At 38.0% G+C, this 288,358-nt stretch overlaps 17 protein-coding genes and 1 long non-coding RNA gene across 20 annotated transcripts in view; 10 read left to right on the top strand and 8 right to left on the bottom strand.

Annotated features, from left to right (window-relative positions):
- Positions 1 to 1,753: 1,753 nt before the first annotated feature.
- On the bottom strand, positions 1,754 to 2,902 carry LOC134648767 (arrestin domain-containing protein 17-like). Its single transcript, XM_063503321.1, has one exon. It carries the CDS (start codon positions 2,881 to 2,883, stop codon positions 1,813 to 1,815), a length of 1,071 nt encoding a protein of 356 aa, XP_063359391.1. The 5' UTR covers positions 2,884 to 2,902; the 3' UTR covers positions 1,754 to 1,812.
- A 6,507-nt stretch (positions 2,903 to 9,409) lies between these two features.
- LOC134653791 (uncharacterized) lies at positions 9,410 to 10,443 on the top strand. Its single transcript, XM_063509161.1, has one exon. The coding sequence runs from the start codon at positions 9,410 to 9,412 to the stop codon at positions 10,397 to 10,399; it is 990 nt and encodes a 329-aa protein (XP_063365231.1). The 3' UTR covers positions 10,400 to 10,443.
- Positions 10,444 to 83,522: 73,079 nt separating this feature from the next.
- LOC134648922 (putative fatty acyl-CoA reductase CG5065) lies at positions 83,523 to 94,168 on the bottom strand. Its single transcript, XM_063503541.1, has 10 exons — positions 94,064 to 94,168; positions 91,674 to 91,790; positions 88,542 to 88,664; positions 87,833 to 87,958; positions 87,503 to 87,650; positions 86,679 to 86,780; positions 86,351 to 86,537; positions 85,350 to 85,453; positions 84,346 to 84,475; positions 83,523 to 83,748 (listed from the first exon to the last, which is right to left on the bottom strand). The coding sequence occupies exons 1-10, from the start codon at positions 94,154 to 94,156 to the stop codon at positions 83,523 to 83,525; spliced, it is 1,356 nt and encodes a 451-aa protein (XP_063359611.1). The 5' UTR covers positions 94,157 to 94,168.
- A 23,086-nt stretch (positions 94,169 to 117,254) lies between these two features.
- On the bottom strand, positions 117,255 to 118,130 carry LOC134647520 (uncharacterized). Its single transcript, XM_063501902.1, has one exon. It carries the CDS (start codon positions 118,128 to 118,130, stop codon positions 117,255 to 117,257), a length of 876 nt encoding a protein of 291 aa, XP_063357972.1.
- Positions 118,131 to 120,671: 2,541 nt separating this feature from the next.
- Positions 120,672 to 141,161, top strand: LOC134647429 (gamma-aminobutyric acid type B receptor subunit 2). The gene is made up of 17 exons (XM_063501810.1): positions 120,672 to 120,684; positions 121,530 to 121,714; positions 122,540 to 122,824; positions 125,106 to 125,218; positions 127,130 to 127,292; positions 129,986 to 130,051; positions 134,520 to 134,696; positions 136,601 to 136,867; positions 136,993 to 137,053; positions 137,452 to 137,680; positions 138,071 to 138,206; positions 138,449 to 138,537; positions 138,781 to 138,970; positions 139,129 to 139,450; positions 139,636 to 139,748; positions 140,042 to 140,158; positions 140,248 to 141,161. Exons 1-17 carry the CDS (start codon positions 120,672 to 120,674, stop codon positions 141,145 to 141,147), a joined length of 3,426 nt encoding a protein of 1,141 aa, XP_063357880.1. The 3' UTR covers positions 141,148 to 141,161.
- A 3,876-nt stretch (positions 141,162 to 145,037) lies between these two features.
- LOC134648761 (probable ATP-dependent RNA helicase DDX28) lies at positions 145,038 to 147,916 on the bottom strand. The gene is made up of 5 exons (XM_063503307.1): positions 147,321 to 147,916; positions 146,849 to 147,120; positions 146,165 to 146,337; positions 145,773 to 146,049; positions 145,038 to 145,306 (listed from the first exon to the last, which is right to left on the bottom strand). The coding sequence occupies exons 1-5, from the start codon at positions 147,826 to 147,828 to the stop codon at positions 145,046 to 145,048; spliced, it is 1,491 nt and encodes a 496-aa protein (XP_063359377.1). The 5' UTR covers positions 147,829 to 147,916; the 3' UTR covers positions 145,038 to 145,045.
- Positions 147,917 to 155,732: 7,816 nt separating this feature from the next.
- On the bottom strand, positions 155,733 to 167,034 carry LOC134648837 (transcriptional protein SWT1). Its single transcript, XM_063503415.1, has 12 exons — positions 166,797 to 167,034; positions 166,480 to 166,627; positions 165,264 to 165,973; positions 164,258 to 164,423; positions 163,516 to 163,674; positions 163,227 to 163,330; positions 162,778 to 162,963; positions 161,154 to 161,340; positions 160,768 to 160,966; positions 159,943 to 160,080; positions 156,860 to 157,006; positions 155,733 to 155,898 (listed from the first exon to the last, which is right to left on the bottom strand). Exons 1-12 carry the CDS (start codon positions 166,923 to 166,925, stop codon positions 155,814 to 155,816), a joined length of 2,358 nt encoding a protein of 785 aa, XP_063359485.1. The 5' UTR covers positions 166,926 to 167,034; the 3' UTR covers positions 155,733 to 155,813.
- A 106-nt stretch (positions 167,035 to 167,140) lies between these two features.
- Positions 167,141 to 168,775, top strand: LOC134648754 (acylglycerol kinase, mitochondrial). Of its 2 annotated transcripts, none has more exons than XM_063503292.1 (3): positions 167,141 to 167,403; positions 167,491 to 167,732; positions 167,929 to 168,775. In XM_063503292.1, exons 1-3 carry the CDS (start codon positions 167,294 to 167,296, stop codon positions 168,750 to 168,752), a joined length of 1,176 nt encoding a protein of 391 aa, XP_063359362.1. In that variant the 5' UTR covers positions 167,141 to 167,293; the 3' UTR covers positions 168,753 to 168,775. The 2 variants fall into 2 exon arrangements, with proteins under 2 accessions (XP_063359362.1, XP_063359352.1); XM_063503282.1 differs by having other exon boundaries at positions 167,491 to 167,789.
- A 575-nt stretch (positions 168,776 to 169,350) lies between these two features.
- On the bottom strand, positions 169,351 to 175,997 carry LOC134648821 (uncharacterized). The gene is made up of 7 exons (XM_063503390.1): positions 173,062 to 175,997; positions 172,884 to 172,946; positions 172,321 to 172,657; positions 171,552 to 172,229; positions 171,176 to 171,330; positions 170,135 to 170,308; positions 169,351 to 169,519 (listed from the first exon to the last, which is right to left on the bottom strand). Exons 1-7 carry the CDS (start codon positions 175,794 to 175,796, stop codon positions 169,372 to 169,374), a joined length of 4,290 nt encoding a protein of 1,429 aa, XP_063359460.1. The 5' UTR covers positions 175,797 to 175,997; the 3' UTR covers positions 169,351 to 169,371.
- A 2,288-nt stretch (positions 175,998 to 178,285) lies between these two features.
- LOC134648750 (DDB1- and CUL4-associated factor 8) lies at positions 178,286 to 196,705 on the top strand. Its single transcript, XM_063503268.1, has 12 exons — positions 178,286 to 178,426; positions 178,504 to 178,873; positions 179,861 to 180,057; positions 180,573 to 180,678; positions 180,957 to 181,024; positions 181,446 to 181,621; positions 182,188 to 182,366; positions 186,141 to 186,318; positions 193,065 to 193,204; positions 194,056 to 194,254; positions 194,780 to 194,899; positions 196,472 to 196,705. The coding sequence occupies exons 1-12, from the start codon at positions 178,309 to 178,311 to the stop codon at positions 196,637 to 196,639; spliced, it is 2,019 nt and encodes a 672-aa protein (XP_063359338.1). The 5' UTR covers positions 178,286 to 178,308; the 3' UTR covers positions 196,640 to 196,705.
- A 4,792-nt stretch (positions 196,706 to 201,497) lies between these two features.
- LOC134648743 (uncharacterized) lies at positions 201,498 to 206,436 on the bottom strand. Of its 2 annotated transcripts, none has more exons than XR_010096922.1 (2): positions 206,320 to 206,436; positions 201,498 to 201,654 (listed from the first exon to the last, which is right to left on the bottom strand). It is a non-coding gene; the product is annotated as an uncharacterized LOC134648743 (long non-coding RNA). The 2 variants fall into 2 exon arrangements; XR_010096921.1 differs by lacking the exon at positions 206,320 to 206,436 and adding an exon at positions 202,221 to 202,530.
- LOC134648733 (acidic leucine-rich nuclear phosphoprotein 32 family member B-like) lies at positions 201,627 to 205,618 on the top strand. The gene is made up of 3 exons (XM_063503244.1): positions 201,627 to 201,804; positions 203,291 to 203,483; positions 203,659 to 205,618. Exons 1-3 carry the CDS (start codon positions 201,706 to 201,708, stop codon positions 203,709 to 203,711), a joined length of 345 nt encoding a protein of 114 aa, XP_063359314.1. The 5' UTR covers positions 201,627 to 201,705; the 3' UTR covers positions 203,712 to 205,618.
- Positions 206,437 to 211,308: 4,872 nt separating the features above from the next.
- Positions 211,309 to 245,808, top strand: LOC134648844 (neutral ceramidase-like). The gene is made up of 14 exons (XM_063503428.1): positions 211,309 to 211,579; positions 227,052 to 227,160; positions 239,848 to 240,003; positions 240,367 to 240,543; positions 240,673 to 240,800; positions 241,265 to 241,466; positions 241,552 to 241,761; positions 242,240 to 242,359; positions 242,782 to 242,985; positions 243,264 to 243,479; positions 243,854 to 243,949; positions 244,338 to 244,505; positions 245,245 to 245,366; positions 245,606 to 245,808. The coding sequence occupies exons 2-14, from the start codon at positions 227,053 to 227,055 to the stop codon at positions 245,781 to 245,783; spliced, it is 2,085 nt and encodes a 694-aa protein (XP_063359498.1). The 5' UTR covers positions 211,309 to 211,579; position 227,052; the 3' UTR covers positions 245,784 to 245,808.
- A 4,525-nt stretch (positions 245,809 to 250,333) lies between these two features.
- Positions 250,334 to 255,746, top strand: LOC134648722 (neutral ceramidase-like). Its single transcript, XM_063503232.1, has 14 exons — positions 250,334 to 250,567; positions 250,710 to 250,853; positions 250,944 to 251,120; positions 251,250 to 251,377; positions 251,463 to 251,661; positions 251,927 to 252,133; positions 252,553 to 252,672; positions 252,808 to 252,897; positions 253,695 to 253,811; positions 254,142 to 254,369; positions 254,571 to 254,666; positions 254,762 to 254,929; positions 255,274 to 255,386; positions 255,560 to 255,746. Exons 1-14 carry the CDS (start codon positions 250,334 to 250,336, stop codon positions 255,738 to 255,740), a joined length of 2,202 nt encoding a protein of 733 aa, XP_063359302.1. The 3' UTR covers positions 255,741 to 255,746.
- A 2,188-nt stretch (positions 255,747 to 257,934) lies between these two features.
- LOC134648893 (triokinase/FMN cyclase-like) lies at positions 257,935 to 266,546 on the top strand. Its single transcript, XM_063503491.1, has 15 exons — positions 257,935 to 257,954; positions 258,704 to 258,842; positions 259,196 to 259,259; positions 259,343 to 259,453; positions 259,776 to 259,868; positions 260,252 to 260,337; positions 260,577 to 260,694; positions 260,780 to 260,907; positions 261,004 to 261,121; positions 264,339 to 264,571; positions 264,872 to 265,034; positions 265,152 to 265,299; positions 265,542 to 265,641; positions 265,933 to 266,060; positions 266,425 to 266,546. The coding sequence occupies exons 1-15, from the start codon at positions 257,950 to 257,952 to the stop codon at positions 266,537 to 266,539; spliced, it is 1,749 nt and encodes a 582-aa protein (XP_063359561.1). The 5' UTR covers positions 257,935 to 257,949; the 3' UTR covers positions 266,540 to 266,546.
- Positions 266,547 to 268,390: 1,844 nt separating this feature from the next.
- LOC134648933 (STE20-related kinase adapter protein alpha) lies at positions 268,391 to 274,374 on the bottom strand. Its single transcript, XM_063503569.1, has 7 exons — positions 273,993 to 274,374; positions 273,616 to 273,848; positions 271,931 to 272,108; positions 271,286 to 271,475; positions 270,640 to 270,766; positions 270,166 to 270,287; positions 268,391 to 268,729 (listed from the first exon to the last, which is right to left on the bottom strand). Exons 1-7 carry the CDS (start codon positions 274,155 to 274,157, stop codon positions 268,653 to 268,655), a joined length of 1,092 nt encoding a protein of 363 aa, XP_063359639.1. The 5' UTR covers positions 274,158 to 274,374; the 3' UTR covers positions 268,391 to 268,652.
- LOC134648952 (general odorant-binding protein 69a-like) lies at positions 269,252 to 269,826 on the top strand. Its single transcript, XM_063503619.1, has one exon. It carries the CDS (start codon positions 269,327 to 269,329, stop codon positions 269,759 to 269,761), a length of 435 nt encoding a protein of 144 aa, XP_063359689.1. The 5' UTR covers positions 269,252 to 269,326; the 3' UTR covers positions 269,762 to 269,826.
- A 5,246-nt stretch (positions 274,375 to 279,620) lies between the features above and the next one.
- LOC134647340 (muscle-specific protein 300 kDa-like) overlaps positions 279,621 to 288,358 on the top strand; it is a 181,686-nt gene continuing 172,948 nt past the window's right edge. Inside the window, exon 1 of the mRNA XM_063501707.1 lies at positions 279,621 to 279,926. The gene's annotated coding sequence lies outside the window, so the exon portion shown is untranslated. The remainder of the gene's footprint in view (positions 279,927 to 288,358) is intronic.

The raw sequence follows: 288,358 nt of genomic DNA, 5'->3' as shown, positions 1-288,358 counted from the left end.
GGGGGGAACAAATACAAATAGGGCCCTCCACATTCGTGCGCGAATCGCGGCACGGAGCCGCGAACGCGAGTGTGGAGTCGATTTCGCAGATCTGCTACACTGTTAAAATCTTTCGGGTTCCTTTCCTCGTGAGCACCGTGAATATTATTGATGGAAATTTAATGCAAAATTATAGACATTCAAGAGCGGATATCTCAAAAACTAAACAAGATACCTATCGAAAAACTCGACTGTATAAAACTTGTAGCAAATTTAATCAGCTTTCATTTTGTATAATGATCATGTCACAACGACGCATACTTAGTTTCTAAGATATTATAAGCGAAAAACCGAAAAATGGAACCTTCAAATCAAACCCCCCTACCCCCGCTCAAGGGCTACGGCCGGGGACTTTTGATATTTTCACCTCCTAACGAGTCCAAAAAAAGGTACTAAGTTAAAATTGTGTCCCAAGCATTTCCCTCCATACCTTTTCGTTGCCTGACCTAAATGTAGTCAATATGATGGGTGCTGATGCTGAAGGGGCGGCTACAGGGTCTGAGCCTAGGGCGGCAAAGACTGCAAATCCGCCACTGGTAGTAGGTAGGTACTTATGAATAAATGCAGAATTTTACTTATAATTTCTAATATTGTCTTCGGTTACCGCGATAGTTACTCATGAAATAAAACTATTAAAAGAGCGATCAGCTGACGCAGCTGCGCGACTGAACCGGTACTATGTTCATGCGAGTAAGCTCAATAACAGCCCGTGTACTCACGATGCGCTTGATTTCCTTAATAAGTACCTTCTCGCTCCAGTGGTGCCCGTGTTTACGTTCGACCTATTTACTATTAGTGATATCTTAAGCGCTATTAAAAACATAAAAAGGAAGCCTTCTATGGACGTTAATGACATGTCAACACACGTTTTAGATTACTATCCCCCAATTGCTGTGTCTATCCTACTTAATTTATTTAATCTGTGTTAACAGTGGAGTATACCCAAACCCACTGAAAATAGTAAAAGTGCAACCAATAATTATAAGTTTATAATTTTATTAACCTAAACATCCTTTATTTTCAAAACATATTTAATAAGTTAGTAATAATTAGTTTATAAGTATTTTGAGGTAGTATATAAGGTAGGTATTGTCATAAAATTTTATACTTTTAAGCTATCATTATCACAGTTTTAATGTAATGAGATGTCACAAAATAGGTATATCACAATATTTATTTATCTTATTTATTTATTTAGTCGTATGGCATTAATACGCACACTAACTAAGCGAAAACGCAGCCCATTGCGTTTTCGTTTCGCTTAGTTACGCTACGTCTTACGTAGGCGAACAACGCGCGAACGCCGCGCGGCCGCCGCGCGGCATTCACGTCTAAATCGCTCACGTGCGAGTAGGACATACCTATACGTATCAACGGTTTGTTTCATCCTCGCCGCGCCGCGCCGCGCCGCGTTCGCGCGTTGTCCGCCTACGTAAGCCGTAGCGTTAGTGTGCATATTAATTGGGTGAAGAACCTTTATATTAATTTGTAAATTTGTAAAGCAACCATGAATTAAATTAAAAATATATGCTTGATAAACACAGTCTTATTTTTTTTGCTACCTATTTATCTTTCATGCTGACAGTACCTAGTTTTCTAGGTATGCATGTCTACCAATTCCACCTCAACTTAATGTGGCTATGTTGTTTTGGCAAAGTAGATACCTACTTTTTTTTTTAGTTAACCTGTCCTTACTATTCATAAGACTAACAGGTAAAATGCAGAAAATAAACTTAATTTTAAATCTAAATAATGCTGTCCTCTTCCTCTGTTCTAATGTTTACTGGTGCTGCGACCTTCATCTTGACTCTTGTCTTCATTCATCACTTCCCAATAGGATGGGGGTTCATCAAATTCATCAGCACTTTGTTCCAGCACTTCGTAAGATTCTAAATCCTCCTCTAACTCTACAATACGTAAGCAGTCTCCTCCCCTGCCTTCTCCAATTACAATAGGTATTGTACAAGTTGCCATTATATGGGGGAAAGGTAAATTCATAATTACTGTTATAAAGTACTCTTTGCTTATAATTTTACTGTGCTGGATCGAATACAAATGCGGCAGTGTTGGAACTATACATGAATATTTTACTGTTTTATATGCTGGGATTGAAGGGGTAATACTCGCACATCCCTTTATTGTCTCATCTACCACTTTAGCTTTAATACTAAAGAATCTTTTCCCGGTGTAAGTTGTTCTGCAGGAAAGTTCTGTAGTAATATTGCTTATGTCCGTGTCAGTCTCATTAGCCACTGCCATGTCTACAAGAGCATTTTCACCAGGTGTCAGGAAGGACTTAGCAATCCGTGCCTTCAGATAAATAATTGGTTCTATAGAGGAAAACCATTTAAACAATTTCTTCTGTAGCTCATAAGTGCGTGATTCACTTCCAGTAACAGGATTAACATTGCCATATACAGTTACCTCTCTCTCAAATTTCTTGGTTAGACTGAAAAAGCTTGGCTTCATAAATTTTACCTTCACATGATATTCGATACCACTGTATTCATCTTGGAAGCTGGATGGTATCTCTGCAGGTAAAAGAAATTCAAAAGGAAATTCATATGTCCCGACGTCAAGTGTGATAGTTTGTTCTGGTTGTTTCTTTATAATATTTGTATGCAACGACAAGAATTCATCATTACCACTGTACGTATAACTAGATTTACGCACCAAGTCGTATTCTCTCCAAAAGCATTTCGCCGTGCCCACAAAGGATAGAACCGCTGTTTGATACTCTGTTGGTTCATCGATCGCGTAGCTCAGTATTCCGTTGATAGGCTCACCGGCTCGGTGAATACCTTCCCGTGATTTTTTAAGATGTATTTTACACGAAATACCCATAACTAACTCAGTTCTAACTGATGCATGTATCACGCGAATAAATTGGAACGCTACGCCCAAATGACACTGTTTTCTATTTCACTCACAAAACAACTACTTAATTTTGAAGGTCAACTAAACGACCTAAACGTGCAAGGATAAAAATCAATATCACTTTGTTTTTGTTTGTTTTATCATTTCTACTGATAAAACGCCATCTTATTTCACTATGAATACGATCTATTTACGATTGAATATTTCAAGGGAAATGGGAATCCCTCAGTTGTCAGTTGACACTGACAGTGACAGTTCAACACAGCCGCTGCATGCTGAAATCGTTCAAGCAAAATTTAAAAGCGACGTATTTATTATAACGCTTGAATTCTAATCATATATTTGAATTAAAATTTATCTAATCGACGATATCACGCTATCAGTTTAATTGTAGGTAATTGAAATTTTACTGATATACCTATCCAAGCAGTAAGGTATTATATTACGTTCCTGTCCCGTACAACACCTTGGCTGTGATAAGGAAAACAAATGAATTAGGTAGTGTGTATCCCGTCCCATAACGTTATGTACCTAACTGCTGGAATCTCTAGAGGTAAATATTTAAATTATTAGATTGTTTAGTTACCTTTACATTTAATTTTAATAAGTAACTACTAGCTATTAATCTTATTATTGTTTGCGCTACATTTGGATAAACTGTGTTTATTAGAAAATTGACTATTTCATTGTCATTATTACGTTAATCGACTTTGTGACTCATCTATTTTAGTAAGTAGTTTAAGTAGTTAGCGCATTTATTAGCAGGATCGTTAAATACCTACTGATGTACTTTTTAGGGTTCCGTAGCCAAATGGCAAAAAACGGAACCCTTATAGATTCGTCATGTCTGTCTGTCTGTCCGTCTGTCCGTCTGTCCGTCTGTCTGTCCGTCCGTATGTCACAGCCACTTTTCTCCGAAACTATAAGAACTATACTGTTGAAACTTGGTAAGTAGATGTATTCTGTGAACCGCATTAAGATTTTCACACAAAAATAGAAAAAAAACCATACATTTTTGGGGTTCCCCATACTTCGAACTGAAACTCAAAAAAATTTTTTTCATCAAACCCATACGTGTGGGGTATCTATGGATAGGTCTTCAAAAATGATATTGAGGTTTCTAATATCATTTTTTTCTAACCTGAATAGTTTGCGCGAGAGACACTTCCAAAGTGGTAAAATGTGTGTCCCCCCCCCCCCCCTGTAACTTCTAAAATAAGAGAATGATAAAACTAAAAAAATATATGATGTACATTACCATGTAAACTTCCACCGAAAATTGGTTTGAACGAGATCTAGTAAGTAGTTTTTTTTTATACGTCATAAATCGCCTAAATACGGAACCCTTCATGGGCGAGTCCGACTCGCACTTGGCCGCTTTTTTAGTTTAAACTTGGATGTGAGTTCCCACTTTTATTAACGACTTCCAAATCTAAAAGGAGGAGGTTATCAATTCGGTTGTATGTTTTTTTATTTTTTTTTTTATTAACCTACTTCCAAATCTAAAAGGAGGAGGTTATCAATTCGGTTGTATGTTTTTTTTTATTATTTTTTATGTTTGTTACTCCATATCTCCGTCATTACTGGACCGATTTTGAAAATTATTTTTTTGATTGTATGTATATGCATACAGATTGGTCCCGTTTTTGTCAAAACCCAGTTCTGATGATGGGATCCATGAGGAATCGAGGGAACTCCTCAAATCTTAAAGGCACACATATAGTGATTTTTGTATTTTTATCAACAAATCAAGCATATAAATTCAAAAAAGTGACATTTGATGAAGTGGAACTGCTGATGATGATCAGAACGGAACTCTTCAACGATGCATAGCATACGTCTGACGATTTGTCCTCTTCGTTATGTTTGTTAAGCAAGTTAAGTTTTTAAGCTACATTTTTGTCAAGCTCGAGTGCTGATGATGGGATCCATGAGGAATCGAGGGAACTCCTCAAATCTTAAAGGCATGCGTATAGAGATTTTTGTATTTTCATCAACAAATCAAGCATATACATAAAAAAAAGTGACATTTGATGAAGTGGAACTGCTGATGATGATCAGAACAGAACTCTTCAACGACGCATTGTTGACGTTTGGCGATTTGTCCTCTTCGTTATGTTTGTTAAGCAAGTTAAGTTTTTAAGCCACAATTTTGTCAAGCTCGAGTTCTGATGATGGGATCCACGAGGAATCGAGGGAACTCCTCCAATCTTAAAGGCATGCGTATAGAGATTTTTGTATTTTCATCAGAAAATCGAGCATTTTCATTAAAAACTGTCGCATTTGATGAAGTGGAACTGCTGATGATGATCATATTGATCATAACGGAACTCTTCAACGACGCATAGCTCGCATTTGGCGATTTGTCCTTTTCGTTGTGTTTGTTAAGCAAGTTAGGTTTTTAGGCACATTTATGTCAATCTCAAGTCCTGAACATGGTATCCATGAGGAATCGAGGGAACTTCTCAAATCTTAAAGGCATCCGTATAGAATTTTATATATTTTCATCAGAAAATCAAGCATTTACATTAAAAACTGTGGCATTTGATGAAGTGGAACTGCTGATGATGATCAGAACAGAACTCCTCAACGACGCATAGTACACGTTTTGTGATTTTCAATTTCGATTTTGACTTGGATTGGGCCCCGGACTCCGGACTCGGACCCGTACTCGGACTCGGACCCAGACCCGGACCTTGACTCGGAAAACCACTATGATATCTAAACTAAATCAACCACTATGATTACCATAAAATGTATACATATTACCAAATAAAGTATAAGCACCGTTAAGTGGGTTAGGCTAGTAGTTAGAGCAGTCGGTTTTTTCTATTAAAGATTATTTTTTTTATGTTTGTTACTCCATATCTCCGTCATTACTGGACCGATTTTGAAAATTCTTTTTTTGATTGTATGTATATTCATACAGATTGGTCCCGTTTTCGTCAAAACCCAGTTCTGATGATGGGATCCATGAGGAATCGAGGGAACTCCTCAAATCTTAAAGGCATACATATAGTGATTGTTGTGTTTTTATCAACAAATCAAGCATATACATTCAGAAACGTGACATTTGATGAAGTGGAACTGCTGATGATGATCAGAACAGAACTCTTCAACGACGCATAGTTCACGTTTGGCGATTTGTCCTCTTCGTTATGTTTGTTAAGCAAGTTAAGTTTTTAAGCCACATTTTTGTCAAGCTCGAGTTCTGATGATGGGATCCATGAGGAATCGAGGGAACTCCTCAAATCTTAAAGGTGTGCGTATAGAGTTTTTTGTATTTTCATCAGAAAATCAAGCATTTTTATTAAAAACTGTCGCATTTGATGAAGTGGAACTGCTGATGATGATCAGAACAGAACTCTTCAACGACCCATAGTTCACGTTTTGCGATTTGTCCTCTTCGTTATGTTTGTTAAGCAAGTTTAGTTTTTAAGCCACATTTCTGTCAAGCTCGAGTTCTGATGATGAGATCCATAAGGAATCGAGGGAACTCCTCAAATCTTAAAGGCATACATATAGTGATTGTTGTGTTTTAATCAACAAATCAAGCATATACATTTAAAAAGTAACATTTGAGGAAGTGTAACTGCTGATGATGACCAGAACGAAACTCTTTAACGACGCATAGCTCGCGTTTGGCGATTTTTTCTTTTCGTTATGTTTGTTAAGCAAGTTAGGTTTTTAAGCCATATTTATGTCAAGCTCAAGTTCTGAACATGGGATCCATGAGAAATCGAGGGAACTCCTCAAATCTTAAAGGCACACGTATAGAATTTTCTGTATTTTCATCATAAAATAAAGCATTAACATTAAAAACTGTCGCATTTGATGAACTGGAACTGCTGATGATGATCAGAACAGAACTCTTCAACGACGCATAGTACATGTTTGGTGATTTCAAATTTTGACTTTGACTTGGACTGGGACCCGGTCTCGGATCCAGATCCGGACTCGTACCCGGATCCGGTTCGGACCCGGACCCGGACCTGGACTCGGATTCGGACTCGGACCTGGACTAGACCCAGACTCGGACACAGACCCGGACCTTGACCTGCAAAACCACCATGATACCTAAACTAAATAAACCACTATGATTACCTACCATAAAATGTAGGTATAAAGTATGATGAGGCCAAACCCCTCCCGCTCAAACCCCCGTACACCGCACCGCATGCGCCGTTAAGTGGGTTAGGTTAGGTTTGAACTGCTATCCTCACAGAACCGAACAAAAGTGGGTTAGGTTAGGTTAGAACTGCGAGCCTTACAGAAACGAAATGCTTCCTTTTCTACATAGCGCACCATCTACAATAATCTTTCACCGGGCCGCATAGAAGTCGGTTTTTTTTTCTTAAAAATTATTTCTATAAGTACCTATTACGTAGTATGTTCTTAGTTTCTTAGTAGTAGTATATATCTATATATATATATATATATATATATATATATATATATATATATATATATATATGTATATGTGTATATGTATATATATATAAATATATATATATATATATAAATATTTTGGGATCTCGGAAACGGCTCTAACGATTTGGATGAAATTTGACATATGGGGGTTTTTGGGGGCGAAAAATCGATCTAACTAGGTCTTATCTCTGAGAAAACGCGCATTTTTGAGTTTTTATGTGTTTTCCGAGCAAAGCTCGGTCTCCCAGATATTTCTTCTTCCTCGCGTTATCCCGACATTTTTGCCACGGCTCATGGGAGCCAGGGGTCCGCTTGACAACTAATCCCATGATTTGACGTAGGCACTAGTTTTTACGAAAGCGACTGCCATCTGACCTTCCAACCCAGAGGGGAAACTAAGCCTTATTGGGATTAGTCCGGTTTCCTCACGATGTTTTCCTTCACCGAACGGTGACGGTACTGCACCTTAAAAAAACAATCGCGATTTTGTAAGCTTTTCCCTCTCTCCCCTCCTTCCATTTTCAAATACAAACATAAGCACAGGACAGGAGCGTATGGCATCGTCTCACGAAGGCCCTCTGAGCTTTGTACCAATGGGGTACCTACCGTAGGACGACAACATAATTAAATCTAATTATAATTAATATTAATTATAATCATAATTCTGTCTATAATATGTCCCACTATTGTACAAGGAATTCCTTTCACGCACAAAACGAATTGTGCTTTAGTCCCCACGCTGCATATAAGTACATAGGTAGCTAAACTGTCATTCAATAGAATTTGCTAACTATGTAAACAAACCGCCATACTAAAATTGACACTGAATGTCAATTCACTAGTAACTTTTGTTTACATAGTTAGCAAGTTCTATTGAATGACACTTTATAGGAAGCGGGTTGGAGACTTCACATACACGTTTAAATTGTTCTGCGTAGGTATGTATGCAGGTTTCCTCACAGTGCAATGCAATTTACTTCCGATATATTAAGTATATCTGCGGTCCTAAAATAAAACGCAATTAGCAAACACCAGCTAATTGCTAGTTTTAAAGCTTCGACTACGACATTTTCTGTTCCCTTTCAATAGTTTCAATAGTTTGGTAGACGTTAGGATAAATACCCAATAGGTAGATAGGTACATCCACAATTGACAGATAAAATTGTTATTTATTTTAAGACTAGCTTTTGCCCGCGACTTCGTCTGCGTGGAATTAGTTCTAGCAGTTAAAGTATAGCGCCTGGATAAAATCTAATAGCAATAATCTTGAGAATAATGATTTATTGCTTAGGCCTACACCAATTAACAGGCAATTCATTTATACACCCTCTTTATGGATGACTTACGACATAAAAACCATCCTATGTCCTTCCCCGGGACTCAAACTATCTCTATGCCAAATTTCAACGAAATCGTGCACCAGCGCCGGTGCTACACCGCGCGAGCGGGACACTTCCTATCGACAAAGTTTGTTATGCAGTTGTTGTTAAGTCCCCGTACAAAAGAACTTCACCCCTTTAAGGAATGATTTCTGGGGTAAAAAGTATCCTATGTCCTTCCTCGGGACTCAAACAATCTCTATGCCAATTTTCATCTAAATCGGTTCAGCGGTTTAAGCGTGAAGAGGTAACAGACAGACAGACAGACTTCCTTTTATAATATTAGTACAAGTGTATATAATGGAAGTATGGATTATTGTAAAGTAGGTAATATATATACCTACCCAGGTATCAGGTATTGGCTATTGTACCTACCTATTTACAGATGTTGCTAGTATGTTATGTTATGTTATGACATGCTAGTTATGACACTATTATGGACTTGTGAAAGAGCCCTAGAGGCCTACTAACAGAATAAAATATTGAATTTGAATCATTTCATCAACTATTTACCTACTCGGTACACATACATATCCTGTCCTTTAAATTGGAAAAAATGTTTGCTATGATTTTTTAATTCACTTGATTTCAGGAGCCAATTCTTAACGAAAAGACGAAGGAAAGGGGCAATTTACATCTTCAGCAAATTTGGACACACTCAGTTTGCTTTGGCCCTTTTAATTATGGGGATCCACTGTGACATCAATTTGCGTAAATCATCCGATGGAAACTTTGTTACTGGAGGCACAGTATCAGGCGTCGCTAGGTATACTCTAGACGAAGAAATAGTTTGTACAAAGGTTTCAATTTCATTAAACGGTAAAGGGTATCTAGAAGTACACAATACTAGGAAGAAAGATGAAGCAGACGGATTAATAAAAGATGAAGAAGAATATTTAAATGAAGATATTACACTTCTGGATGACCAAACTGGGCAGGTTGTCCCCATTGACACTTATGATACACAGTTCCACTTTGAACTGCCACTGGGTATACCACCGACACTCGACTTTGTTAAAAGTTCTGGCAGTCATACAGTGCGATGCAAGATTGTTTATTATTTACAATTAACATTTGAAAGTCCTGCAGGTTGTAAGCGTTTTAGTGCAACAATTAATGTTATACCGGGCGTTAATCCGAAGTTGTCGACAGAACCAAGGATTTACGACAAGCAGAGGAAACTAATACAATTATTAAGGGACAGCTTTGTTACTCTTAAAGCTACAATTAACAATCCTGTAGTAACGCCCTGCAATAAAGCTGATTTAGTGTACGAAATATTTAATGATACTAATGTTAATTTTAAATGCATGGAAAGCAAATTAGTGGAAGTAATATCTTTACCAAGCGGATATTACGATTCGACTTTTGCTTATGAAATAGTTACTGATATAAAGACGGCAGGAGTGAGAAGCGGCGAAACTCAAACTATCAATGTAGAAGTACCAATACCTAAAGACGTCCACTCTATTGAACATTCCCAACTTATTTCTCGGGATTATTTTGTGAAGATAACTGTCTATCTACCACTGCCGTACCGTAATGTCACTCTGAAGGTACCGCTGCAAATAGCAGGTGTTTCTAAAGAAAATATAATGGATGATGATGATGAAGTGCTCACCCTTTGGGAAGCAATGAATGAAGATGACATTCAACCTGATCAATATTCATAAAATGTAACTACTGTGAGTCAGTAATAAAGACAATCATTTTTTAATGTGCAAGTAATCATTTCTCCTAAATAAATTAAAAATCAGCCAACAACGCTATCAGCCTACCAATTACAAAGTACAAATAAGTACAAAGCACCCTAGTCATATATGAGCTAGTATTGTTCTGCTCCTCCTCTTTATCCGGTTGACTTTGTTTAGGAACCTCTGTCAGCTCGGCTACGGGACCCCAAGATTCGTATAGACATTAGTTTATTTATAGCGAATGATAAGTGGTATATGTATGTGTTGATATATAGGTATATATCAAACGATCTTCGACTTCCACTGCATACCCAACATAAACACTAAAATTGGTGTGCGCTGCATGTACTTGTAGCGACGCGACGAAATCGCGGAGTGAACGCCTGCCTCTACACTACACAGACTGATTGCAACTCTGGCATTGGCCAGAGTTCAGAAGTGCTACATAAAAGCATAAGCATAAAATTCCATGACAATATGACAATTATAGTGGCGCTTCCATAATAAAAATCTTGCAGTTTATAAATGTCTAAAACATAATATGTAGTTACCTATGTCTGTGTTTAAAACTTGTCTGTTTATAATTTATCCACCAATTGTTTTGGTCCTTGGAAAAACCTCTATAGAGAGGATGGATTTTCGTAACCTTTTTTATCTATTTGTTTACCAACATTTTGTGATCATTTACCTATATAAATATGTAAACGTGCAAACTATGGCGGGTAGCGCTTGTAAATCCCAAGTCTTCCATTACCAATCGTTATTTATTAGGAGCAAGCACCCCTTTACGAGAAGTATGAATATTTCAAGACTTTACTCATAAATTTACTTGTAGGGAATATGAATTTTTGAATAGGTAACCTCCCGAATTTCTCCGTGTCTTCGGGCTCTTAGAAGTTAATTGTTCGGACTTTTAAATATGAATGGAACAGAATAGAAATGGAACGCAAATATATCGAAGTCTAGGTACCTATAGGTTAATGATCTTTGTATGCCGGGCAATGATTTATACCTCAAGATAGGTTATAGGCGTTCCAAAATTGAAGCGCTTACCTTGTGACAAATTGGACAAGTTGCCTTTAGTCGCGGCTGGACAAGCGAGAAATGTGCACGTGCTAACGAGCTCCCGCACACCTAAAGAGAAAGAGACGAGCTTATGTTTAACAACGAGTGTGACAAAGATGGATGCAATGTGAAAATTAATCAATAATAACAGATTTCTTCGTAGGCACAGAAATAAATATGGAAGTATTTTTTCTGCTCCTCAAGTAGGTATGCGTATAACCTATCTATGGTTATATAATATTATTGATGCCGGGTGGCACCTGTAACTTCTGTTACATGTTTTTGATATAGGTACCTATCTGAAATAGGTAAGTACATATGCACACGAACAAATATGTTTTCAGTTTGCCAATAGGTTCATATCTACAGGGTGTTGCCTGTAACACGAGAAAATAATTACATAAAACATAATATTATACTCCTCAAACTATAAAACTTTTCTTAAACAACTTTTAAAAATTAGGAATCCTTTAGACTTCCTCTTTTTGATACAAAATAAATATTGCCTTCAATGTACGCTGACATCAGTGTTTTTGACGTCGTTTGAGGGTGACCCCTATGAACATAAAAAATTGCAATACCTACATTGCGTCTAAGAATAAACTTTAAAGTGTAATAAAAATCAAAACTTTTAAGTTATTTTTTAAAGTTGCTGAACAAATGTTTAATTTTTAACAGTTTATTTATTGCTCCGGTTACAGGAAACATCCTGTATATATATTCATTAGAATTTGATTTCTAGGAGTGACCACAATATTTATTCCAATTGACACTACGTTACGAGCATGTACGTGTTCGTCTATATTTATAAAAGAGAGCGCTATTGGAGTGTCACAGGGAGGCCAATTCGACCTTACATTTTGACATTAAAAACCGGCCAAGTGCGAGTCGGACTCGCGCACGGAGGGTTCCGCACCATCAACAAAAAATAGAGCAAAACAAGCAAAAAAACGGTCACCCATCCAAGTACTGACCCCGCCCGACGTTGCTTAACTTCGGTCAAAAATCACGTTTGTTGTATGGGAGCCCCACTTAAATCTTTATTATATTCTGTTTTTAGTATTTGTTGTTATAGCGGCAACAGAAATACATCATCTGTGAAAATTTCAACTGTCTAGCTATCACGGTTCGTGAGATACAGCCTGGTGACAAGACGGACGGACGGACGGACGGACGGACAGCGGAGTCTTAGTAATAGGGTCCCGTTTTTACCCTTTGGGTACGGAACCCTAATAAAAAATGATGCCTGTTTGTACGTCAACGCGTCTCGCTCGTGTCAATTCATGTAAGTACGAACAAGACTAGTATTTACGAGCGACGTGCACGCGCGAATGATAACAAACTGACGTTATATAGTTATCAGAACCTACGTTCGAATTGGCCTCCGGGAAGCTAGTGTATTTATTGAGACCTAGATACGTCCGTGTAATCCCATGCCACCGCCTGCCAGCGGCTCTCTCTATCTAGGCTAAGATTATCTTTCAAGTTTAATCTGTCTTGAAATAAAACCCGTTTCAATTTTTGGATGCACAAGATTATACAAGAGCGTAACATAACCCAATTTGACCGACGCAATTTGCCAGTTCGAGCGCAAGTAAGGGCCTGTATAATTCAAGAATATCTAAAATGGGCATTTATTCCCGAGTAGGTATATTATAAATACGTACTCTGTGTTTCATTTTCACTTCGATTGCAACGAAAATATACAGATATATTAAACCGTACGTAAACCGTATTTATTCAAGACTAAAGAAATGAGTAGGCAACCGTCCCGTGCACTGCCTCGTGAGGAGGAAAGCGCGTTGGCCGGGCCGCCACAGCAGTGGTGGCAGTTTGTATGGCAGAGACTTTATTGCTAAGTTGACTTAGCTTAGGTACTGCTGTTTATATATACAGACTATATTGATATAGAACCCTAATAAAAAATGATGCCTGTTTGTACGTCAACGCGTCTCGCTCGTGTCAATTCATGTAAGTACGAACAAGACTAGTATTTACGAGCGACGTGCACGCGCGAATGATAACAAACTGACGTTATGTAGTTATCAGAACCTACGTTCGAATTGGCCTCCGGGAAGCTAGTGTATTTATTGAGACCTAGATACGTCCGTGTAATCCCATGCCACCGCCTGCCAGCGGCTCTCTCTATCTAGGCTAAGATTATCTTTCAAGTTTAATCTGTCTTGAAATAAAACTCGTTTCAATTTTTGGATGTACAAGATTATACAAGAGCGTAACATAACCCAATTTGACCGACGCAATTTGCCAGTTCGAGCGCAAGTAAGGGCCTGTATAATTCAAGAATATCTAAAATGGGCATTTATTCCCGAGTAGGTATATTATAAATACGTACTCTGTGTTTCATTTTCACTTCGATTGCAACGAAAATATACAGATATATTAAACCGTACGTAAACCGTATTTATTCAAGACTAAAGAAATGAGTAGGCAACCGTCCCGTGCACTGCCTCGTGAGGAGGAAAGCGCGTTGGCCGGGCCGCCACAGCAGTGGTGGCAGTTTGTATGACAGAGACTTTATTGCTAAGTTGACTTAGCTTAGGTACTGCTGTTTATATATACAGACTATATTGATATAGTCTGTATATATAAACAGCAGTACCTGCCTAATTTTTCAGCCAAATTTCCACTTTGCAAGCTGATCCTTTCAATAATTTACGTACGACTTAATACAACCTTAGTATTGCACGGCAGCGGGTAAACAATTCTTTTCCGCGTGGTTTGAGTTTATACAGAACGTTCACAGCTAACTGCCTCCGTAAGTTATGGCTTTCTTAAAGCCCTCGGGTAGAATGTGGCTGTTTATTTTTCTTTTTGTATCGCAATAATCGAGTTTCACAATTAGGTACTTGTGTTGGAATTAAGCGTGTGTTGACGAATCTTCGTAGATTCCCTAATCCCATATAGGGATAAGTTCGCCTCTGTTGTATTTATCTTAAACAATCTCTTTGTAACTGTGTTTCTCGTATTGAATACAAACTACGTATGAACACTTGAATACAACAAGAGCATGTCACTATACACATATAAAAAAACCCAGCCGACCCTTATTTAATGCCAGGCGGAATGTAGTAATTAAATGGGCTATTAAACGCCGACATTTTAAAATGAATGTCCATTGATAAGTATCCTAGTAAATAAATGATAGAACGGGTATAGAATTAGACTGACAGGTTCTAAAATTGTAGACAAAACACACGCCACAGCCCGCCGGCAGCGGTGGATTTAATCTATCTAATCTAATACCTTTAAACGAGCAATTCTTGTTTATTTATTTATTTATTTATATATATATATATTTCGGCGATCTCGGAAACGGCTCTAACGATTTCGATGAAATTTGCTATACGGGGGTTTTCGGGGGCGAAAAATCGATCTAGCTAGGTCGTATCTCTGGGAAAACGCGCATTTTCGAGTTTTTATATGTTTTCCGAGCGAAGCTCGGTCACCCAGATATTTTATATTACAGTAGGTAGACACGATCGTCGATCATACATAAATAAATATGTATAAGTAAGTAGGTAGGTACCGATGTGATGACAAACATAATAAGTTGGAGTGGAGAGAGCAGTGAATCAAACAACTTTTAGCATCTACCAGTGTATTCGGGTAAAAAAGAAACGTCTTCACAATACCTACAGTTTAAAATGCCATCGTTTTATGGTATTTAGCACCAGTCAATCTTTATACCAAATCTGGGGGCAAGGCAGTGCCCCCGCCAAGTCGAGCGCGAAGCAAACACTGCCGTACCATCCTTTACTGGAACCATGTCGCCGCATTTTCAGGCCCCTATTTGAGAACCTCTGGATAAGACCAGAACGCAGAAATTTTCGTCATCCAGTAAGCTATAATCACATACTTAAATTCCAAAATTTCAAGTCTGTAGGTCCGAAGTTAAGCGAAAGCAAAGTTTCGCATTTATGACACTAATTCATTCACTCATGATCATCAGAATAGAATTAGTACTTCCCATAAACTCAGAGAGCTGAAATTTGGTACAGAGTTAGGGTTTAATGGCCACATTAAGGGTAAACCTAAAAATATTGCAATATCAGTCACGTTTTAAAGATCTAAGAACTGCATAAGTAAGTTTGTAATCCCATATAAATATATGATATTACAAAGTTACTGTTGCAGTTTCTACAAATTGTAGGTAAAGTAAAGGTACACTACGATGTACGATGTGAGTATGAATGAAGATATGTTTAGTTATGATATGTGTATACACAGTATGGGTATGAGTACCCCAAATGAAGGACTGCCTACAAAAAGAGATGAGATCCCATCAAAAACATTACATGTAAAAAGGTGCAAGTCTCGCAACGCTTTTACTACAAAAAAGTTTAGAGATGTAATGTGAAACCAAGTCGGTTATTTTAATCAGTGCCAGGGGGTGTTACAACCGTATCAATAAGATATCTTTAATTTGTAATACATATAATGACTTGACAATCGCACATAATGCTTTACTCGTACCGTACTCGTAAATATGTGTAATGCTCAAACTGCAGCTAGCGCTAGCGTTATCTTCAATTAGAATTATTTTTAATAGGTGACGATGATCCTTTTGTCATTATGCAGCCGTGCGATGGCCAAGTCATTATACGTATTACAAATTAAAGATATCTTATTGATACGGTTTTAACACCCCCTGGCACTGATTAAAATAACCGACTGCTTAGGAATAAACAAAACCGACGCCCAACTATTGCTAAAATAACTACAGATTTAGATAACGTTTCAGAGTAGCAATTTAATACATAGATACATACCTACATCTTAGTCAACGAACGTGGTAAGGACTGAAGCCTCAAATTTGTTTGCAAATGCCGAAATAGAAGCCAGACTGAGTTGAAAGCGTCCAATTCGCAAACATCTTAGACACTCTGCTCCGTCCAAAAGTGTACCTTAGTACTGTGCATATATGTAGGAGCAGGTCTACGTCAGTTAAGCGGCTACCCAATATTGGAACATCACGTAGCAATCTTGTTTCTAACAGCGGAGGATAAGTTTGGTATGAAAGCGCTTGTGGCACCGAATTCAAAGTATAGAATTCAAGTAGGTACTATAATCATAAAACTAGCTTCTGCCCGCGACCTCTACTGTGTAAAAATTCTTGGTATATGCTTTTATTGCTGACTGTACTTTTCATTCCACACGTAACTAATACAGTCATCGAGACAATTCTAACAACCTGAAACACAATTAGTTTGCGTTTATTTAAATCACAGAGTTATCCCATGGTCAACTCTCCTGTCTCCATCATCAGATCAGCTCCAATATGTAATCATAATATTATATTGATATCCGATTTACATACATGCATAATTTCAGCTCAATCGAAAATCACAAAGTGGGTCAAATTTTGCTTCCTAGATTTGACCCACATTAACATACTTACAGGGCAAGTTAAATAAAAGCTTGTAAAAAACTAATTTGGCTTCATTTTACCCTTACTTGTCATAGTTTACGTAAAAAAAAAAACAAATAACTAAAACTCTAGCCATGAAATATAAAGAAAAATAACTACGTATTTTTAAAACTTAACGTATTTTGATTAATCTAAACCCATAAAGAATCAAAATTAATCAAATCTGATTCGCACATTTTCATGATAATTCGGTACCTTTGTCTAAAAAACTTTGCATCTCCTTCGTGTAGGAGCTATATATAAACGTGTCTCTTACCCCATTCAAATGATCGTGCATCGAGAATCAAAGTAGACCTTAATTTTCTGTAACTTGTATATCCTAAACAAAAATCATAGATGGGCTATTGTTATTGTCCACGTCCATACTCTGGATGAGGTATCCTCTAGTGTCGGATGGGCGGCGTGCAGTGGATGGCTAATTGGGTTGTCCGCTATAAAGTCAGCGCTTGTGGGGTGCACGGCTCAGGGAATTTATTTCCAATTTCTACGGCTCTTTGTCCACGACACACCTGCCACGATGCCGTTCTAGTTTAAAGCTTTCTTCTAATAACTTTTTTATTTATTTGTCACGCTTAATATAAAAAAGCTTAAGTAATTTAAATGAACACGGTGAATCAAACAAAATCACTGACGTTAAAATCCGACAGGCCATTTTTGCTGTGGGGCGTAACAAAGTGCATTACAATCTACAATCAAAATGCATATTCTTTGAAAAATATTACTTCAACGAAGAAGCGTAGAATAAACATAGGTACTAGTTTAATATATATAACGTCACTTGCACTAGTTTCAACAGTAAAATTAAACTAGTTATTTCGAATATAAACTACATATAAATTCGCTTAAAACTATTTTACAAGCTGTTTTAAAATGTCATCCACTAAAAGTTAGGTATTACGATAGGTATTTGGTAGTAAGCCAAATAGCAAGCTTAACGAGCTTACGAACTGCAGTTAACAGGCTGTTAGCTTTCGCTACTAACGAAGGTATTTTTGAACATTTTTGTTTAATAACGATATAACGAAGACGTATATTCTCTCTGATTAGTCCGTCGAAAGATAAATATTTTTGCACCGTATTTATTTGCTAACAAAACGGATTTCTAATACGAGTAGGTAAAAGTTTATGTGGACAAGTATGTCTTGTGTTTTCGGTCCAGACAATATCTTTAAGAATTTACATGATTACCTACTGTTGTCATTGATTTCTTCCATTCCAATTCTTAAATAATTTCATTTTGTCCCAATTACAACAATGTCAATGTGCTACTTTAATAAGATTTACCTTAAAGGCAATGTATTGTTAGTGATATTGTCTAGACCCCATTCTATTTTTGCCATGAATGGGATAGCAGTTCAGTTTTAGACGAGAACTTAGTTATTACTCCGAGGTCTATGTAGAACGAAATGAACGAAGAAGACGAACGAACGAAGAGCTGCTAGAAATTTTACTGCTTTGCCTGTACCTGCCATACTTGGTCAGTAACTTAACTTAAGTTACCTACTGGCCAAGCATGGATATATCTACTTCAGATCGAAACCTATTCTATAATATGCATTATATAGAAAAATAGATACAGATCCACCTCAATGTCATTCTATTGCGGTGTGGTAACATCTTTTTAAGTTCATCATTCTTGTGACAAGATTTTGGGGTTTCCAATATGTAATTTTTTTTTTTTCATGATCCAAGGCCTGACTTGGTTCATTATTGACATTATTGTGGATTTGTGGAACGAACCCTTTATTATAAAACATCACCTTTCTGATCTAGGTAAGATCTAGAATAACTATGCGATCGCTTTATTTTGTATGCAGAACGTAATTTTACGATATCCGTTGAGATTGAGATTACAACACGTCTTTTGATCAACCGGAGGTCAAAAATGTATGGCGTAAAATTTTAAAATCGAAGGTCGTTGGTTCGTAATGAGTTTCTCGGAATATGTTTGTAGTCCATACTATACCATAGCTTGTTATCTCGTATAAAATACAACTAGATACAGAAGCTTCAGAATGCTTACTGTGCCAGATTCGGTTTTCCGATTCCACCAAGAACACATGTGATACCGTATTTAAATAGTAGCAATATGCTTAAAATCGAGGCGCGCGCGTAGAAAAATACATTTTACTTCCCTCCCGTTCGGGGTTATGTAGACCATCTTACCTCTACGAAAGACTACCGCGTTCTCCAGTAAACACGTAAGGCAAACCCTCCGCCTCATCTGTTCGAGACACAGGTCGGCTAGTTTCCCTGGGAGCTTCCGGAACGCAGCCACGCGGTGCTGGAACAATTTCCCGCTACTAATTAGAAATGCCAGTTCACTAATACAGTCTATACATGTTCAAAACTAAACTAAAACTGCACCTACTCAAGGAACAAACGATCTCCACCTATCTGACCTATATCTATTTGTACCCAATTCTGTACTTTAGCGTTGATATAAATATTTATTGTTTATGTATAGTGTAATTCTAATTATTTTCGCCTCGGTTTTCGTATAAATAAATTACAATGCACATTCTGTCGTATTCTGCTTCTGTTCTGTTTCTGAGGTGTGTTTTCGTGTTTATATTACGTGTCAACGGGTACACTAAAAATTAGCGTCCTAACACTAGGTACTCAAGAGTTGCGACACATACTGAGTATTATCCTTTTCTGGAACCACCCGCAGTACTGTAACATTCAATTTATGTACTTAATTTAAGCCTATTTTAATTGAATGTTTTTATGTGTAGGTACCCGAATACATGCATCGTTCGTTCTGAATTCACAAAGACTTATTAATTTCCTCTTTAGTCTAAGCCACCACGGGTTTTTGTGGGTTCGACCCCAGGAACGTTACGATAATATTCCGACTAAAATAAACCTAACTCTACGCAGATGTAAGTAAATAATACTCAAGGGACATATAATCGACACCCACATATTTATTTCTGCGTCTCTATAGCGAGCTTGTCACTCTTCCTGTTATAAACTATTTTTACAACACGACATTGGCATAATTATGACTGCTCAACCCCAGGACACAAACCGTGGATGAACGCTTGCAACTCCAGAGGTGCCTCGAGTGCCGGTCTGTAATAATGGGTAGTTATATAAGGATTCACTATGTTGACTTAAAGTGACAAATAACTCGCGGACTCGCCGCAAACACAGAGCAACCTCAAAAGCTCTAGCAACTTTACTTATCATTAGGAACATAACACCACACACCTACAAAGTAACTAAGTAGTGGAAGTACATAAAAATCATAAAATATAAAAACACAGAACAGATTATATCGCGTATATCTTATAAGTTATAAGATATAACGAATTTCAAATAAGAGTACATCCCGAATCCCGACGTTTCGAACCCTTTATAGCGCTTGTGATCGTTGTGGGCGTGGTCGGCGGCGACGGTGGCGTTTATTTCAAGATGAACTATCGCAGTAACCGAATTTAATGTTCAATCAGTCAATAAAGTAGGTAATAGCGGACGTTGTACCAGATGAAATACGGCGATTCGTGAACTAAAGATTTCCTTTGGCAGGATTGGTCCTTAAATAATAAATAAATTCATTTATTTCAGGACCATCAGGGACCCAAGGATAGATTTGAGAAAAAGAGCCACCAGCAAGATTTCCGATGTAAATATTTGGGGGGCCCCCTACTTGGGTTGCTCTTAACTATAACTTGATATCTACATCAATTAAGCTAGGTACTAAGCCAAATTTGACACCGTTATGACGTACAAACATATACAATATTTAATAAAAAACTAATTCACGCTTATACCGCTGAACCGATTTAGTTAAAATTCGGCATAGAGGCAGTTTGAATTTCAGGGAAGGGCGTAGAATAGTTATAATCCCAGAAATAATCCTTAAAGAAGGCGAAAAGATTGCATGGGGAATCAATACTTAACTGATTTACATCTTTGGTTTAGTAGAAAATTATACCAAACTTGACTTAAGTACTTGACTTGGACCATTTTCAACTCCAGTTTTTAAATACATCTTACTTTAGGAACAGATAGATTAATTATGCCAAAAAAAAATTTTGTTTCAGAGAAAGCCGTATTAAATTTGACCTTTTTATGTTGTGTACAAACGCAACTACAAGGTACGTACTTAGAATTTATATTGAATCATTTTTAAATCAACGACAACTTACCGTCTGAATAGCGGATACTGAGTTATTCACCGACCTTTTTGACAGGTTTTGTTAGAAAGGGACTTCCACTTGTATTAAAAGTTACAAGCTTTTGATAAACAGGGCACAATTCGTAGCGCTACGCCGTAACACGTAGCTTGTGTTGCACGATCTGTAGGGAACATTGTTGTATATTGTATAATGCCTTTAAAACGTTATTGACACGTGTTTGCTTTGTAAGTTTGTAATCAAAAAGTTATATTAACACTATACGTAGGTACAGAGTATAAAATAGGTGTACACGTGAGATAACTTGTTTTGATTGCTTTTGTCCATAATATTACCCTTGTCTCATTAAAAGACTGGTTCCCGTTTCCACCAAGCTTCCTAATCATAAAAGGTGAAGCGCCTGACCACAGCTAGACGATGACGTTATAAAAGGGATTTACGAGGCACGGTTCCATTCATCAAAGGATTATGTTTATCGCTAATCCCTGCTAGGGGTGGGAATATTAGATTACCATTCAGAAAGTTTCTGGTGTGTACGTACCTACTATTATTATAAGTATTTAAAACTTTTTACGAGGACCGACGGACTTTAAATTATTAGTACAGTTGTGAACATAAACTATCCCACCAAAAACATTTTCATGTAAAATGTTGCCAAGACGAAACCATAAGGCTCGCACTGACAAAAAGTTATCAGATCTCTTGTAGAGCCAAGCTTCTAACTCTACAAGCCCTAACTTCACAAACTCTACACCTTAGTCAAAATATGTGGCTTGACCGTTTCGCTACTGTCACATGGACGTAAGGTGAATAATGTATTCATTATTTTTTTATAATACAATAGTTCTTGGAGTAACGAAACGGCCAAGCCACATATTTTGACTAAGGTGTAGAGTTTGTGAAGTTAGGGCTTGTAGAGTTAGAAGCTTGGCTCTACAAGAGATCTGATAACTTTTTGTCAGTGCGAGCCTTATGGTTTCGTCTTGGCAACATTTTACATGAAAATGTTTTTGGTGGGATTTCACTTCTTTTTGTAAGTTGCTTCCATTCCCTAATTTAAAGGGTTGCGCGTGTGATTTAAGGTACTATTAAAAATCCTGAAATACGTACCTCGGGGCATCTTTTATACAATCTGCTTTTTACTGATTCCCCATACAAACTTCAACCCTCTTTTTCCTCTAACGCCCTTTTCCACCCGCTTTTCACCCTTACGGGGTGATTTTGGGGTTGAAAACTATTCTATGCCATTCTCCATTTCAAAAACTATCTACATACCAAATTTCAACTAAATCGGTTCAGCGGTTATTGATTTCCCATACAAAATTCCACCCCCCTTTTCCTCCCCTTAGGGGCAAACAATTTCAAGTTTTTGAATTATTTTGTTGTTTGTGTGCTAATACTATCTTACATACCAAATTTCAGCTTCCTAGGACTTCAGGAAGTAGTTTGATGATCAACAGTGAGTGAGTCAGTGACGAAATTGGGGTTTTTTAGATATGAATAAAGTCTTAAGTATAAGAGCTATGCAATTGAAATTTTTTATGTTTAATAAGTCCACTATTGACATCATATCCCGAGAATTTTGTTTATCTGGTATAATTCAAATCCAAGTTATGAGGGTTCAAAAAAACGACGAAGCGCTTCGAGAAAAGGTAGGTAGTGCCCTTGCGCTTCGCTTTGCTCGTCTTGGCGGGGGCACTACCGTGCCCCCAGATATGTACTTAGTTTATCTTCGCAGCCACGAACATTTGAGAACTTATCGGATAAAGCAAACACATTTTTACATAATTTTCCGCATTCGACGACTTTTAACTATAAAATATTGGATACATGTATTGATAAAACACAGTAATATCGAGTCATCCAAATAACGTCATATGACGATCTCCGGTAACACAATACTCGTACTTTTACCAAGTCGAATCCCTTGGTAAAAGGTAATCTAATATTCCCACCCCTAGGAGGGATTAGCGATAAAAAGAATCCTTTGAAGAATGGAACCGTGCCTCGTAAATCCCTTTTATATCGTCATAGTCTAGCTGTGGTCAGGCGCTTCACCTTTTATGCTTAATATTAAGCTTGGTGGAAATGGGAATCAGTCTTTTAACGATGAGAAAAGGTACTAAGATTTTAATTGGGCCCCAAAAAGTGTATCCTTTATAAACTAAACTCGGGCATTGTTCTGTATCTAATCATAACACGGTAACAATCGTTCTGAGCGGTCATTCACATGAAAAGAGAGCAAACTTGAACATTAGTTTTGTAGCAGGAGAATAGGTAGGTCGGGTCGGGCCGACGCGGGTTTTTGTCAGCGCCGGACACGTGCCGCTTCCCACGATCCCTTCTTGATGAACTGGAAAATAGCTACCGTAAGAAACTTGAATAAAAACGCTATCTAATATTTTGTAAGCTACGAATCGCACCTTTACGAGTACAACAAACAACATTTTGATAAAGTACCTATATATATTTAGGGAAGAAGTTGTATCCAGTCAGCTTATTTTAGGGTGGAGGTGAAACGGGGCTCCCCTGCGATCCTCGGATATTGTGCGCAAACTGTAGACACTAAATATCTAGGTTGTAGCTGTTGACATTAATTTAAAGATAAATGGGCAGAATACAACTACTTAATATTATATTAGGGCGATATTTCTTATTATGCGTTACGGATAACATAGAGAGCAATATTTTAAGGCACCATGTTGCGTCTCTATTAAAAGTTCTAACTTTATTATATGATTTATCAAGTAAATGAAAAAATAAACTGTTTATTACTGTATAGTTTGTCGATTTCTAAAAGACCCCGGCGGCGAATCTCTGTATGTACCAACTCTTCGATCGCGTCATACGTGTGTATTAAGTCGGGTGACAATGCAATAGTATGGTACCATGGAGCTGATCTGATGATGGAGACAGGAGGTGGCCATACGAACTCTGTGATAAAACAACACAACCTAATTGTGTTTGGGGTTTTTATAATTGTCTTAATGAATATTAGTTGTCTGTGAAAATAAAAGTACAGTCAGCGATAAAATCTTGTACCAAAAAGTAAATTTTTGCCATAAACTTATAATTCTTATAAACTAAAAGTGAACAAGTGTCAGCTTTAATGAACTTCATAGACATTGAGAAACAGCCTCGTGATGGAGGTTGTAATGGACCGACCTTAATCGTATAAGTTCACCGTCAAGAAGTACGAGTACCTATCTTACCTACATCATCATTACACAACGAAATTTCAGGAACTCTCGTAAAAGTTCCTTTCAGCTCTTTTTTGCGCGTCACTTTGAAATCAAAGGGTTCAGAACACAAGCCTTTGATTACTTGTTAGTGGTCGGTTATGAATACTTATCTGGGAACTTTTAAGTGTAAAAAACGAGTTACGAATAGGTATCCATATAGGTACATTTTGTAGGATTCGTAGCATGAGTTATTAAAATGTGCTAAAATGTGTTAAAATGATTTCATAAGAAAGTGTAATGTTTGGAATGAAGAGTTTAAAAAGTACAACAAGTAGAAAACGGATTTTATAGTACAAAACCTTCATTTTACTTTAAAGTTTAAATTCTGTTAATATTCGTTTTAATTTCAGTTCGCCGCAGCTCGAACTCGAACAAACATAACCACATACCTACATATATAATTTACCTAAATTAACTCTTCCCGTTCTCCGGTAAAAAAATGTGTGGGGGGGTTTGATTTCATGCGCCTGTTTGTTTAACTTTTTGACATACGGCTTGATCGATTTTAATCAAGGGGCGGATGATAAATTCGTCTCTTACAGGGGTGACATATTTAGAATATAAGTGGATCCTGACTCGTGGAGTTTTTTAAAATATAGGTACTTTGTTATATTTATATATAGCTTCTTATTCCTGCCTGAAACAAAATACAAAAAAAAATTACCTGTCGAAAATGAAAATGAAATGAGTTGATGGCGAATTAAGGAAATGCCAGCCAACCATATGAACTAACTGTCAGACGACAGATCATTAAGATACGCCTCAGACATAACGACAAAAAGTTTTAAGCAAAGTCAGAAGTCAGAACTCAACAAGCAGGTGCTTCGTCAGTGTCGGGTCAAAGCAGTAAGTGGCCCCTTTGTTAGATACGGATCAGAAAAAAACACAAGAACTTTACAATAGACGCCTAAGTTTTCGGAACAACTTGCCTTTTTGATCGTGTTCCTTTCATCGTGGCCGCCACAGTTAAGAAGTTGCTGATCGATCTATTGGTTAACTTCATATTTTTATGGAATAGATAGAAAAGGAACATAAAGGGGCTTTTTCTAAAATAAATATCGAAAACCCGATTCAAATCTGGACATTCTTGGGCTCATTCTACTCAGAATCGACAGCACTCGAATCCCTCCATCCTACCATTAAAAAAAGATGTCCCAAAATGTCCATTCCATTACGTCACGTTTTTAGTATGAGAAAAATGTTCACTTGTATGTATGTAACGTGCCGTAGTGGAATGTATACAATTTTCATACAAAATTTTGGGACAATTTTTTTTATCATCAGGATTGAATATGCTAGTGATTCTGAGTTGAAAGAACCCAAAAACACCAGGATCTGGGAGAATCGGGTTTTCAATATTTATTTTAGAAAACGCCCAAAGACAACGTTGTGTAAAAGTTCTGTAACTAACAAGTTTCATAAAGCATACAACCAATCTTTTTACTCTAGCAGCTTGTGGGTAAGGTATACCAAACGAGCCTATAACGCCCTTCGCATTCAGTACAACAACGCCTTTAGGATGCTGTTGGGATTGCCTAGATAGTGCAGTGCGTCGAAGATGTTTCCCGAAACGTATACGGACGGGTTCCATGCGTGCATGCGATCATGCGGAAAAAGATCTCATCGCTAATGGGACGCGTCCGAGCTAGTCCGAATGGCATACTGAAGGTGATTGCGAGCAGATATAACTGTAGTATACTGGCACATTGGCTAGATCAGGTCAAGCCTTTAGCGACTTATGTCAAATAGGCTGGCCTGTAGGTTTTAAGAATAATTTAATTTATTTTACTAACATAGTATTTAAGTTTTAGCTTAAGATTTATTTTTATTTTGTAACTAACACGATATGGATGCTTTATCTGAAATAAAGAGAATTGAATTGAATTGAATAAGAGTAGGTAACTATTGTCCAATTTTCATCGGCAGCGTTATATATACGGCGTTATATATAGTAGAGTAGAATGAGGACGTCGGATATTTTATACATAAAATAATTGTTGTATTGACTGCTAAATAAACAGACATTGTCGCCAGTGATGAAGCTGTATGGTTAACCATTCAATAGGTATTATTAGACTCGCGAATTCTGTGCGGGGCCTCTAATTGTTATGAATACATCCATGTCATCCATTATCGTAAGTTGATGTTAAGGTAGGTAGTCCAATTTGAACATTCAATACAACTAGGAGTGTTATTATCAGAAACTTTGTATATTTTTACGAGGTGATCTTTCATTTAGGTAGGTACCTCAGTTATAATTAACTAGCTGTTGCCCGCGACTTCGTACGCGTGGATTTGTATATTCATATTCATAATCATATTCATATTCATATTTTATTGATAACGTTAATTACATGTTAGGAGTAAGTACATAAAATAAAATTACATTTCACTAAATGTACATACTACTAAATAAACATACTTAACAACAAATAAAAGCAGAACAGAAATACATAGGTATGTCGTGTCGATCATAATTATAAACTTAAAACTAAAATAATTCCATGTTTCGTTAAATAATTTTAAATAGTTACATTAAGGCTTTCTAATAATCCATATTAAAATATCTAAATTAAAAATAACATTTTACAGTGAAAGTAATGTCCCATCATGGTCCCATCGAAACAGTGATTTAGATTTTCACATTGTGTGTATGGATCAATGACACCCTGTCGAAGAATTCGTCGATCGTGTAGCAGGCCATCTCCAATAACATTTTTTAAATCTTTCTAGTAAATGTGAAATCACTAAGGACATCTCTGATTTCAGCAGGTAACGTGTTGAACAGTCTGACGCCTAAAACACCAAGGGATTTCTTAGCTTTAGCGGTAGTATGGGCCGGTACCAGAATGAGACTTCCACCGCGCGTGCTTCTACCCGACTGCTGCTCACGGGTTTTATAAGAGCTTAGATTGCTTCTTACGTACTTACACGTACTTATTGTTACGTACTTATTGGTGGTTATAAATTCTACCTTAGCTTAGAACATTATGCAGCAAAAGATAGCAGTAGGGACGGTTAATCATTTGTTAATTATTATACAACGCATGAGATTTGCCTTTACAACCTGGCTACGAAGTTTCAAGCCCCTAACTGAATAAAAACTCAATATAGTCCACTATTTAATAAAACCTACTACCTAACTACCTATTTACGAAGTTTGAAGTTCCTAGCTTTAAATAAAATTTGAACCCTCTACCAACTCTCAACCCCTGTTTAAACTTTTAGGGGATGAATTTTTAAAAACACTGAAATTACTTTTCTTGTATTGTAATAATATGCCTTTATACAACGATTCAAGTCCCGCACTCAAGTAAATATTTGGGTTCCATACAAATTTTCGACCCCCTTCACCACCTTGGGGGATGAATTATCAAAGACTCTGAAATTAGTTTTCTTTTCTCTTAATAAAGTATTTTTTTACGAAACTTCAAGTTCCTATATTTAAATAAAATTATAACCTATACAATCTTTCAACCCCTTTTTAACCCTGTTATGGGATGAATTTTTAAAAACGCTGAAATTAGTTTTCTTATGTTCTAATAAAATGGCTTTATACAAAGATTTAAGTCCCGCACTCTCAAAAATATTTGATCTCCATACAAACTTTCAACCCCTTTTTCACCTCCTCGGGGGATGAATTTTTAAAAACGCTGAATAGGTTTTTTTGTTATTTTAATAAAATACCTTTTTACGAAGTTTCAAGTTCCTAGATTTAAATAAAATTTGAACCCTATACAAACTTTCAACTCCTTTTGGACCCTTATAGGGGATGAATTTTTAAAAACGCTGAAATTACTTTTCTCGTATTTTAATAATATGTCATTATACAAAGATTCAAGTCCCGTATTTACAAAAAATGTTGACCTCCGTACAAATTTTCAACCCCTTTTTCACTACCTTAAATGTTGAATTTTGAAAAACGCTGACCATAGTTTTCTTTACCTTTTTGCGAAGTTTCAAGGTCCTAGATTAAAATAAAATTTGCACCCCAAGACAAAGTTTCATCCCCTTTTCTACCCCCTTAGGGGTTGAATTTCCTAAAACGTCGCAATTCCTTTTTTTTGTAATCGGCTATTATGCCTATCTAAAAAGTTTCAGAGCATTTGTAATGGATTCAAACTTTCAACTCCTTTTTAACCCTTTTAGGGGATGAATTATTAAAAACACTGAAATTACTTTTCCTATCTTATAATAATATACCCATATACAAAGTTTCAAGTCCCACACTCACAAAAATATTTGATCTCCATACAAACTTTCAACCCCTTTTTCACCACCTTGGGGGATGAATTTTCGAAAACGCTGAAATTAGTTTTCTTATTTTTTTATATAATACATTTTTACAAAGTTTCAAATTCCTAGCTTAAAATAAATCTTGAACCCCATACAACTTTCATCCCCTTTTTAACCCTTTTAAGGGATGAATTTTTAAAAACGCTGAAATTACTTTTCTTGAGTTCTAATAATATGGCTTTTTACAAAGACTCAAGTCCCGCACTCTCAATCATATTTGATCTCCGTACAAACTTTCAACCCCTTTTTCACCACCTCGGGGGATGAATTTTTAAAAACGCTGAAATAAGTTTTCTTGTTTTTTAATTTAATACTTTTTTGCAAATTTTCAAGGTCCTAGCTTAAAATAAAATTTGCACCCCAAGACAAAGTTTCATCCCCTTTTTTACCCCCTTAGGGGTTGAATTTCCTAAAACGTCGCAATTACTTTATTTTGTAATCGGCTATTATGCCTTTCTAAGAAGTTTCAAAGCATTTGTAATGGATTCTAACTTTCAACCCCTTTTTAACCCTGTTAGGGGATGAATTTTTAAAAACGCTGAAATTACTTTTCCTGTCTTATAATAATATACCCACGTACAAAGTTTCAAGTCCCACACTCACAAAAATATTTGATCTCCATACAAACTTTCAACCCCTTTTTCACCACCTTGGGGGATGAATTTTCGAAAACGCTGAAATTAGTTTTCTTATTTTTTTATATAATATATTTTCACAAAGTTTCAAATTCCTAGCTTAAAATAAATCTTGAACCCCATACGACCTTTCATCCCCTTTTTAAGCCTTTTAAGGGATGAATTTTTAAAAACGCTGAAATTACTTTTCTTGAGTTCTAATAATATGGCTTTATACAAAGACTCAAGTCCCGCACCCTCAATAATATTTGATCTCCGTACAAACTTTCAACACCTTTTTCACCACCTCGGGGGATGAATTTTTAAAAACGCTGAAATTAGTTTTCTTGTTTTTTAATTTAATACTTTTTTGCAAAGTTTCAAGGTCCTAGCTTAAAATAAAATTTGCACCCCAAGACAAAGTTTCATCCCTTTTTTTACCCCCTTAGGGGTTGAATTTCCTAAAATGTCGCAATTACTTTATTTTGTAATCGGCTATTATGTCTTTCTAAGAAGTTTCAAAGCGTTTGTAATGGATTCAAACTTTCAACCCCTTTTTAACCCTGTTAGGGGATGAAGTTTCAAAAACGCTGAAATTACTTTTCCCCGTCTTATAATAATATACCCATATGCAAAGTTTCAAGTCCCACACTCACAAAAATATTTGATCTCTATACAAAAATTCAACCCCTTTTTCACCACCTTGGGGGATGAATTTTCGAAAACGCTGAAATTAGTTTTCTTATTTTTTTATATAATATATTTTCACAAAGGTACAAATTCCTAGCTTAAAATAAATCTTGAACCCCATACAACCTTTCATCCCCTTTTTAACCCTTTTAAGGGATGAATTTTTAAAAACGCTGAAATTATTTTTCTTGAGTTCTAATAATATGGCTTTATACAAAGACTCAAGTCCCGCACCCTCTTATTTGATCTCCGTACAAACTTTCAACCCCTTTTTCACCACCTCGGGGGATGAATTTTTAAAAACGCTGAAATCAGTTTTCTTGTTTTTTAATCTAATACCTTTTTGCAAAGTTTCAAGGTCCTAGCTTAAAATAAAATTTGCACCCCAAGACAAAGTTTCATCCCCTTTTTTACCCCCTTAGGGGTTGAATTTCCTAAAACGTCGCAATTACTTTGTTTTGTAATCGGCTATTATGCCTTTCTAAGAAGTTTCAACGCATTTGTAATGGATTCTAACTTTCAACCCCTTTTTAACCCTGTTAGGGGATGAATTTTTAAAAACGCTGAAATTACTTTTCCTGTCTTATAATAATATACCCACATACAAAGTTTCAAGTCCCACACTCACAAAAATATTTGATCTCCATACAAACTTTCAACCCCTTTTTCACCACCTTGGGGGATGAATTTTCGAAAACGCTGAAATTAGTTTTCTTATTTTTTTATATAATACATTTTTACAAAGTTTCAAATTCCTAGCTTAAACTAAAACTTGAACCCCATACAACCTTTCATCCCCTGTTTAACCCCCTTAGGGGTTGAATTTTTCAAAATCGCTTCTTATCTCTTGTACACTTTACAAATGCAACCTAGTGTGCAAATTTCAACTTTCTAGCTTTTGTAGTTTCGGCTCTGCGTTGATGAATCAGTCAGTCAGTCAGTCAGTCAGTCAGTCAGGACACTTGCATTTATATATATAGATTTAATAAACTCAATGTTTGACTATATTGCATTGTATCTACCGGGAAACTTGGGTTTGGTACTTTGATTCATGGGGTAATATATGAAATTAAGTATTTTGAAAATAACAAATACCTATCCGATATAAATTATACCTACCCTATCATAGAAGATCTGAGTGATAACCTGGACATGGAACGTGAGCGTAGAGCGTTGTCAGTCAGATGCAACATGTTGGCGCGTAGGTTTGCGCGGTGTACGAATCAAGTCAAGGCGACGCTGTTCACGGCATATTGCCAATCTTTTTACACCTGCAGCCTATGGGTCAACTACACGCAGAAGGCTTACAACGCTCTACGCGTGCAATATAACAATGCCTACAGGGTTCTGATGGGGTTGCCTCGTTTCTGTAGCGCCTCGGGGATGTTTGCCGATGCCGGAATAGATGGATTCCATGCCATCATGCGAAAGAGGTGTGCTTCAACCCTTAGCAGGATACGGGACAGCCCCAATAGAATCCTGGGCATTGTATCAGAGGCGTGGGACAGCCCCCTAATGAGGCACTGGCTTTTTTTGCATGCGCCAGTTCCTTATGTACCGGGTCATAGGTTAAGTTACTTTTGTTTTATTTTGTTATTTTATTCTTTATTTTTTAGTTTTATATAATATTAACCCTAATTTTAAGTTTAGTAATAATTATACTAACCCCGATGGGCTTTATGTCTGAAATAAATGCTTTTTATTTTTTATTTTTTTTATAGCCCTGTCCTATTATTTGAAAAGTTTGTTCCATCTCTCAATGTGTGAGCCTATACCATTGGGTTCCTATTGCTATGTGAAACGTCCGCAGTCTTTGAAATCTAAAACTGTGTTTACGCGACTCCAAAACATTTGCTGTATATTTGATGCTGACCGTCCTGGAGGGCACCTAAAGTCACATGGATTTCACGCGATATTTAAACGAGGGCAATGAGGTGAGTTCGAATGAAAGCAAATTAGAAAATCGCACGACCGATATCCTGTTTAGGGTTCTCATGAAAAAGCCTGGTACATAACCCTTTACCAGACCGCGAAGAACAAATGTGTTTTATTAACTTTATTATATAGATTTGCAACCGTATTGAATGTCTTGTACAAAATGTATTTACAAAATTCGGATATCTTCCTTTAAACCAGAAAAAAAACCGTGAGATACGGTAATCCCGTTGCTTGTCTGAGTAATTAACTGCCATTCCTATTCAATTTAGTGTAATTGTATTCTTTACCAGGCAAGGGGTGATATGCCACCCTCATAGTATATAATTTTACCATAGTCCATAGTAGTCCGTAGTACCATAGTTTTTCTGATATGCTATTGCGATAACCAGTATGAAAAAAGATTTACCTATTTTGCGACAGAAATATTATTACGAAAAAAAAGCGTTACTTAAAAATGTTGCACTTACCTATAGCAATATTTTCAACGTCACGAATCTGACACTTCGGAATCATCGATCCAATCTCCTCAATTTCACTTGATGGCTCTCCAGTCCCCTTTAATTTATAAAATTTGCTTTTCACGTCTCAACGCTTCTTGACATCAAACTCAAGTGTAAAAAATCCATGAGTCAGATTTATAAAGAGCTCTCTAACCCTCTTTTATTCGATGCTAGTCGCCTCTTAAACTACACGAGGGGTCTCAACTCCTGGCCTATTTTATTAGAAGATATACAGGACACTTAAAATGAAACCCTACGTTCTTTCACCATGGTTGACATTCCGTTGGAGGTATCGACTTGTTAATTTCAAGACTGAAATTTCGAGGGATGATTTTTACCCGGTCTTATCTCGTTTCACATTTTTTGAGCAAAAACAACCTTATGGCATTCGGCTAAAACTTATAATTAAGTGCCGGAAAAATTCTGATGAAAGTGTTGTACAGCGATACAAATGTGGCAAGTTCTGAAACGTTCAAAGGCCCTCTGAAGTCTTGCAAGTCGATACTCGGCGAGTTGGACGCTTGACCAAAGTTCCAACATACTTGCTTTGAAAACAACCGACTTGATTTAATGACAATCTTGCTATATAATATACCTACTAGCTGTTGCCCGCGACTTCGTACGCGTGGATTTGTATATTGGTGGTTATAAATTCTACATTAGCTTAGAACATTATGCAGCAAAAGATAGGAGTAGGGACACATATTCATTTGTTAATTATTATGCAACGCATGAGATTTGTCTTTCACAACCTGGCTACGAAGTTTCAAGCCCCTAACTGAATAAAATTGTTCTCGATATAATCTCTCTCAACCCCTAAGATTTTCAAGTCCACTATTTAATAAAATCTACTACCTAACCTAACTACCTATTTACGAAGTTTGAAGTTCCTAGCTTTAAATAAAATTTGAACCCTATACCAACTCTCAACCCCTGTTTAAGTCCAATCAAGTCCACTATTTAATAAAACCTACTACCTAACCTAACTACCTATTTACGAAGTTTGAAGTTCCTAGCTTTAAATAAAATTTGAACCCTATACCAACTCTCAACCCCTGTTTAAGTCCAACTCTTAACCTTTAGGGGACGCATTTTTAAAAACGCTGAAATTACTTTTCTTGTATTCTAATAATATGCATTTATACAACGATTCAAGTCCCGCACTCACATAAATATTTGGGTTCCATACTAATTTTCAACCCCCCTTTCACCACCTTGGGGATGAATTATCAAAGACTCTGAAATTAGTTTTCTTTTCTCTTAATAAAATACCTATACTTTTAATACGAAGCTTCAAGTTCCTAGCTTTAAATAAAATTATAACCTATACAAACTTTCAACCCCTTTTAACCCTATTATGGGATGAATGTTTAAAAACGCTGAAATTAGTTTTCTTGTGTTCTAATAATATGGCTTTATACAAAGATTTAAGTCCCGCACTCTGAAAACTATTTGATCTCCATACAAATTTTCAACCCCTTTTTAACCTCCTCGGGGGATGAATTTTTAAAATCGCTGAATAGGTTTTCTTGTTTTTTTAATAAATATCTTTTTACGAAGTTTCAAGTTCCTAGCTTTAAATAAAATTTGAACCCTATACAAACTTTCAACCCCTTTTGGACCCTTATAGGGGATGAATTTTTAAAAACGCTGAAATCGCTTTTCTCGTAATCTAATAATATGTCATTATACAAAGATTCAAGTCCCGCATTTATAAAAAAATTGACCTCCATACAAATTTTCAACCCCTTTTTCACCACCTTAAATGTTGAATTTTGACAAAACGCTGACATTAGTTTTCTTCTCTTTTAATGAAGTAACTTTTTACGAAATTACAAATTTGTAGCTTAAAATAAGATTTAAACCCTATACAATCTTTCAATCCCTTTTTAACCCTTTTAAGGGATGAATTTTTAAAAACGCTGAAATTACTTTTCTTGAGTTCTAATAATATGGCTTTATACAAAGATTCAAGTCCCGCACTCTCAAAAATATTTGATCTCCGTACAAACTTTCAACCCCTTTTTCACCACCGCGGGGGATGAATTTTTAAAAACGCTGAAATAGGTTTGTTGTTTTTTAATTTAATACCTTTTTGCGAAGTTTCAAGGTCCTAAATAAAATTTGCACCCCTAGACAAAGTTTCATCCCCATTTTTACCACCTTAGGGGTTGAGTATCCTAAAACGTCGCAACTACTTTTTTTTGTAATCGGCTATTATGCCTTTCTAAAAAGTTTCAAAGCATTTGTAATGGATTCAGACTTTCAACCCCTTTTTAACCCTGTTAGGAGATGAATTTTCAAAAACGCTGATATTACTTTTCCTGTCTTATAATAATATACCCATATACATAGTTTCAAGTCCCACATTCACAAAAATATTTGATCTCCATACAAACTTTCAACCCCTTTTTCACCAACTTGAGGGATGAATTTTCGAAAACGCTGAAATTAGGTTTCTTATTTTTTTATATAATAGATTTTTACAAAGATTAAAATTCCTAACTTAAAATAAAACTTGAACCCCATACAATCTTTTATCCCCTTTTTAACCCTTTTAAGGGATGAATTTTTAAAAACGCTGAAATTATTTTTCTTGAGTTCAAATAATATGGCTTTATACAAATATTCAAGTCCCGCACTCTCAAAAATATTTGATCTCCGTACAAACTTTCAACCCCTTTTTCACCACCTCGGGGGATGAATTTTTAAAAACGCTGAAAATAGTTTTGTTGTTTTTTTAATTTAATATCTTTTTGCGAAGTTTCAAGGTCTTAGCTTAAAATAAAATTTGCACCTAAAACTAAGTTTCATCCCCTTTTTTACCCCCTTAGGGGTTGAATATCCTAAAACGTCGCAACTACTTTTTTTGTTATCGGCTATTATGCCTTTCTAAAAAGTTTCAAAGCATTTGTAAAGGATTCAGACTTTCAACCCCTTTTTAACCCTGTTAGGAGATGAATTTTCAAAAACGCTGAAATAACTTTTCCTGTCTTATAATAATATACCCATATACAAAGTTTCAAGTCCCGCACTTTCAAAAATATTTGATCTCCGTACAAACTTTCAACCCCTTTTTCACCACCTAAGGGGATGAATTTTTAAAAATGCTGAAATTAGTTTTGTTGTTTTTTAATTTAATACCTTTTTGCGAAGTTTCAAGGTCTAAGATTAAAATAAAATTTGCTCCCCAAGACTAAGTTTCATCCCCTTTTTTACCCCCTTAGGGGTTGAATTTCCTAAAACGTCGCAATTACTTTTTTTTGTAATCGGCTATTATGCCTTTCTAAGAAGTTTCAAAGCATTTGTAATGGATTCAAACTTTCAACCCCTTTTTAACCCTGTTAGGGGATGAATTTTCAAAAACGCTGAAATTACTTTTCCTGTCTTATAATGATATACCCATGTACAAAGTTTTAAGTCCCACACTCACAAAAATATTTGATCTCCATACAAACTTTCAACCCCTTTTTCACCACCTTGGGGGATGAATTTTCGAAAACGCTAAAATTAGTTTTCTTGTTTTTTCATATAATACATTTTTACAAAGTTTCAAATTCCTAGCTTAAAATAAAACTTGAACCCCATACAACCTTTCATCCCCTTTTTAACCCCCTTAGGGGTTGAATTTTTCACAATCGCGTCTTATCTCTTGTACACTTTATAAATGCAACCTAGTGTGCAAATTTTAACTTTCTAGCTTTTGTAGTTTCGGCTCTGCGTTGATGAATCAGTCAGTCAGTCAGTCAGGACACTTGTCATTTAGTCATTTATTTATTGCAACCATAGTGTAGTACAGATCTTATAACTAGGTACATTTAGAGTCATATGGGCCCTGGCAGGGCATTGCAATGTCATACATATTTTAATTTACAAAAATCCCAAAAATTTTATAAACTCATATCTAATATTCCTAATTTTATACATTATATTATATTTATTATTTATATTTTTAGAAACATTGCACTTACATTTTAAAATCACTTACATCTAGATCATATTTATATAATACTCGATATATACACATAACAATAACCAGGCCGCTGCGGTATTGGCCTGTAAGCTTCATCTCAGTCTCCAAATCCGCAAAAACTAGTTAGTACTAAATGCTGGTCTTGCCGTTGTTCTTGATTCTTGAAGATTATCAGAACAGCATGTAATCGCATACATATAGACGGAACGAACGGCAACAAAGTAGGTGTCTACACACAAGTGTCTACACTGTAAGACTTTCAGGTATTAAACGAATTACGCTTCGTATTCGCAGTAATATTTAAATGAATATATAATTCTCTAACGTAAATACAAAATTACAATTGACATCAAAAGTCATTGATGTACAGAAGTCATATACATTTTTTTTAATGACGCAAAATTGATACCAGCGTAATGAAAATCAATCCCAATCAGTAAAACGAGTCTTTAAACTTTTTTCATTTTAAGCGGGTTTTGAAGGAACAAGTTACTTAAATTCGATTTTAATCGTATTGTTTCAGGATAGTTTACTGCTGTTTTCGATCGTTACGACCTGTAAATAACAACAAATCAAATTTTAATTATATTTATTTACCCTATTTTTTGAAATACAATTTATCTACTGGTATACATTTTCGTATGCGTATATGATGAAATGTCCAGAAATGTCTATAATAATGTCAAAAACGAGCTACGACGACGTACACGTCTGCTTCGATGCAAGGCCAACGGCCATCTGACTCGAAGAAGAATTTTGAGTGATGTCGTCAATGTATGGAAATTGTACGAAAGTTTACATTTGGGATTGAATTTCTGTCTTGTATTTGTGAGTAAAAATATAAGTAGATAATAATTTGCTAGTTTAGTTATCTAGCTTTCAAAATCACACAACAACTCAATTACTGTTAAAGGCAAAACTGTAATGCTCAAACGGAATTGCTCAAACGGAACTCCATATTTTGATTTTTGGATACTTTTAGTGTCGATTTATAGAGAATTACAGCAAATAAAAAATATTATGGCGTGAAGAGCCGGTACACGGCTTCTTCGTGAACAAATTTACGTATAATTTAATGCAGTTATTAAACATTTCTTGAACAAATTGATTGCACAAAGTGAGCTCTAAATCGAAAACGTCATATACCGTCCCCTTAAATTGACACTATTCTTTATTTCACACATTATTTATCATACAGTAGGTTGGTTAGGTAGGTTATTATTTTATTAATAAAAGCAGAGGTTTTCAGGGTTTTGGGACGGGAGTTAGGAGATCGTTTTTTTATTGAACTAGGTATAACTAAAAAAACGACCTCCGACGACTATATACTGTATCGTAGTCGTCCATGGTAACGATACGATTTATCGTTACGACACAGCAGGGGACGAACACATGTATCAAATTGTATGCAACCGCTTTATACTTAGGTATCTACTATATCGTCGCCGATATCGTCCTCGATTTACGTTTAACGTTCACGACAGTATCAAAACGACTGCATTAACCTATTATCATATACGAACCAATAAAAAATTATACAAACAACAAAGGATACCATCGCCCACACTCGCCCACACTGTTAACTGGCAGTTCGTAAACCTTATTACAAAAGGCATAAGGACCACGGATGGACAGTTAAGTGTAAGGCCTGAGTGGACGCTCGAGTTGGGCGTGCAGCGGAGCGGGGCGTGCGGCGTGCATGTTAAACAGATGCAAACGTATAGTAGCGGCCTTAGTGCACGCTGCTCAAATCACTTGTGAGTCCGACGCCACGCTGCACGCCCCGCCCAACGCTCCGCTTCGAGCGTCTACTCAGGCCTTACACTAAGAGTGTTGCTGTTTGTACCAAACCTTTGGCTAACAGATTTTACTTGGACTTGACCGAATTTATTTCTAGTATGTATAACCTTGAGACGTTTAAGGCTTGGCCAGACACAGAGCGCGACGCAGCGCCGCGTCCGCGCCGCGCGACCGCGGCACATGCTAACAGGTTACCGACGTCAAACAGACTGCGTCCCGCCGGTATCACGCCCCGCTTCTGTCGCGCCCCGCGCCGCGCGGCCCCTTGCGTCCGCGCAGCGCTGCGCCGCGCGGACGCGGCGGGACGCGGCGGGCCGCCGCGTCGCGCTGGGTCACATCAGTCGGATCGGACGTTAGGCAACGAGCGGTGGCGCGCGGCCGCGCCGCGTTCGCGCGCGCGATGAGGGCGTGTTGAGAGCGCGGTCCGCGCGCGCCCTGTTTGAACAGTCATCGCGTCGGCACAGTCATCGCGGCGCGGCGCGGACGCGGCGCTGCGTCGCGCTCTGTGTCTGGCCAAGCCTTTACGCCACTTAAGTATAGGTTGGAAATTGAGATGGATGAGCAAGGACGAAGGACAGCTTCCTTAACATAGAAATGACATATTCAATTATCTCAACCTTCCTTCCTGATTTACCCACATAAAAGTAGGAATATACAGGCTAATGTGTTTAAAATGTTTTAACCTTAAGTATATAAAATTAAAATGAATAAATATACAACAAAGAAATTAATATTCTAATTTGAGAATAACGGTTAAATTTTAAGATATTTTTTATTCGTTTATTTCCAAATTCAACAAATTATAACATGTCTAATTAAAGTAATTAATTCTTCTTGGTCTATTTAATGCCTATAAATACCCCATTTTATTTCAAAAAATAAATAAACTAAAAACGGCAAAACCAGACCTATATTGATAGGTATAAGTTGTCGTCGCGCCCACTCTTTATTTATACCTACACATTTTGTGACTAGAACAACGGTCGTATATCTGGCTCTAACGCGACCTTGAAGGCACTATGTAATATCTAGGAAATACATAAATATACATATACATATAAGGTTAATAAACTACACACAATACGAGAGAGTGCGGAATTAAATCGCGATGAGTTGTACAGGGCTGGATTGCTTGGAAAAACGTACTTTTGAGGAAACGTCTAGGGAAATCGGAAGAAAAATGTGGTGGAACAATTCACTGAAGATATAAAAATAAGGCAGAGCGTACCTATATCAGTATAATCATAGTTTTCGTTTAGGCAATTTAATTAATCGCGTAATCGGCTGCTAGGTACTACCCCCTTATTATTATTAATAGATGTGTCCTGTTTACTTTGAGAAAACTTTGGCTGGGCCGCCTGATGAGAAAGTTGCATTTTATGTACAAGAGTGGCAAAGTATGTAATTAGATGCAGAATTTGAGTTGTTTCCTTGGGTTGGCTGGTGGAATTGACATTTAAGTAATAATTTTCTAATGATTCATATTTGATTGGTATAGCGTTTTTTATTCGATTTATAATGTTTTACAGTGAGTAATTTCGCGTTGCTGTGGTGTTTTTAGGCTTCCGTAGCCAAATGGCAAAAAACGGAACCCTTATGGATTCGTCATGTCTGTCTGTCTGTCTGTCTGTCCGTCCGTATGTCACAGCCACTTTTTTCCGAAACTTTAAGAACTGTTGAGACTGTTGAGACTTGGTAAGCAGATGAATTCTGTGAACCGCATTAAGATTTTCACACAAAAATAGAAAAAACAATAAATTTTGGGGGTACTTAGAACTGAAACTCAAAAATTTTTTTTCATCAAACCCATACATGTGGGGTATCTATGGATAGGTCTTCAAAAATGATATTGAGGTTTCTAATATCATTTTTTTCTAAACTGAATAGTTTGCGCGAGAGACACTTCCAAAGTGGTAAAATGTGTGTGTCCCCCCCCCCCCCCCTGTAACTTCTAAAATAAGGGAATGATAAAACTAAAAAAAATATATGATGTATACATTACCATGTAAACTTCCACCGAAAATTGGTTTGAACGAGATCTAGTAAGTAGTTATTTTTTTATACGTCATAAATCGCCTAAATACGGAACCCTTCATGGGCGAGTCCGACTCGCACTTGGCCGCTTTTTTTAATTTCAGCTCGGTAGCAAAGTTTGTTCAACCTTTTGTTTGTTTGTCTTAAAACCCTCGCAACGGTCAAGTCTCTATTACTTTTCGAACCACTCTACGCTTTGGAATCTTTCAAACTTGGAGTCGTTCGGTTGCTCGGGTATCAATATTATACGCACAAGGACTTAAACAAGTTTTCCCCCTTGAAAAATAAATAACTAGGTACCTACCTATTGTTATTTAGTTAAGTTTGATACAGCTTCAAACTAGAATATTGTAACAATTTCAAATCGGTTACCAGAGAATGCAAGTTTTCTGAATGTCATTAAATTAAAATTATTAAATTTAAATAATACCGCAGTCTAAACCGAATATGTACCTATTAGGCTGAATGCCAAGCACATTGGTCGTTAAAATAATCGAAAGGAATATTTTTCAAGTGCACACCCTGGCTAAATCTGGCTCCGGCGGTGCGTGCCCGACAGCCATTACGCAGCGGAGTAATAACAACACCGGGGATTACTGCCCGCCGCAATGAAAGAAGACCTGCCCAGCACATTCAGGGTTGCCACTTATCTTAGCAATAGGTACCCTTTAACATGCCTAACAGATAATATCGGACAATTCAGTCAGCGATACGACACCGTTTTATCAGTGTCAAAAGTGATGTTTTTGGTTGAAAAAATGACACTTTTGACACTGAAAGATCGGTATTGTATTGCTTTGACATCTTATAAGCATTTTTTGAATTGGGCCATACGGATACCCATGCCGTATCTGTGTAACAAATAACAGGTCAAGTCAGGTTAGGAAATGAGGCTTAAAGAACGCCGCTGTAGATATTAGGTAGAAGTAAGAAAGCTTATTTCTTCGAATCTTAGACTAGATCTAAATTGATCATAATTAGTGTAGAGTAGACTACATTACAAATACGTTTTTGCAAAAACATTCTTATAATATACCCAATAGGTGCATTGAGTGTGATGTGAAAATAATTGCTCTTTAATTTTGTCTTGAAATTGAGACACTTAAATCACGTTTACGCAGTTTTCGAAAACGTACCATTATTCTTAATTCATTAAGCGTAATCTCCCTACTGCACGACGTAACCTCCATATTGACGACATTTTTAACACCTAATACTGAAAGCTTGCAAGTTGCAAGTTGCAACCCTATAGTATTCGGCAAAAGCATAGGTACAGCACTTAGTCGGATGTTCGGTTTATGACTAACAACAACGTGCGCCGTGTACAAGATTGCTGATCTCACTCACTCACTTTCCTTCCCCGATATCACTTTATTTGTTGGTCGTTGTGTTGTATTTGGCCTACTTATACCCAACTAATATGAGTTTATGATACTACTTAAGTACCTATATTACCTAATACCAGTAGTCAGAACACGTTCATACTTACTTACTAAAATCTCAATAATAAGCTACCAAAATAGACGTATTATACTTATGTGTCTCATAACTAAACAGGAAAATGATGTACAATGCGAGGCAAAGGATTACCACAACGATTAGTGTAAGTAAATTATTTCAATATTGTCATTGTATTCTATGTTCCTTTTCTTAAATCTGTGAACAATTCGAATAATAAAGATTAAAGGTGAAGCAGACTTCAACGAACCGGAATTAAATTTTATATGCCGATAATTAACGCTTTCGATTCCAGGACCGTGAATCACGAAATTGGGAGATACCGTGCTATGAAATAAACGAAGTGTAGGTAGGTACAATGACGGTGTAATTTTTATTCGGCGTTTCGTTTATTGTTTACTAACTTTGCCCGGCATTATTCATGCCAAAAATATCGTTTTCCTGGGCGCAACGCGGCAACGCCTATCCGTAGCAAATTATGTCCAAGTATTTTATCAGTTTAAGCATAACAAGTTAATGAACAACAAGATCTTTTGCATTCATTATTTCGATAAGGTCAATGTGGCTAATTCGGTTATAGGGACTATTCCGTCTACTAGCGTTTTTCTCGAACAACGAATAAGATTGATAATTTCATCATCAAAGCTGCGATTGCTTTTAGTATCAGCCAGGGGTCGGACAAAAAGTGCGGATGACGTCAAACCACTTATAGAATGATTTCAAATAGTATTTTTGATTTTCATAAACAATTATCACTTATCATTTATCAACCTCTTTATTAAACGATATCGCCACTTGAAATGAGTAAGTACGTTTTTGACTGACACATTGTCAATCAGATGAACAATAAATTGACTTCGTTATTGTTTAGCTATTGTATCTTCACGATTATATTTAGCTAAAATTTATATTTATACTAATGTATAAGAAAACGCTCTAAAATGTCATCTTTACTCGAATATTGTGGCAAGTTTCGTGAAATTTATTTTATTCACTACATCACCCTACTGTATTATTAATTCCATGGATTTATTTACGATTATTTTGTTACTTCATTAATACTACTTTGTTACTACATGTCACACGGAAGTTTAAATACAAACTCAAACATCATCCTGTGTGCAAGATTACGTCATTTTTACGTCATCCGCACTTTTTGTCCGACCCCTGAGTATCACCAATCAAAAGCAGATGTTTTTTTTCCTACGATTGAAAATCAAAGAAATATAGGTACGCTTGTGGACGGAATTAGCGACATTTGACCTTACCTATAAGAATATTTAAATTCATTTCTACATCGTATGCTTACATGAAATTATTTTGATTGATCATTTCATCTTTAATTATAATTAATTGAATTAATTATGGAAACGTCAATATTCCAGCGCCTTTTCTTAACTCGATGAAGCTTTTATATATAACCCTGCTGACGAGCTTAACAGCCGTATTCTGATTTTAATAAAAGGTTATGAATTAGATCTTGATTATTGGTTATATTTAATTTACAGATTCATTGTGGTTAGAATATAAGTAGTTCGTGCTTAGATACTGACTAACAAAGCACATTATAAACCGTAAAGGGTAAACCTTTAAATTTGCAACACCAAATGTTAGCTAGTCTTGATTTCTTGAATAACCAAAATGTACTCAACCTTTGTTGATATTGACCTGAAAACAAGGGTTGAACTTGAATGCTCACAGTTTGTGACGTCCAGACGACAGAAGCGCCCCACTGGGGCGACTGATTTGTCGTATAAGGAATGCTCTACTAACTCTAACGTAATATTATGCTAACGGCTCCATGAGTCAGAATCTGTGAGCCTAATATGACTGTGTTTTATGAATAGGCACCCATTTGTGAGAAGATATTTTCATTCAAATTGCTTTCCCACTCTTGTGGATAAAATTCAACTTTTTCATCAGTGTTTGAACAATCAACAGTGCCTTTACGAGCTCGTGTGTTGAACAAATTTTTTTTTAACTATTGTTCGCATAGTTCCGAACAGCTCTATAGATTCTAAAGGGGCACACTGATGATCAGTCCGCCGGATGATATCGGCATGTCAGGTGACAGCTCCGAACAACTGATTCAGATCCTTGAGATCCAGTATTTTTAACAAGCTTTTATTAGGTCGACCTGTATGTAACTATGTAATGGAATCTTGCAAGTTGATCCACTTCCCGGTTTCCGATTGAGCTGAAATTTTGCATACACATGTAAGTCGGGTGACAATGCAATATTATGGTACCATCGAGCTGATCTGATGATGGAGATAGGAGGTGGCCATAGGAACTCTGTGATGAAACAACGCAACCTAATTGTTTTTAGAATTGTCTCGATGAGTATTAGTTGTCTGTCGTAAGAAAAGTACAGTCAGCGATAAAAGCTTGTACTTACCAAAAATGAAATTTTTGCCAAAAACTTATTTGTCTTAAGTTCATATCTAACATAACGTTTTGTTGATTATTGAAGATTATATTGTATTTTCATTATGCGCAGAATTTCCAACAGTCAATGAAAGCATTATTAACATTGATCTATTTTCATGTCACTTCGTTAGTAAAGTACTTAGTTAAATTTGCTTTCGCCGTTGAGCCCAAGATTTACCGAAACATGTCGGCCCCGCGTAATGTTTGTCAGCTTTAATATTTATCACCACGCTTAATCAAACAGCATCTCATGCTTTCACCCGTGTCACATCAATGTCAGGGCAACATTATTCCCGTAATGTATTTTTCCCAAAAACAATGGCATGATATTCACATTGATAGTCTCCTTTGGGATAATAGTCTATCAGTGGCTGTTCAGTGGTGGCGATAAGGGACAACTTAGTTAGAGAGATTTGTACGTAACTAGCTGTTGCCCGCGACTTCGTACGCGTGGATTTGTATATTCATATTCATAATCATATTCATATTCATATTTTATTGATAACGTTAATTACATGTTAGGAGTAAGTACATAAAATAAAATTACATTTCACTAAATGTAAACATACTTAACAACAAATAAAAGCAGAACAGAAATACATAGGTATGTCGTGTCGATCATAATTATAAACTTAAAACTAAAATAATTCCATGTTTCGTTAAATAATTTTAAATAGTTACATTAAGGCTTTCTAATAATCCATATTAAAATATCTAAATTAAAAATAACATTTTACAGTGAAAGTAATGTCCCATCATGGTCCCATCGAAACAGTGATTTAGATTTTCACATTGTGTGTATGGATCAATGACACCCTGTCGAAGAATTCGTCGATCGTGTAGCAGGCCATCTCCAATAACATTTTTTAAATCTTTCTAGTAAATGTGAAATCACTAAGGACATCTCTGATTTCAGCAGGTAACGTGTTGAACAGTCTGACGCCTAAAACACCAAGGGATTTCTTAGCTTTAGCGGTAGTATGGGCCGGTACCAGAATGAGACTTCCACCGCGCGTGCTTCTACCCGACTGCTGCTCACGGGTTTTATAAGAGCTTAGATTGCTTCTTACGTACTTACACGTACTTATTGTTACGTACTTATTGGTGGTTATAAATTCTACCTTAGCTTAGAACATTATGCAGCAAAAGATAGCAGTAGGGACGGTTAATCATTTGTTAATTATTATACAACGCATGAGATTTGCCTTTACAACCTGGCTACGAAGTTTCAAGCCCCTAACTGAATAAAAACTCAATATAGTCCACTATTTAATAAAACCTACTACCTAACTACCTATTTACGAAGTTTGAAGTTCCTAGCTTTAAATAAAATTTGAACCCTCTACCAACTCTCAACCCCTGTTTAAACTTTTAGGGGATGAATTTTTAAAAACACTGAAATTACTTTTCTTATATTGTAATAATATGCCTTTATACAACGATTCAAGTCCCGCACTCAAGTAAATATTTGGGTTCCATACAAATTTTCGACCCCCTTCACCACCTTGGGGGATGAATTATCAAAGACTCTGAAATTAGTTTTCTTTTCTCTTAATAAAGTATTTTTTTACGAAACTTCAAGTTCCTATATTTAAATAAAATTATAACCTATACAATCTTTCAACCCCTTTTTAACCCTGTTATGGGATGAATTTTTAAAAACGCTGAAATTAGTTTTCTTATGTTCTAATAAAATGGCTTTATACAAAGATTTAAGTCCCGCACTCTCAAAAATATTTGATCTCCATACAAACTTTCAACCCCTTTTTCACCTCCTCGGGGGATGAATTTTTAAAAACGCTGAATAGGTTTTTTTGTTATTTTAATAAAATACCTTTTTACGAAGTTTCAAGTTCCTAGATTTAAATAAAATTTGAACCCTATACAAACTTTCAACTCCTTTTGGACCCTTATAGGGGATGAATTTTTAAAAACGCTGAAATTACTTTTCTCGTATTTTAATAATATGTCATTATACAAAGATTCAAGTCCCGTATTTACAAAAAATGTTGACCTCCGTACAAATTTTCAACCCCTTTTTCACTACCTTAAATGTTGAATTTTGAAAAACGCTGACCATAGTTTTCTTTACCTTTTTGCGAAGTTTCAAGGTCCTAGATTAAAATAAAATTTGCACCCCAAGACAAAGTTTCATCCCCTTTTCTACCCCCTTAGGGGTTGAATTTCCTAAAACGTCGCAATTCCTTTTTTTTGTAATCGGCTATTATGCCTATCTAAAAAGTTTCAGAGCATTTGTAATGGATTCAAACTTTCAACTCCTTTTTAACCCTTTTAGGGGATGAATTATTAAAAACACTGAAATTACTTTTCCTATCTTATAATAATATACCCATATACAAAGTTTCAAGTCCCACACTCACAAAAATATTTGATCTCCATACAAACTTTCAACCCCTTTTTCACCACCTTGGGGGATGAATTTTCGAAAACGCTGAAATTAGTTTTCTTATTTTTTTATATAATACATTTTTACAAAGTTTCAAATTCCTAGCTTAAAATAAATCTTGAACCCCATACAACTTTCATCCCCTTTTTAACCCTTTTAAGGGATGAATTTTTAAAAACGCTGAAATTACTTTTCTTGAGTTCTAATAATATGGCTTTTTACAAAGACTCAAGTCCCGCACTCTCAATCATATTTGATCTCCGTACAAACTTTCAACCCCTTTTTCACCACCTCGGGGGATGAATTTTTAAAAACGCTGAAATAAGTTTTCTTGTTTTTTAATTTAATACTTTTTTGCAAATTTTCAAGGTCCTAGCTTAAAATAAAATTTGCACCCCAAGACAAAGTTTCATCCCCTTTTTTACCCCCTTAGGGGTTGAATTTCCTAAAACGTCGCAATTACTTTATTTTGTAATCGGCTATTATGCCTTTCTAAGAAGTTTCAAAGCATTTGTAATGGATTCTAACTTTCAACCCCTTTTTAACCCTGTTAGGGGATGAATTTTTAAAAACGCTGAAATTACTTTTCCTGTCTTATAATAATATACCCACGTACAAAGTTTCAAGTCCCACACTCACAAAAATATTTGATCTCCATACAAACTTTCAACCCCTTTTTCACCACCTTGGGGGATGAATTTTCGAAAACGCTGAAATTAGTTTTCTTATTTTTTTATATAATATATTTTCACAAAGTTTCAAATTCCTAGCTTAAAATAAATCTTGAACCCCATACGACCTTTCATCCCCTTTTTAACCCTTTTAAGGGATGAATTTTTAAAAACGCTGAAATTACTTTTCTTGAGTTCTAATAATATGGCTTTATACAAAGACTCAAGTCCCGCACCCTCAATAATATTTGATCTCCGTACAAACTTTCAACACCTTTTTCACCACCTCGGGGGATGAATTTTTAAAAACGCTGAAATTAGTTTTCTTGTTTTTTAATTTAATACTTTTTTGCAAAGTTTCAAGGTCCTAGCTTAAAATAAAATTTGCACCCCAAGACAAAGTTTCATCCCTTTTTTTACCCCCTTAGGGGTTGAATTTCCTAAAATGTCGCAATTACTTTATTTTGTAATCGGCTATTATGTCTTTCTAAGAAGTTTCAAAGCGTTTGTAATGGATTCAAACTTTCAACCCCTTTTTAACCCTGTTAGGGGATGAAGTTTCAAAAACGCTGAAATTACTTTTCCCCGTCTTATAATAATATACCCATATGCAAAGTTTCAAGTCCCACACTCACAAAAATATTTGATCTCTATACAAAAATTCAACCCCTTTTTCACCACCTTGGGGGATGAATTTTCGAAAACGCTGAAATTAGTTTTCTTATTTTTTTATATAATATATTTTCACAAAGGTACAAATTCCTAGCTTAAAATAAATCTTGAACCCCATACAACCTTTCATCCCCTTTTTAACCCTTTTAAGGGATGAATTTTTAAAAACGCTGAAATTATTTTTCTTGAGTTCTAATAATATGGCTTTATACAAAGACTCAAGTCCCGCACCCTCTTATTTGATCTCCGTACAAACTTTCAACCCCTTTTTCACCACCTCGGGGGATGAATTTTTAAAAACGCTGAAATCAGTTTTCTTGTTTTTTAATCTAATACCTTTTTGCAAAGTTTCAAGGTCCTAGCTTAAAATAAAATTTGCACCCCAAGACAAAGTTTCATCCCCTTTTTTACCCCCTTAGGGGTTGAATTTCCTAAAACGTCGCAATTACTTTGTTTTGTAATCGGCTATTATGCCTTTCTAAGAAGTTTCAACGCATTTGTAATGGATTCTAACTTTCAACCCCTTTTTAACCCTGTTAGGGGATGAATTTTTAAAAACGCTGAAATTACTTTTCCTGTCTTATAATAATATACCCACATACAAAGTTTCAAGTCCCACACTCACAAAAATATTTGATCTCCATACAAACTTTCAACCCCTTTTTCACCACCTTGGGGGATGAATTTTCGAAAACGCTGAAATTAGTTTTCTTATTTTTTTATATAATACATTTTTACAAAGTTTCAAATTCCTAGCTTAAACTAAAACTTGAACCCCATACAACCTTTCATCCCCTGTTTAACCCCCTTAGGGGTTGAATTTTTCAAAATCGCTTCTTATCTCTTGTACACTTTACAAATGCAACCTAGTGTGCAAATTTCAACTTTCTAGCTTTTGTAGTTTCGGCTCTGCGTTGATGAATCAGTCAGTCAGTCAGTCAGTCAGTCAGTCAGGACACTTGCATTTATATATATAGATAACTTTACAAGCCTGTACCAGTAACACCAGTTTGGCACTGACATAAACGTCATCGAGAACGTAATTTACTTTCTATGCATCTCGCTCGTACTCGCATATTAGTGCAAGTGAGATGTATAGAAACTAAATTACGTTCTCAAAAGCGTTTATGTCAGTTTTGACACTGTCAATGACTCATGGTACGAGCTCTGGAATATTATTAGTATGACAAATTTTGGTTTAGAACCGTTTGCACAATTTTTTCGTTTTAGGTACGCTGTCTAATTTTAGTTATAGATCCTGAAAGTTGTTACCTACTTAAATAGGTTGAAAATTTATAATTATAAATAAGCAGTTCGCACCTTTAGAACGAAACTGAGATTATTTTGGCTTGTGCGAAGTTGCTGTGGGGTAAATACAAGCGACGCCAACGCACGACGTGGTGAAAATATGTACTTTCGTGGGACGACATCTTAGCATTAAATTGATACCATTGCCACAGAATAAATACTAGGTACAGAAGTCTCACTCTCTAACAAAACGCGTCTGTTACGATCAGCACAGATATGGCCGCTAGGTGGCGACAGCGCTACGCGCGGCTTATGGCTTTCCCCAAAATTGGGGTCGAACGGATGTACTTTTAGCTACCTGTAGCAAAGCGACGAAATCGCGGAGTGAGCCACGCCTGCCATTGCAAAAAAAGTTCTAGTACTTAATTAAAAATCACATGTATTAAAATAGATGGAAGACAAGACAGAGCCAATCACTCAATTTATTGTCTTCCAATAAAATATAGGTACTTTATGGTGACATAAATACGAAGGTGTGAATGCTTCGGGAATAGTTTTATGTCTCCAAGTTGAGAGCGTCGAGTGAATTGGGTCATAAGGACCTTTTTATTTCACCGACTTTAATTAGAATTTGTGGAGCGTCCGTGCTTTAGTAACAATTATAAGAACGTTAGATTATTAGATTATTGGAAGCGGCGCGGCGCTTTTAAGTTTGGATATAATATTTTTTGTTAATTATATCTTACGAAAATTATTACAAGTAGGTACAATATACTGAAAAGCAAAACATTTCTTGTTTAATAATTATAATCGCAAAACACAGTAGGTAGAGGTAGGTACTCGTACCTATGAATTTTTCTAACAGGCCAACGTGCACCTGATATCAAACCGATATTAAAATCATATCAGTCATATCATAGATAGCAGTTAGCCGTCATTTCGCTCAGACTAGTACGCACAAGTATGAGTGCGAGAGAGACGCCTGCCTGACCGAATAACAGCATACTGATTGGCCTGTAAGTCTAAGGGCCCAATTCGGATTTTGAACTAGATATCTATTAAATATCTATTAGACATCACCAAGATACGACAACGATATTTTTAAGATCTAGCCTGTCAAATTTGACATTTCCGTTATTCTGGAGATACTCTTGAACGATTTTGACAATGTCTAAAACAATCTCAAAACGATTTTGAAACGATCTTAAAACGATAATTTAACGTAAAAGTGACATTGGTTGCCCGAATTGAGCTTCAAAAGATATCTAGTTGAAATCTAAACTAGTTGTTATCTAGTACATATCGTATCATTATTTTCTCTAGAAAGGGTCAATTGTTTTCCGAATACCGCGTTTCGACCAATATCAGGAAATCTGGTTTTAACCTGTGAAAAACGTGTTTATACATATAGTATGAATTATCTCAGATGAATTTTTCGGACTCGGGCCCTAGTCTATTAAACAAAAGATATTGTTTCCTTTATGCAGTGCTTACACCTGTTTGCTGCTAATAGACCCTACATAAGTAACGGGAACAAACCCGTTTAAAAAGCAAATTTACCATTGTATTTATATGGTTCAAATTCATCAAACAACCCATTTGGAGATAACACGTTTTGTTATCTCCAAAGAAAAGACCTCCCTGATTGTCCTCAGAATGAGCTGTCACATAAATTTGAACCTTAATACTATCACGATAGTTGCTTTTTAAACGACATGGTTACTTTGGCACGTGCTGAAGACCGCTCTTAAAAGAAACAAAGGCTTTTGTTTAACAGATTAGTGCTCGAGCCCGAAAAATTCATCTGAGATAATTCATACTATATAATAACAAGTTATTACTGTAATATCGGGTAAATAATAGGCTATTAAAAACAACATGTCCCTTATAGGTACATTCATTTTATTCTGCAGATCAAAGATAATGTTATTACAAAAGTTTTGGGCAGGGGCAGTCTCTTAAGACTTAATGGGTTTCCTCGATATCCTACCTAACATAACAGTAAATTATGTATAAACCTAGGTATGTTCTTTGCTGAATATAGTGACCAGATTGCATGTAGGGCAATGGAAAATATTAGGCGAGGGATATAAAAAAATATGTGAGTACCTTTAGGGTACAACCGTACAACGTGTACGGAAAAAGATGTGAAATACGAGTATTTAACCCAATATATGCCCAAAACATGAGTCCCACGGGGCAACAGTTTCTAACACATGTGTCAAGAGAAACATGATTGAGTATCAAAACGTAACGGAGGTGTGTACCTTCATGTTTAATATCTGCTTGTACCTACATCAATTATGTACATTAAGTAGGTACTATAGAGAATAATATCTATATGATGGACGTTTGTGTTAAGCTGTCCGAAAGTTACATGCAATTCGAAAATCAAACTGTTCAAATTTCTCTATGACAATTTTATTTTCGGAACTTTGACAGTTCATAGAGCTTTCAAAAACTTACCGTTATCATCTCGGTTCCCAACGGCTATTCACTTTGCCACTTTTTGTATTTTTGTAATTTGGAAAGTAAACCAGCGTTAATCCACTATTATTTCACCACCTTTTCAACACCTGAGACCAGTGAAGATTTTACAGTCACCTTACTCCTTTCTGTTTTTTCAGGACTTTACTTTAATAATGTGTAACTCGTGCTATCATCCTGTTATCGTTATTAGATATTTAATGAGTCAGTATATGAAGAGTAATAATACCGTTATATAATGACTCGAGTAAACAGATCAGGAAGTATTCATTTCAGAGACGCCCTTAATGAGTAGAGCTTCGCCCTCGGGCTTGCATCAAGTAACATCGTATCGTATCAATTTGTATCTTAAGCCATATTAACAAAGTAGGTACTGGTACCTACTACATAACTAGTTACATAGTCCAGACAACATCCAGATCTATTTCCTTTACATGATGTCGTTAATAATAAAACAAATGGAAGGTATCCAAACAAAATATATGTTCCTAGACAAAGGGTAAACATATTTAGTAAAAATGTATATATCATGGCAATTAAATTGTATAATAAGATTCCAAATGACATAAAATCACTAGATATAAATAAATTTCAGAAAAAAATGTTTGACTGGTTACTTGACATGTGTTTCTATTCCATTAATGAGTTCCTTAATTATTAATAAACTAATTATTTTATTGGACTAGTTATTATTGTAATATAAATTAAATGTATTGTAAATGAAACCTGATTTAACTACTATTGTGCCAATATGTTCTTAGGTAATTATGTATAAGATTTATAAAACTGGACATGTAAATACTATAATATATATGCATGTTAGCAATAATCAAGTAGGTATAGCAACTTAATTGTAATATTTCTACGCCGGTAGAGGCAGAATATGACGCACTTATTGTAATTTGACCATCATTCTATCTACCATATTCTAAGAAATAAACATTTGTATTTGTATTTGTATTTGTATAGAGTAAAAAATTATTTCTAACATTACTAGAGTATCATAACTAGCTAATTGAAGGTACATTATACTTTTGTTCTACGTGTGAGAGCTGATCATGTAATAAGTAGGTAGGTAATTCGAACCTTTTTATTGACTCGTATTAGTTGTATCTAAGTATTCTAAGTTCAGGGCGCGTAGCCAACGTGCCAATCGTTAACATTCCATATCGTATCGTAGTCATATATAGGTTGCTTCCTGTAACAGGAGCAATAAATTAAACTGTAGATTGTACTCCTCAAACTGACCAACATTTGTTCAGCAACTTTTGAAAATAACTCGTGTTTAGATTTTTATTACACTTAAAAGTTTATTCTAAGACGCAATGTATTGCAAATTTTGTTATGTTTAAAGCATGACAAGCAGGGCCGGATTAACCCTAAGTCAGAGTAGGCAACTGCCTATGGGCCCCGCCTCGGCTAGGGGGCCCCGCCTCGGCTAGGGGGCCCCGGCGGCCCCGCGCGCGCCAAAAACAATATTTGTTTCATATGGCCAAAATTCATAAATATTGTTTTTATTGTACCTAAATATTTATACCTACTTAATGTCCAATATAGGGTTGCCAGATCGAAAGGCGCTATTATCGGGAAAAAGTATCAATTTTTCGGGATTTTGGGCCTTAAGTCGGGAAAAAACCATTCAAATTAAATTAATTGTATTAAAAACAACGATATTTTACATTATTAGCACTACATCAGCTGCAATTTCGCCACGCGCGCCCCGCGCGCACGCTGACGGGCTCGACGCGGGTCGCTTGCTCGCTCGACGACAGTTCGGAACTTGAAATTATTGTTTTATAACGTGAAGCTGTTTTTCGGGACAATTTTCACTTTGTCGGGAATCGAGAACACATGCTAAAAATCGGGAGAATCCCGCCGAATCCCGACCATCTGGCAACCCTAGTCCAATATCAGTTTCTCAGATACACAATCATTAGATGATTATGTAAATTATGTTATTTTATAGATTTATAGTCTGTAATATCGAGCTCGATTTTCAGGCTCCCGAGGGCCTAATACCTCATCTCCGAGTAACTCTTGCACATATTATTGTCGAGTAACATTTGACGATTGGTTCGTGTCAGAGCGCTGCTTTCTTACAGTTCGACCTTCGGCGTCGTTTTTTAACAAATATAAACATTGATTTAAGAAGCTTGGCCTTTTGCCTCGCATGAAAGCTCACCTCGCTGGTTATATAAGTACGCTTCGGGCTTGTTAAGTAATGTGGAGATTGCTGAGCTCGACCTTAAGCCTCACTTTTTACCTCCATTTTTGGTTTGTCTTCCAAATCTCCTCTTCTTGAGCTTAACCTTTGCCCTCGCTGCGCCAAGCTCGGCCTGCGGTCTCGCTTTTTAATACAATGGACATTGGTTGGCGTCTGTGCTCTAGCTGAGCTTATCCTGAAGCACGGCTTTGACCTCGCATGAAAGCTCGGCTCACTGGGGAACTTCGGATTTTTAGGCCCGGCCCGGCCTTTTTAACACGCTTTCACAATTTTTTTTTAAAAAATTCGCGCTCGCTGCGCTCGCGTTTTTTGCTGCTTTTCTGGTTGACCCTGTACCTACATGCTAACTTGACTGGTGAATTAATAGTAATTTAAACCTATGGAATATCTTTATTATTACTGTTCGATAGCAAAGGTGGACTGTATTTAGCGAAAAAGGGGCGAAAGAGAGAGTGAAATTTAGGGCCGATGGAGCAAGAAAGTTGGGTTAAATTGGGAATAAATAATATGGAAATTGAAACTAAAGTGTGTATAGGTGTAAGCGAAGTTACCTTTGATCCGGAGACAGTGGGAACCAAATCGTTGGTCACCGTTGGAGACCGCTGGTGGTGATTCTGGCTTTCTGTCGCAAGCTAGAGGAAGCGTAAAATCGTTACCTGCAGTCGGCCAACTTAGACCTCAGATTTTCCCGGCCACGGATGAGTTCGGCGTCCTCCGGTACACAACACTGATCTTAATAATGTACTAAAGGTACTTAGTATAGTAGTGCTTTAAATAAAAGGTGCGAAAATAAACGAAAGCAACGAAAGGGGATGTGAACTGGTGGTAGGTTTTTGACACACTGGCTCTGTCAACTGTATGACAGAGCGACAGTTTATTTTTTAAATATTTGAATTTTTAACTGTGACAAGGTGTTGCCACAGTGAACGCAAAAAAATACATTAAAATATGAACGACATAACTGAACAATTACGTTAATTTTAATCATGTGGCTCGGCGTATGGTATTATGGTCGGACAATCGTTGTTCAGCCTCGCACAATATTTAACTACCTATTGAGAAAAAAAGGGCTCTCCCCACACTTGACGCAAAAAGGAATCGGCAAAAACTGATAGAAAAAATCTTTATGTCCACGCAATAAGAGCGAAAAAGACATCGCTCGGCATGTTCGGATCGGCTCAACCGACACCTGAAGGTTGAAACTAAAACCACAAACTTACTTCCCTGAACTGAAAAATGAACATTATGTATGCAGAATTGACTGTAAGGGCCTAAGGCGGCCCCGAGCATTGCACTGCCTAGGGGCCCCGACATGCTTAATCCGGCCCTGATGACAAGCAACGTCAAACACACTGATGTCAGCGTACATTGAAGGCAATATTTATTTTGTATGAAAAAGAGGAAGTCTAAAGGATTCATATTTTTTAAAAGTTGCTGAACAAATGTTGGTCAGTTTGAGGAGTACAGCCTTTAGTTTAATTTATTGCTCCTGTTACCGGAAGCACCCTGTATATGTCGCAGTCGGATCGTATAATCCGCCGTATTACATTACGGTTAGCCGTTTTAAAAAACAGGGGTGTTTTGAAATGTGGCGGTTCGACGATTAGCCGGATTGAATGCGGCTGAATGAAAATCCGCCGGAATGTATTCGGCGCCATACGTTCTTCAACACGGCTAGCCGTAATGTAATACAGCGAGTCATTAGCCGCCGCTTTGACAGTTTTTAGTTCCCATTTTTAACACTCGTGGCGTTGCCTGACATAACAACAACAAACTATGAAAAACGCTGGGGTGTCCATCAAATCGTCGGACTGTTTCTTTTCAAAAAACATTTCCATCGCAACTTAACTAGACTGAGTCACGCTTCGCGGGGCTCCTATTTCTGAGCGGTTTGCCCTTCGGGCATCTGAAGCTACCTAACGAACCTAACCTACCTACCTATTGATTTAGTGAGACGTCCGTGAAAACATTACACTTTGGGGCAAAAAGCGTAGGTAGGTAAGTAAGTTAGGTTCGTTAGGTAGCTTCAGATGCCCGAAGGGCAAACCGCCCAGAAATAGGAGCCCCGCTTGCGCAAGTTGTGAAGGAAATGTTTTGGAAAAGAAACACGTGTAGTGCGGTGGGACCATGGTAAAAATAAATTAAATTGCAAACATTGTCAAACTCCGGTTACGTAGGCGACCGAAAGAACTGGTCACTCTACAATCTAAATAGTAGGCGATGCGGCTAAACGTAGGCCGCCTTATTGAAGAACGTATCGCAATGACAATCCGGCTAATCGTCGAATCGCCGCATTTCAAAACGCCCCTGTTTTGTAAAACGGCTAGCCGTAATGTAATACGGCGGATTATACGATCTGACTACGACATATCTAACACTCGTCCACACTAGTGCGACAGTGGCAGTTGCGCTTCGTTCGCTACGGAGCGTTAACTATTGCACGTTGGCTACGCACCCAGTCACGCATGAGCTCGTGGGTCGTGAGCCTAGGTAAATTAAATGTGAATTCTTGCGGGCCAAAGAAAACCCAAAGACTTTGACAGTATATATTGGAATAGGTAGGACCTATGAAAATCCTACAAGGATGTACGTTTGGCTTATTTAGTTCGTAGTTTTAATAAACGTTGATATGTTTTACTAGCTGTTGCCCGTTGCCCGCGACTTCGTACGCGTGGATTTGTATATTGGTGGTTATATATTCTACATTAGCTTAGATTGCTTAGAACATTATGCAGCAAAAGATTGCAGTAGGACGGTTGATCATTTGTTAATTTATTAATATTATATAACGCATGAGTCTTTCACAGCCTACGAAGTTTCAAGCCCCTAACTGAATAAAATTGTTCTCGATATAATCCCTCTCAACACCCTTAGAAGATTTTCATGTCCTCTATATAATAAAACCTACTACCTAACTATGTACCTATTTACGAAGTTTGAAGTTCCTAGCTTAAAATAAAATTTGAACCTTTTTAACCCTGTTAGGGGATGAATTTTACAAAACGCTGAAATTACTTTTCCTGTCTTCTGATAATATACCCCAAATACAAAAATTCAAGTCTCGCGCTCGAAAACATGTTTGATATCCATACAAACTTTCAACCCCTTTTTCACCACCTTAGGGGATGAATTTTCAAATACGCTGAAATTAGTTTCCTTGTATTTTAATTTAATATCTTTTTGCAAAATCTCAAGTTTCTAGCTTAAAATAAAATTTGCACCCCAAGACGAATATTCATCCCCTTTTTAACCCCCTTAGGGGTTGAATTTCCAAAAACGTTGCAATTACTTCTTTTTGTAACCGGCTATTATGCCTTTCTAAGACGTTTCAAAGCATTTGTAATGGATTCTAACTTTCAACCCCTTTTTAACCCTGTTAGGGGATGAATTTTACAAAACGCTGAAATTACTTTTCCTGTCTTCTAATAATATCCCCAAATACAAAGATTCAAGTCCCGCGCTCGAAAACATGTTTGATATCCATACAAATTTTCAACCCCTTTTTCACCACCTTAGGGGATGAATTTTCAAAAACGCTGAAATTAATTTTCTTGTATTTTAATAATATATATTTTTACGAAGTTTCAAGTTAAAATTTGAACCCCATACAAACTTTCAACCCCTTTTTAACCCTGTTAGGGGATGAATTTTACAAAACGCTAAAATTGCTTTTCCTGTCTTCTAATAATATCCCCAAAATACAAAGATTCAAGTCCAGCGCTCGAAAAAATGTTTGATATCCATACAAACTTTCAACCCTTTTTTCACCACCCCAGCAGATGAATTTTCAAAAACGCTAAAATTAGTTTTCTTGTATTTTAATTTAATACCTATGTTGAATGTAGTAATGTTTAGTTTATAAGTTAAATATTTTCTTTTCTTTAGTAAATCATGCCGCGAAAGTACGACCCACAGTGTGTAATTTTGGCCCGGCTGCGGCCACGTGTAGTTTATGTGTTTATTCGAAAGAGCTTGATATGGCAAACAATTGATAAAAGTTCCCATAGTAAATTTCTGTATACTTTTGGAGAAATTATTTTTTTTGTGAAAGGTCAATGACCTTAAGGAAAAATTATTAATTTTTTTCTGCTAAAATATAATTGTTTCTATTTTTGTTAGTATCTTATGTAACGTAACATTGCATTATCTATTCGTATAAAAAAATAGGAAATGTAGCTCTAGTATTATACGAATTATTTAAGATTTTCTTATTTTCACTTTTTATTTATTTTTAATTTAACCTTGTGTCGGTCGCATTTTATTCTTCATTATAAATATAAACAATATTGTTATTTATTATGTCCTAAAAAATTACACACGACAATAGAAGGGGTAGAGAGATTTAGCGTTTCTAAGTATTTTAGAAATTTCTATGGAAATAGGGTTATCCAAAAGTAACCACAAAAATAAATCCTATAAAGATTATAAATGTGAAAGCTTGTATGTTTGGATGTTTGTTGCTCGATCACACAAGAACGGCTGACCCGATTTAGATGAAATTTAGCTTAAGGGGCTACCCGAGGTTTTCGTCGATTTTTGACAGGTTTTGAATCGTATCTCCTTTTTTTGCACTACAGATAGAATTAAGACAAACGGTTATCGGTTCTATATTCTTTTATCTCCGGTTTTGTCTACCGGATTTTGAAAGAAATAAATACTTATTTTTTTATGACTTTTTTAAACATTGTTTAAAAGCACTTTTTTCGTATCTAGTTTTCTGTGAAGGATCTTGCATGTACGAAATCTACATATGTATCTTGACGTCGAAAAACGTGTCTTTTAAAAAGTTATGGCAAGAAAACCAGTTTTTTAGCCTAAAATTGTTCAACTTTGATGCCAAATATCTCGAAGACAATGAACTTTGAAGTAAATATGGGATATTATATTACTTAAAGCCGTTGCTGTTAATATAATATACAACTAGTTCTTCCTGAACCTAAATTAACTATGTATAAAAACGGGCCCCATTACCAGTCGATAAAAATATATAACAAAATCCCTGATTCTATTGAAGACGTTGAAACTTATAATATATTTCGAAATAAACTGAAATCATGGTTAATTGCTAAATCATTTTATTCTTATCAAGAATTTATGGCATCTGACAATAGTGATACGACTGAGAATTAATTCTACTAAAACCAATAACTTTGTCTCAATGTAATGGAATGATTAAATGAATTATTATTATAAATGAATTGACACTATTATTATTATTTTAATTGATAATGTATTGTAATGTCATCGGAAGTATATTTGGATTATTCAGTGTAGAAATCAAAATTATGTTATGTTATGTTTTAAGGTAATTTTAAGTATTTAGTTTTTAAGATTATCATGCTTTACCCTATTCAGGGTCCATGCTGTTACAATTTAAATGATTATATACCATCCATGTACCATGGCTTGCAGTAAATAAATGACATGAAATGAAATAATAAGCTACAAAAAACATTAGAAAACTAAGGGATTCAAATCGAAGGTCATTGGCGTGGGGTAGCCCCTTAATGATCAATCATCATCAATAAATTCAATTCTTCAGATGAATTATCATCTGAAGAATTGACGATGTTGTTATCTTCGTTATCCTCAGTATCCCGTTCAAATTCACTACAAGTATCAGCAGAATATTTTTGCGGTGACGGGTCATCATGGATAAGTAGGTTATCCATTGTGGGTTTTAAAAGTTGCAGAACTTTCTCTGGAATGGCAGAATGTTTTCGTTTTTTTTTTGTCTATCACCAACGGACTTGGTCGACAAAAGACGGTCAGAAGACTCCAAAGCTCGGTGAAACAAGTCAAGGACAGTGGTTTTACGGTCTAATTTGCGTATATGGTGCTCTCGATCATAACGCCAAAATTTGTTCCTTGATTCACCGGCTTGTTCTGAGACCATTCCAATGGGTAAGATTCTATGATTTTTGCACCATGACGCCTCACCCCCGCTTCTCCTGACATTGAGTATTGATATTGGGTTTAAGCGTAATACCACGCAATGTTCTTCATCGAAGATATGACCCAAGGTTCTTTTGCGTAGCACAATTTTTTAAGAGTCAAACATAATAAATTTTGTTTTGACCTTTTGGTTTTAAAAAGTTATGAGTGATTTAATGATATAAGTAATATAATAAACCAAAATTAACGATGTTATTTATGAGCAGAATCAATAAATATGACTGAACATGATAATTAATATTCCTTAGAAAAGTTAGTGACAACCCTAAACAAAAATTTTAAAAATTCATATCTCGTCACCCCTTCATTTTTATGAGCTGGCATTTAATATATAAGTATGTTATTATGTGTAAATTCAGTCCATTCAAAAATAAAATGCGACCATTGAGGCACTGTCCCAAAAAAAAAATATTTTTCCTATTTGGTAAAAACCTTAATTGTGTCTTAATGTACCGTGTTTTTTATGCAGTTTTTTTGCAGAATTATGGCTACAAACTTCTTTTATGGGAACACATTTTATTTATTTGCATATAATGCACCTGAAAAAAGATAATGCATTTTTATGGTTTCTATGGGTTTTTCTCGCAAAAACAATAACTCCGAAAATAATTATAAAAAAACCTTCGGTGTCTTTGTCAAATCTCTAAAATAGAAACAACTATCAATTGAACACATAAACCACACATGACCGCAACGAAGCCAAAATTACACACTGTGCGACCAGAGAAACACTGATTTAAACTTTCAAGGTTTTTGACTCATTATTGTTTATTAAAACGGAATTTAATGGCGTATAATTCAGTTTTTAATTATACAACCGACTCCGAAAACGGAATTATCCCCGTGGCCTTTGAAAAGACTGACTAAAGTTGACATCAACATTTTACGAACTACCCGTACTTGGTCTTTTTTATCAAGTTAAACGTTTTACACACAGGGGATGTTACTCGGTCGACAAAAAACACTTATAACGATATTTGGTTTTCAACCGGCGATATTTGTTTTTATAATATCGCCGATATGATAGGCTAGGGTTGCCATATCTGTTTTAGGATTATGCAGCTCAAACACCGTCCTCGAAACGTGAGCAGTAAATTTCTAAACTTATTTATTATAGTAAACAATAACGACCAGTGATGGGTAAAAAAATTAAAATTGCTGTAGGTATCTGACGCTAAAAAATACCTTCATAAGAACTTTAAAAACATTAGCTTGTTACAAGAAATTTTATGTTAATAACTTAGATTTTTGTTTTTTTTTGTACAAAAATTGATTCCCTATTTTATGTTGTTTTATGGATAATACAATTACATTGTTTTTTAAAAGTATAAGATTATGGATTAATATATGTTTGATATCTTCATATATTAATTTTCTGTAGATAAAGTGAATAAATTAATGTAGATACTACCCTCGAAATATGACATTGCCACTTAAAATCTTTTTACCAAGTGTCCCCAAATCTGGAAGACTTGATCCCTTCGGCTTAGACATCTGATTACCGGAAATACAACTTCAAAGCATGGAAGATGCAATATATATATATATATGTTTGCTGTGTATTTTACAAATTATAGATGCATTGCTAATAGCGATCCGAGTTATATAATCAATGAGAATCTGGTATGGGGAGACATGGTAAAAATATGTTTACCATGTGTCCCAAGAACCAGGGTCACTTGATCCCCCTAGGATCAAGGCTCCCGACCAGGGGTAAACAAGTCTCCCTTACATAGGGGACACATGGTAAAAGTCAACAGTATGGGTTTTCATTAAATAATGATCTAATTTATTGCACAAATCTGTTCTAATTCAAACTATTAATGAAGAGATAAATTCTGAGTCGTATGGTCTATAAAGTTTTTCAATACTACATATAGTTAAGAAAATGTATGCTAAAAACAAAAGGGGTGATCAACCCTCCCCAGTTTCCCCTACTTAGGTACCTACTTTAAATCTCTACTCTCTTCTAAATTTTAATTCGTATAAGTCACATTTTTTGCTGATTCGAGCAATATTTTAAAAGTATCGTATGATGACCCCAGCGGCATTACTAATTTACGTTGCTGTTGCAGCGTTGACGCGGGCGATGTCACTGTCAATTCCACATTGTCACTCGTATTGCAACTCATTTTATCACAGGTCCATATCACGAATATTTTTTTATTTTAGCTCTTTCACGCAATCATAAAAACCATTACGTACATTACGAGTATTACCTTACACATCACAAAGTAAGGTTACACATCACAATTTCAAAGGTACAAATGAAATAAATTATAAAATCACTCGCACTCGGTACTGGCATCAGTGCGCAAATTTGAATTAAAAAAAAAATGCAAATATACATGTGAATAAACAAAGGCATTTACATACGAAAGGCGTTGCTACGTTGAATTGAGTTTTAATATAATTTTTATTCACGTTTTGCGGTTCTGTTGAAAAGCTTGTTTTTGTTGTGAATTATTTTGAAACTCTTATGTAAGTTAAAGCGTACAGTCAACCCCTTTACCTATAGTTATAAACTTTTTTTTATCTAAAGCATGCATATTTAAGTACCTATATAATTATGTTTACCTAAAATATATGGAAATATGTAGGTTTTTTTTTTGGTACCGCGCTAAATAACAATAAAGAATAGGCACCGTGGAAAACCATTTAGGAAATGTTCCATAAAACCTCTGGAAAGCTGGCAAACCTGGATAACTTGATAACTAGTGAACGCGGGCATTTTAACTTAAGTGGTGGGGATTAACCGCGCCTGACCCGAGCATTACATTACATTTATGTATTCTACTTAATTTATTTATAGGTTCTGAAAAAAATTTGAGCGCACAATCATTTATCTTCTATACATATATATAAATGCACGATGTCCTGACTGACTGACTGACTCATCAACGCCGAGCCGAAACTACAAATACTATAAAGTTGAAATTTGGACACTAGGTTGCATTTATAAAGTGTATAAGAGCTATAAGAAGAGATTTTGAGAAATTCAACCCCTAAGGGGGTTAAAGAGGGGTTGAAAGTTTGTATGGAGATCGAAAAAAATTTTGAGTGCGGGACTGGAAACTTTGTATATAGGCATATTATTAAAATACAAGAAAAGTAATTTCAGGGTTTTTAAAAATTCATCTCCTAACAGGGTTAAAAAGGGGTTGAAAGATGGAATCCATTACGAATTCTTTGAAACTTCTTATAAACGCGTAACATAAAATGAAAAAAAAAAACATTAATTAAACATTATTAAAATATCAACCCCTAAGGGGGTTAAAAAGGGGATGAAAGTTTGTCTTGGGGTTCAAATTTTATTGTAAGGTAGGAACTTGAAACTTCGTAAAAAGGTATTATAATAAAAGAGAAGAAAACTAATTTCAGCGTTTTTGAAAATTCATCCCCCCCGGGGGTGAAAAAGGGGTTGAAAGTCTGTATGCACATCAAATATTTTTTTGAGTGCGGGACTTGAATATTTGTATAAGGGCATATTATAAGAATACAAGAAAAGTAATTTCAGCGTTTTTAAAAATTCATCCCTTAAAAGGGTTAAATAGGGGTTGAAAGTTTGTATGGAGATCAAACATATTTTTGTGTGCGGGACTTGAATCTTTGTATAAAGGCATATTATTAGAATACAAGAAAAGTAATTTCGGCATTTTTGAAAATTCATCCCTCAAGTTGGTAAAAAAGAGGTTGAAAATTTGTATGGAGGTCAAACATTTATTTGAGTGCGAGACTTGAATCGTTGTATAAAGGCATATTATTAGAATAGGTACATGAAAAATAATTTCTGATTTTTTTAAAATCCATCCCCTAAAAGGTTTAAAAAGGGGTTTTAAAGTTGGTAGAGAGTTAAAATTTTATTTAAAGCTAGGAACTTCAAACTTCGTAAATAGGTAGTAGGTTTTACTAAATAGTGGACTTGAAAATATGCTGGGGGTTGAGAGGGATTATATCGAGAACAATTTTATTCAGTTAGGGGTTTGAAACTTCGTAGCCAGGTTGTGTATTTATAATAATTAACAAATGATTAACAGCCCCTAGTGCTATCTGCATAATGTTCTAAGCTAATGTAGAATATATAACCACCAATATACATATCCACGCGTACGAAGTCGCGGGGAAGAGCTAGTTATGATATAAAATTTAGGAATAGGACGAGGATAATAATTAATATTACTAGAAAGCATGAAGATGAACATCAATGGAGGTCATGTCAGCAACCAAAAGATGGCATGATTTCACGCAACTTACGGATTTTCAACATTTTTCGCAAACCTCAAACAATTTTATAAAATGTGTTAATATTTTTTTGTAGGAGAAAACATTAGTGGCCGAGGCCGGAATCAAACGCCGTCTTTAGCTCGTTTGTAGGGTTCCGTAGTCAACAAGAAACCCTTATAGTTTCGCCATTTTCCTTAAGCATAAAAATATATTAAAATGTTTACAACTCTCGCTATAAATACACCGAACCCTAAAAATGTACCACAGTTCTTTGATGGATATCTAAATCCATTCCGATAGCAGAATTTGATGGGCTTAGCTAAATTTACAATTCCACATAATTTCCTCTAGAGCCGATCAAAAAAGTAACTTGAAGTTATTTAAATACCTTACGACAGTCACAATCGCTCCCCCTCAATGAGTACCTACATACTTTATGTATTTACGCCGTTAAATCCCTCTGAAGCTCACGTCGCTAAAATTAATCATGTAACCATAATTAAATTGTAAACTCTTGCCTTAAAAGGTTCGGTTGAAAGTGCTACAGCTTGCCAGATGTAAATTGCTTCGCTGCGATAACGCTCGGTCACCATAATTGGTTTTTTTTTTCAAGTGTTTTGGTGACTTAAGACTTGGGTAAGCAAACCAGCAACAGTGTAATTGCAAGAGCGTTTACCAATTGAACAAATAAATATAAATTTTCTAATATAAAATAATTTGAAAATACTAATACTTTTATTTAGATACGCAGCTGTTTTAGCTCTGCAGATATTTTAATTGTGTCCTAATAGTAGGTATAGGTAAGTAGCCTCGCAGCTGTCATAACACTGAATACTACTTACCGCGCTTACCCGCATGTGCAGTGTTGAACATTCATAGAACCTTGTGATTATGAAACCCGATTATAAGTGGTGATTTAGCATAGTGACCATTTTGTATGCAACAATATTCTTCTCTAATTTTAGTGAAATAGGCACAGTGTGTTACATAAGCCGTTGGTGGTGGTACAATTTCCTTATTTTCCATTCAACTGCTGTTTTGCCGAATTTGCCTAGTAAGTACCTAAATAAATATTAGTGTTCAGAATTTCTTGATTATGTTTTTTATACATACCAAATATGAGTATTATGTTAACTTATTAATATTTTTGCAGAAGTCGAAGCCGAAGCTTCCAACCTTTATTTTTAATATCAACAGCTTCATATCTCTTCTGTCAGTCACTCACCTAACACCTCATTTTTTTATATAAAGCGGTAAGTAATACATCACCTGTCAACGCCGTAAAGGTTTACTCGTAAGCTTAATTTAGTGGGTTTGCTCCATTGCAAGCCCTTCACTCTTGGGCGCTCTCCTCTTAAGTGTAATTTTCCTCGAAACGTCTCTCCGAGTTAGCAACACATGTACTACAAGGTGCATTTGTGAGAAGTTTTTAGCGAGGAGCGTTTTTAGGGTTCCGTAGCCAAATGGCAAAAAACGGAACCCTTATAGATTCGTCATGTCTGTCTGTCTGTCTGTCTGTCCGTCTGTCTGTCCGTCTGTCCGTCTGTCTGTCCGTCCGTATGTCACAGCCACTTTTCTCCGAAACTATAAGAACTATACTGTTGAAACTTGGTAAGTAGATGTATTCTGTAAACCGCATTAAGATTTTCACACAAAAATAGAAAAAAAAACAATAAATTTTTGGGGTTCCCCATACTTCGAACTGAAACTCAAAAAAAAATTTTTCATCAAACCCATACGTGTAGGGTATCTATGAATAGGTCTTCAAAAATGATATTGAGGTTTCTAATATCATTTTTTTCTAAACTGAATAGTTTGCGCGAGAGACACTTCCAAAGTGGTAAAATGTGTCCCCCCCCTGTAACTTCTAAAATAAGAGAATGATAAAACTAAAAAAAATATATGATGTACATTACCATGTAAACTTCCACCGAAAATTGGTTTGAACGAGATCTAGTAAGTAGTTTTTTTTTTTATACGTCATAAATCGCCTAAATACGGAACCCTTCATGGGCGAGTCCGACTCGCACTTGGCCGCTTTTTTTAAATTTGGTTTCAGGTTTTCGTTTGTGAGTCAAACACAGAAATTGGGTTCATTTGTACTTATAATTATTTAAATAATAAAAACAAACAAGTTAAAATTACAATTAATCTAAATACAAATTATTCTAAAATAAACCTAAACTAGTTTAGATTAGTTGTTTTTGCTATCCTTTTGTACCTTATATATTATTTATGAATAAATTATTTAAATTCCCAACACATCACTCGGTGCTTCCTGCGGTAAACTAAACACATACTCCTAATATAATTTGAGCCTTAGATAATTTAAACAGTAAAGTAATGTAGTTATCACAGATATAGGAAGGAAGGAGATCGGGCATGCCCGGCGATTTGTATTGAATACGCCTGTCGCAAGTTCTCGAACACATACAAAGCACCAGTAATTATAAAGACAACGCACGCACACACCTAAAGTACGCACACTTGTAGATGGACGCTCCTATTGCACAATACACGCTCATCATTTCAATGTCTGTGTACATGCGAACGACCAACGAGTCGTGTCATCACGCACGCACACAACGATAATTACGGGAACTGAGCCGGGCCACCGTGATATCGATATTTGATCGACTGTCGGAAAAGACTGTGTGTCGATAACTTCATGAACACTATTAAATATAAATATTCGGAATCATTGTTCTTAATTGCCTATTTATGGAATAAATTTACTTGTTAAAACAAGACATTTGATTTAAGTAGATATTAGTAGTTTATCAAAAAATAAGGAATGTACAGTTACATAAACTTTACGTAACGATAAATTATTATGCTTAATAATGTACAGTTGCATATATTACTTTATCTACACACATATTAAAAAATGTCATATGATGTGTTCAGAAAAAAGGCATTCGAAATTTGATTGCAATAATAAAATCGAATTTTTGATTATTAATTTATTAAATATTTATGTTTATATATATTATTTGTAGCAATGTGTATTCAAAACTTGCATTTCATTAATTTTAGTGATTGTACACTATTGTTTTTGTTTGTCATTCATCGTTACTTTTGTTTATTCGTTTCCTCAAAGGTTAACTGGAAGAGATCCCATACAGGGATAAGTTCGCCTTTGTTGTATTTAATTTACTCTGTAACTATGTTTCTCGTTTTTATTTCCATGTGCAATAAAGTATATACATACTACACATACATACATACATACCATTAGGTAACCAATTACACAAAATGTATACTAAATAATATTATAATAATATATTATATTAATTAAAGACAGTAACCATCTTTAAATTTTTAAATTATTTTTAGCGTCAACTAATCCTGGGCTGGTTTTATCGATACGTGTTATAGGTGCCGCACAGCACTATCCAAGCGGAACACATCGCTGCTGCACTATGAGAAAATTTCTCATTGAGTGAATCGTTTTGTACCCAGTTCATTGCGGCGTAAACACTGTACTTTGCAATCATGTTACTTGTACAGCAGCAATGTATAATGAAACATATTAAATGACAAGCAAGTGTAAGCTTACATGGATACAAGTCGGAATATTACGTTGAATTCGTGGTTTTATTTGAAATAATTAGTGAAACCTGTGAAAAGTGATCTCATTGGTCTGGAAATTAATCAAATCACTGCGATGTTTACAAGTCATTATTGCACAACTCGGCATTTTGGTAAAAAACAGAAGTTTTTCGGTGAACAGCGCGCGTGCATACTCGGTAACAACGGACGGCGAACTGGCGGCGTTGTATGCTCAATGAGCTAACAACTGCGACACGGCCGCCGGCGGCTTGTCCGCTCTCTAGTATTATATGCTCTGAGGTAGTTATAATCATTAATTTTAAATTTACCTTCAAACACGATAAAGGACAAATGTGCGTTATTTAAAATATTATTTACGGAATGGGTACTTTGGGGTCGATAATTGAAAATTTCAATGATGGACCCCAAAGTACCCATTCCGTAGACAGCTCTGTAGATTTCAATAATTGAAATCTACAGAGTTGTTTGGCACAGACGCATTTGATTTCATAACATTCTTCGAATCTGAACTTTCTGTGGGATATTACGTCGTTAAGTCAGTGATCGCGATCCTTGATTAGCAGTCATTTGTTAGTCAGATGTTGGCAACAGATGTTTCGCTGCGAACGGTACGGTACCAGTCAGTCAATTTAGCGTTACAATTGGATCTGTTATCTTAGAAATCTTCAAGAACGCAGATTTTAATTACTGATTGTACGACTATAGCTTATAAATTTACGGACGAGACTACTTGTACATGTATATACTCGTATTACAAGACGCTACTATTGATACTTTATGTGTAGCAGTAGTCAAGTACATATACGTATTAGTATAGGTACTTGTAACACATAATCAAATTTCTAATAAAAACAATGGAATGTGTGTGAATCTTTTGACCGATTTATTAATTCCCTTTAAAAGAAGCGCTGGTGGCCTAGCGGTAAGAGCGTGCGACTTGCAATCCGGAGGTCGCGGGTTCGAACCCTGGCTCGTGCCAATGAGTTTTTCGGAACTTATGTACGAAATGTCATTTGATATTTACCAGTCGCTTTTCGGTGAAGGAAAACATCGTGAGAAAACCGGACTTATCCCAATACGGGCCTAGTTTACCCTCTGGGTTGGAAGGTCAGGTGGCAGTCGCTTTCGTAAAAACTAGTGCCCACGCCAATTACTGGGATTAGTTGCCAAGCGGACCCCAGGCTCCCATGAGCCGTGGCGAAATGCCGATGCCGGGACAACGCGAGGAAGATGATGATTAATTCCCTTTCATATATGTATTTGTTTAAGTAGTTGTTTAAGTTATAAGTAATTGAACGAAAATGGTTCTGAATACAGCTCTAACATTGTATGCCATAAATAAAAGGTGAAACACATAAATACATGAGTTTATCATAGAAATATGCCATCAATTATATACATACACGCAGTTATGTTTTACACAGTATATTATTTTTTAATATCTGGGAGACCGAGCTTTACTCGGAAAACAAATAAAAACTCAAAAATGCGCGTTTTCCCAGAGATAAAACCTAGCTAGATCGATTTTCCGCTCCTGAAAACCCCCTTATAGCAAATTTCATAGAAATCGTTAGAGCCGTTCCCTAGATCCCCGAAATAATATATACATAAAATAAATAAATAAATAAATATGCAAGAATTGCTCGTTTAAAGGTATAAGATATATCAAAAAGTAACAAAGAAATGCGAATGATTCTATATATTTATGAATTTTATGATAGTACCCGGTACTTCACTAAGCGCGCCATATCCCTTTGACAACATTTGCGTTAAACGCTGGTTAGGCGGAAATTAAGATCCGCATCAGTATCGATTAATGGGCATTTAATTTGCTAAGCCGACCTTTAGAGTGTTGTGATCTCTTTATGACATCATCCCTCCCGGTCAGCCTCCCGGTATATATATAAGAGTACCTAGGTACTTGGCTTAGGCTCACAAAATTTAGTTACGACTTACGACTATGTTTCATGCACGAATGTAATACCCGAGTGGGCAGTGGGATTTCTCATCGGCGACATCTCAGTAAATCATCCGACGTTTGACGAACTCTCATGCTTTATTCAATCCCCTGGGGATTTCATTACGTCACTTTTAAAATTGATCCCATATTACAAGAACCTCTGTGCAAAATTTCGTTACATTTTGCTATATAAATATGTGTCTTAACGTAACACTTTGCTAAATACTCGTACCTCATCATTCAGAACAATACAATACAATACCGGAAACTTTTTAGGGAGAGCGGGGTACAATGGATTACTTTTTTTGTTAGAGCTGTAGTTGCGCCTCATTTTCCCTTCGAGTTGTATCGTTTATAGGCTAAAGTACCTATCTAACTGTTCAACCAAATACATACCAAAAATATGTAGTTACTACATATAGATCGTTTCATTCACGAAGACGCGTGCTTTGGCTACTACTACAATAATTATATTATAGTCTGTTGTTTCAGATTTTTTTGGAGTGTGCTATGATTTGTTTCTTGGGTTCACTCACTATGCCCCAATTACTCTTCCCCATTGATAGCAGTTTTAAATAAACATCACTCAAAATGTAATTCGGTGTAAGGTTAAAAACCCTGTAGGTACGTACTTGATGACCGTACTGAAGCTGAGATAATAATAATGTTTTAAACGTGAGAAGGATACACCTAATATTGCTATAAATATATAGACTGCCCCTATTGTATTTAGAAACCGCGCTGAATTAAACGGAATCCAATTTATAGCGCCAACTCTTTTCAGCATATAAATGGCATTTTAACAGCCGTATACGTAAGATCTCAGCAATTTTTGAGACGGCTTTGATTCCAGAGCTTTACGCTGGCTGGCTTTTATTTTCTGCTTCAGAGTTCTGAGAGAGTAGATAACTAATTTGAATGACTGCAAACATTCGAGCCACCGCTGGTAAAATACGAGTAGCGCATGGAAACGTAAAAAAAATATTTAATTATAATATTTTAAACTAGCATGCGGGTGCGTTCAGAATTTCTGATACCACTGTCTGACCACTAATAGGTAAAGCAGAATCATTAAAAGTAGATTCTTTTTATGAGTTAAATATAACGAATTCATATTCGGAGGCGTTTTTGAACGATGCGTTCTGACTGATATATATATACGGTTGAATTTCTGCCTCTTGCTTTTTGCTTATGACGGGAAACGGACAAAGCGAAAATAATCCAAGTATTTCGAACTTTAGGCTCATCATGTAGAAATGACATTCGAATGTAAAGGTCACTTAATGTCACTTTGTCACACTCGGTGGGTAGAAACGCATTTGCTCACTGTATTTAAGCAGCAAGGTACCCTTGTTCGAGCTGCTGAGGCGAAAAAAGATATTTAAACATTGTTCATCTTTGTTTCCAGGGTAGCTGAAGCGCCGTGGTGGCATGCAGCGCCCACCGCGCGGCACCCCCCACTTCCACTGCTCATCCCTCTACGAACCAACCTTGACGATATCCAGTCTCCCACCCTTGCTCCTCATTCTTATTGTTTTTCCTATAACGCATACACAAATGACGAATAATTCAACCCTACCTGAGAAATATTTTCAAAATGATGCAATCCATAAAGAAAACAATTATACCTTAAAAAAAGACAATGAAAGCAATATAACATTCAGAAACAAAAACATCACTACATCTGTAAGTAAGGAATATCAAATTTTATTAGATAGGTTTAGAAGAAAAAAGGTTAAAAATATGACAAGCGAAGAAATCCTTTACGATATTGGAAATTTAACTGATAATATAGATGATATATCAACAAACAATACTTTTAACGTAAGTCCACATAGAAATTATTTACATTATCATCAAAAACACTCATTTAAATTACATAATATTGATTTAATAAATGCAAAGGACGCTGATGACACTAGCGCTATCGAAAAATTAAGGATGGATGATGAAACTAGAACAAAAATATTTCACGATTATTATTCTACAGTAAACAAAGTCAATGTCATTAATGAGGAACACAATACAAATGAATCTATTACAATAGATGTTTTGGATTATAATGAAACAATCTATATATTATTTAATGAAACCGAAATTCCACAAACGGTAACTGATCCGAAAATCCGCAGGCGATTTTCTAACGACTCATTAGTGTTCCCTGATAACCTTTTCTCTTCTCGCGTCCCGGCGATAATGCAGACACCACGTCCAGGATTTGTTGAAGGTAAGACAGAACCTTAATTTAAAAACATTAGAATTCACTTTGGAATGCTGCACGTTTAAAGTATTACCTTAAAATTAAGGCGATTTTAAAGATTTATGTGTTTTGTGTGACAACTTGGTAGACACGGTATTTATTCAAAAACGTTAATTAAAGCTTGTTTACAGTTGGAAGGGTTCTAACAGTCCCTACCCATTTAATTAATTATTGATTATGACAAACCTGAAAATGACCTGTGAAAATCCTGATGTTTCAAAGCAGTTTTCTTGAAAAAGATAAAAGAAAAAGTTCTGAGCGTCAAAAGTATCTCTTACTTTTAATAGGATTCCTTTTAATCTAAAGTAAGTTGATTTTTATTCTGTTTCGTGTTTGTGTGGAATTTGTAGCGTGTGCCGTGTGATCCGTGTGCTTAGCGTCATCATTTTACAAATAAGGTTTGAGTCCGATTATATGTGTCGTTTCCAAGAAAAAACACTTTGTCGCCATAAGGACGCTTTGGCAGATTATTCGTATAAAGATACAAGCAAAGCCCGTCCTTATTGTTAGCGACAAAGTGGCACCTATTGACTAGTCTTCGACACAAATATTTGTGACTTTATTAAGCAAAAAGGGCGACTTCTGATTGCATATTTACGAGGGCAGTTCCGAAAGTTGTTGGCTGCTCCTGAGATTTGAATAATATTTATACCAATGTGAAGGAGCTTTCAGTACTTTAATCAACGCGGTGTAAAATAATTTTAAGAAAACGCTTAAGTAGCTTAGCTTACGACTAACCAACCGTCAGGGAGTTCTTGAGACTCCATGTAGCATTTTATAAACAGAATTTATTTAGATGCTGCTCTGAACTGCTTTAACTCAATACCTCCACGCGTTCCCGAGATAAAGGGTCTTGACAGACAGACAGACAGACAGAAAACAAAGTGATTCTATAAGGGTTCCGTTTTTTCGTCCTTTTGAGGTACGAAACCCTAAAAATGCAACGTGTTACGCTAACACTGAACTAAAATCTGTTTTTAGGGTTCCGTAGCCAAATGGCAAAAAACGGAACCCTTATAGATTCGTCATGTCTGTCTGTCTGTCTGTCTGTCTGTCTGTCCGTCTGTCTGTCCGTCCGTATGTCACAGCCACTTTTCTCCGAAACTATAAGAACTATACTGTTGAAACTTGGTAAGTAGATGTATTCTGTGAACCGCATTAAGATTTTCACACAAAAATAGAAAAAAAACAATAAATTTTTGGGGTTCCCCATACTTCGAACTGAAACTCAAAATTTTTTTTTTTCATCAAACCCATACGTGTGGGGTATCTATGGATAGGTCTTCAAAAATGATATTGAGGTTTCTAATATCATTTTTTTCTAAACTGAATAGTTTGCGCGGGAGACACTTCCAAAGTGGTAAAATGTGTCCCCCCCCCCCTCCCGTAACTTCTAAAATAACAGATTGATAAAACTAAAAAAAATATATGATGTACATTACCATGTAAACTTCCACCGAAAATTGGTTTGAACGAGATCTAGTAAGTAGTTTTTTTTTATACGTCATAAATCGCCTAAATACGGAACCCTTCATGGGCGAGTCCGACTCGCACTTGGCCGCTTTTTTGGAAATTGTAGAATTGTGCCAATTATTTAACATATACCTACGAGCTCTTTCCCACTGACGTACAGTTTTGTGCGGGTACGAATTTCTGCAGGATCCAGTTTTCTGTAGTATGCGTGCAGTATCCCGCAAACAGAATGCTCGTGTGAACGTTACTATATTAGCACGTATACTACTAAAACGGGATCCTGCAGAAAACTACCCGCAAAAATCTGGACGTCAGTGGGAAACAGCTCTACCTCAAGACAAATTTTGTAATCTATTTATAAAGACTATAAAGGATTCTGACTGATCAAGATTATTTAAACACGATTTACAATGTACGATCTCATTTCCCAGCAAACAACAGCAGATTTAGCCCATTTATCGCGATTAATCGAATTAAGAAGCGGATGTAAAGGACATTAATCCAGTCTAAGCCGGAAAGAAGTGAAAGAACAGGCTCCGCGATATTAATGTGCCCGGGGAATTGTACGCGTGCCTTTTGAGACTGCGAATTCATTATTTTACTTTTTAATTCGATTTGCTTGGACGAAATCTCCGTACCTATATGTAGACATGGGACTTCGAAAAATACATTTAATCGTAAAGGGTTGTATTATATTGGTGACCCTTCCTGATATGAAGATAACGTTTTTCTCTAAATACGCGCCCTTGTAACTACATGCATGTGAACGCAATTACCTGGTCGGGCGACTGCAAGATCAAGCAAATAGTATGAATGCAAAAATATGTCAAGTTCGACAACGCCACATTACCACTAATGAGCCCTGAACCTTACGGGCCACGGGAGCCGTGATGCGAGTCGACAAGGGTTTCCTAACGGTTCACTGAACTTCGGACAACAGCTTTACCTATCGGATAGACGTTTAAATCTTACACACCTACATATAAGGTGGCTAAGCTAAGGGTCGTTTTGAACCCATGTCAGAAGCAATCTGGTTTCCAATGTTTCCATTATATTTGCGGTGCATCTCTATACCATTCATAGGCACCTACTTATGCATACCCTAAAAAATTGGTACTTTATTACCTGTTCTTTATTTACTTTATTACATGTACCTGCAAGTAAATAAGTATGGGTAGGTATGGGTATGGGTAGATAATATTAAAATGACACGTTTGCTTCAAACTAGCGAAGAGAGAAGAGTAAAGTTTTCGTGTGTACTTAGGTCCCTGTGTTTGGATGTTAGATAATTTATTTGGTACCTAACTTTTACTATTACTTTCTCCAAACCACACAAACTACTTCTTGCAAACTTCTTCTACTTTCAACTGGACTAAATCTGTCCACAGATACCAGATTATAAGTAGCTGTAATTAATTAATTACAACATGTTATAGATATAAGTAATAAGTCTATAATTTTATATGTTGTACACATGATACATTATAATTGTAAACCTGTAGGTATTTTAGTGATACCTAACATTGTACAAATGTTTAATTATTTTCAGCATATTGTAACTAATATTATGGATAATAATATTACAGTTTGTAATCGTATTAATTTTCGACAAATATCCTTCAAATTTTGTTTATGACTTTGTTACAGCTTTATTTAGCCGCTAGCGATCAAAAGTTTATGTAATTAAAGTCCGTGGCGCGACGGGGCGCATATCAAATCCGATGTAAAGGTCACATTCAGTTAATTGACGTGTAACGAACAGGTAGACAAATAAGCAAATACAGACCGACCTGATTGAGAGCATTGAGGCAGTTGCCGGGAAATTTGTGACGTAGTACAAAACAACCCCAGATCCTTCGGTGATTTTAAAGATATGACAATTACAGGTGTACCATTTATCTGAGGTGAAAAGTCTCTTGACAAAACTACTTGAGACTGAACAATATCCTATTTGATGTCAGACAAGTATCGAGGATAGGGATGTTAGATGTATCAGTATAGGTAGGTATGCATGGGCTCCCTTATGGCTCCTCTACCTACACGATGGGCCAGCGCCAGCCACTCCAAGGGACGCATTTATGCGTTAGAGGGAGCAAGTGATATTGCTATCTCATTCTACCGCATAGCTGCGTCCCTTGGAGTGGCCGGCGCTGGCCCATCGTGTAGAGGAGCCATTACATTCCACGACTCTTCTCTTTCCGCACAGGCCCTAACGCGAGTAAAGTACCTACTAGCTTTAAAACATTATACTGTTATAATATTATATTGTCGGACAAACGCACACACTCACAGAAGTGGAAATAAATTATTAAATATTTATTTAAAATTTAAATTATATGGCAATATTTCACCAGCACAATAGCAATTTTATTTTATTCTCTAATGTACAGAAAGTATTTCACGCTGTAGGTACTGCACAAAAATAGGATTTTGATTGTTGTCAAATCGCGTTGTGCGCAACAATGTACCGGCCCACTTCGTTCGTACCGCCCGCCCGTAAGGCCCGGCCCATCTTTACGAAGTAATATAATTAAGTCAATGCCGCAAGTGACCCGCCACACAGAGTGACACGGCACAGAGTCAGAAATATCAGAATGTTAGTCCAATTACGAATTCAAGAACATATAATTATAAACAATCGCTCATCATAAACATGAAAAAATAGCTACCATGCGATGTGAAAAAGGACCTGTAATACAATCGTAATACAAGGTTTATAAAATCGTTCGAAGTTTTGAAACGAACATACTTACTGTCGTATTCGAACTTCAAGATATTCACAAGAGACGACACGTACTAGATCCATTCTAGATACGTTATAGTTTAGATTTCAAGTATGTAGTTCTCTTTTGCAGCGCAGTTCGAGCAACCAATGTCACTTTTACGTTAGATAGAGTTAGATATCTATTAGATGTGAATTGGATCTCTAAGCCATATCTTGTGGAAATCGTTCAAGAGTATCTCCAGAATCGCGCAAATGTCAAATTTGACAGGTTAGATCTTAAACATATAGTTATCGTATCTTGGCGATCTCTAAAAGATATCTAACAGATGTCTATTTCAAAATCCGAATCGGGCCGTTAGTTTTGAAATTAATATGGTGAAGAAGCCAAATATAATTATTTAACTTTTGAATATATTCTGAATCCCTTTTGAATCAAAGACCACAATCGAAAACTCCATTCGAAGTTGATGAGTTCCTGATTACTTTTGATTGATCATTGTTTTGTGAACAAAAGTAATTTCTACAATGGAAAGTTTGCTGTCACGTGATCCTCAATTAAAACTAAGAAAGGAGTACCGCGGTAGTAGTAAGGCAGTTATTATCATTGTCACAATGATGCGGTTTCCGCATAAAGGTGCGACCACACCGCTGCTTAAAAAACGATGACGACAAGGAATCGCAGACCACACCGCTGCTTAAAAAACGGTAACGGTAAGGAATCGCAGTGACGTAGTAACCATAACTATTTTTTACAATGTAGTCGCTAGTTTTCGCTTAAATATTTACTTTTTGTAACAGATATGGTATACGGTATATACTTATACAGTAAGCTCTAAAATAATGTCTTTGGGCCCGATTCGGATTTTGAAATAGATATCTATAAGATATCTTTTAGACATCACCAAGATACGATAACGATATTTTTAGGATCTAATCTGTCAAATTTGACATTTCCGCGATTCTGGAGATACTCTTGAGCGATTTCCACACGATATGACTTAGAGATCCAATTCACATCTAACTCTAACGTAAAAGTGACATTGGTTGCCCGAATTGAGCTGCAAAAGAAAACTAGTTGAAATCTAACCTATAACGTATCTAGAATGGATCTAGTACGTGTCGTCTCTTGTGAATATCTTGAAGTTCGAATACGGCAGTTTGTCAGATAGACATTTCAGGAAAACATATACTTGCAAGTTTCATGCAATACGCCTGTATAGGTTTAAAGAATTTTATTACTCATAAGAATATTACAATTCACTTACATGAGTTAACATTACTTATACTAAGAAGTAAGAGTTAATTATCTTGACGAGTACATTTTTATTAGTTATATAATATTAATATTATTATGTGCAAATTTATTAAGTGTTTGCAAAATATAGACAAGAAAATATATATGTCGGTAGGTAGACATTTTTTATTATTTTGCCCGCAGCGACTTACACAAGTAAGTACGCGAGCACATTAGATTAGTTTAATCAGCTGCGCGAGCGCAGGCGCGAGGTCTCAGCTCAAGCTAACCAGAACTGCAGATCACGGGATGGATAGCGACTATGTGTAATTAGAGATCATGGTTACTAAGCTAGCTCAGGCGCGCCATTAACTTGCCCGCGCTCGGCAGGCGATCAGAATAGTGCATAGCGATAACAACTAGTCAGTATCATAGCTTATAAAACAGAGGACGTACTTATAATTAAACAAACATGTTGGTATGTATTTTAATAAATTAATTTAGATTTTATATTTCAGTGTTAAATATTGAATACTTGAGGTACATATTATATTATATTCACTTTGCATTATTTATTAAAGTTAAGAGAAGCTATTTTTGTCAATAGCTTGCTTTTATTTATTTATTTGAATATTGAGAGTTACGAGGGGTGTTCAATATATTCTCGGTATGAGAATGAAAACAAACAAGTACGAAAAGTTTGATATTTTTATTTTTCAATATACTCCCCCCCTATGTTCATACACTTAAAAGATCGATCAATTATTTTTTTTTTACCTGCATAAATAGTAGTTTATGCAACAGTGATATAATAAGGGTTCTTAAAATTCAAGGGTCGAAGTTACAAAACGAGACGTAGTCGAGTTTTGTAAAACAAGACCCGAGAATTTTAAGAACCAATTATGAGCTGTTGCATACATTACTTTTTCTATGACAGCTGCAGCAAAAAAAAAAAAAAGAGTTATTATTAAAAAAAAAGAGTTATTATTAAAAAAAAAGAGTTATTATTTAAAAAAAATTGAGTTATTATTTAAAAAAAAAAAAGAGTTATTATTTAAAAAAAAAAAGTTATTATTGTAAATGAAAACATACCTCTTTCAATCAAGATGATCGGAACTTGTATCTTTAAAAAAAATAAAGCAGTTGTATTATACTCATAAGATGACTGCTAGCAGTCATCTTATGAGCCTATAGACAAATCATTCAAATGACATTGCTTTAGATATCACTGTCAGTCATTTAATTGACACATTTAAGTGCTGGAGTAGAAAAAATATTTTTTATCTTTGGTGTAAAAATGCTCCTCCACTGCCGCCTTCAATGCTTCATCATCGGAAAATTTATTTCCACGCAGATCCTTTTTAAGATTGGGGAACAAAAAGAAGTCGCTGGGGGCTAAGTCCGGACTATACGGTGGGTGAGTAACAGTTTCAAACCCACATTCAACAATAGCTGCCTTGGCAATATGAGCAGTATGGACGGGGGCGTTGTCATGCAGAAGCATAACACCTTTGGTTAACTTTCCTCGCCTCTTTTCTTTGATTGCATCCTTTAATTGACGTAGAATGTTAGCGTAGTACTGTCCTGTGATATTTACACCTTTTTCTTTATAATCGATCAGTAATAATGTTGGAATAACGTGCCGCCGCCAATGAGGAACCTGCAAAGTATTTATAGTTTTAGCCACCAACTTAGCCAGGAAACCTGCTTACACGATACAAGCTGCCTGTAGTTTCTGCTTGTACTTACCACTTAGATTACGTTCCCTTTGCATTGCCATGGCAAATTACGTTAGAAATTGCCATCAGTTGTCTGTTTGTACGTAGTTAAATCTGTGAGATCGATAAAATATTGATGTTGCTCATGAAATCGACCTGTCTTCTTCATTTAGTTTTTAGTTTAGTCTGCATAGTTGCCGCATGGCGCTAGCTGTCAGGCGTAATGTACGGCCAAGACGGGTTCGACCCAACATTGTACATAGTAATTTATTGTAATGTATTTTAATCTTTTTGCTGTCTTTGTCTTTTGTATGTTATATATTAATTTTGTTTTGTATTCATGTTACCTGTCGTGATTGTTTCACCGGATGGTCTCATCGGAAGATCAGCGCTGGAAGTCGCCAGCAACATGCTGAGATGAGACCATTTCGTGGCACTTTATCCTTTTATTCTCTGTTATATCTCTTGTCATCTCTTGTTATATCTCTGTTATATCTGTTATATCTGTTTCTATTTTGTGTTTGTGCTCACGAATAAAATTATTTCTATTCTATTCTATTCTATTCTAATACTCCTTCACAATCCCAAAATATCGTGGCCATGACCTTGCCAGCTGAAGGGATGACCTTGAACTGAAAAGAGATGAGCTGAACCCTTAATGTGCCACTGCATGGACTCTTGTTTACTCTCTGGGTCATAATGATGAACCCAGGTTTCATCTCCAGTAACTATTCTTTGCAGCACCTCATCAGGATTTTCACCGCACAGGTCAATAAAATCGGAACAACAAGCTACACGCATGTCTTTTTGAAGCCGAGTCAGCATTCGCGGAACCCATCTTGCACTTACTTTTGACATATTAAGATGGTCATGGATAATATCATGTACGGTACCAATAGAGAGATTGGTTACTTGTGCTATAGATTTTACCTTCACTCGACCATCTTCCAATATAAGTTTTTCCACTTTATCAATATTTTCTTGTGAAGTAGCTACTACAGGCCGGCCAGGTCTAGGGTCGTCTTCAACACTCTCCCTTCCACGTTTAAACTCGCTTGACCACTTTTGAATGGTAGATAAAGAAGGAGCAGACTCACGGTAAACACAATCCATTTCCTCTTTTATGGTTTTTTGATTTTTACCCTGTTTTGTCAAGAATTTTATCACGCATCGATGTTCTAATTTAGTTAACATTGTCAATTCCCACATGATGTTCATGTTTGTTCAGCAATTGCAGAAAAACAAAAGAACATCTCGGTTCGAATTATACTTTTTTTTAATGTCAATGAATAAACCTTAGCGGCCAGTAACGAAAGAAATTTTAGAAGAGGTTGTAAGATATCAATACCGAGAATATTTTGAACGCCCCTCGTAATTCATATTATTGCGACATGTTTTAGTAACAAAAAAATAATTTGTATTGAACTTGTAATGTATTATTTTATTAAATAGTTTATTTAATGGTTTTTATGTAATATATTTTTAAAATGTTTCTAGTAGTTATATGAATTATTTGTATTAAGGTTATTTTGAAACATGATGTTTAAGTAATCTTTTAAAAGTGGTATTCGATTTAGCATCTTTTATAGTATTTGGTAATTTGTTGTATAAATGACCACCTTCGTAGAGTAAGCTCTTTTTCCCGTAATTAGTGCGTGGGGTCCGGAGTATTAGGTTGTTAGCGTTTCTCAATTTCATTTTTTGTACATTGTGCTTTTCAGTGAAAGTTATCTGGATATGCAGGTCCTTTCGCATGACTTTGAGGATTAGTAGACAGGTGTAATGTATGTAGGTCTGGTTGATGTTCATTATTTTGGTCTCTTTATAGATTTTAGATGTAGGTGTTAAATGGTTGTATTTGAAGAGAACTTTTATTAACTTATTTTGTGACCTCTGTAAGCTGTTCATATGGGTAGCGGCAGCTGAACCCCATATTTCGATAATAAAGAACCAATTCCATTTAATTTCACTACGGAATTTCAAAGCAAACATGCATTGTTTTACAATATCAAATGAATTCGTGATGTCGTACCCTAACTCAACTTCAGGAAAATCATTTGTTTACCAACGTTTCATAATGAAGTGTTTGTTCTGTTTATTAATGAAAGTAATTAATGTTAGGTAGGTACATATATTTAATAGCCCATGAAAATATGTACGTGATACCTATTCTTTTCTGCCTGACTAAAGAGACACAAAAAACCGGCCAAGTGCGAGTCGGACTCGCGCACGGAGGGTTCCGCACCATCAACAAAAAATAGAGCAAAACAAGCAAAAAAACAGTCACCCATCCAAGTACTGACCCCGCCCGACGTTGCTTAACTTCGGTCAAAAATCACGTTTGTTGTATGGGAGCCCCACTTAAATCTTTATTTTATTCTGTTTTTAGTATTTGTTGTTATAGCGGCAACAGAAATACATCATCTGTGAAAATTTCAACTGTCTAGCTATCACGGTTCGTGAGATACAGCCTGGTGACAGACGGACGGACGGACGGACGGACGGACGGACGGACGGACGGACGGACAGCGGAGTCTTAGTAATAGGGTCCCGTTTTTACCCTTTGGGTACGGAACCCTAAAAAACTCCCTTTATTTGCTTAGTTGCTTTAAGATTTGGGTTTTCATTTTCAATTGCCTAGAATAGCGGCATCGGCGGCCCGAGTCACGTTAGTATAGGCTTCGGTAATAATAATAATATATAAATATTATGTGGCTTAATCCTACCGAAGGAAATACCTATATGGAAGCCCAATTTGCTTCGGCCACTGACATATAACAATCTTCTTTCTTTAATCATTATTCTATCCTGTATCTATGGCTCCGACCCACCGGATTTAAGAATAGATACGTATCGTCAGAGCGAGTGGCTTGGCTAATGCTCGACATGTCGTTTCACGTAAATAAAGTAAGGCTTTAAACAAGACTGCTACAATTGATTCGTATTTTTGTTACAATCGCAGAGCCATTTGTCAACCGGTGCCCTGGTTGAGCGCCGGCTTACATCAAATTTATCATAGCATAATCTGGACACCGGGTCGCTCGTAAAAAAGTTTAATGGTTGGCCAGCGAATAGGACAAAGAACAAATCGCACAGCTAATATGAAACAGTTCTTACACGTCTCTGTACCATATATTTATACTAAGACATTTTTTATTAGAATAGTTGGCCAAATAAAACACTACACATTCCTTTTTTCCAACTGAAAAGTTTTGCTGGCCTGTCATTCTGACATCTGAATCCAGTAATAAGGATGATATAACAAACTAAAGACTGTCAAGTTCCGTTGCTCTCATTATCATGTACAGTCAGCAATACTTTTAGCTTAGCACCTTTTTATACAAACTTCTATGCAGGACCTACCTTTTCTCAGCAGATGACTGTACGTTTTCCGGGACTGGCTCTCCGTCCAATGCTAATCAACTCACACTAAAGTATCATCCACATAGCATCGTTTTCGTCAGACACTACTCGTAGAATCTATATCTGTCTGTGCATTATGATAATTCAGTCCAATAGAGCACCAACATAAATACGTAATCTGTACAAATGTTGACTACGGCAATGGTACACAAACGAAATAACCATTGAGAGGTAATGTCCCACAATATATCAAGCATTTTTTGACCGTCAACCCTTTCCACCCGCAATAGGATAGCAGCAGTTAGCCCTAATGTGCCTTGTACTGTAACGATTTGCTTTGTCGTGCAGATAATAACGGTCTAATCTAACGTCGGGTAAGACTTTTTAAGGTAAGACTTCGGGTAACGGTTTTGATTTATATGACCCACTAGCAGCGGTACCACGAGTTGACACTTGACGTTTACGTTAGCGCCTGTGTAAACTCGATCGCAGTCCATCTCGCTCACACTGATGGATTGGTGCGATAGAGAGAATGCGATCGAGTTCACGCAGACGCTAACATAACTAGCAGACATAACACAATTCATGTTATAGCAATTACAATTTTCCCCAAAGGCTAAAATACTTGTGGTGTAAGAGTTCCATGTCACCGTTGAAATGCAAAAAAAATCGCTATAATCCTAAATCCTCATGGAATCCGTCATCAGAACTCGACCTTGATAAAAATGTTGGTTAAAAACATAACTTGCTGACGAAAAAGACATGTCGCCAAAAGTGAAATACGTGTCAAGCCGTGTGTCATTGAGGTATTCCGTTCTGGTCTAAATCAGGACTTCCAATTCATCAAATGTCATTTTTCTGAATGTAAATGCTTGATTAGTTCATGAAAATACAAAAATAATAATAAATGAACCTCAACCAAATCGGTTGAGAAATGACAAAGTTCTGAGGAAATTGACGAAATTGAGAACTCCTCCTTTTGGAATTTTAAAGTCGATTAAAAAGAAAGAATGCTCAATTTTTTTCTCACATAACTGATCACATTTATTACATTTTTTTATACAAATACAAAATAGTTTATTTCGTAAAATATTCGGTTAGGATGTCAAACCATACTGTTCTACCATAGGAATGGCTTGGGAGCGCCACAAACCCTAAAGAAATTGCATACAATTACCTATGTACTTGGAAAAAATCGACCCCTGCCGCCGTGACCCGGGTGACCGAGGGGCTTAGGGCAATTGCAGACCTGAGCACTGGAGGCTTTGACCACTTTAAGTTTTGCCACCACATAAAAACTCTTTGACGCCCCTGTAGTAGACGGGCATGTAGGTGGGCCAGTGCACATGCGCGGGATGGCAGGGGAACAGGCGTGCGTCGGCGTCGGTCAGCGCCTCCGCCAGCGCGCATGCGCCGTCGCTGCGCATCACCCAGCTGTGCGTTGTGAAGAACTCTGTGTTATCCCGGAGCATATACATCTGTCTGTTCAACCAAATGTACCTACAAAAAAATGCTCTGTTACAATGCTGTGGAGCCAAGCATCCACTGGATCAGCTTCATTATAAAGTTAAATAGTGTAAGAAAATTCAAGTAAAAACTTTGTACTGCCGACTTTATGAAGTCACAGCAACTACCCCCACCACTTCCGCGCTTGTCATCTCATATACATATTTGTGTTCGGACATTACACTGAATGCATTAATACCATATTCACCCATATCTAAGACGACATGAACGAAAAGTAACGTAAAGCCTGTTCGGCCGGGCTACTATAAAGGAAGTTAGTTGGGTTTCTTTGTGGTTACTGTTTTTGGTATAATATAAGTGCAAGTGCCTTTATTCCATTAAGAATACACTTCTCATTATAGTAAATACGTTGAGATGTGGGTTTTTTTGACACCGAGTAGCAGAATCTTGTGCACGCATTTTGTTGTAGTTGCACAAGCGGTTCTGGTAAATATGGTCTTTAGACTGTATCGTATTAGTATATTAACTGTGACATACTTAAAGGAGTAATTTCTTTCAAATTTTTGCATTAACTAGCTCGATGTGCGTTTCCTCGTTAACTAAAATACTTTTTAGTCTAGTGTGACGCACTTGGTTCGTTTCCTTCGGACCATTCGCCACGCGTCCAAGAAATAAGCTGGTACAGTCTGGAGGCAGAAACTGCCTACCGCAAACTTTACAGGGGATCTGGTCATCACTGCTCCCGGGAATGGCACCTTATCTGAAAATAAAAGGCCAAAAAGTGTTGGTAAACACACGGATTTAAGACGATATTCATAACATAAACGCACCACAAGCCTAAATTAGCTATAAAAAGTTTGTCTTAGTCTGTCATTTTTAACCGATGAAAAAAACGGAGGAGTCCAACGGTTGGACCAATGTAAATTTGGAAAAATAGAATTGGGGTGATTTTATAGGGGTGAGTAGATTATAGCCACAAAAAAATTATAATAATATAAAAAAAAAACATTTTCACAAAAACCGGCCAAGTGCGAGTCAGACTCGCGCACGGAGGGTTCCTCACCATCAACAAAAAAAAAGAGCAAAACAAGCAAAAAAACGGTCACCCATCCAAGTACTGACCCCGCCCGACGTTGCTTAACTTCGGTCAAAAATCAGGTTTGTTGTATGGGAGCCCCACTTAAATCTTTATTTTATTCTATTTTTTGTATTTGTTGTTATAGCGGCAACAGAAATACATCATCTGTGAAAATTTCAACTGTCTAGCTATCACGGTTCGTGAGATACAGCCTGGTGACAGACGAACGGACGGACGGACGGACGGACGGACGGACGGACGGACGGACGGACGGACGGACGGACGGACGGACGGACGGACAGCGAAGTCTTAGTAATAGGGTCCCGTTTTTACCCTTTGGGTACGGAACCCTAAAAAATTAAACTGCCGAAAAAACTGAAAAGCAAAAAATAATAAACCTTTTTTATTTAACCTTAATAACTAAGTTCTTAAACTAATGTAAGTATACCTAAGTAATTTTGAGTCGACGCCAGTCAATCAAGTTCTTCATTTTCCGGTTTTTCCACTATAAGTTATAGTTTATATACTTTCAATGTATTAGATTTTAAAAACTTACGAAAATTATCTGCCTTGCTCGCCTTGAGAAACAATTCGAACATCGTTTCCCATGTGATTGGGTTAACTTCGCTTGTGCAGCAATTGTAGACCGACACCTTGCCTCTAAAATATTACAAATAGATAGGTATCTAGGTCTACCGCTTAACTAAGACGGTTGGTGGGAAGTTATTATGGTATAAATGCTTAGCTGCATAGAGCTGATTTGTATCAGCTCATTTTAATAATAGGTATTTTATGGAGACCCCTTTATGTTATTTATTTTATATGTTAATTACTAGCGACCCACTACGGCTTCGCACGGGTTAACAAATTATATATACATAAACCTTCCTCTTGAATCACTCTATCTATTAAAAAAATCAATATCCGTTGCGTAGTTTTAAAGATCTAAGCATACATACAAGACAGACAGACAGCGGGCAGCGACTTTGTTTTATACTATGTAGCAATTAACCTTTTGGACGCCAGTGACCGTTATATCCGCACCGTAGGTTCAAAGCCAAAGAACGATTAATCGGTCACATATCACAGAGCAACATAGACCTACGTGCATATGCATAAAGTTCAATTTCAGTTTTGACACTTCGGTGACGTGGCGTCAGCGTAACAGGTTTTGTGTTTGACACGGCGTCGAAAGGTTAAGCATAGCGGTAATAAATTGGCACAGTACATTCTGTGAACATTTCGTTCGTCAATTTGTTACGGGTTTTGAGCATCAGAAGGACCCCAACAACAGAAGTACGGACGAACATCGAAGGCTATGTTACAGGGTCCCGTTTGTCAACCTTTGGGTGCGGAACTATAAATGGGATAGATCTGACTGTTTTCATATTATTTACAGTACATACATATGGTGCTACTTTCCCGCACTAGTGCGATAATTAGCACCTTACGTGCCTACGAGTGTGTCGAAAATTTAAAGGGCCACACATACTGTAAAACGTTGTACGGTACACGTGCGAATAGGTAAGTCGCACTTGTATCGTAATGTATTATTACTGTTTAGAGTGAACGGCGGACACGATAGCCATATTGACCACGCAATCCAGCGGAATTAGATCAGCAACTTCTTTCGGGTCACAAATAAGGACCCGTAGGAAGCCTCTCGCCACATTGGCTAGGGCTATAGTATTGCTTTGCCACGCGTCTACCCAACCTGCCAGCGGTTCACTACGCGCTGCTACTACTGTAAAAAAAACTTCATTAAGTCATGCTTAAAAAGTACAGTCAGCGATAAAAGCTTGTACAAAAAATGATTTTTTTTACCAAAAACTTATTTATTCGAAGCATTTGGAAAATGAAAAATACTTAATGATCATGTATTTACCAATAGATGGCCTCAAAATAACTATGGGCACATCTCCGTGGTGTTCCACCAGGTACGCTTCAGCTAGGGATTTGCTGAAACAGTAGGCGTTTGGCCGCCCATCTGCAAATACAGACCGAGAATAAAAAGCATATTAGACAAAAAGACAAAACCAAGAAATCAAATTGAAAGATTGAATCGTCGGGGAATTTTAGACTTTAATTAGAAAGTTTATTGGAGTGTTTTTACTCATTTAAAAACTACTATGATTCGTTAAAAAATCTGAATAAAATATTATTTAATTATTGGCTACTTGGTTATTAAATACTTATTAGCGAAATGGAAGCCCTTATATTTGGAATTTAAGTTTCTATTAAAAATTCAATTCAGGTTAGTTGAAGTTTTACTTCAGGTTTTAAGTCGTTACTTATGTCGTCACAGTTCCTATCCTACCCCGACCATTTTCGCGCTTATCATCTCATATATTTGTGTTCAGGGCATCATACTGAATAGGGTATTTTCCTACTAGTCAAATCAGTTTCTTTTTTAGAACACTGTCAAAACGATTTGCTAATATGGAATTTATATGAAACATTACATCGTGATGTCACGGTCAACTCACCTACTTTTTATATTTCTATCCGATTTATTAAATACGACTTGTGCCTAAAAATAACTGCTATATATGTTTTTATAATAATTATTTGGTGCTTTATGTCATGCATAATTTATTTATTTTAAATACAGGAAAATACCCTATGCACTGATACCAAAATACCCATATCCGAGATGACTTGTGCCAAGATCGGTGCAAAATGCCGATCTACTATTAAGGATTACGGTACTCAGAAATCTCTTGGTCGCTTCCTCGTCGTCACCGTGCTCTCTGAGGAACTTGTAGACCGCGTCGATATTCGCTGGAGGGGGGTAAACCCTCTCCTCCACTACTAGCTGGTCCGTGTTGGTGTAGGCTGTGGATACGTAGACAAATGCCTGAAAAGATAATTTGTAAATACAGGCCAATTACTATACCTATTATTTTATCATATTTATGGGCTATAATTGTATATAAATTTGCTCACTGTTTTTAAGTAGCAAAGTACCCTTGTTCGAGCTGCTGAGCTGATGTATTTTTCCTAGATTAAAAAAAATACATACTTATAAAAAAAACTTACACGTATTTTTCGCATGCGTTTGCACAGTGCCAGCACTTTGATGGTGCCCTCCAGGTTGACGGCTATAGTGACGCGGAGTGGCTCGTTCAATTTTACCGTGGCTGCGGAGTGAAATACCACCGACACCTAGCATACATAATGACATAATTCACTTTTATACCTAGGAGTACAAGTGGAAAAAAAATGGCAAGAGTTTTGTTTAATCTTATTATTCCAGGCTATAACCCAAGCTCAAGGAAATAAAAAATCTCGCCATGCTGACGTTGTACTTGGGGACATCGCACAACGACATTGAAAATATGTGTAAAGCCGGGGAACTGTAATTCGATGGGTCTGGTCTATTGCCCCTTTTAGGCACAAGGGCCGTCTTCCACGAAGATGAGACCTGCTGTTTGTTGCTTGAGAGTGTAAACAGGCGCCTTAACACGGGACACAGTTCAAGAGCAAATCTTTTTAGCACAATATACCGTCTGGCTCGCTCGATTTGAAGGTTCAAGGATAGCAACTCCCAACAAACATCCTTCTGCATGACTTCTGTGGCCTACAGATTTCTGTATCTAGATGGTGGGCGGTACCGCGCTACAGGACCTCCCGCGTGGTCCATGGGTCAAGAGCCGGGTCCAAGAGTCAAGATGACCGAGAGCCAAGGCGCTCAACGTGGTGGGCGTTGAAAAATAAATGAAAATTAAAGAGCACGGATAATATTTACGTTATTGAGCAAAGCCTCTTCGTCTTTGGCGCTGAGACCTAAGCCGGGTGCACTCAGGTCGCCCGTCACGGGGATGATTTTGTTCATATCTTCAGGTCTCTTGCTCTTTAACCTTTGAAACACCTGAAAATTTAATAAACTTAACTTAAAATAGCAAATTAGACTCCATGAGTGTGTCATCACAGAATGCTGGCGTCATTATAGGTACACATCCGGAAATCGGTTAATTATATTATTTATTTTATATTCCTTAAAAGTATCTCTTCCAGCTAACCTTTGAGAAAATAATAACGGAACAAATACTTAAAAGTAAATACAACTTTATATAAACATATATTATAACAATATTAAAAAATATATATATGTATATATATGCAGAGATGCGATTTATTTGAAATACTTCTATTTAAAATGCAAATACAAAATGCAAAATACCTATTTTGTATTTTGCATTTAAATGCCTTTTAGTAAAAAACATTTTGTATTTTATTTGAAATACTTTTCGAGATGTATTTTGCATTTTTAATATTCATTTCAAAATGCAAAATACTTTGTGATTAAGTTTAGCCAACATTACCAGTCAAACAAAATGAAATGAACGAATGACGCTTGTATTGCCGAATTTGACCGATAGAGGCGTCTGCTAGCCATGCGCGCCCTTTTTTTAGGGTTCCGTACCCAAAGGGTAAAAACGGGACCCTATTACTAAGACTCCGCTGTCCGTCCGTCCGTCCGTCTGTCACCAGGCTGTATCTCACGAACCGTGATAGCTAGACAGTTGAAATTTTCACAGATGATGTATTTCTGTTGCCGCTATAACAACAAATACTAAAAACAGAATAAAATCAAGATTTAAGTGGGGCTCCCATACAACAAACGTGATTTTTGACCGAAGTTAAGCAACGTCGGGCGGGGTCAGTACTTGGATGGGTGACCGTTTTTTTGCTTGTTTTGCTCTATTTTTTGTTGATGGTGCGGAACCCTCCGTGCGCGAGTCCGACTCGCACTTGGCCGGTTTTTCTTTGGTCAGAGTGCGCGCCTTATAGCCGTTTAGACTCGCGGCTCGGCTCGCGGCGCGTCTCGTGGCTCGCCTCGACACACTCGCATTCGGCTTGTCATTCGGTTATAAACCTTATGCCGTGCCGTTAGTGTTTAAATTATATTAGCTCGATGAGCTTGCGAGCCACGAGAGTCTAAACTGGCTATTATGTCTGACTAGTGTCAATGTTATTCGGGACCTATATCGTTTGCCGACGCCCTTAAGAAAAATGGAACGAGGTACGTTCAACCGTCTAATGTTAGCTCAGTCGCAATCTATCCGGTTGACAAGTTGAAATCAAGTGAGGAGACAAAATCTCTCGTTCAAAAGATTATCCGGCCCGAAGAAATGAAGCTGCACGTGAGAGGGTTGCGCAAGATAAAAAACGGCGGTGTAGTGATAAGCACTGACTTAAAAGAAGACGTCATAAAACTCAAGCAATCGGCGCAGCTTACGACCTCTGGACTCACCGTTGACGAGCCACAAAAACGCAAGCCCAGAATTGTAGTCATTGGAGTTCCCACGGACATGCAGGAACCTGACGTCCTCAAGTGCATATTCCTTCAAAACTTAGCCGATAAATTACAAGATTGGTCGCTCGAAAAATGTATGGCCTCCACTAAGCTCAGTCACAAATCCGGAAAAAAGGACGCCGAGACCTGTAATTATATAATTGAAGTTTCTGGAGCGATACGCAAGGCCTTAATTACGAACGACAGAGTTTTTGTAAATTGGTCATCGTGCCCTGTTAGGGATTTCACCTTAGTTACGCGCTGTTTCAAATGTCAGCTTTACAATCATGCAGCGAAGACCTGCAAAATGGAGACTAACATCTGCGGCCACTGCGGCGAAGCGGGTCACTCATTTAAGGAATGCACAAAAAAAGACGAACGACCAAAATGTGCAACATGCTCGTACTACAAGAAACCATGCAACCACCAAACAGGCGAAGCCGACTGCCCAGCTAGAAAAATGGCCGAAAAAAGGTATTTAATCTCTATAGATTATGACGGCGCCTAGGAGCGCTAACTTTTCACATACTTTTATAGCACTTCTTATTTCATTAGTTTAACTACCTACCTATGAACAATAGCATATTTTCTGACCTAGATAGTTTCTCTGTATCAGAGTCTAAAGCATGCGTTGTCGAAACCTGCAAACAACATGTTCGCCGCTGTTTAAATATAAACAAACTTGGAGATGATTTACGCAATATTGACTTTGGCCCCGTTTATAATTCTGCTGATGCAGAAAATAGTATGCTGTACTTGACCAAAAATGTCCAGCAAACAATTTTACTTAACACCAATAAGACACGTCTTAATTGCAACGCCCTTCAAAAAAAAATTACGTACGATGATACAGAGAACTTACTAATAGTCGTAAAATGATTACCTGATATTTAAGACTTAAGAACCCACTTTTTGTTTAGGTAATAAGACTAATATTGTGTAATCTACCTATAGTTTATAATTAAGTGAATAAGTAATAAGTAATTAATATTGTGTCCTTTGCTGCCTGAAACACAGGGAATCCTAGTTCAGGCATTTGTAAATCACTTGTCTTTATAAATTCTTAGTCTTTAATAGCAACCACTGTACTATACTTTTCTCAATAAATTATTTGTATTTGTATTTGTATTTGTATTTGTATAATGTGAAACGAAAATGACGAACATTATCTATTCTATGGCTATTCTCATGATAAATACCTAAAATAAATAAAACTATCTGAGATTTGGTCAAAAGGTATTTTATTTTGAAAAAGTATTTTGAAAATACCTATTTTGCATTTAGCATTTAAAATACAAAACGCAAAACTATTTGGTATTTTGCATTTGAAATAGTAAATCTGAAAAGTATTTTGCATTTTGTATTTAAATGCTTTTTTTAAACCATTTTGTACATCTCTGTATATATGTATGAGTCAATGAGTTCCGTGATAATTGTGGTACCTTTAACAACCTTATAGATAGGTATAAATTGTTGTGATTATTTTCTTGTCTCGTACAAATTATTAAAAATCCAACATGCCAATAATAGCTGGTAATCCAAGAAAAGTGAAAGTATAGCTCTACTTCTTTGTATACTTACTAAGCTATTACAGATGGTCTGCACTCTTTCGGTTAGATTGAGTCCTTTTTTAGGGCGCGACAAAACGTAGATCTTGTCAATGCCATTGCAGCTGTACAGCAGCTTTTCCAAGAGTGCCTACAAATTAACACAACTGTTTCAACCAAACAGTCATTGATTGTACAAGATTTAAAAAGTCTTCGATGGCAATTCGACGCGAGAAGTCTATACCATCATTCATTATTTATGTATTTCCCATCATGGAACAATGGTGTTCCGGACATTAGCGAGGCGTACGCGGATCCAAAGCCAACACGAAGACTATTGGCTATTAGACACTTTAATGAGATCTAAAGTAAGGGGTACACCGAGCGGATGCTGCCCTTGCCCGTGTCATGGGACGCCCGCAGAAGCAGCACCCGCCGGGCAGAGGTACAGGCAGTAATAGTAGGTTGTATCTAAAAATAACTGGGCAATTGGGTGAAAGCGATGGACTAAATACTGGGCTATGGGATAAAAAACCGGACGCCTGCCTAATAAAACGTTACGCCTCCACAAGATGGGCCGCCACAAAAAGCGACATTTAAAATAGCTCAAGGGCAACACCAGTGTGAGGGCTGAGAATGAGAGATGTCATTGGACTTTAAACGTATAGCCAACTCCCCACTTATGTTTCCACATTTACCCTCGCGAACGCAGCTCTCACGACTCCACTCTGGAGTACTCTGGACGGCCGACCAAGGCAAGCCAGAGACAGAGAATCATTATTTATTTTTAAATTATTACATTACGAGGGGCGTTCAAAATATTCTCGGTATTGATATCTTACAACCTCTTCTAAAATTTCTTTCGTTACTGGCCGCTAAGGTTTATTCATTGACATTAAAAAAAAGTATAATTCGAAGCGAGATGTTCTTTTGTTTTTCTGCAATTGCTGAACAAACATGAACATCATGTGGGAATTGACAATGTTAACTAAATTAGAACATCGATGCGTGATAAAATTCTTGACAAAACAGGGTAAAAATCAAAAAACCATAAAAGAGGAAATGGATTGTGTTTACCGTGAGTCTGCTCCTTCTTTATCTACCATTCAAAAGTGGTCAAGCGAGTTTAAACGTGGAAGGGAGAGTGTTGAAGACGACCCTAGACCTGGCCGGCCTGTAGTAGCTACTTCACAAGAAAATATTGATAAAGTGGAAAAAATTATATTGGAAGATGGTCGAGTGAAGGTAAAATCTATAGCACAAGTAACCAATCTCTCTATTGGTACCATACATGATATTATCCATGACCATCTTAATATGTCAAAAGTAAGTGCAAGATGGGTTCCGCGAATGCTGACTCGGCTTCAAAAAGGCATGCGTGTAGCTTGTTGTTCCGATTTTATTGACCTGTGCGGTGAAAATCCTGATGAGGTGCTGCAAAGAATAGTTACTGGAGATGAAACCTGGGTTCATCATTATGACCCAGAGAGTAAACAAGAGTCCATGCAGTGGCACATTAAGGGTTCAGCTCATCCCAAGAAGTTCAAGGTCATCCCTTCAGCTGGCAAGGTCATGGCCACGATATTTTGGGATTGTGAAGGAGTATTACAGATCGATTATAAAGAAAAAGGTGTAAATATCACAGGACAGTACTACGCTAACATTCTACGTCAATTAAAGGATGCAATCAAAGAAAAGAGGCGAGGAAAGTTAACCAAAGGTGTTATGCTTCTGCATGACAACGCCCCCGTCCATACTGCTCATATTGCCAAGGCAGCTATTGTTGAATGTGGGTTTGAAACTGTTACTCACCCACCGTATAGTCCGGACTTAGCCCCCAGCGACTTCTTTTTGTTCCCCAATCTTAAAAAGGATCTGCGTGGAAATAAATTTTCCGATGATGAAGCATTGAAGGCGGCAGTGGAGGAGCATTTTTACACCAAAGATAAAAAATATTTTTATGCAGGATTAATAAAAATAATTGATCGATCTTTTAAGTGTATGAACATAGGGGGGGAGTATATTGAAAAATAAAAATGTCAAACTTTTCGTACTTGTTTGTTTTCATTCTCATACCGAGAATATTTTGAATACCCCTCGTAGATATAGCCATTATTGTGACTTCGATTTTATTTTAATATATTCAGTAAGTACTTAAATTAAATAAGTATGTAAGGTTTATTCGGGTAATTCCGGAAATCTGGTAATCCCAAAGAGCATTGTAAAATCACTCATATTCCGTTGTAGTAAGAGTCAGCTTTCGGAATTATCCGCCACTTTCGTTCATTCGGAAATACCCGAATACACCTTACGCAGAAAATAAAATACAAATGTAAAATAAGGTACCTACCTACCTATGTAACAAGGGCAACAGGTAGGTTACAAACATAGTAGGTAATAATAATAATGTGGAGCATCACTCACCTTTCCGAGAAATCCGGTTACTCCAGTAATAAAAACAGATTTTCCCTCAAAAAAACCTGCTACTGACGTACACTCATTGGTAGATGAACTCATATTTCATTTAAGGACCTATTCTAATCAGGAGAAAATATTCTAAATCTAATATGTAGGTATATACTGTACATACTTCAATTATGTTGTTGTTAAGAAAAAACAGTACCTAGCGATTTTTTCATAGGGCGACTGAAAATCACTATATTTATACTAGATACTTCTTATTTCATTACTATAGTACACTCATACTAAATACTTGGTTAGCTATTTGCCAGACTTTATATTATTGCAATGACAATAAAGCCATCAATTATTTTTTATGTTATATTTTATTACGACCGACTAGAATGGTTTTTACTAGGGTTCCACAATCAATTATCTAGGAACCGGGTTTATAGTTTTTATTTGTGGTTAAGCCCATCGCTGCCCTCATTCATAAGCCCAATAGCGGTAATTATATCTAAAACAAATGATGTAGAAAATATAATTTTCAAGAAAAATAATGTACTACATGTGTTATTAGCACCTCGCCAGCCAAGTGTTCTAAATTGAATCTAAGAATTTCGCTTCGCTCGCTCGTTCAATTGCCTAAGTAATAACAGGGTAATAAATAAAATTAACACAATGGATGAATGGATTCATTTATTTAACTCATTAAGTTCATTCATTAGTTTTTTAAGGCTAATAATTACAGTAGTTAACGATATAAAATTTTCTTATTTTAATTCACCCACAATCTTCGATTGAAATGTTACCTATACCTATATTATCCTACTATAGGTTGTTTGGTATGAGTTTTTCGGAACTTATGTACGAAATATTTATCTTTTCATATTGACCAGTCGTTTTTCGGTGAAGGAAAACAACGTGAGGAAACCTGACTAAGTACCCGTCTGGGTTGGGAGGTCAGATGGCAGTCGCTTTCTTAAAAACTAGTGCCTAGGCCAATTCCTGGGATTACTTGCCAAGCGAAGGAAGGAACAACGCGAGGAAGATAATGATGACCAGACGCCGATTATGTTTCAACAATCTGATATGGTTTTTATTCATTCATATTGGATTTCATTCGTTAGTTGTTCCCGCTGACTAGTGCTAACGAAATGCAATCAGGACTCGTCTTATGAGACATCTCGCTCCCACTTTTTGTTGCGCGTGAGATGGCTGGTGACACGACTCAAGGTCATATCAAAATTATGAAAACCATACAAATTGGTAAAACCGAATTGGTGAATATGTATTTTGTAGTAAACTTATAAATAGTTACCACGAACTAAATCCGAGATAGGTGTGTATTATGTTCCTGTAAAAAAAATAGTATTCACTCAGTAAGGGTCGCCGATCACGACATTTAAAAAATGTTGGGACCGTGACAAACGATGCCCTAGAGATGAAGTCGCGGACAAAAGCTAACCTGCAAAATATAATTAACAGCAGCCAACGCACAGAGGAGCAAAGGTCATTAGGTGAACAAACCCGACCCCTAACCTTCTCTCGTAATCAAATCCAGCGTCGGTTAAAAGGTTTGAACTACCCTTACCCATCTACAGAATCGAGACCCAATAAAACGTAGTTTCGTCCGAGACAAACACTATTAGCTGCCGACTACGCTAAACTTAACGCTTTTAGGTAGCTAGTTAGTCACGTATCTAAATACCTACCTACCTTAGCCTAGGTTTTTAAGAAAATATATTCTCAAAAAGTAATTTTCAAGGTCTGTATGTACTCTTGGTGGCGTTAGACGTTACGCTGCATATGTTGGATACTTTTTAAGTAACTTAGCTTTTTTTTTTTTTCCGGTTCCGGTGCTCGTAGCAAACAGTCGTATTACAACCCGCTCCCGCAAATTTAATTCAGTATAAGAGTCACACGCAAGATCACAGTGAAAAAGTCGCGAAATCAGAAACCCGACGTCCCGACCAGTGTTTGAATATATAAATCGGCAAAAATCGATCAGTTCTTAAGCGCAGTGAAGCCAAAACAAACTTTACTTTGAGGTTATCAGTGACGGCCATACTCAACATCGCAAAGCTACCAACCGTACGAAACAACGATCCGGCCGCGTTCAATCTACATTGCGTACCGCACTTTGACGTTCATTGCTTGCTTGTCAAAACGAGTGCGTTTAGAAACTACAAGATGGTGTCCGAACTGTCAGACGAAATGTCATTGCTATTCGTAAAATTGAAAGAAGAGCTTCGCAAACAGACGGAAGTAATTAATGAAACCATAACAAATAATGTGCTTACCAAAGTAGATGAAAAGATAAAACCTATTTTCGAAGAAAATCAACAGCTCCGCGACGAAATAACGTTTTTAAATAAGAAATTGGAATATTTTGACCTGAATGCGAGGAGAAATAATATAATACTCCACGGAATTCCCGAAGCGCCCGATGAGAAAATGGAAGACCTCATTAGATCAGTGTGTGAAATAATAAAGTCAACCGAAGTGTCTTTTATGATAAGTGACATAAACCGTATCCAGAGACTAGGCAAACCTAAACTTGATGGAAAAATAAGACCAATATTATTGTCAACTACATCATTGCAGAAAAAAATCGAAATTTTAAAAAACAAAATGAAAATAAAGGTCGCGGACGCCTACATAACACATGACATCCCTAAAAAAACATTACAAGAGAAGAAAGAGCGCTCCAAACAAGGTGAAAGGGAAAAAAGGAAAAGAGCAGAAACCAAAACCCCAAGCCCGTCTACCACAGCACACAGTGATCAGAACGGAAACAAACATAAGATAAAAAGGACAAACGTAGAACAAGACCCTCGAGACAGTTCCAGTACTTCCAGTACCAGGGCTTGCTCAAGATCACCTACCCCAAAACGAACACCCAGTCCTGAAGTTGCTAGTGGCTCGATAACAAAACGAGATGCATTTCAAATCATGCGGGAAAGAGCATATTCACTCTCAGACAAAAATACCTGGCAAAGTTAAACAACATGGAACATTAGGAAGAACAACAAACAAATCTACAAAAAACATAAATCATAACACAACAATTGTTACAATACAACACAACAATGTACATAGCAACAATCAAAAGTGGAACAAATCACAGCAACAAAATAATGTCACAACAACAAATAAACTCCCCAATCCGGCTGGTCCCCGTGGGGTTTTAGACCAACACCCTCACCCTTCATCTAAGGATAAACAAAAGTTAAAAATCTGCACCTACAATGTGAGATCACTCTCCACCACAGAACGACTGATAGAACTACTCCAAGCAATCAAGAACATAGACTTCGACATAATCGGACTTAGTGAAGTCAGAAAAATCGGTAACAAGATTGAGGAGCTACAAGAATACATTTTCTGCTACATAGGAGAAACCTGCGGTCACCACGGTGTAGGATTTTTAATTAAAAAAATCTACAAACAAAACATAATCAGCTTTGACGGACTGTCAGAAAGAATAGCAACATTACAACTTAAATTTGGAGACAAAGTTATAACCCTAATACAAGCATACGCCCCTACCATAAAAGCTAGTGAGGAGGAAATGTGCACATTTTATAACGATCTTCGAAAGGCACAAGACTCACAACAGCAAACAGTTATAGTAATGGGCGACTTCAATGCCAAGATAGGACAACCACAAAGACATGAAAATCTAGTTCTAGGTAGTTTTGGATATGGCAAACGCAATGATAGAGGAAATACACTAATCCAATACGCCTATGAACAGAAATTATCTGTTATGAACACATATTTCAAAAAGAAACCTAGCCGTCGATGGACATGGGAAGCGCCAAATGGCAAAACTAGAAACGAAATTGACTTTATCTTGTGCAATAATCCTAAATGTATAACAAATATAGAAGTCTTGAATCAAATATCTTATCCATCTGACCATAGACTGGTGAGATCAACTGTCATACTACAAACACCAAAAAAGTCCAGAAGATCCTATAAATCCTCACCAATATCACTTAAAACAAATGAAGAAAGAGTCATGTACATAACAAACTTAAAAGATAAATTGCAAAAGGAAATGATACAAGATTATCATAACATACAGAGTTACTACAACAAATTGGAAAATATAATAACAAACAGTCTAAAAACCAGCAACAGTGTGAAGAATGAACCTCAAATACTAAAGAAATCAACAATTAACCTTATAAACAGCCGCACACAACTAATTCGAACTCCAAACAAAACAAAAGAAATGAAAGAAGAACTAAAAGCATTATTTAAACTATGTAACAAAGCTATAAAGAAAGACTACAATGAGCATAGGAAGAAAATTATTGAAAATAACCTACAAAAATACAGAAGCAGCAAAAAGGCTCAAAAAGAACTAACTACAAATAAAGAATGGATACAAAAACTCAAAAAAGGACAGACTGAAACCAAGACAAGAGAAGACATAATAAATGTAGCTACAAAATTTTATAAGGAACTTTATAGTGATTACCCGGATATTACAAACAATGAAGAAGATGATTCCTTGGGAAATATTCTAAGCAGTGACTTGCAATCAATAAGTGAACAAGAAGTATGTACACATATCAAAAAGCTAAAAACGGAAAAAAGTCCCGGACCCGATAACATAAGTAATGAAGTGCTAAAAATAGGTGCACCACTATTGCTTCCTTACCTGACGCATCTGTTCAATGCGATACTTAGAGCAGAACAAGTTCCCAAACAGTGGTGTATATCAGATATAGTTCTTCTCTATAAGAAAGGAGACCCACTGGACATTGGCAATTATAGGCCAATCAGCTTGCTGTCTAGCATATACAAACTCTTCACATCAATATTGCTAAACCGCATAACACAGCAAATAGACAAAAACCAACCAGTTGAGCAAGCTGGATTCCGCGCTGGATACTCTACTATAGACCATATACATACGCTGCAACAAATTTTTGAAAAATACTACGAGTTCAGGCTGTCGCTGTATGTAGCCTTCGTTGACTATAAAAAGGCCTTCGATAGCATAACACATCAGTCCATCTGGAAAGCACTTACATCCTGCGGAGTGGACAATGCCTACATAAACATAATCAGAAACATTTACAATCAAAGCGTCAGCAGAGTAAGGCTGGAAAAAACTGGAGAGGAAATACCAATAAGAAAGGGAGTAAGACAAGGAGACCCCTTATCACCTAAACTTTTCATAGCTGTACTTGAAGAAATCTTCAAAAAAATGAACTGGAGTAACCAAGGACTGTGGATACGGGGCAAATATCTCAGCCATCTCAGATTTGCAGATGACATTGTCATCTTCGCTGAGTCATCAAATAAACTGGAAGAAATGATGCAATCTCTGGCAAATGAGAGCATGCGCGTTGGACTGTACATAAACATAGAAAAGACCAAAGTGATGACCAACTCTAAAGCACGGATAATAAAAGTAGATGGAAACGAAGTGGAATACGTAAACGATTATATTTATCTAGGCAAACAGGTGTCCTTCAACAAAAAACATAATGAAGAAGAAGTCGACAGACGAATAAACAACACATGGAAAAAATACTGGTCTCAAAAAGAAGTACTTAAAGGCGACTACCATCCAAAGTTAAAAAAGATAATAATGGACACTTGCATACTGCCTTGCCTGACATATGGTTGTCAAACATGGACATACACAAGTACAATAAAAAATAAAATTTCCACATGTCAGCATGCCATGGAAAGGAGTATGTTGAAGCTAAGACGAATACATAAAGTCAGAAATGAAGAGATCAGGAAAAAAACCAAGCTTGTGGACGCCCTAAAACAGACACTGCGTCTAAAATGGCAATGGGCTGGCCATGTGTCAAGATACACGGACAAAAGGTGGACTAAAATTGTGACTGAATGGACAGGACCACCAGGAAAAAGATATAAGGGTAGGCCACAAAAGCGCTGGTCAGACGACATAGTTGAAGTAGTTGAAAAAACGGGAAAAAATTGGATGAAACTAGCTACAGACAGAGAACAATGGAAGGGACTCGAGGAGGCTTTTACCCAACAGGGATCAGTGAAATGAAGTAATAAAACAACATAATAAAATAAACAAAAATTATATTATATAAAAAAAAAAAAAAAAAAAGAAACTGCTATATTACAAACTGTACACATTTCGCTGAAATAAATAAAGCTGTAATAATAATAAAAAGCTTTTTTTTTTATATTAGCGTTTTTCGAAGCCCCTCGTATTTTCACCACGACACTGTGTAAGGATTGAATACAAAGAATTGTTATTTTTACTGTGTTTTCCCTGGTTGCCCTGAAAACCAGCGCCATGGCTAAGTACCTACGTTAGACATCGGCATATGCTGAGTGGCATCTATTTTGGTGTTAGAATATAATTTAGAATAAGATACAGGTTAAGTTTTATGTCTTTCACCAAATAAAGTATTTCTATTCTATTCTATTCTATAAATAATCATGAATGTAGAAAATCTAATTAATGGCTTTTATATATGAATTTATATGTGAATAATGTCAGAAATGTTTTAACATTGAGGAGCTAAATTGATTAATAGATATTATTATCGCCTTATCAAGATATACATACCTACCGAACTGGATTAAATCATGCACAAGGAGCATTCATGCGGCAATATCGGACGAATGAAAAAGTGCATCGGATGGACGGCGCAAATAAATCGGCTCACCACATACGGACGATCACACTTTACGATATATATGTAGGATAGGTACTTACCTATCGTAGATTCCAGTGAGCCTAAGATGACAATCGTACGTCGACAAAACCGAAAAGATAAAATGTATTGGGATGATAGATGCTACGGAAAGTCACGCGACTATTCCCATCATTAAGTATCGATTGGCGTTTTCTAGTAAGACGAAACAGGAGCTGAGATTTAAATATTTTAGGTAAATATACCCGTTTCGCTAACGGAAGCGGCGCCTAAAACTAGTGCGATAAGGACAAGGCGAAAAATCCTGCGTAAAAATCTCAAAAATCGAGGTTTCGTACTCGACTGTTTCCTCCTCCAAAACCTAACCAATCGTAACCAAATTTAGAAATCTAAATGATTATGAAATTATCTGTGTCGGACCGTTTTGCTTTTTTGGCAAATTGGTATCAGTTTTAAATACTACGCCTCTCATTGCGGCATAGTCAATTAGGCCATTTTGGCCATTTTTGAAGGGCTCTAGCGCCTTAAAAAACAAAAATATCAAAAAAAGCAAAACGGTCCGACACAGATATTGATAATATTAATCTGTGTTGAAAAAATCATTGCTCTAGCTTCAAAACCCACGGAGGAAACAGTCGAGTACGTTTGTATAGAGAAATGACCACTCCTGTTGGCTCTTAACAATTGTCACCTTGGTTAGGCATCCTGCAAGAATAGCACGTTTAATCTTGGTGAAACTTCAACACTGAGAATCAGTCCGATCTAAAGGGCTTATTAGACCTACCCTTTTTCAGTGCACTTTTTAGGCCAGCCATCAGGTTTTCCGTTACGTGAAATGTTTGACTGTAACCAATAAATTATACTTAAATAAATATTCCCACTAAAATCTTTATAACAATGACGCAATGACATCTTATATGCATTTTTCGAATACGGCCGTAAGTTATCTCTCGAGAGATACGATATAGGGTGACTGCTATAGTTATTGGTCAGTACATTACATAGTAAATTGGCCACTCCTAACAAATCGGAAAGAAACAAGCCAATTGAAGCCTTATTGTTAAGAGTGGCGAATTACTATGTAGTGGCCATTTAACTATAGCACTTACCCTATTAGTGATAAAGAGAGGTGTTGTGTCTTTTTACTCGTAATAAAGCCGATAAATGGCCACTTAAGTGTGCCTACACTTAATTTTTACTTACACTAAATAAACCTAAGTAAATGATCTACAGTAATAAATAAAATTACTTTAACGATCCCATGTATTCATGTGCCTGAATACATTTACTGTTGTTTTAATTTCCGACCTTAAACGGTCTGAATTTTACGTGCTCTATTTTAATGAGAAGGTTATACTCGTAATTAAGCTATTTCATTCGCTGTTTACTAATTGGCAACGTTCGTTTGTCATTAGCGCTAGCTCAGGCAAATATTTAATGAGCCGACTTCAGTGGACATTTGAAAGCTTTCAGTGTTGCCGAAAAATTGTTCAGCAAATAGAAGTGAAATAATTGTTACATGTACATAAGTATGTAAATCCTAATTTAATTTTCTACAAGCAGAAACGTCTGCGACCGATGCTATTAAGCTTAGAATAAATTTAAAAGTGGAAAAATTACTGTCTTGGGTGAGACTTGAACTCACGGCCTCTGGATAGATATTCCAGCGCTCTGCCATCTGAACCACCAAGACCTCATCCATAGCCAGCAAATCTTTCCACCATATTATGGGTCTAGGGGACCCTAGCGACATCTACCGTAAGAGCGTTACACTTCTTAAACGGCTACCGGAGTTCCAAGTCATATTGGAAATTCACCAGTTACGATGTGCTACCCATACTAATTTAATTTTTTTACAAGCAGAAACGTCTGCGACCGATGCTATTAAGCTTAGAATAAATTTAAGTGTCTAAGTCTAAGTGTGTGTAAGTAATTTTTCCACTTTTAAATTTATTCTATGTAAAGCCTATTTAAAGCTTGTCTACAATATTCTAAATTTTCTTAGTATCACCAGCATTTTGCTCTTACTTATCCTTTTTAATACTATTACCAACTATTACATAAGTTTCGTAAGCGATCAATATTTGTAAGTGAGTTAGGTATGACTTGATTTTATGAGTTATTCCTATATAACTTTTGAGGGAGGGACGCCAGAGTCTCACAAGCTTTTTTTATTTTTTAAGGCGCTACGCGCCGTTTTTGGCCGTAAACTCTTACTTTCTAGAGTATATATCTTCTTAACGGTTCAACAAAAAAATATGAAAAAAAAAATATATGAATCTACGTTTTATGTACAACATTTGTAACGTTTGACTTTTTTCCTGTGACTTATAATTTTTCTAAAAAAGGAAGATTACGAGATGCCGTTTTGCGACTAACTTTGCCTATTTCTACTAAACGGTTTATTCGATTAAAGTTATTTTTAAACTAAAATAAATGTTTTAACCGACACTACAAATGCAACGTAGAATAATGTTAATTAATCATTTTTTTTTATGAAATCGAATATTTTTCAACATTTTGTGCGAATGTAGCTCGAAAAAGACGTGGCCGGCAGTCGTTTGCTAGCTTTGAGACGAGGAGGCTGTGTCGCTCGTCGCTCCGTGCCTTCCTTGTATTCTGCATGCTTGTGCTGAGCCCAAGTGCAATAAAATTGGAGTTATTGTGGCCAAAGATTAAATAACTGCAGAAAGTTGATTTGGTTGTGACGCGCTTTAGCGCGCGCAACACGGTGTTTCGCAGCCTATTATTACAAACCTAATGACAATATTTCCACTTATGTTTGAGAAAGCTTCATTTGAAATTTATTAAAAATGTTTTCGAACATGCGCCGACATATTGCCATTAAAATTTAACGTTTTTAATAAAGTTCGTTTCCTAAAAAATAATAATTATGTAATTGATCAACATTGGCAACTTATGTTGTAGGTATATACTATATAGTTTGATTCAGAAACCATTAAATTTTTAGGATTGTTACCTATTAAAATGATGTTAGTTTTAATAAACTTGGTACCTTAATAGGTGGTTCGATTTTCATACAAAATTCAATCCGCGTTCATTAAGTAACTACACACTATTAGTACATAAATATTTCCGCATTTATCTACTTTCGAATATTCGTTTGCGCGAAATTAATAGGAAAACAATGTTTCATACAGAAATCATGCAAAAATCATAATTAACTTTTCATCAATTTTACGTATGTGTGTGTCACAAATGTCGTGTACAGATACATTTGCGACGTTTCCATACCATTTCCGACGTTGCCGAGGATCCGATAAAAGATAATTTTAGATATTAGACAAATTAAAACAAAAAACCTTAGTAGGTAATAAACACATTAAAAAATTATTGCATAGAGTATCATTCTATGGATGCTAACTATGTAAACAAAAGTTACTAGTAAATTCATTCATTCATCAAGTTTGATTACATAGTTAGCAAGTTTCATAGAATGACACTCTATACGAATACGACGGTTATGTCAATTACACAAACGTGCACGGTGCGTAACGGGATGGGTAAGTAATATATAATAATAATATAATTTTATTTGGCGGATTAAGCGGGACGCGAGTCGTATTAACCGTGAAATGTAATTTACGACCTCCACTAAATGCATGATCTACTCATACTCAAACAACAAAATATCTGAAAACAAAAGATTATACGAGTATAGCGCCAACTGCGCGCCTCTGGGCTGTATCTTATTCTTTGAACCTCGTGGCGGTGCAGCGATACAAAATTCACGTACGATCGCAGCGAGCGGGGTAAGCGGGTGGTGCGGGTACAGAGCGCTTAGCTCCGCCCAGACGCTCAAGGGCATTGGGCCTACCGATCGTCTTAAATCTCTTAAATAGTATTTTATGCAACCGTTGTTTAAGAGAGGTCAAAAAAGGCGAGTGGCGTGAGTAACAATTTGAGGCGAAGCCGAAAATTGTTAATAAAGACGCCACGAGTATTTTTTGACTCAGTTAAACAACGTTGCATACAATACTTTTTCTACGACCAAGCACTTACTTTGAAATAAAATTGTAAATTTAACAAGCAAAAATGGAGGGTACGGGCGGAAAAAGAATGAATGAATGAATGAAATAAAATAAAAAAACATGTCTACGGTTCACTTATTTGTCAGAGATGACATTTAAAATAAAGTTGGCAACACTGTATTTCATTCAATATTTTGCACGAAGTATCGTAAAATCGCCAAAAAGATACTGCGTGTATGCACAAATTATTTTTTGGGGAATAGACTAAAGACTTGTCTTGACAACTATAAGGTAGGGTTTTAAATGTGTATGCACGACCCTTTAAATGACAAATAAAAGTACGGGAATAGAAAATAGTTATTTGTACAACAAGTGATCAAAGTTTGATATTTCTTCGAGTGCTTATTTTGAGTCCCGTGCAAGCGAAAGATTCTATAATAGATTCACGAGCGTAGCGAGTGAATCTAATTTAGAATCTTGAGCGTAGTAAGGGACTCAAAAGCGCACGAGATGTAAATAACTTTGATCTCGTGTAGTACACAACATTTTTCACCTGAGCAGTGAGAACATACCTATTAGACAACTTGAAAAATGTAATCCTTCTTCATCACTTAATACCTGCACTCATGTTTTCTTAAGATATACAAACAATTAAGTTTAATTACCGCAATGGAACACAAAAACAAAACGTAATAATAAATTCCAGTAAAATAATATAGAAATAACAAACATTAACTGACACTTCAATCGACAACGTTTTTTTGTAAAAAAAAATCTTTGTAAGATACGGTCCGAATTGCGGATAAGTACGTACTAATTGTCAACTATGGTAGAAATTCTTAAAAGTAAAATAATTAATTTTGCGTGATGATCTGTGTATTTTTTGAGTTCATTATTTTAATTGTACAATAAAATACCCAAAATATAGTATTTTATTAGTTTTTATCAAATCTTAAACTTTATTTTTATTAATTAATTATTAAGAATACTCGTACGTGGTTTGGAACGATGCGGTCTGAAGTTTTTGGGGGGTCTATTATAAACCGTGAATATACCGTTGAATATCGTTTTAACTTTTTTTGTCTGTTTCTTTTTGCTAACAGTGTGAAAGGGACAGAGATAATAGAACCCAAGTATTTCGAACTTTTATTAGACCCCGCATGTTGAAATGACATTTGACTATAAAGGTCACTTGAATGTCATTTTGTCTCACTCAGTGAGCAAAATCGCATTTTGCTCACTGTTTTTAAGAATCAAAGTACCCTTGTTCGAGCTGCTGAGGTGAAAAATATATAATATGATTGTACCTGGCATATTACCTATTTAAACAATATTACATCACTTCTTTTGTAATATCGACTTGTGAAAGCTTATATTCCTAGTAACTTTGACAAATTATAATCATTGTAATGGCTATTGTTATCCATACAATAAATGTATAAGGCTAAAAGAAATATAAACACCGACAAAATAACTTTGTACTTGTTTGTACTTAAAAGGAAAATATACTCTAATAATTTTTCTTTATCATGAAAAGTTCAGGATATTTACGATTAGTAATTCATTAGGAAGGTATAATTATTTCAGGATCCTAATGGAGTATCGAGACAAACCTTACTGGTTTACCGATACTTTTGTAATTAAGTTTAGATATTGTGTTGTAATTACCTGAATAAATAATAAAAAAGCGGCCAAGTGCGAGTCGGACTCGCCCATGAAGGGTTCCGTATTTAGGCGATTTATGACGTATAAAAAAAACTACTTACTAGATCTCGTTCAAACCAATTTTCGGTGGAAGTTTACATGGTAATGTACATCATATATTTTTTTTTAGTTTTATCATTCTCTTATTTTAGAAGTTACAGGGGGGACACACACATTTTACCACTTTGGAAGTGTCTCTCGCGCAAACTATTCAGTTTAGAAAAAAATGATATTAGAAACCTCAATATCATTTTTGGAGACCTATCCATAGATACCCCACACGTATGGGTTTGATGAAAAAAAAAATTTGAGTTTCAGTTCGAAGTATGGGGAACCCCAAAAATTTATTGTTTTTTTTTCTATTTTTGTGTGAAAATCTTAATGCGGTTCACAGAATACATCTACTTACCAAGTTTCAACAGTATAGTTCTTATAGTTTCGGAGAAAAGTGGCTGTGACATACGGACGGACAGACAGACGGACAGACAGACAGACATGACGAATCTATAAGGGTTCTGTTTTTTGCCATTTGGCTACGGAACCCTAAAAATGGCTGTTGTGCGTTTTTAGGGTTCCGTACCCAAAGGGTAATAAACGGGACCCTATTACTAAGACTTCGCTGTCCGTCCGTCCGTCCGTCTGTCACCAGGCTGTATCTCATGAACCGCGATAGCTAGACAGTTGAAATTTTCACAAATAATGTATCGCTGTTGCCGCTATAACAACAAATACTAAAAATAAAATAAAATAAATATTTAAGGGGGGCTCCCATACAACAAACACGATTTTTTTGCTCTATTTTTGTTGATGGTGCGGAACCCTCCGTGCGCGTGTCTGACTCACACTTGGCCGGTTTTTTATTTGAGCATAAAAAGCATTGTTACCTTTTACTATGCGATTATAAAACTCCCCCGCTGTTTCTTTTAACACTAATAAGTCACAAAGCATACACCAGTTTAAGTCATCTGATCTTTTTTCTAATTTTAAATAACTAACTGAGTTTAGAGTTGTGTAACAAGTAGGTAACAATCTTCCGTGAAAGTATTTTCTTCTTCATATTTTCTATTTTAATATCTGGGAGACCGAGCAAAGCTCGGAAAACATATAAAATCTCAAAAATTAGCGTTTTCCCAGAGATAAGTCCTAGCTAGATCGATTTTTCGCCCCCCAAAACCCCCATATAGCAAATTTCATAAAAATCGTTAGAGCCGTTTCCGAGATCCCCGAAATATATGTATATACATATAAATAAATAAATAAACAAGAATTGCTCGTTTACAGGTATTAGATAGATAGATAGATAAACAAACAAGAATTGCTCGTTTAAAGGTATAAGATAATGTTCAAGTAATAACGTATATGTAATTACATAATGTATAAAGACATATTATTTACTTACAACTCACAAATATAAATACTGTTTGCTACGTGCGTAAATACCCAATGTTCCATATTAAACATGTATTATGTTACGACTAGCTGTTGCCCGCGACTTCGTACGCGTGGATTTGTATATTGGTGGTTATATATTCTACATTAGCTTAGAACATTATGCAGCAAAAGATAGCAGTAGGGACTATTAATCATTTGTTAATTATTATACACAACCTGGCTACGAAGTTTCAAGCCTCTAACTGAATAAAATTGTTCTCGATATAATCCCTCTCAACCCCCAGCATATTTTCAAGTCCACTATTTAATAAAACCTACTACCTAGCTCTAGTAGAGCGGCTCTACCAACTTTCAACCCCTTCTTAAACCTTTTAGGGGATGAATTTTTAAAAAAGCTGAAATTACTTTTCATGTATTCTAATAATATGCCTTTATACAACGATTCAAGTCCCGCACTCAAAAAAATGTTTGATCTCCATACAAACTTTCAACACCTTTTTCACCACCTTGGGGAATGAATTTTCAAAAACGCTGAAATTACTTTTCTTGTATTTTTATAATATGCCCTTATACAAAGATTCAAGCCCCGCACTCAAAAAAATATTTGATGTGCATACAAACTTTCAACCCCTTTTTCACCATCATGGGGGATGAATTTTCAAAAACACTGAAATTACTTTTCTTGTATTCTTATAATATGCCCTTGTACAAAGATTCAAGTCCCGCACTCAAAAAAATATTTGATGTGCATACAAACTTTCAACCCCTTTTTAACCCTGTTACGGGATGAATTTTACAAAACGCTGAAATTACTTTTCCTATCTTTTAATAGTAACCCCAAATACAAAGATTCAAGTCCCGCGTTCGAAAAAATGTTTGATATCCATACAAACTTTCAACCCCTTTTTCACCACCTTACGGGATGAATTTACAAAAACGCTGAAATTTGTTTTCTTGTGTTTTAATAATATATCTTTTGACGAAGTTTCAAGTACCCTGCTTAAAATAAAATTTGAACCCCATACAAACTTTCAACCCCTTTTTAACCCTGTTCGGGGATGAATTTTACAAAACGCTGAAATTACTTATATTGTCTTCTAATAATATCCCCAAATACAAAGATTCAAGTCCCGCGCTCGAAAAAATGTTTGATATCCATACAAACTTTCAACCCTTTTTTCACCACCTTGGGGGATGAATTTTCAAAAACGCTGAAATTAGTTTTTATGTATTTAAATTTAATACCTTTTTGCAAAGTTTCAAGGACCTAGCTTAAAATAAAATTTGCACCCCAAGACGAATTTTCATCCCCTTTTTAACCCCCTTAGGGGTTCAATTTCCAAAAACGTTGCAATTACTTTATTTTGTAATCGGCTATTATGCCTTTCTAAGAAGTTTCAAAGCATTTGTAATGGATTCAAACTTTCAACCCCTTTTTAACCCTGTTAGGGGATGAATTTTCAAAAACGCTGAAATTACTTTTCCTGTCTTATAATGATATACCCATATACAAAGTTTCAAGTCCCACACTCACAAAAATATTTGATCTCCATACAAACTTTCAACCCCTTTTTCACCATCTTGGGGGATGAATTTTCAAAAACGCTAAAATTAGTTTTCTTGTTTTTTCATATAATACATTTTTACAAAGTTTCAAATTCCTAGCTTAAAATAAAACTTGAACCCCATACAACCTTTCATCCCCTTTTTAACCCCCTTAGGGGTTGAATTTTTCAAAATCGCGTCTTATCTCTTGTACACTTTATAAATGCAACCTAGTGTGCAAATTTCAACTTTCTAGCTTTTGTAGTTTCGGCTCTGCGTTGATGAATCAGTCAGTCAGTCAGTCAGTCAGTCAGTCAGTCAGGACACTTGCATTTATATATATAGATTTGTAGCTTGCAGTTGCGCAAGTAAAACGCCTCCTCTGTAATATAATACGCCTTAAATCCAATAACCCGTCAATGGATCCAATAAATTTAACCCTTAACCATAGCGGAGAATTATGTAATAGTAAGAAAACGGCAGGCAACTAACTGCTTCACACACTCCTTCACTTCGTAGAGTACGTTGGTACTTGTATAGTGAACGGAATGAATTATAGGGTAAGCCTTGTATTGTAAAGACGCGGGATATGTAGATACTCGTGAGAACAAATACGTTAAATACGGATAATGCAATAATATATGCGTGTCCATCTACTACCGATTTAAAATAAATAGTTAAAAAATAGATAGTAATTAAATGGGAAAATTTTATATGTAAACGAAAAATAGTGACTTCCCATTTGCTTTGGATAACGAATATTATTGTTCTAATCTAATTTAACATCATGGACAGCCCCTCTTGTGGCTACTGTTTGCCTGTTTACTGTGAGCTCGTTTAGAAGTAGTTGTTCTACTTCTATATATAATAGCTGGGTGACCTATTTGGTATGGAATGATCACTTTAAGAATTATTAACTCCGTATATTAAAACAATCAAGTTGATCGTACAAAGGTTCGAGCGGGACTGGCGTCCCGAGTTCCTTAAAGCTATACCTAAGCTTTTGGCTAGTCAGCTCATATCGCGGTGCACGCGCACTTGAATATGAGCTGACCTAGCTAAACTGTTCCTATATTACTTCCCCCCTTAAGGGAAAAAAAAATTAAATTAATTAATACAATGATCTCTCTTTTGGGATCTGATAATACTTACATCCTGTGTGTTCCTAACCTTACAATGTTATGGCTTCTCTGATATCGCACAGGCGCGCGTTTCGCTGACATAGCGCTACGCGTAACTGTGTGACACGAGTACCTACGGTATCGGAATACAATGTTAATGCTTTACATTTATAATTAGATATAAGAATTGAATTTATTACAATAACTCTGGAATATTTAAACGAACATGTTAGTTTGACATACCGAAATACACTATATGGATTTGATAAACACATTATTTGTTTTATTTAAGAACACTTCACTTCACTCAATAAATTACAGGTTGTTGTTTAGGTTGGGGCTGGGCCGGCTCCCGGTGTACAACGACGGTTGTTGGTTGCACTTTAGCAACCGCTTTCTGTAGCCAACTTCGAATGCATTGTCGACACTTAGTGTATATGAAATGTATCAAAAACAGCACTAATACAACGGAGATAACGAGGAGGATAATTCCGAAGTAGTTGAGCTTTGCGTCAACCTGTCCAGTGACACTATGGACCTCTGCAATTGCGATGTTATTGTGGGACTTGTCCTCCTTGCTCTGTCCGTAGCCCATTGTAGTTAGTGTGATGACCAGTTAGACAATTAAATAAGTAAAAAAATGTATATGACACGCGCTGCGTGTTGACTGCACACAAAGTCAAGATTCTCAATATTGCATAATAAATGACAAATGATGGTCTTATAAAACATTAAATTCATGACACGATAATTAGTAAAAAAAAATTGCATCAACAGATTTCTTATAGTCTAAAGTACATTTTTACAATTTGTATATCAGCAATTTCTATCGCTAATGTTAGTCAGCCAGTACCGTTGCGATTATCGCTTAGCGATGTTGTACTATAAACATTGCATCATTGACCTACCATGATAGATAAGAAAAATAATGCTTGTTTCGACCGAAGAATAAATAAATGTGTAAACCTCGTTAATAATGTAAAATTTCGCCATTATAACGCATTTTACGACTTAAAAGTATATGATACCTAACTAGGGTGCGGAACATCATGTTTCAGAGTCCGGCTTTAAACTGATTATATTAGTTAATAACTTTGAATGTAGTCTTCCACCCTTTGTGAAATGACTACTGATGCTACTTTTCGGAAGCAGAAAGTTTCTACCCCCGGGGTCCAGGCTCCTTCCAGGAGATACTAAATTAAGCAAGGTAGCGAACCCGTATTTCATGTTTTCCTAGAAATCTCATAACTATGACACACAACAAAGATGTGTCCTACGCGAACTAAGTATATCCAGCTAATCTGCGAATCTATTCGTCTATTAAAAATCTGACCGGCCTATTAATAACTCTGCCACTTCTAGTGGTGCGCGGTCTCGTGTTAGCTTCGCTTTCGCTTTGCGCTGTAGTGGAGTCGCCTACTTTAGTATTAGTATTCGCGGTATCGTCGGCGTTATCTATATATATAAATGCAAGTGTCCTGACTGACTGACTGACTGACTGACTGATTCATCAACGCAGAGCCGAAACTACAAAAGCTAGAAAGTTGAAATTTGCACACTAGGTTGAATTTATAAAGTGTACAAGAGATAAGAAGCGATTTTGAAAAATTCAACCCCTAAGGGGGTTAAAAAGGGGATGAAAGGTTGTATGGGGTGCAAGTTTTATTTTAAGCTAGGAATTTGAAACGTTGTAAAAATGTACTATATTAAAAAACAAGAAAACTGATTTCAGCGTTTTCGAAAATTCATCCCCTAAGGTGGTGAAAAAGGGGTTGAAAGTTTGTATGGAGAACAAACATTTTTTTGAGTGCGAAACTTGAAACTTTGTGTATGGAAATATTATTAGAATACAGGAAAAGTAATTTCAGCGTTTTTCAATTTTCATCCCCTAACAGGGTTAAAAAGGGGTTGAAAGTTTGAATCCATTACAAATGCTTTGAAATTTCTAAGAAAGGCATAATAGCCGATTTTAAAAAAAACTTATTGCGACGTTTTTGGAAATTCAACCCCTAAGGGGGTTAAAAAGGGGATGAAAATTCGTCTTGGGGTGCATATTTTATTTCAAGCTAGGAACTTGAAACTTTGGAAAAAGGTATTATATTAAAATGGAAGAAAACTAATTTCAGCGTTTTTGAAAATTCGTCCCCCAAGGTGGTGAAAAAGGGGTTGAAAGTTTGTATGAACATCAAATATTTTTTTGAGTGCGGGACTTGAATCTTTGTATAAAGGCATATTATAAGAATACAAGAAAAGTAATATCAGCGTTTTTAAAAATTCATCCCTTAAAGGGTCAAATAGGGGTTGAAAGTTTGTATGGAGATCAAACCTTTTTTTGAGTGCGGGACTTGAATCTTTGCATAAAGGCATATTATTCGAATATAAGAAAAGTAAATTCAGCGTTTTTGAAAATTCATCCCCTAAGGTGGTGAAAAAGGGGTTGAATGTTTGTATTAAGACCAAATATTTTTATGAGTGTGGGACTTGAATCTTTGTATAAGGGCATATTATTAGAATACAAGAAAAATAATTTCAGCGTTTTCAAAAATTCATCCCCTAACAGGGTTAAAAAGGGGTTGAAAGTTTGAATCCATTACAAATGCTTTGAAACTTCTTAGAAAGGCATAATAGCCGATTACAAAAAAAAAGTAATTGAGACGTTTTTGAAAATTCAACTCCTAAGGGGGTTAAAAAGGGGATGAAAATTTGTCTTGGCGTGCAAATTTTATTTTAAACTTTGCAAAAAGGTATTAAATTAAAAGACCAGAAAACTGATTTCAGCGTTTTTAAAAATTCATCCCCCAAGATGGTGAAAAAGGGGTTGAAAGTTTGTATGGAGATAAAATATTTTTGCGAGTGCGGGATTTGTATCTTTGTATAAGGGCATATTATTAGAATACAAAAAAAGTTATTTCAGCGTTTTAACAATTCATCCCTTTAAAGGGTTGAAAAGGGGTTGAAAGTTTGTATAGGGTTCAAATTGTCTTTTAAGTTAGGAATTTCTAACTTCGTAAAAAGTTATTTCATTAAAAGAGAAGAAAACTTATTTCTGCGTTTTTAAAAATCCATCCCCCAAGATGGTAAAAAAGTGGTTGAAATTTTTGTATGGAGATAAAATATATTTGTGAGTGCGGGTCTTGAATCTTTTGTATAAGGACATATATATTATTAGAATACAAGAAAACTAATTTCAGCGTTTTTAAAAAATTCATCCCTTTAAAGGGTTAAAAGGGGGTTAAAAGTTTGTATAGGGTTCAAATTGTCTTTTAAGTTAGGAATTTCTTACTTCGTAAAAAGTTATTTCATTAAAAGAAAAGAAAACTAATTTCAGCGTTTTTAAAAATTCATCCCCCAAGGTGGTGAAAAAAGGGTTGAAAGTTTGTATGGAGATTACATATTTTTATGAGTGCGGGACTTGAATCTTTGTATAAAGGCAAATTATTTGAAAACAAGAAAAGTGATTTCAGCGTTTTTAATACATCCCCTAAAAGGGTTAAAAAGGGGTTCAAATTTTATTTAATTCTAGGAATTTAAAACTTTGTTAAAAGGTATTATATTAAAAGAGAAGAAAACGAATTTCAGAGTTTTTGAGAATTCATCCCCCAAGGTGGTGAAAAAGGGGTTGAAAGTTTATGTGAAAGTCAAACATTTTTTTTTGAGTGCGGGACTTGAATCTTTGTATAAAGGCATATTATTAGAATACAAGAATGTTCTAAGCTAATGTAGAATATAATAACCACCAACATACAAATCCACGCGTACGAAGTCGCGGGCAACAGCTAGTTGTTCCATACGTAAGCTGGCTTCAACCTATCAATTGAAATGCGAGCTTGCCTGTTTGGAAATTGGATGAGAAATACTTTATCGTTTCTTTCTAAAACTTTGTAGGGTCCCGTATAGGGTGGTTGTAAAGATCTCCTCACGGTGTCATCCCTGACGAAAACGTATCGACATGATGCTAATTCCTTATGTACAAATAAAATGCGGTTGTTACGTGATCCCGCAGATACCGGTTTGTACTGAGATATTGTTTCTCGGATTTTATCTACTAAATTACCCGGATCGCTGGGTTCCGTGGGGCTTGTGTCAAAGAAATCCCCAGGTAAACGTAGCGTACGTCCGAACAACATCTCTGCAGCACTTACGTCATTATCGCTTCGTCCTGCCGCGCGCAGGCCTAGCATGACGGTCGGCAATTCGTCCTCCCACGAGGTATTGTTCATTCTGGCCATTAGTGCTGCTTTCAAACTCCTGTGGAAACGCTCTACCTTCGAATTGCTCTGAGGGTGGAAAGGGGTGGTTCTAACTCTATTTATACCTAACAAATTCGATAGCTCTCTAAATAGGTTACTTTCAAATTGACGTCCTTGATCTGTTGTGAGCTGTGACGGACAACCGTAACGCGCGATCCACCCGCTAAACACCGTCTTAGCTACTACTTCGGCTGTCATGTCCGCTATTGGAAAAGCTTCCGGCCAGCTAGTACGCCTATCTATTATTGTCACTAGGTAACGATTTCCATGTGGAGATGTCGGGAGCGGCCCGACCAGGTCTACATGGATATGCGACAGCCTATCAGCGTTTTCAAAGGTACCCAACTCAGAAACAGTGTGTCGGGTGACTTTCGCCTTTTGACAAGGTATACACGCTCTGGCCCAACGACTTACGTCTTTATTCATGCCAGGCCAAAAGAACTTTCGACACACCATTTTGCGAGTAGTGCGTACTCCAGGGTGACTTAGACAATGGACGCTTTCGAACGCGGTGCGTCTAAACTTTTCGGGCAAATACGGCCTTACTTCCTTCGACGATATTTCGCAATATACAGCCTTTTGACAATTCGGTATTGCGAGTAATTTTATGTTTATAGTATCGTTTCCGTCGCGCCGGTCTGATTGCGTCATGCTCGCTAGGTAGTCGTCTAGTGCTTGCTCGTCGGCGAGTTCCGTGTAATTGATAGCGGTTGGGCAAACAATGGTCTCTATGCGGGATAGCGTATCCGCCACAACGTTATCCTTCCCGCTTATGTGACGAATATCCGTAGTGAACTCGCTGATGAACATTAAATGTCTCGTACGTCGCGGCATTTCACTACTACTTTTCCCTATATTTTCGAACGCATGACACAAAGGTTTGTGGTCTGTATAAACTATCAGTGGCCTGCCCTCGAATGACTTGCGAAAATGTTTCATTGATAAATAAATGCCTAACAGTTCTAAGTCATATGCGGAATAACTTTTCTGGGCCTTCGTTAGTTTTTTTGAAAAGAATCCTAACGGTTCCCATTTTCCATGTACTAACTGATGTAACGCAGAACCCGCACAGTTAGATGACGCGTCGGACATTAAAGCTAAAACTGCGTCAGACCTAGGGTGGGACAGCGTAACGGCTTTTTTAAGGCCCACTTTACACTGTTCGAACGCCTCTTCGGTCTCGCTTGTCCAAATTATAGGTGTCCTATCTCGCTTTTTTGTGTTGACTAAGTATTGGTCGAGTTTAGCCTGCATTGTCGCTGCTCCAGGGACGTGAGAGCGATAAAAGTTAAGCATTCCCAAAAACCTACGTAATTGTTCTACGTTTTGTGGTTTTGGGTAGTCGGCTATAGCTTGTACTTTTTCTTCTAAGGGCCTAATGCCCGTGGTAGTTACTTCATGTCCAAGGAACTCTAGTTTCGATTGCCCAAAACTACACTTGGCTAAATTAATCGTTATGCCGTATTTGTCGAAACGCTCGAAAACTAGTCTAAGATGATCCCTATGCTGCGCCTCATTATCGCTCGCGATAAGAATGTCATCTAAGTAGTTAAACAAGAAGTCGAGACCTTCCAGGACTGAACTGTTCATGAACCGCTGGAATGTTTGTGCAGCACAACGAAGACCAAATGACATAACCGGAAATTCGAATAACCCGAAAGGGGTAATTATGGCGGTTTTCTCAACATCCTGCTTAGCTACTGGGATGCAGTGGTACGCCCTATTTATGTCTAATTTGGAAAATATTTTTTTGCCTGCCAATATAAATGTAAAATCATGCAATCTAGGTATTGGGTATCTGTCAGGTTTTGTTTGTGCATTTAACGCACGGTAATCCCCGCAAGGGCGAATTTCGCCGTTTTTCTTAGTCACTACTGTTAAAGGACTAGCCCATTGACTTTTGCTAGGCCTGCAAATGCCTAATTCCTGCATACGACGAAATTCTTCCTTGACTTTTTTATACCTGTCAGGTGGCAGTGGTCTAGACCGGGCAAATGTTGGTGAACCGGTCGTTTCGATATGGTGCACAACACTATGCGTGGGCGTTTCCTTGTATGTCGGTGGCTTAGTTATGCTAGGAAACCGCAATAACAAATCACAATACGGATGATTACCGTTGACAGTGTTAATAGTCGGTTGATTGCTACGCACGGTGGGTGCAGTTATATTAAGAAATGTCACAAGGTCATGCAATTTATGTTCTGATAAATTTACTACTAATTTATGATAACTCAGAAAATCGGCTCCTAGTATTGGCTGTCTAACATCGGCTACGACAAATTCCCATCGATATGGCCTACGTAATTTTAGATCTAAAGTTAAAACTTTTACACCATATGTTCTAATCTCCGAGCCGTTTGCTGCAAACAGTTTAAGATCAGAGCACTCACCCGCGCGATGTTTGTTATGAGCTGGTAGTAGTGAAATGTCAGCACCTGTGTCCACCAAAAATCGTAGTCCACTGTTCAAGTCTGTTACACATAAACGACGGCTTGGTGTGATAGTACAGATCTCCGTCTTTGTTGCGCTCTGTACTATCCCTACTGGTTTTCCGACTGCCTCTCGGTCCATGCGCAAGGTTGACGACACTTGGTGGCGGCGGTCCCGAAGCGGAAATGGTAGTAACAAAGCCAATCTGGTTTTCTGGCCTTGCTGTGATGGCGCGAAATGCTCCTTGGCCTGGATGCTGACCGGCCTCCACGGCCTCTCCTTCCGAAGTTGCGGATCCTTGGCCTTGACCGTTCAAGGTCCATCATTCTAACGCTTAACTTGGCAATCTCTGCCAGTATCACAGCTGTGTCGCCTGCTCCGGAACCCCTTGGCGAAGTTCTGCGTGCTGCGCTATGTGTAGGTGTCTCTACCACCGCAACGTGGGTCTTGGTTGCTTCTGCTACCTCGTCAGCTATGTTAGCTAATGTGTCTAGGTCTGTCTCTCTGGAAGCAACTAATACCGCCCGCACTATTGTGGGTAGGTGGTTCTGCCACATTATGCGTAGAGTGTCGTCTGGGAAACTACCCTTCGCTAGGTTTCGCATCTTAACTAACAGGTGTGATGGTTTCTGGTCCCCTAAATCCATTTCACTGAGTACCTTCTCAATCTGCCTGTTCTTGGAGTCCTCTAATGTCGTTAGCAGCTTGCTCTTCAAGGCCTGGTACTTATTCGTCTCGGGTGGTTTGGTGAGGAAGTCCGTCAGACGCAAAATAACTTCCTTTGGTAGTTTTGAGACTACCATGTCGAATTTTGCGTCGTCGCCTATCTTCTGTGGCGTCAAAACGGCCTCCGTGCGTATAAACCATACTCTGGGCTGATCGACCCAGAAGTCTGGAATACGGCTCGACACCGAGATCGCCATGACCTCAGTTGCTGGCGCTGTTAACTCGGCCGCGTCGGTTTTCGTCTCGTCGGCTCCACCCATTGTTGGTCACTACACTTTGCACGATAAAGTCTACAAGTCTAAATCAAATTGTCTTTGTATAACTTTCACTTTTTAGTTCAATCTATCACACGTCGGAAGGTCACCAGTTTAGAAGTAGTTGTTCTACTTCTATATATAATAGCTGGGTGACCTATTTGGTATGGAATGATAATCACTTTAAGAATTATTAACTCCGTATATTAAAACAATCAAGTTGATCGTACAAAGGTTCGAGCGGGACTGGCGTCCCGAGTTCCTTAAAGCTATACCTAAGCTTTTGGCTAGTCAGCTCATATCGCGGTGCACGCGCACTTGAATATGAGCTGACCTAGCTAAACTGTTCCTATACTCGTAAGCCTCGTCACTTGCCGTTAATCTATTTAACTCAACTTCATTAACCCGTTGTATCAGCTGTTAATGTTTAACGTCGTCACTTCATATGTAGACGTGTATTAAACTATCTATGTAAACTAGTAGTTATGTATATGACTATGTATTAACAGTATAAGTGTTTTGGCATATCTAGAGCTGTAAACTTATACATGTGTTTATTTAAAGAATAAAGAATAAACCCTTGCCCCGCTGCCGGCGTAGGTTTTTTATAATGTGTGTATATGTATTTTTTATTGTTTTGTAAGTGTTTTTATATTTTACTTTTATATTCATATTATAAAGAACCTAACGTAAGACGAAAAATAAATAAAGTGAATAAAGAATAATAACCCAGTCTCATAGTCCACCCAACCGGTATACTGTTCTCTTTTTGCCTGCTGAGACCGGTTCATGGGTGTTGCTCTACGTGTTGGATCTGTGTCCCCACGCAAGCCTATCAAAAGACCGGGATTATAGGCCCGTGAAATCTAAGGAGATAAAAAGAATAATAATAATAATCTATGATGAAAGTAAACAGTATAAAACTCGCATTTACCTAAAAAGTACTTTACTATAAAAACCGGAAATGGGGCTAGCCATTCCTATGATATCTTTATCTCAAAAAATGCGCGAAAATACGACCACAAAACAAATTTACATTACAAATCAACCCTAATAGTATAATAAGTTTACCGGCAATGAACAATCTGGCTAAACGTTGTTTTGCAGAGTGTTATTACGAACGAAAATATAAGTCTGCTAAAACCGCAAACCTCGTAACTCCATTTCAAGGAAATTAGTAATTGCTTCCTTAGCCAACAAAACTCCTCCGGAGGAGTTACGAGGTTTGCGACTTTAGCCGATTATTAATTGTTGTTTTCGATTTTTTTTTGTCATAAATAGTATTTTTCTAACTTCTAGTAATTTGGTATATATTGATGCAAGTGCACGAGAGTCCGAGATGTGTTTTTGTGCAACTGTATTTAAAAAATTATATATTTTGCCGATTTTACGTTCCGTTACAAAACATACTTCAATTCTCATGATCAACTATAAGATGGTCAAGCAGATCTTGTCAGTATAAAAAGGCGGCAAATTTGAAAAATGAAGGCGCGAATGGATATCGTCCCATAGACAATTTAAATTTCGCGCCTTTTTTTACTGACAAGATTTGCTTGACCAAGTATACTTATATCCGACTCGATTGAATAGTAACATGCTTTCCAGCTTATAGCTTTAAATTCTTTAGCAACATGCTTTCCAGCGGTTAAAGTAAGCGGGATATCGACCCAGTTTAATGAAAATCTGATAAAGCTCACAATAATAATTATTGGAGAATATCACAACCAAGCATTTTAATGAATATGCTTCACTGCAATATTTGCTGCGGTTTTGGTACCCGTGACCACCCATGGCAAAATGTACGTTACAGGCATAAATGCATTTCATTTTTAAGCGATATCATATAAGTAGATAAAATAATTTAAGCTCGATGTTAATCAGGTGTATCATAAAGTTGTTTTGAATAATTTATTTTTGTATGTAGTCTTAGTATGTGTTGTGCATCTGTAATTAGTCTGAAGTTAATTGATTCCATTGTGTGGTCCAATAAAGCCATTTCTTTTTAAGTTAATATATACATGAAAGTGTGTCAGCGATCGCTATAGACTTATATGTGTATGAATTAAGTACAATATATACAAATTAATCAAATTATACAATACAATCAAGATTAGGTTTATAATTTATAATATGGATGTAAATATAAAAATACATACAAAAACAATACAAATACATATTACAACAAATTAATAATAAGAACGTGTATTATTATTATTGAACTTAACAACCAACTATCACAAAATTGTCGAAGTAAATCATTTCTGGGCAAATTAAAAAATATGAGTTCAAGGCTCGGTTGCGTCGAACAGTGAAATAAGTTTGTGCCAAAAAAATATTCTTTGAAATAAAAATTGGAGACGAATCTAATCTCGAGGTGGCTTATGCTGACGTAAAGACAGTGACGTGACTCGTTCGACACGTTTTTAACGCGCACCGTCGACACCGCTACTCTACGTTGACTGACGCACCAAAAATTTAGCTGCTTCAATATTGTCTTACTCACGCGACCATCACGATCGGCATAAAAAACACAATTTTGTTGCGTAAATGAAGATATACAGTGTGTGGCCTATAACGCGGGCGAAAAATTAAAACGTAGATTCTACTCCTCAAACTAGACAATGTTTGTTCAGCGACTTTTAAAAACTTTTAAAGACTTGTGGTTTGTATTTTAAATCACTTTAAAATTTAATCGAACACGCAATGTATTACGAAATTGATTATGCCTGTAGACGGAATTTAAAGTACATTGAAAATATTATTTAGTTTGTTTGAAAAAGGGACAATTTTAAGACTACATAATTTCAAAAAGTTGTTGAACAAAAGTTTTATTGTTTTAGGAGTAGAATCTACGTTTTAATTTTTCGCCCGCGTTATAGGCCACACACTGTAGATAGAAAACATAATATATGTACCTACAAACATAGAGTGAATGAAAACATGAAATTTTTAAGCACTGGTTTTTTAATGACGAAATGACGAATCGCTTGATGGTAAGCAATAACCGTCGCCCATGGACACCCGCAACACCAGAGGGGTTGGAAACGACTTGCGGGCCTAATATCTAGTCGTCAGAGTATTTTAACAGCGGTATAGCCGATCCTCAAACGTCTATTTGAGTAAATGAAAAATCTTTATTCAGGCAACTAGTGGCCCATAGCTAGATTGAAACTAGCATACATTAAGTATTATAAAATATACTATAAGTAGTATTTTAAAACGATGAAACACATTAAGGCTGCTATGCATTACGCATTCCCGCAATATCAGGGAGCCAGCCGCAGAATCGCCAAAACTTAACACCCTTAGGCCAAAACTTCTCATTGGTAAAATACCAGACGTCATAATACGCTTTACATTTTTATTAACTTTATGTACACGCGAATATACGCTTTTTGTCCACAGAAATATCTAAATCCATCTCCAACCGGATCGTGTCGATCCTGGGCCTGTTCGAGCTGTCAGTGGGAGTGGCGCCACGGGCCGAGGGCGCGTCGGAGCTGGCCGCCGCGCAGCTGGCCGTGCAACACGTCAACCAGCGCGGGCTGCTACCCGGCTACAAACTGCACCTCTTCACCAACGACACCAAAGTAAGATCAAGACCAATACCGGGCCCGTTCGGTCCCGAGGGTGAACGTCAAAGTAGGGTGTTGGCATGGATATGCACATACTTACACATTTAAATCCCCTAACATTATGAAAAGAAAAATACTAATTAAATTTTATCATGAATTAAAGTACCTAAGGTATTTTTAAAATTCACCCGAGAATGCTTAATGACTATTCTCCCGGAATGTGGGCGTCCTCATAAGGTCGACGTCACATACCTACTTAAGTACTTATCCCCAAACAGAGAGACCGAAGCCGCCAACTGGCGCGATTTTGTACTTTTGGGTACCTACCCTCAAAAACCTGACATCTGGGTCCGACCTAAAACTAACTTATGACTTTACATCAGTTCGGGATATTTCGGGTTGAAATACGTTTTAACTAATCTGTCTTAGATATTTTGTTATAAATAGTTTCTCTTTTTGTAATTTATAACTTCTATGAAATTATGACGTTTAAAATAATACTTGCACAGTCTGTGCTATCAAAATTGCTGCAGAGTTATCTTGGTCTGAATAATGATTCTTATAATTTAAATAAGTCATCATAGACAATGTTGCAATGTCTTAATTGTGACCAGTGGATGGAGTTATGTAATATGTAGTAGTTTACACACCTAGGGAGGTGAATTCGTGAATGCTCCAGATCGCAGGTGTTTATAATCCCATAAATATGCGATCTGGGGCTTTACGAATTACCGCCCGTGGTTTGTCTAAAGTTTTACGTCTTGCCTTGGCCAGGAAGTGAGATTTTCTCCTCGCGTAGGTGACGTAAAAATATTGAAGTATCCTTCATGTTGTTAACAGTGTGACCCAGGTGTGGGCGTGGACCGATTTTTTCACGCATTGTACACGGAGCGCGACTCCAGGATGGTCATGTTACTGGGCTCCGCTTGCTCGGAGGTCACCGAGAGCATCGCCAAGATCGTGCCCTACTGGAACATTGTTCAGGTATGTGAGCCGAGCGTGGATAGGTCCTACAACGCGCTGTACACGGAGCGTGACTCCAGGATGGTCATGTTACTGGGCTCCGCCTGCTCGGAGGTCACCGAGAGCATCGCCAAGATCGTGCCCTACTGGAACATTGTTCAGGTATGTGACCCGAGCGCGGATAGGTCCTACAACGCGCTGGACACGGAGCGCGACTCCAGGATGGTCATGTGGTCTTAGCCTATTTTGTGGTCATGGCTGCTAAGCTACTGAGAAGCTAGCTTAAATATGGAACTTGTTAAACTGTTTATACGACAACGGTTTCACTCACTTGAATAAACTCACTCACTCAGTTTAAAATATGTCTCACGAAAGTTTAATATCGATGGAACTTGTTACTCGAAAAAAAAAGTGAACCATTAAAGAGTTTAACAGTGGCTGCTTTAACGCTGTTATGCCTGGTGGGGTAGAATACTTTACTTACTTTGTTATATGTAATGAATACAAGGTATCGTCGCGTTGTCCAATGTAAAATTTTATTTCACCCGAAAAACTTGCTTGTACAATTGATAAATTAAGCATAATCGAGGGGCTAGTTTATTGAATGAAACTCTAAGCACCGATTCAGTGACTAGACTAGGTAATCTTGTGTTGAATGGAATTTACCTACCAACTTCAATACGCAGCGAACAGAGTGAATCCTGAGAATTTCAGCCTTGATGGAATTTACCTTAGTAACATCTGAGCCTCGGCAACAAGCTGTGGGATAGTGAGCCATAATTTGTAGTGGATAAGGTTGGATATAGGTCAAACAAAGGGGTTATTTGAAGAAGTGTAGAACCGTAGGTATTCGGTTTGTTTTCGGAATCAGGTTAGTGAGGGTGTTTGAGGATGTACAATAGGCAGCAGTTTTTAAGGCTAAGTATGTACTTATTCCTTTTTTTAGCGAAGAACTGACAGCTGGTGCTTGACTATACCTACATGAAAGGAATAGGAAGCTTTTTGAATCACTTGTAACTTGACCAGACTATGAGTGCCTATAGACCCCGAGCTATTAGCTACACGTTTTAAGGTTATTTTAAGCTGCACCGGTCTAAGTAATAAGTAAATAATAATAAAAATAAACGTCATACAAATCTGTGGCTGGTTTGAGGTCAAGAATATGTTTAGGTTTACAAAGACATGATAGAAATGTTGTTTAGTAGGTGACATCCCTATATTCTTACTTGAAATATCTTGGTCAAAGTTGAATCTTCAGGTCATAGCCGTCTACAAAGCTAGTACAAACAAGAAAGTATACCTACATTAATTGTAATATAAACAAGGCGGTGGTTATCAAATCATCCAAGCATTCTACGTGCAGCGGGAAACACCGCCCTTAATTAAAGGCCGGTATGCGCGATTCCTGGCACCTCGGACCGCTCTCACTTACCTACAGGTTAACAATAAATAAATACATTCAAAGTCCATGTATTTGCTTTACATTGTTAGAGCACAAATATAGTGAGTAAATCCAATGCGGGCGAATATTTAAACGGTGGTTAGCATAGGACCAAAGAAGTACTTATATTGAAATATATTTTGATTATAAATACAATGAAAATTTTATACATACAGAATAATTGAGTCCGCAATGTAATATGTATGTCACGTATGGCGGAAGAGAGAGTGGCGAAGCGCATCTTTTATTCTGAACTAGAGGAGGGTAAGCGGAAACTTGGCGGACAACTCCTCCGATACAAAGATGTTCAGAAGCGACACATGAAAAGGTGCAACATCGAGCCCTCTCAGTGGGAAGGTTTGGCAGCACAGCGTCCTGAGTGGCGCAGGCTGGTGCAGGACAAAGTGCGCGATTTCGAGGAGCAACGTAAAGTTGACCTCGACGCTAAGCGCGACGAGCTGAAAACGCGCCAGCCTGCTCCCATTAACTACCACTACGTGGCTGGTGTCCTCACGTGCCCTCAATGTGCGCGGGAGTTCACCTCGAAGATCGGCTACGTCAGCCATCTTCGGGCGCACGAGCGCCGAGCAAACTAGGAGTCGTAGTGGTCGCCATGGCCGAAATCGGCCGGAAGGGATCATCATCATCATCATCACACCACACAAGTTACGGGATACGAGCCGGTAGGTAATATTTAAAAAAACAAATTATTTAGGTACTTACGTTTTTTGATAGTCTTTGCCATTATTGATCATCATAATTTTTGGTATGTTTACCCTACCCTGTTCTTAAAAACTAATGTTTGCCTCAAAATAGAACAGGCTATTTCAATTATTGATCCACAACTCATAAAACAGCCTAGTCTCTGGTTATGAAAGCGTAAGTAATCAGGTATAGCGCTCACGAGTCTCACAACGATGTAGGTACATATATATTTTTGTACGTAACATACCATGAATAAAATCATAAAGTTTGAGACTTAAAAGATTTCGGTGTTCTCAGGTATCTTTCGGCTCCACGTCCCCTGCCCTCAGCGACCGCTCCGAGTTCCCGCTGTTCTGTCGCACCGTCGCCCCCGACTCGTCGCACAACCCTGCCAGGATCGCATTCATCAGGTAGTATACTGTTTTTAATGGGACCAGTAGCCAACATCTGATGTGTCATATTATTATAAATTTGATCACTTCGCTCCAAAATTCGAAATTTAAAGTATTTTTTAAAATTATTATAATTTTGTGGTTGGTATATTAAAGCCGATTAGCCGATTTAAAGTAAACCATCACGGATAATCATGTTGTAGCACTTAAATGAGGTTGTGATATAGTTTTCATATGTTGTTATTTTGTTTTGTTTTTATAAAACTGTTGGAGCACAATTATCTACAGCAAATTAGGCACATTTTACGGTACCTACCTAATCTACAGCGTTATGAAAAAGTGTCTCTAGATGTAGGTAATATACTTATTTTCGTTTAATTGCTGTTTAAAACAAAAAACTTGATGAAATTTTAACCCATCCAATGCCCAAGAAGTCAGTGTCACGCCGCTGCACATAGTTCTTACAAACCGAAAAAACCGAATAAAATGCTACGAATTGCTACGCAGCAACGCAGCGTAGCGCGTGGCCTATAATAGCGCGGCGCGCTCTTTCTTTCTTCCGTGCCTATAATGGATTACACAGCGAATGTGCAGTTTGTATTATAAGTGTAATAATTATTTAATTATTACTGATTAATTTACGTAATGCTCAGCTTTGGTTTGGGGTTTGTGTTTTTTAAGTAGTCACACTACTATATACAAACGTAAATAATACTCTTTTAACATTAAAATAAAATTGGTTTCAACATTTAATAAATCTAATAACGTCTTAAATTACAAATATGTATTATTACTAATACAGTCCATCCTGTATCATTTTGCATCATCGTTATGAAGAAATAATCGCATCTCCCTGTATCCATACCTAAAACTAAATTTGATGTAAGTTAAAACTGTTCGTATACATATAAGTATACTGTAAAGCCCAATATTGCATGTAGTATACGTAGATATGTAGCCACATATAGAAAGCCACTCATTATTAAATTCGTAATACGTGATGTGATATTTAAGTAAATACTCTGTACATTTATCTGTTCAATGAGATTGCAGTAAATTTTGTATTCCCGACGCGTTTATTTAAATTAAGTAGGTAGGTACATACATTTCGATATTCAAATAAATGTACTATCGAAAGTGGAACAATTTGGATAACGTACACGGCCATATTCGAACTTTAAGATACGTCAAATACTAGAGATTGAAACGATATGGAATGGATACGTCAGTGTCAAACAAGTGTCAAAAGTGACGTTTCTTCAAACAAACGCGTCACTTTTGACACTTGTTTGACACTGACATATCTAATCCATATCGTTTCAATCTCTAGTATTTGACGTATCTTAAAGTTCGAATATGGCTGACAGTCAACATCAATAGTAGCGGATAAAACGATGCGCCGAGAGCATTTGCCTCCCTGGAATACGAGTGTTTTTCCAAATAGGGATATATCTCCACAGTTCGCATTCAAAAGTAGGTATCTGTTATAGTTTGATGTTTCTACAAATAAGGACATTATCTCTTTTTGTTAAGTTACTTAACAATCGTACATACATATAGGTACTTTTGACGCTTATTACTCTTATTAGTCTAATACGCTGCTTTTGATGCTGACTGTACCTAGTTGTCAGTTGACACCATGTTAGGGAAAGAAAATGGCGTCTAAAATTTTAATCCAATAAAAAAAACTATTAATCGTAACATTTGCCGCCTTGTTGTGATTAACACCGGTGAAGTCAAATAATTCGGCTTAACACATGGAAATATCCAGTTGATAACTATTTATTCAAAGCAGTCAAAGTAGTCATTTATTCAGTGTCCGGACACAGGTAACATTGCTTAATCATCTAATCTTTTAGTTGTACACACTAAATGTTTTTTTTGTATCATTTTGTTCATACAATATGTATGTAGTAATATTTGATACAGACAGTTCGGCTGGGACACCGTGACAGCGTTCTCGCAGAACGAGGAGGTGTACTCGTTGGCCGTCAACGAGCTGGTGACGCAGCTGGAAGCCGCCAACATCACCTGCGCGGCCTCCATCACCTTCGCAGAGTCCGACTTCAAGGAGCAACTGCAACAGTTAAAGGTAACAGTTAATAAATACAGACTAATTGGAACAATGGACCGAATACTCACAAATCAAAATCGAGTTATCGACGCACTTTAGCTTTGTATGTAGCCCATAGCTATCACGTTTCTTGCGCGACCTTCATTACTTAGGTACCTCTGCAGAATCCGTTCTCAAAGAGCGACAGTTCAATTTATTTAGTGATACCAACAGAGTTTCTGTATTATTTCTCGTGATCTTGGGACAAGGGTTGGTCATGAGGGTGGACATGGGTTGGCCATGGGGTTGGTCATGTGGTCGGTCATGGGGTGGCCATGGGATTGGACATAGGTGGTCATGGGGTTGGCCATGGGGTGGTCATGGGGTTGGTCATGGGGGTTGCCACGGGGATGGTCAAGCCCATCCTATGCGAGTGCGACTGATAAACCGGTGTTTCGAGTGAAATCAAAAATACGTATTTATAAAAGTTCATGCGAAAATTGTCGTGAAAATGTATCGTATGCGATTATATTCGACCATTGATACCTAACTGAGGACCCGAAAGGCCTCTTAACCTTTTGGCCGCCGGACCTAGTCCGCAAAGACGCTCACTCACACGCCAGAGCAAATTTTAAGTAAACAACTAATAAAAAGTTTAGGGATTGCAAATAGTGATATCGATATTTACAATTTATGGTAAAAATCTTCTCAATTTGGCTTTGTTCTTATCCAACTTTAATTTATTTCGAAAATGCCAAAAATTAACATATTTTTTACACACGACAATGTTAAAAATAAAGGTCTTTCTCATTAAAAACAACCACTAAACAATATCGATTCATGACGTAATATCACCGCACTAGGCTGTACAAGAAGTCGTTTATACAAAGACAACGGCGCGCGTGGACTGTCCGCAGTGCAGACCGACAAGGACTGTTTCCGCGCGGATTAAGTAATAATAGTCTCTAGATCAACGGCGTAAGCGCTTGTCGGTACGTAAACTTTATAAGCGTAACGTTAGAGCCGCGCATCGTGTGTCGATAATATAAATGTAAGTACCGGAACTGCATTGGGGAAAATTGCACGTGGGTTAATTGAATTGTCAATGAGTGAAGAACAATAATATTGGAAAAGGGTGGGGATCGGAAATGTTCGGGAATGCATGTTTCACATTCGACATGTTCCTTAGATGAGCTTCTCAGTTCCCGTATTACATCCTCCCTACCATGACAATTTTTCGTCAATTTCAAATATATAACATTCTCATAGTTAGGCGACACTGACTATATACTCCTAGCGTCCGCCTGTACCATTCTTGTGCAAAGCGGTCACTGCAGGGTATCACTCCCCACTACACTATCATCTTAAAATGAATCTTTTGTTCTGCAAATAAACCACAAGGACAGATTTACTTGTCTGACTCTACTATCAACAGCTGAAGAAGCTCCCTGAACTTCAGCTATAGTTAATGCCTGTCTCTCTCGTCTCGTTTCACGTATTCTAGTTACTAGTTACGACCAATTGGCATTTAACAAGTGTTCAAATGCTTAAATAAAACCAGATTTGCGATTTGATATTTATTTTGAATAGTCTCATATCGAGTTAACATTCCCATCCCTAGCTGTCTTGTATACAGGACAACGGCGACGAGGAACAAGAAAAACGTTGAAATCTGGAGCAATTTTTTTGAGAGCCTTATTATAAAAGAATGGATTTCTATAGCTGCAATAAATGCAATTTTTTTTTTAAACAAGGACCTAAAACATTAACATGAGTGTAAAAAAGTATATAATTGATATTTTTTGCACATTTACCGAGCGGTTGAATTTTTGTCTTGTATACAAGACAGCGGCGCCAGTGTATCGTTCTATCGTTGTCTTGTATACATGCCAACGGCGGTCAAAGGGTTAAAAGTGACTAACGCAAAATAGTAGTTTTTAAATTGAATTGTTACACGTTCTTACAAAGACAATTGCCATGAAAACATTCACACGGAAACTTTTTCAATTGCACGATTTAGTTGAATCACGAGTTTAAAGGTCGAGGCGAACTATTTACTTGTAAATTCTATGTTAACGCGTAGAGAATATTTATGTATACATTATTTCCATTGTCTGAAACGAAAACAAGACATTCTAAAAGGTTCCATTCGCTTATTCCTTATAATATTCTCCAATTTCGAAATACAAATTACAAAACTTGATAAAACAATTTTACTAAAACAGTGAGCAGATCCTTACCTTGCTTACTTTAAATTGACTGTGAAATTGAATATGGGAGTACATATTTACAAACATCGGTAATGTATTAAATATCAATTTGGTCCCGTTTGGTAAAGTTGAGCGAAACTTTACCAAGAGAGACCACATTGATCAGTGTTTGGGATGATTAGAAAACTTTAAATCACCTCCTTAATTGTTTCCAGTTTATGCAAAAAACATTGAGCCTAATACCACCTACATACGATGACAATTCGTAATGATTTATTTCTAGTCAGGAAGCAATATATATTTAGCTAACGTCAGCCATCTTCGGGCGCACGAGCGCCGAGCAAACTAGGAGTCGAAGTGGTCGCCATGGCCGAAATCGGCCGGAAAGATCATCATCATTTGTTCATACAAGTGTAGAATCATTATGTAGAATCATTTTTACAAGTAATATGTATTTATTTTGCTCTCAACTACTCAATTATATGAATAACCTGTGTAAAATGTGTATTTTTATGTTTGCAGGAACTGGACACCCGAATAATCATTGGTAGTTTTTCTCAGGAGATGATTCCCAAAATATTTTGTGAGGTAGGTGCGCTTAATTACGTACCCACTTTGCTCACTTTTACCTTTAAAATAAGTTCTTGATAATTTTGAAACATCACTTTTAGGTACCCAGACAATAATTCACCATGTAGCTAGGAGATACGACCGCGAGTTAATAAAGGCACTATTCATTTTGATTTCAATTATGCAATATCATCATACGGCAATAAATTTTACCTCCAAATTTCATTAACAAAAGATAACAATTTATAACAATCGTGGAAAGTTGCCAAGCCGTGCTCAGTTAAATTGAAACAAACGTTTAGAGCATTAAAACAATTTCCTTTATTCCAAATAGGTACTACTGAATTGTAATAATCCATCTGAAAATTAATCTTACAAGGTTCGCCGGTTACGACTTTGTTAATCTAAATCTCTTGACAAATATTAATATTAAGGACGTAGACGCCATGCGCTCTAAAGTGTCTTACAATTTTATCAAAATATATCACGATTTGCATGCTAACAACCACAACTGATAACACGGTAGTTAATAACTTCGAAATAGCTAAATTCAGTACGTATTAGTTCTATCAAAGTTATATGGATATCGGCGGCCGACATGGATAGGTAGTCTTAGTTTATGAGACTGTGGATGGCTTAGAATAATAGTTCCATCTAGTGAACGGTGTTGTAGGTAGTTGTGTTATATTATATTAGTCGAGAAGTATACGTAAATTAATGTATTAGGGACCGGGAAAGGGAACGTGTTTATATATTTACTTTATTATTAATTGTATTAATATTTCTAATAACATAAACCGTCGCATAAAAAGCCCGATTGTAATTAGGTACCTACCAAACTAAGAGAAGTAAATGTTTATTAGGTAATATTTAATATTTACCTGTGAACAAGATGCATGTAACTGCGTCGAAATATCGGGAGCTCGAAAACAATACAAAAGGTAATCATGGTTCATATCCCGGTCTATAAGTCTAATATTTAACCTTATTAAACTCACTGCTCATTAACCAAGTAATCAACGATGTAGGGCACACGGGAATCAGATATTACTAATTGTATATTTTTTGTGAGCAGCTGCATGCTTATCAAAGTGCGGAAAAGCCATCTACTGGTAACTACTATCATAATTACGAGTATTTAGTACATCGCTTTCCTAGCGTTGCCATTTCGAGAAAACTTTTTTAACCAATGGCTGAAGCCTCGCCTAAGGGTTTCAGCGATGTATTACGAGTAAGTACCTATGTTATATCATGATTAACAAAAAAATTTAATAACAAACACTGTCTAGGTAATAATGGAATACAGTATACTAGAACGTGAACAGAAAATATGTCAATGTGATCAGTAGCTTTCGCCTGTTTGTTTTCCAAAAATACTATTTTGCGGATCTCTAAAAGCCTAAATCAAAGACTTATTACAGAGGTTACTATTCCTTTGTTCTAAAGGAAAATTATAATTTATAAAGTAAGGTAAAGGGATATTTTGGAGATTAATTTTTAGGGTTCCGTACCCAATCGACAATTCGTCAATCGACTTTACTCTCGATTAGTAATCACTTAGGCGACTACTTTGATTCAAGAAAACACTTAATCAATACTTGTTTTAAAGTTGAAATTTTAATAAAATCGAAAAAAAACATTAATTTAGTTAATTTCCGCGCGCCGCGTGTAGTATATTTTACTTATAAAATACTTTACTAAAACACGGTAGGTTACATTAGGCAGTAGAAGTAATTAACTGCAGCCGACAACTGCAATTTAATTTATCTAGCACAGCTGCGATACATCGCATCTTCGCAAACTGTTTTCTCATTACAGTTAGTGTTGAGAAAGATATACTCGATTCGAAACTATTTATTCACTCTACTTCTAATTGTTAGTCGGTTTCTAGTTAATTTGCCTATCAATCAACCTACATTTCTCAATACAATGGTATGATACTCGTAAGAACATAATATTAATATTGCTAACTATTCTATAAAATACCTACTCCATGGTTCTAACGAGATTTTGAGCTACGATGACTAATGTTACTCATTTACTAGTACTATCGATACTTAGCAAAACAACCAATATAATACAAATTTATGCTAAAAAGGTTAGGTTAGGTTAGGCACTCGGGAAATTCTGATCCTTTTCTAAGTTTCACCGGTGTAAAATGGGCAGGGACAAAAGTGATGCGATTTTTTTTTTCAAGTAAATACCTACCTACCAATTTAACTTCCTACTTAACCAGGGTACTAGTGTAGGCACCAGGTATTTCATCATAAAGCTGTTATCTGAAATGATTTCTTGGCATCAAACCCTAAGCTGTTAAACAAAAGGCATTGTTTCTTTGTGCACCGCGGTGGCTACCTAATTTCTCATTAGTGAGAAGGATCAAGCCCGTTTAAAAGGCAGATTTACATAAATTTGAACCATATAAGTAGAAAACGCAAAAAAAAAGAAACAATGCCTTTTATTTAACAGCTTAGGGTTTGAGGCCAAAAAATCATCTCTTTCATACTATAGACTAAAATGAAAAGCCATTTTATTCCCAGACAAAGTCTAAGTCAAATAATAGTTGGCTGTACGACATTATGTTTATGACTATGTCTCGACTATTGTTCGTTGGTTTTCAAAGACCTGTAATGAACTCTGAAAGATTTCTAGTTTGTAAAAGCTCCATTGTTTCTTATAAACTAAAACTGATATCAAAGTGCAAAAATGTTTGACTGTTTCATTTATCTTTGCTTTTCTTTAATAGGTATTACTTTCTTTTGTAACTTTATTAAAATAAAACTTTTTTATTGCTTTTTTTATTATTGCTAGATTATACGCCTAAGTTTAATGATGCATTGCGACTAATATAGATAATAACAAAACTTTGTGTACGTGTTACTACAGTCTGTAAAAATTCTGATATAAATGCCACAAATTTATGAATCAGTGAATATTTTTTAAGATTTTTTACTTTTTTACCCATGATGGACACTTAGGGACATCTAATTAATAATGGCCATAACAAGGAAAGCAAACACATAGGTACTGATATATGAAAGGAAGAAAGAAAAAAAGAAAGTTGCAGGCGTCCATAGGCTACGGTGACTGCTTTCCATCAGGCAGGCCATATGCTTGTTTGCCACCGACATGGTATTAAAAAAACTAATTTACTCGTATAAGCCGGCGCTCTCGTCAAACGGCGGAAAGTGTAGCTACAGCTACGCGCTACGGCGTAGCGTAGTGCAGATGGGCATAAAACGGATTATTAAAATTAGAATAGGGGCCCGATTCGGATTTTGTAATAGACATGTATTAGATATCTTTTAGACATCGCCAAGATACGATAACGATATGTTTAAGATCTAACCTGTCAAATTTGACATTTCCGCGATTCTGGAGATACTCTTAAACGATTTCCACAAGATATTACATAGGTAGAGATCTAATACTTTTACGTAATTTATTGTACGATTAAAATAATGAACTCAAAAAATACACAGAATATCACGTAAAATAAATAATTATACTTTTAAGAATCTCTACTATACTTTACAAATATTAAGACATAAAACTAATAGCTAGATCTAATTCACATCTAATAGATATCTAACACGATCTATCGTAAAAGAGACATTGGTTGCCCGAATTGCGCTGCAAAAGAGAACTAGTTGAAATCTAAACTATAACGTATCTAGAATGGATCTAGTACGTGTCGTCTCTTGTGAATATCTTAAAGTTCGAATACGGCAGTGAGTACGCCTGGCATTCACTGCCAGCGCGAGCTACGCACTACGTTCGTAGACGATATAGTGGGTTTTCCGCTTTAAAGCGGAAAGCACCGAATACAAACAGACAACCCGCCTAGCAGGTCGCTGGCAATCAATGTGTTAAAAATGTACATGTACATACACCATACATATATAATCTCGAATGCAAAATACGGTAAAATTACGCTTATTGTATGACATTTTAAACTTTTAGTAAATTATAACGACTTTTATTCGTTTTCGTATACCTTCTCAACCATATTTTTACATAAATATATGTCCCTATAGTGAATGTGTGAATCACCTGAATCGAAGGATATTTTTTATTATGTTTATTACTGATTTTTAGGGTTCTGTACCCAAAGGGTAAAAACGGGACCCTATTACTAAGACTCCGCTGTCCGTCCGTCCGTCTGTCACCAGGCTGTATCTCACGAACCGTGATAGCTAGACAGTTGAGATTTTCACAGATGATGTATTTCTGTTGCCGCTATAACAACAAATACTAAAAACAGAATAAAATAAAGATTTAAGTGGGGCTCCTATACAACAAACGTGATTTTTGACCGAAGTTAAGCAACGTCGGGCGGGGTCAGTACTTGGATGGGTGACCGTTTTTTTGCTTGTTTTTTTTCTTGTTTTGCTCTATTTTTTGTTGATGGTGCGGAACCCTCCGTGCGCGAGTCCGACTCGCACTTGGCCGGTTTTTTCTAATTCTGAATGGTCACTTTTCACAGGCTTTCAAGCTAGGAATGTGGGGCGCGGAGTACGCGTGGGTGGTGGCGGGCGCGCCGCCGCGCCTGCGCGCCTCGCCGCCGTGTGCGCGCGCGCAGCTCGCCACCGCGCTCGAGGGGCTCGTGTCAGTCACCGCGCACAGGGGCATTGTGGGGGATGCCGTGTCATACTCCGGGCTAGTAAGTAACTGAGAAGACAGTATCGATTTTAGGAAATAAGAAAAATAAGTTTTAGTAGTACCCAGTAGTACAATCTTAACGCATTCACTGCCAGCAACCCGCTAGGCGGCGCTCTGTTCATAGTCGCTTTTCGCTACATACGAGTTTTCGCCTGTTATCGGCTACGCTCGTAGCGCGTAGCACTGAATGTTTTAAAGACATTAAAGTTGTCCCTGAACCAATCTTTCCAGTAAATCATCTGATGAGAATCCTGCATTTCGCTATCTCCAAACTATGAGTGTTTGTTATTGTTTGTTTGATATTTTATTACTACCATTGCATATTGTTTTACGTCAATAACGCCGTGTTTAAGTTTATTCAACCTAAAATTCAGGCGTATCCATTTGTATTACTTATTCCGTGAATAACAACCCGTACAATACAACACAATACAAACATGTAGACAACCGATGAAAGACCCATTGGAACTGACTCTCAGCCGTACCTAATCTTAACGCTCCGTATAATGCAGGTGTACATGTATGTACATTCGATCACTTTCTTATACATAATGCATGTAAGCCACCTTGCGCTAAAAGGCTGAACGAAACATCCACGTTCCCTAGAGTAGCTAACTTTCTATTTCAACAATAGGGTCATCACCGATTGTACGGAGATGCGCATTATGTTCATGTATTTAATTCGCATAAATATATTTCGTCAAACATATCATACAGGGACATTTATCTTGATAAGCAATAAGAAAATAATAGTTTGATCCATTGTTTTTGATGCAGGCTGTACCTAGATCGAAACTAACATAAGTACGTAGAAATCCGATACAAATACGAAACTATATTCGACTTGTATATTGGCATACCAGAGGATGCGAGACGGCATTTATATTGTTCTGTACTAGAATAGTAGAGTTTCAACGTCCGTAGAATCGTAAACCCCTAACAATTTGACGTAGCTGTCGTCATAGTGGCTTAACTGGGAGTTAACAATCAGGAATAAAAGGTTTAAATCTGTGTGTGACCTAGTTGACAGCCCTACATTTATGCTCTACGGTCTAATACAATAGCGATAGCGGGTAAATAACGCAACTACAGAACAAGCCGCGCTCCGCCCCTTTCATGTTTTATTCAGGCCTAATCCAAGGTTGATCAATCCCGCTGTGTCGACAACTGCCATTTGTTCCACTGATCTGACTATTTATGCTGTTGAACTTTTATACGTTATTTCACACAAGTGTAGCCAACTATAACAACAAGATAAAAACATACATGCTAATGTTACGTACGTTTGTAGCTTCGCCTGTTCGTTACAATAGTTTATTAAATTTGGTACTCAATGCCAACGGAAAAATTATCAGAAGAAAAGAAATAAGAAAAGGCTAAAGTGCTGGAGTCAAGATCATGCAAAGCAAACTTTTACAATAGGTAGACTTGAATTGACTTGATAGACGAACTTTAACAATTAATATACATATAGTTATTGTTAAAGTGTGTCTAATGGGAAAATACCATTAGTGCACAATTAAGAGCAAGTGGACGACTCGTTCTACGTATAACATTAAGTATAGAAAATATTTTCACTCAATAGGTACGGTAGCGAAAATTCAAAAGCTGCTAACTCTTATAATATGTAATATGAATTCAAAAATCTAAAAGAAATTAAGCAAAGGGGCATTGTTACGGTTAATATACCTTATATACCTACTTACTTCAAATTCTGTTCACATTTTTGTATAAATTTAATATCGATTGAAATGGATAGGTACTACGTTTGTATGGAAATCATATCGATCGTACACGTTCCTCTTCCTAATTTTGATTGATTTAATTACAATGTCTACTGTATTTTACATAGTTATAAAGATGTTTATTTAAGTAATTGTTTTGAAGATGTTATTTCAATTACAGACTAACGAAATGTTTCACCGCGAGATGGCGGCCGCGGGGGTGGCCGTGTCGCCGTACGCGCCGCAAACCTACGACGCGGTCTGGGCCATCGCCCTGACGCTCTCGAAGGCGGAGCAGCTCTGGCGGAACCTCGACATGACGCATTACAACGGGACCCTGCTTAAAGGGGGCGCTAAAATGGGCTTGAGCCACTTCGATTACAATAGAAAGGATATGGCTAAAGAGTTCTTGAGTCAATTGGCGAATCTTAGTTTTCTTGGAGTTTCGGTAAGTAGTAAAAATGCTTAAATAAATACATAATACGCTTGAATAAACAATTGGCATAGCTATCTATATAAATCCACCTCCAATGCACTTTTTGCCAAAAACGAGATTTGGTATTTTGCTTTCAGGGACCAGTTTCATTCAATGGGGCAGATAGGATTGGCACTTCTGCATTTTATCAAATACAAGGTAATATTTTTAAAATCTACCAATACCATGAAAAGTATACACTGGAAGGACAGAAAGTTTAAAAACGCTATTGATCGAATTTACGTTTTTTGAAAAATCAAGGTTGCGGAGTAATAAAGTAAATTGTTTTGCTTACACTATTTAAACTTTCTTGCGAGTCGGTCCAGGTCCAGGGTAGGTAAACTATCCCAGAGATAAAAATAAGTCTAGGAGGCCTATCCGAACTTTAAATACTTGTTATTAGGCATCTCGCTCGCACTTATTGGTGTTTGTGAGACAGTGAGTGGTGTCAAGGTCGTATCATAACAAACTCAGAACTAACAAAATTTTAAAATCAGGACCGACCGACCATGCCACTTGTGGCAACTTTTATCGATAAAATCGAATGAAACTTATAGGAGGACGCCCAAAGACCGTAGCATTGTACACGCAAGGCCGGGCGCTGGCATGCGTGGGTTGCGCGCGCGCGGCGTGGGGCGGCGGCGTGCCGGCCGCGCGCCGCGTGCTCGTGCTGCGCGTCGACTCCGTGTGGGCGCCGGCGCGCCTCGCCGTCGCCGCGCTCGCCGCCGCCGGCGTCGCGCTCGCCACGGCGTTCCTGGCGTTCAATCTGCACTACAGCAAGCGGAGGTTGGGCTAAGTTCAATTATAAAGGCGAGGGCGAATTATTGCTGATATTAGCTTACACCAATTCACTTAGGGAACGTACCCATACTACTAGACTAGTTTAGGAGAGGATTTTCAAAATAGCACTCTTGGTCACAGGGCGGGGGAGGGGGGTCACGTAGTACCTATATATAGACATGTTCCCTTATTGCGTGGAAGCAGTCTAGAATTGGAAATATTTACGCGTAGGTTAAGACTTATGAAAGATAGAAAAACCATCCTGAACTACACGGCACGGCACCGTGCGCCAATTTGGCGCGCGAAAATATTTTTTTAAATCTGAGCATATTGTTGTACACTGAAGAAATGGTCCACAAACTCCACCAATAAAGCATGCAGTTTCTAATTTTCCAGATCGATAAAGCTTTCGTCGCCTCGTCTAAATAACATGACGCTAATTGGCTGCGTGTTGGTCTACTCCGCGGTTGCTCTGCTCGGCGTTGATAACTCTAACCTGCCTCCCTACGTGTCTTTCTCTGCCATGTGCATTGTAAGTTAACATTACTCGACATACTCAAATGTCAGTACCTATGTCCAAATAATTGCTATGAAAATATTGTCTCTATTAGCGCTTGAGGCGTGTCACGTTTCACAGCACCTTTTCTACCTTGCGAGCTTCACTAGATATTGAGCTGATTTTAGGTATACCTACTTTAATTTTGCTTTACTTTTTCTGTCTGTACCTACTAATAAAGGCACACGACAGAGAATTACTAATTATGTTGTTTTCAGGGTAGAGTATACATCTTATCAGCGGGATTTTCCCTCGCTTTCGGCTCCATGTTCGCAAAAACCTACAGGGTGCACAGGATATTTGTCAGGTTAGACAATTTTTTGCCTATGATGTTTCAGCCGGGCTAGCACATGATTGGCGCGACAGTATCTCGCGGCGAGATAGACTAACCGTCCTTCTTTTATTAATACAGTTAGAAAAAGATGGGTAGTCTATCTAGATGATATGTCGATGGGTAGGGGTGCTTGCGTAATTATATATAGGTACGTAGTCTCAGAATGGCTAATCCGCTTATAAAAAATCTCTCAGACATTTTATTGTAACATTGTAGCAACCGAAGCGGCATGTGCAAGACCAAGCTCCTGCAAGACACTCCACTGATCTCGCTGGTGTGTGCTCTACTGCTGCTGGATGGCCTGCTGGTCACATTGTGGGCCGCGCTGGACCCCATGCAGCGCCAGCTCAAGAATCTCACGCAGGAGATCAGCGCCGCCGACCGCAGCGTCGTCTACCAGCCACAGGTACCTAATTCCCCGATAAACTCAAGACCGATACACATGATCAGATCGAATTACTTTACGAAGAATCTGAGTAGACATGCAGTCATGCACTTCCATAGTCTGTTAATCAATATGTTAGGCAACTATAATCATACAATAAAGTTGTTTATAAATTTCAGATAGAAGTATGCAAATCTCAAAACACGACTGGCTGGTTATGCGCGCTTTACGCATATAAAGGACTTCTACTATTAGTGGGCGTATACATGGCCTGGGAAACTAGAAACGTTAAAATATCAGCCCTTAACGACTCCAAGTACATCGGCATCAGCGTCTACTCCGTTGTCATTACCAGTACGAGTGTTGTTGTTATTGGGACTATCATTTCTGAGAGAGCTACGTTAGCCTACATAACGATTACAAGCCTCATTCTTATAACAACCACGTCAACTTTGTGTCTGCTGTTCTTGCCGAAGATTGTAGCAATAAGGAGTAGTAAAAGTAAGTTGCTTTTGCTCTACTTAAACAGGTCGTGAACTAGCCCCGTTTTATGAAATGACCAAATTTGCGAATCCTGAACCCGTTAAAAGACCCATCAAATAAATTAATTTCGAATAGAACCTATCATACTCGTATTAATATCAATCTTCGGAACATCGTAATGCCAACATCTTCCCACTTTACAGCTGAAGACGACCCCGTTATTCAGAGCTTGGGGCTAAGGCTGGAATGTAAGACGCGGCGCTTTGTCACCGACGAAACGCAAGAGCTGCACTTTCGTATTGAAATTCAGAATAAGGTACGTTATTCACCACATTTCAGCTACAATATTGAACATAAGCGAACCTGTAACTTAACAAAAACTGAGAACGTAATTATCACACGTACTTTTCACGATTAGGCAAGTCCAACTTTACGTTTCCAAGCTATTATTAATATTTGTTTTCACACGCACATAGCTAAAACAGAATAGGTATGCACGTGATCTTGTATGAAGGTCATCAATCTTATACATATATTTACTACAGCTTTTGGTTCTATGATTACGGTGTGAAGCGCCCTTTTATAATAGAACAATTAATTGCGTTTAAGGTGTACAAGCGCGAAGTGGCCGCGCTGGACAAAGAGATTGGTCGCTTGGAACGGCTACTCGCAGAGCCACTCGAATCCGCCACCAGCTCCAACGCTTCCATTGCACATCACAAACGAGTAAGTCTATTTTACTATTTATGCATTTACAATTATATTTTTTTAATTATTTTGTGGACAATAATACCTATATTGTTTCATTATTTCAGACCGAATTGAACACCGTAGAAGAAGAAGACCGTTGCCGTTCAGATCCAGAAAGGAGGACACCGAGCATCACTGGCGGCTTGCCCATGCTGTTACTGTCTGTGCTACCGCCGGTCATCCCTCGCGCCAGCTGGCCCTCCGCCGAGCACTGCCGGGGAAGAAACTCCGTCAGCTTCAGCTCACAACCTAAACTAAACTACCGCAAATCACATCCAGCAATTGACCTATACAGCCTTTGCTTAAACAAACGTGAAGAACATCACGGCCTTCTCAGCAGAATAAGAAGCTTTTTCGGAGGCAGCAGTAGACCGACCAGCAGAAAAGCCTCAACCATGTCTATCGCCGACCCTACGGGACAGAGCATAGCCGCTACTCTAAAGATGCATGTAGGTATGATCGCTGGATTAGTTCCAGGGCATAGGAAACATTCAATGGTCTTATCCTGCAACACTTTAAATGTACCTTCCTACCCTGAATTAAAACTAAGACGGGAATCTTATGCCAAAAGTGGTCCAATTATTCGTATAACAGACGATGAGCCATCCTGTTCCAAGTATGAAAGACCTCCACAGAAATACATTGCAGAACCAGAGACGAAAGTCAACTTTGTATTACCAACTATCCACAAAAGACCAATGTCTCACGAGAACTCTTGTGAAAGAATAAAAGGGTCACCAAGATTTCCCCATAGAATCTCACCTGCTGCGTCTAGTTTAACTGCCTTGAGCGGGAGAAAGACCAGCGCTGATAGCGTGTTTAGCATAACAGGAAGGACCTTTGACGAGCAAAGACGGTATAGCCACCAGAATGTGACCAACCAGGAGCCTAAAGGCAAAGCTGTGCTAGAGAGCAGGTGGAAGTCAACGGAGGACGCAAGACCGGGACCCTCGTCAAGGGATTAGATGTAAATTGTGCCAAATTTTGCCAAATAAACATTGTTTTACTACTTATTTGTATCAGGAATGGTATGTAAAATTAATAATATTACAATGTTATTCAGTGACAATGTTCAAACTGCAATTAAAATATTCTCGTCGTGAAAGTTTTAAAACATAAGTATTTTTGACCTGCTCAAAACACCATTTCATTTTCACTAACTAAATATTATATATTAGAGTAATTTAAATACCTATATAATATGTGGATATAAATGACAAAGGAATATTGACACCAAATAGTAGATTAGAGTTAGTTTGCGTTCCTGTAGGTAGGTATTATAGGCCTATAATTACCTATATCAGTATTTTATTAGACTAGATTGGTCTTATTTTTTTTATATTCCGTTTAGGAATCAGGAATTGCAGAATACGTACAAAACAGAATCGATAGATAATTACCTAGTGGTGATATTAAATGGCTAGTTTTTATAAAAAAAAAACAATATTTAATTAACGTAAGTAGACTTTAAATATCTAATGATTGTCTTAGGTATTAATAATATCTTCCATGGGAAGAACCCCGTACATTCTCACAGTCTATCTAGTTGTATTTAATAGTACTAATATGTATTTTGACAAACTGTGTTACTAATATAATGAACTTAGAATTTTATTAAATACCTGCTGTAAAAATGATTTTAAAATTGATTGACCTATTGATTAAGTCAAAATATTTTGTAATTTACTTATTTCAAAATGAAATGATAAGCAATACAATTGTAATGTAAGAAACGTTAGGGGTGAGAACATATCAATAGGGAAGAGCGGGCTACAGTGGATCACCTTTTATAATTGAAAGAGATATAGTGTTAACTATTGAAAAGACGATTCACAAACACAACACTATTTTTCGGAGCATGCCCCACTTGGCATGCGCCATCTTGGATTTACGCAGTCGGATCAATAGCGTCGCTGAGATTTGATTATGCATTTTTAGAAAGAATTCCATTGGAGCTCAGTGTTCTTTGTTGTAAGTTATTAATAGTTACGATATTTTCACTTCAAAATGTATATGTATAACTATTGCAGGTGTAGGAAAAAATATCACGTGCCTCTTCTCCTCCATAATTGCGTTGAGTGCACTGTTTGCTGGTATTAGGTGGCCTAAACGGGGTCTTGAGAAGAAAAGGGACTTGGGGAATAAAAATGAAAAATAAATTATACACAAATGAAGAGTTATGTTATCTCTCCTGTAATGGTATGATCATCACTCCCGGATACCTCGGGAGAGATGGCCAATTGTTAAAAAATTTTTTAACATTTTTTCAAACTGTTCGCAATATAAATATTTTTTTGATTCTTTCATTTTCGAAAGTCAATTAATCAAAGTTTATGAACAAGTAAATATTTCTTTAATTACATGTAAACTTATTTTTTTATCGAGACCTAAAAAAACTATGACCAACTACCCCGGAATTACCCTAAGTTCTTTATGGTCATTGCAAAAAGAATGAGAGTAGGTATGCATGATAGTTTTAGCATTTATAACCAAGATTGACATGACTTTCTGCCATGCTAACATGTTTTATGTGTCGTTTTGTACAATAAAGTGTACTACTACTACAACATATGCAGTAATTGCATTTGAAAAGATATTTATCTTATAATCTTTGAATAATTTCTTTATTTTTCATGTAGTTTTTCATGCAAGTACTGCACATACTATAAGCAGGGCAGATTTGTCGTTGATGTTTATTTTTAAGGCCTATATTACCCGCGATATTAGGTACTTATTACTGATGTGTGAAATATTCTATTAATATCATTGTAACAAAAGCTATATGAAACTCTATATTTACAGAGTGTAAAAGTTACTCACCCCTATAAGAAAGCGTGGTCCTAGACATCGTGTTCAACTTGTAGCTTAAGCTCTAAATGCCTACTTAAAGTCTTTAGGTTCTACAGTTTGAGATATGTAATACAATTTTAAATACAATTTTATGGTTTCATTTCAATCCTATAATACTTGGTACCTAAGTACAATTTTCAAAAGAAAGGAAAGTTTGATTATCTAGAAAACCACGAAAATTTTACTTTAGTGTTTTTCAAAATGGATGGGTCCGCTGACAGATGACATCTCAGTACAATTTTGCGAGATTTGGCGTTTTTTATGGAGATGACACTAAGCCCCTGATTTCGTATGGTCTTAGCCGTAGCCTTCTTTACAACTATTCCAAATGTATTTTCCTAAAAACACCCCGTATGTAATACCTACCCGTCACATAATTATTAAGAGCCCATCAACGTGTACACTAGCGCCACTGCTAAATAATCGTGATTATTTCAATTTACCGAAATATATTTAAAAAAGCGGCCAAGTGCGAGTCGGACTCGCCCATGAAGGGTTCCGTATTTAGGCGATTTATGACGTATTAAAAAAAAACTACTTACTAGATCTCGTTCAAACCAATTTTCGGTGGAAGTTTACATGGTAATGTACATCGTATATTTTTTTTAGTTTTATCATTCTCTTATTTTAGAAGTTACAGGGGGGGGGGACACATTTTACCACTTTGGAAGTGTCTCTCGCGCAAACTATTCAGTTTTAAAAAAAATGATATTAGAAACCTCAATATCATTTTTGAAGACCTATCCATAGATACCCCACACGTATGGGTTTGATGAAAAAAATTTTTTTGAGTTTCAGTTCGAAGTATGGGGAACCCCAAAAATTTATTGTTTTTTTTTCTATTTTTGTGTGAAAATCTTAATGCGGTTCACAGAATACATCTACTTACCAAGTTTCAACAGTATAGTTCTTATAGTTTCGGAGAAAAGTGGCTGTGACATACGGACGGACAGACAGACGGACAGACAGACAGACAGACAGACATGACGAATCTATAAGGGTTCCGTTTTTTGCCATTTGGCTACGGAACCCTAAAAAAGGGAGCCGCTACGGACTGTATCTTGTACCTAGTACCTTTTGAATACATCAAACTAGTTTCTATGGCTGGATTCGTCAATCTATAAACTTAAAACAAAAATGGTCGTTTTAACTTTGGACGCATGGATTGACGAATCCAGCAACATAGAAACTAGTTTGATAGTGTGCACGTTGATGGGCTCTTAATTCAAATCATATTCATAATGGAATTAGGCAAAATAGTTATAGACTAATCGGCGAGGTGAACGTTTATGAAAATAGGTATTGCTTCTTTAAATTAGGTAGGTACAGTGTGCTTCAGTAAACCTAAACAAAACTTTAGAGTGAATCGTAATTTTAACGATGCCAATAGCAATTCGAAATCTCATTAAGTTTGGTAATAAAACGTTTTATTCCTTCAGGTCTTAGGATCTCGTCAAAATGGTAATTTTCCAAATGGCTTGCTAATCCGTTTAAGACTGCGACAAATTTGATGGCAAAATAATCTTTTTAGGTTTCTGGTGGTACAAATGAAAAATAGATAAAAACACTGTTGTTTAGACATAAAAACCTAAATAAATATTATAGGACAACCTTACTCGGACTGGCTAAGGCCCACAAGTAAGCTTTCTTGAGCTTACTTGAGGCTTAGTGTTATGGGTGCTTAGACAACGATATACATTTTTAGATTGTTTTATTTTTTGTAATACATGTTAGATTAAAATGTATTCTGAGGTCGGTTTATGAATCCATCGAGGAAATAGAGGTCCAGGTATCATGAATAATTTGACAGTTTGGTTTTAAAATATAACGTGGTTTATTACAAGTTCAGTTTACAGTCTGCTAACTAAGCTGTTATTAAAACTTATAACATGAAATTTCATACAACTCTGGACTGGGTCAATTCGTGAATATAATAGATTGATATTTCTAATACGCACTAATATTATAAGTAGCAAAGTAGCTAATATATCTATTACAATTTAAACGTTTCTCTTACGCCAAACTTCTCAAAGCAGCATCAGCACTCTTAGCTATCCTGTCCTCGATGATTCTCCTGATATTCGCGTTGACATGAGGCAGATCTTTGTCTGTCCGCACGGAGGCCTCGATCTTCTGCACGAGGCGCACCTCGCGCGGCCAGGCCACGAAGTTGGTTATGGCACCGCCGGCCGAGCCGAGCCGCCCCGTGCGCCCGCAGCGGTGGATGTAGTCCGCCGTATACAGGGGGAAGTCGTAGTTGATTATGTGCTGGACCTGCATATGACACATTTTGTTGGAATATACTAAGATGGAATATACAAGTGGGATTGGGCGGGACATATCTGTCGGATGCACCCGGACAGATGGGCCAAAATAGCGACCGACTGGACACCACAGATCACCCGATGCAGAGGCAGACCAAAAATGAGATGGCGAAACGACCTGGACTCATTCTGTGGCGACTGGCGGGAACATGCACAAAGCCGTGACGAGTGGCGAAAGACAGGGGAGGCCTTTGCCCAGCAGTGGGACACAATATAGGCTATTAAAAAAAAAAATACTAAGATGACTCAAATAACACATTTAGGAAAGATACCCTATGACACGTTCTGTTAGTGAGTAAGTTTACGTTCTGTTTTCAGAAGATTTGCAAGCTGGCAGATAGGATATTTTCCAAAAGAGAACTTTTACAAAGCAAGTTATTTATTTTTATGCTTTAAAAATCAAATATTACACTTACTCTATTAGTATCCAATCCGCGTGACGCAATATCAGTACAGCTGAGCACATCAACCTGTCCCGATTTGAACATTTCAAACTTGCCCGCCTTCAGCGGAATAGCCATTTTCCCGTTAATGTTGACGCATTCTATGCCATTCTCGTTCAGAAACATGGCGACAAAGTCGCAAGTAGGTGTCTGGTTTGAAAAGATCATCACGGGCCGCTTAAGGTTGACGTCGGCTCGGACTAGTTTTAGCAGTTCCACTGGTTTTTGTGCTTTGCCAAGGCGAAGAAATCTGTAATGATAATATTGTATTTCATCAATGTAATGTAATGTGTTAAAAATTTGATAGTGCCACTTTCTATGAATAGCGCACAGTAGATAGCGCTCAGTTAAACTCTGATACTTACTTATGAGGAACATGAGGCAGTATCCTATGTATCCTGGAGGTGGTAACTGTCTTCAAAGATTGAGGATCCACAAACGCGCTGACAGAGTCAGGCAATTCATGCGGCAATGTTGCACTCACTAGTGTCAGCTGACAACCAACTGGAGGTATCTGGTGCTGTACTTTGAATTGAATCTGAAACATGAATGCGTTAATATTTAATTAGAATAATATAAAGTTTCTGGAAATAATATTTTTTTACAATATATTTTCTCAGTGTGAGGTTGTCTGTAATCAATAAATTCCAATTGAACTAAGCTGAAATTTTGAAAGTTTGATGGCAATGTAATATTATTCCAAGCCAATTAATGAATAGAGCTGGGTTGATAAGTGATAATGCAGAACGAAAGTGACAAAAGGATCTCCTATCAGGTTTAAGAAATGGGCCTAGAGTTGCCAATGAAATCATGTAACAAAATAAAAATGTTAACACTTTTCTCAACTCTCAACTCAACATTGTTGTCTACCTAGAGTAAATATGTGACGTTATCTATAAAAAGGGACCTTATTGTCAATGGCGCTTACGCCATTATTAACATTGCTCCAATATAAATACAATGCCGTGCGGTGTAAGCACTATCGACAATAAGGTCCCTTTTCATAGATAATGGACCCATATGAAATAGTAATACTAAAACAAAATTACCTGGTATTTCTTTAGCAAGTGTGACAATTTTCCACTAAAGCTGTCATCAAGCAGTGTATCAGCCTCGTCCAGCACCATGTGGTGCACATTGTGAATCTTGTAAATGCCAGTAGTGACCAGTTTGCTGTATGCTCCCAGTGTGGTCACCAGGATATCACAATATTCTATAGGTGGGTTTAGCATCTTTTGCTTGGTTCGTCCACCAACCAGAGTTGTGACATTCAAATTTAGGTTTTGGGCTATGTTTTGGGCAACTTCTCCAATTTGTGTTGCTGCCAAAAATAAACAAGTTTAAATATTTTTAATTTCACATATCACATTCAACAAACCACTTTATTGAATAAAGGTACAGTACAATGACTTATATTAAATCAAAAATATAAAAGTTATACAAAAACTATGTATGTATGATTTATGATTATATGTTTGCGGAGTCTAGTGAGTATAATTTGATTAATTAATAAATACTTACCTAGTTCTCTACTCGGCGTAATAACAACAGCTAAGGGACTGTTGAATTCATTTTTAACACATTGCTTCCAATCCAAAACATGCTGGAAAATAGGTAAAAGGTAGGCCAAAGTTTTGCCACAACCAGTTTCCGCTGTCACGGCAGTGTTATATCCCTCAAGAATGAACGGGATGGCTTTCGCCTGGATAGCCGTCGGCAACTCGTAGCCTTGTGCTACCAAAACCTCGATCAGCTCCTGCTTGACGCCTATATCGCTGAAACTTTTCTTAAATACATCTTTCTCTTCTTTCTTGTTCGCATCCCCGTATATTGTGAAATAATCGCCTTTAGATTTAGCGTGCAACCAACCCGAGGAGGCCAATTTTACGCCGTCGAATTTACTATAAGATTGTCCCTCAAAGTGGTTATATTCTGGCCGCTTACACGATATTATCGGCAATTTCTTGTGTGACTTCTGACTGTAGTAGCGCCAGTATAATGTCTGTAATATGTTTCGCAGTTTAGACATTTCTAAATGGCACAAATTTCAATAAATTATTTATTTTATTTGATTGATACCGATTTGCATCATTTTTATAACCTCCAAATCTCTTGTTATGACAGACATCAATGTCATGTGCTTTTTTTTTAAACCAAGGCCCCAATTGGGCTATAATCGCGAAAATCGAAGTTCGCAAATTGCGGGCATTGTTCTCTGTCACTCTAATTAAGCCTTCATTGGAGTAAAAGAGAAAGATCCCCACAATTTGCGAAAAACGGTTTTCGCGGTAGCCCCTCAAGGCCCCAACGTTGTCTCTTCTCTTTGACGGCGCAGCAACTATAGCTAGTCAACCAAATCTTGTCAGTAAAAAAAGGCGCGAAATTCAAATTTTCTATGGGACGATATCCCTTCGCGCCTACATTTTTCAAATTTGCCGCCTTTTTTTACTGTCAAGATCTGGTTGACCAAGTATAGTATCACTTCTCTCTCCTCTCTCTTTTAAAAATCTCTTTTGTCAAAAAAGGACAACTGTTGACAAGATGAACTTTAAATCAAAGTGTTAAGCTTTGGATTCCTCCGAAAGCGGTGCCGTCATATTACGGCCGCTATATAGCGTTGACTGACGTCACTAGAACATTGTCTATGTAAACAAGATGGCGCGGTTTCCTAGACGGCGTTACGTTACGTTGATTGTCAACGTAACGTAAGATGACGGCCGTCATGACGGTGTCGATAGTTTCGTGAACGTTTTATTAGATAGCGGTGACGCCATTTTGAATAAATGACACGAGATTTGAATAAATGATTCCGTACTACGATTATTTTCCTCTTCTGATGATATTTCATCCTCCAAGTAAATTATAGATGATCAAGCAAATCTTGTCAGTAGGAAAAGGCGCGAAATTCAAATTTTCTATGGGACATTATCTCATCGCGCCTACATTTTTCAAATTTGCCGCTTTGACCTTGGTGGATGACGGTGTGTTATGACGCCGTGGTACTTTCCACATGTCGCCACCGTACAGACGGCCGTCTTTTGCTGCCGCTATATGACGGCCGTCATATGACGGCACCGTTTTCGGAGGAATCCAAAGCTTTACCGTTTTTGCCAGTGTCAAGTTGTGTATGTGTGCGTAAAAACGTGTATGTGTGCTCTTTTAGGGATTGAAAAGTCGATTTTAATCACGTTATATATAGCTTGTCAACCAAATCTTGTCAGTAAAAAAAGGCGCGAAATTCAAATTTTCTATGGGACGATATCCCTTCGCGCCTACATTTTTCAAATTTGCCGCCTTTTTCTACTGTCAAGATCTGGTTGACCAAGTATATCGATAAACGCTACACAGCGGAACGAAATAGCGATTAGTTAAAGCTTCGATATCTTCGTTAAAAATAAACATAATTGAAATTGTAATGGATAATGAATTAATGAATATATTATAATATAAAAATATAATTCAATTATTGCGACACATATTGTAGTAGGTATTTATGTATTGTAATTAAAAACCTGAGCTTTCCCTTCGTTCCCTGCTGGGGCGTGACGATAAAATCGTGATCTGATAACCACAATAAAGAATAAAAGCGTTTTTGTTCATTTTACATAGGTATCGTTAAACTTTTGAAGTAAAATTAAAATGGCAAGAAATGTCGATAGTTTATGGATATGACTTTATCGACATGGCCACAGCCAGGTGGATTCACATTGTTAATCGTACATAAAACAAAAATATCTGGGTGACCGAGCTTCGCTCGGAAAACATATAAAAACTCGAAAATGCGCGTTTTCCCAGAGATAAGACCTAGCTAGATCGATTTTTTGCCCCCGAAAACCCCCATATAGCAAATTTCATCGAAATCGTTAGAGCCGTTTCCGAGATCGCCGAAATATATATATATACATAAATAAACAAGAATTGCTCGTTTAAAGGTATTAGATAGATAGATAGATATCTATGTTTTAAACATTCTTAACCTTTTCCACGCCGTGTCAAACACAAAAGCTGTCACTCAGACGCCACATCATTGAAGTGTCAAAACAAGTTGAACTTTATGTATATATGCACGTAGGTCGATGTTGCTCTGTGGTCTGTGACCGATTAATACGTCTTTGGCGTTGGACCTGCGGTGCGTATATATCGGTCATTGGCGTCCAAAAGGTTAAGGCCTGTCTAGACGCGAACAATTTTTTGCCAATCTGAGCGATTTCTACAATTACTTGTAAATTGAGTGTCAAATCGGTACAATACATACTTTTAGCTTAGTCGAAATATATCGGTAAATCTCACTGTAATTACTCGTTGGGTCTCTTTATAATAGAAGTAGAATAGAAGCGATACGCAGCTTTCATTGGCTACCGCCAATGAAAGCTGCGTATCGCTTCTATTAGCAACATTAGTCATTATTAGTTGAGCATTAGTCAACTGACTTTTTTCATCGTGATAGTTCTTTTCTGTATGGAATTTTTACAAATTTACAATCGGGAATAAATTACTGAAAAAAATTGTTTTCAACCATCGCGGTAATATTACTCGTATGTGCTCTTGATAATATAGCTGGTCAAGCTAATCTTGTCAGTAAAAAAAGGCGCGAAATTCAATTTTTCTATGGGACGATATCTCTTCGCGCCTACATTTTTCAAATTTGCCGCCTTTTTCTACTGACAAGATCTGCTTGACCAGCTATTGATAGGCCGGCCACTGGGAATAGCTTTCGCGCAGATGATAGCTGGGAACGACTGATTCTCAACCCACCAACAGAAAGGGAGTTGACGTTAAGAGGCTCCATGATAACCATTTTAAGGCCCCAGTACACAATGGGCCAGCGTGGGCCATTCTGGGGGACGCATTTATGCGTTAGAGAGAGCAAGTGATATTGCTATCTCATTCTACCGCATGGCTGCGTCCCTTGGACTGCCCGACGATGGCCCATTGTGTACTGGGGCCTTAACAAGTTATCGCCTTTTGTGAAATGACTAACGGAATTTCTAGGTGGCCCGGGGTCTATAAATAAGGTAAAGGGTCAGCAAAACAAAATATTCCCAATTCTGTTCTGTTCACATTTATTTACGCCTTAGAGCAAGAATATTAGACGCTTTATGAGCTAACATTTATCATTATTTTTAACATATTTATACAACATTTTACAAGGGAAATATGTATAGAAAACATCACAGAGTGTAGTTTGGTGGATAGTTCACTACCAATAGACAAGTGATATAAAACCCAAAAAAAAATCGAACACACGGTGAAGTTTTAAAAAGTATACTGGCCAAAAACGCCTCGTGCTGAAATTGTTACGATGAGATATAATTTGCAAATTATTTGTAGCAAACGTTTTTTTAAATCATTTAACCCTCAAATGCATAGTGATGGATGCAGCCTACAGAAGAAAAAACATATAATTTTATTCATAATTAGATAAAATCGATTTGTTCCTGTATAATTATGTTGATAGTACCTAAATTAATACATTTTCCAATTTTTATTCAAATTTGCATAAAATACTGCATTTTAGTTAAGACAAAATGACGGTGACATTTTAAAAAAGCCAAAAGATTAGATAGATAAGATGAATCTTAATACGTGATGTTATGTAGGCGGTTTTTTTCGGGGTTTGCAATTATTTTATATTTTTTAACTTTATTTTATATTTTTCATAGATTTTTTACCCATAATAATATTGTATATTTACATAAAATATTACGTTATACATACATATAGGTACATATTAATTTCAGCCAAAAGGAAAAATCATGCATTTAAGGGTTAAGGTTTAGTGACCCAATATTATAACAGAGCTAAAAAAACAGTCCACACTGAAAACAAAAACTATACCTACATGCAACAAGGAATTATATTGAATTGTATTACTATTTTTAGTAAGCCATATAATAATCATGAATTATGATATGAACAAAGAGAGAAGGCAAATTCATTTGAGTGCTTTCCAGTCAAAACGGTTGTGTTAGTCAGTGAACTTTCTGTAGCGATATTACACTGTTAACTATTTTGCGACAATGCCACAAACTACTTACATTATTTTAACTAACCCAAAGTTACTCACATATACCGTATACCTTATTTTAATCATCCCAGTAGCATTTTTGTAAATATCAATGCGTTGTGGCTGTAGAAAATGTTATCAGTATCATTGTAGTACTATAGTAATATATTACTGCTTATACATACTTTAAATTTTAAATAAAAGCTACAGGTTAATTCATAGTTGGGTTTTGTCCAACAACTTTTAGCGTAACATATATAAACCAGTATTAACAAATTATTTATTAATTGAATTTGTACAGATTCTACCAGTTACATATATTTAATCTAACGGCATCCACTGTCCGGTCTGAGAATTTAAATTAATATCTAAAGTTAATATTATTTACAACTATTTACATGTTCTATCTCAAAGAGTTCTTAAATACTTACAAAGATAAGATAACCTTATTTATCTAAATTACTTTAAATGTCTACTCCGAAGTCTCCGAATAATGCGTAGATCTAGGTAGTATAATAAATTAATTTATGATTTAATTGTTATATGTACTTATAATACAACAAGACATATTACAGTGGTCAATATGGTGTATTTAGATATTAAATAATATTGACCTCTTTGAAATACCTATTTGATGCAGGAGACTGTACAATTACCCGTAAACACTGATATATTTAATTTATATACATTTTAATGGGAAATTCTATACTATACCATAGAGAAATAAATACATAGAGTGCTCACTCCATACATCAGTTTTAGTACCAAAAAGACTATTAGCATCTAGCGTCGAGTAGCGGAACTATCAGTACTGCTACTTGACAATAGATGTAGCACCGACCGGAAAGTCTTATCTCAACAGCATAAGACTTTCCGGTCGGTGCTACATCTATTGTCAAGTAGCAGTACTGATAGTTCCGCTACTCGATGCTAGATGTAGACACTGAAATTAATAGTCTGAACTGATGTATGGAGTGAGCACTCTTGTCTTTATTTCTCTATGACTATACTTAGATAGATAGTATAAAGTATTTTGTAAAACGAACGAAACTCGCCAAAACATTGATTTCTCCGTAATCTGAAAATTCGAATAGCACTTCAACATAGTGGGATCAAAGGGATCAACTTCAAATGTTGAATACCAAGAAAGTTATTTCTTTTTTAATCCATAGTACAAAAACTGTCCTTCTCGGAATGAGATTAAATAAGCGATATTTTTTTTACTATTTCTTATTTGCCAAAAGAGTTTTAATTGTAGTAGAGGTATAAAACAAAAGCCGTGCCACGAATTTGACAGCTGAAGTAGATGTCGCTTTGATTGACGTTTGACAATTCAGTTAGGTACCACAAAACATATGGCGCCGTATAACGTCATCTAGTTCGTATGTCGAGCTCGTGGCAAGTTTTTTTCTTAAATATAACACCTCTAGAGTCTGTGCGGAAAGAGAAGAGTCGTAGAATGTATAGGATCCCATACATTTCACGACTCTTTCCGCACAGACTCTACTACGAACAATTATTTGATATACCTACTAACAATCATTAGATCATGAAATTCATGATACAATCAGAAGTAAACAAATTTCGAAATGTAGCGAATATTCCTGATTCTTTACATACTATGTAAAATAATATTTAAGTTATTCGCTAGGTGCACGACTGGTGCTGCCCTGATTTTGGCAGACCTTCTACGTTAAATCTTATGGAGTAAAATTAGTTCAAGCGGCTGCCGCTAGTACTAATGTCAGACATTCCATAAGATTACCTGTGTAGTGTTTGTGACGATCAGCGCCACTTCCCCCTCCACCGACTGCGCACCTTGCCAATAATAAAAATAAATTTCACTTTACCTGACAACGCCTGATAGAATCAATGGATTTTTATATGGCTGGTTATTAAGAAAAATTTCAATGTATTGTTAAATGTTCATACAAATAAGTAGGTATTTTTATTGCTTGGATCGACATAAAGAGTAGCAATGATACTAATCAATATGTGTAAACAAGCTTTATTTAAAAACAAGAACCAACAAGTCGGACTAAACCGTCACCGATAAAAATACTGTATAACCCCAAAAGTGCGCAGTAAAGTAAAATTACTTAATAAAGTATTTTATTGCACTATTCGGCTATAATAAAGTAACGCTCGAATAAGCAAAATCTAAACTAAATGTCAAAATATAACGATTAGTCAGTCTTAAAAGACATTTCGAAGTACCTTTCATAAGTTTTAAGCAAAATTTTAGTCAAGGTTCAGATTTGTTGACTACAGATGTAGTGAATAATCCTTACTCTCCTTAAAAAGGGACGCAGCTATATTTCAGAATAAGAAATTAATAACACTATCTCTATCTTACAAATGATATCATCGTGTCTTTTTACCAATTTAAATCTAAAAAAAATCCAATGAAAAAAATATATGAAGACGCACTTGACAATAGAGGCGTGTTCAGATATTTGTGAGCGCCTCGGGCGATGACGAGTTGACGACTGTACTAGAAGTTTAAAATCTAAGACAAATACCTACGTACTTCGAATAACGTAGTGATTTAATTCTCTTTGCTTCGAATTTGACTAGTAGCCGAGTACATGATGCTGTAACTCAAAAGTTGCCGTTTGACAATTCAGTTATCACAAAATAATATATGGCGCCGAACAGCGCCTTCTTCAGTTGTCAAACTTTTAACCCTTCCTCATAACATAAACGCCCTAAAATCCTCAAATAATTAATTTATATTTTTCCCTTTTTTACAAATACATAAGTAAAAATGACAGATTAAAATAAACTATTAATAATTGAGAGTTGTGTTTAAAATTTACAAATGTAATTCCGGACTAACTAATATTTTATACTAAAACTTATGAAAGGAATGTTCAATATTTTTTGTTTATACTCCCTATATTGGTACAATTTTGTACAAATTGCGGACTAGACTTAAGTACAGTCGCGGTCAGAGTTACTTACATTTTATTACAAGAACGCCATTAAATTATTTATCTAATTGTTACAACGTTGATTAGACATTTAATGATTATCAACTATTGTATATTTCTGTACTACTGTAACACGTACTGAGAATTAAAACCAAGCTTGATAATATCCGAATGATTAGATATGAATCAAGTGTAACTCTTGGTAGAGATACCGACGAACGTGCAACTCATCATGATCTACGATTAAATCAATTACTACTAACAGTATAGAATAGTCGTAAAAAGGTTGTATACAAATTGTATACATACATAAACATTAACTAAATGCGGCCGTAAAAATAAGTGCCGTTGACGCGGGCTATTTGAAACTTGTGGGATCAAACGATTTAGGTTCGAATATTTTATACCATCGCCATAGTAGAAGCAAATGTCGTACATGATGGTATCCAGCAATAGCATTAGACTATTAGACAATGCGTTCTTAACCTTTTGGACGCCAATGACGGATATATCCGCACCATAGGTCCAACGCCAAAAACGGATTAATTCGTCACAGACTACAGAGCAACGACCTACGTGCATATACATAAAGTTCAATTTTGACACTTCGGTGACGTGGCGTCTGGGTGACAGCTTTTGTGTTTGACACGACGTCGAAAAGGTTACTCCAAAGATGTTACGTATATAAAATTTACTGTTGATGATAAAAACAAAACTTTTAGTTTCTTTAAAATAAGAATGAATGTTTATCACTGACTCCTTCACATTACTTTAAAGCGAAGTGCAACTCGTGTGCATTATATGAGACGTTTGAGAACGGCGCACTAGTCACACCGTCAGATCTGGGGCCCGTTTCTCAAAAGCTTGTAACTTGTAATACAAGTGGAAGTCCCTTTCTAACAAAAGCTCTCAAAAAGTGACATCCGCTTGTATTACAAGTTACAAGCTTTTGAGAAACGGGCCCCTGGATGCACCTATACTATTGGCTGGCTCCGAAACATCCAACTAGCCCACAGCGACGGCGAGCTAACACGCTAGACGGAATATTCGAGTAACTGACCACGACATTACGTTCTACTTGCTCGAGACGCGCTCCTTGCACAGGTCGAGCAGCTCCTTCAGCTGCGCGAACTTGGTGTGAGCCTCTTCCAGCATGTTCCTGCGAAAATTCAAGAGAGTTTAAAACTACTGATAGGTTTGGTGACACATAATCCGTTTTGTAACATATTTAACCCTTCGTATGCCTTCGTCAAGCTACTGAATTAACCTGTCAAATCCCACGATATGACGTCACCATAAGCGTTCTGGCTCATATATGAGCCGTGGGAGCTGACAGATTAATAAGCTTAAAATTGTAAAATACAGTCCAAATTGTGTGGGACGTATACGGGACAAGGGTATACGAAAGTAAGTTTAGTCTAGTAAATTTTAGTGAAATGGATAGAAAACCATGATATGTACTTTTGACCGTAAAGCAAGTTTAACTAACGTAGGCGGAATAAAAATTGGACAGAGTTTTGAATATGTAAACTAAGGTAGCTATTGTTTTGAGAACACCAATGGTCCAATGGACGAGAAGTGGAATATGTAAAGCATACACAATGTTTCCTAAAAAAGATTTCCTACGCAATTAAACTATGTAGTACTAAAAATGCCAACATTTGTGTTTGCGACAGCAACCGATAAAGCACCATAAAACTGCCGTTAAGCATCTTGCATCGGAGTACTTTTTCTTTCATATGCATTTTTAAAAAGCATGAAGTTTAGGTATTTTGAAATTAAAATTATGAAGACAAAGACATTGAACTTAGTCTAAATTTCCGAATACCTACATTATAAACCTCACGTGGACTACAAATTATTTTAAATGGATTACTGACGGAATGCTATACAGTCAGGAATACATATATTCCACAATCAATAAACATTCTTATTAGACCAGGGACCAGGGGTCGACAAACTTTGGCTCGCGATCCGCGTGCGGCACTTTGGTGATACAACAGTGTTTTGTCTGACATGTTATAGGCTTCTTTTTCGAACTGTCAAAACGCTGAACCAATATGAAGTTTCTATGAGGCATGTGCCTCAGAGAACACATGTCTGTACATGTGACGACGTACCTGCACTTGATGCAGAATATCCTCAGGCTGTGCGTGTGGATCTGGCGGCTGTCGCGGCTGATGAGGTTCACCGAATCTTTGAAAACCATCTCCAGGCGCGACACGTGCTCGTCCAAGCTCGGGTCTGAAGGGGCTATACTTAACGCGCTGAAAATTAAATAAAACCTCTTTAGTTGTTGAAAAATATTCTGCTACTCTTTTTATGTCTCTGAAAATTAGTGAACGAGGAACACAATTACAGAATAAATTATAACATTGCCTACAAGGTAAAGCATCTTCGTTCAGGCATTTGTTATTCTTCTAAAATATGTAGATTAAAGGCTTGGCCAGACACAGAGCGCAGCGCCGCGTCCGCGCCGCGTGATGCCGACGCGATGACTTAGCGATGTTACGGTTCGACTTCACAAACCGGTTCAAACCGAGTTAGGCCTTAAGTCGACTAAACCGACGTGAGTGTACCGTAAGTCGACTTTTCGATTTGTTGCTGCGTCACTTTCGTTTGACATATTGAGGAAAGAGATGTTTGTATTGTACTAACGCGAATCAATTCCAAACCCCTAAGAAAAATGTTGCCATGCACATTGCCGCCATTATTGAGTCGAGTCTAACTCTCATAGAGTTAAGTCAAAACTTGGTACGAACAGGTAAAGTAAAATGAAACTTATTACATGAGTTTTAAGGTTCACTTTCGCATGGGCTTATTTAAAGAGATCGACTTGGCGGTAAACTTCGGTTCGGTTTGGCGGTTTCGCGCCGCGTCGCTTTGCGCGCGGCTTACGGAAATGTACGAATTCGCGCCGATAACTGACAGAACCGCACGAGACCTCACGTTCTTTCTTGCTTACTGTTATACTGCTTTCCCGTTTTAGCTTTAGCAATGAATGAAATTGTGATCTACCGCGCAACGCAACTAAATTATTAGGTACAAATGTTTCTAAGAATTATTTTGAGTCAAAGTTTTTGTTGTCGTGTAAAAGATGTGCTTTTTCGTATAATTGTCTGTATAGAAATTCTAGACGCGACTTAGGTTTCTCGCCATTTTTTACTGACAAACAAACTGGTTTTCCAGACATTACGGACCATTAAAAAAAACTTGTAGGTACCATTCGCTTTTAAATCTCCTTTTCACAACGATAATGGAATAGCATTAACCAAAAAATTTTAAGTTCTGATTGTCCATCCTAACGTAGGGATGTTAGGATGGACAAGGATCGAACAAACCGTAAAATTGACAAATTGATTTGGTCGACTCAAAACCAAGTGACTTTAGTGACTACACGCCATACACGGTGCGGTTTGAACTAATGATACTTAAAAACTATAGAAGTTAATTCGATTTGGCCAAACCGGTTTGCAAACCGGTTTGGGTCTAAATCGGAGTCGACTTGTCCGGTTTGAAAATTTAGCGGTTTGACTCATCACTACGATGACTGTTCAAACAGGGCGCGCTCTCAACACGCCCTCATCGCGCGCGCGAACGCGGCGCGGCCGCGCGGGAACGCGAACGCCACCGCTCGCTGCCTAACGTCCGATGCGACTGATGTGACCCAGCGGGACGCGGCGGCCCGCCGCGTCCCGCCGCGTCCGCGCGGCGCGGCGCTGCGCGGACGCAAGGGGCCGCGCGGCGCGGGGCGCGACAGAAGCGGGGCGTGATACCGGCGGGACGCAGTCTGTTTGACGTCGGTAACCTGTTAGCATGTGCCGCGGTCGAGCGGCGCGGACGCGGCGCTGCGTCGCGCTCTGTGTCTGGCCAAGCCTTTATCGTCATTAATGTTAAATACCTATTGTCCAGCATAATATTATGTCAGGAAGGTTACCTATCTATAAAAATACCTATCTAAAGAAAACAACGGGTTGCACTCCGGGAGTGCCGGCAGAAGTGAAAACTCAATGACATTGTAACAGTTTTTCGATCAGGTCACGTGTCCATCTTACGTCTTACGAATCTTACGGGCACGTGACCTGCCGCGAGTTTAACATTTTTTCCCCATCACAAAAAGTGCACAGTGCCGCTAAAGAAGTTTTCACTTCAAAAAACTGACAATATTCGATGGTGGCAAACAGCCGCACGACCAGCTTCCTGTAAAGCGGAGCTAATAGCCTATGGACGCCTGCAGTTTTAGAGGTTTCACAAGCATGTTACTACTGAAGTGAACCCTTGGAAATTCTGCTAACCTAAAAGGCTACTAAGGCCTGAGATACACTTGTAAGTTTTATTTACGTACGTAAGGTTGTCTGGAAGAGATCGCTCTTTAGCGATAAGGCCGCCTGTTGTTTACCTCTGTCTTCATGTATTATTTGTGTTTCCATGTACATTTATTCTGAGGTTGTGCAATAAAGAGAATTTGTATTGTATTTTGTATTGTATTGTAGGGACAAAGCTAAAGCTATTTGTTAGAAAGAGATAACGATATTCATCTCTAATTCTGTAGTATAGCTGTGTCCCTACTTAGGTTCGTAAAACTTACAAGTGTAAGGCCTGAGTGGACGCTCGAAGCGGAGCGTTCGGCGGGGCGTGCAGCGTGGCGTCGGGCTCACAAGTGATGTGAGCGACGTGCACTATACTTCGTTTTTATTAGCATTAGAAATAAGGTAAACAATCTTGATGTGTCTTTTAATTGAAAAACACATTTTAAAAATAAGTTACGGTAAATATGTAACAATTATGAATCTAATACGATCTTTTATAGTCTTCTGCTTAAATAAGTAATAGTTATTGATTTTTAAAAAGTGTTTTTCAATTAAAAGACATTTCAAAATCGCTTACCTTCTTTCATGTTCTTTCTAATGCTAAAAAAAATGAACTATAAGACCGCTACTACACGTTTGCATTTGTTTAACATGCACGCCGCACGCCCCGGCCCGCTGCACGCCCAACTCGAGTGTCCACTCAGGCCTTACACTAAGGCTAAAAGGTTACCTTTTGATACTTACACCCACTTGCACCATTTCACTAACCCGGGGTTAACCAGTTAAGCCTGGAATTACTATGGTTACCAGTACAATTTGACACTAGGTTAACGGTTTAACGGCTTAACCCCGGGTTAGTGGGATGGTGCAAGTGGGCCTTAGAGACAACTTACCCTTTGATAGCCATGGTGAGATAGTTGACCTGGTTGCTGAACATGGGCAGCTTGCTGGTGATCACGTCGAGGGGGTCGTCCGTCGGCAGCTTGTCCTCTATGTTATGCGCCACGCCCAACCCCGTCGCCAACTTTGCACTGAAACATTAACAAACAATAAATTAAGTCACCATAAAAGTAGCTGAAATAACGAAAAACGCGTTACGAAAATTAACATGATCTTGATTCTTATTTTTATTCCCTTAACACATTCATTACCACCCAGCTAAACACGACGTCCGCGCCAGGCCACAAAAAATTCTTCATATAAAGGTGTAGCACCACGATCCCGACTATCGGGTCGTCCGGCCTGGGAACGAAATCATAAAATACCCGATAGTCGGGCTTTCGGTACTGAATGTGTTAATTAGTGAAAAAATAAATCATCCACATCTATTTGTAAGTTTCCTTGCGAGGGAGAATACTCAATCGCTAATCATTTTCCGTCCTTCAAACAAAATGGCCAAAGCTACAGTTTGTATTTATTTTTGACTACCTATTGTTTTTTTTTATTGTCTTCTGATGATCCCATAGATCAACTTATTTAGATTTCGGCAGGTTATAAGTCAGACTCGTCGCTGTAGAATGTTAGCGATCCCAGGCCCTCAACTATCCCCAAGCGGCACATTGTGGGAAAATCTTGGGCAGGCTCCTCCCCCTCTTTTTCAGTGAAAAAAGCCGGTAGGTGAGAGTCCCACTTACCCCTCAAAAGGGACCGACCTCAGGCCCGGAGGGACGATACGTAACATTCCCACACCGTCAAAAAAGGGGTTATATCGGACTCACCAGTAGCTAGAGAACACAGTCCAGATTCCCTCAAAGGCCTCTATTACGGGCAACTCTGGCCGGGGATCTCGCTTCTCCAGACGCTCCACGGTCATCTTGGCTAGCTCCATATATTCGGGAATTATTAGGCATTTACGAGCTATGTCCAGGCAGAGCTCTTTGAAATTCGTCACTTCCGATTGTGACAGAGACTTCGGGTCTGTAAAGAAATTGGTGTAGATTTTTTTTAAGGTGTTAAATAACTAAGTAAACTAATTAGTTTACAATTATACAAGTCGAAATTTCGATAGACAATTAACAGAAATCCAATATAAAAAATCAAACGGAATAATAATCTGACGGGTTGTTTGGTCAAAAGTAGAAATTAAGAGTGCTCATTAATTTACCTTTGCTCTCAATAGAAGCAAGAGAATTCTTCAAATCAGTAATTAAATGTTCTATTCTTGGGAAGACCTCGTTGAAGACCGCCACCCAGTGCTTGAGCAAACACTGCAGCACATCTGCCAGCGTCCAAGGCGGCGGTTTGAACAGCACATGCTTCCATAAGTTGTTGTATTTCGCTCGCATTTCGTTCTGAAAACATTCAATAAATGTAGGCTTCACACGAGAATTGTTGGGTTTTGAATTTTCTTCATTTTGAGATCGAAGAAATAAAACCTATTTAAATATTTCAAAGTGTACAATAAAAGAGGCACTGGCTGCGCAAATACTTTAGCACATTCAGTGCCGAAAACCCGACTATAGGGTATTTTATGATTTCGTTCTCAGGCCGAACAACCCAAATAGTCATGATCGTGGTACTACAGCTTTATATGACGATTTTTTTGTGGCCTGGCGCGGATGTCTTGTTTGGCTATGGCAATGAATGTGTTAAGGCAGGGGGGTGTCACTCCGCAGTTTAGGTACATTTGGCCGGCGCGCCCATCGGACAGGCGTATGGCAGTGGGCTGCCGCTCGGCTCGCACGATAGTCGTGTCACGTGGCGCTCGCGCAAAATTGAAAATACACAATGGCTTCGAAACTAACTTCCGTGAGAATCAGACATACTATCTCCGGATAAAAAATTTATGTTTACATAATCAAAGCTTGTAATTCCTACATATTTATCTTAAAAATAATAAATCGGTGGGTATAAAGTCTATTTTTTTATTCGGTAGACTAAAATGACATTTCATAGTATGAACATCATGTGTCATTTTATACTATGAAATGTCATTTTAGTCTACCGAATAAAAAAATAGACTTTAGGTATAAAAACTTGTCAAGTGATAACCCCGTGCCGACACTCACAGCTCGGTCATAAAACTGCGGCGCGGAAAGGAGATTCACGGTTCGTGCGCGGTTATAAGTTTCAATTTTGCTTGCAGGCAGCGATATAGGTGTAATTTTATACCTAAATCTGACTTTTGTGAAGGAGTGAATTTTCTGTACGGTAGTACTATTAGTTATTCTGTGGTTAAGGGTTGGTTTCGGCGAATCCAACAGCTTCTATTCTGGCGCCGCCGCTTGAGCTAGCTCCACAGACTAGACAGGCACCGCATTATGAAGCGTTTACAAAGCCCACGTAGGTATATGACTTCGCTTGTCTTTTTGTGCTCTTTCCAGTCGTTGAGGTGGTATTAGGGTTGCCAGATCGAAAGGCGCTATTATCGGGAAAAAATATAAATTTTTCGGGATTTTGAGACTTAAGTCGGGACAAAAAAACATTCAAATTAAAGTAATTGTATTAAAAACAACGATATTTTACACTATTGGCACTACGTCAACTGCTCTGCCCATAGACGTTTTTATAACGCTGACGCGCTTGACACGGGTCGCTCGCTCGCTTGACGACAGTTCGGAACTTGAAATTATTGTTTTATAACGTGAAGCTGTTTTTCGGGACATATTTCACTTGGTCGGGAATCGGGAGCACATGCTAAAAATCGGGAGAATCCCGCCAAATCCCGACCATCTGGCAACCCTAGGTGGTATGTGGCACACACAAACAAGTGATCCAACAACTCCTACCTCCAGTATGTTGGCCAGCAGCTGGTGCATGGTGTCTCGGTGCCGCAGCACGGTGTGCGCCCGGTCCGGGTCGGGCGCCACCTGCGGCTTGCTCTCCAGTAGGGGCTTGAGCTCGCTCAGACCTATACAACGCAGTCCGTTCACAACCGCCTTGTTGCATAGGTTCTTATCATTTGATAGTAGGATCTGAAAGTGTGATAAAATTTGTTATTATAAAATGGGCCACTCGTAAACTGCCACTGCCAGCACTTTCTGTTTATTCTCAATCATCAAATGGTATGGGAGCATACCTATCAATCATTTCCTCAATCATTTTCAGTATTTAATACCTTTAAAATGTTTTTAGCGTAAGTTATAATAATTATGTATGTAGTACATAAATAAAATAAAATAAAATTTCCTAATACGGAACCTATATATTTTTATTATATCACTATGAATGTACTCACCACAGATTTACCCCTCCCTGCTTGTTGTAACGCACAATTCAGTATTTCATCATCTGGAAGCTCACACGGATGTATATGTGAATTCGCGTCTCTTAGTGACTGGCCTGCAATAAGTAAGTAACTCTATCTTAACACAATTTTTGAACATAACATAATTAAAAAGAATTGTAACTCAATCCTTCAAATCTATTGACAATTTATAAAACTTGGAAAAATCATAGGTCATACTAGAAAAGGTTTAAAACTTTAAACCCGTTCCTTAAATTATATTTATTTCAATATATCATACCTTTTATCCTATTATTTTCCGGCAATGATTTGTAAAGGTAGTCCATAGCGGCCCTCGCGCGTTTGCAAATGGCGCCGTTGCCATTGTTGTTGTCTTTCAGTCTGTCCAGTTCATTGATCACCCGCCAGGGAACTAGGAGCGTTGGCTGCTCCTTGTAACCTGAAGGTGGAGACAATATTGTAACATAACTTGGTAATACGTGAGTCAGCCAAGTACATGGATTATTTAGTTACATTTTTATGAGCTGTTTGTTCGGAACCTAAACTAGTAACCAAAGATCTATTGATTGAGATGAAATCAAAATATGACAAAATTAGTATAATTACTATCTTTGGATAATAAAAACAAATATAAATATCATTCACGCATTCCTAAAAACATTGCATGATTGGACACATTCTATTGGAATAAAAACTATGCAGTTATTTTAAAAGGCCCAAGTAGAGTCCACACAATATGACAAAATCTCATAATTAATCAGTAATTCCCTCACTGAAGTAAGTATCATGTTGGTGTTGTAAACTGGAAATAGCTATAATCAGGCTATTATATTACATGCGGCCTACACCAATTTTGGTGTCTAGCCATAGTAGTTGCCGCGCACTGCTACGGAACGGACGCCTGCCCGCGCTTGCGCCACCTAGCGGTCATATCTATCGTAATAGACGCGTTTTGTTAGAGAGTGAACCTTCTGTACCTAGTACTCTTATTTTATTCTGTGCTCTTATAACGTTTACCTTACCTTTTATGTGTGAATTGAGAACATTCTTTATAACATCTAATTCATGGATAAAAATATTTGTGTCAACAACTAGCACAACATCTTCTGTCTCATTCCCCGAACTTTGATTTGGTGCTTTTGGAGGAGGCTCATATTGGATGACTGGTGTGGGGGGTGGGCTCTTGATCTGTAAGTTATAATATAAAAACAATATTAAAATATGCAGTTCTATAGAAAACAATGACTATACTGATTCGCCGAAATGTATGAAACAGTAGCATTTTTTATCGCGATTTTGGGGGTTGGCCCTATAGTAAAAGATGCTCAGTATGACTCTGTATCTTAATCACATAAAAAAAATTACAGCAACTAGCTTGCTGCTAATTTTTAATCCCCAGGCAAAAAGAGGGGTACTATAGGGTTTACCCTTTGAAAGCCATGTCCATAGACTAGGAATCTTCTAGAGCAATTATTTCATGAAACCAATGCTGCCAAAAATACTGGGGTGCGGGGGACGAGGTGAGCGAGTCCCGTGCCGTGATTGGTCCGTTCAAAGACACGGACGTGTCACAAAGACACTTTGACTCGAAAATGGAGTAAAACTACCGTATATTTGTGGCAGAGGGGGTGGCGCTACTATGCTCAGTCTGGAGGATGTCTTGTCTGTGGCCACGCCTATCGTGCGCGGCGCGTCATGGTCATCATGAACCTTGTCAAAATGCACGAAAGTTGAAATTAGGCTGCTAGACGCGCGCGTCAGTTGACGTCTTTGGAGGTCAAAGCAGCATTGCAGCTATCAAAGAGATGAACCATTTTAAAAAATCAAAGCTCTATCTATAAGATGGTTCTTAGCAATGTTTGGTGGAAAATAGTCAGTTTTATTTATTTATTTGTAATCATTGTTCTGCTTTATTTTACTATATCCTCAAGTGAACTTAATACATCAAAATATGCTTAATAAGTAGGCCTTACACACATTATGTATGCTTGCTCAAATAATATTTGCAGAAATAAAAGTCATACAAACCTCTTTACAATCAACCTCCATGGCTTCTTCAGGGAATACAATATCATCTAAACAATCTTCCATTTCATTAATAGCTTCATTACTTAAATCATTTCTAAGTGTCTCCATCCGTTCCTTTGCACTAGAAAATGTCTTCACAGGCACCACAGGTTCATCTTTCATTTTGTAACTTAGTTTTGACTTAATAGCCGACATCAGCTTGCTAGCTTCAGAAAACTGTGGAGGTGTCGCTGGATGCTTCATGAATGGGTAATCTGCTGTCTGATTACAGATACCCTGTTCAATATCCGCAAAAGTGTCCTTTTGTACAGACTTATTATTATACTCCTCAGGTAGTTGAGCCTTCATGGATGATAATATTTTGTTAGCTGCTAGAAACTGTGAGGGTGACGGAACGGACTGTAAACTATCACTGCCCGGTGAATGATTGGTTGGACATTTTGCTTCGCTGATTGGACTTTTTAATTCTGGAACTTTGTGATGTGTTTCAGTCTGTGGTATTACTTTAGGACTTATTCTTGGGGCTTTAGGTTTAGGGGTAGTGTCTAAACTTTCATGCAGAGCTTCTGATGCTAGTTGGGCCCTTAATTTTGCGAGTCTTGAATTGGCTGAGGATTTTCCAGAAGAGTTACTTGATCTGCTTGGAACTGGTTTTTCAGGTGTCTTTTTTATGCTGGCATTGGGTTTTACAGGTGTGTGCACAGGTGTTGCTAAAAAACCAACAATCACATAAGTTTTAAAATAAAGGTTGCAAGTAAGAACTATTTAACGGATGTTTTTATTTTACATTTTTATTTTTTACCATACAGTATGACTACTATTGTATTAATCATAGGTTCAAATAATTTGGATGGTAATGGATGGAAATGCAAAGTTGTTTAATTCTGCCTACCCACAGGCTTCCTGTACTTAAAACCTACTCTCATGGACAAATTTAGAGAAACATAAAAAAAAGTTAAATTTTAATTTTGTAATTACTTTAGGTACTGTAATCCAGTAATTAAACCTTTTTTTTTGTGTTCCTCTAAATTTGTAAGTACATGAGTATAAATGTTAACATATAATTACCATTTTTGCTTAAAACAATATTTAATCATTGAACAATGCTTTTAATTTTGCTAATTAGACGAAGTTCTAACACAGCATACCTTTGCTGCATATTATTTAGCCTGAAACCAAATTCTTATAAGCCTGAAATACAACATCAAAAACAAACCTTGCTTCTGCTTTTTCTTTGGGGTCTCTGCATTGTTATCACTTTTCCTCTTCAAGTATTTTCTGGAGGATTCTTCTTTTTGATTTTTTTCCTGTTTTTCCTTCTGCTTTTTACTCTTTTTCTTACTTTTATCATGTTCATCTTCAGCCTTGAAAACAGGTATTTATTATATTGATCAATTTTGCATATATAGATCTAAATAATAGTTTTAAGAGGGTTGAAGTGTGTCTCACATTCGTATGCAAACATGCAATGCTAATATATTTATAAACTTTTGTAGTGTAAACAAGAATTATCTTAAAAATTGCGAAACATACCTGTGGTTGACTCCAAGAAGATCTGCCTGTTTTCTTATGAAAGTAATACTTCCTTCCTGGTATTGATTTTGAATTACATAATACCCAACCGTCGGGTAACTTTCCTCCATCCTTTTTGTCTGAATTCATAGCGAATTACATTAAATTTACTAATTTACATTCGTGAAAAATTGAGAAATTCTAATTTACGTTTTGTTGTCTATGATGCTTTATGTTTTGATTCCTACCAGCGATGAAGATGAAGCGTTTTGATACATTATAAAGCTAAGTATACACTTTTCACAGCATAGTTAGAAATGGCTGCGTTCATGATTGAATCCTTACATGTCAAGCTGACATGAATAGAAAACAGCTGATTTAACCTAAAAACATCCGTGAAAAAATGGAATTCCACAGAAATGAACAATGTTATTTGAAATGTTATATTATTTGAGCCATACTGAAGTAATAAAAGATTCCGGTATATTCAGGTCCCCGTAGGTTGCTGAAATCTAAAGATGGAGAAAATTGTTAAGTTGTGCACTACCATCCGGAACAATTGGAAAAAATCTGTCGTAGGGGCTTGCGCATTGGCTTATGGAGCCTCCGTAGCAAAGGAAAAATACGAGTAAGATTTATCTCTTTGATTCCCTAAGTCTGGTTGAATACGTTAGGTATTTTGTTATAATTACTCAAATTTGTATATTTCTTGCAGAATAAATATTCTTATGAGAGCTGCATGCAAGGAAGCGGCTCTATATGGAGATGCATTAATACCAATGGAGCGTAATCCTACTGTGGTAACTGTGATCCTCAATCCCGTCGCTAATAAGAGATCAGCTAAAAAGGACTTTGAGAAATATTGTGAACCACTACTGCACCTCGCCGGTTTGCAAGTTGACATTGTGCAAACAGCTTCAGAGGGGAATGCAAAGGAAATCGTGGAGACCTTAAAGGGTACAGAGGCAATCATTGTAGCAGGTGGTGATGGGACTTTATCAGAGACAGTTACAGGTAACTAAGAAATTCTTAAGAATAGATTCACAACATACTAAGGCAGTCTTCACACTGGCACAACAACTAGATGAGGTTATATATTTGAAGAATTTGTTTCTCTGGTTGAAGTTAATAATTAATTATCTTTACATTTTAGGTCTTCTCCGCAGAAATGATGAAGCCAATCGTTTTCCAGTTGGAGTCCTTCCTCTTGGCCGTACAAACAAGCTCGGAAACAGCTTGTTTCCTGGTGGATCAGACAATGTGGAAAAAGTCAAACAGCTTATTGACGCTTCAATGGCTATAATCAAAGGCAAAACTGAATGGAAAGATGCTCTCAAAATAGAACCGATCACAGATGGCGAGGAAACACCAAGACCAATCTTTGCCATGAGTTCTATAGAATGGGGCGCTTTTAGAGACACAATGGCCAAGAAGGATAAATACTGGTTCACGGCAGGTTTAAGAGATTATGCCACATTTCTTTTTAATGGTTATAAGGACTCTATCACATGGAATTGCAGTGGCACACTGAAATACACGCCGCCTTGTGCTGGATGTGCTAATTGTGTGCAAAAAAAGCCTGAACCTAAACGAAAATGGTCATTCTTTATTCCCAGCACGCAAGCTGCAACTGTAGACCCAAAAGAGATTAATCCAGAATGCTTAAAATCAGAGGAGTTGTGTTTTAAGACAGCAGAGTTTAAAATAGAAACGGCTGGAGAGAAGCAGGAGAAACCCTCTTTAAAAATAATATTGGGGAAGAGCAGCTATTCCTATCCACAATTTGTTAGCGAAGGTTGGGAAAGATTGAAAAACAAGCCAGAGGATAAAGACGTTATTTCTGCTCGAACAGTGGAACTTTTGCCTCAGGATCCAGGCAAAGAAGTCACCATAGAGATTGACAAGGAAGAATTTGAGTTAAAACCAGTTAAAGTTACAATACTGCCCAAAGTTGTTAAATTATTTTGCCTACAATAAATAGTTAAATAAAACCTGGTTTCTGTATGTTTTATTTTGCTTTTTGGACATTTGTCAACATGAGATATGAAGAGCTTCTAATATGCCATCCAGTTAAAATGCAAGAAAGTATTAGGTAGGTAGTTAGAATTTTTTACAGTAATAATAAAATTGCCTGTTGCAATTTTTTACAGTAATAATATCATTGCGTTCTTGCGCCTGACTCCATACTTGAAGTCGCGCTAGATGTATGGAGTCGCGCGCGAGAACGTAAGTCATGCTAGCCGGTCAGATCGTCGCTTTGGACAATAATTACTAGAACATGTTGATAGTCTTACGTCTAACTCGTCCTCTATCAGTATAAGAATATTAATCGGAATGGTAAATAAAGTAAAACGATATTTAGAACACAAAACAATTTATTTATATATTTTTGTTACCTCAAAAACGAACAACAACGGCCAAGCTGCAGCTAAGTTTACCTGTCATCTCTTTAATAGCTGTCATATTAGGTAGTGGGAAACGACCTCGGCGAGATCTAATAGCTCTATGGACGCTTCCTCACTGGTAACTTTCATATTACAAGACCGTTATATGCTTCTTTTATTTTTCACAGTACTTTCATATAAATTAGTTGGCATCAGAGGAAATTTTGCCTCGCATACTCCCACACAAATATGGCGGCCGTGACGTGCACGTTGAGAGACCTCACGAAGCCCTGTTGCGGTATTTCCACGCAGAAATCCATCATCGGTAGTAGATCGCATGGGATGCCCTCTTTTTCGTGTCTGAAAATAGTTATTTGTACAAGAAGAGATCAAAGTTTGATATTTCTTCGAGTGCTTATTTTGAGTCCCGTGCAAGCGTAAGATTCTATAATAGATTCACGAGCGTAGCGAGTGAATCTAATTTAGAATCTTGAGCGTAGTAAGGGACTCAAAAGCGCACGAGATGTAAATAACTTTGATCTCGTGTAGTTCACAAAACTTTTCACCTCAGCAGTGAGAACATATTAGAGAACCCGAAAAATGTATTCCTTCTTCATCACTTACTTCTATTCACTCATGTTTTCTTAAGATATGCCAACAATTAAATTTTCACCTCAGCATCTCTAACAAGGGTACTTTGCTACTTAAAAACAGTGAGCAAAATCGAATTTTGCTCACTGAGTGAGCAAAATCGCATTTTGCTCATTTTGTCTCACTCAGTGAGCAAAATGCGATTTTGCTCACTGTTTTTAAGTAGCAAAGTACCCTTGTTCGAGCTGCTGAGGTGAAAAACAAATTGTTTCATTTATTCCATACATTCCGATCATAGCAATCGACTACGACATGTACACCGTACACCTATACACGTGATCTGATTTATTTCAACGTCAAAATGAGACTAAATAAAATACTTACCCTAAAAGGAGTAAGGTTTTCCTGGGAAACTTGAACGATTGCAACTGACAACTGGAGGAGGTCTGTTCAGCTGCTACTACGGAGTATCCCTCGGACTTCTTCCGAGTGAGGTACTCCTTGAGGGGGGCACCTGGCCGCACTTCTTCCATGTCGACCCATCGCTCCGCCGATACACTGGAAATAAACGTTGGAACTTTAGCTTTGAAAACACCTATTAGACAAAACTTAATTTAAATACTAGTAGCCCCAATCCCAATAAGGCCTAGTTTACCCTCTGGGTTGAAAGGTTAGATGGCAATCGCTTTCGTGAAAACTATTAATTCTTGGGATTAGTTGCCAAGCGGACCCCAGGCTCCCATGCGTTAAGCAGACCGTTAATAGTGATATACGACAGAAAGAGTTATGGAGAGAACTGGACCCTGAGGCAACCCAGTAGGTTGATAGCCACAATATCACACCGATCACCGCCAACTAGGTAAGATCGGTTTCTCAGCAAAACTAGTGATTTAAGTGCACGGACCAGTGGAGATCTCGTACACAAAAAGCTTGTTTGTAGGAGTTATGCGTCTGTGCTGCCAAACCCTATCGAAGGCCTTAGAAGTGTCAAGAGATGGCCTCACCATGCCTTTCAATAGTTTAACCCCAGAAATTTTAAAAGGTTGCTTGGTACGCAAGGAAACTCGGTTATTATAAGTTTTCAAGCAACCCAAAGAACTTTCTAAGGACTGTCTTCAATATAAGTGATAAGTTAAAAAACAACACCTATAGGTATATCTGGTTGACGTCTGGTCTGGCTTAGTACATAGTGACTAGTGACCCTGCCTGTGAAGCCGCGGTCCTGGGTTCGAATCCCGGTAAGGGCATTTATTTGTGTGATGAGCAATGAGTCTTGGTTGTTTTCTATGTATTTGTAAATTATATATATCATTGTCTGAGTACTCACAACTCCCACAACACAAGCCTTCTTGGGCTTATACTGTGGGACTTACTCAATCTGTGTAAGAATGTCGTATAATATGTATTTATTTATTTATATCTTACCTCAGTCCCTGAAACTGTTTATCCTGCAAATGTCGCAAACTATCTACGACATAGGTCTTCACGCCGAATACTTCGCTAGTGCGAGCCATGCCTCCCAAATTCGGTAATTTGTCGATAAGAGATGCCACCACAATCAAGTTACTAGGGATTTCTCTCTGAAATTGCAGATTTTTTAAATAGTGGGTTACATTTTAAGTGGACTTCTTTATATTGCTTTGCTTCTAGCTACGTTTTAAAAGTTTGATTACAATTCGTACCAACACCAAGATGTCATGTCACTCGAACTGGTGATTAGGTATAATAAGTAGGTACATTGTAGTGTATTCCATGAGGAACAAGATTAATTCTACTTATAAATAAGTTCTTTATTACTTACCTTTTTATTGATTTCATAAACATCTATATCAACCATGTTTTTCCAAGGCACATATTTCTTCTGGAGCGTTCCTACTTCCGCATTTACGGCAACTTCGTTGACCTCCGCTTTCTTCGACAATTTCAGATTGAATACCTCATCATCAGATATGCAACTTTCTATCCATTCCTTTCTAAGGTCATCATCATATTTTTCTTCCAATAATAGACTTATTACACTATCTAAAACAGTTCTCACGTAGTCCAAATCTACATTTTCGTTGTTACTGACTTCGCAGTATCTCGGCACAAAGTAATATATAAAACAAGGCGTCAAATTTCTGACTATATCAAACTCATTGGCAAAATAATCATTTTGAAGCTTTAGAAAGTTTTTGTCTTTCCTACTTTCGGTGAACGTATTTTCGATGATATTGAATACGTAGCTGTATTCTTGAGGTTTATTGCTGCACAGTTGGTAAAGTTTCGAAGCAAGATACTGAGACAGGAGGCGTATACTGAACACTTGACCCATAGTGTGAGACAACAGGGTCGCCATGACAAACTCGAACTCTCCTGATTTACACGTGATATTTGATATTTTGTGTTTTAAAATCCAGTACAGAATCATTAGTTGGGACGCGAGCGGAATTTTCTTGGATTTAAGGATACTGAGTACCTCTTGGTCCATTTTAGGTTGCTAAAACAAAATGTTATTTAAATACTTGTTATACCTACTCGTGATCAATACATTACAAACGACAACACAAGGTGATAGACTACAGGCTTACCTTCATGTATAAATGCAAGGCGGTATACCACTCCAAACAAATCCTAACGCTTGGTTGATGAGGCATCCTTCCCAACAAGTTCATGCACCAATCAGCTGTTTTTGTGAAATCTACGACTTTCGGTTTCGACATCAATATCAACAATAAATGCTGCACGGCATTCATCAGAGTCCTATGCGGCTGGGAGTGGCCGTGGTACATGCATTTATTTACCAGCATCTTGTTAATTTTCTCCATGATCAAGTCCGAAACTACTCTTATAATTCGAGGATCTGAGATCTTGCAAATAATTTTAATCAGGTTAAATTGTATTTGGAAGTTGAAATGTATGCCCGTCCTGTAAGAAGTGCATAAATAATAAATCAGAATATATTCATTTCAAAGAGATGATTTTCAGGAGCTGATATTTTTTAAACAGTAGGTACATCAAATACGTAAACGTAATGTTTAAATTGAGTAGGTACTCTCGATTTGCATGTTCTCTGGGCCCTGGCAGTTAAGCGTTGTCCAAATCAACGAGGATTTAAATAAAATAAATACCTACACTAAGCTAATAAACTTACTCATCTTGATTCACTGCATATTCCGGGTTATGGAGAATGTCTACGGCAACGTTTTCAGCAATCCTAAATTCAGAAACCGTTAGTAAATATGAATATCTAACAAATTAACAGTAAAACGCCATTTCTCTTTGTTAATGAATCTTATTTCTTTTTATATTACACCAATGTAGGTACTCACCTTTGGTCTTTCCGCGGTACTGGTGAAAACAGCAACATCTCACATAATACATAAACTATCTGACCATAGTCAGAATTAATATCTTTAAAGTTTAATGTCTTCACTAAAAAGTAAAGTGGTGTGTTTTTCATTGGACCATATTCGACGACTTTATTACAATAGAAGAGAATGGTGTTATTGTAAGTTGCATTTCTTAAAAGAACATCTTGAGTTATCAAGTCAATAAACTCTTTCATGCAGGGTGCATACTGGTTATTAGATTTAAGTTCTTCTATTTCCCTCCACGCATTATGAATAAATCGCGTAACGTTAAAATTGACTGTTTCTTCTGATAAAAGTGGTAATAATTTATTTACAATCCTCAATGTCCACTTGAGACAGCCATATCCACCACACTCAATAACATTCTCTACAAACTGATCTATTTCTTTCAAATTTATTTTAGCGTTATTTTCATCTTCAATTAAATAATGTATGATTTCACAGGATTTTTCGTAAATCGTGTTTTTTAATCTGCCATTACTTTCCTTACTTTTATTATCGCCAAATTCAAATTTGGTTACTATTTCTAAGATTCCCTTAAGATCGAACATTTCATGTTTGTAATTACGTTTCAGTAGCAAATTGTTAGCCATATTTGCTACAATAAATGTACACAATACCTTACTATTCAAGTCAGATCCTTTGTTTTTTAATACTACAACTGAGATTTTGTACAACTGTAGTAAAATATCTTTTAAATCATCTTTATCCTCATTTTGTAATAATGAATTCAATTCTTTAAAAAACTGTTTGGTTTCATCTATTGTTAATATGACTTCATTCACAATTAGAGTCATAACATATTGTAATATTACCTTTGTTTCCTTAGCTATCATTGAATTTATAGTTTCTCTGGTTTTATTTTCTTTGTCAACAGTTTTTCTGTAAAGATGTGAAATATAAATTGCTTCATTGAAGCATTCAATTTTATTTGAATACTGTCTGTTAGCAATTTCATTAATATTTGATATTTTTTCATTAATTATTTCAAGCCACAATGGTAAATCTTCATTATGGTTATCAAGGTACAATAATCCAAACTCAACATTCATATGTGAATCACCCACCAGTTTGAAAAACGAGATTTTATTGTCATGTATTGAAAGTTTATTTTTTATAGCTAATAATAGAGGGTTCCTCTTCTTAGCCTCGTTTGACATCAAATCAAATTTAAATGCAGAGTATATGGTTGCGTAATCTTGCCACTTAAATCCTGTACATGATCTTCCAACAAAATGGGATATATTTGTATGTATAGCTTTTCTAGTAGCCAAATTGTTACAAGGTAATTTAAGTAGCTCATTAATAATCTCAGTTACTCTATCAGGGAGCATTGCCTTAGTCACATCTTCAATATGTAGCTCAGCTAATATGCGACTTAGATAAAAGAATGGGACAGGTGACCATTTCAGTAAAGGCATTGCTTCAAAGACATAACAAAATGTATTTAAGTCTTTTGTCTTCTCAGCTAGTTTAAAATTCAGTTTTTCATATTCTTCTGGATGGTCGTACAAGTTCAAATCATTTAGGGCCTCTAAAAGAGTATATGCTTCTTTAGTATTGTTTATCTTTACATCCAGTCTATACTCAATACATTTTAGCCTTACTTGAGCATTATCATGTTTAAGGCCCATGTTAAACACGCAATTCAACCAATGATTGCCAATGTCATTAAGTTTTGCAAATAACAGTAAAGAGGGCAGGACTATATTACTCTGCTTTTCCTCTAAGCTATCTATTAATATAAAATAGTTGTTCCACATTTGTTTCATGCTGTTCTCATCTTTAATTTTCCATGAAAATAAAACTGTTTCTCCTGATGTGACCTCAACATTTGTCTTCATATTACAGATACAATCTATGGACCGTTTCATCAAATAAACTGAGAGTTTGTGTAAAATTGCATCATTTGACCTCAGTCCATGCAATATCACATTCCAGAATTCTGAATGATGAACAATTTCAGTTTCATATTTTAGTTTTCCTTTTTTGTCAACTGTTGGCAAGTAGAAGTTTGATAAACAACTTAAAACTTTCAGAGAGGTTTGCTTTGACTCATTCTTTAGCTGTTGTAAATAATTCCATATTCTGTCTAATATAGCATACCCAGTAACAGCCTCAAAGAATCTTGGCACTGTGTTTGTTAAGAAATAGGTTTTAAGCTTTTCATTATTACTGAGCAGAATATTTTCTAAAGGTGTTTCCAGGAAAGGTAAATAGAGTTTTTCATTATTTGCAATAACTGCATCAAGTATGCTATCACAAACCTTTAAATATAAATCAAGCCTGAGAAATTTAGAGTCTTCAAAGTTATCTTCCGTGCCGAAATTAAAATTTGAGGGGCTCAAGTCCAAGTTAGATAGTATTTGCTGCAATAAATGCTCTGATTTGCTTGTTATGGAAGTTGGATTCAAATTTAGTACAATATTCGTTATTTTACACACACTTTCAATAGTCTCGTCTTTAACATATTTTATTAACTTTGCAACAAAGTCACTTTCCAAGTCGTTCTCGCAATCTGTCTCCTCCTTGTTATTTATAAGTTGCTTGTATTTTAAAAGTTGAATTGCCCAAGTTAGATGTTTTTTGGAGTGATCGTCTCTTACCATAATTGTTTTAAGACGCTCGTCGACTAATGCTTCGTCTAAATCCAGTAAATCCATAAAGGACAACACTTCGTCGCCGGTATTCATTTTGACGAAATTTCTTGCATTAAAAAAATATACTTATAGAACTCTCATGTCCGTAATAATTTCATCGGTTTAGAAATAAGATTTTGATATATTTAGCGAGTGATATTTCTAAATATTTAACATTTTATCACTTTCAAAATATAGAACATCTGTGACAAACTAAAACTAATTTACAAGCGCCACGCGGATTTGACGTTGACGTAAAATTAATATTGCCAGCGTATGCATGGTCAAATACGGGTACAATATAAAATTGGATACTTTCCTACTAGTCAAATCAGCTTCTTTTTTAGAACTGTCATTGAAACGATTTGCCAATATGGAATTCGTATGAAAACGAGTAGTAACGGCACGGACGGCACGGTCAACTCGCCTACTTTTTATATTTCTATCCGATTTATAACTTGCGACGGCGGCAGCGATAACCATAGGTTGGAATGACACACGGCGATTGGACCTTTCGTTCCCACCTATGGTTGTCGCTGCTGCCGCCGTCGCCAGTCGCTCAATGTCGTGTCCGAACCGTAGGTGTTATACCGCCAATGAGAGTAAGCTTGCTTAAGCAGCCGACAGAAAGGTTGGGAGAGCTAGACCGCACCAATCACATGGATACTAAGACCGGCATAATTAATCGGGACGGTAGCTTGGGTCCAACTGGAGGATGTGAATGTAACGTTCTGGATTTTGTTGAAGTGTCTCTTAAAATTTGGTCAATATTTGTATTGAATGTGGGTAATTTCTAGAGTCGCGGCGGATGATGTTCATAAATATGGGTAGGAATGGTCAGTCTCAAAATGTAGTCATGGGTTAAATTAGTATTATAGTGATTTCATTTATGGCATTCAATAATACTTATGAAATTGTAATTATTTATATAGAATTTATTCATTCATAAGGATTGTAATAGGCTTAAAAAACGAATTTCTTAAAAATTATTATATAATATCCTAAGAACCGGGAAGAACCGGGAATCCCGGTACCGGCCGTGCCCAGAACCGGGAAATGAAATTCTCGGTACCGGAACCGGTATTGCATGCCCTAGTTAGTTGGCCAGACAATGTCTCAATTGTCAATCAGACTGTCTTTGTCTGACGCTAGTATACTCCATTTCATATACTATGGCGGAATAGGCTTGTGCCTGCTCGTACACTACAGAGAGCGCTCCGCTCTCGGTCAATCGGTCAAACGAAATAGTTCGCTCTTTTAGTACCTTTAGTTCAGTTTGGTCGTTTAACTTGTACAACTGACGGCCGGTCGTCCGCCATTGTATACCATTGCCCTTGTACACAATGGCGTCGGCGTGGGATGGCCCATCCTTCACCACTGTGTACTGGGGCCTTAAGACACGACGCCATAAAAAAGTTTGCCTTGTATCTTTTATTGCATAGATGTATTATTTTTAAAGATGAAGCCCAAGCCATCTGTCACCGTAGTCTCACAAACACAGACACATTTTATGTACGATTTACAATGAGGAACCAGAGGCATGTAGTCACGTCGATAAAGTGATATCGATAAACTATACGGCCTTTTTACAATTATAATTTTACATGAAAGGATTTAAACTACCTAAAATGAACAGATAACCATAACTTTACTCTATATACATTGTGTAAATACAAAACGGGCGATAAATTAAACCAGATATAGAATTTATCTTTGTAGACATTAATTTAGAAGTTTTTTAAGTTATTCTTAATTATGACCCCGTTATAATTATTTGAATTATTGTCTAAAGGAGGCAAGGAACGCCACATATATAAAAGTTACATTAAAACCAAATAAAATATGTTTTTCGCAATAATTGAGTTTATTATTATTTTATTAAATATTAATTATCCATTAGCATTTCCAGGGTGTTTATTTTTGGTGAAAATATCGAAGCTTCAATTAATCGCTATTCCGTTCCGCTGTGTAGAGAGTATCGATATATAACATGATTAAAATCGACGAGTCGACATCCCTAAAAACGTGCAATAAACCTACACATACACATTTTAACGCAAACATACCGATAAATTTTGTACTGAGAAATGAGAACGTTGGGGCCTTGTTTTATTGGCACCAAAGAGAATATAATCACTACGTTTTGATTGGCACTACCAAACAAAGGGCAATGATTTAAGTTTTGTTGTTCTTAAAATTATGAAATGGAAGCTGGTAACATTGGCGGCCAGTGTGTCATTAAAAATGATGCGTTCACAAAAAACTTTCTCCTATAAAGCTTTAGCTACACTGATCCAAAATTTCTGACAATCGAAATCATGCCATACTATAGGTTTCGTTTCAAATAAATCGACGTCAAAAAAAGCAAACACCGTGTTCTTCCATCCGATCGTCTGTCAGAAAAATCTAAAAAAAATAAAAATCTCCATTGCACCTGATTAGTGATTTTCTCAGTTGACTACTGTAGTAATGTAATAATACGTTTTGAATATTATATTATTAAATTCATTTCTTAATAATTAAAATTCTTATTCGTTGTTCGTAGTTGCTAATCGTAACTATTACAATGGATGATAACTCCTTGAGCGATGACGAAGTAAAGGAATCTCCTCTCAGCCCTGCTATGGGTGGAAAGAAGTTGAAACTAAACGACGGAAGTTCGCAGGATAGCTCCAATGGATCAGGTGATTATCTGAACAATAATTTAAAACGCTACGTCAGTCGCAATGACGCTATTAAATTACGTATTTACGTTCCATAGCTTCGTCGAGTAAGGATGTGAAGGACGAAAATGTGGACAGCGGGGTGTCCGCAGATAAATCAGAGAGCATTAGCAGCGAGGAGCGAGCCGCAGAGCCTTTAGAAGGGCCCTCGAACGTGGTGGTTAACGCGGCGCCGTCGAGCAGTATCCATGGGATCGTTCTAAACATTCGGCGCCCAAGACTCGGAAGGTGTTACAGAAAACGAAAAACGCCCGACAGAGACTCCGACAGTGATAATTCAAGGGATTCTGATGATTTATCAACAGAAGAAAGCCCTCCTGTGTCAAGGAGATTGTCTAATAATTCAGATGGAGAGAGTGTGGATTTGGAAAGGTCCTTAGGCGCATTTTCAGAGGTGTCTAGAAGCCCGTAAGTACTAACATTGGTGTCCTTCTGTAGGAAGTTATTTTATGGGTATTATCAGGCTAAGATAATGTTATAATAATATATAGTTATTTTGACTATTCTTATACCAACGAAAAAAGACGAAAAAATAGCAACTTGTTTTATCATAACAACAAATACAACAATAATTAGACAAATTGAATTCCACATCTCCAATTTCTATAAAATGAATCACATGAATGAGCTATTATGTAATGGCACAATACAAAGCACTTGAAAGTACTCGCGCACGGAGGGTTCCGCACCATCAACAAAAAATAGAGCAAAACAAGCAAAAAAACTGTCACCCATCCAAGTACTTGTTGTTATACATCATCTGTGAAAATTTCAACTGTCTAGCTATCACGGTTCGTGAGATACAGCCTGGTGACAGACGGACGGACAGCGGAGTCTTAGTAATAGGGTCCCGTTTTTACCCTTTGGGTACGGAACCCTAAAAAATACACAAAAAATATCCATTTATTAAATGCTATCAGATATTGGCAGAAGAGTTGAGACATAGTTAAACAGCTACATAGAGTACTAATTGCCATATTGCTAGTAAATTAATGAATGAGTGGATATGATTTATTTGCATGATACTTTAGCTAAATAACTTGAAAAAATGTCAATCTTGCAGTTATCTGTCGAATTTGCTAATTATTTTAAGTAACAGAAAAGTCATTCTCTAAATTTAATGTATTTCAGTTTTGTTAAACTGACATGCGAATGTTATTTTATGATTTTCCTATTTCTTATATCTTACACCAACACCTTCCTTAGGTGTTTGTACAGTCACCATTAGATATAGTGGAGCGGCTAAGGTGTTTACAAATATCTGGGCATGACTATTGTCAAGGTGCATTCAGATATTTTTGAGCACTTCGGCCGCTCTGATGTATCTGAGGATGGATGTATCTGCAATAAGGTGATGTGACAATCATCTTAAATACATATTAAATGTCTCCACAGCTCCAGCAACAGCAATCATAGTTCTTCCAATGAGTCAAGTTACGGGCAGTCCAGCGAGCTGAATCTGATCAACTCAGACTCGGACAGTGATGATGGCAACCTGTGGCAAAGGTCTGACATTGACCAAGAGGACAAGGCAAAGATGGACAGTGTCTTGTCCAAGACTAGGCCAAAACATAGTTATTTTATATTGAGAGGTAAGTGGCCCTGCAACTTCATTTGAGATAGAATGCTACACAATACCACAAAATAAATAATAGTTTCTAGGTACAGAAGACTCACTCTCTAACAAAACGCGTCTGTTACGATCAGGACAGATATGGCCGCTAGGTGGCGACAGCGCCACGCGCGGCGTATGACTAGCCACCAAAATTGGTGTGGAATGGATGTACTTTTAGCTACCTGTAGCAAAGCGACGAAATCGCGGAGTGAGCCACGCCTGACAATACATCACTTATTGAATCCGGGATTTAGATCAAAGCAACACGGGAGTTACATTAATTTACTAAATATTGCCAGTGTTCTAAAAATAAATTAATAAAATAAATTCTTTTTTGTTCCAAAAAAAGAAAGGCCATGCATCTGTGAGATGATGCTTGCCTAATGTAGTAATAATATATGTAGGATTTGCAGATAATTCATCTGTGTTAGAAAAACATCAAAACCTTGACAATTAAGTATTATAAATATCAGAAACAAAATTCGTTTTCAGAGATTATGAATCGAGAGATGGGCCTGACGCTGCCCCGTGGAAAGACAACCAAGGAGGATGTGATGTTCGAAAGGAGGTTCTACGGCTCGCTGCACGCCGTTTACAGGTATGAAGATTATTCATATACTAGCGACCCGCCCCGGCTTCGCACGGGTTAACGAATTATACATAAACCTTCCTCTTGAATTATCTAATTAAAAAAAAAACCGCATCATAATCCGTTGCGTAGTTTTAAGATCTAAGCATACATAGAGATAGACAGCGGGAAGCGACTTTGTTTTATACTATTTAGTGTTACCAAAATGATGATTATTGTCTTGCATTCTATCTATCTAGCTTGATTTGTGTAATAGTGTTCTATAATGATAATTATTGTTATTACAGGCTGCAGAAGCTGCACCACCTCAACAAGCATAAGGGCTGTGTTAATTCGATAAATTTTCACCCTGAAGGTAAGCTGTTTTTAGATTGTGTCAAACTGAAATGAGTGTGAATTGGATATCTAAGATAGTAGTGCAATAAATAACGGAGGTATCGCCAAAATTGTTAACGAGAGTCCCCATGCCCAGCAGGCGGAGTATTTATGACTCGAGTGTACAATTTTAATACCACTCGTGTTACATACAATTAACACATTGTTTTTCATCACATTTGCGAGAAAAATAGTTTAAAACGAAATTAATGTCAAATACATCCTGTAAAATTACAGCTCTCTGCCATTATGTTTGTTGTTTTACTTTGAGGCTATTCGGCATACACACAATTTATAATTAATATCATATATGACACAAATATCCCATAGGTACAGATAATAGGGTAAATTGACGTGTCATTTTAATAAATGTGCTATAAAACACATGTTATACTCAACAGGACAACTGCTAGCGTCGGGGTCGGACGACACGAACGTGGTGGTGTGGGACTGGGCGCGGCAGGTGGCGCTGCAGACCATCAAGACCGGCCACAAGTCCAACGTCTTCCAGAGCAAGTTCCTGCACCTCAACGCCAGGAGCCAGCTCAACATCGTCACCTGCGCCAGGGATGGACAGGTCCTCAATCCTAACGGATTTTGAAAAGAAAAGAAATAAAAAAAATTGACACAACAATCTTAATACTAACAGATATTAAATATGTACCTATATGACATTGTTTTGTAACTTGTTGTATCAAGGAGGATACCACTCAACATGTGTCAGAGCACTTAGTGCAGGCGCTGGTTTTCAGTGGATTTCAATTTTAGAATTGACGTCATGTTAAATTTCATAATCGAAACTTAAATTTTTAAAAAAAATTATTTAGCCCCTAATATCCTGCAATCGACTGCTACAATGACGGTATTTTATGAATTAAGATACGTCTTTCTCACGTAAAAAATTTGAATCTCCGAATCCTAAAAATCGACTACCAAGGCAGTTCAAATTTGATCACCGAGTCAAAAATAATAATGTTACACTCACGTTTTCTTAGTGACTACGCGCCATTTGGACAAAGCGAACGCGTATGAGTATTTTCAGGGCTAAAAACTGAAAGTTAACATTTTATCAAAAATAAATAAATTTTGACATATTTTGGAGACATTTAAAGATTAGTAAGATTCGTAATTTGTATGTCGTAGGTCCGTCTTCTCCAATGCCCGCCGAGCGGCGGCGCCACGGTGTCGCGGCGGCGGCTCGCGTCGCACTCGCGCGCCGCGCACAAGCTGCACGTGAGCGCGCACGCGCCGCACCTCGTCGTGTCCGGCGGCGAGGACGGCGTCGTGCTGCAGTGCGACGTGCGCGCCGAGCAGGCCAACAAGTATGTACACCGTGACACGAGACACTAGACACGACCCCGTACTGGAACTGGAAATCAAATGGCACTTGCATACGATTCACATTAAAGGCGCCAGACGCCGTCGAGGTGGCGTTTGCGATGGCAAGCAGCAGAGCGGGCCAGTTAAGTTTGAATACGGCACGCACTTAACCGCCAACTAAATTGGGGCGAGCCGCCGCAGTTGCACCAAAGTGCATACCTGCCATAAGCCAGCTATGATGATGATGATGAATATGAGTAGGGGGTATGACTGCAATGTTCTGCCGCCAGAGTGCAGCACTAGCACCCATCGTAAATCATAGAGTAACTTATACATACTGTGCCGTAAGCTGTTTTTTTACTAGTTTTCACCAGTGAACGCATATCCATGGAAGCATTCTGTCCGCTCAATTATGACCCAACGTAAGCTATTCGATTGTAGGCGGTGCTTACAGACAGACTGTTCGATTGGCAACTTCAGTTCGGCCGAGATGACAGTCAGTGACGGATGGCTAAATAGGGAGTATTACTGCAATGTTTTGCCGCCAGAGTGCAGCACTAGTGACTTAAGTATACCATAGAGTAACTTATACATACAGTACCTTAAACTGTTTTTTGACAAGTTTTCACAGACAATCAAATATGACATTGATACATCAAGGCGGTTTGCTTACAAAGGGCCTACCGGGAAACGCGAAATCGAAAATCAGCTATCTGCCTCTTTATCGCTCGAATATGCAAGAGTGATAGAGAGGCTAGATAACAAAATGTCGACTCTCTCGTTTGCGGTAGACCCTTGGATTGTTTTTCTACTCCCGTATCTTTATTTGTCATTTAAAAGGTCGTACACACACCTTTAAACCCCTATGTTATAGTTGTCAAGACAAGTCTTTAGTCTATTCCCCAAAAAATTATTTGTGCATACACGCAGTATCTTTTTGGCACTTTTACGATACTTCATGTAATCACCACTTAAAAAATATTGTATGAAATACATTGTTGCCAACCTAATTTTAGTTGTCATCTCTGACAGATGAGTACTAAGTGCATTGCTGCCAATTTACAAAATATTCATTAGGTTCTATAGTAGAAACAATAAAATTGCTTCAGAAGTCAGAAACGCGCATGTGGCACCCGTAATATAGCAAGATCCATAGGCTACGAACACCGATTAGCGTTGCTTGTTAGTCTCCATAGGCTACTGTGGCCAAAATCGAGAAAAAAGCTATCCAAAATTGTAATTTAACTAAGAGCAAGTACCAGGGCCTCATGAGTTACAAGAAGGTGTCGCTGACCAACCGGCCGTGGGGCGCGGGGCGCGGTGGCCGGGTTTGGTTTGTTTACCTACATAATAGAGAAATAAAGACAAGAGTGCTCACTCCATACATCAGTTCAGACTATTAATTTCAGTGTCTACATCTAGCATCGAGTAGCGGAACTATCAGTACTGCTACTTGACAATAGATGTAGCACCGACCGGAAAGTCTTATCTCAACAGCATAAGACTTTCCGGTCGGTGCTACATCTATTGTCAAGTAGCAGTACTGATAGTTCCGCTACTCGACGCTAGATGCTAATAGTCTTTTTGGTACTAAAACTGATGTATGGAGTGAGCACTCTATGTATTTTTTTCTCTATGCCTACATATATTATGTCCTATATGATTCCACTTGTTTAAAGTATTATTTTTGTTGAATGTGAAATATTTGTTTACAATTTTCTTTTCAAAGTAAGTGCTTGGTCGTAGAAAAAGTATTGTAATATGCAACGTTGTTTAACTGAGTCAAAAAATACTCGTGGCGTCTTTATTAACAATACTCACGCCACTCGCCTTTTTTGACCCCTTTTAAACAACGGTTGCATAAAATACTATTACTTGTTGTTGATGTGGCGCCCCCTACGTAGACTTTCGCGTAATATTCCCTATTGGTTTATAAAAACTACGTTTTTTTGTAATTAAAAATGTCTTCATGTGTCGTGAAGTGGTGCAGAAGTTATTTTAGTTCATATCAAGGACAGTGGAATCACTTTTCACTTGTAGTAAACAGATACCTTCAGTAAAATTTGGAATAAACATGACGATATTTTTTCAATACTACCGTTGCTAAGCTAAAACGTAACAACTGCATACGACTTTCATAACAACATACGACTTTTTAAATTGCGAGGATAATAGGGATGGTTTTATGCCAAATGAAGTAGACTATTTTATTAACTTATGTTAGGTTTAGGTATTTTCTATATAATTATAAATGTAGTAATAAATTCCTTCTTACAGATTTGTATTTTCCTTTTTTATTTCATGAGATGGAGCTATAAAAAAACTACCTAGTTATTTCAAATTAATAATCAAATTTGGTATTGTCATTTTACATTACTTTCCGTTCAGATTCCTATTCGCAGAGAACTATGGAAAAAAGCTGTCCAATTAGAGAGACATGAAATTGAGTGGATGCCTGGCAAGATATCTAGAATATGTTCTATTCATGAGATAACCCGTGAGATAATCATACCCGGTCTCCTATATGTAGATACATTTTTTTTCTATCACGCTTTCATTGAATTAATTTAACAAATACACACATTATCTGAAAATGTTGATCATTTGAATCCACCCTCTACTGTCACATATACATATATATGTAGGTTCTCTTTCAAGCCATTTCCGTCAGTAGAAAAGAGCGGCAAATTTAGAAAATGTAAGCGCGCGAACGGTTATGGTCCTATGGTCCTTGATTTCTAAGATCAAGTTCGCCATACATTTACTATGGCGTACTTGATCTTAGAAAAACGGACAGACTATACCAGTACGGCTACCATCAGTTTGGCACTGACATAAACGCCGTCGAAAACGTAATTTACTTTTTGTACATCTCGCTCGTACTCGCATATTAGTGCAAACGAGATGTATAGAAAGTAAATTACGTTCTCGATAGCGTAAATGTCAGTTTTGACACTGCCAGTGACTCATGGTACGGTCTCTGAACGTGACCGCACTGCCATACAGATTGATAATAAAATATTCAAAATACTTATTATAGCGGAATACATTTATACAACAATGAATATTTACTTATGTTGAGTTAGTCTGTCATTTCATAATAACATTTTAACTAGTTATCTTTTAATCTGCATTAAATTATTATACCTGAATTATTTGACTGGTTCTTCATTGTATGGCATAAACCTATCCCTGTCCAAGTCATATTCTAATCAAATATGAACCGCGAACTCTCAGCGGCCAGTACGTACGGCAAGAAGGTTATTAGCGGATTAATGTCGCTGATTGGTAGTTATTGACAGTATATGCATTTCATCTACACTTAGCTGTATACGTTAGTGTAATAGATGACTATTATTTCGTTTACCAGCTTTGATTATAGGCTCTGTAAACGTATCGTCTTATTTAAATGTAGGCGTAATTGTGTATGTGTGCTAATTTGGCCCGAGAATTTGAACGGTAATGTTCCCAAAGGCGGTTTCCATGGATATGCGTTCACTGGTTTTCACAGACAATAAAATATGACATTGATACATCAAGGCGGTTTGTTTACAAAGGGCCTACCGGGAAACGCGAACTCGGCAATCTGCCTCTTTATCGCTCGAATATGCAAGAGTGATAGAAAGGTTAGATAACAAAATTTCGACTCTCGCGTTGACGGGAGACCCTTAGATTGTGGAAGTGGCGCCCCCTACGCAGAGTTTCGCGTAATATTCCCTCTTGCAGTAGTTTAGTGGTCAAGTAGTAATTGTAGTAAAGCATGGTTATCGTTGTAGACTATTCCACGTGAAGGAGTCCGGGTCGTCGATCCCGCTGTACAGCGTGTCGGGGCACCCGCTGGAGCCGCTCCTGCTGTGCGTGGCGGGGCGGGACCGCTTCGTGCGCGTGTACGACACCAGGCACGCGGCGCGCGCCAGGGACCTCTTCTGTCCGAACTCCTTCCAAGACCACGAGGTGAGTGCCGGTGCCTCCTGACACTGAATTTCAAATAGAGGCGTGTTGTCGAAGTAAATTTGGTAGCCGCAGTAAAATTACTGCCATCTTTCGACACATGATTAAAACTTTTAGAACGCCATTTTTTTTTTTTTTTTTTTTTATTTATTTACACATCACAAAAACATAATACAAAGAACTTAGAACTAAGATGCGCCACAGAAACTTATGAAAGTTTATGCGTGGTGCAAATGCATCACTACGCTCAAACTGCATGTTGAGTGTTTATATGGTAAGTACTTATATACTAGACACAAAAGGAACAAATAAGGTAGGTAAACAGTTATCAGGTAACACCTGTCATCACACATTCCCATCCGTTATGTAATATTTCTTGAACGCGTTTTTACATTTATTTTTATTTTCGAGGCTATTTTTATATATTTCTTCAGGTATATTATTTAGTATGCTAGGTAGTAGTATTTGACTTGATCCTTATTCTTTCTTTCACCTCGCCATTCGCTGGGCCCCGATGCCCCATCGTAAAGACGGCCAGGCGCGACACCGGCCCGAGCGGCGCAGGGGTATCGAGAGGTGTGCTGCGCTTTCTCCGAAGTTATGCCCTTTAAAACTTTCACCCCTCGAGCATATAGCTGTAATGACTCCTCTCTGGACGGCCAATAGGGTATTTGACTAATAGTCAAATCAGTTTCTTTTTTCGAACTGTCAAAACGATTTTGCTTCTTTGGAATTTATATGAAACACTAGCATAGTCACAGTCAAATGACCTACTCTTTATAGTTTTATACGAGCTTTAAAATATAATTTGTGTCTAAAAATAACTGCTGTCTACGTTTCTCTATTAATCTTCTGGTGCTTTATTTCACGCATGGTGTAAAATAATTTATTTTAAATACAGTCAAATACCCTATTAAGGCAAGCCAGAGCCGAGAGTCCTGCAGGTCCCCTTGGGGTCCACTCCGACCGACGAACTCGACGAAGACACGCCGGAGACGGCCCTGACCTACTCTCTGGAGCACTCGGGTTCGTGGGGTCGTTACTCCCCAACAGCTCGCCACACGCTGCCCTGCGGGCTCATTGTTATTATTAGGGTCAATCAACTATTTATTGTTGCTATTCTGTCCCATCAGCGAGGAGACAATAGTAGCATAGATTGTTAGAAGAACTGCTGTTGTACCATGTTCTACTAACATGCTCAGTAGATGTCCCATTATGGAAAGGCACTACCACAAAATGCAAGTTTGGTTCATTTAAATACGAAAAACTTAAAATTTTAAGAGTGACTCAGGAGACCGTAACCATAGCAACGTGTGAGAAAAAGTTGATGAACCCATTACTGTTGTTGTTATTGAGCTGTTTGTTTTCTTTCTGTAGATTGCAAATTGAGCCATTGTTTTTACGTTACTTTTTAGTGTAACGCACAAACTTTGTTCGCGGTACACTTATGGGATCACATCGGTCTTGCAAATCAGTTAAATGTGTTTTTCTCAGAAACCGTTTGACGTAGATAGCTAAAATTTGGAACAGTTATAGCAATTACCAGCACTAACATTATTAATAAGTCAAAACCGCTTACTTATTATTTTAGGGGAAAATTTGGGGGTTGAAAGGGGTCAGCTGAAATTATTTTTATTTGTAAGAATCGTGTCGGGTACCATTGGAAAGCTTGCAAAAAATTGAGCCGATGGACTGATTTTGACTTCATTTTAGAGTGCAGTGGTTTCGCTAAATAATGCATTTAAAATTGCAAGTGTTCATATAAAAAATTTCACCTCTGTCCTGGCGACTTTAGCGAAAACTATAGCTAACAGGCAGCTGACCAGTCAATACCCAACTGAAACAGTCATGGAGACGGCGGGAAAATTACAAGCTTAACTTTATCTTTATTAGATTTCAACTGCAGCCTGATCTTTGGTTGCTTAGGGTTAAGGTTACTAGCTAACACTGGTCATTTCATATAAGGAAGTAATTTTAGCGAGAAAGATCCTTACTTCCAACTTTGGCATTTACAATTTATGACTTATGTGCTTGACGCAAAGTTTAATTCTCCTTGCTTATTTTTGTGGGATATTTTTTTTTTCTGAATAGCCTACTATAAGTATGAGTGAGAAAAAGATCTACAAAATACAACCTTGTTAAAATGCTAATAAGTTTAAATTTCGAACGGGCTTTCCAACCAAAAGACTATCTCAATGTGCTCAGTAAGAATCATATTTATTATTGGAGTTTATCTGTAAACATTTAAATTAAGAATTCCGTTCTTCACTGTCGTTGCGTTTTGTTTTTTCACAATAAAGCACATAGAGTAAGGCGTATAGTATAGAGATAACAAAGTCATCTAATCTAATACCTTTGAACGAGCAATTCTTGTATATTTATATATTTCGGGCAAAAAGGCATCGTTTGGTTATAGTTCCGAACCAAAAGCGCTGGGGGCAATTTTTCAAAGGCTATTCTGCTACACCCTTTGAAAAATGTAGGCGCGAAGGGATATCGTCCCATAGTAAATTTGAATTTCGCACCTTTTTCTACTGACAAGTTCTGCTTGACCGTCTATAAGTGATAAGTATAATTAGCCATTCGCGTGTTCAATCCTTGGCCCCGTTCGACAAACCAAAAACTACAATTAAGAAAGTCTGAACATGACTGACGATTGACCATCGTCAGTCATATCATATCGACAGGACCAGTGGCTCAAGACAGAATATTCGTATAAAGTTTTCTGGATCCGGCTTAGTTTCAGTTTGTAATGCGAAATAAGAAATAAAATAGGTATTTGTCTTTGCCTTCTATGCATAAAGGCAAAGAGCATAAAGGGTCAATAATTCATTATCACCGAGCAACAACACATTTATTTTCTCAAAAATGGACGGCAAAGTCGACGTTGCCGGTTAAAAAATAGGTCGCGAAGTGCGTAGTTTATGGTCATTCAAAACATTAAAAAGTTAAAAACATTGCAGTCTCGATTTCGGGACTGCAATGTTGCATACAAATTCCATTATTTAACGAGTTCCAAACGTTTTAAAACTTTAAATTGCCATATCAAATGAAGGCATAGGTCCATTAAACAGCCAAACAGATGATCAGCACTTATTATTATAATGTTGGAACCGCGACTATTTAGGTGTCTCAAATACGTTGGCGTATTTTCAGCAGAAAAATACACTTCTTTTTTTTTTTAAGGCGGCAAGCAAATCTTTTTAATGGTTTTACTTAGCGATGTGACGAGTCCACTTTTTTTCAATTCGAATCATTCGAATTGATTCGGCCGCTGATTCGAATTCAAAATCGAGTTGACTCGACTCGACGATTCACGTGGTTCGCGACAAGGTCACAGGCACAGGCGCGGAGCGAGTTGAGACGGCGAGTTACGAGGCAGTTGTTGTAAAAAGAACCTTCAGGGCACGGAATTAAGGTTTATTTTTGAATGGCCATACTAGCACTGAACTCGAGTTGGGATACTTGGGATGGCGAATCAAGCGGCCGTTGTTGTAAAAAGAACCTTCGGGTCACGGAATTAAGGTTTATTTTTGAATGGTCATAGTACCAACTCGAGTTGAGACGGCGAATCGAACGGCAGTTGTTGTAAAAAGAGCCTTCGGGCTACAGTATTAAGGTTTATTTTTGAATGGCCTTAGTAACAGTGTGATAGCGTTGACTCGGCTCGGCGAATTGGCGATTCATTCGCCGAGTTAGCTAGTGGTCGAGTTGAGTCGAATTGCCAATAGTCTTGATTCGAATTAACTCATCTGTAGGCTGATTCGAATTATTCGAATCAGATAACTCGACTCGCCCATCGCTAGTTTTACTTTTTTCTGTGAAAATTAGAACGTTGCTTCTGTAAAATATTTATATTTCTTGCACCATTTTTGAGAAAAGCACTATATGTATATGACTCGGCTGAAAGGCTACTTGCTGGCTTCGGATTCAATTAAACGGACTCCCAAGGTCGTCCGTTTAAAACGAATCCTCAGCCTGCAACTAGCTACTTCCGAACCTCGACAATAATGTACTATTATTTGTTTATCAATGCGATAGCTAATGCTTTTCAATACTCATCCTGACAAAAAAAAAATACCAGTTCATTCATGGTTTTATAATAAACTTATTTTTCATGTACAGTCCAGTGTAAAAATATGGGTGAACCAATTGTCACAAAAATATTTCCCATAGCTCTTATGGCAGCGAATTAAGAACTATGGGACATATTTTGGAGTAAGTTGTCTACACCCATATTTTTACACTTGACTGTACAAAAGCATAAACAAATGATTCAAATATTCCATGATCATTTCTTCTTTCTTCGAAATACTAAGTAATTTTTCTGTCCGGTCCAAAGCAACGAGCGATTTTAACATCCTTAACTGCTGCTAGTCAGCAGTCGATGAGCCAAATGCACACGCATAATCGAGTGATACATATGACTATACTATAACATAACATCCAAAACTCCTTAACGTTCGAGAAATGGGTCAGACACATTTATGTTTTGCTATAGGTATGTACCCGTTTGACAGGACATAATAAGTTCTCACATAAATATGCCAGTTAATCAGTGGTTAATTAATCAACAACTATTAATAATAATGACATCTTCATGTTTGCACTTGGGTGCGGTCCGCGTTATCATACAAACATAGCTGCAGGGCCGCCCGTGTGACCTCTGATTATAGTTTCATAATCATCCGTTTGGATTCAATAAAAAGAACCATAGGTATACAATATTATTAACAAATTGTTATTTGTTTTTTTAAGCGTAGGTAGAGTGGGGCATTGTGACAAAGTTGAGTTTGTTTCTCTGACATTTCTTAACCTCGGCTCTAAATAAAATAGGGTTAAATAGTTTTTTATGAATGGTATCAGTCGATCAGGTTTGTTTTGAGGATCAAATGTCTGTATGGGACCCATTGTCTTAAAGCAATACAAAAGTCACAAATTATGGTCAAAGTCTGGCACCCGCACTCTACTGACGAAACGCTTCACAGAAAATGGCAATACATCGTGACGTCACCATGTAACATTAGAAGCAGTTTCAATGTATGGAAAACAAGGAAATTGCGATTTTGTCGGTGAAATATTGCGTTTATGTACCTATATGGTTGTTATCACAGACTTAAATATACCTAGATGACGCAAATGCATCTACTTTGCGTGTCCGAACCCCGACCAAGTGTCGAGGTTGGCCGTCGCTATTGACATTCCACGCGCGCCAGTTGTTGCAGCCGGTATTCCGTAAAAAAATTAAAAAATGCCTCGTTGCGTGATAATTAATTGCAACAGCCCAAAAATTGCAAGCACCCAAGGGCAAGGACATATTTCCTATCACAGGTAAGTAATTTTAAAATGATATTAGGCGTAAATTCATTTTAAAACAATTTTTTAAGTATTCCAAGTTGTGATTCCAATAATATACCTAAGTAACTATAGATTAACGTTACAAAACTATAATATTTACATTACATTGCGCGTTTGCTTTGAGCGGTTGATCTGACGTTGTGAGGTAAGAGACGATGAATATCGGAACTAGCGATACTGTCGCGCATCGCTTCGACTTCGTGGTACTGGCCGTTTATCATTCGTCCGTCAAATTTAGCGACTAGTGTTGTTCGTTCTACCGATCGCTTCTAATAATCGATTTTAATCGATATCGGATAGATTAATGATATTAACTATTTAAGAAAAACTATTAGTAGTTATTGATAAAAAAAAATCATGTCCTAATTTTACACGACACCTTTAAAAAGAAGGGTAATTTAACCACATACGATTATATGTCTGCCTATACGTTTAGTAGGGTTATAAATTTCTATTGTGTTAAAAAAACTTTCATTATTTTTGTTTTCCACATGATCCAGTCATAGATTTTGAAAATACTAGTTTCATTGAAGGGAAAAGTTGGGAAGAAAATCATTTGTCTGTCTTTATCATTCGCCTGTCTTTATCATTCGTCTGTCAGAAAATCGGTGTCATTCAGAACAATCGATTTGTGATTTTTGGCGTGGTTCGCGGGGAAGCGGGGAGTGAGCGAGCGAGACCGCAGATATAAAATCTTTGAGTATGAGCAAGATAGTTGAATCGTAGCGGGGCAGAGGGGCATCGGTGTTTTTGAATCGGTTAGGATTTCCCATCACTAAATTGAGGCTGTGACGTCATAGTAGGTGGTAAAAAGTCGGCACGCTTGGTTTCAATACAAATCGTGATATTTGCTTGATCTATAGTATATTTAAGTCTGTGGTTGTTATACAATATTTTTTAAAATAAAATGTAAGGAATCGAATGGTATCATTTTTTTTTTTCCTATTTTAAAGTTTAAGGCCTTGTATTTTTTTATTATTCTCATAATATTTTTTAAATATCCAATGTATTGTGATAAATTGCTCGTTTTCTATCTATTTAACTATTTTAGTTATAAAATTCAACATGTGTCAAATACCTTATTGTAAGGTGTATTGTGTAACTTCGAAAATGGACTCTGATGTAATGGTTTGGGGTTGGGGGCAATCCGAATTCGAAACCAACATCTCCAACAAAAACATCTCCAGACAGAACGCCTACACGTTGTTGGTTTACACACACTCTTACTTGTTGTTTGGTTGTTTTGGAAATGGGCTGGGAGTTGAAGGTTTTGTCTACCAAGTATATCTCTCCCATGTTTTATCGATGTGTCACGCACCAAATGCCAAACATATACGATACACACTCGTCTCGCAAAGGTATAATTACATCGTTGACGCATTTGTTTACAGACAGACGGTAAGAAGAAGTTCAAATACAACATGATGCATCTGACATGCGCGATATACAACCACGACGGCAGCGAAATACTCGGCTCGTATAACGACGAAGATATCTATCTCTTCGACAGCATACGAGATGTCTACGATAAGTAAGTATAAAAGTATTCGCCATTAAAGTAGAAATATTTCAAAATTTAAATGTGATATATAGTTATCGATGTTTACCATTAGTCAGATCTGCTTTGTCTATTTATTTATCTTGTCCTAAAGCAAAGAAAATATGCTCTATGATCTGAACTTCGAGCAAGTTAATGTTTTTATTTTAACTTGGCCACTCAGTCCGTATATTTAGGGTCTATATGCACTTGCGGTTAGCAGCAGCGGCGCGTGGAAAACGCCGCCTTATGGTCTAACTTTCAACCTTATGGCTCCTCTACACGATGGGCCAACGCCGGCCACTCCAAGGGACGCAGCCATGCGGTAGAATGAGATAGCAATATCACTTGCTCCCTCTAACGCATAAATGCGTCCCTTGGAGTGGCCGGCGCTGGCCCATCGTGTAAAGGAGCCATTACGGTTGTGGCGTTTCGTTTACGCATTGCGCCTGGTTTGGGGGCAACCAGGAGGGGTGACGTGCTAACCAATGTTTAACCGATCTTAAATTAACAATCCAACGTCCACATTCCGCCGGTGTAACTTTATTTGACGTTCATAAGCGCATTGTAATTATGCCTACTTGAATAAACTATATCTATCTAATACCTTTAAACGAGCAATTCTTGTTTATTTATATATTTATTTATTTATATATATATTTCGGGGATCTCTGAAACGGCTCTAAAGATTTCGATGAAATTTGCTATATGGGGGTTTTCGGAGGCGAAAAATCGATCTAGCTAGGTCTTATCTCTGGGAAAACGAGCATTTTCGAGTTTATATATGTTTTCCGAGCGAAGCTCGGTCACCCAGATATTTTTATCTTATTTATTTTATCTTCCAGAGACAACCCCAACAGGGAGACGAACGGCTACACGCACAAGTATAGCGGGCACCGGAACAGCGCCACGTTCAAGGGGGTGGCGTTCTTCGGGCCCAAGAGCCAGTACGTCGTGTCGGGGTCCGACTGCAGCCATATATACATCTGGGATAAGGAGACTGAGGCCATCGTGCAGTGGATGGAGGGCGACATCGGCGGCGTGGTAACAACCGTTCCTGTGTCCAATGTGTGGTTGCATCTCACATTTTGCTTAGTGAGAGAGTGAGACGCAATGCACATTGGACAAAGAAATTGGACAGGTGGAAAACGACCCATACTTAAGATGTGACATGTTTCCGATTTCTCGGAAGTTATCCTATCTGCCCTTCTAACCCAGACGATGTTTTCCGTCACCAAAGAGTTACTGCTAGCGACTGCCAGTAAATATCAAGTTATACGGTTTAAATAAAAATCTCAGAAACTCATTGGTTTGATCCCACGACCGTGATTTGCAAATCGCAAGCCTTACCGCTTGTCCACTTAGTGCTCACTAGCGACCCGCCCTGGCTTCGCACGGGTTAACAAATTATACATAAACCTTCCTCTTGAATTACTATCTATTGAAAAAAAATCTGTTGCGTAGTTTTAAAGATCTAAGCATACATAGGGACAGACAGCGGGAAGCGACTTTGTTTTATAATATGTAGTGATAAAAGCTAGTCTAATGTTTAATTTGATAAATTTGCAGGTGAACTGCATAGAGACGCACCCGCGCAGCCCCGTGCTGGCGAGCAGCGGGCTGGACAAGGACGTGAAGATCTGGGTCCCCTCCAGCCAGGAGGAACCCTCCTACGCAGGCCTAGAGAAGGTAGGTAACCGACGTTAGCTAACCGCTCGACACCACGTTGCAAGCGCCATCTAGTGGGCTTTCTTACGCAGCGTACTACGTAGGCGAACAACACGCGAAGCGAAGCGATGCGGCGCGGGGTGAATCAATCCGTTGATGTCTATAGAAGTGTCCTACGTGGGCGACCTCGTTGCGAACGCGAACGCCGTGGGCGCGCTGCGCCGCTTCGCTTCGCGTTTGCGAGTTGTTCGCTTACGTAAGACGCAGCGTTAGATGGGTCCATATTCCACATTTAACTTTTGGTATGCTTTTGCACTGAGCAGTGCATCCATAAGCAGGATAAGCATGTTAACTTTTAATTAATTTTGAAAACACATATTTAATTACACAAACGGGTCTACAGCGGATATAATTATCTTCGGACCAGTGTACGGATGCTGTAAGTGTTGCGTGTCGTGCCGTGGACAGTAAAGGCTCCGTCACACAGGCGCGTTTTGCTAGCGGGGTGTGAGCGGGGCGCGATGCGAACGCCTCGCGCGCGCGATCTGCGCGTGGCCGCAGCGCCCCTCCGGCACGCCGCGCGCTTCCCCCGCTTTGATTGCGCCCGCGCAGTCACACACAACACAGCGCGCGTTGCGAACGGTTTGGGTTGTGAGCGCGGCGCTGGCGGGCCGCGAGCGTGACGTTGGCGCGACGCGCGCGTTCTGCCGGCGTCCTCAAGGCGCGATGCGGGCGCGGCGCTGGCGCCCTCTCATCGCGCCCCGCTCGCAAAACGCGCCTGTGTGACGGAGTCTTAAACATTAAACTTTGACGGGTAGCTGCAATTTCTTTGTCTACCCCGAAAATTTTTATAAATTAATGTCGGGTAGTTTAGTGGTGTTTTATTAATATCTCCGTTGATATTTGTTGGGACGTCAGTCGTTCCGTGACCACAGCTGGTGCAACTCAGCTGAAACGTCGGAATTAAAGGTAAAAACAATGAAATTATATCGCGGTAGACCCGTTTGTGTAATTAAATATGTGTACAAAACGCGAGAGTTTAAAGTGTTATAATTTTGAAAAGCCAATATTTTACAGTAGAATACGAAAGGTTCAAGTATAGTAATTTTCTATTATAAATAAAAGGGGCCGCAATGACTTATAAAGTTCCATTCCTTGGCTTTTAGATATGACATATGACCTGTAACTGCTCTAAGGGGCTGTTCATAAATTACGTCATCTATTTTTGACGATGTTTCATCCACCGCATCTTTCGAAACGATTTATTTTAAATGACATCTATAGGGAGCGTGCATGAACTCACAGAAGCCCCATGTTCATTGGCGCGAAGTATTATGTCAATATTCCATTTTTCGATTTAAGTCACTAGATGGCAGCCCCTCCTATGCGAAATAAAGCCAGCGTATAAAGTGTAGGGGGCAGCACCTGCTTAGATGTGTCAATTATTTTCGCTTTCGATTCAGTTTACGAGATGGCAGCCCCTCCAACACGCACGGTCTCTATCAGTCAGACAATCTATTGACTCTCCCCTCCGTAATTGATTAGTGCCTACTTGAAATATTCTGATTGTAACATTTTTATGGTTTATTACAGATAGTCCGCGAGAACAGCACCACCCAGAGGAGTCCGCTGTTCAGTGATTTTTTACCTACACTCTATAACGCGTGGCGCGGCGAGAACCGCCTCTTCACCGACGAGGACCGCGCGCCGCCCTACGGCGGCAACATCGAGTTCGACGGCAACGTCTGCACCGCCTTCTAGTGAACGGGCTTTTCTAGCTGAACGGATATTTCCTTACGGATGTGCTGACTAACACACTGTCTCTGTGTGCGTGACCACACCATAAGGCCCACTTGCACCATTCTACTAACCCGCGGTTAACCAATTAAACCTGGAGTTACCATGGTTACCAGTACAATTTGAACACTAGGTTAACGATTTAACCGCTTAACCCCGGTTTAGTGGGATGGTGCAAGTGGGCCTAAGGCGGAGACGTCACGCATGTACAGCGAGCGAAGTTGTTTGGTATGCATCCCTGCTTATTTCTATAGAAGGGTGCAAACTAAACCGTTTCGCTGACTGTACGGAGTGATGATCTTTTGTGAGAAAACCATGTATAGTTGGGTAGCCGTTTGATAGTCCATTCAATATTCGCTTGTATATGTTAATTATATTAAACTATCATTTGTTATGATTATAATAGATGAGGTGCACGGTTTATAAAATGTTATAGATTCTGTTACGTATATAAGTTATACATGTTCATTTGTTAATTAGAATATTGTTTGCGTTTTTTTAATGTCCACATTGCTTACATCGTCATTAACATAAAGCCGAATAAACATTATATAATTTTCAATATTATGCTGTTATTCATATTGCTGTTAATTATCATATAGGTATTTATTAAGAAATATGTATATTTGTATATTTTATAGTTGTCAATCATTACAAAGATCCCATTTGATTGGACTATATAAGGTAGCCACGATCCACGATCTGAACCATAATTCCTTATTTTGCCTTTGGATTAAACTACGTAGTTTACCAACTACGCACTTGATTAAAATACTTTGTATGTATGTATATATTGACACTTGTAAAATTGTGACTTGTAGCTTTATACCACATGGTAACTAATAAAACTCCCGTGAGACTCGACCATAGATCCTCAAAAACGAATCGAAATAATTATGTCGAGCGTTTATTCGACTTAGGGCTTCTTGCACCACCCCACTAACCCGGGGTTAACCGGTTAAACCTAGACTTACCATGGTTACCAGTACAATTTGACACTGGGTTAATGGTTTAACCGGTTACCTCCAGGTTAGTGGGATGGTGCAAGTGGCCCTTGATAATACGTGAGTAACCCGTGTTTATAACATTAGGGCCTTAATCGTCCAGCTCTCAGGTCGAGGCTGCCTCAAAAGGCTATTCCGCTGTGTTACCTAATATATATATATTTCAAGCTGCAATGTCTATTGATATTAGCTGATTTATTCTGCCAAGCAGCTCCATGTAAATAAACTTATAGTTAGTTCCTGGATAGAGCCTACACACGTGCGTGAACTAATCTAGCCGTGGGCGAAGTCGAACCTGCGAGGCTCTTTTCTTTCAATGTGTGTTTTCAAGGTAACCTAAAACCTAACCTAATATAAATATATGGTTCCGGCGGCTGGCCCTTTGAGCCACACGAACTCGTCGAAGTTATTTTTCAATGATATTTCAGTTGTTTTAAAATTGGAGCGTAATTTCGATTGTATGGGAGCGCCTAGGTTCACGTGACTCAAATGCGAGGCTGAGCTTGAGAGGCCGCTTCGCCCACTCCTAGCGACGCCATTGCGAGTTAATATAAACATAAGCTGTACATAGGTGATAGTGGTTGCCGCTGGTACGCGAGTACGAGTACCAATATTGTACATACATGTATATTGTATAATACATGTTGTCTTTGCAAGGAGCCTGAACCGTTACGTGTTTATCACTGATGAGGATCCGCACGCCGATCGGTGTATGAGCGAGACAACGGTATGCGCGTCTAAGCGATGTCCCGCTTGCACACCGGATCCACATCCAATGCGAATGAAACCGCCTTAAGCTTTGGATTCCTCCGAAAACGGTGCCGTAATATGACGGCCGCTATATAGTAAACAAGATGGCGCGGTTTCCTAGACAGCGTTACGTTACGTTGATTGTCAACGTAACGTAAGATGACGGCCGTCATGACGGTGTCGATAGTTTCGTGAACGTTTTATTAGATAGCGGTGACGCCATTTTGAATAAATGACACGAGATTTGAATAAATGATTCCGTACTACGATTATTTTCCTCTTCTGATGATATTTCATCCTCCAAGTAAATTATAGATGATCAAGCAAATCTTGTCAGTAGGAAAAGGCGCGAAATTCAAATTTTCAATGGGACGTTATCCCATCGCGCCTACATTTTTCAAATTTGCCGCTTTGACCTTGGTGGATGACGGTGTGTTATGACGCCGTGGTACTTTCCACATGTCGCCACCGTAAAGACGGCCGTCTTTTGCGGCCGCTATATGACGGCCGTCATATGACGGCACCGTTTTCGGAGGAATCCAATGCTTTACACGATTCGGATGGGTACTTCCGTGTGTTTTGTTATACGCAGAATACGGAGCGGGGTGAGGTGTGAGTGCTACGGAGACTGAAGTTGTGAGTTGTACCTACTGATATTATGGAACTATGACCTAAGTTCATTTTTGGAAACGGGATATACGATAGCGATTTATGAGGCTGAACGTCATTCGGCGACCGTTTTATTGCCTTAATTGTCACATTCCGGTACGGTGCAGTCTATAATAGCGTTAAAAAACTATGTAGTCCTCGAGTTCCTCGAGGCCCTTGAGGTTTTAAATTTGAAATTGAATTATGATTGTCATGGATACTATCCTACTGATTGATTGTGATTATATCTAGAATTGAGTCCTTTCATAACTAACTAAATTTTATTAGCCCACGTCACGTGGACGGATCGCACTCGATATTTCAGTTCAATGGATTTTTTCCTCAAAAAGAGGCAAATATTAGTCCGCATTCGAGGATACCCTTGTATTGATCATAAACGTGCTCCCCAGCCTAACCCCAATGCATCAACATGTACCTAATACTTCCCTAAGCCAACGACTCCAACGAGCACTAATGTTATTGGAGGTTAAACATGTTAGTGGAGTCTCGACTCCGGTCTTGCAGTGAGCAAAACCATAGGCTTTGAGGAAAACCAAGATACGCGGTAGTCAGTTTCGCGATGCTTGTGAGGCGTGATAAGCGGTCTACAAACTTTACAATATTGCAGTCTGGTTATAGTGAGCGATAGGGACGCAACTAGGGTTACCAGATGACAGGAATTTTCCTGGCGACAATTTTGGCGTTTTGTCAGGAATGGGCACGGAACACGAAAATGTCAGGAATTTTTTGAATTGATAGACCTTATTATAAAGTACCTTTTTATTATTTACTTAAATGACGCGCGCGGCTCGGTTCATACGGCAATACTAAAGTCTTTTTTTATTCCGTAGACTGAAATGACAGTTAATAGTATGAACATGAACTGTCATTTCATACTATTAACTGTCATTTCAGTCTACCGAATAAAAAAATAGACTTTAGGTACAGAAAACTCACTCTCTAACAAAACGCGTCTGTTACGATCAGCACAGATATGGACGACACCCCCTCCCCCCCCCTGTCGTCGTGAAAAATATGAATGTCAGGAATAATATTCGGAAATCAGGAATTTTGTCAGGAAATTCTAAATTTGTATCTGGTAACCCTAGACGCAACTATCTATTAGAATAAGGGAACCATTCTAATTCAAAGTATAGCTGGGTCCCTTTAGATTATTGTGATATAATAATAATATAATTGATAGGTTTGTAGAACGTTTTATTGTAAATATTCCTTCTGAACGTGTCATGACAAGTGTTCTGTGTGTAAATCCCTTTATTTATACTACTTAGATACTTGCAATAAAATTAAACAAATTGTTTGATTATGCGTGTTTATTTGCTTGGATACTTTATAAGTTTGTCTAAGATGCCCTAGTGTTAGCACATTTTAGAATAGAAAATACTTCGCGGAAAAAGTCATAACATTTGATCATGATCGATGACTACCCTACTTTCTGTTCATTTTGTTTTATAATTTATAAAAACAAGACGCTAATACGTTAATTATGTAATGGCGCATTTCTTTATTATGCGTTGACGATTTAAAAAAACCCGGCCAAATGCGAGTCGAACTCACGGTTAAAGGGTTCCGTACCATTGCGCAATAAACGGCAAAAACATCACGGCAGCAATAATGTATGTCACCAAGCTGTACTTATCTCATGAACCGTGATAGCTAGACAGTTGAAATTTTCAAAGATGTATTTCTGTTGCCGCTATAACAACAAATGGCCACAGACAACCTGGTGACTGACAGCGAAGTCTTATTAATAGAGTCCCGTTTACCCTTTGGGTACGGAACCCTAATAAACGAAACGAGGTACCTATAATGGCCTTTCCAAACATCACCGATAATCCCATGCGATTTGCGATACATTGCGGTATTTGATAGATCTGTCGGCGGCCGATCGTAAGATCAGGCAGATCGTAATGTATTTAATGGACCCAATGGACCTTAGAATGGCTTAGAATGATAAAATTGATAAATGATAAAATGTTGGCCAGAAAATAGGTACCTATAGTAGACATTAGAGTCGCGAGTGTAATGTGCAGTGTTATACGTACATTATATATCAAGTAATTATCTAACTCTACTATCGTTTCTGGCGAAAATGAAAATATTGAAAATGTAGAAAATAATATATACCTATTATTAGTCCTGTAGCGCTGGCTATATAGCTAAGTTATAGGGCTACTGCTACTTATTCTGTTTATTTTCCCGCTTTTATTCCGTCTACAACTGTCATTGACAATAGCGACACAGAGTGGTGAAACATAGAACTAATTAAAGCTCATCGGGCATTGCTTTGCTGATTTATAAAAATAGATAGCCTTTCTGGCTGCCGTAATATTATTTTAAAGGATTAACATAAATGTAAAAAGTGATTCATATCATACTTTCTAAAGTAAAACTCAATATATCGAATATTATAATTGACAATATTTTCCACATGCTAGTCACAGTTATTTAATGGCGGACTGTCTCGGCCAATCACAGAACGCGTGTGGAAGCCCGCGCCATCTTCGTTTTCAAACTCGCCTGTGTCGTCGCCGGTCAGTCAGTCGCGCGTCGGACCTGAAGAGTCTACAACTTAACTATTTTTAGTAACTAACGCCAAGAACAATCATGAGCACCAAGGAAAATAACAGTGAAGTGGCCGTGGAAAAGGTTGGAGATGAGAAGGACGCGAAAAGTGACCTCAAAGCAACGAAAAGAGCGGCAGAGGTAAGTGCACATGTATTCTAAGCGTATTCACATAATCCCGCGCCATTTTATTGAACGTTATTATAGGCTGTTCAAGGAATTTCGTTTATTATTGATATTCATAATTTACCACGTGGTGAATAGTAATCTGCCCCTTTGGGCACAAGTGTGAAGCCATATCGAGCCGGCGTATTTTTGGATGTCATTTATGTTAGATCTGCATTTTTGTATGAGGTAATCGATGAGTCAGTACCACGATGCTGAATGATGACCCTCGTTGGAGTATTCTGTAAAGGTATTACGCGAAGGAGTAACGTCTACTCCGATAGCTTTGTTTACCAGTTTTCCTATACAGAGGCATGACCTTGGCGAAAAAACATGGCGCGAGAAGGCACTGCGTTCGTCTGTGAGCTAGTTCAACAAAATAATGCCCACACGATGATAATTATGCTTTGAGTGATCTGTTTGTTATTGATTTATTGCGTACCATCGTCTATTTTTAAGTTTTCTTAGGGCATATGCTCATGGCAGCGTGACGCTTGATCGGTAATATGGCCGGCGAACGTCAAGTGTCCGGTGTTTGGCTGTCAGTTGCCTTGCCAATGTTTGGTAGGTACCTAACTAAACCTGATTTGGTACGTTTTCCTATTGCTTCCAAACTAGGTCCCACAATTTTCTAACACTTGCGCATTATTATGATTTTACTTTAGTTACATAGAACGTCAATGACCCGGCATTATTTGCATCATGTCACATGTACCTACTCGTTTTGTATTGTTACCTACGTACTTAAATACTTACGTTCTTTGTTTTACACCTAACCTAGTCATTAGTGTGATAGGATAGGGGTAGATTGTTTACACCATGCCCTAAACTAGAGGGCAACGCTAAATCGATGGTATTTTGTGAATAATACCGTAAAATAAAAGGAAAACGGCTTATGGGAATGTTATCTCATGTCTCTTTTCTTATTCGTAACCTAAATAAGTACACGCTAACGCTCGTAGCTATTATTATGAAATAAATTTGTTTGTATAGCTATAGACTAACGGACTTTTTATACCTATCAATTTTATTAATAAATTAGGTTGTGTAAATGCGCTCGAATATTGTGGTTTAAGCGTTGATTATTCGACGACGCTTGGCGGTTACGTATGCGCGGTGGCCGCGTTCCGCAGGCTGCCACGGAAATATCGGCCGTATGGCGCCGGCCCCGCGCTTACGGCGCTCTTTCCCCCACACAACTAATAACCCACGCTTCTTTATCGTAACGAATCTTTGTCACCTGCGCTACGTCTCATTATCTCTAAAGGACACTACTTTTTCCGACAATACACATTACATTGCGAGAACATTGAAATCATTTGGCTAATGGCCAGTTATTACTTGCTAAATGATTATTTCGATCTTGAATAGCTTCAAGACTGTGTGTATTCATAGCATATGTAAATAAATAATGAAAATGTTTGTTTTTTTCCCCCAATAATAATTGATTGTTCTGTTATAGGAAAAGGCAACGGAAGCAAAAAAGGCGCGAAAGGAAGAAAATGGCGGCGGCGGCGACGATGAGCCTCACAGTGAAGAGGAAGACCTAGAGGGAGAGGGTGAGGGTGACGACGATGATGATGAGGACGTGGAGGGGGAAGAGGGCGAGGAAGACGAGGAAGTCGAAGGAGAGGGAGAGGATGACGATCTCGAAGGTAAACAAGGCTGACAAAACATCGCGATTAACCGCATATTTGAAATGACTTAATTAATTTAGGTATTTAGGTGCTTGCTTCATTTTAGCTTTATTTGTAATGTTGTATATCTGTATAGTACTTTGCTATGTTTATTAGTTTAAATTCAGTTTAATAGCTCTTGTTTTTGTTACAGATGAAGAAGTAGAGGAGGAGCTATTAGGTGAGGAAGAGGAAGAAGACGCGTAATACGCCTTTGTGCCTCTTTTAAGGACAATGTCACAGTGAAGTGTTAGTGCTCGTGACGCCCCGAACTAGCGCGGCCTCGCCTCGCCTCAACTGGCCATAAACAGCCCCAACACACAAACAGACAGACTAACAGTTGGGAACACGCGGGGCCGACATCGCTCCCACCTAACACGGGTGCAGTTTTATTTAATGACAAAATGTAATTAAGAAATCAAATCCAATGCAGATTTTCAATTTTTACAATGTTTAAGTTTGATACCGAAGCCGTATCTTTAATTTCGGCTCAGTGCAGTGAGCCTATACCTAATTAAGACTTAATAGAATGCTGTTGAAATGTACAAATGTGTTTTTCGGAAAGTAAAGAATAAGTGAAATCCAAACTGTATTCTAGGTTTACCCACAAGCCTTTTGAATGGTAAAATTGTGATAGTTTTCTATGCAATAGGGACTTATTCAATGTTAGAAGAGACTGTCTACATTGCATTACCTGTAGTAGCTTGTAAGCTAATTCACTACGCTCAATCTTCATTTTTTGTTGTTGATGAGTTTGTGTACATATTTAGATTATAGTAATTAAAGCCTGTGATTTATAAAATCAGTCTAACATGGCATAGTTTGTCAATTCAGCACTTGATGGATGCATCTTAATGGAAGCTGTTGGTACATAATCTCGTTTCGTATGTCACCCTATCTCCTTCCAACTCCGAATTTCTTCGGGACCGAGCGAAAATGAAATTTATCGTGTGAATGAACTGAGAACTGCATAATTAAAGTGAAAGTAAATTTAAATGGACGTCCTGTAGGAGTTCAGAGTTCCAGAGGAAGTTAACATCGCAACGCTGGCTGCCGACTGAGATAAGGTTTTTCGTAATCCAAAGGGTGTTTCCAATGAAAAACATCACAATTTTACCATTATATTGCATACTTCGCGGTCGCGCGCTCTCATCTGTACGTACAGATAGAGCGGGCCGGTCTCCGCGAAGATAAACATGACTAAAACCGGCCTGTAATTTTTGTCCATAATTGTTAATTAGGATAGAACCTTCAGTTCGGTATTCCAGTGTTTCAAGGTGTAGATTACGAGATTCCTAGGTTTACGTGATTTAGTGTGTAGGATGGTACGTTTTTTATGGAAGGGCATGGGAGCCGGCGTGACGTGAGCCGGGCTGGGGTGGGGGAGGCGGCGCGTCGGCGCGGGTTGCGGGCCGGCACCGCGTGGCCTCGTTCGATTTGCCGCGCGCCCGGCGTGGGTCCCCCCCGGCCCGCGCCCGCACCGGCGTCTATCGCGCCCCCGTACCACGACATGGCAACGCGCTCCTCCGTGCGGAAAATCACCCGGCGCGCGCGATACATCGCCGCTCGGCTTGACAACTGGCTCTGCTGACGATGCATTCGGCGTCCGATCGTTTGTTGCCATGGCAGCCGGCGAGCGACCGATGCCCGGGCGGCGATAGTAACGTGCGAGTTATGTTGATACTACTCGTTGAATCAGTTTTCACTCCGGTAATTCACCTTTGCAGTCTTTCGTGGGGCACGGGTGTGATGCACCAATAATAATGTTAATTAATGAAACTATTTTTACATAACGTCCGGCTTCAGTGGGAGACTGGAAGATGTATTCGGAAGCATTTAGGGAATTGTTCCGTTGGCGATCGAATACCAAAGGGAGCAAATGTATTTTCATTAGCAGCAATTGAGTATAAAATGAATTAAATAAATTTATCTTATGAGTAAATCGTATGGTCCCGCCTTTTCATTTTGTGGTAATGTCGCATATTGTGTACGATGTACGGCTAAATGTGAATACCTTAGTACGATTTTATTTATTTGTGATGTTGAACACTATTGATTTTCTACGATGGACGAAATGTAAATACAACCGATTTTAAGTAAAATGTTATTTTGTTTTTAAGCTTATTTATTTGTCCCAGAGAGAAAGGCTTGAAAACCCACAAGTCTCGTCGTCGATGAGTTTACATTACTTCACGATAGTCTTGTAAGAATAACATTAAAATAGACGTTGCACTTGCGTGATGCGCAATACTGCTTTATAATTGCTTGACGTAGATAAAGCAGTGTCTATACCGCACATATATTCGAAGAATGGCGAACAGCGATTTTCTTTTATTGTGAGTTTGGTGCTGGTTATTAAAAAGGCTAGAACAGTCTTATTAACCTTTTCGACGCCGTGTCAAACACAAAAGCTGTCAGTCACGCTGACGTCACTTCACTTAAGTGTCAAAACTGAAATTGAACTTTATGCATATGCACGTAGGTCTATATTGGTCTGTGACCGATTAATCGGTCTTTGGCGTTGAACCTACGGTGCGGATATATCGGTCATTGGCGCCCAAAAGGTGTGTTTCGTACGCTATCAATGTAACCCTCTTTCAGTAAGGTTTAGTTTAGGAGAGTCTCAAGATTATGGCTGTGCTATTAAAGAATAATGATTTATGGCATTCAAAGGAAATTAAAAATTGGAAATCCGATTCTGAAACACTTCCTTTAAGTAGTAGGTATTAGGCACCTCGGGAAGATTAAATAACTACATCGATGTGGTAGGTAATTTTAAGATAACGGTAGATAACTATGGTGCATACAGCTTTACCTGTGTCGGAACGGTCACGTGTCGTGAACGTTGCAACAGCGTCATCTAGCTACAATCATGGACATTAGTAGTGAGCGCTGACTAGAGCAGATAGCGCTACTGGTTCGCGGCATTATTCTGTGACCTCTAACGTTAGGCGGTAAACTTCAAATTCGCTCCGTTTCTATTTTTGAAGTGCGTTTTAGACTTATGTTTCACATTTTTACCGGTATGTATGTATGTATGTATGTTCATCTGTTCCCTCATAACTTCAAAAGCACACATTATATCGAGCGAAAGTCAAAAAATAGGATTGGAATCGATGAAGTCCCTAGAGAAAATCCTCAAAATTGCTAATTACATTTTTGGCAACCGTATTGTGATCTAAAAAGCGGTACAGTCGACTCTCGTTAATTCGAAACTCAAAGGACTTTTAAAATATTACGAATTATCGAGAGTTTGAAATATCAAATGGTTCGAAATTTTTGAGAGAAAAAATATGAAAGTTCAAATACCTGATTAACTGCAATATTTTTTACTATATAAAAGGTTAGTTTCGGAAGAAGCCTAAAAGTGTGAGGTCTGCAATCTGATAACTTCGAATTGTAGAGTGTTTGACGCCTATGAGTTCGAATTAACGCGTCGTTTTGTTACTTAGCGTTGATTATTTATGTTCGAATTACCAAGAGCTTAAAAATGTATTGATTTATTTCGAAATATAAAGAGATCTTCTAGAGAACTCGTGATAACTTCGAATTATAGAGAGGTTCGAATTATCGCAGGTTTGAATTAACAAGAGTCGACTGTACCTACTTAACTCTGCTCTCTGGACCTACGAAACCGTAAAACAGTACGATACAAGTGCGCAAAATAGGAAATACGCATGCTAAATACCAATTAATATTTTTCTTTTGAACCCATTCAACTTCGATGATTTTTTTTTTTCCAGAAAAATAAAGAAAAACCAACTTCAAACAAGTGCGAGTTGGGCTCACCCACCGACGGTTCCGTACAAATTCAACTTATTTCTTATTTTACTTTTTTTTAAACATGCTAGAGCACGCCTCGCCAGAGCATTTAGGCCCCTCCCTTAATTTTACTTTTTGTTATTCGCATTTAGCGTATTTAAACCGAACAATACCGGCATGCGCGGACAGATGCGCAGATGGCCCACCGGGCTACAGCTACAGTCCCCTTTTCGGGAAGCCGCATCTGCCGGTGTGCCGCTTGTGCCGGTGCCGACGCCAGTGAGAGGAAGTTAGCTGCACAACGAACATTGAATCGATGACAAACTTCCGTTTACTAAATCTTGAATAGCTCTAAGTGGGAACTATTCTGCTTTCGTATACAGTACTAGCATATATAAGTATCTATAGGTACAGTCAGGAGCAGCAGTTACTAAGCGGGCGAGTTGTTCAAAATGATCCTGACGCGACTTTATTGTTAAGTAAGAGCGTGTCAAGTATCAATATGAAGACCTCGCCCGCTTACTAACTTCTGCTGCTGACATTACCTACATATATTTGTTTATTGTATTAAGTTATATTTCAACTACTTCCTGGTTTATGGTACCTATAGCTTTAGCTGAAACAAAGGACATGCGATTATAGTCAGCAACATGAAGCACTAGCTGTTGCCAGCGACTTCGTCCGCGTGGATTTGTATGTTGGTGGTAACTATATGAGCAGAGAGCATTAATGCGGCAAAATATAGTAGTCTTCTTCTTCTATAATTGCCATGCCCTAACGGATGTCGGCGACCACAAGATAGCAGTAGGGACTGTTAATAATTTGTTAATATAAATATAATAATATAATAAAAAAAATATAATATAATAATTTTCAAAAACGCTGAAATTAGTTTTCTTCTCTTTTAATTAAATATCTTTATACGAAATTTCAAGTTCCTAGCTTAAAATAAAATTTGAACCCCATACAAACTTTCAACCCCTTTTTAACCCTTTAATAGGATTATTTTTATAAAACGCTGAAATCACTTTTCTTGTATTCTAATAATATGCTTTTTTACAAAGATTCAAGTCCCGCACTCACAAAAATGTTTGTTCTCCATACAAAGTTTCAACCCCTTTTTCACCACCTTGAGAGATGAATTTTCAAAAACCCTGAAATAACTTTTCTTCTAATCTAATAATATGCCTTTATACAAAGATTCAAGTCCCGCACTCAAAAAATTTTTTGATCTCCATACAAACTTTCAACCCCTTTTTAACCCTTTTAAGGGATGAATTTTTAAAAACGCTGAAATTATTTTTCTTGTCTTCTTATAATATGTCCTTGTACAAAGATGCAAGTCCCGCACTCAAAAAAATATTTGATGTACATACAAACTTTCAACCCCTTTTTCACAACCTTCGGGGATGAATTTTCAAAAACGCTGAAATTAGTTTTCTTCTCTTTTAATATAATACCTTTTTACGTTTCAAGTTCCTGGCTTAAAATAAAATTTGAACCCCTAAGACAAACTTTCATCCCCTTTTTAACCCCCATAGGGGTTGATTTTCCAAAAACGGTTAATTATTTTTTTTGTAATCGGCTATTAAGCCTTTCTAAGAAGTTTCAAAGCTTTTGTAATGGATTCAAACTTTCAACCCCTTTTTATCCCTTTTAGGGGATGAATTTTTGAAAACGCAGAAATTACTTTTCTTGTATTCTAATAATATGCCCTTATACAAAGATTCAACTACCACACTCAAAAAAATATTTGGTCTCCATACAAAATTTCAACCCCTTTTTTACCATCTTGGGGGATGAATTTTCAAAAACGCTGAAATTAGTTTTCTTGTTTTTTAATAGTATACCTTTTTACGAAGTTTCAAATTCCTAGCTTAAAATAAAACTTGTACCCCATACTACATTTCATCCCCTTTTTAACCCCCTTAGGGGTTGAATTTTTCAAAATCGCTTCTTATCTCTTGTACACTTTATAAATGCAACCTAGTGTGCAAATTTCAACTTTATAGCTTTTGTAGTTTTGGCTCTGCGTTGATGAATCAGTCAGTCAGTCAGTCAGTCAGTCAGTCAGGACACTTGCATTTATATATATAGATAATAGAAACTGTATTTTTTACCTACTTAATTGAAATACCTGACTATACATGTATTTATAATAGTGTGGGCTCGTCCCAAACTTTTTTTTTAATCATTTAATTATCTATTAGGCATCATGTAATTAAGGGTTGGGTAAAATTCATATATCCGACTAATTGAGGTATGTAAATTGGGCAATGAGACTACATACAACAATATAACTATAATATATTAGCGTAGTCGAGTCGATTCAGTATCTAGTGTAATCGCGATCTCGGACAACGGATTGTTGTGGAGTTCTTAAGACCACTCTACCGCTGGTTATGTGCCCGAGCACTTAGCAATGAGAATACTGGGCAGGTTGCATTGACTTGAATGCCCTATTGCGAAGGTCCAGGTTCTAACACGAGCGGCCTTCGGAGTTGATTTGCAACGAGTTAACATTGCGCTTTGCAACCATATACTTGATAAATATAATATACACATTTTAAATCAAATTCATATATCGAAGTATGAGGCCAAGCAGCAGGTCAAATTATTTTCGACAGTAAAAGCTACAAAATTAAATCAAAATATTATATTTATTTCAAGAAATTAGCATTCCAAGAGAAGCAGTACAAGTAATGATCTCCACACTAGGCTCAGCCTGTCACGTGGGATTTCAAATCTTAGAGAATAATTAATTAATATCTGGGTGACCGCGAGTTTTGCTCGGTAAACATACAAAAACTCGAAAATGCGCGTTTTCCTAGAGATAAGACATAGCTAGACCGATTTTTCGCCCCGAAACCCTCATGTAGCAAATTTCATCGAAATCGTTAGAGCCGTTTCCGAGATCCCCGGAATATAATAGGGTTAAAGCGGAATAAAAACATCCCCACTTATCGAGTAAGGCATGCCACCCTAATTTTTTAAAACCTAATTTTTTTACGACTTTGTCGGCGTAACCGATTTTTATATCCATGCCAAATTTCAGCTTCTAGCGCTGAAGATCAAGGAGCGAAGCCGCGGAGCGCGGACGGACGTGGCGTAAATAAAGGTATAAGGACGTTCTAAGCGCTGTGAAGGTACCCCCTGTTGCTTGCTGTACAGTCAGCTGCAGAGAAAAGGTACCCCTCCCCTGCATAGTTGGTACATATGCAAAGGTGCTAATTAAGCAAATAGTAACTCCTGATTGTACATGATATCTATTATAGGTACTATATAATAGCACCCGTTCAAGAGCATAGCGAAGCATAAAATCAAAAAACTTCGAAATGCTGGGACGAGTCCCTGCCAGCCGTGTGAAAGAAAGAACTTCGCTTCTCTCGTCAGGTAATTTTTCAAAATACCCCTTTAAGAATCACCCACAGTTGCAACGGTGTTTGGAACAGGGATGTTGCGAACATCCGCATCCGCAACCGCGGAACTTCCGCATTATTTTCAACATCCGCATCCGCATAAAATCGATGCGGAGCTTATGCGGATGCGGATGTCGAACAAGTCGGTACAGGAACGTCTTAGCATCGGCGTAAGTGCTAGACTGCTAGGTAATTTAAGTCATTAGCCAAAAAAACCTATTAGAAATGAGCAGTCAAGCGTGAGTGGGACTTAATGTACGGAACCCTTGGAACGCGAGTCCGACTCGCACTTGGCCGGTTTTTTGAAATAAAAATTACTAAAATGTAATATTTGACGTTTTTATGTATCTATCTTAACATCCGCATCCGCGGATGTGAGCCTTTAAAAATCTGCATCCGCATCCGCATCCGCGGATGTCAAAAAATCGGCATCCGCAACATCCCTGGTTTGGACACCGTACAATAACACATATTGTCAGCATTATCGATTGAATCGAACATTCCAAACAGTCTTTGTATTGGAACATAATCCTATTTGGTATCGTAGTGTTGGACCAAACGATGGCCACCAGCCACCAATAACACCGGCTTCGATACAGTCAACAGTGTTTAGTTAGTCACATACAACGCGCATCGCCGCACGCCTGTTGCTCAGAACACTCGTATCGTAAATTGTACTCGAAATTGACCTTCATTGCGCAGGTTAATTAATTGCAGGCGAATTTCGTGAATCGGAACGCATATTTGTTTAATTTATTTTTTCATTTTGGTTTAGCAGTAAAAATGTGATTTTAAAAAGTGTAGCTTTATTTAATAGTGTATAGTGTATGATTGGATTTTCTACAGGAAAATATTAGTAACTGATTGCTGCTTACCAAAACATTAGGCATTTAAGTAAGTAGCTAACTATATATACATGTTATTTATTATGTACTTCCTTTTCGTATTTAAAAATTTAGGTACGTACAAACAGCAACACGGTTAACTGTCCATCGGTGGACCTTACTCCTTTTGTAATAAGGTTTACGAACTGTCAGTTAACAGTGTGGACGATGGTACTGCACATTTTTATGATTTTAAGACTAAACTAAACTAAACCTTGAACAACAAAAAACCTGACTGCTCTACGCCGTTTATGATATTTATCAGCAGTCCCATTTCCACTTCACAAAATAATGCTTTCCGAGGGAATATATGATAGCATGTATAAAAAATAAACTTTTCTTTCAAACACATAATTATAGTTTGCCAAGTAATTTCCGTCAGTAGAAACTGGCGGCAATGTAAAAAAAATTATAGGCGCGTACCTTGTGACAAATTGTACAAGTTTCCTTTAGACGCGGCTGGACAAGCGAGATGTGTGCACGTGCTAACGAGCTCCCGCACACCGAAACAGAAAGAGACGACCTTATGTTTAACAATGAGTGTGACAAAGATGGATGGAATGAGAAAATTAATAAAAAATAACAGATTTTTTATTAATTTTTTATTATTTCTTCGTAGGCACAGAAATAAATATGGAAGTGTTTTTTGTGCTCCTCAAGTATGAGTATAACTTATCTATGGTTATACCTATAATATCATTGCCTACAACACAAAGATTCAGTTAAATAATTTAAAAAGTTAGCTTAGGTTAGTAGCTTATTCGCTGTGCGAAGTAGTGGCCTGCCTTTTGTAGCATTACCACGACTGTCTGGGCTAGCAGTGTCAAACTGACATAAATATTCGCTAACGTCTGCGTAACTTACTTTCTATCCATCTCGCTTACACTCTATACATGCGAGTACGAGCGAGATGCATAGAATAGTAGTTTATGCAACAGTGATATAATAAGGGTTCTTAAAATTCAAGGGTCGAAGTTACAAAACGAGACGTAGTCGAGTTTTGTAAAAAAAGACCCGAGAATTTTAAGAACCAATTATGAGCTGTTGCATACATTACTTTTTCTATGACAGCTGCAGCAAAAAAAAAAAAAAGTTATTATTAAAAAAAAAATTATTAAAAAAAAAGAGTTATTATTAAAAAAAAAGTTATTATTTAAAAAAAATTGAGTTATTATTTAAAAAAAAAAAGAGTTATTATTGTAAATGAAAACATACCTCTTTCAATCAAGATGATCGGAACTTGTATCTTTAAAAAAAATAAAGCAGTTGTATTATACTCATAAGATGACTGCTAGCAGTCATCTTATGAGCCTATAGACAAATCATTCAAATGACATTGCTTTAGATATCACTGTCAGTCATTTAATTGACACATTTAAGTGCTGGAGTAGAAAAAGTAAGTTAAGCACACGCTAGCGAACATGACACTGTCAAACTGGTGGTAGCCGTACTGGTCACCAGAAGCCTCATTAGGTGCGCTGACAACTCTTGAAGAACCGACGCCCTCTCGGCCTCTCAGGGCTCTTTCCCACTGCAGCATCCCGTTTATTTTGCGGGTACGGTTTTCACGAGCAGTATGTTCGCAGGATGCTGCAAACAGAATTGCACCTTAGGTGCTTGGAACATGGAACGGAGCCAAGGTTCCAACTGAAGTAGCGTTCCAAACTGGTGGCCGACCCTCTTCCCGTCATCTCCGGCCAAACGGCTGGGGTCTAGAACTACCAGCAGTTTGGACCTAACAAAGGGTCTTTCGGATGACGCCATTCATGATGGCGTGGCGGGGGATCCTCCCAGCGCTTCGGGCGCATAGAGGCCACGGTGGCCTAGGCTGTTCACTATGGCGCCGCATTGATAAATTGACATCGCAGCGTGTGGTTAGATGGTGCCTCTAAACGTAAGCTAGCTGCCAGGCGGAAGGTAATCTTGTCCAAAAAAGTACAAGTATGTACCAATATTTGGAGAGGGTAGTGCCTACAGCCACAGACAAACCCGACTCCCATTTCGCAGTCGTAAGGAGACGAAGCTGGGTACCAAGATGAACTAGTTATCGTATCGCATTCTATAATTAAGATTTTTGCATACTAGTTGACAGAACGGTTCCCATGCTGCATGCAGCGAGTAGGGATTGGCAGGCGGGTAGGTATGTGTTAGGGCAATTTATACAGCAAACATTCGTGGCCTCGGAGTAGTGTGCGCGTTTCCATAGACTAGACCTAATGGAAGGATTTAGTATTTTCCCTGTAAGGTTTTGATTACCATGCACCGATGACAAGAACTCAGGAAGAGCCACACATGAAATTTTGCTAATACCCAGGCCGCCAAACCCATAGACAAGGAATCCTCTAGACGGAGTTTAGAGCAATTATTTCATGAAACCGATGCTGCCAAAAATACTGGGGTGCGGGGGACGAGGTGAGCGAATCCCGTGCCGTGATTGGTCCGTTCAAAGACACGGACCAATCACGGCACGGGATTCTGACACTTGACTCGAAGATGGAGTAAAACTACCTTATATTTGTGGCAGAGGGGGTAGCGTTACTATGCTCAGTCTTGAGGATGTCTTGTCTGTGGCCGAACCTAATGGATAGCCTATCCTGGGTCCAATATCTTTCGCCATAGAAATGTTGACGTTGGATTTGAGTGTTTCTTCTACTAATTACCGAATCTAATTTTGAAACCAATGGGTTTGACCAGTATAACTAACCGAAAAGACAAAAACGGCGGCGTTAGTTTAAAAAGTGCAGGGCCCTTGCCATATTAGTCCCTCTTAATTTAACATGCTTAATTTAGGGTAACTGATGAACTTGATATTTGTGTCTCTAGGTTGACAACAATTCGTTTCCCACGTTGACCTTACGAACAGGATGTTAATTGGTACGATTTATCGGTACAAAAATTGGTGACAAAATCCTACTTTGCGTGAAATTGATATGTATACCCATGCCAAATTGCAGTTTTCTTAGTTTCTACACTATTAATACCTACTTAACATTACTAACGGTCATTTTATTAACCAAACGGACGGTCGCGGAAATGGCGAAACTACGGTTCTAGTGGAAATAAAATAGGTACCGGCTACCGGCTTACTTATATACTTGTAAAAACATTACTTTGTAATAAGTAGATCCATTGTGGTCTGCAGGTTACAATGGGTCTGTTACAAAGTAATGAGTCAAGTCTAGGTCATTTGATTGTAGCTACTATAATTATTTACTTGCTTATTTATAAATGTTACTTGTTGCCAAAATTTGTTCCGTAAAAATTGATTACGGTTGTAATAAAGTTACATATACAAATATACATATACATAGGTACATATAAAGTATGTATTAAGTAGTTTAACGTAAATTACGGTGAGTCATATAGACCGACTCACGTTATGCTCACGTTTTATTAAGCACTGCGTAGGCGATATATTTTGAGCGCGTTAGTATTGTTATTAGAGGTTAACCTAACTCATAAAAACCTTATATAGCTAAATTATATAGGTACTTAACGTAAAAAATCAGCACCTGAAATACTTAGGTACCTATAGGTACCCTATACCAGTGTTGGCCGAACGTTAATTGCAATTGACCATTAACCCTGCGTATGTCTAAGTATGAGTCTAACTATGATCAGTGCGAATACATTAAAATCTATTGTAATTAAAAACAATGGATTTAAATTGATGCGCACTGAACAGTGCTTAGACATACGAAGGGTTAACCGTAACGGATGGTTACAGTTTACAGTTCAATTAGTAATGGTTAATGGTCAAATATAGTTAATTGCATTAATAACGTTTCGGCCAACACTGCCCTATAGGTACCCGTACTTCCTCTTGAATCACTCTATCTACTTATTCAAAAAAACCGCATCAAAATCCGTTGCCTACTTTTAAAGATCTAAGCTCTATATCTATATCTATGATGATAGTGATAGGTACGAGTAGGGTCAAGGAGGGTATAGTCGCTAGGATTTAACGGGCTATAGCATGATAAGTATAAGTGCCTGAAATATTTTTGTAGGCACAAAGCAGCGTTCATTATTTTTAAGCTCAGATCATAGAAGGTACTAGATATCTGACGGAGGCGTGGCGCGTGTCGCCGCAACATGGTCAGGCGGACCATTTTTCTTTCCGCCGTAAGACCGGTAAGACAGTCGCAATTTAGCTGTCGTAGAAAAATGTGCTCGTCAATTTACGTAACATGCCGGTTTGTAGCGTTGTTTCGTGTAGAAATAGGAGTGCTAGCAAAAACTATAGGGATCATGGAGTTACATACCACATGTGAGTACATTTTTTTTACGTATTAGTCAATAAAACAACACATTTTAACAAATAAATCCAGTGACGTATGATTTTACTCAGTCGGACCATTTTGCCAAACAAACGCGTGGCAATTTGAATATGCATTCTACATTGACGGCTTAGCATGGAAAACTATTTGTAGTGTGCTAGGCAACGGCGCAATGCATTAAGCCGCTAACGATATCCACAACGGCATTATTGTTTCTTGGTACGGCCGCTAGCAGGTTCCCTTCTTTCCGCAAGGAACTAGAGTGGCGCTCGTGCATAATTGAGGTTTAAGCGTTATCGATAAAAATATCTGGATATAGTGTGTATGGAAGTAATTATTTTTCAATTAAAATTTTACTATTATTTTGTAGTAGTATACCTATTAATTGTTAATAAAAATTCAGTAGGTAGGTACGTCAAAGAAAAAAACTGTTTTAAATATTATTTATTACATTGTAGTTTATACCTATAAGTAGGGTTTGCAATCCGGATCCGAAATGTAAGTATGAAATTATCCGGATCTGGATCCCGATCCGCGGATCTTCTCATACATATCGGATCCGTCGTGAAAATCCTACTCGCGTCTAACGACAATCCCAAAGTAAACAATATTAAACAAACAGTAAATAAAATCGTTACTAAATTTTATACCAATTATGTTAGGTACGTTTTGATAAACATATAACAAGCTTTCGAATTATTGCTATTTTTTTATTAAAAGCTTTGTATTACATTATATCAGTAGAAACCTTTGTGACAGAACTTTATGGATTGAATAATATAGGTACTTACCTTAATCGTACCTTAAAAATCTTAGCTCGCAAATAAGGTCAAATGTTTAAAGGTAGGTATATAAATTAAGTCAATGGCAATTATTACTTACTTAAAACATTTTAATGCCAAAACAATAAAGTCATGTTTAGAACATAATACAAAATATCGATAGCTGTTGTAAATTTATCGACTTGTCCTACTCTCTAGCGTCGCCGCTCTTGTCCTTTACCCTACGCGGTTCGGCCAATCACAGCGCGTGAGTTGGTTGTCTGGCCACGCCCTCAGTGATGTGGTGGGGCACAGTTGGAGACACCGAGTCTCGTTGAAATTATGTTTCGTTATAAATCTCCTTACTTCTATGATCTGAGTTTTTAAGTTTTATATTTTGCACATTATAATTTGCATATTTTGGCGAGTCCAAGTGATTGTCACCTTGGCTAGGCCGCTTGGTCTGCGAATTTTCGATGACTATAATAGGCGAATTAGACTCTCGCGCGAGCCACGAGACGAGCCGCGAGCCGCGCCACGAGACGCGAGTGTAAGCGGTGGGCTCGCGGCTCGTCTCGTGGCTCGCAAGCTCGTCGAGCTAATATAATTTAAACACTAACGGCACGGCATAAGGTTTATAACCGAATGACAAGCCGAACGCGAGTGTAAGCGGTGGACTCGCGTCTCGTGGCGCGGCTCGCGGCTCGTCTCGTGGCTCGCGCGAGAGTCTTATCCGCGTATAAGGATGACTCACGCTAGACGGGGCCGTACCCGGGCCGAGGCGTCCGTCATGTCCATGTCATTTTCTATGATGCTGATCGGTGATCACGTGGAGCTTTCTATTTCGTCCGTCATGTCCATGTCATTTTCTATGATGCTGATCGGTGATCACGTGGAGCTTTCTATTTCGTCCGTCATGCCCATGTCATTTTCTATGATGCTGATCGGTGATCACGTGGAGCTTTCTATTTCGTCCGTCATGCCCATGTCATTTTCTATGATGCTGATCGGTGATCACGTGGAGCTTTCTATATCGTCCGTCATGTCCATGTCATTTTCTATGATGCTGATCGGTGATCACGTGGAGCTTTCTATTTCGTCCGTCATGCCCATGTCATTTTCTATGATGCTGATCGGTGATCACGTGGAGCTTTCTATTTCGTCCGTCATGTCCATGTCATTTTCTATGATGCTGATCGGTGATCACGTGGAGCTTTCTATTTCGTCCGTCATGTCCAATTGTCCATGTCATTTTCTATGATGCTGATCGGTGATCACGTGGAGCTTTCTATTTCGGGTTGGCCCGGCTCCGGCCCGGTCTAGCGTGAGTCATGCTTAATACTTGTTTTTGACCGAGCGTTAGCGAAAGTCTCTGTTTAAGCTAGTGCAAAAATGCTTTCGTATGTACGGATGTTCTCCTCTACAGGTCGCAATTCTCAACCGATTCTCGCGAAATTTTGTGAGCAGGTTCGATGATTAAAATGTTTTTTTATCGATTCAGCTTTTTTTTTCTATATGGCAGAGCCATACATTTATTCAGTTTTAAGTTATGTTTGAGACATACATATATATATCATAGACATATCTACAGCATACTTGCCGCACAGAGCCACTAATATGTATGTTTAAGTAGACACTTATTTGTTTAATTAAGTAGGTACATTTTTTATTTACAAATCTAGCTGCTTACGTTTGTTTGTTACACATTCGCAAATAATCTTACAGAGTTCATTATCTGATAAGTTTTGAAGCACTCCCAGACAAAGGAAAGAAGGGCGTAGTCTATCGGTAAACAACGAGTTTGATACAGAACCGAATCACACTGCGCTCCTAGATAAGGTACTTAGTGTACTTACCCAAATTAAAATAATAACGTAGAGAAAGAAAAGCTGGCGTTATCTACCAAAACCGGGCAATAGCATGTCAGACCATGCTCAGTGTATATAGTTACCCTCTGTCACAAAACATCCACTTATATTCGTTTTAGAAAATCCTTATTCGTTTTGAAAGACGACCCTCTACATCAGAGGGAAATCATCCCCACTTGTATTACTCTAAAACAATTTTTGAAGTGAAAACTTCTTTAGCGGCGCTGTGCACTTTTTGAGGTGGGGAAAAATTATAAACTCGAGACAGCGTAAGGCGTAACCCTCTCTTTCTACCGCGCGGCGAAAATGTATGCCTGAGCCTGCTGTTTCGTTTTTATTCACCAAAGAATTTTAGTCATAACGTATCATAATCAGGTCAATATTAAGCAATAAAGCTCAATGTTCTAATCTTGTACGGGCTGAAATACAAGTATCACACAGTTACATTCTAACTTTATATCACTCAAATTATAATTCAATAAAGCTACATCTTGATGAAATCGCTAATAAAAGTGAACTCTAGTACCTACTGGTGAATAAAACTCAAAATATCATGACCATATTTAGATGCGAGGTCTGCAAGGTAACTTTACAATTTCTATTCGAATTTTGAACAATTAACACTACAAATTTTAAACAAGCTCACTGACCAGCAATTTCGGAACTAAAGTTTTGCAATAGAAAGGAGGATGGGTCAATTATACATAGTGCTGCAGACATTTTGGACTAGTCATTGAGTTTTCACTTCTGTCGGCACTCCCGGAGTGCAACCCGTTTTTTTTTTTAGGTTTTAGTTTACCACTATTCTTGCCAACGTCAGCTTAGGTACTATAGCACAAACGATCCCGGAGCAAAGCCGCAGACGTAGAGACAGACAGGCGGACATGGCGAAACTATAAGGGTTGAACCTCTGTGCGTTTGGCCTAGGGAAGGATCTGTGCGTGCCCTTCTCATATTTCTTAGAGCCATCATAGACGTAAAGGAATCAAGTAACCTTCTTTCATAAATAGGTACTCAATTGGCATTCTTGCTGGCGGTGACTATGTAAAGTCTATTTTTTTATTCGGTAGACTAAAATGACATTTCATAGTATGAAATGACATTTTATGTACATACTATGAACTGTCATTTCAGTCTACCGAATAAAAAAAATAGACTTTAGATATATCTACATATATGCATAATAAGAGCGCGGCAACGCCGCCAGCCTTCTGGGCACCCTACCGGTCGGCACAGACTTGGGGCCAATTTTTTATTTGTAGGTTTTTACTTTTTAGGTAGTTTTAGTTTAGTATATGTTTAGTTATAAGAGGATATTAGAGTCGGACCAAGATAACTCTGCACTGGATCCTGTGGTCGTGAGTCTGAATCAAGTCTGACAATCAAGACACAAAAATTTTCCACTTTTGAAATTTAAGTAAAAAAGTTAGTATTTTCAATAGGTAGGCCCAGGCCGTGTCGCGGAGTTATGAAATGTTAGTGGTCGTGTAAAATATGTCATAAAGAGTAAGTAAACAAACCTCAGGTCAAGCATAATGGCTCCATTCACTGTCTTGTCGTCTGTGTGAAGAAATCGCAGTAGAGTAGGGATTAGACCAGTAACTATACAAGATAATGGCAGCAGCGCACGCTTTACATGGGGCCCACCTACCTAATGTAAATAAGACATATCAGTATCATACAATACTCAAATAATTATCGACATCATGTATGATTTACCTAACAAATGCATAATGTAGGTGAATACTTATTAATATTACATTATTTAAATTACTTCTTTAGCGGCGCTGGGCACTTTTTGAGGTGGGGAAAAAATGATAAACTCGAGACAGCGTAAGGCGATCACGTGACCGTAAGGGGCGTAAGGCGATCACGTGACCGTAAGCCCCGTAAGGTGGCCACTCATAATTTAAATGGCATTTAAATCAATAAAGAAAAACTTAACTTAATAAAAAATAAAAATAGTTTTATTTGCCAAAAAGTTTACAGGTTTTACTTAACCTATGACTGCCACACTAGGCTACGCCTGTATTGTGTAGTCAGATTGAAAACATTACTACATTGAGTTATGATGCGGACTCCTTTTCAAGACTCTACCTATGTTCAAATAATTTGACGTTGTCATGGTAGTATGTAAATAAACATGTCAATGAAAAAGTGTGATCTTATTTGAGAATGATAATAATATATAATAAATAAATAGAATACCTCCGCTAAACGTATGTATCGTGTTACCGGGCGTCGGTAACATAGTGAGGTGAGTTTTCGCTTCAATCGGCACTCCCGGATTGCAACTGTTGTTGCTTTTTTTATTTTATCCTTTTTTGAAGTCGGGTTTACTTTTTTTAAACATTAATTTCGTCATTTCTTTCATGTTTAATATAAAGTCAATTTTTTTATTCGGTAGACTAAAATGACATTTCATAGTATGAAATGACACATGATGTTCATACTATGAAATGTCATTTTAGTCTACCGAATAAAAAAATAGACTTTAGGTACCTATATTAGTTAAATACTTATTATTTAAAATATGTATTAGTAAAAAATAAAAATAAAACAATGTCAATTTCATATATAGGTATACATATACATGTAATTCATAATTCATACTTGCAAATATATTTAAAAAACGAGAATGTTTATAGTTGTCTTGCAACTAGGTCAAAGTCAATCTTGCATCACAAGTCATAATGTTTCTTGAAGACGGCATTCTACTTAGGCAAAATCGTGAATTTCATCATTATTATCATCGTACGGGACACACACTATTTCAAACATTGTACTTACTGGAAAAAAGACAATGTAAATTGCCTATTCTAAACGTTCAAGCTAAGCCGCCCGTGTATCTTCTTACTCTACAGACAAACAAGACAGATGAATGAACACGACGAAGAGTTAAAGCAAAAGCAAAATTTTAAACAATTAAGGTAAAGGCCCCAAGTTCGTGTTAGTACGTTATTTCGTTAGTTTTGTTTCTGGCGCAAATAATAAGGAATTCAAGTATTTTTTATTTAAATTATACATATGAAAAAAATCTGTATTATTTAATCTCTTCAATAAAATAATAACCAATATTTTAGTGATTAAACTGAGAGTAATACGACGGTCGAAACTGTCAGGCGGCCGCGAACAGCTGTGTTGTATGCGTGCACTTTTTGTAGGCGTAAGGTGCGCGCTCTCACTTGTTAAGCTTATAGGAAGGAAAAGCTAAACCCATTCGAATAAAAGTTTTTAGGAGTGTTTCTGTGGGTTCCTTAGTAATTGATTTGATAAGAAAAAATATTGAATATATGCATAGAAATACCTTAAAATTGCAATAAATCGACTCACGAAATAGCGGTCATTTTATTTTTCGTGTGTCTCCTATTTCGTGCCACTAACGAATCAAGGATTTTCTAGATACATTTTGAGTGCTTGTTTTTAAATAGAACAACGAAGATAATTAAAAAAATAAATTATAAAATAATTAATGTATTTCATGAAGTTTTGTATGAGCTAAATTCGGTATATGTTTTTTTGACTAGAATTCTCATAAAACGAGTTTGAATGTGACCCGAGTTTAAATTTTTAAGGTATATTCCACGTATAATCTGATATTAACTACTAGCACATTTATTTATAATTCAATTTATTTGATATATTTTTGTGTAAGTATGTTTATATTTAACGTATAAGATAGTTAATTTTTTTTATATTTTTTTTTATATTTTAATTTTTTTATTATTATTTATATAGTTCGGCTTTTAATCAAGTATTAAAGTACCCATATGGTTTACGAAGTCTTAATTCAACCATTAAAGACGACGAGTACAAAAAACTTTATAGCTCTCAATTTAACATTTTTTTTTTAATATTATTATTAATTTGACCTTACAATTACTCGTAAGTAGTTAAGACCGTTAAATATTTAAAATTATTATCAGCAAATTATCACCAATTACTCTAAGAAAACTTTATTCCGAAACAGGGGACACGAATTCACGAACTTAGGAGCTGAGCTAAATTTGTATCACGAAATGGGAGCCAAATAAGAGGTTCACGAAAAAATTCATATAAAAAAAAGTTTCAACAAAAACCCTATAGTTTATACATTAAATTATTAACAAAGAACTAATATAACTTACTCAAAAGCTTTAAAGGTATTGGTAAGCTTAGTAATATTTTAAAAAATTGCTTAGTAATATACAAACTCTCAAGAGCCTTAACCTGCCGAAACAGGGGCCCTTTACCTTATAGTGATTCTAAAAAAAAGTTATAGAAATTATGTGTACCTAATACGCATGGCTAACTGCAATAACCGGCCACGATGAAAGTGCAACTCTTGTGAAACTCGGCGCATCTGACTCTAATGCACCTGCGGGTATATATGCTGCATCAACAGAGCGGTTGTGCCACCGCAATCTTAATGCACCTACTTTCGTTACTATCAAATATCAATTGATAATTAAGCGCTCATATTAATGATAAGATTAGGTTTTTATGTTAAATGGTAAATGAGTTATTTTAATTTGGAGAATTTAGGTCATGAACGTCATGGTAATAGTTAGGTCCTCCTAACAATGAATTATGTTGAAATACATGTCCGCTTATTGTTGTTTTCGTGCAGCTGTTGTGTTTGTTTTTTCTGCAGGATTTTAATATCGTAACTTACGCCGTGTTTTGAAATTGTCTATGGGGTACTTATTTTCGTCAACGTAATGCAACCGCCACAATGAGATTGAAGGAAAACACAGTCTTCCGTGCATGACGACGAGGTCGCTCCCCTCAAGTTCAAGGCCCGTCTTTCTTGTTCCTGCATATGTTGCACTTAACTCTGTGTAGAATTAATAACCGAATTACCTCGATCCTTTCCATTCGTGCCGACAAATAAATGTCGTTTCCGGGATTCGAACTCGGGACTTCCTGCTTCGTGACCGACTAGGCTAAGAGGTCGTTCAAAAGGTACAATTTAGGAGACCCCCTATGTACCTAAATACATAGAGCGTTGGGCGACTTACGTGCGACTTGTAGGTTGAAAGACATTACATTAGGAAACTATGACATTACGATGCGATAAGAACTAATGAATAAATATTTGCCTGCTGCAGTATATTTGGAAAAGCAGTCAATACCTACGAGACAGATGTTGGTAAACTTTAACCACACATTAACAATCAAATTTTTATTAATGCTAGTCTGAGTAAACTAATATGAAGTAAAAAGGTAAGTTACCAAATAACAATAAAAACCGCACTGATCCGATTTGAGGAATATAACGCGGTTTCGCGGTCTTTAAATAAATTACCGTATCAATGTGGTCACGGGCAAGGTTACTTAAACGGAGGGTCATTGACTCGTTGAACTCGTTAAAAATTGCAGGGACAAAATCGGGCCACCGATTACACAACTACTTACCCAAAAAAGCCACGTTGTCCTAAATGTTACTGTTTTATAAGTACTTAAAAGAATGTGTCGTCATCAACAGCAGTTTTTAGAAATTAAGTTAGGTGAACCGAAATAACATTAAATAAGTAATTGACAAATTTTTGATAGGCAGCACCTATCTAGTTAAATATTAAGCAGCTAGATAGATAAAATAAATCCCTGAATTCTTGGATACTTGCATATCAAATTCATAATATATTTTTAAATAAGTACCCCCCTTAGGCCCTTACAGTCAATTCTGCATACATTTACTTAATGTTCATTTTTCAGTTCAGGGCCCCGAGCATTGCACTAGGGGCCCCGACATGCTTAATCCGGCCCTGCCTATATGATCTATTTTATGGCGACATAATAAGTTGAAAAATTGAAAATCTACAATGCAATTTAGGACTAGAGTGAAAGCGAAACGTAAACTTACTGGCTTGGTAACTGGTAAATTGCGTTAAAAGTCAACGTTTTATTAGGTTTCTCTTATTTTTGTTACTAACTTGTTTTTTAACGTCTGGCACTCCTGAGCAACGGTATAAATATGTATATGACGCATGTCTCAACGGTCAATATGAGTATGTACCTATCTAGGTAGGTTCTAGTCCAGCGACTGATTGGTGTGCCAACACCAACATAATTCGCTAGGTCATAATTATTTAGGTAAAGTAGTAAAAATATTAAATAAAAATTAAGACTAAAAATTTAAGTTTGTGGTTTTAATTTCAACCTTCAGGTGTCGGTTGAGCCAATACGAACATGCCGGGCGATGTCTTTTTCGCTCTTATTGCGTGGACATAAAGCTTTTTTCTATCAGTTTTCGCCGATTCCTTTTTGCGTCAAGTGTTAGTGTGGGGAGAGCCCTTTTTTTCTCCATAGGTAGTTAAATATTGTGCGAGGCTGAACAGCGATTGTCCGACCATAATACCATACGCCGAGCCACATGATTAGAATTAACGTAATAATAAAGATATTCCATAGGTTTAAATTACAATTCATTCACCGGTCAAGTTAGCATGTAGGTACAGGATCAACCACAAAAGCAGCAAAAAAACGCGAGCGCAGCGAGCGCGAAATTTTTTGTAAAAAAATTGTGAAAGCGTGTTAAAAAGGCCGGGCCGGGCCTAAAAATCCGAAGTTCCCCAGTAAGCCGAGCTTTCATGCGAGGTCAAAGCCGTGCTTCAGGATAGGCTCAGCTAGAGCACAGACGCCAACCAATGTCCATTGTATTAAAAAGCGAGACCGCAGGCCGAGCTTGGCGCAGCGAGGCTAGGGTTGCCAGATCGAAAGGCGCTATTATCGGGAATTCATATGAATTTTTCGGGATTTTGGGATTTCAGTCGGGAAAAAAAAACATTCAAATTAAAGTAATTGTATCAAAAACAACGATATTTTAGATTATTGGCATTACGTCAGCTGCTCTGCCCATAGACGTTTTTATATAAAAATAGTATAAATTATTTGAGATCTTGAACAAACAAAAAAAATGTCTTCTCATTATCTGCCTATATTATCATTTATCATAGTTATACTTATTAGGTATCAATAATAAAAAAAAATATGTATAACTAATTTATTTGTTAGTTTGCCCTTGCCACATGTATTTTATGTTACTTTTTGCCGATTTTACAATGTTTTCTCCTTTTTCACTATTTAACGTGAAGCTGTTTTTCGGGACAATTGGGAATCGGGAACACATGCTAAAATCGGGAGAATCCCGCCAAATCCCGACCATCTGGCAACCCTAAGCGAGGCTAAAGGCTAAGCTGAAGAAGAGGAGATTTGGAAGACAAACCAAACATGGAGGTAAAAAACCGGCCAAGTGCGAGTTGGACTCGCGCACGGAGGGTTCCGCACCATCAACAAAAAATAGAGCAAAACAAGCAAAAAAACGGTCACCCATCCAAGTACTGACCCCGCCCGACGCTGCTTAACTTCGGTCAAAAATCACGTTTGTTGTATGGGAGCCCCACTTAAATTTTTATTTTATTCTGTTTTTAGTATTTGTTGTTATAGCGGCAACAGAAATACATCATCTGTGAAAATTTCAACTGTCTAGCTATCACGATTCGTGAGATACAGCCTGGTGACAGACGGACGGACGGACGGACGGACGGATGGACAGCGGAGTCTTAGTAATAGGGTCCCGTTTTTACCCTTTGGGTACGGAACCCTAAAAAGTGAGGCTGAAGGTCGAGCTCAGCAATCTCACATTACTTAACAAGCCCGAAGCGTACTTATAACCAGCGAGGTGAGCTTTCATGCGAGGCAAAAGGCCAAGCTTCTGAAATCAATGTTTATATTTGTTAAAAAGCAACATATTAGGCCCTCGGGAGCCTGAAAATCGAGCTGGATTTTACAGACTTTAAATTTATAAAATAATGTTATTTTATAGATTTAAAGTCTGTAAAATCCAGCTCGATTTTTATTTTATATATTTAAAGTCTGTAAAATCCAGCTCGATTTTCAGGCTCCCGAGGGCCTAATATGTTGCTTTTTAACAAATATAAAAATAATACACAATCATTAGATGATTATGTAAATTATGTAATTTACATAATCATCTAATGATTGTGTATCTGAGAAACTGATATTGGACATTAAGTAGGTATAAATATTTAGGTACAATAAAAACAATATTTATGAATTTTGGCCATTTGAAACAAATATTGTTTTTGGCGCGCGCGGGCCCCGCCGGGGCCGTCGGGGCCCCCTAGCCGAGGCGGGGCCCATAGGCAGTTGCCTACTCTGACTTAGGGTTAATCCGGCCCTGCATATAGGTACCTAATTTATTACGCTGGATTAAATCTCCAGGTCTACTTCCGTGATAGAAGGACACCAGTAGGAACTATAGAATTAAAAGCATTTTCCGATACAAGCCACGCGCTGCGGAAGGAACGGTCAATGTCAGTGCGATGCGCGCGAGTGGAATTCAGATGCAGTTTATTGTGCGTCATTATCTAAAATATCTTGGTGACCGAGCTTCGCTCGGAAAACATATAAGAACTCGAAAATGTGCGTTTTTCCAGAGATAAGACCTAGCTAGATCGATTTTTCGCCTTCGAAAACCCCCATATAGCAAATTTCATCGAAATCGTTAGAGCCGTTACCGAGATCCCCGAAATATATATAATATAATAATCTGCTTATTTTGGTTTCAGGATGATTATATCCACTTTCTGCGTCTTGGCGCTGACGACGGTAGCGTGCGCGCTGCGCGTCGGTGTCGGGATAGCGGACGTCACCGGCCCACCCGCAGAGATCGCCTTCGTGAGTAACAATGTGTACCAGCATTTTAAAAACTATCAGTGTTATTATAGTATAGTATACTTAGTACCTACACATCGTAGACCATAACACGCTATTACGCCATCGCAAGTATCGTAACCTTGACCGCCAGGCGCGCGCTTGCTGGTTGTGGTGATGTAGAGTGAGAGTAAATGTAAATAGTGAGCAGCAGGTTCCAATTTGCTAATAACCCTAAACAGCTCTGTAAAAATGGGGCCGATTAAACAATACTAAGATATTATGTACCTACATAAATGTGTCCCATAAATAATTGGGTTGAACGAAATGAGCAAACCGACTTACTCGAGCGAAGGTGTCGTATTTATACCGGTTTATACATTTAATTACTGCTGTATGTTACTCGCACAGTATTATTATTTACAGGTATAATAATATATTTACAACAAATGCATATATGTAGGTACTGTAGATAGTAAATTTATTATTTTCCACGGATCTTACATTTTCCAAATGCTCGTATAGCTTAATTGCCTACCTATTAATCCTATTTATCGTAAAACCCGGTTAAAAGGCGTGTTACTTCTATCTAATTTTTACACGACTGCCCAAAAAAAGGAGTGTATTGTTTTCAGCGTTCATGTTTGTGGGTATGTAAGTTTCTTTGTTCCACTCTAGCTGCTAAATGCCTGAACCGATTTAGATGTATGATATATCATTAGAATCCTTACGTCATCCCGGGTGACATAGGCTATATGACGTCATTATAAAAACAATATGGCGGACTAAATACGCTATATTGCGCAACTTTAAGAAAAAAATATCTTGCAAACCCATCGAGTTGGGCATCAAAATGAAGCGCTTTGAAAGACGATCAATAATATATATACAATATGAGGGTTTCAGTCTAATTTCGAGAAAGTAAGAATTCACAAAATATGTTAAGAAAAGCTAATCTCATAAAACCAAATATTATCCTATTGTTGTTGGGATATTAAAAGGAAGTGGTTTGGTCGCTGATCATAAAAAAAAAAAATATACATAGGTATTATATAAATCATATTTTACTTGTTTTGAAACCAAGCCAATATGTTCTAAATTGCGCTAAGGGAATAGAAAAGTGTAAATAAGTTCTTTGTAGAGAGTCTGAGATTGTATAGAGTCCGTCTTCAGATATAACTCTGCACCGACTTTGACGGAACAAAGTATCAAAGTGTTAGACCGAAGGCCGAGCTCCACGTAGGGATGACGGCCCGGAGCGTACTGACAGATGTGCGTTTCCTGCAACATCCCCAAGTATTCAAATTGCAAAGGTCGAAAGCCGAGCTCCGCGTAGGGTTGAAGGCCCGGAGCATAAGACAGGCTCGGTGCGCGCTTCCAAATTTCCCAAGAATATTAATTACGAAGGCCGGGCTCCGCGGAGGGGGCAAAGACTGGGAGCTTAAGATAGATGGGCTCTTCCTGCAACTTCCCCGAGTATTTTAATAACGAACTCCGCATAGGGCCGCATATCTTAATTGCGAAGGCCGAAGGCCCGGAGCGTAAGAAAGTTGCACGCTTGCTGCAGTTTCCCCAAGTATCTTAATTGCGAAGGCCGAAGGCCGAGCATCGCGTAGGGCCGATGGCCCGGAGCGTAAGAAAGGTGCACGCTCTCTACAGCTTCCCCGAGTATCTTAATTGCGAAGGCCGAAGGCCGAGCTTCGCGTAAGGCCGAAGGCCCGGAGCGTCAGAAAGGTGCACGGTTTTTGCAGTTTACCCAAGTATCTTAATGGTGAAGGCCGAAGGCCGAGCTTCGCGTAGGGCCGAAGGCCCGGAGCGTAAAAAAGGTGCATGCTTTATGTAGCTTCCCCAAGTTTCTTAATTGCGAAGGCCGAAGACCGAGCTTTGCGTAGGGCTGAAGGCTCGGAGCGTAAGAAAGGTGCACGCTCTCTACAGCTTTCCCAAGTATCTTAATTGCGAAGGCCGAGCTTGGCGTAGGGCCCAAGGGCCCGGAGCGTAAGAAAGATGCACACTCTCTGCAGCTTCCCCCAAGTTTCTTAATTGCGAAGGCCGAAGGCCGAGCTTTGCTAAGGGCCGAAGGCCCGGAGCGTAAGAAAGGTTCACGGTTTTTGCAGCTTCCCCAAGTATCTTAATCGCGAAGGCCGAAGGCCGAAAGGTGCACGCTTTTTGTAGCTTCCCCAAGTTTCTTAATTGCGAAGGCCGAAGGCCGAGCTTCGCGTAGGGCCGAAGGCCCGGACCGTATGAATGGTGCACGCTCTCTGCAGCTTCCCCAAGTATCTTAATTGCGAAGGCCGAAGACCGAGCTTTGCGTAGGACCGAAGGCCCGGAGCATAAGAAAGGTTCACGGTTTTTGCAGCTTCCCCAAGTATCTTAATTGCGAAGGCCGAAGGACGAACTTCGCGTAGGGCCGAAGGCCCGGAGCGTAAGAAAGGTGCACGCTTTCTGTAGCTTCCCCAAGTTTCTTAATTGCGAAGGCCGAAGGCCGAGCTTCGCGTAGGGCCGAAGGCCCGGACCGTATGAAAGGTGCACGCTCTCTGCAGCTTCCCCAAGTATCTTAATTGCGAAGGCCGAAGGCCGAGCTTCGTGTAGGGACGAAGGCCCGGAGCGTAAGAAAGTTGCACGCTATATGCAGCTTCCCTAAGTATCTTAATTGCGAAGGCCGAAGGCCGAGCTACGCGTAGGGCCGAAGGCCCGGAGCGTAAGAAAGGTTCACGGTTTTAGCTGCTTCCCCAAGTATCTTAATTGCGGAGGCCGAACTTCGCGTAGGGCCGAAGGCACGGAGCGTAAGAAAGGTGCACGCTTTCTGTAGCTTCCCCAAGATTCTTAATTGTAAAGACCGAAGGCCGAGCTTCGCGTAGGGCCGAAGGCCCGGAGCCTAAGAAAGGTGCTTGCTTTCTGCAGCTTCCCCAAGTATGTTAATTGCGAAGGCCGAAGGCCGAGCTTCGCGTAGGGCCGAAGGCCTGGAGCGTAAGAAAGGTGCACGCTTTCTGCAGCTTCCCCAAGTATCTTAATTGCGAAGGCCGAAGGCCGAGCTTCACGTAGGGCCGAAGGCCCGGAGCGTAAGAAAGGTGCACGCTCTCTGCAGCTTCCCCAAGTATCTTAATTGCGAAGGCCGAAGGCCGAACTTCGCATAAGGCCGAAGGCCCGGAGCGTAAGAAAGGTGCACGCTTTCTGTAGCTTTCCCAAGTTTTCTAATCGCGAAGGCCGAAGGTCGAGCTTCGCGTAGAGCCGAAGGCACGGAGCGTAAGAAAGGTGCATGCTTTCTGCAGCTTCCCCAAGTATCTTAATTGCGAAAGCCAAAGGCCGAGCTTCGCGTAGGACCGAAGGCCCCGAGCGTAAGAAAGGTGCACGCTTTCTGTAGCTTACCCAAGTATCTTAATTGTAAAGACCGAAGTCCGAGCTTCGCGTAGGGCCGAAGGCCCGGAGCGTAAGAAAGGTGCACGCTCTCTGCAGCTTCCCCAAGTATCGTAATCGCGAAGGCCGAAGGCCGAGCTTCGCGTAGGACCAAAGGCCAGGAGCGTAAGAAAGGTGCACGCTTTCTGCAGCTTCCCCAAGTTTCTTAATTGCGAAGGCCGAAGGCCGAGCTTTGCGTAGGGCCGAAGGCCCGAAGCGTAAGAAAGGTTCAAGAAAGGTTCACGGTTTTTGCAGCTTCCCCAAGTATGCGAAGGCCGAAGGCCGAACTTCGCGTAGGATCGAAGGCCCGGAGCGTAAGAAAGGTGCACGCTTTCTGTAGCTTCCCCAAGTTTCCTAATTGCGAAGGCCGAAGGCCGAGCTTCGCGTAGGGCCGAAGGCCTGGAGCGTAAGAAAGGTGCACGCTTTCTGCAGCTTCCCCAAGTATCTTAATTGCGGACGGCCGAAAGCCGACTAATAGGAAATAATTATGTATTTGCAGAGATATTAAGCCATAGCACTTTTCAATACGTCTGGTTTTTGGGTCCGACCTATTTAGGTTTTTAAGCACGTGTTATGCTAACATATCAAAGATCAACATGACGAAGGCTCCTTGAAGCAACTAAATTGCCTTAAATCATAAAAAATGTGGTTGGTTTGTATGGTCACTAAAATGAATAAAATAAAATAAATTAATTAAAAATTAAAAAACACGACTGCAGTTTAAAAGCGAACTGAAAAGCTAGAAATAATTTTTAGTTATGTTAGCTACTCAACTTAATAAATGTAAAACAGAATATAAGTGTTCAGTCAGGGTCATAAACAGCAAACGGAAAAGTATAGGCTCATTTAGGATAGTGACTGTACCTGTATATTTTATTTCCATTGCAGTCGGGGACCTTGATATATTAAAATTTTCCCATTCACAGGTCCCCGACTGCAATCGAAATAAAATATACAGGTACAGTCACTATCCTAAATGAGCCTAAACTTTTCCGTTTGCTGTTTATGACCCTGACTGAACACTTATATTATATTTTACATTTATTAAGTTGAGTAGCTAACATAACTAAAAATTATTTCTAGCTTTTCAGTTCGCTTTTAAACTGCAGTCGTGTTTTTTAATTTTTAATTCATTAATGCATTGAATTGGTTAAAATTTGTTTTAACTGCGTTTTTTTTAAGTCAAACATACCTAGTTATTGCAATGTGTCTTGGTCAAAACTTTTATCGAAATAAAATGTAATAAAAAGTAGTTTCAACTAGAGAATTCCGGTTATAACCAAAACTATTATTTACTGGGATAGTGCACTTTTTTGCACAGGTTTTAAATGCACAATTGCACAGTGGAAGCGTGCTGGACCCGTAACCTACATTTATTGGCCGGGTGTAAGACTACGATGTCAGCGCCGCCTAGCGTCCGCAACATAAAGAAATTAATGTGCAGTAGCTATACCTACTCTATGGTCTAATTTCCAACACGGTGTTGGAAATCTATAATTTTTAAGAAAAAAAAAACCGACTGAACCTAACCCACTTTTGTTCGGTTCTGTGAGGATAGCAGTTCAAACCTAACCTAACCCACTTAACGGCGCATGCGGTGCGGTGTACGGGGGTTTGAGCGGGAGGGGTTTGGCCTCATCATACTTTATGCCTACATTTTATGGTAGGTAATCATAGTGGTTTATTTAGTTTAGGTATCATAGTGGTTTTCTGGGTCAAGGTCCGGGTCTGTGTCCGAGTCCGGGTCCGAGTCCGGGTCTAGTCCAGGTCCGAGTCCAAATCCGATTCCAGGTCCGGGTCCGGGTCCGAACCGGATCCGGGTACGAGTCCGGATCTGGATACGAGTCCGGGTCCCAGTCCAAGTCAAAGTCGAAATTCGAAATCACCAAACATGTACTATGCGTCGTTGAAGAGTTCTGTTCTGATCCTCATCAGCAGTTCCAGTTCATCAAATGCGACAGTTTTTAATGTTAATGCTTTATTTTATGATGAAAATACAGAAAATTCTATACGTGTGCCTTTAAGATTTGAGGAGTTCCCTCGATTTCTCATGGATCCCATGTTCAGAACTTGAGCTTGACATAAATATGGCTTAAAAACCTAACTTGCTTAACAAACATAACGAAAAGAAAAAATCGCCAAACGCGAGCTATGCGTCGTTAAAGAGTTTCGTTCTGGTATCATCAGCAGTTACACTTCCTCAAATGTTACTTTTTAAATGTATATGCTTGATTTGTTGATTAAAACACCACAATCACTATATGTATGCTTTTAAGATTTGAGGAGTTCCCTCGATTCCTTATGGATCTCATCATCAGAACTCGAGCTTGACAGAAATGTGGCTTAAAAACTAAACTTGCTTAACAAACATAACGAAGAGGACAAATCGCCAAACGTGAACTATGGGTCGTTGAAGAGTTCTGTTCTGATATCATCAGCAGTTCCACTTCATCAAATGCGACAGTTTTTAATAAAAATGCTTGATTTTCTGATGAAAATACAAAAATCTCTATACGCACACCTTTAAGATTTGAGGAGTTCCCTCGATTCCTCATGGATCCCATCATCAGAACTCGAGCTTGACAAAAATGTGGCTTAAAAACTTAACTTGCTTAACAAACATAACGAAGAGGACAAATCGCCAAACGTGAACTATGCGTCGTTGAAGAGTTCTGTTCTGATCATCATCAGCAGTTCCACTTCATCAAATGTCACGTTTCTGAATGTATATGCTTGATTTGTTGATAAAAACACAAAAATCACTATATGTATGCCTTTAAGATTTGAGGAGTTCCCTCGATTCCTCATGGATCCCATCATCAGAACTGGGTTTTGACAAAAACGGGACCAATCTGTATGCATATACATACAATCAAAAAAAGAATTTTCAAAATCGGTCCAGTAATGACGGAGATATGGAGTAACAAACATAAAAAAAAAAAAAAAAAAAAAAAAACATACAACCGAATTGATAACCTCCTTCTTTGAGATTTGGAAGTCGGTTAATAAAATGTATAATTACTGTTTCGTCCAGTATTATTGCAGTTTACTACACAACAGCTATCGTGATCCATATATTAAGTTGACTGTACCTTGTTCCAAGCCTTCAAATTGGAGATGGCGACATTCGTTTCATACTGGCAACACCACAGTTCCGATGACGTCAGGCGCAATACCGGCTTTTATAACGGGTTTTCCATGTTTTTTCGAATCCAGCTGGCGGGCTGCGCGCCAATGCTCAGACCATTGGCGATTTGTTTCTGGCAGAGGAAACACCTATACGTTTAGAAAAATTTCGAAGTAATTTTCTAAACAATTTCAGTTCCATTATGGAGAGTTCAAATCCTAATAATGTTCAACATGATCCAGGTGCATCGGGTTTAACTGAGCATGAACGCATGACCAGGTTAGAGGATGTAGTGTCCAATTTGGCCCACGAGGTAAGGTCTTTACGTGACAATTTTTCTACTCGTTTGCGGGAATACTCCAGTGATTCGGACGTGCTATCAATTGTCGCGCCTGAAGATCTGGAGGTTCCAGAGGCTCCTCCGGTGCCTGTCCCGGGGCCTGCAAAGGATATTAGTTTCAAACTTGAGACTACCCTCAAGTCGTCGGGCGCGATAACCTCAAAGGAGCATGCTGATATTTTGGACAAGTTGCAGCATTTCAATTCGAACGACTGGTCGCAGGTACGGTACATAGATGCTCAGAATACGTACGTGTCATCACCTGGCTTTACTGATTTGGAGAGTAATGACATGATAAAGTCTTTTGATCGTAACCGTGCCCTCGCCGTTACAGAAAAGACTCTAGCCGCTGTGTCTCATGCTCTCATTATACAAAATGAGAAATTGAAAGCTGGCTTTGAAACTTTCGTGTCTTGGATAAGTTCGCAAGGTGATTGCACGGTTGAGGCGGTAGCAGACAAAATCAACGAGGTGTTCTCGGAAGGTGACTATTCTCGCATTCACTTGGACCTCTTGCAGATGGTCTGTGGCCGTCGCGCAGACATTATCCAGCAACGGAGAGATGGAGTATTGCACTTCGTCAAAGATCGCTACATGAAGGAATCTCTTCGGAAGATCCTTCTTCGATGACAAGCGGTTTTCTGACTGTATAACGAAGAATGGCGGAATTGACAAGGTATTTTTCTGTCCACGCACTCCTGCGCAGGGAGTTGCTAGCAAACGAGCTCCTGCGCAAGGAGTCTCACAGCCGGAGCAGAACAAGAAGGCTGCGGACTATTCTAGTTTCCGCGTGTATTCAGGGCCTTCTGCTGCTCCCGCCCAGGCTCCTCAGGACAGAAAGCGAAAAGCCGGGCCATTTCGATCCAATCAGCGAAGCGACAAATATTACAGGAACAGGCAAGGTAAGCGATCTCGCAGGCGCTACGACTGACTATCTCAGCTTCAAAGCGGGTCAACTGGAGCTTTTTATAAACCAATGGAAAGCCATGGGGGCTCCAGACTGCATAATCAAGATTTTGTCTGGGTACCGGATACCCTTTGTCAAAAAACCGCCTCTAGTTCACCCCTCCAGACTTTCATCAAAATTTTCCACGAAGGAAAGTCCGGAAATGATCGTTCAAATGAAAAGCATGATGGAACAGGGTGTGCTAGAGCCGGCTTCGTTGACCCCAAGTTTTGTATCGAACATGTTTTTGGTTCCGAAAAAAGGTGGGAGCGTACGCCCAGTCTTCAACCTAAGACAACTAAACAAGTACGTATATGTGGCCAAATTTCACCTCATCAATATGTACAAGGTCCCAGACTTTCTTCAACCACGAGATTGGCTCGTCAAGCTCGATCTCCACAACGCATACTTTCATATTCCGGTCACGGCATCACACCGGAGATTCCTGAGGGTAATGTTTCAGCACCGGCTTTGGCAGGTGACCTCCTTGCCATTCGGCCTCGCATCATCTCCGAGGACATTTGCTCTAGTCACCAATTGGATTGCGGAAGTGCTGAGATCTCGCGGTATCAGGGTCATCGTATATTTGGACGACTTTCTTCTTGCATGCCAGAGCCGATCATTGCTTCAGAATCAAGTAAGACTCACCCTACAGATCCTCGAGGGTCTAGGCTGGACTGTAAATTACGGAAAGTCCGTCCTAACCCCCCAGAAGTCCATGGAGTTCCTGGGAATTCGTTGGGACCCTTGGAGCAACCTCAAGTCCCTCCCAGAAGCAAAGATTCAGAATGTTGTGCAAAAATGCCGAATGCTGGTAAATCGCAGGTGCGCTTCATTAAAGCAGGTCCAATCTTTACTGGGTCTAGTGAATTTCGCCAGCTTCGTTGTTCCGAGGGGTCGACTCAACAGCAGGCTGTTGATGACGTTTTGCAACCAGCTGCTGCACATGTCCCCAAGAACGAAGGTAAAGCTTCCAGTAACTCTATACACCGAGCTGGATTGGTGGATCAACCACGTAGCTGCCACATCTCCTCTTCACCCTCCAGCGCCCCAATTCTTTCTGACTACGGATGCGTCTGGCCAGGGCTGGGGCGCTCTACTCAACAACAAGCAGTTAGCTGGCCAATGGTCGCTATGGGAGGCTCGTCAACATTCAAATCTCCTAGAGATGATGGCAGTACAGAAGGTAATAACATCGCAGAGCCGGTTACTGACGCAATCGTCTCTAATGATTATGTCGGACAATCGGACGGTTGTGTCATATCTGCGCAACGAAGGCGGTACGAGGTCACAGCAGATGATGGAGATGACTTACCTGGTGATGGATGCGTTGGACCGCTATCACATTCACATGACAGTCCACTTCATTCCCGGCAGATACAACACGGAAGCAGACAGACTCTCAAGGTTTCGCGGTCAGTCGGAGTGGCACCTGCTGTCTCCAGCAACGCACCAGATATTCCAGGTTTGGGGTACTCCGCAAATAGACCTTTTCGCATCGAGGAGAGCCCATGTGGTGCCGACATATGCGACTCTAGACCAGACGGATCCAGATGCGTCCTTCGTCGATGCGTTCAGTCGGAGATGGGAGTATCAACTGGCGTGGATATTTCCTCCCCCGTGTCTAATCCCGAGAGTTCTTGGTCACCTGAACGACGCAGAGGGTATGTACCTATTGATCGTGCCGAATTGGGAGAAGGTGTTTTGGCGCAGCGACCTGAAGAGCCGATCCCTGGCCCCTCCAATAGAAATTCAGGACCTGGAGAACCGGTTAGTAGACATACAGACTCGGAGACCTCCAATCGATATCAAGCGGATAGCTTTAGAAGTCTGGCTGATACAGGGTGGGCCGCATTGTTAGGTACGTGGAACGATAAGCAAAAGGATTTACTTGCAAGCGGTTGGCGAAAATCTTCGTTAGCTTCTTACAAGCCAGCGTGGCTAAGGTGGTGCAGGTGGTGTACTGCCCATAATGTCGCCAGAGACAATCCAGAACCGCAAGATTTGGCAAGATTTCTTACAGACTTGCACCTGGTAGAAAAGTTATCGCATAGTACAATTTGCTCACACAAATCGGTTGTCTCAACTTTTTGTCCCGTACGTGCAGGCCCACCGCTTAGCTCGCATATAGTTGTCCGCCAGGCTTTGAAAGCTATAGCTTTGAGTAGACCCATGCCTCGTAAGGCAAGTATATGGGATGTTAGAGATTTATGTACTTATTTGGAGAATAACGAACCTTTACATACCAGTTTATTTGAGGTGTCTAAGAGATGTGCGATTTTGTTATTGCTTTGTTCAGGGCGACGCGTACATGACCTGACGTTATTGAGTATAAATGATTCCAGTTGTAAGATTGATTCTGACAGTATTATATTTTGGCCCGAATTCGGTTCCAAGACAGACAGTGCATCACGCAGGCAATCTGGTTGGAAATTGTTATCATGTGATTACAATAAAAATATAGATCCCGTTTATTGGATAAAATTATTAATTTCCTTGTCTCGGAACCGAAGAGGGAATATAAATAATCTATTTATTTCTATATGTGGTCCTGTGAAGCCAGCTTCACGAACCATCATTGGTGGATGGATAAAGGCGGTCCTTAAAGACGCTAATATCAACAGTAGTGCGGGAAGTGTCCGTTCCGCGGTTGCTTCGTCGGGCTGGCTTGATAACCATAACATTAATGATATCTTGGAAAGAGGTAATTGGCAAAGTGCTAATACATTTCATAAGTTTTATAGAAAAACTATTAGTACTCGTGATTCGCATTCTAATCCTTTAGATAGATGTTTTGAGACGATATAATTCACTTATTCTAATCGATGTTAATATAAGGTCATACCAATCAGGTTTATTATAGAAGTTGATTTTTATGTTAATGCAATACAGGTTTTCTTTTAAGTCTATCTAGTCTTTTATTCACATTGGCGATCTATTCAATATTATCAATCCTCACTCATCCAGCAGTCGATAACAAACACTTCTCAATTTGAAGGCTTGGAACAAGGTACAGTCAACTTAATAGACAAATTTTACCTAAAAATAAAATTTATATTAAGTTACTTACCTTGTTCCAAGCCTGATTTCATTGCTGCCTGCTGGCAATTTGTAAATTTGATACTTGTACACGATTAATTTCATTCACATACACATTTTATCATAATCATAATACTTATATTTCAGCAAAAGTAAGTATTATCATAATAAAGCTTTTATTTCAGCAGTAGGGTTTAGTTTTAAGCTTGTCTTTTCAGCTGTCAATGAAATACCGTGCTACCTCTGTAAACAAAACAAGTACCTACAGCTGCGCTGAATACTGTGTTTGTTTACATGATAAAACTTCGCCACCTGTCTACCCACAGTGGCAATTTTGCCACCTGTCTATCTACAGTGGCTAACTACCGTCCACCGTCATAACATTGGACGGTAGGTCAAGATAATCAAATTGAGAGTCCAATGGTCTGAGCATTGGCGCGCAGCCCGCCAGCTGGATTCGAAAAAACATGGAAAACCCGTTATAAAAGCCGGTATTGCGCCTGACGTCATCGGAACTGTGGTGTTGCCAGTATGAAACGAATGTCGCCATCTCCAATTTGAAGGCTTGGAACAAGGTAAGTAACTTAATATAAATTTTATTTTTAGGTAAAATTTGTCTATTTTTTTTATCGTAAAAGCGTGAACAAAGTAACAGGCGTATGACGTTTGACAGAAAACACACCGACTATGACATTTTAGACATTGAATTAAGTTTATTTGAAATTTTATATTGATCATATTTTATTTATTTCTTTTATAGAAATTTCTGGTATAAGTTAATTAATATTTTAATTTTAAGTTTATATCTTTCAAAACTTTTATGAGCCATGTAATTTATCGTAAATTTTTAAAAAAACGTAATTGTAAAGTGAAATGCTCTTGTGTAGAAACGTATCACTTTCTGCACACTTTTTAGAACAACAATGACCCTCTTTCAGAGCATGAGAAATGAAAAGGAATTTAGCAGTTGTCACAACCTCTGACAGTTTTACGGTTAGGTATTTGTTTTATAAAGTCTACATTAAGATTATTGGTCTTGACTTCTTGAGTAAATTCCGATTAACTAAAACCTTCAATGCCAAATCATGTGTAGGTACCTAAGATATTACATACAAAAACATGCTCACTTGTAAAGAATGCATGACCTGCATTTTAAATTGTGCGTGCGTACCTAGCAACTTCCTAATAATGTGCGTTATAATATTTTGCTTTCAAAGCTAATAATGAATATGTATTAATCTCGGTATAAATACGAGGTAATTATTTTTGGGTGATACAAATATTATTATACGCGACTGTACTCATTTATGTGAGTAACTTTTATTATAAGGACAACCCTGTAATCTCACACGACCAAAAACTAAAACGCGTCAAATTTAACTAAGTTAAATTTGACGCAATGTGTGTTTTGTGATTTCAGAGTTGCTGTTATATTAAAAGTTGATCATTACCTAAAAATGTCACTCGGTCGGTATATTTATGTATGTAGGTACGAGTATGTATGTAGGTATATGGTATATGTATGTAAATATATATGGCATGACATGATTCTTATTGACTTCACTCATGATATTGACACGTTTAATCTTCTTATAAAAATGATGAAATGTTTTATTCATTATGAATACCTACTTACTTTAAATTTCTATTATTTGGCTGTCGCTCAATGAAAACTCAGATCATCGAAACCACTGGTCTAGGGAATGAATCTGAAAACGCAGTGTTTATCAGGATATGATTAAATACTAAAAAAACATTTAAACTTATAGAAGGTTTGCTCATTACCAACTCACCATTGTTAATATGTTTGAGAATATCCTTAGCCTAGGACTAGGACCTGAGTTGCAAACACCATTTTCCTTCCAGATGGGTTACGCTCACTTTCAACAAATCGGGCATGGCATCCACTTACGGCAGTTTTCACGAGCATTTGTGCTGGCTGATGATACCGGGAACAGCTCACAGAGGATCGTGTTCGTCACTGTGGATGCTCCGATGATGGGCCACGGCGTTAGAAAAGAGGTTAGTCGTTATCAGAACAAGGGAATGGCAACATTGGCAACTACCGGCGGGAGTTTTCGCAAGTCTTTATTGTAGATATTGGGAGCAGGAGCAGAGCAACGCGTTTCTCACTGTCGACTCGCCAATTATGGGCGGCGTCAGGAAAGAATGCCGGTCTCAGTCATTGTCAGAATAAGGGCAAGTCGTGATGACAGACGCGGTAATTGCTTTGTTTTTTACACGACTGCCCAAAAAAAGGAGTGTATTGTTTTCAGCGTTCATGTTTGTATGTGAGTTTCTTTATTTAAGAAGTTACATTGTTAATTGGATGGGACATAATTAAAATCGAAATACTATAACTCATTTGCTAACTTTCGTTTTCAGATAATAAAGCGTCTCCAAAAGCGCTTCGGTGATATCTACAGCGAAAACAACGTTATTATAAGTGGGACTCATACGCATTCGAGCCCGGGAGGGTTCCTCATGGACTTCCTCTTCGACCTGCCTATCCTCGGCTTTGTCAAGGAAACCTATGTCAGTTACATTGCCGGGATATTCAAGGTACGCTTTTCGGACCCACACATCAGTTGGTTGAATTAATCCTGTCCTATGAAAACATCATCCTTCTACCTGGGTAATATATGGGTATTTCTATGGGTACCGACTCTTATATTTTGACGAAATTTGCAGAGTATAGTAATGGCTCACAACAATTTGACGCCAGCGCGGATGGAGTACGGCGAGGCAGAGCTACTGGACGCGAACATTAACAGATCACCCACCTCTTATTTGCGGAATCCACTTGAAGAGAGAGCTAAGTAAGAACTTTTTCTAAGTTGTCGTATTCATATGCAGCCCAAGAATTATTGGAGGTCTATTTGATTCGACAAATGACGGGTGTGAGAAGGCTACCATACGATTCTAGAATACTAGTACATACATGGTATTTTTACACCATACTTAATTACTTACCTTAATAATTCATTGGATTTGTTTATCGAAGTAAAATATTATTATGCACCACGCATAATCAATTATTTATGCACGAGGATATATTATAATTACATATGCATTCGAAACGAACGCTAATTGGAAAAAATCACCGTGTAGTTTACGCGTGCAGTTAGTAATAATTCATAATTTGACTTACAAATTATGATAAATCAAATATCCGTTTATGTGAAATACCCTTACACATTTACACAAAAGTTCGTAAGCATACTATAATCCGCATATAATACGTTACCTTTAACTAAAGCGTACACATTTCTTGCCATTTCAGATACAAATATGACACCGACAAAACGTTATCTCAGGTTCGTTTCGTGGCGCCCGACAGCCGCATCATAGGGGTGATCAACTGGTTCGCGGTGCACCCCACCAGCATGAACAACACCAACAAGCTGATATCCTCCGACAACGTTGGCTATGCTTCTGTCCTGATGGAGAAAACGTTGAATGGCAATGGGACATATCCTGGAAAGGTACCTACATGTTTCATGAGTGTGAAATAAATTTCGAGGGGTTCATATTCTCTTCTTAAAATTGCCCTTTTTAATTGTATTTCAGGGTCGCATAGTCTGCGCGTTTGCGTCCACAAACCTCGGTGACGTGTCTCCCAACACTCGTGGTCCTCGTTGCAGCATCTCCGGCAAAGTCTGCGACCAGGAGAAGCTGCTATGCAAGCTACCTGGCGAGGAGTGCTTCGCATCTGGCCCAGGGCGAGACATGTTCGAGAGCACGCAGATCATCGCCACTAAGATGTTTGAGACGGCTATGGTCAGTATCATGACGTCATGAGCTCATGAGGCAAACTATTTTTCTGCTTCAAATTATCGGGACGGCGACTAAGGCACACTTGCACCATTCCACTTACCCGGGGTTAACCGGTTTTAAACCTGGAGTTACCATGGTTACCCAGTGCAATTTGACACTAGGTTAACGGTTTAACCGCTTAACCCCGGGTTAGTGGAATGGTGTAAGTGGCGCTAAGATGTTCAAGAAGGTCATACATACTTACTGGGACACTGGTAGTGATCGAGTCAGCCTAGTTACATATGTTTTTTTTTTGTAAAAGCTTATTAGTAGGTACATGTAAAACAATGAGAATTATCTCTTTTATAGGTACCTACCTATTCGTGGTACGACGTTGTCGTGCCAATTGTCACTGGAACACAAAATTTTGTGCCAATTTTGTTTACATAACTTATTGTCAATAGTTTTATGAAACTGTATGAAACAATAATTGCAATTACAGAAAGTTTTGAAACAACCAGGGGAAGACCTGACGGGTCCAATCGGCATCGTGCATCAGTACGTGGATATGCCAAACCAGACCGCGAAACCATATGATCCTGTTACAGAAACCTTTAACGCCGTAAGTACCTACATTCAGATTCTACAGCAAGGCTAAGTCCTGACGAGCATCCTCGCCATGGGATAGTTGGGAATGTTGGGATACTAGTTCGTACGTGAAAATTCCATGTCTTGAATCCATAAGACCTCCTAAAATCCTTAGTCTTATTTAAAACAGGAATGCCGCATGACATGACATGAATGACATGACCTACTGCTAAATTTTGGCCGTTGATTTTTTGTCCACATTTATATGATTTGAATGATTGAGTTGGTTAATGAAAATAAAGCGAACCAGAAAATGAAGCAGTATAAGTATAATATTGAAATAAGTAGGTATACCTACACAATTCCTTTTTTTGTTTCACGTGTAACGTGTGAGTTACGTATCACACCTGATAAAATATCCTTAGCTGACTTCAAACCTAGATAAACATCTTATAGAGTGCGTCAGTATCCGGTTGTCTCCCGGCCATGGGTTACAGCTTCGCGGCGGGCACGACGGACGGGCCGGGCGCCTTCGACTTCAAGCAGGGCACCACCACCACCAACCCGCTGTGGAACGCCGTGCGGGACTTCATCGCTGAGCCCACGGACGAAGACGTCAAGTGCCAGGCGCCGAAGCCGATCCTGCTGGCTACGGGACGGGTGAGTCTATGTTTTATGTGCAGCCTGCCTAAATAAAACTTGGGAAATAAGTACATAATAAGTTTCGTGCCACAATCGGATAGAGTACTTACCTTTGACTTACTCAAAACTTAGATAAACGAGCTATTGTATTGAAACGAACAACAGTTGAGCACCCTGATACTGGTCAGGATGACCCAAAAGAGCGACATTCCATCAACTTAGCCTTGATCCCGTTTAAAACTTCTAGCTGAGACTGCGATGAAACTATATTAATAGCTAAAACGTTCAAATTCCAGGCAAAATTCCCCTACGAGTGGCAACCCAAAATAGTGTCGTGCAGTGTTGCTCGTGTCGGCGGCTTGTTCCTGGCCGCCGTGCCGGGCGAGTTCACCACCATGTCGGGGCGGCGCCTGCGGCGGGTCGTGCAGCGGGCCGCGGGCGGCGGGAGGGTTGTGTTGGCTGGCCTGTCAAATATCTACTCGGATTATATTGCCACGCCTGAGGAGTATCAGGTACGTTTGTACGGATACGGTCTTGGAATTTTTACTTTTCCTCTCTGACTGCGACACTGAAAATCATCAAATCGGATTTCCAGCTGCGACAGTTTTAAAAGGTTGGAGGCGAGTAAGAGGGTAGGTTGTTTACTGGCCAATTTAACCTCTAGGTACTCGAACAAATTTATATTGCCACAATGTGCAAACCCAAGAAGTATTAGGTATTATTTTATTTATCTTTGAAATATTGAGATTTGAATATCAAGTACATATGTAAATGCCAAAACATTTTTTTCTGAAAAAAATGTGGCAATGGTACATCAACTGGTAGACCATTTTCTGGTGCATCATTTTTCGAGACAAGACATTTTATATATTTTTATAATTTACAGGCGCAACGGTATGAAGCCGCTTCAACAATTTTTGGCCCGCACACGCTTGATATCTACCTCAATAAGTATGTAGAGCTGACTGATGCTTTGGTCAAGGTAAGGATTACAACTTTCTCACTTTCTCATTCATGCACTAGTGTGGCAAGGCAAATTTAAGATCAATGTTTTCACGCGGTCGGTGGTACAGTCGCCATCAAATATATCGGAGCGGCCAAGGTGTTCACAAAATCCGAACACGCACTCTAACGCCTTGACAATAGAGGCGTGTTCAGATATTTATGAGCACCTTGGACGCTCCGATATACCTATCTAATGGCGACTGTACCACCGACCGCCTGAATGCATTGATCTTAATTTTGACGTGTAAATTGTGGTTGTGGTGGTTTAATAACGAGTGGTTTTTCTAATGTCTTAAGTGTAGTTTCTGCTATATGTAGTACTTAATTGTTATCGTCAGAATTCAACGTGTTCTGCTTTACCTCAGGGTGTGACGCTGGAGCCGGGTCCACAGCCGCCGGACTTCAGCGACCAGCTCATCACGCTCGTGCCGCCCGTGCTGTGGGACGCCGCGCCCTGGGGCAAGGAGTTCGGAGACTGCACAAAACAACCACAGACACAATACAGTTACGGGGATATTGTCACCGCACTTTTTGTAAGTTATGCGATATAATGACTGAGTTGTAACTTGAATTGCACACTTGCGGGAATGGCACTGTTGCGAAACAAAAGGCAACACGAAACGAAATTAAAAGAAATTTGTTATATCTTGAGGATTCGATTCGCACATGTCACCTCCCCAGCCCGCACAGCAATATAAAAAACCGGCCAAGTGCGAGTCGGACTCGCGCACGGAGGGTTCCGCACCATCAACAAAAAACAAGCAAAAAAACGGTCACCCATCCAAGTACTGACCCCGCCCGACGCTGCTTAACTTCGGTCAAAAATCACGTTTGTTGTATGGGAGCCCCACTTAAATTTTTATTTTATTCTGTTTTTAGTATTTGTTGTTATAGCGGCAACAGAAATACATCATCTGTGAAAATTTCAACTGTCTAGCTATCACGGTTCGTGAGATACAGCCTGGTGACAGACGGACGGACGGACGGACGGACAGCGGAATCTTAGTAATAGGGTCCCGTTTTTACCCTTTGGGTACGGAACCCTAAAAACCTTCACTTGTTTTGTACATACAGAAATGACGCAAACGTGTCACGCGTGTTTTTTATGATTACCTATTTTATGATCGTCGTTGTCCCAGTAAATGTCATCTTTAAACTTAAATCATTGTCAGAAATAGAGGTGCCAGCAGGGTGTCATCTATTGGGCATTAGCATGTCGAGCACTGAGACGTTTACCCTGAAACCTATATAAAAATATGAAATTGCTAACAGGTATCCGGTCATCCCCGCAACAACATTCGCCACGGGAGCTGGTATGCGACGGTGGAGAGACTCGAGTCCGAAGCAGATGACGCCTGGACGGTAGTTGCCACAGACGCCGATTGGGCGACCAAGTAAGCTTACCGAAAGGCATCATCACTACATATATCAATTAGTATGTGGGTGGCTGATATTGGACATAATAGTACCTACCCCAATTCGTGAAGCATTAGGTATCTATCCTATGTACATAAAGAAGTATTTTTTCCGGATATTATTTTCTTCTTCGTCTTGCGAATTACCTATTAAGTAGGAATTGGATTAGATGCGGTAAATACAATCTTCGGCTTGCTAACGATTGTTTGTGTTGCAGATACATCTGGCACCGCAACAATAAGGTGCTGGGCACCAGCCACTCGGAGGTCCAGTGGCACATCCCCGACGGCACGCCGCCCGGCACCTACCGTCTGCATCACTACGGCAGCTACAAGTACATCCTCGGCGGTATCTACCCCTACCACGGCTTTTCCAACAGCTTCGAAGTCAGATAGCTGCCGGTGCTCATTTTAGTCGATTTTAATAAATTCTCTATTGTTTTATAAATCAAAGTCATTTCCGTGTCTTCGAAATCAAAGAATTATTGATTGTAGAAGAGAGGTAATTTACGAGAAAATGTATCTATGTTTGACAGTTGAAGTAGATGGCGCTCTAAGGCTGCATTGCATGTATTTTGTAGTAAATGTAGTAATTCAATTGCCAAACGTCAACTTTTCTACTAGAGTTAGCGCGTAATTTACGGAACCTTATAACGTCGTTTAGATTAGCTGTCAAATTACACCTACAAAGGCTACAAACAATCAATGAATCTTTGGTAGAAATACAGTCACACTAAAAATTTACACGGAAGTTATGTGTTTAACTATGACAATTGTTATACAATAAATTAATATGTTTAATACAAATAAATACCAAAGCAGATGTAAGTCGTGAATTGTGTCTGTGTAGTTTTGTTTCTTTTTAAAAATAAAGGAATGTCTCCTTTAAGTAAAATGAGCCAGCTTAAGGATTTAAGGTAGTTTCCCTCCAGGGCCCGACTTATCTTTCCACACTGTATGACCATACATCGGGGCTTTGCGTGCGGTAATAATTTCATGTGTTTATAACTTCGTTTATTGTAAAATAGTTACTAAAATACGAATCAAAAATAGGTATTAGTATGAATATTAGTATGCTCCAAATGTGCTTAGAAATGTTATAATACATAAATTACATAGTTTCTGTTTTTAAAGTTTTTACCTATTTTTTGGCTAAAGCAAATGCACACCCAAAACCCCGATGTATGAATATGACTGATGTGTTATTATGTAGTACCTATAGGGAGGTGAGGAAAGGGGACGACCGCTTCTCCATACAAACGTAGTCCCTATTTTCCTCTCTGAGTAGGTATTAACATTATAGAAAGTATATTTTTCACAATGTATACTTATTGACTATAGATTCCCTTCGTTTTTCAATTTTTTTGATTTTTGTAAGAGTCAGGAGCGAAAAACCTGTGCTGTAGTTGATATATGTACCTACATCAAATTAAGTCAAAAAAAATCAAAAATGTTAATATCCACAGAAGCAAATGGGGACTATGTATGTATAGAAAGACGTAAGCGGTTTCGGCTGTATAATGCTATGTTGTATAGGTATATATAATTATATATTATATAAGACTAGGTTTCTTCCATTGAGTAATCATGGATAGGTAATAAGGTAAGATGGGGTAAGACTATCACCTGGGCAAGACTTTTACCACTAAACTGAGTTGGTGCCGTTGGTGGTAACTTCCTACTGAGAATTGTTTTTCCCAGTTACCAGTGGTAAAAGGTGGGAAAAATATCCCATAAGAGCTCCTTGAATTCCGTGATCAAAGTTTTGTACGGAGGTCTAAAAATTGTGGCTTCCTAGCATCCAATCGCATGCCCCGAATTTAGTGCGGTTTAAAACTGCAAATGTCTTATCTGTCGAGATAACAGACATATTTTTAAGTATGAACCGCATACTAGATTATTAAGAACCCCGATGCTCGCTAGCTGGCGTGATTGCACGGAGCGGGTGAGCGGGTTAACGAAAAATAGTATGAGCATGAGCAACGCTAACTGACGCGAACGCATGCAACGGATTTTACCTATAATAGCACACGCGTGCGTGCGCGACCCGCGCCATCTAGCGCCTCTAGCGGACGCCCTAACAAATATCAATAGTTGGTTACACCCGGCAGAAAAAACTTGCCACTAGTTGTAATTTAAAAAGCAATTGAATTTAATGTTTATTTATGTTTTTCTTAGGTACCGTTATTTTTATTAAGATAATAACTTCACATAATTTTCGAAATATTATATGTACTTTTATAATATATATGTATAACTTAACCTTTTGGACGCCAATGACCGATATATACGCACCGCAGGTCCAACGCCAAAGACGTATTAATCGGTCATAGACCACAGAGCAACTTCAGTTTTGACACTTCGATGACGTGGCGTCTGAGAGACAGCTTTTGTGTTTGACACGGCGTCGAAAAGGTTAAGTGTTGTGTACCTATCATCTTCAGTCAATCATTAAATTATGTAAAAACTTTCCATTTTTTCTATTAAAAAAAAAAACAAAATCAACATCCATCATTTTATGGTCCTGTTCAGGATCAAGTGTCGCATTCGCAGAAAATGCAAGTGTAATAATAAACCTACTTATAAAAACACATAAAATCACCATAAATGTGCTTATTAGGTATATAGTTCAAGAGTTACCTATGTCAGTTTCTGCAGAATCCACTATAAGATTTTGATCTATGACAAATTGTGAAGTATTTAACACCCATTCGAAAAAAAACAACGGGTTGCACACCGGGAGTGCCGACAGAAGTGAAAACTCAATGACTAGTCCAAAATGTCTACAGCACTATGTATAATTGACCCATCCTCCTTTCTATTGAAAAAACTTTAGTTCCGAAATTGCTGGTCAGTGAGCTTAAATTTGTAGCGTTAATTGTTTAAAATTCGGATAGAAATTGTAAAATTACCTTGCATCACAAAAAGTGCACAGCGCCGCTAAAGAAGTTTTCACTTCAAAAAATATATTACCAAGTCAGCCCAGCCCGGCCGTTTTCTAATATCGTACAATTTTGCGGTCAAACAGACAAGGGACACAATGCACATTCCTGGGTATCAGCCTATAAACATTGGTTTGAACATTAGTTTGCTTTAGTGGTGAGTACTAGGACTGCAAATGAATCAATGTTACTTATGTTTGTTAACATTATAAATATTAATACCCCTGAATCACAACGATTAAAGAAAGATAAACAAGTTAAAGATTAGTGTTTTGTTTTTACATAATTAATAACTTCTACAGCCGAGCTAATCTCATTATCTGACTAAGTAGGGTCCGGTGGGGTAAATATAAGACACGCGTAAAAACAAGACAAAGTTTTTAACACTCAACAACAAAATAGATTTTTTTTACACGTGTCTTATATTTACCCAACCTGACCCTATTAAATTAAATGAGTAGGTGTAGGCATTTATAAGATGATTTGAAATAGATTTTTTGTTATTAAAAATAATAAACAAATAACAAAATGTCCCGTGTACAACCCGGGCTCCCCTTACCATATAAATATAATGTATCTACCTATATTTATACATATAATTTTATGCAATTAAAATCGCGGGTAAATACGTTGCCTACCTACCCCTTACCACAACAAAATCAAAATCCTTTCAATGATATAACCTAGCTTGACTCTGTCCATAAACGAAATATTTGTTACTTATATCACTTTGGTATCATGCAATATCTTATCTAGTCCGAACCTGTGTTATTCCTCGATCTACAGAGTCTTTCCAAAATCATAGTAAGTAGAGCAAACGAAGCTCTCAATGAAAACATAATTTCCACAGATTAAATATTATTTAGGTATTTATAAAAGACCAACATCCTACAAATTCTTAGGTAAGTACTTTATTGAACTGTGGTTGTGGAGTGAGGCAACGGACACGACAACATATCGATCGTATGGTCTTATACCTAAAACTAGCTGATGACCCGCCCCGTGGGCTTTGACACGTACGCTCACGCCCCCGCCCGCTATAACGGACATGGGAGAAACTACAAAGGATTCTTATTGACTACGGAACCCTAAATAAAAAAGCTATTTATTTTTGTAGAAAAATGATAAATAAAAACCTCCTGCATGGGTTTCCAATGGAATTATCATTAGCAATTTTAATTAGGCATGCATCATGATAAAAATAAGAGATAATCATTATCATTTGATACGTTTGATTAATGCTCTTTTTGCCATACGCTCTAGTCATAAGCACGTGTACCAAATGATTTATTAAAATTTGAGAACACATGTCAATAATTTAAAAGGTAGTTTGCGATTGTCATTCATACAAAAAGCGCCTCGAAAGCTACGGTAAGTTATGTATCTAATTTAGTTTCACTTTTGACGTATATCTCAAAGGCAAGTGCGGGGTACAAAAAAATAAAATTCACGCACGTCACCCGTAGTGCATACGAATCGTCCTTTCTTCGTCAATTGACTAATAAAGATTACACAAATGATACCTATGTTATTCGATTTCTCCATCCTTTGTCAGTGGTTAGTAAATATCTTACTAAACGGTTCTAATATTTATACCGCGGGCCAGGCGCACGCATCCCTAGCGATAAACTCGTAAACAGCTCGTAAAGTAGTTAAGGGCGATGTGGAATTAACCCTTGTGGACGTCAGCTGTCGCTCTGTTGGTGGGTTGAGGAATGGCATCCACCCAAACATGTAAATAAATAAATAAATTTAGTCATCGCCTCCCGACTGAAACTTTGTCAGATTATACTCGTAGTTTAGATGTTCACGACCCTCCCTGGGTTCATTGATTATCACCCTTAACCACCGAGTTTTCACCCGGGATGCTATTGGTCATGGAAATCTGTTTCCGGCACGCGGTTTGTAATTAAAAATGATATAAAATGCACCATCGACAATTTATCACAGTAATTTATCATATTGATCTAAGAATGTGTGTTAAAAACATTAATTCTAGGAACTATGGCGATTTCGCTACTCGCCAAGTTGCTCATTACGGGCATATCCCTGGGAGTGATAGCCGGCATGTCAGTCACAATATACTTCGTGGTCACTGACGAGGGCCCCGTCTATGTCATAACGACAACCGAAGGGACGGACGAGAGCCCTACGACGCCGGAGATCCCGACCGAGCTACTGTATGAAGTAGGCGTCGGGATTGCTGATATGACAGGACCGTGTGTTGAAATTACGTTCGTAAGTCTTCCGAGAATAACTAGAATATTTCGTAATAATTCACGTTTGTTAGCAGACAAGGAGCATGTAATATGGACGAATACCGTAAACCGTAACTAAGAGACATTCCTTATATTTCACGAGTCACCATATATATTTTCAGATGGGATACGCTGAGTTATCTCAATCGGGTGCTGGCATCCATACCCGACAGTTCGCTCGATCCTTTATCTTCGAGAAAGATGGCAAAAGGATCGTTCTTGTCACCGCTGACGTTCAATCCATAGGCATTGCTGTCAGGCGGGAGGTAAGTATAGTTTATATGAGAGCAACTCGTAGACAGAATAATTATCGCCTGTTTAAAGATATTGGCTAACTGTAATTTCTTTAAATCCAGGTTGTCAGGAATCTCCAGGCCATTTACGGCGAATTATACACGCTGCAGAATGTCATTCTGACCGGAACTCACACTCATTCGGCGCCGGGCGGGTATCTGGTAGACTTCATTCTTGACGTCAGCATCCTCGGCTTCTCTAGAGAAACCTTCAATGCATATGTGACGGGGATCACTAATGTAAGGAATACTGTTATTACTAACCTTACTTGCTGTTACAAATGTTATTCCTCCAAATCAAATCAAAAAATTGTAGCTGTCTGTACGTATTGAATTCACTCGCGTTTCATCAGTTGTTTCCCATTTCAGAGTATTGTCCGTGCTCATGAAAACATGGTGCCAGCCCGTCTGTTTTACAGCACATCCACGGTCCGCAATGCCAACATGAATAGATCACCATACGCGTATGAATATAATCCACCTGAAGAAAGAGAAAGGTAATGGACATTGATTTGTTTTGCCTGAAATGTTTCCTGTGTTATAAGTTCAAAATCATTTACGATGTATTAAATATAATTGCAGGTACGAAAGTGACACCGACGACGTACTCACCCAAGTTCGAATTGTTAAGGAGGACGGCTCTCTGCATGGCATAATGAACTGGTTCGCGGTCCATACTACCAGCATGAACATGACGAACCTGCTGGTATCTTCAGATAATCTGGGCTACGCTTCCATAAAGATGGAGGCCATGTTGAACCCTCAGAAGTTTGTTGGCCAGGTATGGATCCTCTATCAAGTAACTTTTCCTTGATTGATACCTATGCCATATTAATATTTAAAAAGAAATTGTTTTTCAAAATACATTACTCAAGTCAACTCAAAATAACATTAGCTTTCTACCAGAAAAATTGCATCTAGCCACCATGATCTTGAAGTTTTCTTTTTGAAGCCGGTTCCAAGTTTCCATAATTACATATTGGCAATCGTTGCAGTCGAAGATATTTCTGAAGCACCTCTACGTTTAATCGGTATTTCCGTGTCAGGCAGACATCGTAGCCGGTTTCTTCGCGTCGAATCTCGGCGACGTATCGCCCAACCTGCGCGGTGCGCGGTGCGAGTTCAGTGGCGAGGCGTGCGACAACCAGTTCCTACTGTGTGCCGCGGGGGAACGCTGCTACTCTTTGGGCCCGGGAGACGACATGTTTGAGAGCACGAGGATTATTGGAACAGCTGTATATGAGGGGGCAGTGGTAAATACCTTACGTATTTTAATGTACCTACTTACCTTGCTACCAAAATGCTAAAATATACCTCAAAAGGAAAAACGGAACCCTTATAGGATCACTCGTGCGTCTGTCTGTCCGACCATTCCCCTTCTTTATATCCAAAACTACTGGGTCTAAAATTTTGAAAAAAAATAATACACAAAATAGTTCTTTACCTATACTTAGATGATAGGAAAACCTATTAGTAATGTGCAGTCAAGCGTGAGTTAGACTTAATGTACGGAACCCTTGGAACGCGAGTTTGACTCGCACTTGGCCGGTTTTTTCGACAGAGGACGACTTTGCTTGAAAGAATGTTATAGAGAACAGCATTATTGGTATTGGCATTAATTCGTTCATAAAGACTAATCGTAGTTATTGTTGTATGTTTTTATTGTTTCTAGGAAGCGCTCAACACTGCCGGAGAAGAACTGAGGGGAGACCTCAACGTTGTGCACCAATTCCTAGACATGGCTGAACAAGTTGTATCAAAATATGATCCCGTGGACAGGACCTTTAATGAGGTATGTCGTAAAGTCTAATTTGCCTTATAACAGCACATTTAAAACGTACATTTAAAATCAAAATTCAATTTATGTAAGAAAATACCTACTGCATCTTCATTTTATTGAATTTCAGATATTACTTTATGATTTCAGAATGAACAAGTCACAGGATGCACGGCTGCGTTGGGTTACAGTTTCGCTTCTGGAACTATTGATGGTGCTAACACATTAAATATTACTCAGGTAAATGTAGTAGGTCATCACTAATTATCTTAGCTAGGTACCAAATAGATAGCATACCTAATAGTAATGATAATGCTTAAAAGTTTCACGCTAATGAATGAGCTTTAATTTGTTTTAGACGGGTTATTTTAGCCTAATGCTGGCACTTCACATGGCTGTATTTGACAAATACTTATTCGTGTTTCATCTCTTTCCTTTGACATACAAAACAAAAGGGATGCAACACGGATATTTGCCAATTAAAGTGCCGACATATATGTCTAAAGTAATTCTGCTTTATTTCAAACACATATATTGAAAAATAGTTACTCTGATGCGAGTTAGGTAATAAGTCCCAAACTCACAAGCGGTATTGAACCTTTAAGTCTGAGGAGAGACCTTGCCTCCTTATGTGTGTTCTACCGCTTGTACAATGGGCTGTGCTCTGAAGAATTGTTTGACATGATACCAACGGCAGCTTTCTATCACCGCACCGCTCGCCATCGGCAGGGTGTTCATCCACACACCCTAGAACCTAAATGGTCGCGTATTGTGCGGTTTAAGAGGAATTTCCTCCCGCGGACGCTCCGGCTGTGGAATGAGCTACCTTCCGAGGTTTTCCCGAGGGTCTACAGTATGGGGTTCTTGAAAAAAGGAGTGTACAGGTTTTTAAAAAGGTCGGCAACGCGCATGTAACACCTCTGGAGTTGCAGGCGTCCATAGGCTACGGTGACCTGCTTACCACCAGGCGGCCCGTATGCTTGTTTGCCACCGATGTGGTATAAAAAAAAAGTATTATTGATTATTTTTGCTGGTAGGGTACAATATCAGGCAACCCTCTCCTGGACGACATCGGCGGCGTTGTAACATCACCACCTACAGAGGAAGACATCGAGTGCCACGCGCCTAAGCCTATTCTACTGATGACTGGTCGAGTGAGTGTTACCTACTAACGCGATTGCCTCCATGCTAATAACAGGAGTTTAAACATAGTACAAACGCAAGCATATTCCCCAATGTGCGCTCTTGGCCTAATGCACTTTGGTTGCATCCTTTTCAATAACTTCTATCGTACCTACTTCTCCTATTTAACAGTTTCCTTATTGACCTTACTGTGAGGCTAAGTCGATTTGTGTAAGATTGTCCTTATAATATATTCTTTTGTTTTTTATCATTGAACATATCCTGCCTGAATAACCGAAATAGTGTTGAGAATAGAGAAGCAACTTACCTTTAAATTAAAAATAGGAATATTTTGCACACAGGCCAACTTCCCGCTCCCTTGGCACCCCAGCATCGTGTCAGCGACCGTGGTGTACCTGGGCGGGTTGGCCATCGCCGGCGTGCCCGGGGAGCCGACGACCATGTCCGGGCGCCGCATACGCGACGTCATCGGTAACGCCATGGAGCGCCTCGGCCTGCCACGCCGCGTCGTCGTCTCGGGGCTCACCAACGAGTACATCCATTATGTGGCCACGCCTGAGGAATACCAGGTATTATATCCATTAATCATACCAGTATAGAATCCTATCAGTGAGTTCGGGGTCCCGATCGCTCTATTTACAAGTGCAAGGTGATGTAAACCATGAATCCTTAAGTTATGAACTCACGTGTTGGGTTATTACTGGCAGAAGCCCAGAAGGGTGACATGTAGGCTTCGAAATATTTTGTTAAATTTATGTTACTCGTTCCAGGTGCAAAGATACGAGGCAGCTTCTACGATCTACGGCCCTAACGAGCTGGATATCTTCCTGAACAAGTTCGACGAATTCACCACTGTCGCGATTGAGGTGCGTATAATTTGTATAACTAATAGACGACAGTATACCAAATAGAGACGTTTCGGAGTGGTTTAATAACTAAACTATTCGGTGTTTATTCACAGGGCGGTACTGTGGAACCAGGGCCAGAGCCCGCCGACAACATCGAGAGGACAATCTCACTGATCCTACCTGTGATAGTGGACAACTCGCCCATCGGCGCCAGGTTCGGAGACGTCGTGGAACAGCCTCCCGCGGCCGTTACAAGGGGGGAAACTATCAGTGCCACCTTTGTACGTATTAATGATGGCTTGTAAATATCCCAATCCAATGGAATATGTTCTAGTCCAGTAGAATCAGATATCGATCTGTTCCGACTATTTTAACACGCTCCTTACCTTACAGTCTAAACTCTAAAGCAATCCCATCTTAGTGAGCCAATAGTTATTTTAATAGTGCTGCACAAATTTTATGTTACGAATGCTTTTCCCACCTTCACAATTAGGTACCTAGGAGGAGACCTTCACAAGCCTAATTTAAATATACCTACCTAAGAGTAGGTACCTACTAGATTACATAACACGCACGTTGCCACTAAGTTACACTTATTAATGTAATTTACACTTACTTTTTCCAGGTGGCTGCAAATCCTCGCAACAATCTTCGCCAGGAGTCATCGCACGCAGTCATTCAGAGGCAGGAGCTGGGCGAGTGGGTGACGGTCGCCACCGACGCCAATTGGGAAACCAAGTATGACTTTTAAGTTTTTATTGTTTGATTAATTTATAATATAGTTTTACTAAGGCTGATCGTCCAATTTATAGAAGTTTTTCTGGTCAGTTTTTGGGCTTCGTTTGGAACGTTACTGATGGCGTCTGTACATCTATTATTATAAGAGTAAATGACCGGACTCTTGTTCGCAGGTTCTACTGGGAGCGCGTATCAACGCTGCTCGGCACGAGTCGAGCAACGTTCGAATGGACGGTACCAGATGACGCGCTGGCCGCGGCGTACCGTGTCGTCTACTACGGAGCCCGACGAAGCCTGCTCGGCACAATCACGGAATTCGAGGGATACAGCAACAGCTTTAATGTTATAAACTAATTATTTATATTAAAGTGTTTTATTTAATAATATCTGGGAGACCGAGCTTTGCTCGGAAAACATAAAATCCCGAAAATAGCGTTTTCCCAGAGATAAGACCTAGCTAGATCGATTTCTCGCCCCCGAAAACCCCCATATATCAAATTTCATCGAAATCGTTAGAGCCGTTTCCGAGATCCCCGAAATATATATACCTACATGTTAGCGGCTTTCCAAAAATAAGAATAATAAAACGTCGCATTTTTATTTACTTGTGTTCATTTATAAAAAGTAATGTGATTGAACTTGCCAATTCAACTTTAGTTAAAATAATTAAGTAATTATGACGTCACTACCGGTCGTCTACCCCACCTGACGAACAGGTAGAAGTGGTTAGGCTTGGAGGGGTGATGATCTAATAAAAGGCGTTGCTCCTCATTGAAGCGACCATTATTATCTGAGCAGCCTTAGGAGTAAGACCTTAACAGCCTATGCTGACAAAAAGTGTCCTAAAAGTGTATTATTGTTATTTACTGTACGATGGTGCTACTAATATTACTAAAATAGCTAAAGTGCTGATAGTTTAAAAAGTGTGCTGCATAAAGTTATAAATAAACGATAAATATGAGTATTTTACAACGAAGTTTATTTTCTACACCGAAGACCTCAGCCGTCCTACTACGAGTTACCACGATTAGCGCTCAAAAGGAAGCCGAGCGCTAACATACATGTATACCTATATATATATATATATATATATATATATATATATATATATATATATATAATAAATAAATAAATATGCAAGAGTTGCTCGTTTAAAGGTACTAGATACCTGCCTTATCGTGAAGGGTTCAAATAACAAACACATCAAATGGGTGACACAGACGGATGACGGCTTACATTCCAGTTTCTACACTTTCTACTTCACATGTCGGCATTGTCGGTCCTGAGACCTCATTTACAGATAGACGGAGTGTCGCCTGATGCAGAGGGTCTACCGCGAACCACGTTCGACGTGTTACCTCCCTGTCACACTTACGTACGAATTTACAAGTGCGACAGAGAGGCAACACGTCGAACGTGGTTCGCGGTAGGCGCTCAGCTCATAGGTAATAGATGCATTATATAGCGGGTACCATTTTGCTCAAACAAGATCATGATTGTGACAAAGTTGTTAATGAGTTTTTAACAACAATGAATATAATCTTTGTATACATATTGGAAAGTATTAACTGAAATGTTTACTGATTGATTACTCTGATTAGTAACGTTATATGGGATTGTTAACGCAGACGAAGCAACGTACCTACTTACCTAGATAGGTACTTTACACAGCAAATGCATATTTAGGTACAGTCAACATAAGATAGTGGCAGCCAAATATAACAGGACAGGCCACATAGGTACCTACTTATTTATATGATAAAGGTGTGTTACGATATACTATTTATTTGGCCCCTGAACATTTTTTTTTATTAGGCACGACCAGGGTACGACTAATTAACCTCTAGCCGCCCATACGTCAAACCTTGCCAAGCAAAATGAAATTTTATTTTGTCAACACAAAGTTCAAATTAGAATGGAACAGGAGACCTTTTTATAGGTCTCTGGGCGGCTAGAGGTTAATACGGATATAACTAACCTTTCTTAGATATTGCAACGCGTTGAGACCTTCACTCGCATCATAGCCAGCCTAGAACTTGTGCGCGAGACTAAAAATAACGCTGTCATTCGTTGGCTAGCACGTTGGTTGACAGTCTATTAAAAAGGTTCTAACTAGGATTTACCTAATTAGGAATAATCTACCGAAATACAAAGGACTTAAGATTATTTTTGTATATCAGAATGTGGACAATAGATTCTGTTTGCTTGATGTTATATGATTGGATGTCTTGTATTATGCTGCTATTCAAACCACCAACTTGGTTTCAATACAAACCACTGCTACTTACATTACACAATACAGTTAGTTGTAGTTATTACTTATGGTTATTCTAAGGTAAATCAGTCAACATCTAGACTTCGCGCTGTCGTTGTGTTAGTCTTCTCATGGTATCATAATTTTCCTCTACACACAATTGTATTTATATTAGGAAATAATGTTCGTGTTTTAAGTGCCGTTTTGAGTTATATTTCATAACTCTTTAAATATCCAGCTAGAAGTTAAAAGTGTTAAAACGATTGAGAAAAACTTCGATTCCGAAAACGACTAAATTTTGTGATTGAGATGAGGTATGCTTTCATATACTTAAGTAAAATATATCTCTTGTGAGTATATTGTAATAATAAGCCACGGTATAATTTAATATAAATATAATAGTTACCTATACTATAGCGTCCCTTATTAATTTATTATTTTGGGTATCTTGTAACCATAACTGAAGACGAATAGATATTTGTTATACAATCGATCTTTCGTTGGAATGTAGGTAGGTCTTTAATTAGAGACATGTTTTTATTGTTAAATAAAAGTTATAAACAACGTTATCAGACAGAGGTCGTAAACTTTGGCTCTCAGTGATAAGAGACTACTGAAGATTAAGAGACCACAATAATGCTATACTGTTAGTTAATTTGTAATTTTGATGCAGATGTTATTCTAACAAATTCGGTTATAGTGAAGCTTGTGCCAGTTAAGCTATAAAGAAAAATAGTTTATAAAAGTAAGTGTAATTTTAAAAGTATGTATTTTATTGTTTAAAATCGTCTATTTATTTTAGTAAATTGATGTTTACTCGTATTACAGAGATCCGAACTCTTAACTGTGTTTGGCGTCGCCCTATGTATATATCTGCCGATCTATTTTATGTTTAAGTATGATGTACAATGTGTGATTGTTTATAGTAGGTATAAACCTAATGAGATTTAATTAAGAACATTTCGCGCATTTATCCAGAATCTTAATTGTTTACACAAATACATTTTTCCTTTACTAAATCGAGACGAGTTTACGATACAAAGTGAATATAACTCAGTTCCAGGATGTCTCGCAAACCAGTGTCGAAGAAAATAATAAACTCCCCGGAGAGCTGCGTGGATGACAACCTGCGCGGAGTGGTGGCCATCTACCCCATGCTGCAGCTGCACCCCAAGCACCGCGTCATCACCGTCCGGACCAAGGTACAACTAGTTACAGGACATGCACTGTGCTTCAATCATAACCGTTCCCACTCGCAGATTTTCAGGCAGTCTTAATATATAACGAAAATAGTGATAAACCCCCGGCGAGCGACATAGATGGTAAGCTGGTGGTGGCCTATCCGTAGGTACTACATTTGTGTCCATAAGTAACACCTAGATATATACTGTACTATTTTCGCAGTTAAATAAAATTTCTGGCGATAATATGAGTCTATTTTTTGCTCAACCGTTGGGAAACTATGACAAACAAAAAATTTTTTGGGAGTGGGTACTGCTCATTTTGTAAGTTCTATTTCCTGCGATTTACGATGTTTTTTTTTATATTATTCCAGGTAGACTCGAAACGGGTCGCAGTCCTCGGAGGTGGCGGTTCGGGCCATGAGCCGTTTGCAGGAGGTAGTCTAGTTGTTGGTGATTACAATTTGGAAGTTACTTACGATGTCTAAATGGTCGCAGATTTAGTATGAATTTGTGTCCAGGTCTGGTGGGAGGCGGTATGCTGGACGGCGCGGTGGCGGGCGGCGTGTTCGCTTCGCCACCCACGGGGCACGTGCTCTACGGGATCGCTCAGCTCTACAAGTACAATTCGGGTGAGGGAACATTGTTACAAGTCAGGATAATAAGGGCTTCGAAAGTTTGAGGAATTTTCAGCTAAGGGAGTAAGAGCGCGTGTGCCATCACGCTGCGCAGGCGTGTAGGTACCTAAGGCAAATTGTGGCTGCTTAAAGGGTCATTACTTCATATTGTATCAAAACCATCTTAGACTCTGGACGTGTCGGTATCCACCACTGATGGTGGCATCAGCAACAGGTGACCGACTTTACATTACATTAGGTATAGCCATTATAGGTTATAGAGTACATATAGTTATAGAGGTCAAATAAAAACTAAAGTTATGTTTCATATTTTTAGGAGGCGTGATTGTTATAATTGGCAATTACACTGGAGACAGGTTGAACTTTGGGAAAGCTATAGAAAAAGCAAAGATGGCTGGTATAAAGGTGAGTTTCTGTAGTTTTAATCTTTAACCGACGAAAAAAATGGAGGAGGTGCTCAGTCGACGGATATAAATATAATTTTTATGTATGACCACGCCTAACTTTTTACAAAGTAGTCCGATTTTGATAATTAATTTTTTATCAGCTCTAAATTGGGAAACTGAAATTAATCAGGAAACTTGAATACCACGCCTAGGGTGGATTGTTAGGTGCCTATGTTCTTAAAACTGTATAAGTGAGACTATAGATCAGATAAACCTAATACCTAAAACATAATGCGAAAGGCCATAAAATACATTTAACCAGATACCCACTCTGACGAAAAACTTCGATAGGTACTTACTAAAATATACCTACGTAAAGACCAGTTGCTGCTTGTCTTTCAGGTAGAGGGTCTTATCGTTGGCGAGGATGTTGCTTCGAGTCACAACAAAACCGGAGGAAGGAGCATGTGTGGAGAAGTCTTCTTTTACAAGGTTAGTTCCACATTTTGGATCGTCGTAACTTTAGTCGACGGATCAATATAATCAATATTCACGTAGGAAAACATCTTTTTTTATCTTCCTCTTCGACAGATTACTACACGCCATACACAACACGCACGATACACCTGCCATTTATTCCATATATATCTGTAAGAAATAAATGTAAATAAATAACATTCAGGGACAATCATACGTAGGTGGACGTATAAATCACATTGTCTGAATAACAGCTGTGCGGAGCTATGGCGGAGAAGGGTTATGATTTGGCGACCATACGGAAAATAGCTGCTGAAGCCAACGAATCCATGGCCACGCTGGGAGTCTGTCTGAGTGCCTGTTCATTGCCAGGTATTTCGAACCAATTAATCTGATTTCTGTTCCGGAAAAATCTGAATCGTGCTTACCATGCAATTTACTCCGTTTCGAAATTCAGGTCAACCGCCGCTGTTCGAGATAGCTGATGATGAGATGGAACTAGGCGCGGGAGTGCACGGTGAAGCCGGAATCAAGAATATGAAACTGGGAACAGCCAAAGAAACTGTTACAATGATACTTGACCAGGTTCGCGAATTATTCTTATTTTATCTTATCTGTACGGATGACTGAAAATATCTTTAATTAGGAAAATATTTTTTTTATGCGTTAAAATGTTTTTAGGTTGTTGCACATCTTAAACTGAAGTCTGGAGACAGAGTGGCCGTCATGATCGATAACTTGGGAGGCACCTCGTTCATGGAGATGAATATCATCAGTGCAGAAACAAAGGATTATTTAGGTAGAACAGTATTCCCATTTGTAACATTTGTTCAAAATTCAAAAATTCAAAAAAAAATTCAAAATTCGTTTATTTTTAACCAGTTTTTGCCTAGGTGTCGAATCCTCCTTTTAAGTTTGACACTTGTGTTAGGAGGTATTCGCTCTTTCATACAAAGGTTATAATGGTAAAAATATGTTTTACAATATTAAAATTATAACTAAGTATTTAAAGTGGGGGGAGTTTCTTACATAGCTAAAATACTGTTTACATTTCAGATAAAAGGGGTAAAGATCTATTTAGATAGGATAGTAAGTGTGTGTGTGTTATTGATGTGTATGGTTGTAATGTATGGTTGAAATGAGCCATGTGGATCTCAGATCCGGTAGGATAAAGGTCAGGGTATAATTGATTCTGTTTCTTCGTATGTTTTACTTTTTATCCATATTGTAGTCTGTTTTTTACACTCGCTATAAGTTTTATTGTAAATACTATTTATTCGGTTAGCTTTGTTGTATAGATAAATAGATGTTGCATTAAATTGCCTTTTAGCAAAATACGTCCTACAAATACTTGGTTGATTAATTACTGAGTAAGGGTTGCGTTTTTTTAACATGCCAACATCTGGTATTATACTTTTATGAACTTTCAGAATACAATTCAAGATATATAACTGTCTGACTGTTAGAACATCTGCATCTTTATAGACATCAATAGTGCTGTAACGTATGTTTTTACCTAAAAGTACTTTAAGGATTGATCGTTGGGCCCGTTCCAGAGTTATGAGTTTATTTTTGTGGGTACCACCCCAGACAGGCAGGCAATAAAGGACAATAGACTGCACAAGTGTTTTATAAATGTAAATTAGTAGTGCCTTATCGGATACTTGTCTAAGATATTTAAATAACCATATGAGTTTTCTAATTCGATTAGCAGTAATTTCAATTTGTTGGTTCCAGGAAAGAAGCTGGTCTATATGAATACCCAAGTATTTAGTGGAGTTAACATGAGTGAGGCTTGAGCAGGAACACGTATTAGTTTCTTGGCTTTTACATGAATGGGCAGTTAAGTTAAATTTAGTTTTATCAGGTTGAGTAGAGTTTAAGATTGAGAACGTAATGTAATTCGTTTTGTTAATGTTCAGTGTGAGTAAATTAGTTTGTAGCCATGTTATAACTCTAGACAGACCAGCCTCAGCACAGGTGTAAACCTCCTCCCAGCTATCTCCATGGAATAAAAGCGCAGTATCATCTGCGTAAGAGACTACTAGACCATTATTAAGCTGTATATTAGTAAGATCATTAATGTAAGTCAGAAAGAGGGTTGGTCCTAGGACGCCCCCTTGGGGGATGCCGTATTGGTTGGAGGGTTCATCTGTGCTGTAAACATCGTTGTTGAGTTTCACTCGTTGCGTCCTATCATTCAAGTAGCTTGAAATTAGATTTAAGAATTGCCCACGAATACCCATAATTTCTAGTTTTGGATAAGGATGGGGATAGAGATAGTGTCGAACGCTTTTTTTAAATCGAGAAATATGCCTAAAGTTTTCTTTTTACTGTCTAAGTGTTTCGTTACAGAATTTGTTAACTCAAGTACTGCCATTTCAGTACTTTTCCCTTTTCGAAAGCCAAATTGTCGGGGTGATAGTAGGCCAAATTTATTTAAATATTTGATTAATCTATTGTTTATTAGCTTTTCCATTATTTTAGAAATTGAAGGTAGGACCGAGATCGGCCTATAATTGCTAACATCCTTTCTATCACCATCCTTATATATTGGATGAATAATAGCTCGTTTGAGGGCATCAGGGAATATTCCTAGAGTGAAGCAGAGTGAACTAAGATGCCCTATAATGGGGACCAATTCTGTTTTTGCCAATTTTATAAACATATTCGGTATGTTGTCCCAGCCCGCCGCACACTTAGGTTTCATGTTCAGAATCAATGATTCTATTTCGTTTAGATCCGGTTCAATTACACCGATAGAGGACACATGTGAATGCAAAGAGCTTAGGTAAGTACTTAGATTAGAATTTACAACTCCTGGTGGTAGAATTTGCTCTGCCAATTGTTGGCCAACATTGGCGAAGTGTTTATTAACTAAGTTTGCAGATAGATAGGGGGAGTCAGATAAGTTTAAGAGTTCGTCGTTTTTACATTTTGTTTTATTTAGATTTGTAATAGTTTTTATTGAATTCCATAAACTTTTATTGTTGTTTTTAGCGTTATTCAGAAGGTCCCTTTCATATTTATGTTTTAATTTTTTAATAAGGTTATTACAGTAGTTCCTATAACGTCGATAAATTATTTGTTGTACTTCATTAGTGGAGTCACGTCGCAAATTTTTTTGTAATTTGTTTCTATGGTGAATACATTTTAGTACGCCCGGTGTAATCCAAGGTTTCAATGTTTGTTTATTACAGGAGATTTTGATTACTTTTGTATTGGAATCGATGGCATATTGAATGAGTTGGAGTAATTTATCTGTAAGTTGATTAGGGTCATTAATTTTAAGCAACTCGTCGAGGTTATTCGTTTTAAACAATGAAAGCGCAGTAGAATAGTCGGTGATTGTTTTGGTGAAAATTTTTGAATTATTTTTTGATTTAGAATAAATGTTGAGAAGAGTCATATAGTGGTCAGTCACTGTCGTTTCTAGTACTGCTGTTATCGAATAAAATAAATTGGGGTTAAAGTTTGTTATGATATGGTCCAGACAACTGTTGATTCGGGTATTAAGTTTGTGAGCGGGCAACAATCCGTGTGAGGCCAACATGTTGAGATAGCCATCAGTCGAATTATTTTGTATTAGAATATTTATATTTATGTCACCAGTGATCACAACATTATTACCCAAATTGTTGTTTTTTAGATGCAAATCCAATGAAGAGACAAAGTTACTTGTGTTAGTGGTTGACGGTGAGCGATAAATGCATAAAATTGTAAGGCATGAAAGGGAAATCTGGAGACATGACGCATCCGCCAAGATAACTTCCTTAACCTGGTGTCGATTTGAGTTATTTATGTAAACAACAACTCCGTCATTTTGTGTTATTTGTTTGGTAGTGCTGTAACAGGAAAAACTGTGTTTTATATTTGTTCCTAACCCCTGATAAAAAATTCTCAATTATTTTGGTTATTTTTGCACAGTAGCGTAAGCGATACATGAAACAAATAAATGTATAGGTTGTGAATAAGACAAAAAGCTTCTTAGATAGGAACTTACCTACATTTTACAGTTAGCAAGAAAATCACAGTGGAACGGATATACTCTGGACACTTAAAGACGTCGCTAGAGATGCATGGCTTCCAGATTTGCCTGCTGCACCTAAACCAGACGCGAGGAGACCTGTGGTTGGAGTTGCTGGACGCGCCGACTGCCGCTGTGGGCTGGGTAGGCGGTGCCGCGTCCAGACGTTGCGATGAGCCACACGGGGATGATGATACGCTTTTACAGAGTGATGCTAGGAAGGTGAGTTTAATCGGAACGGCCGCCCTTACGTTGGCTTACGCCATATACATGGAGACTTGAACCTGGAGTTGCGGGACGCCTATCAAAAAGTAGAAAGTTGAATAACAGGTGGGGTACCTACAGTTCCACGGAAAACCGGTACATCAACCGCCAATAGTAGATACTTGATAAGAAGGTATAGTTCGACGGTCCTCAAATAAATATAATCAAAAAAGGGAAATACGGTCAGTTTCGTCGCATATGATAAAGGTGTTCAATTTGCTTTTAGTTTTGATGTTTTGAATAGTTTTCTTTCTTCAGGCTGCAACTGGTCCCTCCTTATCGCCTAAAGAACAAGAACTGTTCAAAAGTAGTCTTACGAAAGCAGCCGAAGAATTGGTCAAGCAAGAAGAACTTCTAAACAGGCTGGACTCAGGGTGCGGAGACGGAGACTGCGGTATAACAATCAAGAAATTCGCATTAGGTAAAATCAATGTGTCACGAATTTTTAAAGATTTTTCACCAGCCAAGAAACACGAGAGTCATGCGTTACATTTAATTTGAAGTAGGTAGGTATCTAATTTGTGAATATATTTTGCAGCAATTCTATCATACCTAAAAACGGCATCTGTAGAGTTCCCATGCAACGTGCTGTGGGACCTCTCAGAGATCGCAGAAACCGATATGGGTGGCACCTCGGGCGGCATCTACAGCCTGGGCTTATCAGCAGCATCTCAAGCTTTCGCCAGGTATTTTTTTCACCTCTGTATGTATGTATATTACCTTGATACGTACGAATATAATAGCCCTCATCAACACGTTTACCACAACAAATTTACTAAAGTTATTGCGTAACAAACTATATATAATATCCCCTGATAGTTTAGTTAAAAAATGCCGGAATGGGCCCCTAGCCAGCGGTGCGTTGAAGTTGTATGTTGTTGATGTATCGCTTCGCTCGCTCGTTCGATAAAGTCAGTGGATGTTTCAGTGCGAGTGTAGTCGACGCAGCGTCTTGGCTCGACGCGTGGGAGGGCGCCCTGCACGCCATCTCTACATACGGGGGCGCCGAGCCGGGAGACAGAACTATGGTAAACTAAACACACATACACTCTACTTTATAATACTGTAATACTACTTACTGGTCCACGGCGACTATTCTATTATGCGTGTTTCAATGGTTTTCACGCAGCGCGGTAGAAGCTGTTGTCTGTTTAGGTCAGCCCTCCGTGACTAAACTCTGAATTACTGCAAGAAACCGGCTTCTCTCGTACACATTTGTTTCGTTCCGCTCGCTAAACGTTAAAAACTACTTCTCGTTGTTATTAAGGGAGAAGCAAATGGCGCAAAATGAAAGTCCTGAACATGTGATGTAATTGCAGTTGGATACTCTTCACACGGCGGCCACGGCGTTCAAGCAGAGCTTGTCGAAAGGCCTAAAGACAGCGCTTGCGCGGGCTGACGAGGCGGCCGAGCAGGGCGCCCGCGCCACCGCCGGTATGGTTGCCAGGTAAACATTTCACAGACGGAGCGATAATATATATGAATGTCCCTTAAGATACCAAAATATAATTATACTAAATCGCAGATCACTGGCTTCTGAACATCTTTGTATCGGACGAGTTGTCCGCCAAGTTTCCGCTTACCCTCCTCTAGTTCGGAATAAAAGATGCGCTTCGCCACTCTCTCTTCCGCCATACGTGATACGTGACCGCACCACTGAAGCTGAGCATTAAATAAGCCTCTATTCCACCGACTCTCATAGCTAGCTACCATATATACTATACGCTAAACAGAACCAAAGAAATAAATTGGTAATTTTTGTGAGTAACATACATTACATACATTAGTACATAATTTGTCTATTATTCCAGAGCAGGACGCGCGTCGTACGTGGCGGCGGGCTACACGAGTGACGAGGACGCGGGCGCGCGCGGCGCCGCCGTGTGGCTGCACTGCATTCTCACCTCTGTTGCCAATACATGCTGAATTCACATTTGATTGCAGTTTCACTTTCAAATAATATTAATAGCTTTTTATAGTCTAACGGTCTAAGGCTTAGCACGCACTGCGGTTTTTAAAAAGCGGTTCCGCTACCGCAAAAAATGTAACGTACGGCATTTTTAAATCGCAAGTGCGTGCGCTTATAAAGAATGCCGTACGTTACATTTTTTGCGGTAGCGGAACCGCTTTTTAAAAACCGCAGTGCGTGCTAAGCCTAACATCGCATCATCGCATCGGTACGGTACAGTCAGCAGCAGAAGTTGCTATGCGGGCGAGGTGTTCAAAATTACCTTGACGCGCTCTTATTCTCTTAACATTAACGTCGCGTCATGATCATTTTGAACACCTCGCCCGCTTAGCAACTTCTGCTGCTGACTGTACATGCGTTTTCGTTAGGCGTTTGGCGTTCTGTAATCGTCATAAAATAATCTGATTTAAGATTGTTTTATTAAGTAAACGAGTATATTATGACGAGTTCCTAACTAAGTATGGCAAATACGTTAGATGAATATAAAACGATAAAGATTCAACAAAATTTGTTTAATAATCACAGTGGCAACAACTACAGGTATCAAATTACAATATTGTTCTATATATTTATACTATGGCGAACATCGTCTTGCCTCAAATGAGTACAACAATAGTATTATTATAACACCGTACACTCACTCCCCTAATTTTCCTATCAAGATATACTTAGTAGTACCAAGTTGTACCACACAACGAGTTTAAAGAGAAAATTGTATTTAAATGACGATGAAACCGACGCTTTAATTTACGCCGTGTGCTTTTACATAGGTAGGTATACAAATCGAATCTTATTAAATTTAAATGGAATAGAAGATGTAAAATCTACAAATGCAAATGTCATTGCTGAAAATTAAAATGTGTCACTTGCCTTAACAATAGACTTGTCTCAATTGAACTTGTGTATAAAGCCCGGCATTAAAGGCGATGTGTAATGAACCCTCGTGGGCGTCAGCTGCCGCTCCGTTTTTTTGGCTTCATTATACATCGTCATTAACCACTTTTTTACATGTCCATGTGGCCAGTTGACTGTTTTTCCACCGTGATACAATCGAGTGACAATTTTATAATTCACAATAGCATCTAATTAAACAATCATCTGACAAAGTTTCGGTGGGTGTCGTTCCTCAACCCACTGACGGAGTGGCAGCTGACGTTCACGAAGCTTCATAATTCACTTCACTGCTCTATAAGTTATCGCCCCGGATAGGATGACCGACGAAATATGCGCTTGGCCCGCGGACTATTTGTGACGATCTTATGTCTAGATGGACCAACAGCATTCGGCAAAGAAAGTCAAACCCGAAGGCATTATGAGGATACTCAAATTGACTCTAACCAGACTCTAACTAAATGGCGCACATTGCTGCGTCACATCACATCACACGTCAGCGAGGGTATCTACTAAATGTATGTTTGTACTTAGGAAATTATTGTTGTGTTCGTGAAATATTGAGTTTGAAGTATTGGTACTTAGTTGACTTTTATTTTAATTTGCGGTGTTTTATATATTTTTTAAATTTTGTAGTTCCACTTTGTTATGCCTGCCTAATATTAAAATCAACACGTGACAACTATCCTATTGGACATGGACACGTCATTATTTTTATCATATTTATAGCGATTATTTTTTAGCGTTAAAATAACTATCAACATATTTTTATTATGTAAAAATAAATAATACTTACTGCCACAGACAGTAAGTAATTATAAAAATAGAGTTCCATTTTTTCAGTTAATATGTATAAATAAATATTTTAAGATAATTTTAACTTCATATTGTAGGTAGGGGATTAAAATGTTTGCCTTTAGCAGGACCTTTGGGCCAAGAAAGGTGAATGACAGATAATACTGGCCATAATGTCTTCATAAAGAGCACATCAAATGAGGTACAATACTTCTAATTATATGAGCAACTAAATAATCAATACAAACATTTTCAATACTCACGTCAGACAACAGACGAGATGATTTGCGTTCTATACTATACTAGTAATAGATATACATATATGCGACTCGGCCCTTAGGGGCAGAGCTATGTTCCCATATCCGTATTGTCAGTAGTGTTTATTTAGAAGTCCCATTCCGTCGCCTTCTCTATCTCCATTTCGGATATTTTCTCTTGTAAAAGCAGAGCGGACATGTCATCTGGAAAAAAAATGAACCTCAAAGGTGCTGCTGCTACGCTGTTCTAGTTTGAATTGTATACCTAATGTAGTTAATTGTGCAATGTTACTATGGGCATTGGCACCTGAGTTGAGGTCACGCACAAATGTCATGCAATAACAGCGAGATTTTAACCGAAAAACTTGGTATTTGTTGGACTTCGAGGAAATGAACTGTACTACTGTCGACATGCACACACGCCTAATTAGGGTACTAAAGTACATATCGAGTCTCGGAGTGACATATCGAAATTTGTCGACTGCACTGATGAGAAAAATGATTAAGCATTCATCTAATCCCAACTGGACTACCATTATCTAACATGACACAACAAGATCAGAACAACAATTACAAATTACATACGAGATCGCTAAACACACTCAAGAAACGAGGAAGGATTTAATTACATTTGGTGGTAAATTGTGTAATTAGTCTACTAAAGACTGCCAACACATGATTAACTCCACCAGCTCCCGCTCTTTATATATATGGCATTCAGAAAAATGCCCTTCAGATCAAGCATTTACAAACAACAGATCTGACTTGTTTATAGTCAATTAAAAAAGTTCATATAACAAAATGGCAGGTCGCGTAGCCCTCTGTTCCGCCGTGATGGCGTTATACGTGATCGGAGTGGCGATCGGAGAGAAGACGTGTACTGAGGGTATGGATGAAGAAACGATAGAACTAGCCAAGATGTTAAGAGACAACTGCGGGGAAGAAAGCGAAGTAGACATGGGGTTAATCAACAAAGTGAATTCTGGAGCCGACCTGATGCCGGACCCAAAGTTGAAATGCTACATGAAATGCGTGATGGAGACCGCCGGCATGTTGGACGACGGAGACGTGGATATAGAGGCGACACTCGAGCTGCTGCCCGAGCCCATCAGGAAGAAGCATGAGCATATTGTGCGCTCCTGTGGCTCCAAGAGAGGCGCCGACGACTGCGAGACAGCCTTCAACACACAGTCGTGCTGGCAGAAAATGAACAAGGCGGAGTACTGCTTAATCTAGGTTTGTAATTAAGTGAATTCACATTTGCCACAAAGTGATTTAATAATTAAAGTAATTATTTATTAAATTACATAACAATATTTTTTATTTTTTTTACAAACTACCTAAATATTTGATCCAAGTATGAAATCCAAAATATTAACGTACCAAGTGCATCAACTTTTTCTTGTCACCCGTTGCCATGGTAACGTTCTCCTAGTTGACACTTTAAACTTTGGTTCAATGGCATTTATATTAACTAAAAGTTGTTGTTGTAGTGATAAGCTCATTACATATAAATAGACCGTACGAGCGTACGAATGTTCTTCAATAAGCTATACTACTATTTTCCCCTGTGTGACGGGACAGTATAACAAGAAACAGTTGAATCCCCTTTAAACAGTCGTTCTAGTACTAGTACTAACCTTGGTCAGGCTTGATTGGCTTGACGCGGCCGATGAGGCTAGGCAGGAAGTCAGTCTTGCGGATCTGTCTGAAGAACTGGTGGTTAAGGAGCTGTGCTGCCGACGGCCTTTTTTCTGGGTCCCTGTAATCAGTGATATAAAATTTACAAATGTTTCGCCGAATATTCGGTATTGGTATTCGGCCAACACCAATATTCCTGGAATTTTCACTAATATCTGCTGCTCCATTTTTTTATCCCCATATAACGCATAAAAAAACATTCTTAATCAATTTTAAGGACAACAGCAGCCACACTTGACCAAAATTTTGACAATGGCAGTTTCCACAAATAAGACCTAATGGTTCTAAAGACAGTTTTCATCTATCTTGAATAGTTTCGGACGTTCCTATATTATCCCACTTAAAAACACTCGCTCACCGGCGTGACGACTCGCATCCTAATGTGAAGATCGCCATAAGACACAGTGGCTCACCTCTGCAGCGCCTGCTCGCTGAGATGGTGGAATGCGTCGGAGAGTTTCCGCGCCGAGTAGAGCGCGCGCAGCCGCGCCACGCCGCACTCCGCGCTGTCGCCCACGCCGGGGTCTGTATTGTACATATCTGCGGAATAAAAACACATGCTTTATAGCGCGACTACTAAAGCTTTCAGGAGATACTCTTGACTGAAGGCTTAAAAGACAATGACAGCTGCGGGCTGAGGGAAGGTGGAGCAGTAAAGCAGCTGAGGCGTGAACCACGCACTTTCTCGGTGAACATGAAGGTTGTTGGGACCTCCGCGAAGGGCACCGCCCCATTTGTCAGGTCGCCCCGACAGTAAAGGAACACTTACTTTTCACCTCGTGGGCCGCGGGCTGAGGGAAATTGCAGAGCGGTCGAGTACCCGTGGAACATGAGTATGCTGGTGGGGACCTCCACGAAGATCATGGCGTTACTAGCTCACCCTAACAGCAAAGGAACACTCACTTTTGACCTCGTGGGCCGCAGGTCGCGGTAAGGTAGAGCCGCCGAACAGCTAAGGTCGCGAACCTCGAACTTTCTCGGTGAACATGAGAGTGGAGCGGACTTAGCTAAGGGCACGGCACCATTGCCAGCTCGTCCTGACAGTAAAGGAACACTTACTTTTCACCTCGAGGGCGGCGGGTTGCGGGAAAGTGGAGCAGTCAAGCAGCTGCGGGCGCGAACCGCGCACCTTCTCGGTGAACATGAGGGTGGTAGGGACCTCTGCGAAAGGCACGGCGCCGTTGCCGAGCTCACAGCATAGGACGCCGAGCGAGTAGATGTCCGAGCGCTCGTCGTATCCTTTTAAATTCTGGAAAAAGATAAGCAAAGTAAGCTGTTAAAAACTGCAGATAAAAATGTGGTTGTGTATGGTCTGGTATATTTCTTTTAAAGATTCAGCTGAAAACCTGTTAATATCACAGACAATCCAACCTCTAGACATAGCATAGTCGCGCTACCCCCTCTGCCTCACATACGGTAGCGTTACTCCATCTTCGAGACAATTCCGTGCCGTGATTGGTCCGTGTCTTTGAACGGACCAATCACGGCACGGGATTCGCTCACCTCGTCACCCCGCACCCCCGTATTTTTGGCAGCATCAGTTTCATGAAAGAATTGGCCTAAGCTCAGTCTAGAGGTTGGATTGTCAGTGGTTAATATGTAATTCAATATTATCGAGGGGAGTTCCACTATCCAGTAGCGCAACATGAGGCTCCTGCATGCAGACCTGCTCCGACAGCTAACATGAGGTTCCTGTATACAGACCTGCTCCAGCAGCTCCGGGCTGAGCCACATGAGGTTGGCGTTGTCGGGGTCGGTCGGGGGGAGGGTGTGCAGGCGGCGCTGCCGGCGCCCCCGCAGGACGAGCGGCGCCGCGCTGCGCAGCCCCGACAGACGCACGCTACCGTTGTCGCTCAATAGCACGTGCGACGCCCGGACGCTTCTGAAGAGGATATAAAAACCCTTATAGCTAATGCTAATAATAATTACAGATAAACTAGAAAAGTTGAGGATAAACCAGCATAAAAAATCCTTGAAATAGTTCTGAAGTTCTTTATTTAATTTTTCACCACTTTCTCTTGGCTCTTTCACTAAGCCCTGATGCATATGCTCTTGTCTAGACACAGCAGTTTCTAAGGTTCACCCATTCGTATAAATATAAAAATGAGTAAAAAAAATTTTTACTACTAATATTAGTTTAGTTTGGGACGGATGTTAGTGTGGGATGCTACCTGCGTAGACACACTGGCACCGTCCCACCTCCAACGGACTAATGTAAAAGCGGGCGGGGCGGCGGAAAGCGCCGAAATTTTAAAACGTAACAAATATAAGAGCCTCGGTAGAGAGTACCATTTTGTACCATTTGGAGTTGAAACTCTAGGTCCATGGGGTCCCAGCGCGCATAAGTTGTTCGCAGAAATCGCGAAGCGTCTGCTTGACGTAACTGGTGACCGAAGAGCTGGCGGCTACCTCGCACAACGTATCAGCATTGCTATACAGCAAGGAAATGTCGCCAGCATCCTTGGTACAATGCCTCAAGGGCCTATTTTAGATTTAAGCTACTTTTTAATTGCTTTTAGTAATACACTGTATATATCTTGTTTGTAAATAAATGATTATGAAAGTTTAGTTTTATATGGAAATTGAAATACAAGAAATATAAATTCTATGAAGTGAAAAGAAATACTACTTATTTCCTTTTTCAAATTATTTCAGGATTTAACACATCTAGAAAGCGGTATATATATAGCGGCAAAGAAAAAGCAACATGGCGCAGGCAATGTGCTTACAATTCTACTTCAAGCCCATGCATGCAGAAGTACAGACAAATTTTTGAATATTTAAACAATACTATTATGAGGGCCATAACTAAGTCATTTCTTGCAATTGCTAGGATGTAATCAACCCATATTTTCTTTGTCTCTGAGTTCCATTTGCCCAATGGACCTTCCCATTTGTATGTTGGGCAAATGGAACTCAGGCGATGACATAGCAATCACAGGGAAGAATTTGGAAAATACTGCTGCAGACAAACAAAAACGGAAGAAGATGGAGGAGGCTTTTACCCTCAAGGGCTCACACATCATGAGCATATAACGAAAGAAGAAAGAATGTGTGAGAATAAAGCTTCACTACATAGTATAAAACAAAGTTGCTTCCTGCTGTCTGTCTTTCCCTATGTGTGCTTAGATCTTTAAAACTACACAACGGATTTTGATGCGGTTGTTTTTAATAGATAGAGTGATGCAAGAGGAAGGTTTATGTATATTTTGAAAACCCGTGCGAAGCCGGGTCGGGTTGCTAGTAAATAAATAAAATAAGTTGTTTGAATTACATGTGTAAAAATAAATAAAACATTTGTTTTCACTAGAAAAACTTTACAGCATTGGGGCTAGCAATGTGAGTATGTTGGGGACCCATAGCATAGAAATGTAAGTATTCAGGCTTACCTATGTATGTACAACTGTTTATGCAAGTATTGTAACGCTAGGAGCACATCTCTCAGTATGATCGCACAGGGCAGTTCAGGCAAGCCCTCGTGGAAGTACCGGTCCAGGACATCGCGGCAGGACCCAAATGTCATCAGAGGAGACACTACATACAGTTCTCGGCCATGGACAAAAGAAGTCAAGTATGGAAGAATGTTCTGGTGCTGTAGTTCTTTGCGGGTTAAGATGTCTTGCTGAAATATTAATTAAAACTAGTGACATATATTCTTTCTATATAAATATATTGCAATGGGTAGTTTGTGATTTGTTTTTGATGTAAATGTCAGATTTGTAGAATTTAATACTTAGTAGGTACATTTAGGTAATGTATACTTTACCTGAATCAGGTTAGCATTTTCCTTGCTATTATCAACGAAGTATCTTTTAACGGCAACATATTGTTTATTAGGCTTGTAAAGTGCTGAGTACACCACCGCTACTCCCCCAGAGCTCTCAGTGATTATCGAAGTCAATTGGTAGTCATTAAAATCGGGGTTAAACATCGCAAATACGATGAAATTTGTCAAGGCAGTAGATTTAAGCCACAAGTAAATAAATAAACTGTACAGAGTCACAGCGTCAGACTATCATATTGTACTTTTTACCGAACTACGAATATTTTGTATAGTTAAGATGGAATCACATTAAAAATAAAATAATATAAACCAACAAAATGTTTATTTTACTTTTTGACAGCACTGCTAGAACAAGATAAAAGTTGACGTTTTTTAATGGATGTTACTATAGCAAAAAATAAATTACGTTTAGAATCTGCTAAGATATTTGAAATAATCTATTCTTATTTCTATACATACTTGGTCAAGCAGATCTTATCAGTAGAAAAAGGCGGCAAATTTGAAAAATGTAGGCGCGAAGGGATATCGTTTTTTTACGGACAAGATTTGCTTGACCAGCTATATTTGATTAGCTTGCTATTCTAGTTAAATAAAAACAAATTAGTGCAAAAATATATGGTATCTGAACATACAGACGTTGACATAATGTCAAAACGTCAATATTGTCAACTGTCAACATGTTGTCAACAAAATTGTATAAATTGCAGATTTTAGTTTTGAGCGCGAACTCCGAATGCCCTGTTTATCAAAGAATATGCAAATAATATAATACTTACATACATTTGTTCTCAACAAATAGTACAAATACATCCAGCTTACGTGTTAAGCAACTCAAGTTCTATCAGGAAGGATTGATGAAGTGAAACATACTAAAAGTCATTAAAGTTATCTGACCCAGTGGTAGTTACCATTTCTTGTAGGTAAGTAATATAGAAATTCCAAACATTATTGTGTGTTTTACAGTTTTACGAGTCGGTGGTTGATTTAGGCTCAACTGGCTGGACTGGCTGTCTGGTCAAAGTTACCGCTGGATGCAGTTATTAACCTTAGCTTAGAAATTAGAATATTAAAGATTGATAACCTAGTTCCATGAAGTTGAACAGTGACAAAGTGAGGCCTAAATATTAACATCTCTATCTTCATTTTCTTCTTCATATATGTACCTTTTTCTCTGACATATTCTGCTATTTTGCTTCTAAGTCCCTCTTAGAAAACATAATACCTTCTTCTATCTTCCCCTCCAGTAGGAAGTGTCCTGAAAACGATAGTCTTGATTACACCCATTTAAGCTTTGGTTTCCTCCGATAGTGGTGCCGTCATATAGCGGCCGTCTCCATACAAATACTACGACATCCATATTTAGCCGTATTATTTAGTATGGAGACGGCCGCTATATGACGGCAACGCTATCCTAGGAAAACTGATCTTTACCGAATTTTTCTTAAATTCGTTTACTAATTTTTGAATTCTTTAAATTTAATTTAATAGTAGGTTTAAAAATAAGGTTAAAAACTTATGTCAAGCCCCTTTTACATTTGTGTGTACCATTTCCAAAAATGCTTTGAATAAATATACCAGTACACAGGGTTGGGCAGTATTTCAATTACATGTATTTGAAATACGTATTTGAAATACAAATTAGTATTTTGTATTTGTATTTCAAATACTACCTCAAAAGTATTTTGTATTTGGTATTTCAAATACTGCACTCACATGTATTTAGTATTTTGTATTTCAAATACTTCAAGCTTCAAAATACATTTCTATAAATACATTTTATTAAATTCTATAATCGTAAAATGTCTAATCCCTCGCACAAGCTGTGAGCCGACCGCGAACCTCCGATCCAGCCGAGATACAATTTTCATTGGCTGGATACTTGATCTATATTAGGTCAACTTCTGCGTGGAACTTTTCGTTTAAATCAGTCAGGGTCATTGCAGTAGTTTCCGTCCATGCACTAGTTTTCGACGACTTGACGGATTATCAAATATATATTTCATTTTTAATTTACTACTTTTTGCGAAATCTTCATCTTCCTCGCGTTGTCCCGGCATTTTGCCACGGCTCATGGGAGCCTGGGGTCCGCTTGGAAACTAATCCCAGTAATTGGCGTTGGCACTAGTTTTTACGATAGCGACTGCCATCTGACCTTCCAACCCAGAGGGTAAACTAGGGCCGTAATTGGAATTAGTCCGGTTTCCTCACGATGTTTTCCTTCACCGAAAAGCGACTGGTAAATATCAAATGATATTTCGTACATAGTTCCGAAAAACTCATTGGTTCGAGCCGGGGTTCGAACTCGCGACCTCCGGATTGCAAGTCGCACGCTCTTACCGCTAGGCCACCAGCGCTTCCTTTTTGCGAAATATCATTGTTATATGTAGACAGATATATTGCTTAGACGCCTTAGACATAAGGATTGAAATCAGTCCAAATTTGTGCAGGAATGTAGGTATATATTCAAATTTCGTCAAGTGGACGTAAACTAGAGCTGGACGAAAACTAGCGCAATGACCCTATAAGTTTATATGAAAGGATATTCGTTAACGTTAAAACTAAATGCTAAACAAAAAAAAATAAAGGTATATTTTGTAATTGAAATACATTATTTTAAACACTGTATTTTGTATTTTGTATTTCAAATACCCGTCACCAAAGTAGTTTGTATTTTGTATTTCAAATACTTTTAAAAATGTATTTTGTAATTTGTATTTCAAATACGTGGAAGCCAGTATTTTGCCCAACCCTGCCAGTACAACTATTTATACTTAATCTGCATGCCAATTTAATTATATGTAGACAATATTCATACAATTTCTTAGCTACTTAAATCCTTTATCAACATGGCAGAGGTTAAATGAGGACTAGGGGGTATTGGTATAATTTTTTTAAGGGTTTTTATTATTTGTTACATATTACTTGTTTTAATCTGTAATAAATAATCATATTCACTAACCTACCTATCTAGTCCTTGCTGATTATTTTTTTACTGTAAAACATCCATTAGGTTTTAACTACCTACATACCGATTTATTTAGGTAATTAACATTACGATCGATCATCACCGGAACATGCTCTAAGAATCACACTATTCACACTGTCGTCCTCAAATTAAGACGCCGCGAGTTCAAGTCTCACTCACTCGAGTGAGAATGTTAAAGACCCAACCAAATGTTCTGGCTTATTTTTTTAGGACTATTTAAATATTTAATTTGGACTTGTAAACATTTTTTGGGCAAAAAATACAAAAAACAAAAAAAAAATACTTAGGTACTCTAAAATGTCTACCAGCTTTCCATCTATACTGTCTGCCTGTTTGTTTTAATTGTAAATCCACAATGCGTGAGTAAGCTTGCACCTTGTTAAAATTACCGCCACGCTAATCAAATTAACCTCGCTCCATGGTTGCATTTCGTGTATATTGCTTAAAGTAGGAGATAGGCCAGTACCTATTACCTACTTATATTTTTATCTAGATACCTATACTTATCTAGCTTAAAACAATCAGGAATCTTTTTTCTCGATACCAATTTTTGCTCCTCAAATCCTGACTCCCATCAAATCATCTTATGGTACCTACTTGCAAAGCATTAAACTTCAGATTTGAGAATTTAATTAAAAAATAATAATTTTCTTACATTCACATGAATGCAAAATTAGGCCAGTCTGTGCGTATCAATTTCCATACACGCCCCGCCCTGATAGTTAATACGATTGTTTTTATTTCCGACGAAATCAATACCAATGCTAAAAAGCTACATACCAGGCATGAACGTGTACCTACACTACCAACCGGAAATCCTGCTGAAATCGAACAGGAAGGTTTAGCGCCGTACTAAATGGAAGTATAATTATAGGAGAGACACGTAAAACCAGGTCTTTTGGCGCTACTCCTTGGCCAGACTCGACCGAGTTTTTAATGATTATTTGCTGTCGATTGTTTTCTCGTCAGATTTCGATAAAAATCTGGAAATAATACTTAAGCGCAATTTCACCGTAAGTATCTACATCTGAGAGTTTTCCACACAGTAACGGAAACGTACGGTATTTTTGTAATTCAACGTACAGTACATGTTTATCCCTAATTGAGATTTCGTATTTATTTCGCCCAGAATGAAAACAGAACGGCACAATTAATGTTTAGGTATATTATTTATGACTTTTATGAGTAAAATACTTAACTACAAATAAATATTTAAGTAGGTGTCCTATAGTTACAAGTCTTTAATTATTTAAGTTACGATAACTATCTGGTCGGATATTTGATCTCTAACATCGATTACCCTGTTTCAGAATGGACCTGTTTTGACAAAGAACGAAGAAAATCCAACGCGTCAGAAAATTGTTTGATTAACAATGAATTGACGAATGGTATCATCATTCCATCAAGAGTTATGGGGAACAAACAGGTAGGCCAACATGAATATTCGCACCTAAATAAGATGGTTGATAACATAAAGCTAACTCGAATGTCTTAGTTCCGACCTGCCAAATGCTCCGAGCATCTTGCGGAACAATTATTCACGAACCGTGATGCGAGGCCTGGAATATAGAGGGTACGAGTAATTAGTTTCAGTATTTTAACTAAATTTTAAAATATTATTAGTGCAAGCGAGAAAAGGTGCCTAATATGTTGGGCGGCTGTATCTCGAAAAAACATGTAGGAATACATATAATTAATTGTTTTCTAAACGCTTTCATCATGTTTTCCTGTTATAATTTTAAAATTCTTAAGCTTGCTTTCAAAAATCGATTATCAGTAGGTATTGTTTCCCCGCGATTCAATGTAACCTCAGTTTACGGTACTAACGAAGGTACCTTCCTTTTACCGCGACTTTGATCTCGATTTACGGAATTTCGTTCACGTTCATTTGTTCTTAATTGATGTTGTGTTATACTCTTAGCTTTATTTTACGGCTTGTTAGAATCAAGAGAAACAACTCTGATGACTGTCATGTCATGAATGATATTTGAACGCCGTTTGAAATGTCAGGATGGGTAAACGAACCTAATGAATATTTGCTAATAAAATGCCTAATGCATATAAACCCATTTGCATTTCTTCTATGATCATTTCTAAGTCATCATTTTTTAGCAAAGTAAAATATTGTTAGTGGAGTTGATGAGTAGAAGAAATCCTTCGTTTCTTCTTCTTCGTCTGTGAAGATCCATGTTGGTAAGCTCCCCTCCCCTTATTGTAGTTGCCATAAAGCGCATATCTGGTTCAAGCAGAGAGGCAAGGCCACCGAAATAATAAATAACCTATGTACTGTAACAAGCAATTTTCAACCTATGTAATACCTACAGTATTATTTGTAATGCGTAGCCGTCATCAATCATCATATAGCAGGTCACACTAAACAACTTTTAGTATGAGGCCAACCCCTAATTCGAAAAAAAAAACCCAGCTCTACATAAATTCGGTGAATCATAAATGTCAATGTTTTCCATGGAAACACTTTTATTGCTTATATCTCAAGTTCTGTTCTAGGACCACTTTATAGTAAAAAAAATCTGAAAAAAAAAAATAAAGCAGCTATATTCCCAAAAAAGTCTAGTGCCAGTCCGATCGTCATGCAAAAGTTCACAATCCTCAATAAAAAGCTGTAATTGCTATATATAAACAGGCGGAGACCGCATCTCAGACTCGGATACGGTTTATACGATGTACTCACTGCTATATAAAACCAGGGAGAGAGCCAAAATCTAAATTTAAAGGCCGAAAGGAGCCGAGCGCCGCCGAGCCGCCCGCCCGCCTCAGTCCATCGCCGACTGCCGCCCCGACATTTCCAAACGTATCGCGGTAACCGTTAACGTAAACGGCAAAAAACTTCCGAACACCGAAGTGAAGTGAATTGAAAAGTTTGGATTTTCCAGTGCAGTGCCAGTGTGGTGTATTGTTATTAGTTACCGGTAACTACTTTTTATTTATTTTGATTTATTAATGAATAGCAAACTTTCGATAACTCTATGGAAGCCCGTATTAAGTTTCAATATGTCCGCCTTCCAGAATAATTTTTCCGGTTGCCAGTATTAGTAATCAACTTTGTAGCGGCATGTCTTGTAACATTATATGTATGTTTTAATACTATCTAAAGAAATAAAACACTATCCGGCGGCTTTTTCATGTACCTACTTATAATGCATGTGCCGGGTTTTTCCTAACCTCAAAATTGACATCCTAAGATAACTTTTGAAGTTGTGTTGGTCACGTTTTCGTATTCTAATTTAAATACACAATAATATACCAGATTTCTTGTATTGTTTTCATTGCACAATGTATTAGAAATTTCTCTATTGTACTCTCTTAGTAAATTGGCAATAAGGGCGTTCCATGCTCACGTATAGCTGTTGCATTCTTTACGCTTATGTTTTCTGCGAGAATAGTATATGTTGTGGAAATTGTTTACTTGTGTTATTTTAATAGGTATAGCTTCATAATAATGACATTAATGACCTTGATTGAGTTTTTTTAGTGCTTTCTTCTTTTTTTTTCGTTATTGTTTTTCAGAACGTTTGTTATTATAGCGTAAACGTAACATAATTTCGAAATCCAATTCTATTATTTTATAGTACCTACGTGTTTCGGTTATTCTATTTCAGCTGCTTTCGAACTAAATACTCTGAAAAGGGTAAATTTCTAATGTATTGCTTGGTAGGTACTTTGTCGGTGTTTTCAATATTTTCTTTTACATTTCCGCATTGCGTTCCGCCTGGTTAAGGCCCAGTGCGGCGCGGATGCTGCCTTATTGATCTAGACTCGACTTTTCCTATTGCTGACTATCTATTTATTTATAGGAATTACGAGTACCGCATTAGCTTTTTTATAAATCATATTCCTTTAATACTGAAAGATTTTCGATGTTAATGTCTATTTAATGTAAGTATACTTATACAACTGTTCGTCAGTAAGCCTAAAACGTTACAATAAGCTTACAACATTGCTTATGGACTCTTATCGACCCTTTTCAATTAAATCCCGATTTAGTTGTTGACACTTCTCGCAGTGTTTAGGTCGGTTATTCATCACAATAACCAAACATTTTTCTACAGGTGGACCAGAATACCCCCGAACTTTGATTGAGCAAAGCTCTTGTTAATGTCGGGCTTTTAGGGCGCAACTTAAACAAAGTACACGTATAGTAAAAAAAATATTGAACGAAATACTTAGGTAAATGTTGTAAGTTGTGACATAACATTTTGTTGCGATCGATTGAAGGAGATAGGATTGCTTTGAATATGAAGATATCAAGCACTTGTGTGATTTGCTTAATAAATAATAATGCTGATCTGACTGAACTGTTAATCTTTTACAACTCAAACTAGATCGAATCTGGACAGCTGCACCTTGGAATAAAATGTATCGTAAATCATATCTATAAAAATCTTGAGGTAAATAGGACGTCAATAAGAGTTGTTTTTAATTCCTATAGGTCACCAAAATGGTATTTTTGAGATCCACGTATCCAATATTTAATTTCACGCCTATGTTATTTCTCATTGGTGCCTTACGTCACTTATTCGGCCTGATTTTTCATGTTTAGTTATTTATGTATAGAGCCGATAATATATTTCTTTGCGATATTTATTGGTTCAATTTGAATAGATCTGTAGCGCGTGCTAATAAACGGTTCTCTTGATGTTCGGTGTTCAAATCTAGGACGCAACGACAGTTCATCCCTGCCACAAATCACCACCAGACGCTATTCTCTAATCCCTTCTATCCAGGCTAGCGTTATCCTACCTTTGGTCTTTATCGTCATGCGCCTTTTGGGCGCGGCCCGGACATATAGGTACCTACTAGTTACCATTACCACTAGTTGCCAATTCCGCCATTGATGTACCACGCCAATAACTCGCAAAAATTATCTTCTTCCTTGCATAATAAGTCACGCGATGCCCTAATATCCTGGTTTCTTCCCTTTCTCTTGACATATTGCATGTCGATGTCAAACTGGCGTGCAGGCCTGCATAATACCGGAAAATAACAACGTTATTTATGGATTGTTTTGACTCAACTGTCGTTGAAGGGATGATATTGTTTGGCATGAATTTTTAATGGATTTTGATATGTAATTTCTACATATGCGTGTAAACTATACTTAACCGTTGCTAGATTCGTTAACTACTGTCGTGAATTATGGCATAGGGCATAAGGTACATCTGTTTTATTTGAGTCAGTAATTACAACTCTTTTATTTTTCTTTGGGGTAAAAGTTTCCTGCACTGGCGTATGTGAGTGCCTATATATAGAACGAATAAACGATATAATGGTTTTAAATCGAGTAGTTAGAAGCGCAGATACGAGTCCGATTTCATACATTTTTGTTTTTATATCGAGTTTCTCGCTTTTATTTATTTTTTCTTCTATGTACTTGTTTGTACCAGGGAAAAGCATTGAATCATATCAGATTAAGATCGTATACTAAATTTTAAAATTAGTATGAGTCAGTTTAGTCATTCAACTCATTTGTCATTCGAATTATGATTTACGACAAAAGCGTATGGTGAATGGTGACATTCTGCGACGTTGCGTGCGTTTATGTTGTAAATAAAAATATCGTTTGAATGCTATCATAATTTTTTGCTTCCTGTTACTTCAGTGCCATGCAATTCAGGAATTCGATACCTAGCTGATTTAGTTTTACAATAAATATGTACTCCGTGCACTCGTTCTCTTTGCAGTTGAGTTATGCTTTATGCTGGCTTTAGCTAGTTGTAGTTCAAACAAATCTGAAAAGTTTTGTTTTGCTAGTGAAATTAAATAATTAACTGGGGCATTAGGACTGCAAAAAAACCGGCCAAGTGCGAGTCGGACTCGCGCACGGAGGGTTCCGCATCATCAACAAAAAATAGAGCAAAAAATCGTATTTAATATTTATTTTATTTTATTTTTAGTATTTGTTGTTATAGCGGCAACAGAGATATATCATTTGTGAAAATTTCAACTGTCTAGCTATCGCGGTTCATGAGATACAGCCTGGTGAATGACGGACGGACGGACAGCGAAGTCTTAGTAATAGGGTCCCGTTTTTTACCCTTTGGGTACGGAACCCTAAAGAATCGCATAATGACGTTTTAAACTAACCTTGCCCTCGTGACTTAAATCTTCTTATTTTTAACGTAAGAACGAAGGTAATTTTTCGTTTTACTCAATGTTCTTGTGGCAGCGTTCCAGAGTGCTAACCCAAAGTAAGGTTTGCTACCCAACTGACGTAGGGAGTGTAATTTTTTTCAGTATACGACGTATATCTGTGTAGGTATGTTATGTATGCCTATTTCCTCCGACGTAAACGGTTTGATAGATTTTGACATGTGAGGCATAAGATACGTCTCTCAGGAAAGGTACCCGACTGTCCGGCTCCGATTTTCATTTATATTTATATATGTTATAGAGTAGTCTAAAATATTAGACACGTATTTTTTTTAGCTGGCCAAACTCAACCTATTGGGAAAAATTGTCCTCCAAAGTACTGAAAAGTGAACAAACCCTTCTGTAAAGAGTTTTGTTCCAGCAAATTGCTAGTATTTTTTTATCCAAAAATCTGAAATACATATATATGTGTGTACAGTAGTATATATAAAAAAAATTATAGGTAGGTACCTACTTTAAGCTTTTAATTTACTTATAGGCTCTACGAGCTCCAACAAATTTCAAAAGTGTGGTCCAATCCGGTACCTCGCTTTTGTGTCCCTGAATAAGCTATACTTATGCTGCCACGTGTTGTGCTTTTTGCCGGAAAAGACTTTAAGAACTTATAGGTAATAAGAAAAAAAGTTTTACAATAAATACCCTGAATACCATATAAAAACAATACATACCTGTATCCTGTAGGTATCCCCCATTACATATTCGCATGTAACACATAGTTTCGGTGTCCCTATAATTTTCTTGCGGCGGACGGCGGAACTAAATTTTCTCTTTTATGACTGCGTTTATTCCCTTCTGTATGGTTTGCTTTCTCCAGCATATTGCTAGTCGAGTATTGTCTACTACAAACGAACGTTAAATCGAGGGACAATAGAGTTATTTAGAAAACGACAAGCTTTTACTGCTTATAGTTTTGAAATTGGTTTTGAGCGACTACCTAGAGTTTTTAGGGACATAGGTAAATACTTTGTTTTTAAATAATAATAATTATAAAACAATGATTCGTAGGGTATTACAATATTACGCATGCTTTACAATTATTTGAATATTTTACCTCATGATATGAAAAATAAGTTGATTTGACCCGTCAGTCAGCAATGTCAGCATCCCTAATTCCCTATTGAAATAGGACATTTATGATTTAAAAAAATTATTCTCGTGAGATATAATATGAATAATTTTCGTATCAATCAAAATGATTTACTTACGAGTATACTCCAATTCCATTTGCAAAGAGAACAGATCCTTTTTGTTAAGTTCTTGCTGTTTCAAATGTTTTCTTCCAGGCCTAGACATCCAGAAAAGATTCCATCATCAAAGTTCAAAGTTAAGTCAGTCAAGTTACGTCAATAAGTTTTTTCGTCATTAGTCAAACCTTCTAGAAAAGCTAAAGCCATTCGATTCTCTAATTTTAGATCTGCAACTCCAGCGTTAATCGACGATGTTAGCTCAAAGAAAAAAAAGATAAACGCGTCTAATCTTATCTGAATGATTTATTGCGCTAGCAATTTGGTGTACTCGTAGGAGTGAATTGTTTGAGCTTGAGGTTTGATGGTCGCCGAATTGTACTATGCGACTGCTATTTCCACACTAAGTAGACGAGGTATCAAGGGTTCTCATCAGTCCTCAACCTTTTTTTTTTCTCTTTGTCTGTCTGTCTGTTTGTTACCTCTTCAAGGTTTCAATCCTTTCTATTTTCTGATGAAAGTACTTAAGTAGCTTATTACAAGCTATTAAGCATTGTTGAAAGGAGAGAAATGATTTGTTTTGCAATCTGTTTATGATTCACCCACACTCCCTTGGTACATTTTTAATCTACGCATTGACAATGCAGCAGTGATACGTAGCATGCCAGCCATTATCCTAGACTGTAATGGCATAACACTAAAAATGACGAAAGATTATGATGGAGCAGTCAGACACAATAAAAATGTTTGCTAATCGTTGTAGGCGTGCGCGTGGGCATGCAGCAACAAACTGAAATGCGCTGAAATAGATTCGATAGGTAGGCGGTATTATAGGGAAAACAACTGGTCAGAAAATGTGGCTAAGTGTTTACAGTTACACATGTTCACTTAACACCGTTTCCAAGGGGGTTTCACTTTAAGAGTGTGTCATTTATCTTTTTCAGAATTGGAATATTTATAGGTATTCCTCATTTAACACATTCAGTGCCGAAAACCCAACTATCGGGTATTTTATGATTTCGTTCCCATGCCGGACGACCCGATAGTCGGGATCGTGGCACCAAATAGACTATTAGCATCGAGTAGCGGAACTATCAGTACTGCTACTTGACAATAGATGTAGCACCGACCGGAAAGTCTTATCTCAACAGCATAAGACTTTCCGGTCGGTGCTACATCTATTGTCAAGTAGCAGTACTGATGGTTCCGCTACTCGATGCTAGATGTAGACACTGAAATTAATAGTCTAACTGATGAATGGAATGAGCACTCTTGTCTTATTATATTTCTCTATGACTTGGCTAAGCCCCCTGATCTGTCCACTAGGGTCCAAAGCCAACATGCCAATCGTTTACGCTCCGTAGCGAACGAAACGCAACTGTCACTGTCGCACTAATATTGAAGAGTGATATAGAGACAAAGCGTTTCGTTATCGTAGCGCAAACGATTGTCACCTTGGCTAGGCACCCGGGAGATAAATGTCTTCATTTTTTAACAAACAGCCTCTCACTCTATATTATTATACAGTAAACATTGTCTCCGTTCCGTCAGGGGTAAAAAAAGCGGTAGCGGTTACCACATTTACCCATGCCATAGAGAAATATACTTAGTAAGACAAGAGTGCTCACTCCATACATCAGTTCAGATTATTAATTTCAGTGTCTACATTTAGCATCGAGTAGCGGAACTATATCAGTAGGTTGCTACTTGACAATAGTTGTAGCAGTACTGATAGTTCCGCTACTCGATCGATGCTAGATGCTAATAGTCTTTTTGGTACTAAAACTGATGTATGGAGTGAGCACTCTATGTACTTTTTTCTCTATGCCCGTGCTACGTTTGTTGAAGGTCTTCTATTGAGAAACCTTGGTAAATATTGTGTTTTTTTTTTTCAAAGAAAAGAGTTAAGTATTTCTTAATAACGTCCCTGAAATGTTACAATTCTGGATTTCACAAAATTTTACAACAAGTTCTTTATTGCACCGTTCAAAGGAAGCTCTACAAGAGTTCAGAAGTTACAGCCATATTTCGGACTTTTGAACAGAACTGTAAACAAACCGAAAACTTAAAAAAGAAAAAGCGGCCAAGTGCGAGTCGGACTCGCCCATGAAGGGTTCCGTATTTAGGCGATTTATGACGTATTAAAAAAAACTACTTACTAGATCTCGTTCAAACCAATTTTCGGTGGAAGTTTACATAGTAATGTACATCATATATTTTTTTTAGTTTTATCATTCTGTTATTTTAGAAGTTACAGGGGGGGGGGACACACATTTTACCACTTTGGAAGTGTCTCTCGCGCAAACTATTCAGTTTAGAAAAAAATGATATTAGAAACCTCAATATCATTTTTGAAGACCTATCCATAGATACCCCACACGTATGGGTTTGATAAAAAAAAAATTAGTTTCAGTTCTAAGTATAGGGAACCCCAAAAATTTATTGTTTTTTTTTATTTTTGTGTGAAAATCTTAATGCGGTTCACAGAATACATCTACTTACCAAGTTTCAACAGTATAGTTCTTATAGTTTCGGAGAAAAGTGACTGTGACATACGGACGGACAGACGGACAGACAGACAGACATGACGAATCTATAAGGGTTCCGTTTTTTGCCATTTGGCTACGGAACCCTAAAAATGTACAAAAATACGTATGTACTTGCCTACTGCTATAAGCTGTCTGTTCATAATGTTAAATATAGCTGCAGAGATACAAGTATTATGAGTATTATGATGACCCTGCATATATAAACTTGTTTGCAGGGGGGTTCAGTAATTTCTGCAGCTTACTGTACATAGTACATACATACTTCTCTCTCTACGGTTGTTTCTCCGTCACTGACTGACACATCGTATGTATGAAATATATCTTTGTTCTTCTTCTGTCCATAGCATTCCTTGCAATCCAGTCCATCTGATAGGAGATTTGCCTTTACGTTTGCCGTCAGTGTTCCCTACAATTATTTATTAACCAAGATTTCTCTAATCATGTGCCATGTAGTGCATTTCGAATACGTCAATATTTTGCCTCTCGCAAATTACAATTAGTGTCTGAGCACCATACAGGAATAGCAAGGGATCGTACCAACCGGATGTGTTCATGGTTCACCCCCTTTTATTCCATACATTCTTTGGCCAATGCAAGTTGTTTAGGTGTAGTCTTAGTCTTACCTACCACCCAAAAGAAAAAGAAAAACAATTATCTGTGCTACGTCATTGTCAGGGCGAAAACACCTACCATCATGTGCTCCTATCCATCTTATCGCCAACTCTGTAAAGCTTGGCATCCATAATCATGGATTACATAACATCATGTTGGCACGCTTGGAGATAAGCCAGGATGGGTGCATTGTCCAAACACTGGTTTTTTACACCAGAAACCGTTTGGCCGGCGGCCACGTGTGACAATGCCGAGAAAACGGCGCCTTACGCCATTTGGCGGTTACTCCATTCTTATTGTTATTTCTGCGAGCGTTTTACATGCAAAGACTTAAGCGACTAATCGTCACGATCTTCGGTTTGACGTTAATATAGATTGGTCATGGCTAAAAGAGTTGTTGACTTAACATTAAATGTTGCGTAATGTTGATGAAATAATTAGGAAGATTGAAGGGATTATGGCAGTGAATGTTGTCGGTTTACGCACCTTTAAACTCTTATTGAGTGTAGTATCAGACGTATCAGTATACTGACCAATAAGTTGCCTTACGAAATGCGAAACATGCCTGTCGCAACCAAAGCACAGTTTAAATACAGTAGAGTCCGGTTATAACGACGCCCAAGGGACCGCTGATATTACGTCGTACTAACCGGACGTCCTACAAAACGAACTGCCAATTTTAATATATTTTTTTAATCAAAATAATTACGTCATTTTGTATTTGTTAATACTTATGCGACAATCAAAGAAAAAAAAATACATTTCCTTTAAAATATTTATTTACGTTAGTATTACAACACTTTGTGTTAAATGGAGAGACTTCTGTGTTTAGAAGAAGCCACTTTT

The sequence above is a fragment of the Cydia amplana genome, chromosome 1, assembly GCF_948474715.1.
Source record: "Cydia amplana chromosome 1, ilCydAmpl1.1, whole genome shotgun sequence".
NCBI lineage: Eukaryota > Metazoa > Arthropoda > Insecta > Lepidoptera > Tortricidae > Cydia > Cydia amplana.
Note: the sequence above shows the minus strand (reverse complement) of the source record. Positions and strands in the feature narration are given on the sequence as shown.

Excerpts from the sequence above, each read along its gene's own strand:
- LOC134648767 (XM_063503321.1), bottom strand. The coding sequence starts at position 2,883 with ATGGGTATTTCGTGTAAAATACATCTTAAAAAATCACGGGAAGGTATT.
- LOC134653791 (XM_063509161.1), top strand. The coding sequence starts at position 9,410 with ATGGGGATCCACTGTGACATCAATTTGCGTAAATCATCCGATGGAAAC.
- LOC134648922 (XM_063503541.1), bottom strand. The coding sequence starts at position 94,156 with ATGAGTTCATCTACCAATGAGTGTACGTCAGTAGCAGGTTTTTTTGAG. Across the intron at positions 86,538-86,678 it reads TATTTTGAGGCCATCTATTG|TAGTAGCAGCGCGTAGTGAA; the intron begins GTAAATACATGA and ends TTTTTTTTACAG. Across the intron at positions 83,749-84,345 it reads GTCCGAAGGAAACGAACCAA|GTACATTTGGTTGAACAGAC; the intron begins GTGCGTCACACT and ends ATTTTTTTGTAG.
- LOC134647520 (XM_063501902.1), bottom strand. The coding sequence starts at position 118,130 with ATGGGTGGAGCCGACGAGACGAAAACCGACGCGGCCGAGTTAACAGCG.
- LOC134647429 (XM_063501810.1), top strand. Across the intron at positions 127,293-129,985 it reads AGCAACTGCAACAGTTAAAG|GAACTGGACACCCGAATAAT; the intron begins GTAACAGTTAAT and ends TTATGTTTGCAG. Across the intron at positions 138,538-138,780 it reads GTGCACAGGATATTTGTCAG|CAACCGAAGCGGCATGTGCA; the intron begins GTTAGACAATTT and ends GTAACATTGTAG.
- LOC134648761 (XM_063503307.1), bottom strand. The coding sequence starts at position 147,828 with ATGTCTAAACTGCGAAACATATTACAGACATTATACTGGCGCTACTAC. Across the intron at positions 146,050-146,164 it reads CTGCCTCATGTTCCTCATAA|ATTTCTTCGCCTTGGCAAAG; the intron begins GTAAGTATCAGA and ends TTATCATTACAG. Across the intron at positions 145,307-145,772 it reads GCGGATTGGATACTAATAGA|GTCCAGCACATAATCAACTA; the intron begins GTAAGTGTAATA and ends TGTCATATGCAG.
- LOC134648837 (XM_063503415.1), bottom strand. The coding sequence starts at position 166,925 with ATGAATTCAGACAAAAAGGATGGAGGAAAGTTACCCGACGGTTGGGTA. Across the intron at positions 163,675-164,257 it reads TCTCAATTCACACATAAAAG|GTTACAAGGAGCAGCCAACG; the intron begins GTAAGGTAAACG and ends CTCCACCTTCAG. Across the intron at positions 163,331-163,515 it reads GGAAAATAATAGGATAAAAG|GCCAGTCACTAAGAGACGCG; the intron begins GTATGATATATT and ends TACTTATTGCAG.
- LOC134648754 (XM_063503282.1), top strand. The coding sequence starts at position 167,294 with ATGGAGAAAATTGTTAAGTTGTGCACTACCATCCGGAACAATTGGAAA. Across the intron at positions 167,404-167,490 it reads GTAGCAAAGGAAAAATACGA|AATAAATATTCTTATGAGAG; the intron begins GTAAGATTTATC and ends TATTTCTTGCAG. Across the intron at positions 167,790-167,928 it reads TTTATCAGAGACAGTTACAG|GTCTTCTCCGCAGAAATGAT; the intron begins GTAACTAAGAAA and ends TTTACATTTTAG.
- LOC134648821 (XM_063503390.1), bottom strand. The coding sequence starts at position 175,796 with ATGAATACCGGCGACGAAGTGTTGTCCTTTATGGATTTACTGGATTTA. Across the intron at positions 172,658-172,883 it reads TATGCAGTGAATCAAGATGA|GACGGGCATACATTTCAACT; the intron begins GTAAGTTTATTA and ends CACTTCTTACAG. Across the intron at positions 169,520-170,134 it reads AAAACCTTACTCCTTTTAGG|ACACGAAAAAGAGGGCATCC; the intron begins GTAAGTATTTTA and ends AACTATTTTCAG.
- LOC134648750 (XM_063503268.1), top strand. The coding sequence starts at position 178,309 with ATGGATGATAACTCCTTGAGCGATGACGAAGTAAAGGAATCTCCTCTC. Across the intron at positions 180,058-180,572 it reads TAGTTATTTTATATTGAGAG|AGATTATGAATCGAGAGATG; the intron begins GTAAGTGGCCCT and ends ATTCGTTTTCAG. Across the intron at positions 181,025-181,445 it reads GATAAATTTTCACCCTGAAG|GACAACTGCTAGCGTCGGGG; the intron begins GTAAGCTGTTTT and ends TATACTCAACAG.
- LOC134648733 (XM_063503244.1), top strand. The coding sequence starts at position 201,706 with ATGAGCACCAAGGAAAATAACAGTGAAGTGGCCGTGGAAAAGGTTGGA. Across the intron at positions 201,805-203,290 it reads CAACGAAAAGAGCGGCAGAG|GAAAAGGCAACGGAAGCAAA; the intron begins GTAAGTGCACAT and ends GTTCTGTTATAG. Across the intron at positions 203,484-203,658 it reads AGAGGATGACGATCTCGAAG|ATGAAGAAGTAGAGGAGGAG; the intron begins GTAAACAAGGCT and ends TTTTTGTTACAG.
- LOC134648844 (XM_063503428.1), top strand. The coding sequence starts at position 227,053 with ATGATTATATCCACTTTCTGCGTCTTGGCGCTGACGACGGTAGCGTGC. Across the intron at positions 240,544-240,672 it reads ACATTGCCGGGATATTCAAG|AGTATAGTAATGGCTCACAA; the intron begins GTACGCTTTTCG and ends CGAAATTTGCAG. Across the intron at positions 243,480-243,853 it reads CCACGCCTGAGGAGTATCAG|GCGCAACGGTATGAAGCCGC; the intron begins GTACGTTTGTAC and ends TATAATTTACAG.
- LOC134648722 (XM_063503232.1), top strand. The coding sequence starts at position 250,334 with ATGGCGATTTCGCTACTCGCCAAGTTGCTCATTACGGGCATATCCCTG. Across the intron at positions 250,854-250,943 it reads GCATTGCTGTCAGGCGGGAG|GTTGTCAGGAATCTCCAGGC; the intron begins GTAAGTATAGTT and ends CTTTAAATCCAG. Across the intron at positions 251,121-251,249 it reads ATGTGACGGGGATCACTAAT|AGTATTGTCCGTGCTCATGA; the intron begins GTAAGGAATACT and ends TTCCCATTTCAG.
- LOC134648893 (XM_063503491.1), top strand. Across the intron at positions 265,035-265,151 it reads AATCAAGAAATTCGCATTAG|CAATTCTATCATACCTAAAA; the intron begins GTAAAATCAATG and ends TATATTTTGCAG. Across the intron at positions 266,061-266,424 it reads ACCGCCGGTATGGTTGCCAG|AGCAGGACGCGCGTCGTACG; the intron begins GTAAACATTTCA and ends CTATTATTCCAG.
- LOC134648952 (XM_063503619.1), top strand. The coding sequence starts at position 269,327 with ATGGCAGGTCGCGTAGCCCTCTGTTCCGCCGTGATGGCGTTATACGTG.
- LOC134648933 (XM_063503569.1), bottom strand. The coding sequence starts at position 274,157 with ATGTTTAACCCCGATTTTAATGACTACCAATTGACTTCGATAATCACT. Across the intron at positions 272,109-273,615 it reads AAACAGTTGTACATACATAG|AAGCGTCCGGGCGTCGCACG; the intron begins GTAAGCCTGAAT and ends TATCCTCTTCAG. Across the intron at positions 268,730-270,165 it reads GCCAATCAAGCCTGACCAAG|ATGACATGTCCGCTCTGCTT; the intron begins GTTAGTACTAGT and ends TTTTTTTTCCAG.